The sequence below is a fragment of the Mustela putorius genome, unplaced genomic scaffold, assembly GCF_011764305.1.
Source record: "Mustela putorius furo isolate JIRA1106 unplaced genomic scaffold, ASM1176430v1.1 tig00000592_pilon_pilon_pilon, whole genome shotgun sequence".
In the NCBI taxonomy this organism is placed as follows: Eukaryota; Metazoa; Chordata; class Mammalia; order Carnivora; family Mustelidae; genus Mustela; species Mustela putorius.
In genome coordinates this window covers 9,881,295-10,131,330 of record NW_025421426.1, presented here as the reverse complement: position 1 = coordinate 10,131,330, position 250,036 = coordinate 9,881,295, and the positions used below count along the sequence as shown (strand labels likewise).

Sequence of the window (250,036 nt, the reverse complement as noted above, 5' to 3'; positions counted from 1 at the left end):
ACAGGTGACCAACACAGAGTCCCCGACTCCACGAAGCTGGCTTTCTGGGAGGAGCAGGCAGACAGGGGTTTTCGGTGAATAAATAAATGAAGGTGATTTCAGATAGTTGAACATCAGACTCTCAGAGAAACCACCAAATTCTTTAAAACAAGGTAACATGGAAGTGTGGCTGAGGTCTGAAGGAGGAGAAGGGGCCAGCCACGCAGAGCTTGGGCCGGCTGGGGAAGGCCAGCCTGGTGGAGGGACTCCAGGTATAAAAGCTCAGGTGAGAACGAAATGGGAGAAGATATTTGCAAATGACAGTACAGACAAAAGGTTGATATCCAGGATCTATAAAGAACTTCTCAAACTCAGCACACACAAAACTGGTAACCATATCAAAAAATGGGCAGAAGATATGAACAGGCACTTCTCCAATGAACATACAAATGGCTCTCAGACACATGAAAAAATGTTCATCATCACTCTCCATCAGGGAGATTCAAATTAAAACTACATTGAGATACCACCTTATACCAGTTAGAATGGCCAAAATTAGCAAGACAGGAAACAACATGTGCTGGAGGGGATGTGGAGAAAGGGGAACCCTCTTACACTGTTGGTGGGAATCAAGTTGGTGCAGCCGCTTTGGAGAACAGTGTGGAGATTCCTCAAGAAATTAAAAATAGAGCTTCCCTATGACCCTGCGATTGCACTACTGGGTATTTACCCCAAAGATACAGATGTGGCAAAAAGAAGGGCCATCTGTACCCCAATGTTTATAGCAGCAATGGCCATGGTTGCCAAACTGTGGAAAGAACCAAGATGCCCTTCAATGGACAAATGGATAAAGAAGGTGTGGTCCACATATACAATGGAGTATTATGCCTCTATCAGAAAGGATGAATACCCAACTTTTGTAGCAACATGGATGGGACTGGAAGAGATTATGCTGAGTGAAATAAGTCAAGCAGAGAGAGTCAATTATCATATGGTTTCACTTATTTGTGGAGCATAACAAATAACATGGAGGACGTGGGGAGATGGAGAGGAGAAGGGAGTTGAGGGAAATTGGAAGGGGAGGTGGTGAACCATGAGAGACTATGGACACTGAAAAACAGCCTGAGGGTTTTGAAGGGGCGGGGGTGGTGGGAGGTTGGGAGAACCAGGTGGTGGGTATTAGGGAGGGCACGTATTGCATGAAGCACTGGGTGTGGTGCAAAAACAATGGATACTCTTATGCTGAAAAGAAAAAAAAAGCTCAGGTGAGAGCTGAGAGCACTGGAGGCTGAGCAGAAAGGTCAGTGTGGCTGGAGAGGATATGAAGTCTGTGCAGGGAGGGGCAGGGTTGGGGGGACCCCCTGGGTCATGAGAAAGATCTTGGATTTTATTTTAGATACAATGGGAACCTCTTAAAATTTTTAAATAGGGAGGTGATGCGATCTGTGTTCATTAAAGGTCACTCTCCGAGGGGTGGAAACGGCAAAGCCCAGAGGTGGTGTGTGCAGTGGTCCAGGGGAGAGAGGATGGCCGCTGGGCCAAGAGCAGGTAGGCAGCATTCGCAGGGGACCTCAAGACTCCTGCCCCCTGGGTTATACACACTGTCTCTCAATTATTCAATCAGACACTAATCTGGGTGCTGCTATGAATGGATTCCGCAGATGTAATGAACGTCCCAAACCAGCAGACTTTGTAATAGGGAGATCACCCTTGGTGGGCCTGCCCTAAACAGCTTCAAAGGAGCTACTTCAAAGGAGCTACTCTCTTTCTGGTAAATGAAATGAGAAGCATGAGAGGCATTTGAGGTAAGGGAGTGTCTTCAAGCCAGCTTTGAAGACAGAGGGGGCCCTATGGCGAGGAACGCAGGCAGTTTCTAGAAAAGGAGAGTGACCCTCCCGGGGACAGCCTGCTGAGACACAGTGACCTCAATCCGACAACCGCGAGGAACCAAATCCAGGCAACAACCTGAATAAGCCTGGAAGTGGATCCTTCCCTGGAACCTTCAGGTAGGAACTCAATCTTGTAAGACCCCAGGTAGAGAACCCCGTCACACCATGCCTGGGCTTCTGACTGGATGCTGAGATAGTAAGTGAGTGTTGTTTCAAGCCACTAAGTCTGGAATAATGTTTTCAGGAGGAATGTATGGGGTGGAAGGGACAAGATGGCCAGATTGGGATTCGGGGAAGTAGCACCACCAAGAGCTGGCTAATGGGTGGGATGTGTGAATGAAAGATGGGAAGTAGCTGTGGGACCCATGGTCCTCATTATTGAAATGAGGAAGACTGTGGGTTGCAGATTGGTGGGGGGGGGGGCTGCAGAGTTGGAGGCTACAGATTTGGGGGTCTGAGATTTGGGGAGTTGTCAATTTGAGGAGCCACTGATTTGAGGGGGGCTGTAGATCTGGGGAGCTATAGGTCTGGGAGGCCGTAGAGCTGAGAAACCATAGATTTGGGGACTGAAGATCTGGGTTTGAAAGCAGAATTCTGCTGGGGATGTTTGGTGTGAGGTGCCAATGAAACATCCAAGAAATCATTGGATGGATATACAAGCCTAGAGCTCAGGGCCAAGCTGGGCTGGGGAGGAGGCCAAGTCATCAGCACAGATATAATTTAAAAGCCAAGTGGGAATATTGCTCAGCAAGAACAGGGAGCAAACGGCGGATCCCAGCCAACTGGATTGCAAATGCATCATTCTGAGTGTGAGATGCCAGACCGCAAAGGTTACACGCAATAGCCATCTGTCTGATATTCTGAAAAAGACAAAATTCTAGGGTCAGGTGATGTGGTTGCCAGGCACAGGGGCGGGGGTGGAAGGTCCAGTACAAAGTGTCCTAGAGGAGGGGGCTTGGGTCACGGAAATGCTCTGTATCTTGACTGTGGTTGTAGTTACGCGGCCATGTACACTTGCCCAAACTTGCAGAACCATCCATTAAAGAGGTTAAGGCTTAGAATCTGGAAATGTATACCTTAATATTAAAAAGGAAAGAAAAAAAAAGCCAGGTAGTTGGTGGAACTTGTTTTTTTTTTAAATTTTTTTTTTTAAGATTTTATTTATTTATTTGACAGAGATCACAAGTAGGCAGAGAGGCAGGCAGAGAGAGAGGGGAAGCAGGCTCCCCGCTGAGCAGAGAGCCCATTGGGGGGCTCGATCCCAGGACCCTGGGATCATGACCTGAGCCGAAGGCAGAGGCTTTAACCCACTGAGCCACCCAGGCGCCCCGGAACTCACTTAAAGAGGGTCGTATGGGGTGCCTGGGTGGCTCAGTGGGTTAAGCCTCTGCCTTTGGCTCAGGGCATGATCTCAGGGTCCTGGGATCGAGCCCCACAATGGGCTCTCTGCTCAGTGGGGAGCCTGCTTCCCCTCTCTCTCTGCCTGCCTCTCTGCCTACTTGTGATGTCTGTCTGTCAAATAAATAATCTTCTTAAAAAATAAATAATAAATAAAAATGAAGTAGCCAGCAGTGATGAGGGGAAGACTTTACCCTGGTCCACACTACCACCCAGGCTGGAAGAAGAAGAGGCACAAACAACAAATGGAATGGAAGTTGATGGTGAGGGAAAGGGATTCTAGCCACGTTCCTAGCAGGCCTGCTACATGCTAAGTGCTCGCCGACACATCGTCTGGTATCAGCGCCTCAGTGAGGCTGTGAGGCAGGTGACATCAGCTGTCTTTGTTGTACAGACGAGAGGAAGTGACTTGCCCTGGGGCCCCATGGCGTGTCGTGGTGGCAAAATCAGGAGCTCCGTACGGGTCTGCCCTGCAACCAGTTCCCTGTTTGTTGAATGAATGAGTGACCAAATCAGTATCACTGTGCTCCAGGTGCTGGTCTCACCGCCCCCCAGGTTCACGCTGAGGATATGAGAACACGGTATTTTTAGAGAAGTTGGGGCCATAAAACTTGTTCCATTTCCCGACTTGTGTAATGTCCTGCCCCACCTCCCCTCTCCCCCGGCACCGTGGCTCTGAAATTGCTCCCCGGCCTTGGGAAAGGCTCCCAGGCTTATCTCGGGGGAGAGTGAAACTATAAAAGACTTTATAGCTTGAGATCACGTCTAGCAGAGGCAGTGATTGTCGCCATAAACCTGAGCAGGCCTGTGAGGGCGATGCCCCGGGCCAGGAGAGTCAGGGGACAGTTGAGCAATGCCAAGCAAGAGACAGCCACTGCTAAGCCAGGCACGCGGGGCCTGCGGTCAGGGCCCGTCACACACTTATCATGTTCTGGCCTCACGTAAACCCCAGGAGGATCATTAAACCCGGTTTAATTAATTTAAAGCCGTTATTGGGGCACCTGAGGAGACTTAGGCATCTGCCTTCGGCTCAGGTCGTGATCCTGGGGTCCTGGGATCAAGCCCCGTGTTGGGCTTCCTGCTGGGTGGGAAGCCTGCTTCTTCCTCTCGTGATCTCCCTGCTTGCATTCCCTCTCCTCCTGTCTCTCTCTCTCTCTCTGTCAAATAAAGAAGTAAAATCTTTTTTAAAAAATTTAAAGTGGTTATTGTGATATTTCTATGAAGCACCTTTTTTCACCTTATGTCTCTGAAGGTAGGATAGGTCTGTAAGTCGGGGGCATCCTGCGATCACTGGCGGTGAGATCGGGGGGCAGTCTTCTCTCTTAGCGCTACTCTCAAGGGAGAGCCTCTTACAGCTGAAGCATCTTGGGTTAGATTCTACTCATCTCATAGACAAGAAAACTGAGAACACAGGGCATAGGGGAAATAAGTAAGTGATGGAGCCAGGATTCTAACAACAGATGGTGTGTTCTTTCTGATATCCAATGCTGCCTTGGACATAGACGTTGACTTTCCCTTCTCCCTCCAAAGCTTTGCCCCCCAGCCAAATAATGCCCGCCTGCCATCCCAGGGGGCTCTGGGAGGCAGCAAGCTGCCCTGTTGTTCAAAATTCAAGCATGAGACAGTTTGCAGGGAGCCTTCTGCCCAATGGACCAACCACTCCTGGGACCCATCACCCAAGTCAGCAACCCCAGCCTGGCCAAGCTCGTGAACCAGACCTTTGGGCTTTCCCTCAGACTGTGGTGTATGCGCCCAATACAACCCCCCTTCTGACCACCTGGTCTTGCTCCAAGCAGTCTGGACTCTCACCTCATTTTACAGATGAGGTAACTAAGGCCCAGAAAGGTTACCTGATTCTTTCAAGGTCACACACAAGTCCATGTCAGAAAAAGAGTGTGGAATCCAGGGCTCAAAATCCAGTGTTCTTTCCAACTTTGCAGCTCTCCTAGGTCCAGAAGAGAGAGGCAGAGATGGGAGAGCAAGGGACTCAACGTGGATCAAAAGAAAGGACGGGGGCCCCTGGGTGGCTCAGTGGGTTAAAGCCTCTGCCTTCGGCTCAGGTCATGATCTCGGGGTCCTGGGATCAAGCCTAGCATCGGGCTCTCTGCTCAGCGGGCAGCCTGCATCCCTTCCTCTCTCTCTGCCTGCCTCTCTGCCTACCGTGATCTCTGTCTGTCAAATAAATAAATAAAAACCTTAAAAAATAAAATAAAATACTAATTTAAAAAAATAAAAGAAAGGACAGTATGACAAGAAGGATTGCTGAGTCCTGAACACGTAGCAAAATAATGCAAAATGTCTTGACCTGGGTCTCGTTAACACTAGCAACTTCTGGGACAGCTGCACTTAGAGGGGCAGCAGAAGCACTGTCTTGCCCAGAAGATGGGGACAAACTGCACCAGGCATCTCTTCCATCCCTACCAGACCCTACCTCTCCCTCTTAAAACCCTCCAGTGGCTTTCCACCATCCCTAGAACAAAATTCAAACCCTTTACTGGGGCCCCAGAGCCTATATGACATGGCTCTGACCCCTTCTCCAAAATCCTCTCCTACCCCCCTACCCCTCAGTCATTCCATAGCAGCCCCCTTGGCCTCCTCCCTGTTCCTCAACACACCAAACCTGTTCTCATTTCACAGGTTTCACCCCAGTGTCTCCCTTTTCTGGAACACTCACTCTTTCCCCCAGCTCTTCCCATGGCTGCTTCCTTCTAACCATTCAGGTCTCTCTGCTCAAATGTCACCTCTTAAAAAGAGTCGGTCCCTGACCAACTTAGCTAAATATACGAGGCTTTGCAGGCTATGTGGTTTCTGATACAACTGCTTAAATCTTCTGTTACAGCATGAAAGCAACCAAAAATGATACCTAAGTGAATGAGTGTGACTGAGTCCCAATAAAACTTTATTTACAAAAGCAGGCAGGGGGCCAGATTGGGTCAATGACTATCGTTTGCCAGCCCCTACTTTAATTTATTATCTCGTGTGATTTCCTTCATTGTGCTTACCACTATCTGAAAGTATTTACTTATTTGTATATTGATTTATTGTCTTCCTCTACTCTTCCCCCTAGACTGTTAACTTCAAGAGCAAGGTCTTGTCATTGTTATTGAACACTGCCGTGGTAACCAGCCTCTAAGATGGCCCTCAACGAGCCCCACTTCCTGATACTCACACATTCTGAAGTCCTCTCCCAAACTGTCTAGGACTGGCCTGTGTCATCAGCAGGATACTCTGGACATGAAGGAGTGTCACTTTCAAGGTCAGGTTTGAAAATGTACCGGGACTCCCATTTTGCCATCTTGGATCACTTGCTCTGAGAAAGCTGGCAGCCATGTTGTAAGGACATCAAGCAGCCTTGTGGCGAAGTCCACACAGAGAGGGGCTGAGGCCTCCTGTCATGGGCCAGCCTCATGGATGAGCCATCTTGACTGTGGACCTTCCAGCCACAATCAAGCCTTTGGGTGACCAGGGTTCTGGCGGACACTCTGACTGCAACCTCATGAGAGACGCTAAGTCAAACTATCCAGCTTGCCCCTCCTGAAGTCCTACCAGGCAAAAACTGTGAGATAATACATTTTCTTCAAATCATGGTAATTTATTATGTAGCCACAGATAAAATACAGTTGCCAGCACAGTATCTGAACATAGTATGTGCTTAACAAATATTGTCTAATAAATAAGTTTGGTACTTAATACATATTATAGTAGGATACATTATAAAAGTAAACATTTGAAAGATGTGAATGTAATATTATATAAATATATGTTAAAATATAAATTAAATATATAGAAGAGCACAGCTGAGAGTTTCCTAATCCACTAACACCCCTTAGATGAGTTACCTGTACAAAAATTCTTCCAACTTTGAGATCCTGTTTTGGGGGTTCTCAGTTTGCATTTCTAATACTCTCTAATTGATGAGTCTACGATTCTGGGATTTCAGGTTTTTGTTTCACCGAATCCATGATGCTCAAATTTTGTGATTCTGTGATTTTAACATATTATTATTTATTTAACAATATGTATTTTGTTCAATGACTCCTTTCTGAAGGCATAGTGCCAGGAGCTAGGGGTTCAGTAGAGAAAAGGTGACCCCCTGTTTCTGCCTTCCTGTAGCTCATTTGGCTGATGGGGACACAGGTAAGCCCATGGGCATATGTGATACATTGCATAGTGAACAGTCATGTGGGGAGGCACAGGAATTGGGGATAGGGAGTGGAAGTGGAGAAAGAGGCACTAACCCAGCCTCCTTGAGAGCAGTGTGAGCAGAAATTCCTTCCCAGAGGAGACAGGAAGAGAGAGGGGAGGATTCTAACCAAAGAAGGTGGCGCTGGTGCACACCACACTTGGTGATCCAAGTGGAGGGAACAGCAAGTGCAAAGGTCCAGGGGTTAGGAAGAGGGAAAGAGTGGATAATATCAGGTAAGATGAGGTCTGTATGAGTTGGTATAGAGCCGGTGGAGGGGTGCTGGAGAGAGCAGCAGAGTAGCAAGAGACTATGGCCAGGTGACAGAGGACCTAGTAAACCATGTTAAGGAGTTTGAACTTTATCCTGAGGGCAAAAGGGGAGCCAGTGAAGGGTTTTAAGGCGAAGAGTGGCATAGTGTGCCTAGAGTCTGGAAAGTTGCCTCAGCTGCTGCGTGCAAGTTTGGGAAGAGGAGAGCCCAGAGAGAAGCCTGGAACAAGACCCCAGGTGAGAGAAGAAGAAACCCAAACAGATGGGAGATGGGCCAAAGAGAGCTGTTTTATCCATGGTGTGGTGAAAGGATGGGGGCGGGGTGGATTATACTGCTAACCTGTGAGTCTGGGTCTCCTGGACCTCATGACTTCTCTGATTCTTGGATTCTGTGCTCAACACTCCATAATTCTTCATCCCAAGATGCCTGTTGATATCACTTTGCATTGACAATCCCTGATCTCACACTGCCCTATACTCCACCCCCTCTTTTTTGAGCCTGTTTTCCTTGTTTGCAAAGTGGGTCACCAACACCTTCTTGCAGAGCAGCCAGAAAGGGTGAGCTGGCGCGTGGTCCATCCTTGCACGAAGCAGGCATCTGGTCCATGGGAGGCATGTTTGCCCTAAGTGCATGATATACAGGCATTGCCTGGAAGGAAGTGGGTCTTGAGAGAAAAAGAGAGATCCGCATGGAAGAGCAGAGGTAAGGAAAAGCCCTGTTGTTGTCTGCTCCCGATGACCTGGGTTGCTCTGGCTTCCAGGCTTCTGGCTAGGCATCTGGTTCCCAGATTTGGTTGTTTGCTGGTATACCAGTTGGCTATAGAACTCCCCAAATCTGTCATCTGCTGGCCCTCCCAGATCTTCCTTCTGGTTCTAAACTCTCCCTGGGGCTGCAGATACCTGCAGGAGGTAGCCAAGCAGGATCTGGTCTTTCCTGGGCAGGTCTGAGCCAGGTCAAGCACCATGCAACTTGCTTCCAACCCACCTACCCTCGAGGCCATCCCGCAGTATTCCCTTCTCAGGCAACTGCTCCATTGACTCAAGCAAGAGCAGGTCTTTGGAGACAGAAACCTCACTTGTCTCCCCAAAACAAGCACGTGGTCTCTGGAACCACACCCAAGGCTAATGTGTGTTCCTGTGTTACAATGTGCTTCTTGCCAGTGGTTCATCTTTCATTCAGTTTAATCCACAAAACATCAGTTGAACAACACAACTGTGGGCAAACCCCACAGGGCTGGCAGGATCCTTGGAGACTCACTGCTTGCTTGGAGGAGGAAATGGGAAGCCACAGAGCGTTTGGTGACGGGTTGAGCTGAGAGCCCAAAGCCAGAACTCTAGGTCCATCTCTTTGCACACAGTAGGGGTTCCACAAACACCCATGAAATTAAGTCGAATTAGTTTATACATTTCCCAGCTACCATTTGCCTTGATTCTTTCTAGAAGGTGGTATAAGAGACTGGAGAGAAAGGTGGCCTCTGGGGAGGTGAGTTGGGTAGTTGGGGTCAGGGGTGGGAGGAGGACCTACTTTTCATTTTATGCCCTTTTGTACCATTGGAGGGTTTATATTTTTACCCAGTGCTCATAGATCAGAGTCAATCAATCGAACAAACAATCATAATTAAATAAACAATGAAGTGAGCCAGGCTCTTTTGTAACTCCGTGCCTTTGTACGTGCTGTTCCCGCTGGTGGAAATGCCCTTTCCCGGTCTACCCCATCTGGAAAACTGCACAAGTTACAAGACTGAGCTCAGATGCCCAGTGTCTGGGGCCTGCTGCCACTCCCCGTGACGGTTATCTTCCATTTGCCCACCACCTCGGCATGCCCTCATCTGCCCTGCTCTGTGCCCTGGGAGGCACCCACGCCTCCTGACTCCTTACTGGATCTGGCAGAGGGAGGAGTCAGTGGTAGATTAAAGGGCAGGATGACAAAGAATGAGGTGTTGAAGTGACCCGTCACCACCCGATTTTGCCTTCATCTTCACGGGGGCTACATTTCTCCAAGACCTACGCTCTTGCCTTGGCCTTGCTTCTACAGTTCCAGCTCTCCCCGGGAGCACCAACACTGTTCCCTGTCTTGCCCCTTCAAGCTTTGGGGTGATGACAGCTCCCTGGGTGCCTCGATATTCCTTAAAGTTTCCCCGAGCCTGCCCATATACTTCCTTCGTTAAATTTGCTTCAGTTAAGTCATTGGTTCCCTACTTGGAATACTTATGCCCCTCAGGGGACACCTGGCAATGTCTGGAGATATTTTTGGCTGTCATTGCTGGTGTGGGGGTGCTACTTTTTTTACCCCTAGTTGGGGGTGGGGGACCAGGAATGCTGCTGTTTATCCTAGAGTGCACAGGACAGCCTCCCACAACCGAAAATTGGCCCCAAATATTAATGTTGCTGAGTTGAAAAACCCTGATTTATACCCCTGAGATGCTAACTGCTCCCTCCTGGGAGCCTGGGAGTTCCCAGCTGGGGATTCTGGACACCAGTGTCCCTCACGGCACTGTGACCCACTCAACCCACTCTTAATGATAGAGAGATGAAAAGACCCAGTCTTTGTCTTCAAGCCACCCCCTCTACAGGGGGGAGAGAACCAGGGGAGCTGGGTCCCTTACCAGACTCAAGTACTTGAGGACAAGGTCTCTGTGTCATTCACCACATAGCCCCAGGGGTAGGAGACATTTGCTGATTCAATCAAATAATCCTTCCACAATGTTTTAAAACAGGCTACAGCCGACAAGGGTCTAGACTCAGTGACTAAACAAGACCCAGGGAACCTGGGTGTTTTGTGTTTTTTTTCCCCCCCCGTAACAGAAGTTTCAGGGAAACCACAGTTAGGCAAATACATACAGAATGAATGAAGAATGAATGAATGATAGTCCTGGAGATATGGGTGGATGGGTAAGATGGAAAGCAAGAAGGCAAGAAGGTGTCTCCTCTCTTAAATGGGTGTCATAGTAGAACCCACCTCCTAGGATTACTGTCAGAATCAAATGAAGGGAAAGCACTTAGTATGTTACTCAGTGCCTGGTGAGCACAAAAGAAACTGTATCTGTCAGCTGTCTGGAGGAAGTGACAGAGGAGACTCGTCTAGGTGGGGGCTGCCACAGAGAGGGAGCTCCTTTGCATCTCTGGGCATCTGTAAAATGGGCAAAATGTAAGCAAGATTAGTGCTTTGCAGAAACTGTATCATAAGGGATGCTTAAATGGGGCATGTGACTCAAATACTATTTTCAAAACCAAATCTATAATTTAATAAATTTAATAAATAAATAATATTAATTAATTCATTACTAATTTAATAAAAGTAAAAGGCCCAGTCTGTTAAATTACAGGGAGATATAACTGTCAGACAGGGTTAAAGTGACCAATCCATCTTTTTTTTTGCCTGCGACCTTGCCTGTTTTAGCAGTGAAAGTCCTGTGTTCTGAAAATCCCCTCCGTCTCAGGCAGGCTGAGAGGGTGCGTCTCCCTAGGAGGTCAGATGATCAGTCTGCCTCTGTGATTTTTAAAATAATAAGTAGCTAACATATATTAAATGTTTACTCTGTGTTAGTTGCTTTTCTAATGACCTTATAAGTATTATCTTATTTAATCTTTATAAGAACCCAGTGAGATAAATATTATTAGCATTCTCTTTGTACAGTGGCACAGAGAGGTTTTGTAATTGCCTGAGGATACACAGCTCCCAAGTAACGGAGTCATGATTTGATTCCAGGTTGTCTGGGTCCAGTGTACCCACGTTTAACAATGACCTCTATGAGACCTATAAATTTATTTTATATTTTTAAAGATTTTATTTATTTGTTTGACACAGAGAGAGCGAGTGTGGAAGATAGACAGAGAGCCAGCATAAACAGGGGGTGTGGCCGAGGGAGAGGGAGAAGCAGACTGCCCACTGAGCAGAGAAGTGGGGCTTGATCCCAGGACCCTAGGTTCATGACCTGAGCCAAAGGCAGACGCTTAACCAACAGCCACTCAGGCGCCCCCATATGAATATATTTTAAAAGAAACTTTGAGATGATAATGGTATTAGTAATAGTGATAATGATGATGATGGTGGTAGTAGAAATATCCTTTTAAAACATGTTTTCAAATAATCATAATGATAATACATTTTTTGGAGCCCTTGGATATTCATCCCAACATTTAATCCAGTGGAGAGAGTTTAGGATTCTAATTTAGGCTGCTGGAACAGCCTAAAGATCCGAAAATCTCAGGAAAAAAGGGCCACCTCTGCAGGATTGAAGCTGGAGTGGAACTCTCAGATATTTATAAGTAATTCACAAGCACGGTTTCTGCAGGGGAGGGGATGCTGGCTGGCTGCTGTTCTTCATCGGGGGCCCCTGACACGGTGGTGATGGTGTTCTCTTCGTAAGGATTACCGAGCTGTCCACCTAGGCTTTGTGCATTTTTAAAATGCATATTTTAAACATCACATAAAATTTTCAAGGCACACATACACACAGATTGTTACCGTTTGGAAATTTGTCTCGGGGTGAAGCAGAAATGCCTTTGGATGTGAAGGAAACCAAATACTGAAACAATTGGATTTTGGGGATTGGCTTCCCTGCAGGAAGTGACCGATGGCTCTTTGATGAAAAGAGCGATTGTCAGGTGTGCCCTTTTTGGAAGTGGAGGTATATAAAAAAAAAAAAAAATCTATACATTTTATCGATCAGGCTTTCCTGGGAAAAGGGTTTCGTGGCTAACATTTAAAATGTGAGAACCTTAAGGTTCTAAAATTCTGCCTCTGAGAAGCAGGCTTCACACGGCAGGACGGGTTTGGGGGTGATTCACCCACAGGGTTGGGTGGAAGGGGAGTGCCCGCCCTTGGGGGTGGAGGGAGGACCCAGGAGCCACCGGAGCCACCTCTCCATGGGCGTGTCTCCACTTACAAAGGGCCTTTTCAGCTGTAGTCATCTCTTCAGCAAACATCCAAGCACCTACTCTGTACCAGCTTCCAGGGTGTAACGTTCATCCGGTCATCACAAAGACGGGACTACCAGCAGTGGCGGCGCCGCCGGGACCCTCACTGGTCTCCACCCTGCCTCCCAAACCACCCAAACCCACCCCTTCTCACTGCGCTCCTGGGCCACCCTAGCTGGTCTTCACCATCCCCAGCTCTGCTGTCACCACCTCGTTGGTCTCCTTGTCCGACTCGGATCCCTAAATCCATTCTCCATGCTGTTTTTATAAAATACAAATCAGAAGGCCTCACCCCTGCTCTACCCCTAGCTCGAGAGTTATACCCATGACGCAAAGTGGTAGCCCCCTTACCACAGGCCTCCAATCACCATGGCTTGCTCTCTTTTCTCCCTCTCTCCAGCATGCGGGTCCTGCCTCAGGGCCTTTGCTCTGGCCCTTCCCTCTGCCTGGACTCCTGCTGCTGTTTCTCTGATTCAGATGTTGCCACAGATGTCACTGTCCCCCCTCTCCCCACCAAGAAACTGGTAACACGGGCCTTTTTGGCTGGATGACGAGTACTGCCTGAATTTCGTACCATGTGTCTATTCAAATAAATTGTTAGTTCAAATAAAAATGTCTCCTTGGAGACATTCCTTTCTGGAAAGCAAACTTGCCTGCTTACTTCCTCTTATGGGGCGATAATTTTCCCTTATGAAGTATATAATACAGTCTGTAATTGCCATGGGTTGTTTTGTTTTGTTTTTAATCTCTTTTTTAGTTTATTGTCTCTCCCCCTTGTGAGGACATGGACTTTGCCTTGTCTTACCTACCACCTACTAGAGTCCTGGCACATAGTAGGTGCTCAGTATTTATTGACAGTGATGAAAAGAAGGTGGTGGGGGGCAGGAAGGATGCCTGGGCTGATAATGGAGAGTTACCCTACAAAGCAGGAGGTGAAAGGGTTGGGCATAGCTCCAAGCAGGAGGGAAGAGTTGGCAGTTTGAGGGCTCTGAGAAGATCAGGCTGATGGGACCAGGGGCAAGAAATCCAGGGTGTGAGGCAGGCAAGACTACACCCGTGTTACATATGAGAAATCTGAGACTCAGAAAGGGCAAGAGACGGACCCAAGTTGCCCAGTAGGCAAGGATTTGAGTTTAGAATCCAGGTCCCAACTCAAGGTTATGTAGAACCTCATGGTTACCGAGCACCTATATGCACTAACATATGAGATAAGTACTATTATTACATCCTTATTTGATGGAGAAACTGAAGCACAGAGAGGTTGAGTGACTTGCCCTAGGTCACACAGCTTGGAAGTAGCCAAGCCTCAGGTCTTTCTCTGGCTCCTAAGGCTCCCCTGTTTCCACCTCCCAATTCCCCCACAGCCCTGGCGGACCCAGAGTTCCAGCTGGGACACGGAGGGGCTGTGAGTTTGAACACTGACCCTCTCTGGAGTTTGGGGCAAAGCCAGAAGCTTCTCTGAAAACTTCCAGGACTTGGATTCCCCTAACTCCAGACAAAAAGAGAGCAAAACTAGCCCTACTTGCAAGGCTGCTGTGAGAAAAAAAAGTGATAAAAAATAATTATGGGACTCGTAAGTGATAAAAAATAATTGTAGGGCTCCTGGCAAACAGCCTGGGCTGTAGAGATACTGACTAACGACAGCAGGAATTTATGGCCCTGTGGGCCCAGTCTTTTAGAGGCTGGGGTGATAGGAGCTGGGGTCATGAGTGGGGTCATAGGCAGAAAACTCCCAGCAGCCCCTTCCTATCCTACCAGCCTGGACAGGGATTTGGGGGTTCCCAGATGGCCATGCCCTCCCAGCCCAGTGGGCCACCATTCATCATCCCTTTCGTTGGGTCTTGTGTCTCTTGCCACTTCTTAGGACCTGTAAACTATTTGTGATTTGGTTCATTCATTAATTCTCAGGGCCCCAGGGGAAAGCAGGACACAGATCTGGATGGTGGAAGTGTAGAGGAAGATCCAGGCACAATGATCCCCCCCTCCCCCTAGAGCCAGAGGACCCTTGCTGAGGACCTACCCTGTGCCAGGGGCCTTGCTTTCCTGGCGGACCCCCGACCCTGGGGTAGGAGGACATGATAGCTGGAACCTGAGTCCCCAACTCCAAGAACTGTGGTCTCCTTACCACAAAAAAAGAGTGGAAGTGCTTTGTCCCTAGAGGTGTTCACAGCTAATTCTGAAAGACAGCAAACACCCTCCTTAAAAACCCTCGTATTGTTGTTTTTCTAAAAACAAAACCGACATATCCCCAAAGCTCAAATAACACAGAGAGATTCAAAGTTCAAAACACTGAAATTTTACCACCCAGAGACAGACCACCCTCCCCAGAGGTAGCGTTGAAATACTGAAGCCAAAATGTCAAGAGCTAGTGGTCAGCTTTGCTCTGCCTCAGTTTCTCCAACCAGCAAAATTGTCCCATGGCAGCACCTGGCACCCAGCGGTGCAAGGAGAACTGAGCTAACTACTTAGAAAGCACTCAGCACAGCACCGCCACTGTTCCGCTCATGCGCACTACACCTGCTTGCGGAAGAACCAACAAGATATTCTAGGCAGCTTTCCACACCCGTAAGCTCCTTTAGGGAAGTAAGGTTTTGATTTAAGGGCGGAGCAACTCGCACAGGCAGGACCCCTCCCCACCGTGGGTCCACACTTGCGCCCTCTAGAGGCTGTTTATCTTCTGCCTATATCTGCACCAAGAGCTCTCCGCAGATCCCTAAGGCAATCTCATGCAGAAGTGTTGAAACTAGGGCTTGCAGACAGCAAGTCACTTACCCAGGGTGACAAAGCTGCGACTTGAGCCTCCTAACATCTCGAGTCCAGAGGCAGAGCTCAAGACTGAGAAACAAGCCCAGAGAAATTCAAGAGGGTTTGGAGTAAGGTGGACGTGACCCTGAATTCCTGTTCTGCTGCTACTAGCTGTGTCACCTTGTGCCAGTGCCTCAACCTCCCTAAGCATCCGTTTTCTCATCTGTAAAGTGGGACTGCTGATACCCATCACACAGCGTTGCCACAGAAATGGCTCCGGTCTGGCTAATAGCTGCTGTTTTTGGAACAGCAATGCCTGTGGGGCTCCATGTTAAGTGCTTTCCAGACAGTATTTCATTAAACTAATAAGCATATATTTCATAAGGGCAGGGACTTTGGTTGTTTTGTTCAGTGTATAACTTCAAGGTCTAAAACAGTGCCAGATGTATAGTAGATGCTCAACAAAAATTGTTGAATGAATAAATGAGTCCAATTTTCTCGATATCAGTGACAAAAGGGTTCTATTACTAGGTATGTGACTTTGAGCAAGTTTCTGTCTCTGAACTTCCATTTTCTCCTGGGTCCAATGGGTACAATGACACTGGCAACATTTATTGAGCACCAGCTGTGTGCTGGGCCCTATTCTAAATGGTTTATAGCTCCCAACAGTAAGTCCCCTTTAAACCTTATAAACCCTTTGAAGTACTATTATTAGCCCATATTAAGGTTGTCACAGGGAGGCACAGTGAGATTGTCACCAGGTCTCACGAGCAGTAAGACATGGAACTGGAATTCAAATCCACCAGACCTCTGATTCACCTGCAGGGTACACCTGCTTAACACGAATCTCTAGGGCCTAAGACTAACCTTCCTTTCCATCAACAGTAGAAGTAGTAAATATATCGAGGTATACACGTAGAGTGGAAGACTAATTAGTCATGAAGAAAGAGTGAATTGCCAATAACTCTAACAACAGGAGTGAATCTCACTATTATGTTGAAAGAGGTCAGTTGTGAAAGACACTGGAGTTGCCAGAAAAAATACGAGATGTTCAGGTGTATTTGAACTTCAGATAAACAGTGAATTTTTTTAGCACAAATATTTCCCAGGTGAAATTCAAATTTGGATGGCATCCTGGCTTTTTATGTGCTAAATCTGGAAACCTAAATATCATATATGTTTGGCCCCATTTATACGAAGTTCAAAAAGAAGGAAAAGGAATAAATGATGGTAGAAGTTAGGAAAGAAGTGGTGGGCAGTGTGGGTGGGGGAATGGTGGCAAGAAAAGTCATATGTCTTGATCTGGATACGGGTAACCTGTGTATACACACTTGTAACAATTCACCAAGCTGCACCCTTAATATTTGCTCATTTTAAAAGATTTGTGAATTGTGACTCTTTAAATGTTTAAAAATTCTAAGGAACAAAACACTCTATAAAATCCTAAGTAAACAGTATTTGACGGGGTGCTCAAATGAGAGAAAGGTTGTGGGTCCCTTAGCACATTTGAGGAGCTCATAGTAAGAACTCAATAAATGTAACCACAGCATTCATATTATTACCGTCGTCACTCCCTTTTGTGATTTTCTCTATCTCGAGTTCATAGGAGCGCCCTCCAGTGTTTACATTTTGTCATAACACCTCAGTTACCACTCTTTAGCCAAGCTTGGAGTCTCGCTGCTTGAAAGTGCAGTGCTTTTCCTTTTCTTTCGCTCCAGGACACAGAAGAAAGTGCCCAAATCCACATGGAACTAATGGGTCCCAAGTCCAACTCTAGCCCTGCCGACAATAGCCCCCTGAAGTTCGTGAGAAGGCAAGCAGAAGGTGAGGAACAGGTCTCTGTGTTTCGCTGTCCCAGCACAATCGCGAACATCTTGTTCCCAGGAACTCACATGATCTATTTGAATGTAGCACCGGACAGACTACAAAATGCTTTCACATCAACAAGAATCCCAGCTAGCTTTCAGTGAGTGCTTCGTGCTGTGTCACACACCAGGCGAAGAGCTATGTGTCCGCTTCCCCCCACTTTTAATCCTTACCTGGGAGGTCTATCTTGTTTGTCGCCTGCTTTCTGCCACCCTCCCCTCCCCAAGAGTATGCTTTGGGCCTCCTTCCATGTCAATAAATATAGCTGGGGCGGTAAGGACTTGATTCAAAGGCTGAGAAATTTAAACAGTCAGCCCCACTGCCCAGGTGAAGATCAGTAATAGTTAACATTTATTGAGTGCTTTATTACACACCAGGCCCTATGCTAATTGGTTAACTCGAACTCTCTCTCATTTGATCCTGGAGGCAATCTCAAGGTAGCTTCTATTATTATTCAGATGAGGAATCTGAAGCTCCTAGAAGTAAAGGAGCCATCCGAGGTCAGACAGACGGACAGCGGGTGTAAATAACAGAGCTGGGCTTCAAACCCAGGTGGGTCTGATACTGGTCCTGGGCTCTCCACTGGCACATTTGAAGGACAATATGGGGGAGACTGCAAGGGAAGTTCCCCAAGTGGAGCAAGGAGCCAGTGACAAAAATCCCAAAGGTAGAGGACATTGTGGACCCAAGGCCATGGGAGCGGCAATTTCTGAAAAGCCATAGTTTACCATGGAGGGGATGGAAGTCTTCCTGGAAGTGGTGCCGTTTGGGCTGACTATATATCTCCAGCCCAGAAAGGGGGGCTTTTAATAATTCACCAGCTTCCGAGTGGTTTCACATCAGACTTACGTGGCTTCAAAGACTAATTGCGCCACTCTCCAGTTTAAAAACAAACAAACAAAAACCAGCATTATTGAGACATACTTGATGTACAATGAACAATTCCTATTTAAACTGCGTAATTTTATTTGCTTTGACATATGTGCATACCCATGAACCCATCACCACAATCAAGAGGATGAACGTCTCCATCACCCTAGAAGTTTTTTGGTAGCCTGGTGTAAGCCATCTCCTCCTTAACACACCCATCCCCATCCCCAAGCCACCACGGTCGCCGTGGAATACTTTTCTCTTCACTATAGATTATGTTAACATTTCTGGAACTTTATAGAAATGGAATCGTACAAGATGGACCCTTTTTGTTTGGCTTCACCCCTGGGCATAATTACTCTGAGATTTATTCATATTGTTGCACGTATCAATAGTTTGTTCCTTTTTATTGCTCTTTTTACTTATTATATGTATATCGGTTCATTTATCACACTCCCCTGGGGATGGACATTGTTTTCCCCAGTTGGGGATCATCATAAATACAGCTGCTAAGAACATTCTTGCGCACGTCTCCAAGTGGACAGACACTCTGTTACCCAGGGCAAGTGCCAAGGAGTGGCTCTGCTGAGTCATGTAAGTGTATGTTTAACTCTTTCAAAAGCCACTGCAAACCATTCTCCAAACTCGTTGTGCTATCTTGCATCCTCACCAGCAGTGTACAAAGAGTCCCCAGTTGCCAGGGCAAGGCTTTCTCATGTTGGCCATTCCAGGTGGACGCACCAGCGTCTCTTCTCCTGCGGCCCCCACTGGTGGTCCTTTAGCCCTCTGGATCCGTTTTCTCCTGTATAGAGCAGAAGTGACCATAACAGCTTTGAAGGGTAGTGAAGACATAGGGAGTGAGCACACAGGGAACATACAGTATCGGGACAAGCAGATCGCAGGTGTTTCTAAGAGATGAGGGTTAATTCTAACCCATGGTCCGGGGCCTTACCCCAAGACACACCTTCAAAGCAGAGGGTAACAGCTGCCTCCTTCAGTGTGGAGTCAGGGCTCCTAACCCAGAGGAATAGGAAAGATAGTGACTGTCACAGGCGCAGGGTAGTGGGGGTGGTAGTGAGGGGACTAGGGGGTGGGGTGGATGAATAGCCCATTCTTATAAAGCCTCGAGGGGAGTGGTTGGGTTTTTTTTTTTTTTTTCCTCTATTTTCCACATTGGAAAAATGAGGTGTGGAAAACAACCGTTGGCCACTGTCATTCAGCAGTTAAGGGACTGAGCTGGGATTCGAACCTAGGTCTGTCTGTCTGATTTGGGATCTAGGAGAATTGCTAATGGAGTATCTGGCTCAGGGCTAGCAACATGGCCCCATCGCAGAATGCCTCCCAAGGCTCAGGGTGGTCTTCAGTCGGGTTCCCTGGAAACAGAGCCTGAGGCAGGGATGAGGTACACGCAATTTATTGAGGTGGGCACCCATAAGGGAGGGGGGAAAGCAGGTGGGATGGAACCAAGCAGAGATTTGTTCTCAGGTAAAGTCTGGCAAGGGGGCTGGCCTTTTGTACCTCTTATGGGTCATTGACTGTGAACTACCTGTGAGTGAGGAGGGAAACCTCTTGGGTGAGGTGACGTCTGAGGTCACGGTGCTCAGGAGAAGGAGATGGAATGAGACATCAGACATCAACCACTGGAGCATCTGGGGGGTGCTGGGGGCGGTGCTGGCCCCATAGAGGAAGGACTCAAGAGGTCCCCAGAGGCACCCACACTTCTTGCCTGCCTCATGAAGCCAACTATAGGGCAAACAAGCCTCCAGGCTTGTTTCAGAGAATCGTCCGTCCTGCTGCAACCATCATGTGGAACAGACCGGACTTGTGATGTAATCTAAACACACCTTTATTTTTGTCTCCCAGTGTCTCTTTCAAAATTTATTCAGTGGAGAGACATTTTCTCTGCCAACTAGGTGAAAACTCATCCCAGTTACTTTTCTGCTCATTCTTCGGAAACAGACAATTCTGTAATCACTTTAGGTCAAACACACACTGTTGATTTAGAAATTAGAATGTCCAGTAAAGCTACTGATCACAACTCCCAGCTTGATTTGGGTTTAAAGCTTCTCCCCTGGGCCAGCTTGGTCCTGCTTCAAACTGGCAGCCTGCTGCAGTGGTGGGAGGTGGTGTGGGAGGCTCCTCTCTTTCTCCTCCCCCTCCCCACAGGTGATGCTTAGAGGGCTGGGTAGAGATGGAGAGGGGAGAAGAAGGGTTTCCCTTGACCTGCCACCATCTTGGATGGCTTTGAGCTCTCTAGGACACATTTTATCTTGCCCCTTTCTGTCATGGGACACTATTGTGGGCTCGTGGAGATGGCCAATACCACAGGCCCTTCTACATTGACCTTGACAGATCCACCTGTCTTCCTAGGGGTCTCTAGCAACTCCTTGTTCAGCACTCGGAATCTGGCATCCAACTCTAGCTTTCTGCTGCTACCACCCCTTTGCCCTTCCACAGGGTCCTGTGGGATATGACTGCACTCTCCCCAGTGACCAAGAAGTAAGCTTGGACCCCTTGTAGGTACTCTCTGCTCATGCTGGTCCATGGGAAACACTGCAGTAGCCTTTGCCTTGGAGCATGTGGGCGTGTGGGCTGACCTCAGCACACCTCCATGCTCTAGCTCCTTCACCAGCCCAGCAGGACAACCTATTTCTCCCAACCTCCAGACATCCCTGCCCACATTAAGCTCTTCAAATTCTGCCCTCCTGCCAAGAGCCACCATCAGTCCATTCCACTCTTCCAAGAAGATGGCCACCGAAGGATCGTTGTCCTCAGAGAACTGTGGGTGAAAGCAGGGGTAATAATATATATCAGGGTTTTAAGTGGTCATGGCCAAGTTTTAGCACTTGTGGGCTTTGGAGTATGTTCTTGAAAAGCTATCGCTGGCTGACACAGCCGAGCTTTAGAGCAACACTTTACAAGTCCCGTCTGCCTCCCCAAGCCTCCATTGTCTCATATCTTCATGAGGGTGACATATCTACATGGTGGGTCATTGTGAGGGCTGAATGACATATATAGGTTGTTGCCAGATCTGACTCTCTAGGATCCCACAATCAAAGACCTGAAATCCCATCTCTGTGTGACCGCTGATGACAAGTGATTTTCTTCTCCTGGTCTGGGTTTTCCCACCCGTCCAATGGTACTGGTAAGAGCCCCCACCTGACAGCACCTCCATAAGGTTGGCGGCATGAATATATATGAGGTGTGTAGCACAGCGCCTCACAGTGGTAAGGATGCAGTACTGCTGGATGTTACTCATACAGTGGAGGGTGCTCTGGGTGGGCTTTTATGCTGGCATTGCTGGGGCTGGGGATGTGGAATCTCCACCCCTCTTGGTCCCCTACTAGTCCAGGCCCTGTTTTGGAAATGCTTCAGCCCAGCTGGGCTCTAGGGCCCCTGGGAACAGAGAGGACAGCCTGTACCTCCAAACAGTCATGCTGACTCAGATTTAAAAATCAATGTGTGACCAGAACAACACAGCTGTGCTCTCACCTCTTGTGGGAAGTTCGCACAGCCAGCTCCACTCACATCTTTATCTCTAGCTCAGAGAAGTGGCAGCCCAATTCTGGGCCCTGACTCCAAGGCTTGTGAGCAAAATGTCTGGCACAGAGAGTAAGAGAAGCCTCTGGCTCCTTGAGGCACACCAGGTCCATGGGTCACAAGCTTCGCATGATCCCCTGGTTGGGGTCAGGCATGTCTGGTGCTTGCCAAGCTCTTGACTTCTCCCAGCCCTCGTCTGGACACTTCTCAAGCCAAGTCAGGCTCTGGATGGCTGGTTGGGCAATCCGTGACCTCAGACTGGGTCAGATTCATCAGATGAGCCTCTGTTTAAGAGTATGGAACATTTTGTTCTTTAGAATCCCAAGCGCCAAAGAGTACGAACTTTCCCCATCCACAACTACCATCCCCCACCCCCAACTGCCATTTACTTTGGGCAAGTTCCTTTGCCTCCCTCAGTCTGGTTTTCCCATCCATCAAATGCAAACTAGCCAGCACCTTCACCCACCACGGCTGTTCTGAGATTCAGATAGTGAGTCTCAAGAGATGGCACCCACATCCACAGGTGCTCGGTAGGGGGACATTACACCTGCAAACATTCACTGGACACCAGATGAAAACCAGTGGGTTATATATGCTGTGCGTGTGAGTAGGGACTGTGGAGGCAGACTGCCTGGGTTCAAAACCAGGCTGCTTTACCACCTTCTGTGTGGCCACAGGTGACCTCTCTGACTCTCAGTTTTCTTCTCTGTAAAATGGGATTAATAATAATAGAATTGTGAGGATGCTTAGATTAGATGTACTGGGAACGGTGCCCAGCACATAACAGTCACTTAATGAGTACTACCTGTTTTTGATTAATCCCACAAGTTAGTAATGTTAGCAATGGTGCTAAAATCACACAGGCAAGGCTATTCGATAGGATTAACAGGAAAAAGGAAACCTATTTATTGAGTACCTACTATGTACCAGAAGCCAGATATTCAAACATGTGGACATACACACACACATGCACTGTGAAGTAGGTAGTTCTGTTTTCATCTTTTAAAAACTTTATATTATGAGGGTGCCTGGGTGGCACAGTCATTAAGTGTCTCCCTTCGGCTCAGGTCATGATCTGAGGGTCTTGGGATTGAGCCCCACAACAGGCTCCCTGCTCCGCTGGGAGTCTGCTTCTCCCTCTCCCACTCCCCCTGCTTCTATTCCCTCTCTCGCTGTCTCTCTCTCTCTCTTTCTGTCAAATTTTAAAAAATATATTTTAAAAAACTTTATATTATAAAATAAATGACAGATGTGGAAAATCATACAAATTAAATTTGTAGCATAGTGATTATTTGGGGGGCAAACATCCCATTAACCACCACCCAGGTCAAGAAACAAAACTTTGCCAGTGACCCCTGGAGCCCCTCCCTGATCTCAATCATAGCCTCTCCCCACAAAAGTAATTCCTAGCCTGACTTCTATAGTAATTATTTCCTGCTAATCATTTGAGTGTGTATCCCTAGATATTATAGTTCCATTTTGCCCATTAAAAAAAAAAACAACAAACAACTTAATCTGTGTTTTAACCCATAGATTCCCCCCATATCTCTTTCTTTTCCTTGTAGTCTATCTGTTATGCTGTTTGACCCATAGCCCTTCTCAAAGTCTGGATTTCTGTCTACTACATCTTCACAGGCCAATTTAACATGGCCCTTGCCCTCTGCATTTCCTGTGTATTAGCAGCTGAGTCAGCCAGTTTCCATTCCTCTGGCATGATCATTGGTGGTTCTGTATTCTTTTATCAAGAAGCACATACATGGCTAGAGTTTGCTGTTCTTTGATATTAGCTACTATTGTGTACAAGGACTACATACACTAATTCATGGCAGGGCGCAAAACTGCAATATTGTATCATTGTGTTTTCCTGTATCATTTGTAATAAATTTTGTAAGATGTTTTTCTTCATCTATTACTTGGTCGCCTAAGTAGTACAGTTCATATAAGAAAAGTGGAACAAATACTTGATTTTTCTGTTTTATTTACATAACTTTTAAGAATGTAATTTGTTTCTATACCATCTTCAGAAAGTGATCAGTTAGTGTTTTTTGCCGAAGATCACCATGAGCTTATTAAATTTTTGATGCATTTAACTCGATTGCAATTACAATCTTTGCTGCAGGTGAAGTTGTACCAACATCAGGCTGGTTTCCAAGTCCACTTCATAGCTCGGTGGCTTCCTTGTTAACTGGTATGACAAGATATCTCAGGCTCATCTTTTATATTTCCTGCCACACATCTAGAATCAGCAATTTCTCCAAAAGGTCCCTCTATTTTCTTAAGTAAAAAAGGCATCGCGAGACTATAAGATGAGTGTTATGTATGCTCACTGCTACTAGATTAGCCATTATTTCTAGGCCTTTTTAGTAATAGAATTAGATATTTTATATAATTATAGACCTAGATTTTATATATCAATAGAGATTATAGAGTATATATGTGTAAACCTCCCACATATATGCCAAGGGATGCAAAATTTGAAAGGTTCGGGGCGCCTGGGTGGCTCAGTGGGCTAAAGCCTCTGCCTTTGGCTCAGGTCGTGGTCCCAGGGTCCTGGGATCGAGCGCCACATCGGGTTCTCTGCTCAGCGAGGAGACTGCTTCCCCTCTCTCTCTGCCTGCCTCTCTGCCTATTTGTGATCTCTGTCAAATAAATAAATAAATAACATATTTAAAACTTTTTCGAAAGGTTCTACAATAACTGATTTGCCACTCTCTACATGCAACAATCTCAGAATAACAAAGGGAAAATTGCTGCTACCAGCTAGAATACCAGAAATGGATACAAAACGGTTCACATCCACTGTGCCCCTTCCCCACCACTTTGGAGGACGGTGCTATAACCACACTGTTAGAGCATATAGGCACTTTAAACTTCGTTTTTCTTTTAACTATCATCTAGTGTTACTTTTCCAAGTAAATAAATACCGAGTTCTTAACCAGTCCTGGTGGCAATGTCTCTCCAACGTGTCGCTGGGCTTCCACTCTTTCTTGGTAGACAACTCAGGAAGAGTTCATGGGAAAAATACTGAGTGTTTGCAAGGTAATAGTGGGTCTTCATAGAAGGTCAGTTTTGCTAGATATAAATTCTTGGTTTGTACTTTCTTTGAGTATCCTACCTATATTATACCATTTCCTTCTGCCTTAAAGTGTTGCTGTTGAAGGGCACCTGGGTGGCTCAATGGGTTAAAGCCTCTGCCTTCAGCTCAGGTTAAGATCCCAGGGTCCTGGGATAGAGCCCTGCATCGGGCTCTCTGCTCAGCAGGAAGACTGCTTCCTCCTCTCTCTTTGCCTGCCTCTCTGCCTACTTGTGATCTCTGTCAAATAAATAAATAAATAAATAAATAAATAAATAATTTCTTTTTAAAGTATCGCTGTTGAAGATTCTGATGAGAATATCATTTTATTTCTTTTTTGCCTGCACTTCAGGGTGCCTAAAGAATTTTTTCTTTCTCTTTAAAAACCAGTAATTTTATAAATGTGTGCCTTGGTATTGGTTGTTCTGGGTTTATGATGTATTCCTTGCTTTGTTTTTGTTTTTTTTTTTTGCTGTTTCTTTGTCATACTTTTCCCTTCAGTGACTCCTCTTATTCCTAAGTTAGATTTTCATTTCCAAACTTCAGTATTTGTCCTTTTCCCTCAAATTCTTTTATGTCCTCATTTTACTTTAATTTTTTAAAATTGCCCCCCTTTCAATTTCTATTTAGCTCAATTATCTGTTGATTTTATTTTTCATTTGCTCTTATATTTCATTTATTTCACTTTTCACTTTAAAAATAATTCTTCCTTTATCCCTGGTTCTTTCATGAGTTGGCACCTGGTTTCTGAATTTCTGTGGTTCTGATTTATGTTGTTCTCTTTTTCCTTACATCATTTTGTTCATGTTTTTATCTTGCTTTACACACACACTCTCTCTCTCTCTTTTTAAATAAATGTCTTTCTGGTTGGCTTTCATTGTCTGTAGGGATGTTATTCTGCTCCTCCTTCTTTTCTCTGCTGCTCTCTCTCTCTCTCTCCTCTTCTTCCTCTTCCTCCTCCTCCTACTTCTTAAAGCCATCTTGCTTTCCCAGGATTTGACTTCAGTACTTTTCCATTGCTCATTTTTTAAAAAAAGATTTTATTATTTATTTGACAGAGAGAGACACAGTGAGAAAGGGAACACAAGCAGAGGGAGTGGGAGAGGGAAGAAGTAGGCTTCCAGCCAAGTAGGGCTGGAAGAGGGTTGGAAGAGCCCATGTGGGGCTCGATCCCAGGACCCTGGGATCAAGACCTGACCTAAAGGCAGATGCCCAATGACTGAGCCACCCAGGCGCCCCTCCGTTGCTCTTTTTTTTTTTTTTTTAAATATTATTTATTTATTTATTTGACAGACATCAAAAGTAGGCAGAGAGGCAGGCAGAGAGAGAGGAGGAAACAGTCTCCATGCAAAGCAGAGAGCCCGATGCAGGCCCCGATCCCAGGACCCTGGGATCACGACCCAAGCCAAAGGCAGAGGCTTTAACCCACTGAGCCACCCAGGCGCCCCTCCATTGCTCATTTTTACATGAAATTAGTTTTTCTGGACATTGAAGAGGAGGCTTGGTTAAGAAAACTTTTGTATTTTCACAGAGCTCCCCCTTCTGTTGTTTCTGCATATTGTTAACAAAAATCTGGCTTTACCTCTGAGGTTTCTGGCTCTGCGCTCTTCTCCCCCACTTTCATCTAGCTCAGTTATTTCCTTGCTTTCTGCTTCCCTATCCTGCTCCATTGCAATCTCCTTCCCAGGAGTTTCTCAGCATGGGGCCTGTCCTAGAAGGAAGGTTTGGTGGTCTTTTCTGGAATTCGCGGGCCTTGAACTCTGTCAGCCCTTAGGGCTCATGGCAGACCCCTTGCCCTTCCCCAGTTGGAGTTAGCAAAACCTTTCCCAGTTTGGGCTGCTGTTTTCAAGTGGCCGGGGCGTGCTCTCCCACGAAGAGATGTTGCAATCTGGGGACTCCAGTTCTTTGGTCTGTCAGACACCTTGCTGCTTTCCCTGTTGAACCTCCTCCCAGAGGCGCTAGTGGCACTCAGGCCTCCTAGCTGTTGCTGATTTGTCCTCAGTCCTTTGTTCCTGGAGTTCCTGAATATACCTTGTCACCTAGTTCTGTTGCAAATGTGGGTATGGAATGTTGTTTCTGTTTTTATGTGGGAACTTGGGAGGATTTAAATCTGGGTTGGGTATCATTGCCATCATCTTACCAGAACTTGCCAGCTGAGGAAGTAGATGAGGAAACTGAGCCCCACGGTCAGTTTCTCAAAATCACACAGCGAATGACCGGGGGTAGATGTATGTGAGCGCACCTGCCATCCAGCATGGTACACAGATGTTTAATACCGCCTACTTTCTCCCTGTTTCCCTGACTCGTACTTCTTCCTTCCTGCTTCCACCAGCCAGTGTCCCGCCAGGATTCTGTTATTGACAATTAAATGAGATTATTCGGGCGAAGAGTTCATGGCACTGTCCCCCCCACAAAAATGAAAGAAAGAAAGAAAAGAAAAGGTGTTGAATCAGTGGTAGCTGTTAGTAGAGCATTTGTAGTTGAAGAAACCAAGTAAGTAATTGTTCCGAGGTTCCCCAGATGACTCTTGTCTGTCTGACCAGAAGCCAGCTTTCTTTTTCTATACCAGTGGTTCTCAGCTGAAGCAGTTTTGTTCCCTAGCTCGTATTTGGCAATGTCTGGAGGCATTTTTGCTTCTCACCATTGTAAGTGTGGGGTGCTACCCTCAAAAAAGACTTGCACAGCCCCAAAGGTCAATAATGTTGTGGAGGAGAAACTATGTCCTATATCATGGTGCTATCCTAAATAGCCCTTACCTTAGAATCAATACTAAAACCGGTTCTAGCAGATCATCTGAAGTGAGAATTGCATGCTTTGAAAAAGAGATAGAGAAGCACCTGGGGGGCTCAGTCAGTTGGGCGCCTGCCTTCAGCTCAGGTCATGATCTCAGGTCCTGGGACTGAGCCCCACATTGAGCTCCAGGCTCAGCAGGGAGGCTCCATCTCCTTCACCCTCTGCCCCTCACATCACTCATGCTCCGTCTCTTTCCCTCTCTGTCTCAAACTAATAAATACAAATCTTAAAAAAAAAAAAAAAGATAGAGAACAGTGGTAGGTCAGGCATTTCTAGCCTCCTGTAGCACATATCCAATGGCCAGACTTCTTTCTTAGGAGACTGGGTGAACCTAGGAGGTCAGGGTGTGTGGAGCCCTCCGAACCAAGATGTAGGACAAGCTGCCCGCCCTCCAGTCACTTTTCTGCTCTTCATCAGGGCAGTTATCAGGAGTTAGCAGACATGTCATGATCCAATGTACAAGACTCTGCATGTGCCATTCTACTGACTCCTTCTAAGGACTCCCTAGACAGTGAGACACATACCCCCATTTTACCCACAAGGGAATAGAGCTTTCGAGTGAGTTACTTCTGAGTGCAGAAAAGTAAAAGACAAGTTCAAATCCCAGCTCAGTTTTGGAGTCATCATCATGTGACCAAGGGCAATTTCTTCTCCTTCTCTGAGCCTGCTTCCCAACCTGTGAGAACAAAGAGGAAAAGTAGCCTCTAAGGCCAAGTAAAATTTGGGGCTGTGCTGTCATACAGACGTGGGCTCAAACCCAGTTCTTTCACTGACTCTACTGAGCCCCTAGGCAAGTGTCTTTCCCTTTCTGGGTTTCAGTTTCCCCATCCAGTTCACAGGGTTGTAGTAATTGAAATCATACAAACAATTTAACACAGTACCTAGTACCTGGTGTATATAATCTCTCAAAAAGCAATTATCTGCGACTCTTTTAATCCTAAAATAACCTGGTGTCGTGATATGTAACCAAAAATAATGGCCCTCAATTGAGGATGGGGCAGGGACTTCTGGGGCATCTCAGAATTGCCTCCCAACCAACCCTCCCCAGCCCTTGAGACAGGTTCTAGTCCTAGGTTCTTCTCCTCCTGCTGGCAGTATCTGGGATTGCAACCTGGACGTTCCACCAATGGGTCCTGGTCTGGGGTGGGGGGCAGTTTTTTCCAATGACTAGGATGCCATGTTTTGGAGAGGATCATCCCTCACCCCTTACCATGAAAGCTGCCATTTGTAAAAACACTTTCTGTTTTCTGTTTGCCTGGCAAAGAGCAAGGTTTCCCCCCCATGACTTATTTAATCAGCTTTTCTGCCTGTAAGGAACTAGAGGCTTTAGAAATTTGAATGACTTGGCTATGGTCACATAGTTGGACATAGGATTGCTAGATTGTGGTAGGCTGAATAATGGCATGCAAAGATATCCTTGTCCTAATCTCTGGAGCCTGTTATTATCTTATCCTGTATGATAAAAGGGACTTTGAAGATGTGATTCAGTTAAGGATCTTGAGATGGGAGATAATCCGAGATTATCTGGGCGGGTCCTGTGTAATCACAAGAGTCCTTATAAGAGGGAGGCAGGACACATTGTATCTGTATCAATGATAATGTATTGCACACTTAAAAAATTGTTAAGAGGGCAGATCTCATGTTAAGTGCTCTCACCACAAGAAAAAAATTTAAAAGATTTAAAAGAGGAACTTGAGGTTCAGAGTTGGTAGTAAATGTTCCAACAGAAGTAAGAGGCTGGAGCTCATTGAGAAATGAGCTATGAGCTGTGGAATGCAAGAGGCCTCTAGAAGCTAAAAAGGTAAAGAAATGGATTCCCTCCTTAAAGTCCCCAAAGAGACTGTATCCCTGTTAACACCTTAATTTTAGACTTCTGACTTGCAGAACTATAAAAGAATAAATTTGTGTTGTTTCAAGTCACCACGTTTGTAGCAATTTGTTACAGCACTGATAGGGAACTAATACATAAATCTTGGGGGGTAAAACCCCAAATAAACAAAACATAGCGTGTCCAGTTAAACTTGAATTTCTGATAGATAATATATTTTTTAGTATAAGTATATCCCAAAGGTTGCATGAGACATACTTACACTTAAAAAGAAATTGTTGTTTATCTGAAATTCAAATTTAACTGAGTACTCTGTATTTTATCCTAGAAGTGGTGAAGCAGAAGTCAAAACTTATGACTCCTGGGCTCTGCTACCTTCCTCAACAGTCTGGGATCTGGCAAAAATTGCCATCTTCTTGTGGCCCTCATGGGTCAGTTCCCACCTCCTAGAGCTCCTCTTGCTTCTGGAGTCAGGAAAGGAAAGGATTGTTTAAGGTCATCTCTTGGATACACCTTTGGGCTCTCAATCCTCCCAAGCCACAGAATTTCTCTCTAGAAATAGTTTCGAGTCTTTACTCTGCTTGAAAGAGCAACCCAGGAGCTTGGTCTCAAAGCCATAGTTGCATGAAATGTATGTTGGGGCGGATGTCCGGCTGATGGCGCTGGGGTTTAATGAACTGGGGGTGCGGCAGGAACACTTTTTCAAGCTACCACTTTCTGAAGGGGACTTTTTTGAGTCCCAAAGCAGGACACAAGTAATTATTCAATGGGGATTTCAAAGCAGGAATCATGTAACGTATGAGGAAACTGAGGCCTGCAGCCACTCAGTTACAGACGGATGTCCGCTGGATTGGCATCTCCCCTTTTGCAGCAGCCAGTCCTGATGGCAGCTGCTGTGGGAAGAATCCTGGAACGCCAATCCCCCAAGGTCTAGGTCGGAAGCCCCTGACACTTCACTGACTGCCAATTTCCCTTCCATGAAATAGGGGGATTCCATAAATACGAGGATTTAATAAGACAGCGGATGTAAAAAACTAGGTACATAGTAGTATGTTCTCGGAAACGGCAGCTTCTTTTCTTCTTTCTCTGGGCATCATTTTCCCCATCTGTACCACCCAAAGCGGCTCGCGCTCCCCCTGACCCTCCCAAGTAGCCTCTCCGCAGGCCTGACTCCTCCAGCGCGCGGACTTGGCCGCTAGGTGGAGGCAGAGAGCCGGCACTGCGGCGGCACTGCGGCACATGCGCACTCACGGGCGGCGCCTCGCCTTCCCACGCCCCACGGACGTCACTTCCGGCGCGAGGGGCCGGGCCGGCCGGGCAGGGAGTGCGGGTCGGTTCTGTGCGCGTTGCCGGACGAGGCTCCCGCAGCCGATATACCCGCGCTCCGCCCGGTAGCCCGGCCGGTGAGTGCCTGAGGGTCCTTCCGTGTGTCATGGGGGTCGGGGAGAGGGACCCCTGAGGGGGGAGGCATAACCGGAAGTTAAGGGACTCAAGGAGAGAGACCCCAGGAAATGGGGACACCTGGGGAAGGGGTGACAGCCGGAAGTGGGGGGCCTCAGAAGGTTGTCAACGGGATGTGGGGTCTCTGGGGCTCCAGGAGCGATGGCCTTCAGGCCTCTTGGTGGGGTGGGGAGGAAGGCGATGCTCAGAACATGATGGGCTGCAGGTGAGGAAGATTCCAGGCTTCACCGTAACAAATGGTGTTTGCACCCATCCATACGCCCACCCATCATTTCATTCTCGAGACTGAGCCCTGCTCTGAGCCTGATAACGACCGAGGCCCTGGAGATTAAACAGGAATCTCCAGGTGGAGGGTAGAGCCCAGAGTGGGGCTAGACACATCCTCGCTGTGCTTCGCTAGGTGTGTACCCTCGGGGCACATCACTTAACCTCCCGTCGTCCGCTAATATTTGCAGAGCACCGTCATGTGCCAGGCTAGGCCTCTAGACACTAGGCCTAGTGGGCACGACAGTGGGCACTGTACAGTGTGTCAGCACACTGTACTGGACACTACAGTCTGTCTCCCAGGTAAGCACTGCATTGGGATTACAGGCATCTGTTGGTGACTCCCGTGGAAACAGCCCAGGGTGGGTCTTGTGAACTGTGATGGTTGTTTCATTCCTCACTTAGCATTCCTCTGCCAAGCAAATACTTAATTCAGAATGAAATATATTTCACTCAGCAAATATTTATGGAGTGCAGACTATGTGTCTGACACTTCGTTAGATGATAGGTTTAGGGTGATGAACAAGACTGATACAGATGTAGCCCACAAATTGCCTGTAGACAATTACAACAGAAGGAGAGTGCTATGCCAAAGACCTCCTGGTGGGGAAGCTCCTACCCTGGCCTGGAGGTTGGAGAAGGCTTCCTGCTTCAGGTACCATCATTTCTTACCTAGGTTACTGCAGTAGCTTCTGAATGGTCTCTTTACTTCTGTCCTTGTCCCTTTACAATCCATTTGCAAGACAGCTGAGCAATCCTTTAAAATGGAAATCAGATCATGTCACTCTACTCAGACAGGTCCCACCAAACTCCGTAAAAGTCAGAGTTCTTACTTGCCCTCAAAACTCTATTACCAGTGGGGCCCTCGGACCTCTGTAAATTCATCTGCTAATATTCTCCACCTTGTTCATTAGGCTGTAGCCATAGTGGCCTCCTCCCTGTTTGAAAAAAAAAAAACAAACAAAAAAACCCAGGTGTGTTCCTGCCTCTGGCTTTGCCCTGTTCTCCTTGGAGATGCCCTACTGGCTTGCTTCATCTCCTTCATCTTTCCTCATATGTCATTTGCATGAACAAATCATCCGTAACCATCCTATTTAAAATTGTAATCCCTATTCCCAGGTACCTCTAACCCTCCTCATGCTTTATTTCTCCCCATAGCACTTTCACCTGTTAGATTATACAGTTTAGCTTGCTTATGGTCTGTTTCTCCCACTAGAATCTAAGTTCAACAAAAGCACAGTTTGTTGTTGTTGTTGTTCACTGATGCGTCCTTGGTGCCAGGAAGAGGGCCTGGTAAGTACTCAGTATTTGTTGAATGCTTGAAGTGGCATCTAATTGGGACTTTAGGATGAATCAGTATTGGTCAGGTGAGGAACCGGAGGAAGAAGAAGCTAGCCAGAGGAAACAGGATGTGAGCAAGACAAGAAAACACAGCTTTGGGAGGAAATGAAAGCAGCTGGGTGGGGCTGGAGGTTAGAATGTGAGGAATGGAGTGGGCATTTCTAAGATTTAGGGGGAGGGACCTGGGCACTAGCTATGTGCAGAGGCTCCTGAGATGCGCTCTGTTCTCCTTGAGCTCGGAGTCAGAGACCAGTGGTGTCTGTGGACAGGAGCTTGGGCTTTAGAACTGGACACCTGCTGCTACCTTATTCCTGGGATATCTAAAGCAGCTGTTTTGTTTTTGTTTTTTATTCAACAAATGTGTTCAGATATTCCAAGAAGCAGACACCAGGATCAGGGTGAGATCAGGCATGCAAGAAATCAATTGGAGGAAGCACCTGTGAAGCAGAAAAGGGAGGGGAGCTGCAGAAGTTGCAGGGAGAGCTTCAGACAATGACAGAAGTCCAGCCCCCCGGGAAGGAGGTTTGGACAGGGAGTCATGGACCGCCCGGCAGTTCCACAGAAGGTTCAGGCTGAACCTCAAGGCAAAGTTAGAGGAGGCCCACACTTCACTCTGTCACTGGGAACAGTCTGTGGAAAGTGGCGTCCGCTGGATGAAGGATGCAGGGGGACAGCAGCTGGGGCCGTCCCTCAGTAATGCTCCAGGGAGAGCCAGTCAGCCCAGTTTCACAGCCATCATGATAAGCCATATGTGTGTGTGGTCAAAAAAGGTCAAACCCACTCAGTGGGTTAAGCTGCTGCCTTCAGCTCAGGTCATGATCTCGGGATCCTGGGATCGAGTCCCGGGTCGGGCTCTCTGCTCAGCAGGGGGCCTGCTTCCCTACCCCTCTCTCTGCCTGCCTCTCTGCCTATTTGTGATCTCTCTCTGTCAAATAAATAAATAAAATCTTAAAAAAAAAAAAAAAAAAAAGTCAAACAGTACAGGAAAAAGTCTCTCTCCCTCCTTAAGTGTCCTGTGGTCCAGTACTCTTCCCTAGAGGAACCCACTGGGAACAGTTTTTTTGGTATTTCCTTACAGAAATTTTAGGTGCACTCAGCATATAGATATATATTATAAAAATATGAAATGATCTTATGCACCCTGTTCTGCAACTTGCTTTCTTTTCTTTAATGTGTCAGTTCATAAAAACCTGCCTAATTCCTTTCCATGAGTGATAGTATCCCATTCTTGGGATGATATTATATAACCAGTCTCCAGCTGGTTTGCAGTTAAAGTATTCCCTGTCTTTTCCCCTTATAATCAGTACTTGCAGTGATCCTCCTTGTGTGTATTTTGCACACACACACTCGCAAGTATATGTCCCCGAAGTAGGATGCTGAGCCAAAGGGTGTGTGGTTTTACATTTTGATAGAGATCGACAGACTGCCCTCTGACCAGGCTAGGCCAGTCTGTTCTCTGACCCACAGCAAGCATCTCCGCGCCCATTTTGCATTCTCGTCGGTTTGACTTTGAGAGTTGTTTTAGTTCACATTTCTCGAATTACGCATAGGTCGAGCAACCATCCGTACATCTGGAAGCAAGGCCGCGGCGTTGGGTGGCGAGTGTGTGTCTCCTGCTGCAGCTGCCCAGGGGGCCTCGGTGGGGATCCTCCCTCTGTTCAGTCTGGGGTGGGACCTGGGCACAGGGTTCTGAGCCATTCCATTCCAGCTGAGCGCCCCCAGTCTGACCAAAGTGCCCCCCCAACCCTGCCCCACATGGGGCTGCCCTGAAGTGAGTAGCTCCAGGCTTGGTTCACATGGCTCAGGGCTTGTGTTTTGGCAGGGATCCTGGTAGCTAATGTCAGAAGAAAGTGACTCTCTGCGAACCAGCCCCTCTGCGGCCTCGCTCTCAGAAAATGAGCTGCCACCACCGGCCGAGCCCCCCGGCTACGTGTGCTCACTGACGGAGGACCTGGTGACCAAAGCCAGGGAGGAGCTGCAGGAGAAGCCAGAATGGAGACTTCGAGACGTGCAGGCCCTCCGTGACATGGTGCGGAAGGAGTGCCCGAACCTGAGCACCTCCCTGGACGACGCCTTCCTGCTGCGCTTCCTCCGGGCCCGCAAGTTCGATTACGACCGAGCCCTGCAGCTCCTGGTCAGTTACCACAGCTGCAGGAGAAGCTGGCCTGAGGTCTTCAACAACCTGAAGCCCTCGGCCTTAAAGGATGTCCTCGCTTCGGGATTCCTCACCGTGCTGCCCCACACCGACCCCCGGGGCTGCCACATCCTGTGCATGCGCCCAGGTACTCCCCGAGACGGTGGGCAGGGGCCCGCGTGCCCTGCTCTGTGTGGGATGCGTGTGTCCCACACCCTCTCTCCCATGCCTCGTCTTCCTTGCCTTCTCCCTGATTTGCTCAAAGCTCTTTTGGTGACAGATGACAAAAAGCTACTCAACCTGGCTTAGGAAGAAAGGAAGGAGTTAGTCTGATGAAACAGGAGCCTCCCGCAGAACCAGCGAGCCAAAAGCATAGCTGCTTTCCCAGGGCCCTGGGCCCCAGAACCAGAATCCAGTTCGTTCCCCGATCAGGAACTAAGCTAGCCATTCTCCCTGTCTCTGCCTCTGTCCATCTGTGTACCCCTCTGGGCCACATATTTCTGCTGTGCCGTGCGTATCTTCTTGGCTCTTCTGTAGACTGGCTTTTGCTGTCTCCATGCCCCTGGCGAGGTCTCCTACCCCTTAGTGCCTAGGCTTCCTGGGCCACCCAGTTAAGTTCCTCCGTGGAAATTCCGAATTTCTAGCATGGAGAATGTAGTGGGCTGAGAAAGCAGCCCTGATCATAGGGTACAAACAGGCCTGCCCCGCGTCCCTCCTTTGTGAGTAGGTGAGGCAGGCATGAGTGGGGGCTGGGCGGGTGACTGGCAGGGTGTCCGGCATCTGCCACATGCCTCTTCCACTTTTCCGTCATTTCCTCTCCCGCCATTCCTCTACTTTGCTAAGCCATTGATTCACTCTGGATTCACTTTTTGATCTCAGTACTTAATGACGGTAATCAGGACATCTTCCATTTCTCTGGCAGTAGTTTTAATAAGGGGGACCAAACGTGCTATCAACTCGGGAGTGAAGGGGCATTGTCCACTGATCCCCACCCCCACAGCCTTATCATTCTCTGTCAGACCGGAGCAGAGACAAAATCTGAAAGTAAGATTGCAGTGTTCTCCCAACCAAAGCCAGGAGCAGGAGAACATGCCTGCCGGGAGCCCTCTTCTGCTCACGCGTACCTAGTCTTGAAGGGACGCCTAACGGGGAGCGGAGACGTCCCTGCACTGTCCTCTCTCTTAAAGCCACATCACTTCGGTCGTTTACCAAGCCCTTTTTGGAAACCAGACCATCCTCTTGAGCCTTTGCTGTATACCAGGTACAGTGTTAGCTGCTTAACCTGCTGTTTTTACCTTTCCAAAATTAGGGTGGTTTATTTTAAAATAAGCAGCGCAGTGGAGATTTTAGGGCACCAGCAGACCTAGGAACCAGTCAGCAGGTTTTTCCCACTACTCCTCTGTACTCAACTCATAAGGACATTACAAAACAGATGAGCACACTGGTTTCACCTCTTGGCTTATGTGGTTTCAACACTTGCGTTTGCGCGATTTCAACCCCTTGCTCGTGAGATGAATTTTCCCCCTGTGTGTCTGGAACAGAGCTAGACCCTTCCCACCAATGCAACTCTTCAGGAGGAGGTACGCTAAGGAGGTTTTGTTCTCAACTGGGTATTAGCTTTGCCTCTTCGGGGACATATGTTCTTGAGAAGGATGACCTTCAAGGTTATGCAGCCACAGGTGTTAGGCAGCCACATCCCACAGCAAGCTGGCACAGCTTTCCGACAAAGACTTTGTTCATAGGAATTTTGCACATACTACATATCCCCGTGGTGGCAGCAGCCGTGGAGTTTCATCTTCCTAAGGGAAGGACACACAGGGATGGTGGGATTTTTTTGAGAACAGCAGTTTAACCGTCAAAAGGTCGTCATTTCTTCCCAGAGAAAGGAAGGATTCCTTAGATATACAGGGAATACTAAGGGAGCCTCTTCCACGGTTGCAGAATGGAGTCCCCTTTGGCTGTTTGATCAGGCTGGGGTCACACACTGTGGCCAGGAGGATGTAAGACCCGCACTGACCATGTCCACCTCTGCCGCCAGGAGGCAGGTCACTGGTACCCACACCGAAGGGCTAGCGTGGGAAGAAGTGGCATAGGGCAGTGGTATGAAAATCTGGGCGCACCTCTGTTGGCAGACAGCACAGATGACCGTTAAGTTTAGGATTACCATCCCATTCTACTGAGGAGATGCGGGCTCGGCGTGAGGAAGCAACTCCCGCAACTGGTGAGATTCAAACCCTGGGATGTGTCTGACTTCAGAGCCCCGGCTTCTAACTTCCGCGCTCAGTTGCATTTCCATTTCAGAACGTGCTGCTGCCTTTGGAATTAACATCAGCTGCTGCTAAGGTGTCCCATTTACTAACCTGAATAGAGTCATGCCAGTAGAGTATCTTTCTTTCCATTTTTTAATCAAGAGTTCTAGCAAGGAGATAAATCTTGGCTTGTGATGACTTGTTCATTATTCATCTCTGTAACATTCCGTCCATTTCTTACGACCTCAGACAGATGGATACCGAGCAACTACCCAATTACTGAAAACATCCGAGCTATATACTTGACGTTAGAAAAACTCATTCAGTCTGAAGAAACCCAAGTGAATGGAATCGTGATTCTTGCGGACTACAAAGGAGTGAGCTTATCAAAAGCATCTCACTTTGGCCCTTTTATAGCCAAAAAGGTGATTGGCATCCTTCAGGTACGGCCCTTGTTTGTCGTGTACCTATTCCGTGTCAGTTTGGGCTTTTTCCCAGGGGACCCTGTCTGTTCACCGCTGGGCCCACACAGTACACAAACCCCACTTCCCCTACAGTCTGAAAGATCCAAAAACATTATGGGAAGAAATGTAAATGTCCTGTTTACTGCTCACTCTCATCAGATTCTCCAGTAGTTTCTGAGGTCCCTTTAGTCTGGGCAAGATCAGCTTTAGGGCAAGAGCCCTAAGCCAGAGCAAGGCTTTAGGTATGTCTTTTTCTTTCTCCCTCCTTTCCCACCTCCTTCCCCCTCCCCCCTTCTCTTTCTTTTCCCTTCTTCAGAAGACAGAGGAGCAATTCTAACAAATGAAACTGAGAATTTGTGTTTCACTTGTGTAGCAATCAGAATTTGTCTGATGTGCTAGACCCTGCCCTGCCCTCTGGGACCTGGGGACAGGGAGCCTGTTGGACTGTTTTGGACAGATGCTTTAACATCTTGTGTGTTATGTGTGGTTTTTTGTTTTTATTTTGAGAGAGAGAGTATGCACCTGCGCACGTGTGTATGGGGGTGGGGGCAGAGGGTGAGAGAGAATCTTTGCAGACTCCACCCTCCACCAACATCCACCCCCAACATCCCCCCCACAGACACATCCCCCACCACCGGTGCAGAGCCTGAGGCGGGGCTCGATGTCATGACTGAGATCACGACCTGAGCCGACATCAAGAGTTGGATGCTGGGGCGCCTGGGTGGCTCAGTGGGTTAAAGCCTCTGCTTTTGGCTCAGGTCATGGTCTCAGGGTCCTGGGATCAAGCCCCGCATCCGGCTCTCTGCTCAGCAGGAAGCCTGCTTCCTCCTCTCCCTCTTCCTGCCTCTCTGCCTACTTGTGATCTCTCTCTCTGTTAAATGAATAAATAAAATTTGGGGGTAAAAAAAAAAAAGAGTTGGATGCTCAACCAACTCAGTCCCCCCAGGCACCCTGTTTTAGAACTTAAGTGCAGGGCAACCCTCTCAGGTCCCCTTCCTCTTCGGGAGCTTTGTGCATCACTTTGCTATTGCTCAATAAACCTTGCTTTACTGCCCACGAAAAAAAAGTGTGGGGAACCAGAAAGTTCCTCCCCTATCTGCACAATGTTCAATGGTTTGCAAAGTGCTCCTACAATCATAACTCATTCGGTCCTACAGGGACTCCTCTAGATAGACAAGGCAAAAATCACTTTTTCTTTTCAGTACATGTGCTGCTGAAGCGAGCATGAATTACTTTTTTTTTTTTTTTTTTTTTTTGATGGTTAGGGACCCAGCCCTCACAGGGGTAGCCTGGCCTGAGTCTTACAGCTCTAACAGTTTGGCTCTTCATTCCCTCTGACCGGCCCGTGGGTGCTATCTCCCATGAGCTGTGGTGCACCAGCGATAAAAGAGTTTCCTCTGTGAATCCCACAATGCATGTGAGCCCCTACTAGGTGCCAGGCTGACTATTTAAACATCAGTGTCCCATTTGCTCATTATCAAAAATGTGGAGCCAATACTTTAGCTTCCCTTAGCTTCTGTTCTTTTGATGCCCTGTAGATTCAAGTATCAGGATAAGGAGTTTGGATCAGTGTTTTCTAGTCTCCTAAGGTGATCTGGGGGGAGAAAGTTCCAGGGTTAAAGAAGTTTGGGAAATGTGGTTTAGCTTGTCCCTTTCGTGAGAACACATTTGCAGATGACAGTCCTGCAGCTCAGGAAACCCGTACGGCTCCATAGCGTGCTACTCTCAAACCTACCTACCTACCGTGGAACGTTTTTTTGCATCACACCTAGTACTGTCCTAAGAAATACCCTTTGGTAACACCAATCCTGAAGGTCTGATGTTTGCCAGATCCAGCTACACAGACTCTGTTTTTTGTCCCATTTTGTTCTGTTTGCCACAAGAGGAGCAGCCCTCCATTTGTTGGCCCACGACTAGGCCCTAAGACAGACCGTCTCTCTGAGGCTTATCTTCCTGGTTAGCCTCCACTTAAGCTGGCTTTGAGGAGGCCATGAGAAGCAGACCAACCAGACTGATTTGGGGGCCTACAGAAGATTTAAAGGAGGGAGGCAGGCTGTGGACTGTCTGTGGATGCCCCACATGTTCTAACATCTCCTTCCCTTCCCCCACAGGATGGCTTCCCCATTCGGATAAAAGCAGTCCATGTAGTGAATGAACCTCGAATATTCAAAGGCATTTTTGCCATCATAAAACCATTTCTGAAGGAGAAAATAGCGAACAGAGTAAGTGATGATTCTACTGACGTGATCCTTTGTTTTTTTTTTTTTTGGCTCCCTTATTTGTGACATCAATAAACTTCTCTTAGTTTATTATTTTTGCCATGGGATGATTAATTTGGAAAATACGGAGTTACAGATAAAATGAATGAGCAATCCTTTCTGTGAAAAGATGATAAAATTAATAGGATATAATGTCTGACAGAGGAGAAAGCAGAGAGGGCAGCTCTCCTGAGAGTTAAATGCTGTGTAGTCATTTAGACTCGTATTGAGTATCCTGACCTGGGCACTGTGAACCAACATTGTATTTCTTGCATGAGAAGGGTAGTGTTGGGCAGGTAGTTAAAAAGTTATGGTGATGTCTTCCTACAGCTCCTTGGGGTTTAAAAATGCTATTTTAAGCCCTTCTGTTTACCAAATTTGTTGTCTTGCTGTATCAAGTTTGTGGAATAATTCCTGGTTTAAGAGATAGGTGAGTTTTAGCTTACCTGTTATTTAAGAAAGGAGAGATGGCACACTGAAAGATGGTCTTCCTCTCTGACCTAAAAGAGCCACTTGTCACCCTTTGCTAGTACTGTGATTGTGTGTGATGTCTGGTTTTTTTCCTCTTCTTTCCGAGGCCTAGGAACATTGTGGTCCCTCTAAAGACTGGGTTTTAAATTTTGTACCTTTTTTTTTTTTTTTTTTTTTCAAAGGATAAACAGAGAATCTCAAGGTTACAAGGGAAGGACTTTAAAATAGAGACAGGGGGCACCAGGCTGGCTCAGTCGGTGGAATGTGCCACTCTTGATCTCAAGGTTGAAGTTTGAGCCCCATGTTCGGTATAGAGATTACTTAAAAAGAAAATCTTTACAAAAATAAAGTAAAATCCAGATTCTAGGCCCTTTCCCTGAAGATTTTAACTCCAGTTCAGGGGTGGAGCCCAGGAGTCTGTGCTTTTAAAATCCTCTTAGGTGATTCTGATACCTAGCCAGGTTTGAGAATAATTTAGTGGCGTCCTTGTCTGGGTTTGAACCTATCTCAGTACCTGGAGATCCCATTTGGAACCTGCTTTTAAAGCCAAAGCAGCCTTTGGAAGAGGCCTTTTATATCTATGAAATGACCTGATTTGTGGTCCATAATCTTGTTCATTTCACCCTTCATATGTTCATTCATTCATTCAAAAATATCTATTGATCAACTACTATAGTATACAAGTATGTTCTAAATGAATAATACAGACTACAGTCTCTGCTTCCGGGGGAACTTACGTGCTAGAGAGAGAGAGAAACATGGCCAGCGGATGTGTATTATCTAGAATTAAGATGTGATAAGTGCTGTGGAGAAAAATGAAGCAGAGAAAGGGGCCAGTATAGAACAGGGGCAAGGGGTTGTAGCATTGAGTAGGGGGGTTAGGGATGGTGTCAGTGAGGAGCTGGCCTTTGAGCAAAGACTTGGCAGAGGTGAGGGAGGGTGCTGACAGACCTCAGAGGACCAGCAGCGACGCTGTCCTGAGGCGGGAGCACATCGGGCTTGGGAGCAGCAGCAGAGGGAAGGGAGAGGGGACAGAGGGGCAGCAGAGGAGCCACAGGGGTCAGACTGCAACAGGCCCTCCCTGTAGGCCAGCGTGAGGGCTTCAGCCTCTCATGTGAGGTGGGAGCATTGGCAGGTCCTACGGAAAGGACTGGCATGATCTGACCAGCGCCAGGAAGAGCAGAGACTGCAGAGCAGGATTCGAGTAGGGAGACCAGGCAGAGGTCGTCCTGGGAATCCAGGGGAGAGGTAGGGGTGGCAGGGTTCCACGAGGCGGGGCACAGAGTGGCCTGGATCCTGGAAACATTTTGAAGGAGCAGCCAACAGAGCATGGCATATATGGAAGGGAATTATGGATCCTCAAGCTTTTTGAGGAACTGGAAGGGTCCAGTGCCATCAGCTGTTCCTTTATTCATTCAACAGATGCTTGAGCACCTACCTGGCCTGCAGGTGCCTGACTAACCTGAGGACACATGTGTTTCCGTTTCCCCTTTAGTTTTTCCTCCATGGGTCTGACCTGAACTCTCTCCACACAAGTCTTCCCAGAAGCATTCTCCCCAAGGAGTACGGGGGCACGGCCGGAGAGCTGGACATCAGCGCCTGGAATGCAGTGCTGCTGGCCTCGGAGGAGGACTTCGTGAGGGAGTTCTGCCAGCCGGTCTCTGTGTGCGACAGCATCCTGGGCCAGGCCCTCCCGCCTGAGGGGCTGACCTCGGACGCGCAGTGTGATGATTCCCTGCGGGCCGTGAAGTCCCAGCTCTACTCCTGCTATTAGCCAGTCCCCTGTGAGTGCCACCCTCTTGAAATCCTTTCCTTTTTCTTTGGAGAGGCGCAAGGAGAATTTGAGGTGCCGTGGAGTCTGTCTTGCTCCTTGTAATTAAATTAAAGCCTATAGAGTCTGAGGGTGAGCCATGGGGTAAGCCCTTGGTGACTTGAATTAATCCATGGAAGACACGGAAGATGTCCCCAGTGATTCCCAAACGTTTGGAATCCCAGTTTGCAGCCACTAACCTGGAAGCTATCTGGTTCTTGGAGATCTTGGAACAAGAGAAATCAGGATCAAATCAATTTGGTCCCCCATTCCGGGAGAAAACCACCTGACTTGCCGGTCAGCCCACTCCTGTGAAAGAACCTGGCTGTGCCTACAAGATGGCCACACAGGAGACTTCAGGAGTTTGTGTCTTTCATCTGAACCCTAACGACAGACTTGGGTTGCTCACCAGGAAGTTTCTAGTTAGAGGCCCAGACCCCAGCTGCCACACTGGGTTTGGAAAGCACCTTAATCGACTCATGGGAGCATCAGGACATAAGCAGCACCTCCTGATCAAATTTGGGAGCCAGAGGTGTCAGAGAACCTCTGGGATTCATTGACTGACTCTTGCAATAGAAACGGAAGTTTTCCCAAACCCACAAAGCCTTAGCCCTGGTTCTCAATACAATCATACAGGATCCTAGAGGGAGGTGATTCTACTTAACCTAAAATGCTAGACGCCAGGCCCGAGGAGCTGAAAGAATTCTGGCCCAAGAATAGAGAGACCAGGACTCCAGCCTCAGAAGTATGGACTGTAGACAAGACCTCATGGACCTCCGTGGCCCTCACCCTACTCATCTGTAAAGTGAAGCTGGATGAAATGACGCCTAGGGCCTTGGCTGACGTTGGGGATTTGGTTTAGTAATTGAGTGCCAGCCATTTGTCTTCTGCCTAGATGGCTCTCAAATGGCTCTCTCATGGCTCTCAGAGAGGCAAGTGGTTGGATCCCGCTTTTTTGTGGTATACCTGGGCCTTTCCAAGAGGCTTGTGTTGCCATCTGGCCCTGCCTTTTAAGGAAAGTGTATGTATATTCTTGGGACCTGGTGATAACCAACTTCTTTTTGTAGGGAGTTTAACCCTCCCTACGAAACTGGAAAGGGCAGGTGAGATGACCTAGGTTTGTGTGAATTCCTTTTATCCCTGAGGCTCTGGCCATACACTGGAAACCTGGCAGCAGGGAATGGCTAATTACTTGGGATTCTTAGATTTTGGTCTCTGGAAACGAATGTTAAGTGCGTGCTATCGCCAGGTCACTTCCGGGGCCCCCGTCCTCCCAGGCACACTTGCATTTCTCTCTCTGGTACGGGTGGACAGACTCGTCTAGCCAGCGAAACCGAGTGTTAGCTCTGCATTTCAGCACCTCAGACCCTTCCTGTCAGAACTTCAGCCTTAGCCCAACCATCGAACTAGGTGGTTCTTCTGGTGGCTTTTGACCTATTTCCTTTCATATTAATTCCTTAAAAATTCATGCATTTCTGAAACCAGCAGGCAAGGGGACCATCTGTGAGGAGGAAGGCAGCGCTCTGAAAGGCAAAGGCCCGTCTACTGTGAATAAGCTCGTCCTCTTCATACGCCGTGTAAAATGCCTGGAGAAGGTGGAAATGACTCACCTCATCAGTGCCAAGTCCAGGGAACGCTCTGCCCTGTGGGTACCAACCCTGGATCCTCTAGGGGCCGCGCCGAGCTGGAAGTGCCAGCATGCAGGCCCCTGGCAGCCCCCACTTCCGTCTGCCAGGAACAGCGTGACCGGCTCTGCTGACAAGACCTTGACAGCACCAGCAGGATGGCTCAAGCAGAAGGTTCAGAACCCGACTGCTTGGATGTGGGAAGTGGTTAGAGGTGTTCTCAGACCTCAGAGAGGAAGGAGAGATTCCCCACCACCCCCAAGCTAGACGGAGGGAGAGAGGGACTGGTCAGCCCCACCAAGTTTCCCGTTTACACGCTGCACTGCGTTCCTGGCCCGTGTGGCCCATGTCCCTTGACTCGAAAAGCTTGTGTGTGTGTAAGCTCACCTAGACAAGGATCTCCAAGACCAGGACGTTGCCCATTTCCTAGGCCCTTCCAGGTGGCCCAGGGAGCGCTTTCATTCAGCTTCTGAAAGGAGTCAGAGCCAAGATCTGTTTGCCTTCTGCAGCTGCTGGGCTTGGTTTTGGTTCCAGAGGGAGATCAAATAGTTTGTGGACACCTCAGGAGGATTGGACCAGGCTGTGAAAGCAGGAGCTCCCTGGGTGAAAATCAAGGCAGTTTCTATGCGGCTTTACCAGGTGTCTGTGTAGAGCTGCCCCAGCAGGGTGGTAGGATATCAAGCGAGCACGTGGAGAGCCTGGCTCAGGAGTGGGGGTGCACCAGTGGGGCCAACAAGCGAGCATCGGGAGAACCGGGAGTGTTTTCCTTCAGGGAGAAGGCCTGGCCCATTTCATGAACACCTGGAAAGTAACTTTTCCCTAAATTCATGGGACTGTGGAACAGGAAAGGGAAAGGAGTCAACCAGGAGACCCGAGTTCTGACTTTACACTGCTGTGTGGCCTAGAATAAGCCACTGACCACCCCTGAATCCCATGCTAAAGGGATCCCCACTCTGAGCTCCGAACCCTGTTTTAGGCATCATTTGGCTTTACTGCCACAAGGACATTGTACTCTACCTTTTAGAGGCCTGTTCCTACCCCCCCACCCAAAATCTGGGTTATTTTATAGGCGATGTAGGTCTGAATGAATTGCTCCCAAGTGAATCTGTAAGCTAAGATAATATGGGGTTTTTCTCCCTCTTCGCTTGTACAGAATCTGGGAAACTGTGCCTCTTCCTGGAATCCTGGTCTACCCTCACGGGGACAGGCCGCAAGAAACGTACAGAAACATCTGTGCAACCCTGGCTTCCTCTCTCGAGCTTACTTGCTTTGGGCAGAAGTGGCTTTAGCTTCATCTCGCTTTCACAAGGACCCACTTGTCTTTAGAGGTTTTACAGACACTTCAGCTTGTAAGATACATTTTTGCCGAACTTGAGAAGACAATGAGAGGTATTTTCCCCAAATTCCTATGAGACACTGAGCCGTGTGTCTGTGAATTCTCCCAGTGGGCAGTTTCTTTAAATGCCACCGGATTCTCAGACCAGTCATGCGATTACTTTTCCACTTGGGCAGGCAAAAGCTGTGGCATTATTATAATACTTCATTGTAAAGTTTTTAGCTTTTAAGATTTACCTTTGAAGCCTTTTCTTTCATCGAGGCAGTGAAGTATTCACATAGGTCATGGTGCAAGTGTAGCTGTTCTGGGGCTCTGTGGAGACACCAAACAGAAGCGTCTCAACTGTTCGGGAGGGAAGTCCATCCGGTGATGTCTGTCAGTATTGGGGCCTATTAACTTCGTAAATCTAAAGTAAATTCCTTTCTGCTTTCCCGACTTAGAATTGGTTTGCTCAAAATGCCAAGTGACAGGAATCATCAGTCAGAGATTCCTTAACAGAGCTTGTGCCACAGAAAGACTCTGTGTGACTCATGGACGGAGATGCTAGCGATGAACTGTTTGCCATTTCTCGACTTCTCCTGAGGCCTCACTGGGCGGCACACTTAGCTGGGCAGGTCAGCCGCTGTTGGGGATTGTGGCTGTGCCTCCACCTCGTGGCACATCACGTGGTAACCTGGTACAGGGAGGAAGTGCCTGAAGCTGCTCGGGGCCAGGAGCCTCTGATCCCACTCTGACAGGGGGAGTCGGGCTCACTTTCTCACCAGACTGGGGCACCATTTCAGCCACCGGTCACATTCCTCGCTTCAGACTGAAACTCAGTTTAGCTCTGAGTATACAGACATGTGGTGGTGGATTCATCTAACTTCAGTGTTTGACCAAAAGTTTATTTTTCTAGTGCATTTTCTAAGTCAAAGTGGTGAAAACATGTAATTTTAGTATGCATGACTGGGTCTTAATAAAAATCCCTGTAAGGTTATGTGTGGAGTCCTTTTGTGACAATGACAGTTTGGATCAAGGTTCTGAAGTTTTATTATTCACGGTACACGAAGGCCCGAGTACAGCGTCACTCCGGGTCAGGCAAGGAGAGGAGGCCCTGCGGCAACACCGTGCACCTGTGGTCTGGACTGGCCGCCTCCGGGGACCACACACCATTAGAAGATGCCAGCGTATGCGAAGAACAGCAATGGGTCTACACAGTGGTTTAGTTCTTAAGGCCCAGCTGTCCCTTCTAGACTGGCCTTGAATCCTTCACACAGCTAACAACTCCCAGGGACGTTTAAGGGTTAGGCATCCATGATGTTAGGTGCTTCAGGTAGATAACCTTGTTTCATCTTAAATAGCATTACTGCCCCCTGCGGGGGAAAACAGATCGGGAGAAGCTCAGCAGCTCGCCCAAGGTCACATGTGGAGCTGGGCTCCAAAGCCAAGTAGTCAGACTCTAGCCCGACTTCTCCTCATGGTTAGAACCAGGCTGTTTGCCTTTAACTGTCATTCACCCTCCAACAGAACACAGAAAGAAAGAAGGGAAGAATTTTTTTTTTTTTTATAGGGGAACAGTCTAAAAATTAGATCGTTTCCTAGCTTCTTATAAAATATAAAGCAGAGGTTCTTAGCCTCTGAGAACATTTTATTCTGGAAACACTTACAAGGAAACCAGACTCCTGGGGGGATGACTAGGTCTGGCTTCATCCACTCTGGTCCCACACATGCTTAGCTGTTCCTCTACCTGCTCCCTGCTGGTTTCTGTACAGAAGCGTGTGTCTCCCCACAGGAGGCACAAGCTAGGCACCATGGTGGGTCTGGCGTGTTGGTGGTGGGTCAGCTGAGAAGGTCTCATGCAGGATGTCCATACATTTACTGCTGACCTCTGATGATGTGGCAGGTAAGTCCTTACACTGTGACACGCCAGCTCTTCAGCTCAGCCTTCCTGAGGAAGCTGCAGCCCTAAACTCAGTCCATTTCCACATCTGGGAAAACGGACTACTGGCTCCGACCAGTGCAACAGAGTCACAAGGATCAGCAAATGCTTCTGTTTACAAGCAGTGGGAGGTATTTCCCATGTTATGAGTCCACGCTCTCTGGTTTGTTTTCTGAAACACCTGTTTTCCCCAGTGCCCTCCCCTCACAAGGCACTGGGCCAGTACACCTGTACCTGATGCAGCACATGCGTCCTGCCACTGCATTTGGAGATGGTGAGGAAGAAAATCCTTTACGATTGCCACTTTTCTGGAAACACACCGTTTTAACCAAATATTCCACCTCTTACCTAATAAGGTGCCAGCCATTAGATAAAGTGACCTGGTCATTACTGCCTTCAGGGGGGATTGCTTATCCTCCCTCGTTGCTGATGGGTAGTCTGACAGCTCGTGCCTAAGCAGTCTCCAGTTATTTGGTGCCTATGACCTTATGCCAAGAGACAATGGAGTCTAACTGCAAAAGGAACTCTCAAGGCCTGGTTTATTTCTCTGTTTTGCCTCTTACTGAGTAACTACAGGCAAGTTCCTGACTCCTCTAAACTTCAGTCTGATCTGTCCAACGGGGCGAAGCTGCCCCACCTTCTGGGGCGTGGACAGCGTCTATGCACAGCTGGGCACACGCACTGTCTCATGTTGCTATTCTTCACCTGAGGAGGTCACGTGCAGCTCAGGTCACTCAGCAGTGATTAGGACGCCACTGGGAAGGCTGCCTGATTTGGGCTCCTAGGTAACCGGATGGACAGAACAAGAAAGGATAAAAGAAAGGAGCAGCAGCTCTCATTGATAAGCCTGGCGCCCATCATCAATTTGTAGAGCTTGAACCATGACTCATGTAACAACACTCTCACTTGGGTGCATAAAAAGGAAAAGGACCTGTAATGGACAAAAACATGTGCTGGGGGGCGCCTGGGTGGCTCAGTGGGTTAAAGCCTCTGCCTTCGGCTCAGGTCATGATCCCAGGATCCTGGGATCGAGCCTCACATCGGACTCTCTGCTCTGCAGGGAGCCTGCTTCCTCCTCTCTCTCTCTCTCCCTGCCTGCCTCTCTGCCTACTTGTGATCTCTGTCTCTCAAATAAATAAATAAATAAAAATCTTAAAACAAACAAACAAACAAACAAACAAACCATGTGCTGGTGTACAGCTTGGTCCAGAACATCAATAGCAGCGATAAACAGGTCCATGGCCATTCTTGGCAGGATCCTTGATGGATAAGAGAAGCTTTTATTTCTCAACCAAGTACTTTACAAGACCAGTCCAGAGAGTAAACATCTGGCAGGGGCCACATGGGCCTACAAGCCTTCTCCCAGCTAGCTCCAACCAGGTAAACATAGCAGCCACTGCTGTTGCCTCTGATGAATTCCTAGACCGTATCACTAACCTCAAAGCCAGGCTGTCAATCTGCAATCCTGAGGGACAGACAGGCCCATTCCTGGTGATGAAACACCAGATGACTTATCTGGAATGAGAGGACACCACAAGGTCTGATGAGTCAAGATACTCTCTTGGTCGACCTGCTGATGTTACCTGTGTATACTCGTGAGTAATTCAGCACTCCTGAGTATGGTTCCCTTGAGTCTTGAGTAATCCTGGGTTTCCTAGCAACAGACCAACTTAACTTAGAATACAGTCCAGCAAACAGGGATACTGTCCCCTAATTTTTAAAGAAATTTTGTTATTTCAAATTAATATCAAAAGTTATCATGAGAAAAAAATACTTTATTGGACTTTGTTACACTTATTTTACAGTTTAGTATTGCTTTATTTTGCATTACATAAGGTAGGGGATGGAAAACCCTCATTGTTTCTGAAGTTTACGGCCTTTAAAGGTCTTAATCTGGCTACCCTGCCATTTAGGAAAGTGGGGGGTATCTGCTTTACGCTGGCAAAGTAAGGGGCTAAGCCTCTCCTACTTGCACCTCCCTTGCAACTTTATCTCTGTACCTTGACATAATGCTGGTTTAAAACAGGTGGTTCCAATGATTCCTATCAAGCCCTGCTTCCCTACCCCACCCACCTCCATCCCAACTGAGACTGTCCCCTCTATGTCCCATCTGTTTAATTCTGTATGAACACCTCAAATCTAGCCTCCATCGGACTGTGGCTGAACATCTCTGACCTCTGAATACTGTCTAGTGTCATTTTAACCCATAGTGAGATTAGCAGCTGCCACCAGAGTGTTTAAAATGAGTTAAGCACTTTGCAAAGTAACTTAACTCTTTAAACAATAACATGTACTAGGTACTAGCTTTTATTCAAACAAGGCAAACACTGAGGCTCAGACAGATGGTCACACAATCATTTGCCCAAGATCATAAGGCATAGTATGTACTCAATAAATATTAGCCGACCAGTTAACAGACAGAAAAAGCAATGCTGGCTACAAACCGGGTCTGACTTCCAAGACCATGTTCTCCGCCATTCTTAAGGGACCAACTCCATCCTGCTGGCACAATGTGTTTCTCTTTCTGTCTCTCACCATATAAACGGAAGCCCCATCAACTCAGGTGATTAAACCAGCATCACTCAGGAATCGGCCTCTCCTCTACAGCTAATCAATTGCCAGTTTTAAAATTTTAATTACTAAGTAGCTCTCAGCTGTCAGTTTCTCCCCATCCTCACTTCCACTTTGCTGTTTGAAGCGGGGTATGGCCTGCCCTGGTCTCCTCTCTCAACGTCCTCTCTCCGTGTCTGCTGCAGTGACTGAAGCAGGTGTTCACGTCACCATCAATATGCTCCCTGCTGCTCTCAACTAGGGTTCAAACTCTTCGCTGTGGTTTGCGAAGCCCTTCATGACCCGGTCCTGCCCTCTTCTCCCTATCCCAGCTTTCCTGAACAAGTCTGCATCCCCTTCCTTTAACGTGAAGCTCTGTCTACCCTATAGCAATGCCAGCCCTCTGCCCCATCTCTCTCTCGGAAAACTCCTAATAATTCCCGGCCTCCAATTCCACTTTTTCCAGGAAGCCTACCAGGACAACTTCCCCAGCCCAACCCCAGGCAACTCTCCTTTAAGTTCTCTGCAATTCCCCAATCCCAGCACTCACCACACCGGGCTGTACACCTGTCCGCTCATTTTCACCCTCCTCTAAACTCTAAGTCCAAGATGGCAGAGCTGGTATCTTGTGTTTAACGTTGAAGCCCCGAATCTGACAGCGCCGGGTGCAGAGCAGACACTCTATAAATGGTGCTCAGAGAACGAACTATTCTAGTCGACATCCTTGTGGACTACCCTCTCTTGACAAACTTTCCTGACAGTGCCTGCCTTGTGTTTCATATACGCAAGTGTCTTCCCCAGGCAAGGTATTAGGAGTACAATTTTGGGATGAGTTCCAGACTTTACTTACTAGCCAGACCTCAAGTTTTAGAAGAGACAGGCACATTCTGCTCGATCCCTGATAAACCTGACTGCCCATGAATGTCTAAAAATCATAGAATGGCTACTAACTCATAAAAGCTGTAAAAGAAAGGGTCTTAAAAGCTTAAGTCTCTGTTTTAATCAAATACCTTTATAGTGCAAATATAATAAATTCACATGCATTTTGCTTTTACATACTCATTAACAAGAGAACGACATAGACCAAAGTGGCACTATTTTCCCAAGTGACTTTTCATTTTCGCCAAACCTACAAAAGCGCTTATGGAGACGGACACTTCTGGCAAAGCTGGGACTGCGCGGCATCGCTGCTGTAGTGTCAAACACCGGAAGGACCAACTCAAGCTGTAGAAGCTGTAGCCCGATCAGCCACTCTGCTCTTCTGGGGAAGAAGCCAGCGGCACGCAACCCGCCTCTGCCCCCCACCCCATACTCCGATGCTACACTTCATGGGGGATGAAGGACTGAACACACTGCTTGCTTGCATCACACAAGTTAAGACTTTCACAGAGGAAACCTGTCATGGAAATGGTGGGGGGTGTTTTTTGTTTTGTTTTGTTTGCTTTTAAAGGAGACTGCAATAGAAATATATTAACGATTGGCCTCAAATACCCAACATTTCTCTTACATTTTAAATCAAAGTTGTAGGATCCTACAGATCTTAATAAAGTCTCTTCACAGCACAGCTGTAGTTCATTTTAAAACGCAAAATGTTCCCTTTGCGCTATATCCTTACAAATAAACATAATATACATATAAATGAAAAGTTCAGATCCTGCGTCAAGCATTACTTAATCTTGCTCTCTGATATAAACTTGGATACAGTCAAATTTGCAAAGTATTCACTTAATATTTTAGTTGAAGCAAAAGTAAAATAGGTAAGGACTTTCAGCAAAGCAGACCTTTATGAATTCTCAGAGGTTCAGCTAAAGTCACGATTGGTGAGGACGAGTGGAGCCACAAGGGTCCAGACATAGAGGAGAAGGCAGACCCAGCTGGAGCTGATCTTGACCCACACAGCTGGCCACTTGCTGGTCATGCTCTGGAACTCTGCATCAGGGCTAAGAAAACAGACAATGGTCAGGTAAGAGCCTGTTGGCAGCATCCAGTAGCACCCCCCAGCGAAAGCAAAGAAAGTTGGCTAACACTGTAATGCAGTAAGGTTCTAGAAGAAACTTATGAAAGCTGCTATTATTAGTTTACATGTGCAGGGGATTCTGCCTCTCAAAAAGCTTTTATCTTATCAGCACAAAGAACTCTTTGCTGAGCAAAGCTCTTCAGGAATACCTAGCTGTTCTAAGTATTGGCAAAAGTCTTGATTGAAATGATGTCCCTGAAACTTTCCTTATCACATCATTATTGTGACCAGAATACTCCATATGGCCATCTCTAGACACAAGGGAAAATTCGTGAACAAAAATGGGTCAGACTGCTTTATGTTATGATTTTCTCTTGTAAGTAACTCAAGTCTAGAAGAATTCTCCATGATTCGTACTCTAAGAATTTCAACTAGGGACCCCTGGGTGGCTCAGTCAGTTAAGCATCTGTCTTCAGCTCAGGTCATGATCCCAGGGTCTTGGGGTCAAGTCCCGCACTGGGCTCCTTGCTCAGCGGGGTGCCTGCTTCCCCTGCTTGTTCTCCCTCTCCTCTTGCAAATAAATAAGTAACATGAATTCCAACTGGATTTTAAATCCAAAAGGAGAGAAAGTCAAAAGTACTTCAGAAAAGAGTCCGCACTGAACACAACTTCACTATACGGGTAAATGAAGGGGATTCTGAGGTCAAGCAATGGAGGTAGATTTTACAGGCAGCCCAAGGTGGGTGGGGTGTCAAGTGGTCTTCCACCTGGTTTGTCTGTGCCTCCTACCTGTACCAGCTGGTCAGGGTCATCATGATGTATAAGGAAGCCAGGCAGAGCATGAAGTGGAACAAGCAGTAGCTGTACTGCACTCCTTCCTTCTCGTTGTCCACAACCCGCCGAGGCTGTCCCTCTTCTTCATCGCTGCCGCCACTGGCAGCTGTATCACGGAGGATCACGCTGTCACTTCCTGACAAAGTCAGCTTACTTACTTGGCTGTTGTTGGAAGTACGGATGCTGGAAAGTGATCCAAGAGAAGACAGATCAACAAGGGGCCATGAGATGAATCGCTGCCATTGGCCTATATACATGCAGGTTGTTTCTGAACTGCCCCTATGTGGGGACTGAAGGCCTCCTGAAGGGCTCTGCTTAAAGTTCTCAACTGCTGCCCGTTATCACAAGACAGAGAGCACTCTCGTCGGTTACCATTTAATGACTAACTGCTTAGGAGTTTCATCGTGCTCTCCATGTCTGCTTCCGTGACTTCACAAGTCTCCTCCATGCTTGGAATGGACCAGCCACCAGCCTTCTCCCAGCGAGCCTCTTTCTTCAATTCTCTATGTGCTATGTCTTCTAGAAAGCCTTCCTGGCATCGAGTCATCACTACACTGGGTTAAAGTCCCACAGCTCCTTCTGCTCCCCTCTGCCATACTTAGCATTCCTGTCTTTCTTGCTAGTCCTAGAACTCAACAATGACCGTAGTCATCTATGCATTTCTAGCACAGAGCAGATGCTCACTGCAGGTTAAAATGACTGAATAAAGAAAGTACGTACAACTAAAGAACCATATAATCATCTCAACAGACACAGAAAAATCACCTGACCAAAATTTAATACCTTTTCCTGATAAAAACACTCAACCTAGGAAAAGACAAGAACCTCTTCAAACTGATAAAGGGCATCTATGAAAAACCCACAGGTGACATCACATTTAATAGTGAAAGACTAGGGTGCCTGGGTGGCTCAGCGGGTTAAAGCCTTTGCCTTCAGCTCAGGTCATGATCCCAGGGTCCTGGGATCGAGCCCCCACACTGGGCTCTCTGCTCAGCGGGGAGCCTGCTTTCTCTTCTCTCTCTCTGCCTGCCTCTCTGCCTACTTGTGATCTCTCTCTCTGTCAAATAAATAAATAAAATATTTTTTAAAAATAGTGAAAGACTAAAAGCTTTCCCCCTGAGATCAAGAATAAGACAAATAGCCCACTGTCACCATTTCTACTCAATATTGTACTAGAGGTTCAAAGCAGAGCAATTAGGCAAGGAAAAGAAAAAAGACATCCAGATTGGGAAAGAAGTAAAATGATCTCTATTGGCAAATAACCAGACCTTATACATGGAAAATCTTACGGAATATATATACTATTAGAATAAATGATCTTCCAGAATACAAGATCAATATACAAAAATTCCACGTCTATACGGTAACAATGCAAAACCTTAAAGATAAATTAAGAAAACAATCTCACTTATAACTATCAAAAACAACACTTAGAAATTTAACAAGACATGTTTGAGACTTGTATACTAGTAACTACATTACTACTGAAAGAAACTGAAGACCAAATGAAACATCCCATGTTATGAACCAGCCTTAATAGTGTTGAGATAGTAATGCCCAAAAGATGAATAGATTCAATGCAATCCTTACCAAATCTCAATTAAACTGACAAGCAAAACCCAAAATTTACACAGAAATGCAAGGGACTTGAAATAACCATAACAACCTTGAAAAAGAACAAATCTCGATGCCTCATACTTTCTGATTTTAATCCTTACTACAGGGGTGCCTGGGTGGCTCAGTGGGTTAAGTCTCTGCCTTCGGCTCAGGTCATGGTCTCACGGTCCTGGGATCGAGCCCCGCATCGGGCTCTCTGCTCAGCGGGGAGCCTGCTTCCCTTCTTCTCTCTCTCTGTCTGCCTCTCTGCCTACTTGTGATCTCTGTCAAATAAATAAATAAAATCTTAAAAAAAAAAAAACTTAAAAAAAAAAAACAAAAACAAAAAAACCTTACTCCAAGGCCACCGTAATCAAAACAGTGTGGTACTGGCATGGGATACCTATACAGATCAATGACATGGAGTTAGGAGTCCAGTAATAAACCATTACATTTAGGTTCAACTGATTTTTGACAGGGATACCAGACAAAGCAATGGGGGCAAGAATATTCTTTTCAGCAACGGTACTATGACAACTAGATATCCATACTACAACGGAATGGAGTTGTACCCATACTCCAAGCCATATACAAAACAATAAAAAGCCCAATTTAAAAATAGGCAAAAGATTTAAATAGACATCACTTCAAGACATACAAATGGCTAAAAAGCACAAGAAAAGAATGCTCAACATCACCAGTCATGAGGAAAACCCAAATTAAAACCATAATGAAATGCCACTTCATGTTCTCTAGAATGGCTACAATAAAAAAAACAATTATAATCTAACAGTTAAGAGGTAATGAAACCAGCAGCCTCATACGTTGCTGGTGGATCGGGAAGATGATGCAGACACTTTGGAAAACACTTTCGCAGTTTTCAAAAGAGGTACCACATAGCCTAGCAATTCTACAACTAGGTATAGATCCAAGAAACTGAAAATGTACATCCACACAAAAAACCTGTACACAGGGGTGCCTGGGTAGTTCAGTTGGTTGAACAACTGCCTTCAGCTCAGGTCATGATCCTGGACTTCCGGGATCGAGTCCCACATCGGGCTCCCAGCTCCTTAGGGAGTCTGCTTCTCCCTCTGACCTTCTCCCCTCTCATGCTCTCTCTCACTCATTCTCTCTCAAATAAATAAATAAAATCTAAAAAAAAACCAAACAAACAAACAAACAAAAAAAAACCTGTACACAAATACTCACAGCAGCATTATTCATGACAGTTCTGGAGTGAAATCAACCCAAATGTCTATCCACTGACAAAGGATAAACAAAATGTGGTATATATCCACACCATGGAGCATCCTTTCCAACAATGAAAAGGAATTAAGTACTGATATAACATGTATGATCCCTGAAAACATACTAAATGAAAGAAGCCAGCCACAAGAGACCATATGTTTTACAATTCCACATATATGAAACACTCGAATAAGCAAGAGACAAGTTTAGAGAGACAAGTTTCTGCCAGTGGCTGGAGTGGGAAGGCATAGGGAAGTGACTGCTAAGGAGACATGAGGTTTCTTTTTGGCAAAATAAAATCTAAAATGGACTGTGGTGGTGGTTGCTCGATCCTGTGAACAGACTAAACTACTACTGAACTGTACACCTTAAAAGGGTGATTTTATAGTATGGAAACTGTATCTCAAAAACAAAACAAAGCACATTAGGCCAAAGGCAAAACAAACAAAGTCACAGACAATATAAAAACACATAAGCATAGCTGTATTGCAATACAACTCTATTTACAAGGCCTACAGTTTGCCAACCTTTCTTTTAAACACTCATTAAAAAAAAGATAAATCTACACATACTGTGGAAAACTGTCCAAATTACGACAAATCCATATTTGAGAATACTGTATATATGTATAGTACGTTCCTATTTTTAAAAATTATTTATATAAAGTGATATAAATAAAATTACATATACAATTGTAAATAAAATTATGTATAATTATACAAATACAAATTGATAAATAAGGTAGTTAAGTGTAAGCGAAGGAAAAAAAGTAGCAAATAATATGTACCAAAATGCTTAGCCATGGAAGAGGTAAATTTGGAGGGAGGCTACTTTCAATTCCCATTTCAGACTTATCTCACTTATATTATTAATTTATATACACTCACCCTTGTTCTTTTTTATCTCATATTTTTAAATTATTCAAGGAATATGTGCCATTATATAGAAAATATCAATTAAAAATGGGTAAGAGGGTGAATGAAAAGTGCTAACACAGGTTCTATCTGAGGCCCTGGATTAACTAGAGATTTTAAAGTTAGATGTATAGAATTCTGTAGTTTTCTAAGTATTTTTTACAATGATCAGGAAATTAAGACCTTCTTAAAAAAAAGAGAAACCAACCAATTTTCAGAGTCACTACTCTAGCCAATGTGGGGTCAGGTGAAGACTTTATCCTATCCAGGGGAGATGGTATCTCTATGTCAGTTTGGAAGAAGTATTTGATGAGAACATTTATTAGGCTTTAAGAAATATGTATGACTTGGGACATGAAATAAGTCGGGGGCTTTCATTAAAAAGGAGTTAAGGGGCGCCTGGGTGGTTCAGTGGGTTAAAGCCTCTGCCTTTGGCTCAGGTTATGATCTCGGGGTCCTGGGATCGAGTCCCGCATCGGGCTCTCTGCTCAGCGGGAAGCCTGCTCCCCACTATCCCCCGCCTGCGTCTCTGCCTACTTGTGATCTGTCAAATAAATAATTAAAAATAAATAAATAAAAAATAAAAAGGAGTTAAGTTCTTTTTCTCAATCCCTCACACTGCTTTCTGAAAGCAAAATAGCTTCTTTGCTCTACGATTAACCTTCATGAGAATCTTGTCCCAAGTACTTTTTAACTTACCTAGAATACAAAAGACAGAGAACAAAGCCTGTCAGCCCAATGAACGTCTCTGCATCTAAAAAATGCCCATTCTTTGCGGGTGGAGCAGGGGTAGGGACCACAGCAGTTGAATTCCCAGGAGCCAAGGTTGGCGCTGTCATGTGCGTGACGATGCTCCACAGGCCAGGGTTGCAGGAGCGATCTGAAAGTGGGATATTTTTTTACTGTCCTTAGTTAGAACTCCTCTTGTTCCGAGAAAGGATGTGAGGGAAGGGTTCACACATCCTTCAGTCATGATGTAAAACATGCGGATGCCATACTTAGAAGAACCTGGAAACTTAGCAACTAGTTACGTATTTGTGTGGCAATCAGTAACATAGTTTAAGGAAAAAAGAAAAGACCCGACAACAAAGTACTTGCCAAATTCATAAATGTTAATCCTGATTTTACTGATCTTGAAGTTGAACTGGCAAATCTTTTGGGGTCTGTATTTGTACAAAGGCTTTATCCACAGGGAAATTTTCCCTAGTTTTGTTTTTACAGTTAAATAGAGAGTATAATAACAGTAAGTGAGTCATCGTTGGAGGGTCTGGAATAACCGTTTTCCTTTAAAACAAGTCTGTAGAATACCCTACTGAGTGAGACACAATGCAGTAATTATAAAAGGAAACTTCTTTCAGCCATTTCCTCTAGAGCCTGTAACACCAAAGTGAAATTCAATTATAACAATGCCACAAAGGGCCAAAACAATGTTGCCTTGTCCAATTCTTAACTAGTTTGACTTAGTCCCAGGAAAAGCCTGGTCTGTATAAAGACTGCGGCCCTTTAGGCTGTCAGCTATGAAGAGCTACGGAAAGACATGGAGAATAAAACTTGAAACGCGAGTATCTGCACCACATGGTGAGCACGGTACATTTAAGCAAAGCCTTTTGTGTGTTCTCCTATTTGCCCTTTGTTCTACCTCCAGTGTTTGCACCTGCCGGAAGAGTGACTTCCTGCTTTCTCTCTATCAAGTGCATGTACTACTGACATTCCCTTACCGGGTTCATTGGTCATGGCTGACCAGGTGAGGTACATGGTGTAGAGGGTGATGACAGAGGACTGCAGGAGACCAGACTGAGGCCTGTGTTCCTGTGGAATCAAAAAGAAAGCAATGCCATGGGAACTGCAAGGCTGACTTTTTCTTTTTCTTTCTTTCTTTCTTTTTTTTTTTTTTAAAGATTTTATTTATTTGACAGACAGAGATCACAAGTAGGCAGAGGCAGGCAGAGAGAGAGGAAGGGAAGCAGGCTCCCCGCTGAGTCGAAAGCCCGATGTGGGGCTCGATCCCAACACCCTGGGACCACGACCTGAGCCAAAGGCACAGGCTTTAACCCACTGAGCCACTCAGGCGCCCCAAGGCTGACTTTCTAAAACCCAGCGGACATCCCTGGCCTCTCCCCAACACCCCCCACCCTGCTCTGAGATATTAACAACTGAGAACCTTCTGATTCTACTTGACATTTGAAAAAGGGTAAGTAATCTTTCAATGTGAGTTAACCTGAAAAAGAACCAAGAAAGACAACTGTGTACTAGTGGTTCTTGAGGCATTTGACAGCCCTGGAATTCCCGTGTATCCTGCAGAGGCTGATTCTCTCGTCCCTACTAGTTATAGAAGCAAAGCTCCACAGCAGTGCTTACCAGCTGAGTGACGATCATCTCTCTGGAACTTCAGTTTTCTCATTTTTGAAAGGAGAGGTGTTCTATATTCTTTTCATATTTCTCATCTAAAACTTCATGAATTGGGGCACCTGGGTGGCTCAGTCGTTAAGCATCTGCCTTTGGCTCAGGTCATGATCCCAGGGTCCTGGGATCAAGCCCCACATCAGGATCCCCACTCAGCGGGGAGTCTGCTTCTCCCTTTCTCTCTGTCACTCCCCCAGCTCATGACCACTTGCACTCTCTCTCAAATAAATCTTTTTTTTTTTTTTTTAAGATTTTATTTATTTATTTGACAGACAGAGATCACAAGTAGGCAGAGAGGCAGACAGAGAGAGAGGGGGAAGCAGGGTCCCCGCTGAGCAGAGAGCCCAATGCGGGGCTCGATCCCAGGACACTGGGATCATGATCTGAGCCAAAGGCAGAGGCTTTAACCCACTGAGCAACCCAGGTGCCTCTCAAATAAGTAAAATCTTTAAAAAAAAAACCCTCCATAAATTTTTTAAAGTATGGTGTTTAAATGATGAAACTCACATGCATGAGTTTTGTTTTTAAATATTAAAAGCAATGTTTTTTTTTTTAAAGCAGTGATTTTCTAATTTAACCCCCCTAAAACAGCTTAGCTCATGATTCGTAAGAATCATTCTCCCAACATAAACTATTTTATAAGACCTATAAAATTCTCAGGTTACCTAGGGTTTTTTTTCCTAGGGAAATTATTCACTTTTTCATAGGGAAACAATTCACTTAATCATGATACAGGTGCTCAATGGCACATTTTACAGTTACTAAATTAGAATTATGAAGAACTTATAATATGGGAAAACGTTTAAGTAGATAAACATAAACTCACATAAAAGATTACATCAGCTTAAGTCTGGCAATAATTAAAAATTTTTCACAGGAGGATGCCCGGGTGGCTCAGCTGGTTAAGCGTCTGCCTTCAGCTCAGGTCATGATCCCAGGGTCCTGGGATCGAGTCCCACATTGGGCTCCCTGAGTCTTTTTCTCCATCTGCTTCTGCACCTCTCCCTTGCTGTACTCTCTCTCTTATGTTCTCTCTCAAATGAACATATACTAAAAAAAAAATTTTTTTCACAGGAGGATAAAGCAGAAAACCATACCTGAATTTTTGGATGGATGGATATAATAGAAACCACAAAGCAAAGGATCAAATTAATACTGATGAAGAACTTGTTCTCTGCGCAGCCGTCTGGTCTGGTGTAGTAAGTGTAGAGTAAGCCGGCAAAGACGACAGACAGAATGTAGCAGATGCTGGTGACAGACAGCAAAGCTGGAAGGAGGGAAACCCACAGCAATGCTCACAACTGGAACAAGCTTTTCAAATGAAGACCAATTTTCTTCTACCCCATATAAAAATAGAGACATTATTTTACTGTTATGGTGGTCAACATTTTACAGGGAAATTACAGAAGACCCAAGGATGACATCTCAGACCGCACTAGAGGTGGCCTGGTGTTCAATTCAAGCAAGTGGATTCACTTTCTGGATTATCTACCTTGATTCCATGGGTTGAAAAACAAGCTAGAGTAAATTCAGCTAAATAATGTGTATTATAAACTTTTCTTAGGAACTTGCAAAACTTGTAAGCCCTCAAACTGGCCCAGTTCCAGCAAGCTAAACGCCAGGGATGGTGTCGGCAGAAAACAACAGACAGGCATCTTTTATGTCATTTGTCTTCTGCAGCCATGGGCTACGTAAGCCCACTTCCTGTCCCGATGAGACCACCTCACTGTGGGAGAGTGGCGTATTTGCTATTTTCAAAAATAATATTCCTTTCTGTTCACATGGATAGGCAACAATCAGCTATGTAACTCTGAAGTTTAGAAAACATGGAAGAGTAAGAGTATACTCAGACCAACTGTAGCAATGATGAGCTTGATTAACCTGTACTTAATTCAAGGCACAATTGTAAGAAAACCAGTTTCTACTTATAACCTCCACACTTGCATATTTAAAATTAAATGATGAATATGATGTTGGTATAAAATGGTATTGTATGTCAAAGTACTAGTACAGTTCTTAATGTTTTTCCATATGAATACGCAAGACTTCTCTACTTTTTAGTTACTTCCAAAGGAGGACAAATCTGCAACTCATTATTAAATTCTTCTAAAGTTGAGGGATTCAAGTGAATTATAAAAAAGGAAATAAACAGATTAAAACAATAAATTTTTATGAGTCATTAATGGGGAGGTGTTTCAGGATTTCCAACGTGTCACAAAATAAAACAATTTCTTAAATCTCATGCTAAAATAAGTAGTCATTATACATAACTGAAGGGACCAACAAAATAGGGCAATGGTTAAATAACTTACGGTATACCACACCATGGAACCCCATGGAACTGTATACCATTAAGTGAGTTAAGATGTATCTGTACTCACAGATATGTTAGAAAATACTCATCATATAGTTGATATACTTCATCATATAGTTGAAATACTCATCATATAGTTCATGAGAAGAGCGAGTGATGGAACAATGTATTATATGAACCTATTTACATCTAAATAACAAAAACATGTATGTGTGCACAAATTATAAAGATCCAATAATCATGGTTACATCTGGAGAGGAAGGTGGGTTGCAAGTGGGTGGAAATCTGCATGTTTTATTTTTTATTAAGTTCCGTCCTCTGTGTTTATGGTGAACACAGTATTCATTTTTGGGGTTTTTTGGCTTTGCTTTTGTTATTTTTAAATTAAAAATTTTTTTTTTTTTGCTTTAGTTATTTTTTAAAAAGCAAGCCAGATAAATAACAAAAAAAGAAAACTGGACAGTTTGATAATGTGTACTAAAAGCCTTTAAAATATCCATACCCTTCCCCTCTTCTACTTTTAGGAATTTATTCTAAGGGAAAAGGCAGAAATGTGCTCAGAGACATATTATTAGGTATTTACTGCCACACATTCACAGGCTCCTTCGAGGTTTTAAAATAAGTCAAACTATAACCTATCCAAATGTTTAACACATATAAAAAATTAATAAGATAAAGTATTCAGGGGCACTTGGGTGGCTCAGTGGGTTAAGCCTCTGCCTTCAGCTCAGGTCATGATCTCGGAGTCCTGGGATTAAGCCCAGCCCGGGGCTTTCTGCTTGGCAGGGAGCCTGCTTCCCCCACTCCCCGCCTACTTGTGATCTCTGTCAAATAAATAAATAAATAAATAAATAAAAGGAAAAAAAGATACAAGTATACATCTTTTTCAGTGACTTTTTTTCTATACATAGAAGATACATATGCAAGAAAAAAGACTGGAAAGATACAGACTAATATGTTAACAGTTAAGTATTAATTACCAGAGAGTTGGATAACGGGGAATTTGTTTTCTTCTGTGATTTTTGGCCTTTCAAGTTCTTGACACAAGAGGAGCTATCACGTTTAAAATGCGTGGGGTGCAGGGGCTAGGAATTTCAACTATTGCATTTTTTAAATGAGGTATGGCTGGGTCATCGCCCCTAGTAGTAGAGGATTCCAAATTCCCTCCCCATTATTACCAGCTATAAATTCTGTATTTCCACCCTAGAAATGTTAAGTGCCCCTTTTCCACCAAAAAGCTTTTACAAGGAGTGTAGGTGATACTCTGAAGAAAGCAGTAAGGACTGTTCACTTCTATCTGCTTGAGGGAGGTGGGCAGATGTCCCGTTATGTATAATCCACCTGAGTTCCCTGTCAGTGGAAACAAGGGAATCAAAACCAGAACTACACATCACTAACACAACATTTTTCTCTTATCCGAACACATTTGGTTACGTTACGAATCGTAAAATAAATGAATGGAGAGAAGCCAATGATTTCTACAATCTGTGCCTCCCCCTTCCCGTAATGCATATAATTCAGAATTGACTCAACTGGGAGACTAGTTTTTAAGAAAGTCAGCTCTAATTTGGAAGTTTACACACTTAAATCAATGGAGGTGTTTACTGTACATCCTGCTTAAGATAGCATAATGCAGTATGGCTTTTACAGGTGAGTTCAGATACCTACCAGCATACCAGCACCTTGGATTTCCTTCTTCCATTCGATTTACCCATGACTCATTGCAAGAGTGAGCGAAGTCGACCAGCAGCACTAGCTGGATGAGGATGAACAAAAAGGCCCCGGCCATGCCCACAATGAACCAAGCTAGAACCCAAAAGAAAGACGTTATTCTTACCATAGGAGTAACATTTCAGATGTTATTACTCAATTTTAAAACAATTTCCATTCAATTAAGAGAGAGGTGGTCAAGACATATTTTGTCTCCAGCAGTACAGCAACATTATTCCAAATTCAAAGGCATTCTCTGAGAAGTCTGATTGGGCTTCAGACCTTTTAAAGCTTGTTTACCTTGTGCCCAAGGCAGCCTGGGAGCTGACATTCCAAATGGTACAATAAGCCCTTCCCTCCACAAGGGAATAAAAAATCACAGTGGAAATCCACAGATGTCACTTGATATTATGGTAAAAAAAAGTGTATTAAGACAGGGATAGTAGAACACATATGAGTTACAGGTCCCCATGTTGACAAGCTCTTGGATTAACTTAGTACTGCCATGTGAGGAGGTAAACTATTAAAATATTGGCAACTTATGGTTCCAAAACAGCTAAGAAACAATGGGCTGAATGCCTCCTGGGTTTAATCAAGTAATTACTCCCTTAATATTAGTATGAAGTCGTATAATTGAACACCACCTCATTTAATTGCCAGTTCTGCAAAACCAGTAAAGAAAATGTAGCTTCAACTCCATCATTTGTAGACTGTGTATATATAATTAGCTCTCTTAGTAGTGAGCCATACCTGTGGTGAAATGGCCCCCAGGGATGTAGAAAGAGCCAACCATGATACCAACAATGGCAGCAATTTTGAAGAACCAAAACCTATTAAAATATAAAAGTACATTTATTAAGTGTTAAATTTTGCCCTTATACTGAGAAAAGTTAATTTCCGAAATGCAAAAATAGGGACTCAGTAGCATTCCAACATGACTGTCTGGGCTTATTTCTTCATTTGACATGAAATTGCCCCACTCAATCTTTCATACAATTCAAGGACAAATATTAGCCCAAAGAACACAAAATTCATAGACATAAGAGAAAAACATATAACTTAGGAATTTCCCTACATTTAGCGATTAAAGACAAGAATTTTTCTACAATTCTGGAGTATTTTTTTTAAATAAAGATTTTATTTATTTATTTGACAGAGAGAGATCACAAGTAGGCAGAGAGGCAGGCAGAGAGAGAGGAGGAAGCAGGCTCCCCGCTCAGCAGAGAGCCCGATGCGGGGCTCGATCCCAGGACCCTGAGATCATGACCTGAGCCAAAGGCAGAGGCTTTAACCCACTGAGCCACCCAGGCGCCCCAATTCTGGAGTATTCTAAACAAACAATGTTAGCTACATATACAGCAATTAACCCTTGGATTTAGGGAAAAGTTATCACCTAATCCTTCTTTCTCAACATAGGACAAAGTACCTTGTGCCCACAATCACACAGTTCATCACTGGCGAAGCTAGGACCAAACCCGGCTTTCAGTCCATGATTTTTTTTTTTTTAAATCAACATAGTATTATTAGCCCCAGGGGTATAGGTCTGTGAATCACCAGGTTTATATACTTCACAGCACTCACCATAGCACATACCTTCCCAAATGTCTTTTTTTTTTTTAAGATTTTAATTTATTTATTTGACAGAGAGATCACAAGCAGTCAGAGAGGCAGGCAGAGAGAGTGGAGGAAGCAGGCTCCCCACTGAGCAAAGCCCCCCCACCCCAGCCCCATGCAGAGCTTGATCCCAGGAACCTGGGATCATGACCTGAGCTGAAGGCAGAGGCTTAACCCACTGAGCCACCTAGGCGCCCCTTTCAGTCCATGACCTTTAAAGACTGCCTTGTATGGCAGAATGGAAAGAATCAGGTTTTAGAGCTGGACAAACCTGATTTTCAATCCCAACTCCAAGTTTCACTGGCTCAGAGATCTCAGGCATTTTATTTGACCTTTCTGAAATTTAGCTACTTCATCTATAAAAAGAGGATTATAATACATATAAAGTGTACAAAACTTCCTTCAGTGTTCAAGTAAGAATTATGTGTCAAAGGGGAACTGGGGGCAGTCAGGAATGGGAAACAAAAGATTTGTAAATCCATGGCCCAAACATATCTAGTTTATCTTTCTGTACACTGTTTAATAAATCAGATACATTTTTATCTTTTAACAATAAAAAGTATACATGTTTGTGTGTATGCAGTGCCTAGCACAATCCTTGAACTGTTTCACAGGTGTCTGATAAAGATCTAGGAACTTGAAACAAAGGTATTAAAAAAAAGGACAAGGGCACCTGGGTGGTCAGTGGGTTAAGCCTCTGCCTTCTGCTCAGGTCATGATCCCAAGGTCCTGGGATCGAACCCTGCTCAGCAGGGAACCTGCTTCCACCCCCTCTCTGCCTGCCTCTCTGCCTACTTGTGATTTCTCTCTCTGTCAAATAAATAAATAAAATCTTTAAAAATAAATAAATAAATAAATAAAAATTAAATTAAAAAAAGGACAAGACTCTCCTTTTCCCCTTCAGCCCCTCTGTGCTACAGAACTCCCAACTGAAAATGACTCTCAAACAACTTCCCATGTACAATGGGTCAGAAATGTATGTGAGGCACTGATTCAAATACTCTACTGCTTCCATCAGGATGGCAACATTAACTGCTCAAGGGGAGGATCTACACCATAATCTAACAAGTAAATAATAAAATCAATGTACATACCCATTGTGTACAGCTGCTCTGGGATCTTTACTTGTTTTTACTTTTAACATGAGCAGAGAGAAGACAAAGAAAAAGATGGCCAAGGCAAAGTTGATCCGATACACAGCTTTATAACCGACCAGAACATCACAATCTTTATCCACTTTTCTATCAGCTACATTGATTTTAAATCCCCCTTCACAGAATCCAGGTATCTGGAAAAAGCAATTTCAGTGTTATGGGAATATTCACATTTAAATAAAGATTATATCCCATCGTAAGAAAGCCTGAATTTATACAACTGACTACTTCAACAAGTGCAAGACTGTCCTGAGGGACTTTTCTCATTGCCTTCCAATTCGCTTATAATCTTGTCACCAAAAAGTATAAACAATTTGCATTTTGCAAATAAAAATGAAGTGTTCTCGTCTTTGCTTTTCTTACTGATGTGGTTTATCTCCCATTCTGCCATGAATTTTCATGCTACAACTGATTCCTTCCACAGGTGTAGGTTTAATCTAGGTCAAATGTTTAAATCTGAAACATACATGGGAAGATAATATTTTCCTGCCATTCTTTGAAAATCTTTCTCTTAGTTGTTAAAGTAGAACCTGAACATGTTCTTTCTGAGTACCCTCATTTTTGGAAAACAACTAAAACTTTCATATTCTATGTCTTGACCATACCCCCAAAGTAATGTCAAAACCCAACAATTTCAACGAACTTGATTGAGATTTACAACCGTAAAGAAGTAAGAATGTCAATCACAACTAAAATTGTGCAAATTAGAAAAATAATACAAATAACCAGTACATTAAGTCTACTGTTACTTCTACTTACCTTCTTCAGCTGTGATTCCATCCCTTCTGTCAGCATGATACAGGATACAGCAGCGCCCAGGAAGAGAATGAAAGCATAGATGAGGCGAGTCACTGTGGAATTCTTACTATTGGGGCAGCAGCTACACAGCAGACATGATGCACCGCTGCAAAGGCAGGGAACCTGTAATAAGCACACCACAGCCATTTGAGACCTCTTTCAGGGGACTCCTTCATGTCATAAGGGTCACAGAGTAGAAGATGAGGCAAACCAGGCTTTGATGGCTTTAAATGAGAGAGTTATGGCTGGGAGGAAGTGGCTAAAAGCTTGGGTGCTGGGGGCGCTTGGGTAGCTCAGTCAATCGAGTGTCTTACTCTTGATCCTGGCTCAGGTCTTGATCTCACAGTCATGAGTTCAAGTCCCACAGTGGGTATGGAACCTACTTTAAAAAAAAAAAAAGAAGGATGGGTTTGGGAGTCAATATTATTTCTGTCATTCTAACTCAGCAAGTTACATAAGCTAAGCTAATTTCTCCATCTGCAAAATAGACTGAATAACAGAATCTTCCTCCCTCAGACACTGTAGTACGGAACAGTGCCTAAAACATATGAGGAGCCCGATAAATGTTACTTATACAGAGAGCATATTTTATTTAAAAACAACATAAAAATCTACCTCCACTTACTATTTAAGTAATCCTAGTTACCAAATCTGGTATTATAGCACCAAGTAACACTACATGGAAACCCTTATATATAATGATAACAAGAGCCATTTAGCTCAATTTAAAAGTAATCTGGAGATTCCTCAAAAAATTTAAACACAGAATCCACCATTGGACCCAGCAACTCCTCTCCTAAACACACACCCAAAAGAACTGAAATAGGTACTCAAACAAAAGCTCATACATGAATGTTCAACGCAGCACTATTTATAGTTGCCAGAAGGCAGAAATAACCCAAATGCCCACCAAGTGACAAACGGATACACAAAATGTGATATAGCCATATACTGGAATATTACTCGGCCATGAAAATGAATGAAGTACTAATACCTGGTACAACATTGGTCAACCTAGAAAACAACATGCTAAGTGAAAGAAACCAGACCCAAAGATCACATGTTGTATTTCACTTATATGAAATACCCAGAATAAGTAAATTCAGAGGCAGAAAGCATTAGTAGCTTCAGAATAAATAAATTCAGAGGCAGAAAGCATTAGTAGCTTCCAAAGGTTGGAGGAGAAGGGACATGAGATGGAGAGTGACTGCTTAATGGGAATCAGGCTTCTCTCTGGGGTGATGAAAATGTTCTGGAACTACACAGATGTGATGACATCAACAACAATGTAACACTGTGAATGTCCTAAATGTCATTGAATTATACACTTAAAAATGGTTAATTTTACCTCAACTGAAAAAAGAAAAATAACCTGGATATCTGGCGAGCATTTCAGATAACGGCATAATCTTGAGTTGTTTTATGTAGGCTTAATTAGGAAAGCGCTCAAATTGCTTTTAAAGGTGACATTAAGTCACATTACAAAGGCAGGTGAAGTCAGAATCATCAGCAGAAGCAGATGTAAATAATGGGGGATGCTGGTCTCACAGTACGGTCCCAGTCCCTACCTTTTATAGATGGTACCTTGGGGAACTTCATCATGGTTCTGTGTGATTTGGAACAAGATGCTAAGGTCATTTTAGCTTCAAAGCCCAGTCTGCTCATCTGTAAAAATGGGCATAACACCACCTACCTGAACAGTTACTATACAAAGAATGAGCTAATGTCAGGAACAGACAACAGCTGGCATGATGCCTGGCACAGAAGGGGCTCAATATATCATGGTAGCCATTAACATCTGTAACCTCAAGAGCCATCAGAAATTGATCATCCATTTTCAGTTTTCAATTCTAAACTACAATCTGGACCAAAAGTCCATAATAGAGGTCTATAGCTGGCTGCAGACAGAAACAAGTTTTAGAGTCAAAAACAGTGACACTGGGGCGCCTGGGTGGCTCAGTGGGTTAAGCCTCTGCCTTCAGCTCAGGTCATGATCTCAGGGTCCTGGGACTAAGCCCCGCATCAGGCTGTCTGCTTGGTGGGGAGCCCGCTTCCCCTCTCTTTCTGCCTGCCTCTCTGCCTACTTGTGATCTCTCTCTCTGTGTCAGATAAATAAATAAAATCTTAAAAAAAAAAAAAAAAGCAATAACACTAATTGCTTTACATTTATTTTGTCTGCATTCTCATACTCTTAACTCTATTTATTTTCTGACCTATCAAATAATCTCACAATAACTGCCTACTGTTTGTTATGGGTTGAACTGTGTGTGTAATCTCCCCACCTCCCCACACACAAATTCATATGTTTAAGTCCTGATCTCAAGTACCCTAGAGTGTGACCTTATTTGGAAATAGAGTCATTGCAGATGTAATTAGCTAAAATGATGTTATACCGGAAAAGAGTAGGCACCTAATTAAATATGACTGGTGTCATAAAAAGGAGAAATTGGGGTACAGACATGCAGCACAGGGAGAACACCAAGTGAGGACAAAGGCAGAGATCTGCAAGCCAAGGAGTATCAAACCACCAGGAACTGGGGAAGAAGCATGAATAGATTCTGCCTCATCACGCTGAGGATGAGGGTGTCACCCTGCTGGCATCTGAATCTTGGACTTCCAGCCTCCAGAAACAGAGAGACAACACACTTCTGTTGCTTGAGCCACCACCCAATTTGTGGCTTTTTTTTTTTTTTTTTTAAATCTAGCCCTAGCAAATGAATACACCCATTTATTTGTAAGTATCATGAAAATATAAGTGCCTTTTGGAGAGACCACCTACTGTTTTATTTCTTGAGCCTTTGCAGGAGCTACTTCATCTGTGGACCAGAGCTGTCCTACTGTATGTTATGTCACTTCCCTATCTCAGTAAGTAACAACTCTATTATTCTTTCTGTTACTCAGGCCAAAAACCTTGTCACCCTTGATGTTTTTTCTCTTTTTCCAAAACTCTCATCTAAACTGTCAGCACAACAGCTTTATCCTCAAAATATATCCAGAATCTGGGGAACATAGCTAGCTCAGTCGGTAGCACGCACATACAACTCTTAATCTCGGGGGCGTGAGTTCAAGCCCCAAGTCCGGTATGGAGCCTACATAATTTTTAAGATAATAAATAATAGTTAAGAATAATATAAATAAATAATAAAAAATGAGTATCTCCAGAATGTGACCACTTTCTTAGCACCCTTAGCTATCATCTTTCAAGCTGGATTAAATGCAATGGCTCCTGTCTCCCGTAGCCACACAAGCAGAGGTAGTATAAAGATTGTTTTAAGGTGAAGACATTTGAGATTCAACAGATACAGGGGAAAAAAATCTTGGAGGTTTCCTCATGTGACTAAAAGCTGAAACTTCTGAGATATGAGGATGCCATCAATTCTCTCTCCAAGGGAGTTTTATGGCCATAAAGAAGAAAAAGACCTCTGCAACTACATAAACAAGTATTATCCCCAACTTACTTATCTCCTCTTTGTTCTAACTAGAAGCCTTTTCTTCCTTTTTCCTTAGTAAGTAAGGTGTATAACAAGCCCTATTTTCTACCATCCCTTTGCGTTATTCATCACTGAGTGATAAATAACATCTTGCCAGTATGTGTGTAGCACACGTACATATAGCTCTTTTTTCTCTCGCTAAGATTATCACTTTAATTCACAGGCCACTATCCCAACAGAGGATTCGGGCAAAGTTTTTTCTCCTCTCCAGTGCTTTACCCTTTCTTTTCTATAGTCTGTTCTCCAACAACCACCTTGTTAAAACATTGGCCAGATCACATCACTCTTCTTTTCTATAATGGATCCCCATATCTGTTAAGAGTAAAGGCCAAGGGGCGCCTGGGTGGCTTAGTGGGTTAAAGCCTTTGCCTTAGGCTCGGGTCATGGTCCCGGGTTCTAGGATCGAGCCCCGTATCAGGCTCTCTGCTCAGCAGGGAGCCAGCTTCCCCCCCCACCCCACCCGCCTGCCTCTCTGCCTACTTGTGATCTCTCTGTCAAATAAATAAATAAAGTCTTTAAAAAAAAAGAAAAGAGTAAAGGCCAATACAAATATGATTTGTGAGCCTACATGATTTGGCTCCCTGCTACCTTTCTGACTTCATTTCCTATTTTTCCTCCCCTCACTCATTCCATTCTCTGGTACACTGCCCCCCTTGCTATTCCTGTTGAATAAAGGGGATTAAAAATATAGAAAAGCAATTTACAGATAGAAATGCTTTGATGGCATGAATATAAATATTAGCGTTATCAAAGACAAAATGTGTTTCAGGTTATCACAGTAAGACAGACCACTTTGTCTCAAATTACAAATTCACTCCTTAATTACCTTCTTAACTGTGTATTTTTTCCTAAATCTACTTTGCAAACAGTTTGACCTACTGCTGGACTGTAAAATTCAACTTACCTGGATTTGTTCTAATGTGACAGAAAAATTGTACAGCAGATGATAAAAATAAAAATCATTTCATGAAACCTGTGTATAAATGGGCATATTAAATCAGCTATGCAAAATATATTTCTTACTTTGGGTCAAGGCCAAAAAATTGGAAAGCCACTGCTCTCAAGGAACCTGTCAATGACCAAATACCCTTTTGACTTAGGATCAACAACCTTAAAGAATGGAAAATACACTTTGTACTTTGTCCCTAAGAAATGGTAGTGCAATGAGCGAAGACTGAGTCCTTGGTCAATTAAACCGTTGGAAAGTTATGAGACAAGAAGTGATTTTAAAGAATCGTGCTCCTCAGGAGAAACTACAGGAGGGAACTCACCATACTCTCTTCCACAGATCCTAAAACTTCCTTTTTTAAAGTAAGGCATTTGCAATCTACAAAGCGATTCCACCCATTTATTCACTTTATCCTCCTCACAGCAGCTCTCAAGAGGAGGAATGCTGGGGTTATTTGCTTCATGTTACTGGAAGCCAGAGATAAATGCCTTGGACAAGTCCCAAAACGTTCACGCCACGGTTTCCAATTTTAAATAATAATCCACAAGGCCGCCTTTCCTTTGCACCACAACTGCACACAAGCCTGGGTCAAAATCCCAAATCTCCCACATAGTCTCTAGCAAAGGCAAATCTATGCTCCGGGATAAAAATACCACTTAAGCCGCCCCAAATTAAACGACGCCACCTTAGGAGGGTACTTGGAAACTAAGCAGAGCGCCCGCGCCCCGGAACTCTCATTCCGCGGTCCGGGTTCCAGCTCCAGAGGAACCCAGAGGCCGGAAGCCTCGCGGGGGCGGGGCAATCGAAATTGTAAACAATGACGGCCCGGCCTCCGACGTTCCCCCCAAACCCGGAAGGCGAGTCGCCCGATCCCGATGGGAGGGGGGGGCCCGGGGACATCACGGATTTTGGTCTGCGCCTGGGATACTCTCTGCAGCCCAGGGCCCGTCCCCCCAAGCTCCCGGCCAAGGCCCGATCGCGTCTGGGCTTGGGGATCCCTATCGCCCTCCCCTAAACGACACGTCCGACGGAGACACCAGACCCCGAAGAACCCACCCAGCTGGCGAGGGAGAAGACGCCCAGCACAGCCCCCATGGTGACGCTGGTGATGCAGGCGGCCGGTCGGGAGGCTTCTAGCGCGGTGGTAACTGCCAGACGAGGCGTCTCCTCAGAAACGCGACGTTTTTCTCAGGCCGGAAACGCGCGGATGGCGTCATTGCGTGGCCCCGCCCACCGCCCCAGGCCACCGCTGCCAGGAAAGCCTCTGTCATTGGCAAAGGTAGAAGGCGGGGCTAAATCAGCAGCGGGCCGAGGGAGAAGGTGGGGCTAAATCCACCAGACGCTTAGGGGGAGGCGGGGCTAAGCCCGCCAGGAGGCGTAGGAGAAGGCGGGGCTAGCCCTGCCTGGCGCGGACGGAGGAGGCGGGGCTAACCGACCAGCGAGGAGGTGGGAGATGGCGCGAACGCGGCCCAGAGCTGCGGGAGCTGTGAAGGCTTTATTCCTTCACTTCACCTGTATTCCTTTGGCAGCTCGTTACGTGTCGACATCTGACGTACAGAAGTACTCAGGAATTTACGGCCTAATTGAAAAAAAGAGTCTGACACTGAACACACATGCACCACGACACATTGTGATGAGTACCAGGAAGTAGTATGAGGGACCACCTTTTCAATAAAAGTTTATTTAATGAAAAAAAAAATTTTACTTAATGCTTACTGTGTGAGGGGAAAGTAATGTCGCTGGGGGTCGGGGGGCAATCCCGGAGGGGTCTTTTTTTTTTTTTTTAAGATTTTATATCATTAATTTGATAAAGACGCGAGAGAGGGAACACAAGCAGAGCGAGTGGGAGAGGGAGAAGCAGGTCCCCCGAGAAGCAGGGAGCCGGATGGCGGGGCTCGATCCCAGGACTCTGGGATCATGACCTGTGGGGAAGGCAGACACTTAAGGACTGAGCCATCCAGGTGCCCCCCTGGAGGGGAGTTCTGGGAATTTACATTTAGTCTGAGAACCAAAAGATGAGTCCAAGCTAATCGGGGAACGGATGTGCGTTGTTTCTGAAAATGAGGGGTATTCATGCCACTCGGGGTACACGAAAGGGCCTCGGGGCACATGAACACATTAGCTAGCACCCAAGGGCAGAGTCAGGAAGTCTTGCTTAAGGGTTTGAGACTAGGACTTAACATCTTTCTAACATTTGCTTATCTCCATTTTTGACAGAGTGAAGGCTTCTTTTCCAGATCTCTCCAAAAGGTAAGCCCATCCACAGTTAAATAGCACTTTTTGTTTTAGGGTTTGTGTGTGTACTTGCAGAAATTCTTTGATTTCTCTCAAGAAGTGTTACTGAACCCCAGGTTGGCTGCCGGTTGCTCCAAAGGCCCATACTCAAGAGAGTTCTGCTTGGAAAGGAGTAAGAGCCTTATTCAGGAGTCTGGCCACCTGGAGAGAAGGCACAGTCTTGTCCAAAGGCCAATTCCGAGGTTTCTGTCTGGCCCAGGGACTTAAAAAAGGGTTTAGGGCAGTTAATCAGTAAAGGGAGTGCAGTGGCCCCAACATTTCTTGATTACGTGCAGACTCGATGGTGCCAGGTTGCAAACGTTATCGCAGTGCTGGGAGGTTGTGCAAGGAGGGGGTCTGGTTCCTTAGTTCCCCGGGGGGGGGGGGTTTGTGCAAGAGGGTCTGGTTTCTGTTTTGTGAGTGAGGTGCAGATATACTCTGTTTTTTCTAGGAAAGAATGCACGATCTATAGATACACAAGAAAGGGTTAGTTAATCAGTCATTCAGGCTTAGGGTGTGTGCTGAAGTTTATTTAGATTACTGGGGTGGCTGGAGGGCCAGAGGCAGCTTTAGCAATGCTGGTCTTTCATTTAAGAAGTGATGGAAATTTAACTTTGTAAATTTAAGTAAAAAATGAGCCTCTACTTAAAGCAAAAGTTTTGAGATATAAACATCAAAGTGCAGGTAGTATGCAGCTATGGCAACAATGATAAGAGTGTGATACAGATGACTAAAAAGGGAACATTTACCTAGGAATATAAAAACCTGTAGTTTGGAATCCTGGAATATTTAGGTTGGAAGAAGCCTTAGTAATATATTTGAATCTGGTTTTTTACAGAAATGGAAAAGGCTCAAAAGTGCAATGGTTCACCCCAGGCCACAGAAAAAAAGGCTGATGGCAGAGGAAGGAGAATTACTCAAGCTTTCCTAATTCCCCCCTGAGCCCTTCACCTCACCACCCCCTCCCCCAACCCCTACACAAAATACCTGCTCAAGTCAGGTTGCTTTGCAGTCACAGAAAGTAACCCTTCCAGGTAACTGTGGAGGTGGAGAAAATTAAGGCCATCCTACCTCAGCTTTAGCTGATGTAGGAAACAGAGGCAGAAGAAAATCATTAAAATTCCTTAGCTACTGACAAGCCCTTGAAACAGAGTGATTCTCTCCTGGGGACTTAACTGCCCTCACCTTGAGGCTTTGCTAAGGACAGTCCTAGCCTGACCAACCACCTACCCCGACAGGTCCCACCAGGATCCTGTAAGTCTACTTTAGGAAACTTGATCTCTAAACCTCCAAGATAGTGTCAGCAATCATTCCCAAGCATATGGCCTACTGATATACATCTAAAAGGTCTCACGGGAACAGTTTTACTACTGTAAACAGTTTTACTACCTTTCTCCCAACAATAGCTAGCCCCTTAAGGTCCTGGAGACCTTGCTTCCAAAAATCCTTGGGAGATTTACATCATCCATAATCCCCTTTGTCCTCACCCACTGGGGAGTCCACCCCTACTCTGCCTTTAAAAACTCTGACTGTAATCTGGTTCGGGATCCAAGTCCCTACTCTGCTGTGCCAGGTATACTTGGGCCCAAGCTTAAGCTTGTCAAATAAACCCTCGTGTGATTGCCTCGGTGCTTGGCTCCTTGGTGGTCTCTCAGACGCGAAATCTCGGGCATAACATTAACCCTTAAAATCGTTATGTCTTCCTGTTTGGATACTGCTGGACTGGGCTGAAGAAACCTAAGACTGTGATAGAGTCCACAATCAAATCCCATCAGGAACATAACCTGTACGCAAAAAAGAATCAGATTTATTTAGCTTGTTCGGCAAGGGCAAGGGAGAATTTCACATTAGAGGAAACATGAGGTATCTTCCTAAAAGGGAATTGGGAAGAGCTTATTGTAGGATTTGGGTTTGTACAGGGTATCTGTAAGGAGGGTTTAAGCAAGCGGAGAACAGTTTTGAATTGGGTACAGTCAAAAAGCAGGAGCAATTCAATGGATAGGGATCTTACTGTTTTACCCGGGAGCTGGGAGGATTGAAGTGAGACCAGGAGTTAAGATTGAGAAGGAAGCAGGACACTCTCATGTTAGATGAGGAGGATGTTGTCACACAGTGGCCTTGTCCTTCCCTTGTTCCAATGACTGGCCTTGCCTGATACTTTTTTATATTCTGTGAGCACTGTTTACATTCAGTGAGGAATGTTAGGTCTAGCTGGCAGCAGAAGTTTCATTTTTGGGGGGCGCCTGGGTGGCTCAGTCGTTTAAAGCCTCTGCTTTTGGCTCGGGTCATGATCCCAGGGTCCTGGGATCAAGCCCCACATCCAGTGCTCTGCTCGGCGGGGAGCCTGTTTCCCTTCCCCCTCTCTGCCTGCCTCTCTCTACTTGTGATCTGTGTGTGTCAAATAACTACATAAAATCTTTAAAAAAAAAAAAAGTTTCATTTTTCTGGTCTGCACCATTCTGTCAGTGGGACCCTGTCCATCTTTCGGTGTTTCTGACACTAAATTGTTGAGTGTTCCTCCTCTAGGTGACAAAAGTGGGGAGAGTGGATCACCTCCAACTTCCCACATCATGCAGGAACCACATTTCCTCTAGGGTATGAAGCTCACTGCAAACCAAGGCAGCCCCTCCTATCTTTGCACGTTGATTGTCAAAATTAGGTTGTTTTTTTCCCTCTAAGGGGGAAATTTTTCCTCTACAGTCTAGCTTCAGAGATGGGGCTGAGTAGGCCTGGAGGCTTTTATACCTTTCTGACAAAGGATGATAAATTTTAAATTTGTAGAGAAGAGATAAGACAATGAAAAGGAGTTTAGGGTGTTAGGGAAGCGGACTGCAGGAAGGTAAATACACCCGGGAAACTAATGGAAGATAAGGATTGTTTTAGTACTACCCTGGATTGTTATGTAGATTCCTCTCACTGATAAAAGTCTAAAGTTGATTATCTCCCGGAAGGAGAGTGAGAGGGAAAACGTCATTAGTAAAAGAAAAGGATTGTTCTAGGCAAGGCCGCTTTCGAAGGGGAAAGCCTGTTGTCCTACGCTCATTACCGTGTCCTTCATTGGGGGATGGGGAGGGCGCAGGTGGCAGACACTTCCGTGAGGATTGAAAAATTCCTGGCTGACTGGTTAAGACTATATCTCTAGGGGAGGTTGAAACTGCAATTAGATTATGTATTGAGCACCTTTTGGGAATTCTAAATGACACCATTTTGTGCCTCTGTGGTCTTGGGCTTTGGTGGTCTCTCAATGTGTGTGTGTGTGTGTGTGTGTGTGTGTGTTTAAACACATGCTTTGCCTAAAAACATGGCCAGTGTGTGGCTGGAGCATGAACAAGAGGAAGAATGAAGACAGATGAAGCTGAACGTGGTTACTACTCTGGATTTTATTCTGAATGTGACACAGGGATATGTGTTGAAAGATTTCGAGCAGGGGAAGGACATGATCATGCTCGTATTTTAAAAAGGACATTTTGGCTGCAAGGTGGAAAACAGACTGGGGACAGAGTTGGGTAAGGTTGGAAGTAAGAGTAGAAGCAAAGACAAGACTAGTCAGACCACTCATGTAAGCATAGCTTGAAGATGGGTCTTTATCGAAACTATACCCACATCTGTACCTACTTCGTTCGGTCTCTCTTAATTCCTGCTGTAGTCATTCATTTTATAGGAGCAATGGACATCCTTTGTGCTCACCTTCCAGTATATCTGCAGGATTATTTCAAGAGGTATAATTGCTGGTCGGGAGCTAAAGTAAACTTGCCACATTGAAATGAGATCTGATGATCTAATTCTCACCTCGAGCCCCAAGAAACAAGTTTATTCATTCTTTGCCACACGACCCCTTCTGAGATTAAAGGGAAATGCATCTGTCACTCCTCCCACATCAGTTTTCTCGACTTTAAATAGTCCCAGGCTAGCAAGCTTCTGCCTATGGCCCTGTTCTCTTCTCGAACGGTTCCGCATCTGGTTACAGAGAGAGAAACTGAGGCAAAGGCAGGCTCCGAGGTACAAGTCCCCACCCCTCCCCCGCCCTGCTGTCCCCGTTTCCCTCAGCATTCCTTTCCTTTCCCCTTCTCCCGGGGCCAAGATCCAGGCTGCCAAACCCCACCTTGGTCCCTCGCGGCACAGGACCCCAACTCCTCCCTCCTTTTCCCTTCTGCCGCCGCTCGGAGGCCGCGGAACGGGACGCGAACCCTCCCGGTCCCTTCCGAGCCGCCGTAGCGCCCGCCGCGGGAGTTCGGCAGCTCCGGTCGCCAAGGCAACGCGCTCCGCTGCGCGCTGCGGGCGCCAAGCAGCCCAGCGGAGGCGCTGCGGGCCGGCGGCCCGGGCTCGGCGAGGCGGCGGAACTGCAGGTGAGCAGGGCCGAGCGGGCAGTCGCGACCCAAACGCGCCGCTCGGTTGTTGACTCGTCGCCGCAGGCCGGGGCTGGGGTGCGGGGGACCCCCGGGAGGGAGGCTGCGGCCAGAGCTTTATCCGCCGCGCCCGGTCGGCGCCCCCTCCTGCTCTTTAACCCCGCTCGCCGCTGGCTTGCTGTGCGCTTTAGGCTGTTTGCTTATTTGGGGCCCATTGCATGGCTTTAACAGAAAGTTTCTTTAAGGAAAAAAAAAAAAAAAGCCCCCCCCCCCCCCTGTTTGGGGCTCTGGGAATAACTCAAAACCGCAGAAAATGTGTGTCCTTGAGACTCTCCTGGGACCAGAGAGGATTGACTTCATTGTGCATCAGTTTTCCCATCTGCTAAATGGGCATGATAATGGTTGTCTTATAAGGCAAATTATATTTAAAACCTTTGCAGGTAAGTCCTCCGTATCTTGGAGCTTTTATCATGACTACTACTACAAGAAAGTCCATCACTGAGCGTGTATTGTATGGCAGGGCCTGGGGTGATTGCCAGGGGTAAAGTGAGTGAGGTATCTTGTCCTCAGGGAGCTCCAGTTTTACAGTAGAAATAAGAATTCATTGCGATTTGAGCCATGGTTTTGGACTTACAGGGGACTGAACGCTTAGAGAAGGCATTTTACCTAGATTTCAGGGACTGAAGCTAGGGAGGGTGGTCAAAGGGAGACTCTAAAAGGACTTCCAAAATGAGACATGAAGGCTGGTGGTATATTGGCCAGGTGAGGCTGCTGAAATGCACAATGTTCTAGGCAGAGAGAGCTTTATGTGCAAAGCCCAAGGGATAGAGTGCAGGCTTTTTGGGCCTCAGCAAGGATTTCATAGGCTGGGTAGAGGCTGATTCCAAGAAGCTGAAATGGTCTGGCTAGACTATGTTTCAGAGAGAAGTAGGTGCCCCCTCTGAAAGACTTTCCTTGTATCTCCTTGTAAGTTTTGAAGAGTTTGGATTTTTAGCTTGGGGGCATTGGGGAGTCGTCAGAGGATTTTAGGCAGGCAGTGTGTGTATGTTGCATGTGTTTGATCAGAGGTATGGTTTTGAAAGATCAGGGTTCCAGGGGTTTTTGTTGTTGTTGTTCTCTCGTGGTCTTCATTCCTCCAATCTGTTTTTCACACTGCAGCCATTCATTTATGGCGATTCAAAAAAAATATTTCTTAAAATATTTATTTATTTACTGAGCGCCTGCTATGTACCAGACATTGTGGGAGCAGTAAGGACACAGATCCTTGCCCTCATGGCATGTATTCCAAACACGTTCCAAGGTACATTCGTGGGGTACAGATATGAATCTGGTACAGCTGGAACTTAATATTGGAAGAGATTTTTAAAAAGAGAAAAGAAGAAAAAAAGAAAGGCCTAGATCATTCAAGGCCAGTGTGTTGTATACTCTTGGAGTTGGAAGAAGAATTCACTTAGATTATACTCAGAAGGAATGGCTAGAGAACTAGAAGGAAAACTAGGAGAATGCAGTGAGGAAGGCCGAAGGAAGAGGTTAATTTTGCTGGATGCTGCTTAGGTTTCAAGTAAAAGAAGTTAAACATTAAAACATGTCTTTCGGGTAAATGAATATGGAGGTCACTGGGGACCTAATTGAGCAGATTTGGTAAAGTGGTGGGGGTGGAATCTAGAATATCGGCAGCTCCCGAAGGTTCAGTGTAATGTATCAGTGGGATGAGGAGAGAGTGGGATGTGAGAAAGTAAAGACAAAGTGTAGGCAGCTCGCAGGAGTTCGACTGTGAAGGGAGAGCGAGAAGGCTGGAGAGCGACAGGAATAAGGTGGAGTCTTAAGCACGAGAGAGACGTGAGCAGATTTAAAGGCTGATGGCAAAGAGCCAATAGTGAGAGGAAAGGCTGAGAAAATCCAGATGAAAGGGGCAAACCAATGGCAGTCCTTTCCCGAGGAGGAAAGAGTGGGTGATGTCCACAGCACAGATCCTTCCCGAGGAGCCTGACGGCTTCTCCAGAAACAAGGCAGTTGCCGACAAGGAGTGCATCCGTGTAAGGCAACAACAAAAAATAAATAAAAGGTGTAAGTAAGTGTGGAGGGAAAGTTATATTTTCATTATCGTCAGATAGTAGACACTTATTGAACTAATAGGTGTTAAGCGCTTTTCGTGTACTTGTCTCCTTTAATAATATGATCTTGACAACAATCCTGTGAGATAACCTCTAATAGGATTTCCAGTCTATGGGTGAGAAAATTGAGATGTAAAATGTTTTACTCCAGGGGCGTCTGGGTGGCTCAATCATTCAGGGTCTGCCTTTGGCTCAGGTCAGGAGCCCAGGAGGATTGAGCCCCTCATCTGGCTCCCTGCTCGGCAGGGAAGCCTGCTTCTCCCTCTCCCATTCCCCCTGCTTGTGTTCCCTCTCTTGCTGTCTCTCTGTCAATTAAATAAATAAATGAAATCTTAAAAAAAAAAAAATGCTTACTCCAGGTCATATAGGATTTGAATCCAGGTCTGCCTCCTGAGCCCAAAGCTTTTACTTTTAATCACTGTGTGGACAATATATTGTCTACCTATGATCTGCTGAGAAAATTCAAGAGAATTAAGTTAAAAATAATTAGGTATAATAAGGTTAAGTAAACAAGCAAGTAGAACGTAGACAAAAAGCAATAGCTTTATAGAATAGTAATAGTAATAGTCACAAAATGTAACTGTAGGAGACATGGGAATAACAACATGAAAAATAAATACCTGAGAACAGACTTTCAAATACATGTGCCCATACTAGCTACATAGAGAACAAGAGTGGCTCGAGGGGAGGTCACTGGATACAGATGGGTGTTTGGTTAAGGAGGAGGTATTTTTGTTTGGGAAACTCAGAGTATTGATATCGGAAACAGGACACATTTAAAAAAACAAAAAACAAACAAAAATGTCTATCATAAGACATGAGAAAATATGCAAGATGTTGACTATGTTTTTTTTAAGCAACAGAATTTTTTTAATTTTTTATTTTTTCAGGGTAACAGTATTCATTATTGATTATGTTTTTATTATATGAAAAGCTGCAAACAGACTGGTTAAATTTTGGTGCAGTCATATGATATATACTATCAGCCATTAAAAAAGAATGAGGTGGGAGCTATATACATGAGAAAGATGTCTACATCTTATGGCTTGATGTGAAAAGCTCATTATGGTACAGTGTGTTCTCATTTTTGTTTTTTTTTTAAATGTATACATACACATTTATAGGAAAAATATGTAGAAAGGTTAGTTCTTTAAAAAAAATTTTTTTAATTTTTTATTGTGGTAAAATACCCATAACATAAAATTTACCATCTTAAACATTTTTAAGTGTACAGTTCAGCACTGTTAAGGATATTCTCATTGTTGTGCAACTGATCTCCAGAATTCTTTCTTCTTGTAAAACTGAAACTCTATACCCATCGAATTTCTCATTTACACCCCCGTCCCCCCAAGCCCTGACACCCATCCTTCCACTTTCTGTTTCTATGAATTTGACTACTCGAGATACTTTATATAATGGGATCATGCAATACATTTTTTTGGAACTGACTTATTTCACTTAGCATAATGTTCTCAAAGTTCATCTGTGTTGTAGCCTGTGTCAGATTTTGTCCCTTTTTAAGGCTGAATAATATTTTATTGTAGGTATATATACATGTTGTATATATATTATATGTATAAACATTTTGTTTATCCATTCCACAGAAGGGCACTTGGGTTTTTTTCCACCTTTTGGCTGTTGTCAGTAATGGTGCTTTAAACAGGAGTGTACTAGAAAGAGAAGTTTTGTATGTCTGTGTCAGGAGATCATGGGAAGACTTTTATTCCTTTCCTTATTGCCTTATTTTTCTTTTTTTATGAGCATGAATTGCTTTTGTAATCAGAAAAAGCAATAAGGATATGTCCTGTTTGGGGAGATGGGGGAGTAAAAGCAAAAAAATAAGGGGGGGGGTCCTTGATCGTGGACAGTGGAAGCAGGAATGGAATGGAGAGGGCAGATTTGAGAGACATTTCAGGAGAATTAACTAGAAGGTATAGAAGAGGAGAGTGGATGACTGACTGTGCCAGTGGTAAGAAGGGACATCAGTCTTGGAGGGGAAAAGGGAGGATGTCAGGCTGGAGAGGCACCTGAGCCTTTGTTTAGGAATTTGGATATTTTCCTGAAAGCAGAGGGAAGCCATTGAAAGGAAGGGAAATGACTTAATCGGAACTGGGTTATAGAAAGATCACCCTGATTCCCTCCAACCCATTCTGCAGGCTGAAGCCAGATAGTGCCAAGTTTCCCTTTGTGTTACTTAGGCTTGGACCTCTGCTTATTTCCTTTTATTTAATATGAAGCATTGGTGCTGAAAGATATATATCTACTCTCCTAAAAGCACCTGGAATATTTTAAACAAAGTGCTGTGTAGATTACATTGATTTCTAATTGTGTTCTGTTTTATCTCAACGACACAGTCTCCTGTAAATTTATTTTCTACCTTTAGCAGAGGAAGTATGAATAATTGGGGAAGTAAACAAGAAATGAAAACAACTCGTTAGAGAACTTCAATATATTGCTAACAAGTTTTGACTCTTCTTTTGGGAGAAAAGGGCCAGTGTTCAGCAAACACTGTCATATTAAGGAGATAGAACAAAACAAAAATTCTGGAAAATTCTAACAGACTCAGCCAATAACCTATTTCTACTCTGACAAAATTGTCATCAGTAAGGGCTGGATTTTCCAAAGAGGTGAACCCCTGATCTCATTTCTTTCCTCCTAACAGTTGTGTGAGGCAAGGATTATCATCCTATTTACAACACTTGATCTTAGCCAAAAGGCCGAGAAGCGATCATCCCATTTTCAGATGACAAAATTAAAGATCAAAGGATTCAAGAGACCTCCAAAGTCCTACATCTACTAAAACCTGGAGTTTGAATCCAGGTTTTCTTTTCTTTATATATTATAGTTTAGTTTCTTTCTTTCTTTTTTTCTTTCTTTTTTAAGATTTTATTTATTTATTTGACACAGAGAGATCACAAGTAGGCAGAAACGCAGGCAGAGAGAGAGAGGGGGAAAGCAGGCTCCCTGCTGAGCAGAGAGCCCTATGCTGACTGGATCCCAGGACCCTGAGATCATGACCTGAGCTAAAGGCAGAGACCCAACCCACTGAGCTACCCAGGCACCCCTATAGTTTCTTAATATGGAAAATTTTAAACATTTACAAAAGTACAAAGAATAGTTAATAAATACCAATGTACTCATACCCAGTAGTTCTCAACATATGGTTAGTTTTATTTCATCTATAATGCCCACCCGCTCCCTCCCTTGGATTTTTTTTTTTGCACTGATTATTTTAAGGCAAATCTTAGCCGATATGTCATTTTATATGGAAATGCCTCAATATGCGTCTAAGAGAGAAAGGACTTTTCCTCCCCTCCTTTTTTCTCTGTCATTACAATACCACTGTCACACATGAAAAATGAACAGTAGCAGTTCCTAAAAAATAATATTTATTTGGTAGTCAGTTTCCCTCAACTATCTCATAAATGTCTTTTTACAACTGGCTTATTTAAATTTGGATCCTAACAAGGTCCACCTATTACATCTGGTTGGTTGTCTCTTAAGTCTTTTAATTTATAGCAATTTCTCCTCTTTTCGTTTTCCTCCTTGCCTATTATTTGTTGAAAAAAAACGGGTTATTTGTCCCGTACAACTTCTCACGTTCTGGCTTTGCCTGATCGCATCCCTTTAATGTGTTCTCCCTTCCCTTTATTTTTGTGGCTGTTAAACTTTATGGGTGGTGCTGTGTATCTCATCAGCAGGCAATAAAGTCTAGTTTTCTCACTGGATGTGATTTTAAGATTAATTGGGGGTTCAGGTATTGTTAGCATGGTCCACCCATTATAAGTCTCTCATCAGGCTTTTACAGAATGGTTTTAGCGTCTATTAAAGGTCATTGTCCTGATCTATTATTTCTTTAGGGGTTGGAAAATAAATCTAGGTTTTCTGATGCCAAGTCATATACTCTGGTAAATCCCACTGTCTCCTTATTAGAGGAGTGTTTTCACACTGTCCCGTATTCGCTGCTCTGATAGGTGGAGAAGAATCCCTCAATTAATAATTCAGCTTAATGCATTTTGTTAACAAATAGAGCCCATATGCTGTGTCCAGTACTGGTTGCTTACAACATTGCATTCCTAGGTTCGTGTCACATGTTGGCAAAACCACACAGTGCCGTGGAAAGGCTGCCTATACCAGTGGCTTTTAAACCACACATTGTTACACATTAGTATTGTAAAGAATTATTTGGGGGGAGATGTTCCAGCATTTTTTTTTTTTAATGAAAAACTTTTTTTAGGAAGAGCAACAAAAAATTCAGAGTGCATCTTGTATAGTAAGAGTAACCTTTGGTTTGTAAAATTTTTGTTTCAGCTCTTTTTAGGTATGTCTGAGCCATGGTATAGAATGTATTTCCGTATTAAGGTCTTGGTCAAAACCACATTGTTTGAGTGTTCAGATGACCGCCCTGAGACATGGCAAGTTTCTCAGTCAAGGATTCAATTATGTTCCAGCATACTGCTTAAGAAATAGTACAGTATATTGATTAATTTTAGAATTTCCTCTGAAGGTTTTTTTGGATGACTGCCAGTTCACCAAAATTACATTACCCCAGTGACCTATCCTCTAGTATTCAAGATGAAGAAATGTGAACTCTTCAGGGACTTTTTTTTTTTTTTTTTTAATATATTCTCCTCTACCCTTGAGCGTAATATAGTTGCTTCCAGTCAGCCCTGGCATCCTTAAAAGTCGTGCTGAAGGGGGAACCTGCAGTCTCAGTCAGTGGAGCTTGGCACTCTTAATCAACAGGTTGTAAGTTTGAGCCCCATGTTGGGGTAGATACCACTTAAAACTAAAATCTTAAAAAAAAAAAAAAAAAAAAAGTAATGCTGAAGCCTCAGCCACATGAGTTGGTTAGACAGGGTGAAGACATCAGGACTGGGAAGGTGGAGAAACTGACAAGCCCTTTGGCTGGCTTAGGAGGCATGGGGGTAAAGCAGCCAGATCTCCCATGCACATGATGGTAACATAGATAGCCCTAATACTATTCGGACTTTGACTGGAATTGGCTTAGGACATGGGCAGATGGGATATTTAGTGACGTGTAATACGGGATTCGGAAATGCAGATGTTGGACTAGAGTATACAGCTAACATCTTAAAGCTGTGGAGACTGAGGTTCAGAGAGTAAGATGCTCCGAATCAGCCCTAAGTGGGAGAAATAAATTTCAGGGGTTTACCAGATCCTGGAAATATTCTGAATAAATGTGAATGCTGAGTGAGTTCCTTAATAATAGTACCCGCTGAACGGAATTGTTATAAAGATTGAATATGTAGTTAAAGCACTGAGCACAGTAAGTAGTAAAAGCACTTAGCACAGCCTTCCTGTGAGAACCACTCGGTAAATATTAGCTGTCATTATTTTCCTTTTAAAATAATGAACCCATTTTACTTTGTCTGTTTTTAATCTCTCCTTATTGCCGAAATGATTAAAGCTGTATTACAAGGATTCTTTTGTTTTTGTTGAGATAGAATTGATGTATATCATTGTACTCCTTCTAGGAAAGCAACATAATGATTTGATTAATATGTGAAATGATTTCCACAGTAAATTTAGTGAGCATCCATCAACACACATAGTTACAGATTTTTGTTTTGTTTTTCTTGTGACGAGAATTTTTAAGATTTAGTCTCTTAGCAACTTTCAGGTATGAGATCATGTGGTATTTGTTTTTCTCTGGCTTGTTTCACTTACCATTATGCCCTCAAGGTCCATCTTTGTTGTTGCAAATAACAGCATTTTCTTCTTTTTTGAGGCTGAATAATACTACATTGTGTATATGCACCACATTTTCTTTATTCCTTTCTTTTTTTTTTTTTTAAGATTTTATTTATTTATTTGAGAGAGTGAGGGAATGAGTGAGCAGGAGAGCACAAACATGGGGACGAGCAGAGGGAGAGGGAAAAGCAGATTCCCAGGACTTCAAGATCACGACCTGAGCAGAAGGCAGACGCTTAACCGGCTAAGCCAACCAGGCGCCCCTTTATCTAGTCTTCTGTCAGTGGACACTTGGGTTGTTTCCATGTCTTGGATATTGTAAATAATGCTGCAGTGAAAATGGAAGGTGCAGATATCTTTTCAAAATAGAGATTTCATTTCCTTCAGATCAGCACTCAAAAGTGGAATTCCTGGATCATATGGTACTTCTATTTTTAATTTTTTGAGAAACTTCCATAGTGTTTCCATAGTGGCTGTACCAATTTACATTCCCACCAACAGTGTAAAGGGTTTCCTTTTCTCCTTATTTTTGCCAGGACTTAATATCTGTTGTCTTCTTGAGAAAAGCCGTCCTATTAGGTATGAGGTGATACCTCATTGTGGTTTTGATTTGCATTTCCATGGTGATTAGTGATGCTCAGTACATTTTCAGGTAGCTTTTGGCCATTTGTAAATGTCTTCTTTGGAAAAAAGTCCATTCAGATCCTCTGCCTACTTTTTAATTGGATTGTTTGCATTTTTTTCTTATTCAGTTGTGTGAGTTATTTGTGTATTTTGGATATTAACCCTTTATCAGATATATGATTTGCAAATACTTTCTCCTATTCTGTAGGTTGCCTTTTAGTTTTGTTGATGGTTTCCTTTGCTGTGTTAGAAGCTTTTTGTTGGATATAGTCCCCCATGTTTATTTTTGCTTTTGTCCCCTTTGTTTTTGGTGTCACATCTAAAAAAATCATTGCCAAAGACCAAGGCTAAGGAGCTCACCTATGTTCTAGGAGTCTCCTGGTTTTAGGTCTTATGTTCAAATCTTTATTCCATTTTGAGTTGATCCTTGTGTATTGTTTAAGTGGCCCAGTTTTATTCTTTTGTCTGTGGCTGCCCAGTTTTCCCAACACCATTTATTAAAGAAACCATCCTTTTCCTCATTGTATATTCTTAGCCCCTTGTCACAAATTAATTGATATAAGTATGGGTTTATTTCTGGGCTCTCTATTCTCTTCTGTCGATCTGTGTGTCTGTTATTTCCGAAATATGTCTCAAAATGTAAAATGGAGAAGCCTCTTGCTACCGCCTACTTGGTTTCATTTTTTCAGCTGCTGCCTTTGCTTCTATATGGACTGCTGACACGCCCTTCTAACTGCGAAAGCGATGAGCACTCCTTTGGCTGGGGACAACTAATGGCTACAAGATATTAGAGAGGAACTGGCACCTTGTTGGGATGACTCTGAAAGTGGTAGAATTTGGGGAGGTAGGCAGGTGGTCAGCAACTTCTGTACAAAAAATGGAGCAAAAATATATTGCACCTAAAGCCATTTTTTGTTTTTAATTTTTATTTTTATCAAAGTAATACTAAAGACTTCTTCTGTGCTCTAAAGTTCTCTGTTTGGGGATTTCAGCTGCTTGGAAGATGAAATATTTTGTTTTGTTTTGTTTTTTAATTTTATTTATTTGTGTATGAGAGAGAGAGAGAGAGTGAGCAAGAAAGAGCACAAGCCAGCGGGAGAGGGAGAAACAGACTCCCCACGGAGCAGGGAGCCCAATGCGGGCTGGAATCCAGGGCCCCTGGCATCATGACCTGAGCTGAAGGCAGATGCTTAACCGACTGAGCCACCCAGGCACTCCAGCTGCTTGGAAAATGAGAGTATCATACACGTGTCATTTAAAAATATAACTCCTGGGACGCCTGGGTGGCTTAGTTGGTTAAGGGGCTGCCTTCGGCTCAGGTCATGATCCCAGCATCCTGGGATTGAGTCCCGCGTTGGGCTACTTGCTCAGCAGGGAGCCTGCTTCTCCCTCTGCCTCTGCCTGCCTCTCTGTCTGCTTGTGCTCACTCTCTCTAACAAATAAATAATTTTAAAAAAATAAATAAAAATAAAAATATAACTCCTAAGTTTTCATAAACAATATGATAACATTAGTTGTACATGAGGCCAATTTGGGTAGGTTTTTAAAAAATTTATTTATTAGAGAGATAGACCCTGCTTACTCTCTTTCATGAAATCTTTAAGAGAGAGAGGGAGAGAAAGAGAGAGCACACATGGGGGAGCAAAGGGAGAGGGAGAGAGAATCTTAAGAGATTCTGTGCTGAGTGCTTAGCCCCATGTGGGGCTCAGTCTCACAGACCTGAGATCATGACCTGAGCTGAAACCAAGAGTTAGAGGCGTAACTGACTACACCACCCAGGTGCCCCTCAGGTGAGTGTGTTTTATTTTGTTTTGTTTGAGGGATTGTCTGTGGACAGTGTACTTTTTAAAAATTTTTTAAAGATTTTATTTATTTGACAGAGACAGAGAAATCACAAGTAGGCAGAGCAGCAGGCAGAGAGAGAGAGAGAGGGAAAGCAGGCTCCCTGCTGAGCAGAGAACCTGATTCGGGGCTCGATCCCAGGACCCTGAAATCATGACCTGAACCAAAGGCAGAGGCTTAACCCACTGAGCCACCCAAGCGCCCCGACAGTGTACTTTTTGAATATTTGTACCGAAGCTTAGCATTCTACTGCTTTCTGTTTGTATTTTACTGCCTAAGAAAAGATATACTACATGTATTATCTTAAGTCTGTTTATCTGTATAAACCTGTACACCTATTTCCTTGCTTAAAACTTGAAGCATTAGATCTTTTCAATTTGGGTTATTTCCTATGGATAATCTATTAAAGTTAAAGACACCATGATTGAAAGTCACTGAAACTTAATTAAAATAATATTTCCAGGGAGAAGCCAATAAAATGGTGTAGGTTTCTTGTGGCTTCAGAGTCACTGTTCTCTCCTAGTCAACATTTGGGAAATGCTAGTGCTTATAGGGATGCAGAGTTATATAGTGGGAAGAACAACAAGTTGGGTTTCAGGCAGATCAGGCAAAATCTTTGAGTCTTGGTTCCCTTATCAGTGAAATGTCTTATGAGATCCTTTGAGAATTAACCATTACATAAAACCTGGCCACTAGAAGGGGCTTAATAAGTATGAGTTATCTTCAATTCTGCCATTCCCATGTCTACAAACCTACTTAATAATATGCTTCTGCGAATCACCAAAAGGAAACTTGAAACAGAGAAAAGTTGGTGGTCTCATCCTACTTTCAACATCAGTTAAACATATGGAATTATATTGCTTTTTTGTGTGTGCAGAGTTTCACATTCAGTGGTTCTTAATGATCTCTGCATGTTACATGTGGTCCATACAGCCATATTTTCCAAACCAAAAAATTGGTTTGATGAGTATAGTATACTGACAGGATCAAGAGAACAGCATCCTTTTTTTTTTTTTTAAGATTTCGTAAAGTAATCTTTACACCCAACATGGGCCTTGAACTCACAACCCCAAGATCAAGAGTCGTGTACTCTACCAACTGACCCAGCCAGGCGCCCCTAGAGAACAGCATATTTTAAAATAGTACAGTCTTGGGGAAATCCTAGATGTGCTTTTATGTATCCTGAGGGCAGCAGTACAAAGTCATGGTGAGGAGGCCTTGGAATCCTTTGGACGTGACTTCAAATCCTGGCCTAGGCACTATCTACTTTCCTACAAGTTACTTAGCCTTTCTGAGCTTCAGCATTTCCTCATTTGTAAATGGATAGAACAAGAGTTCCTTGTTTCATGAGGACTGAATGAGATAAACTGCCCAGCACAAAGCCTGCCAAGTAGTAAGTAGTTGACAAATAAATGTTAACTGTTGTCCTTATTATGAGGCCTTTGAAACAGGTGCATTTATTTAGTACCTTTTTTGCAAAAGCCTGTAGAAGAACAAAAACTTATCATATAATAACTTCTTTAGTAGGCCTGCTATGGAAAAGGTGCAGAAATATTTTGAAGACCCAGTGGCTAACTTGGCAGGCCCTTGGGGAAGGCCTGACCTTCTCACAGTATTTGAATAACTCTAAGTACCTTTTCTATTGCCTCTAAGATGATCTCTTCAGAGTATGGATATTTTTTGGCTCACATAAATTGTATTTGTTCCAGAGAAGGACAGACTTCAGCACGAATTTAACCCACTGCCAGGGTTCTTTCCCTGAGATTGTCTTGGCTGTGCCCTCCTCAGGTCATTGGCTCCATCCTCAGACCAGCAGCAAAATAGCTGTGGCAGTTCTGGGCCCCATGGGTTCATTGGTGGGTTCATACATGAACCCACCAAAGGAATTGAAAGATTCTTTCTTCCTCTGTTCTCCTAAGTGAGACTTTTTCTCAGAAGTTCCCAGAATACTAATCCTAGAATCTCACCGGCCTGCATTGGCTCATGGGCCCATTCTTGAACCAAGTCCTGTCACCGAGGCAATCCAATGCCTTTGGGCTTAGGCTTGGTTCTTAAACAAGTTATTTACAAGGGGCATGGAATTATCTTTAGGCCAGTCAGGAACAGAACTGTGTTGCTATTAGGATGTTTCTCTGTGCACATGAGGAATGGCCTCTGAGAATGGTTAGTTAGAATTATTGTTGGCTGCTGCTAACAGCACTTTAAATAAGACAAATTATTTTTCTTTCAAAAAAACATTAGTCCAGAGTAGGCAGTCTGTTGCTGGCATGGTGGTTCCACAGTGTCATCAGGCCGTCTATACCTCTCTTTCTTTCTGCTTCACCATCTGTATCACGTGGTGGTCACTCTCATGGTCACCTTGTGGTCACCAGTGGGTTTCTGGCTCTAACCAAACAGTCCTTCCTCAAAGCAGGAAGAAGTAGGAAAGGAGAAGCCAAAAGGGCGTGCGTTAAAGTACTCTGAAGTCCCAACCAGCACATTCAGTTTGCATCTTAATCGTCCTTTCTTACAGGCGAGGGGTGCCGGTGAATGTAGTTTCTCAGCTGGACACAGCCACCTAGGGATTTTGTTGCTGTGGAAGAAAGGGAAATGGCTGTTGGCCTTGCAACATGCAGTGCCTATCAAAGAAGGCAGCCAGCAATCTCCACTATACCTTTCATTTGGAGGAAATCACAGTTGTTGTTGTTTTTAAGATTTTATTTATTTATTTGAGAGTGAGAGCGAGAGCAAGAGAGAGAGTGCGCATGCGTGCTCAGGAGCAGGGGGAGGGGCAAAAGGAGAGGGAGAAGCAGACTCCTCACTGAACAGGGAGCCTGATGCATGCGGGACTGGATCCTGAGATCATGACCTGAGCCCAAGGCAGATGCTTCACCCACCAATACACCAGGCATCCTGGAAACCACAATTTTGTATAAGTTTACTGTCTATTTATGACTTTTTAATCAAATAATGAGATCATATTCTACACGTGTTATAATTCATGTTTTCCATTTAACAGCATCTTGAGTATCTTTTCATGTCAGTTAATAAACAATAGAAGCTTCTTCATCTCCACTTAACAGATGCTAGATTAACAGATCCTCTTCACTTTTTCACTATAAAATATAGTGTTTAATTCCCATGGTCCTTTGAATGTTCTTGGCCAGTAAACTATGCTGTCCGATACAATAGCCACTAGGTAAATGTGGCTGTTTAAATTTTAGTTAATTTAAATTACATTAAAAATTCAGTTTCTCTCTCTCAAGAGTAACGTGTGACTAGAGATTACTGTGTTGAACAGCCCAGGTCCAGAACATTTCCATCATTGCAGAAACTTCCATTGGACAGCCCCGCTCCACAGCACCAACACACTGCAGCTCTTGCCTGTGTGGGTTTAGGGAGTTTGAGTGTAGGGATTCAAGTCACCAAGTTGGAACCAGACTGCCTGTGTTTGAATTCCCACTCTGCCGTTTACTAGTTGTGTGACTTCAAGTAACTTCCTTAATTCAGTGTGCCTCAGTCTCCTTATTTGTGAAGCGATGGTCACAGTGGTACCTAGACTATGAGGGATAAATAAAGATTCAGTGTATGCACAGTGCTTAGAACAGTGCCTGGCATGTAATAAACAACTGTTAAGTATTTGTTGCAATAATGTGATGATGGTGGTAATGGTGGTAGTGGTGATGGTGGTGATGGTGATGGTTGTGGTGGTGGTGGTGGTGGTGATGGTGGTGGTGGCGGTGGCGGTGGTGGTGATGGCAGTGGCGGTGGTGGTGGTGGCGATGGTGGTGGTGGTGGTGGCGTTGGTGGTGGTGGTGGCGGTGGTGGTGGTAGTGGTGATGGCAGTGGTGGTGGTGGTGGTGATGGTGGTGGTTGTGGTTGTGGTGGTGATGGTGGTGATGACCAGCTGGCTTTGATCCCAGATCTGTTTGTGCTGGTTTTATTTTATCTTGTAATTGCGGAATAACTAAGTGTTATGTTGGCTAATGAGATTTGAGAACATAAAAGGAAAAAAAGACACTGTTCTTGTGAAAAATAAGTTTAATATGTCTGAAAGACCTGATAAAGGTAAAGAACGAAAAGAAAGTTCTGGTGTAATTAGAGAGAGGTACAAGAGACCTCTGAAGAGGTTGAGGAAAACAGTTCATCAAAAGGTAGGATTTGGCCTTCACACTACTTCCCCGTGGGTGTGGTTCATGCAGGAACTTTAATTCCTAGAACTAGAACTTATTTTCAAAGAAAAAGCCTTCAAAAAGAAAAGAAAAAGCCTTGGCCCCTTATCAAGTATTAGGCGAAGGAATATACATTTTTTAATGATTCCTCTCTTTAAGTGGCTCGGTTTCTGTTTTTGTTTTTTTAATGAATTTTACCATGATTAATCCTGATCCCATCAGGGAAGAGTGTCTGTTTTCTTTTTTAAATTGTTTTGTAGGGATTAGTGTGCACTAGTTGAAACGAGACCAAACCCTGTTATTGGGCATTTATATTGTTGGTCACTTTTTAGTGTTATAGTTGGTGCTCTGGTGAGCTTCTTTACAGATAAGTCTTCTCTAGTATGTTTTGATCCCAGCAGTTCATGGGAATCCTGCCCCTTTCATTGAGAGGCCTGGATTTTAGTCTGGAAATGATGAGAATACCATAGAAGAGGGCATGGTGGACATTCCAGCCCTAATGTTGCTTTTGGATTTAGCTCCATTTCTTCTTGTGGGCCACTCACTGATTGTAGGTAATGTTTAATGTTCAGTACACCAAAAAGTTTGGACTGTCCCAGAAAGTTCAGCATAATGGAATATGTCCTGATGTGGCTTTGTTTGAACTTTGTTTGAACTTTGCTTTTTATAGCATTTCTCATAAATAACCCTCCTCTTTAATTATTTTTGCATTTGTGTTGTATTTTCTACTAACCTCTTAACTTGTTAAGGACAGGAGTCCTTCATTGGGCCTTTCTATATCCTAACATAGTGGGCCCCCACTTTGTGTTCATGAAAAGAATGGATGCATCAATGTCCCTTTCTTCTATTATGACAGAGCCATCTTCCATAACGCTGCCTTCAAATTCCTTGTTAGTGGATGCTAGTCTTCTAGGCTCTTTAATAGGTCAGATTCCATGTTAGAGCAAATCGTGTTAAATGTTTGTAAGGATGTTTTAAAACATAAACAAGGGTAGAATAGTATAAAAAGAAAACCCCATTACCCGTCATCTAGTTTCAGTACTTATCAACATTTTAGAATCCGTTGTTTTTTTTTTTTTTTAAGATTTTATTTATTTGACAGAGAGAGAGCACAAGTAGGCAGAGAGGCAAGCAGAGAGAGAGGAAGGGAAGCAGGCGCTGAGCAGAGAGCCCGATGCAGGGCTCGATCCCAGGACCCTGGGATCATGACCTGAGCTGAAGGCGGAGGCTTTAACCCACTGAGCCACCCAGGCGCCCCTTAGAATCAGTTTTGATTTGATAGAGAGAACATGAGGATTCTGAGTGCTCGTTTGATTTATGGGGAAAGAAGAGGGGCAAGTATGGTGGCAGGGTGGGAAAAAAAAGGTGGTGATGGGCCCAGGACAAACCTTCCTACCTCCCTCCTAGAATTGGTGCGAGGGTTATGTGAGTGAGCTCACATGTGAACAGGGCAAAGAATGGGGCCCAGCGCAAGGTGAGTACAACTTGGAACTGCCACTGCCACACCATTACTATTGCCACTGTGTAGCTTGAGGGAGCGGAGGTTGGTGGCCAAAATACACACTAACTTGGTGACCTTGGACATCAGCCTTTCTGAGCTGCAGTTTCTTCGTCTGAAAAATGAGAATGATAGTAACATGTTATATACCACATAAGGCAGTGCAGTAAGGCATGTTAAAGGTCTTCTAGATTAATTAATGTTAATCACAATTTTCCAGAGTGATGCCTGGAGGGACCAGACTTCTGGAATTATGGATTCTTGTTCTGAGACTTCATGATATTAACAGGCCCCAGAGTCATTTGTCAGCCTAGCAAATAAATATTATAGCACAATAAGCTCTGTTTCCATTTGCAAAATATTTGTTTCTAAAGCATGAAAACAATTTTGCTTTATATAGCTTGTCCAAATATGCCTTGGAAATAAAATACTTATCAACTAAGTTGATAAAAGGATAAAAATAGTTTTCCTAAGGAACAGTTTGCTGGGAATTAGTGTTGCAAAAATGTTGTGGCAGAATCTGTTTCATCATCTTTGAAATATAAACAGTATTTTCATTTGTCTTTATTTTTCTTATAACACTTTGCTCAACTCCTAATTAAAAATAGCTTTCCCAAATTCCTCCAGGATTCCTCTTAAAAAAAAAAATCAGTTTTCTTTTTCTTTTAAATGAAGTCTAAGTTTGAAACACTTGGCTTTCTCCTTAGCACTGCAAAGAATTCTAATTATGCAGAACATTCATCCAAATCACATACATATCTGTCTGAGATAAGAATTAGTAGATGCTGTGGGAAGAGAAATAGAATATCCCTGGTGGCTATAATACATTTCTGCAGTGTTTGGATGGGACAATCAGCTGACAAGTCTCCTGAGCATGAGAGTTCTATAAATTCCATTCTGAGGGTCAGTGTCCTATACTTAACATTCTCAGGAAGATTTTCTCTTTTCAAACTACTACTTGCCATAGGTTTGACTTTTTAAAAGTTTGATTTTTGTTGTTATAGTTCATAAAATTTGGCCTTGTTACCATTTGTGATTTATAGCATCTTGGACTTTTATAAACCAATTCCTTCAAACAAACTAAGCCCCCCATTGTGTACCCACAAATAACATAAATACAAAATGCAGTTTTGTCTCAAAAAGAGCAATATCCTAATGCCACTATTTGGCCCCAGTGACATATGACCTCTCTTAGCTTTATTTCCCATAGACCGTTCTGTTTACATGTTTTATTACACAGTTTCTTTTCTGAAAAGATGCTTTTTCCTGGGCTTCCAGTATATTTTGTTGATATTTCTTTTGAAAGGATCTAACTTAAATCATCTCTAGTAGTCATCCAGCTAATGTTGTATAAGAAGGTGGGCTTTTTTCTGATTTTTTTTATTTAATTATTTTTAAAATATTTTATTTATTTGAGAGTAAGAGAATGCACAGCCAGTAAGGGGCAGAGAGGGGCAGAGGGAAAGGGAGAAGCAGGCTCCCCACTGAGCAGGGAGCCCAACATCCAGGACCCTGGGATGATGACCGGATCCAAAGGCAGATGTTTAACCACCAGGCACTCCAGTGCTTCTTCTAATTTAACCTCCCAGATTGGTTCTAGAAATGTTGACAGGAAAGATGTTGGATTTTTAGAATCATGGGAATGCTTCTTCTCTGTGATACATGTTTACATCTCCTTGAGTGAAAAGGAAGTTAGAAAGGGGCTGAATGTACTCCGTGATCTAACTTGTTGATCATTGAAAAGTGAAATTTGGAACTAGTTTTAACTTCTGAAGGAATCAGAAGATTTTTATCCCGTTTATGAGGTGTACTTTTATTTTTTTATGTACTAGAACTTTAGGATGAATTTTTTTCTTTCAACATATATTGAACACCTGCTATGTGCTTGGTGTTAGCTTGGGTATAAATGAAGTAGAGTTCATTCACTTCTCAGAGAAGCACTGGGTAGGTAGACAGGATTTAAACACCCAGTTGCTTAAGCTGAAAACCCTCTTCCTTGATCCCTCTTACTGTCCTGTCCACACCCATTCCATTTGTCTACCTTCCCCTAATCCCCTAATAGCAGAATACACCCTGTTCCTTCTGTAACCTGTGAGCTGTCAAGCAGCATTGGCTGTCTCCTTGCAGGTCTCCCTGATACGCTTTTTAAAAAAAATTTAAATTCAAATAGTTAACATATAGTGTATTATTAGTTTCGGTGGAGTTCACTGATTCATCAGTCTTATATAATACCCAGTGCTCATTGCATTTAATGTCCATTACCCAGTTACCCCATTCTCCTACCTCCATGCCCTCCAGCAACCCTCAGTTTGTTTCCTGTGATTAAGAGTCTTTTATGGTCTCCTTCTCTGATTTCATCTTGTTTTATTTTGACCTCTCTTTCCCTATGCTCCTTTGTTTTGTTTCTTAAATTCCACATATGAGTGAGATCATATGATACTGGTCTTTCTCTGATTGACTTATTTTGCTTGGCATAATGCCTTCCAGTTCCATCCTTGTCATTGCCAATGGCAAGATTTAATTTTTTGATGGTGGAGTAGTATTCTGTTGTATATATATACCACATCTTCTTTATTCATCTGTCAATGGACATCTGAGCTCTTTCCATAGTTTGGCTATTGTGGGCATTGCTGCTCTAAACATTGGGATGCAGGTGTCCCTTTGGATCACTACATTTGTATCTTTGGGGCAAATATCCAGTAGTGCAATTCCTGGGTCATAGGGTAGCTCTAATTTCAATTTCTTGAGGAACCTCCATACTTCTTTCCAGAGTGGCTGCACCAGCTTGTATTCCCACCAACAGTGTAAGAGGGTTCCCCTTTCTCTGCATCATCGCCAAGATCTTTTTCCGATGTGTTTATTTTAACCATTCTGACTGGTGGAGGCGGGATCTCATTGTGGTTTTGATTTGTATTTCCTGATGCCTGTGGGGTCGAGTATTTTTTCATGTGTCTGTTGGCCATTTGCATGTCTTCCATGGAAAAATGTCTGTTCAGGTCTTTTGCCCATTTGTTGATAGGATTATTGTTCTTTGGGTGTTGATTTTGGTAAGTTCTTTATAGGTTTTGAATACTAGCCCTTTTTCTGATAAGACATTCATGGATGTCTTCTCCCATTTTATCCATAGTCTTTTGGTCTTTTGGTTTTGTCAACTGTTTCTTTGCTGTGTGAAAGCTTTTTATCTTGATGAAGTCCCAGTAGTTCCTTTTTGTCTTTGTTTCCCTTGCCTTTGGAGACGTTTCTAGCAAGAAGTTGTGGTGGGAGGTTGAAGAGGTTGTTGCCTGTGTTGTCCGATGGGTTCCTGTCTCACATTAGGTCTTTCATCCATTTTGAGTCTATTTTTGTATGTGGTGTAAGGAAATGGCCCAGTTTCTGCATGTGGCTGTCCAATTTTCCCAACACCATTTGTTGAAGAGACTTTTTTCCATTGGACATTCTTTACTGCTTGTCAAAGCAGTAAACCCGTTTCTGGGTTTTCTGTTCTGTTCCATTGATCTATGTGTCTGCTTTTGTACCAGTATCATACTGTCTTGATGATTACAGGTTTGTAAGAGAGCTTGAAGTCTGGAATTGTGATGCTGCCAATTTTGGTTTTCTTTTTCAACCTTCCTTTTGCTAGTTTCCTACAAATTTTAGGATTATTGGTTTATGCTCTGTGAAAAATGCTGATGGTATTTTGATAGGGATTGCACTGAATGTGTAAATTGCTTTGGGTAGTATAAACATTTTAACATTGGGGTAGTATAATTATTATAAATATTTGTTCTTCTAATCCATGAGCATGGAACGTTTTCCCATTTCTTTGTGTCATCCTCAATTTCTTTCATGAGTGTTCAATAGTTTTCTGAGTACGGATTCTTTGCCTCTTTGGTTAGGTTTATTCATAGGTATCCTAGGGTTTGGGTATACTTGTATATGGGATTGACTCCTTAAATTCTTGTCTCCTTGTTAGTGTACGAACATTTCTATGCATTGATTTTATATTCTACCACTTTGCTGAATTCCTGTATGAGTTCTAGCAATTTGGGGGTGGAGTCTTTTGGGTTTTCCACATAGAGTATCTTGTCATCTGCAAAAAGTGAGAGTTTGACTTCTTTGCTGATTCAGATGCCTTTCGTTTCTTTTTGTTGTCTGATTGCTGAGGCTGGGACTTCCCTGATTCCTCCCCCCCCTTTTTTTAAACCTACTATAAGATTGATGGTTTACCCCTAAAACTAATACAATATTGTGTATCAATTATATCTCAATAAAACTACACAGGGGAGTGAGTATAGAGAGAAGTAAGGGTTGACGTTAAATGCCCATGATTCGAGGCCTTAGGTAGAACTCTAGAGCTATGCTGTCTCGTATGGTAGCCATTAGCCACATGTGGCTCTTGAGCACCTGAGATGTGGCTAGTTGAACTGAGATGTGTTGCATGCGGTGGAGTTCAAAGACTTAGTGCAAAGATAAAGAATATATTACTAATAATTTTATAACAATTACATGTCAATACAACAATGTTTTGGAAATACTGGGTTAACTCTAAAACATTAAAATTTTAAATGATTTTATACATAGATTAAATATTATGTATGTATATAAATCTCCACATGGCATCTGGGGTGATATTTTTTTAAACTTTTTGAGCTAATTTCAGATTCATATGCAGTTGTAAGAAACATTACTGAGATCCCATGTACCCTTTGCCTAGTTTCCCTTAGTACTAGATCTGAGCTCCCATTTCCCCTCCTCAAGGCATCCTTGCGCAGATACAGGCTGCTCTCCCCACTGTCATTCACCTGTCCTATTACTCTGCTTAATTTTTTCCACAAAATTTGCTAATGTCTTAAATTATCTTATTTATTTGCTTAGTTGCCTTCTGTTCAGTGGAAGGTAAGCTAAAGAGAATGGGAACCTTACCCATTCTGTTCATTGCTTTATTTCTAGTGTCTAGTAAAGGACATGCATACGGTAGGCGCTTGATAAATATTTCCGAAGTGACTGAACTTTATGGAGGCAGAAACTGAGTTTCAAAGTGATGGAGTAACTTAACTGTGGTCACACAGCTGGTACAGAGCGGAACCATGACTTGAAGCTACAGGCCCGAAGTCCCTAAAGTAGAGTTGAGTTTGTCCTGTTCAAAGAACACGTAGGACCATGATGTTGGAGGATAGGCAAGGAGAGGAAGAGTGATACAGTTTCAGACTAGAGAAATAGCCCAGGCCCAGGTCAGCTCAGGCTTTGCAGACCACCATGAGGAGAGTGGATCTCGTTCTGAGTACAGTGCTGGAAGCTTCTAACAAGGCAGTGCTATGAACACTGTGGTCCAGCTTAGCTCATGGGAGATCTGGGACCAAAACCCTGGTCTAGAGTGAAGCTTTCCTGTTCCTTGCTTTGCCCCCATGTGTACACATTTCTCTTGGAGACCACTTCAGGAAAAGGACTCTGGTCCTGTCACCTTCAGAATATCACCCATTAATCACATTGGTCTTCCCAATAAAGGGGTTCAGGCAGAATGATGGCTTTGCTGGGAGGGAAGGGAGGCTGCCTCTCCCTTTTGGTTATGTTCAGGAGGAGGCTCCACGTGACAGCCAGGGTACCCTGGCCTCTGGAGGTGTAGCTCACGCAGCTTGGAATTCTTTTAGACCACCCTCGGCTTTATGTTAACACAGAAGATACTGTCAGCTCAAGGCTTTGGATCCATTTTTTACCTGACACAGCATTAAAAACAAGGGCAGGGGCATCTGGGTGGGATAGTGGGTTAAGCCTCTGCCTTCAGTTCAGGTCATGATCTCGGGGTCCTGGGATCGAATTCCGTATAGGGCTCTCTGCTCAGCGGGGAGCCTGCTTCCTCCTCCTCTCTCTCTCTGCCTGCCTCTCTGCCTGCTTGTGATCTCTCTCTGTCAAATAAATAAATAAATTCTTTTAAAAAACCAATAAAAACAAGGGCAGTTCTTCAGAGAGCAAATGCAGCAGCCGAGATGGAAGAAAGATTTCCTCCTGTCTCTGCTGTGAGGAACCGTGAGAAGCCCAGGAAAACAGTTAGCAAAGAAAGGTGTAGCCCTTGTTCAGAGAGCTCAAAATTGTTTAGAGAGACACCTGCAAATTGAAAAGTAGTTGACACTTCAAAGTGGTCTTCTACCTGGGAGAAGGACTCCAGAGGAGGTCAGCCAAGTGTGGCTGAGTCTGGTAAGGCTCACAGAGGAGCTGGTGCTTGGCCAACGTCCTGAAGGATGCGTAAGAATTAGGAGGGAGAAAGGAGGGATGGTGTTTAGGTGGGATAAGAGAGAGCAAGGTCAGGAGGCATCGGAGAAAAGGAGGAGCGGAGGCTAAGGAGGCTCCGTCTGGCGGGAGCAGGTTCGAGAAGGGAAAAAGAGGGAAAGGATCTCATTGGAAGGAGATGGTGTGACCGTCTCTTGGTGAAGAATGTCCAGCCCCTTTCTTCTGCTTGTGCAAATAACTCAGGATGGAGAGATGGGCAGGTGCATGGGTGGGTGACTGTTTACTGAGGTATGATGAGAATAGCTGTCACTTCAACAGCATCTGCTCTGTGCCAGGCTCTGTTCTAAGCAGCTTCCATAGAGTAGCCTGTTTTATCCTTAAAACAGCTCTGGGATGCAGTTACAATTACGATCCACATGCTACAGATGGGGAAACGGAGGCATGAGGAGAGAGAGTGGCCTGCCTAAGGTTACAGAGCTCCAAAGTCTGTGCTCTTAGCCTCTGTTATGACCTCCCACTTAATGGGTGCCTGGTGGATTTTTTTCCCTCAACTTTATATTATGACACATTTCAGACATACAGGAAAAAAAAATTTTTTTTAAGTATAGTGAGCATTTGCATCAAATACCTAGATGAAACAGTGCTAACATTTTGGTGCATACGCTCTATTATAAGTATCTATGTTTCAATTTTTTACCGGACTGTTCGAAAGTATGGTACAGGCATGACAATTCCCTCTTGAATATAAAATGGCATCATCTTCCTTTTGTATGGTATTTACTTCCTTCTATGTGTTCTCCAATACATTGCCTCTAAAACCACATGAAAGTACACTGTTACAAATGAAAAGGAGTAAGTTCTAGGTTCATCATTATAAATAAGTTTTCTGCTTACATGAATGTCTTGGTATTTGCAAGTCAGGCACGGTAGTGGCAATTTTGTTTCTGTAAGACTGCCTCACAGTGTGCTGGACATTTAGTGTCCGGGTCCCCACCTACTAAATACCCATTTGAGTGAGTAGGTAATCAAATACTGTGAAACCAAGAATGCCCTTTCCCCCTCCCCTCTTCCAGAAAGCCCTCTAGTGACTATGCCTGAGAATGTTGACCTAATTGGTCCTAATGATGGGGCTGTAGGTTAAATTAAAAGAAAATGTATGCTCCCAGAACCTGTACTGTAATGACTCAGTGTTGAAGTAATGAAAGTGGTAAAACTTACCTGTAATGTTCCTATTGTGATATTACCATATATGTTCTGCATTTGTATGCATACATTCATTTAGTCTGTTATGTCCCCCACTGCCACCACGACCACTCTGTTCCAGAAAGGCTGTATGACAGTTCTTGATTTATTTAACCAGTAAGTGTGTCTCCTCATGTATTGACCTGAATTGACTAGGAAAAATCAGTAATTCTCTTTTTTTTTTTTTTTAAGATTTTATTTATTTATTTGACAGACAGAGATCACAAGGAGGCAGAGAGGCAGGCAGAGAGAGAGGAGGAAGCAGGCTCCCCGCTGAGCAGAGATCCCGATGCAATGCGGGGCTTGATCCCAGGACCCTGAAATCGTGACCTGAGCTGAAGGCAGAGGCTTTAACCCACTGAGCCACCCAGGAGCCCTAAAATATCTATAATTCTTGTGCTTTTCTGTATAAAAGGACTTGAAGCAGACTGAGGGCCCACTCGGTTTTCTTCTCCAGCTTTATTTTCCTGGTTTTGCTAGAGATGCCGAAGGATTTATTTCAACTGTGTTGCTCCCTGGACTCCACCATCTCTTTTCTTTTCACTATTGCCTGTCAAAGTCCCATTTGTCAAGTTTATCTCGAATGCCATCTTGTTCATGGACCTTCCTCAGAATCCCGTGTCAGGATATAATCTAAACCTCATACTACCTTCTTGCTCATACTCACCACAGACTGCCTGTGTTACATTTGTGTGTTTCCCTTACCTTCCACATATATTTCAGTAATAATTCCCCAGGCAGCTTGTATGTGGCAGGCCTTGTTCAAGGTTCTAGAAATAGAGATAAATCTCCCATAGATAATCCCATTTCCTTCTTTGCTTTCTTGATAATCGGAGAACCTCTGATTCCTTTGTATCCTTCATGATACCTGGTATACTGCTTTGCACATGGTGATGCATATGTATTTCTGAATTGAGTTTGGGATACAGGGAAACAAGCACTTCCAAGTCAGATCTGAGTTAAAATCATGGCACTGCCATTATGCAACCTGAGTAAATCACTTAACTCCTGTGAACTCCAGGTTTTGGTATCTATAAAATGCTGATAAGAAGGGCTATCTTACAGGGGCGCCTGGGTGGCTCAGTGGGTTAAGCCACTGCCCTCGGCTCGGGGTCATGATCTCAGGGTCCTGGGATCGAGTCCCACATCGGGCTTTCTGCTCAGCGGGGAGCCTGCTTCCTTCTCTCTCTCTCTCTCTGCCTGCCTCTCTGCCTGCTTGTGATCTCTCTCTGTCAGGTAAATAAATAAAATCTTTAAAAAAAAAAAAAAAGAAGGGCTATCTTACAGGATTGTTGCAAGTTTAAAGATGAATTTTGTAAGTGTCAGGCACAGGTTAGCACAAAATAGGTGCTCATTCAGTGGTAGCTCTTGTAAGGGAGGCTCAGTTATTCCTTTAGGTCAGTTGAGTGAGCAGTAGAAGTATTTAAGATCTTAATCATCTTAAAGGAAATGCTTAGTTAGTCTTGGGGCTTCTCCAAGAAGAAGCAGGCCCTGGAGAAGGTCTGACCAATCGCTGATTAACTGTTCCCTTTTTAGAGTCAGTGATCTGAGTCTCTGTTTTGGAACTACTTATATAATGTATACCACCTGTTATTTGTGTATTTTTAGCAGTGGGAGTCGGGTAATCCTAATCCTGTCTGTAAAAGAGCAAATTGTTTACCAGAAGCAGAGCTTTTTTCTTAACACTGACTCACACTGACTCATCCTTCTCATTTTCCTTCCCACCGCTCATAACAACCTTGCAAGGGAGAGAATTTTTAGGGAAATCAGTCGGCTTACTTTTTTTTTTTTTTAACTTTCCAAAGTTGAAAGCTTGATGGTGTCACGTCATTAATTCCATCTCAGGAAGGACTGTTGTCCTGGAGTAGCCACAATGACCAGTGCCATGTAGCTGAAGGTTTCACATAAAACCTTGTCTAGACAAACCAGTTCTCTTGGCTGGGAGATTAGACAAGTGCCTGAAATGTACATGTTAATTGACTAAACACATGTTGGCCCCTTAACTTGCATTCTGTTGAATAGAAAATGTCTTCTTCTGAGGTAGGAAACCTGAACAGAATTAAAGCCAGAGCTATGATACCTTCACAGTTGGCTTTGAGATGACAGACAATAGAATTCAGGCAGTACATTATAGCCAGCATAATGGGGAAAGGTTATAGATCAGGATGACTAATACCCTTGTGCCTTCCTTTTGATGAAGTCTTAGAATATGAGTGAGGTTTGGTGGGGTGAGGTCCAGAGCTGATGACCAAGAAAGAATTCTTGAGACAGGGTTAGGGATGGCGTTAAGTCTCTGAGGAATTTTGGCAGCAAGGTTTCCAGGACCTTGAGGAGCTAGCTATTGTTGGGAAAAAGGTTATTCATTAATGGTAATAAAACCTTTGGTGTTAGACTCTTTAGATATATATCAGTGGGCCATATGCTTGGGAATGATTGTCAACACGAATCTTGGAGAGTTTAGAGATAAAGGAAATTTACAAAGGAATTGTTGAAATAGACTTACAGGATCCTGGTTGGGGGTGGGGGTCGGTCAGACTATGATTGCCCTTTGCCCTTAGCAAAGTGTTAAGGTGGAGGCAGTTGAGTCCCTAGGGGAATGTCACCCTGCCTGTTTTAAGGGCTTGTCAGTGGGTAAGGAAATTTAGTAATTCTTCTTTTGCCTGTTTTCCACATCACTTTGATATTCAATAAGTGAATTTACTGATCATCTCTGATATGGTAGGCGCTAGTGCTGTAACAGTGAATAACAAAGACATGGAGCAGGGCGCCTAGGTGGCTCATTTGGTTAAGCGGCTGCCTTTCGGCTCAGATCATGATTCCAAGGTCCTGGGATCCAGTCCCACATCAGGCTGCCTGCTCAGCAGAGAGCCTGCTTCTCTCTCACCATCTACCTGCCACTCTGCTTGTGTTCTCTCTTTTATCTCTTCGTCAAATAAATAAAATCTTAAAAAAAAAAAGAAAAAAAAAAGGAAGAAAGACCCAGAGCCTGCTGCCATGGACCTTATCTAACGTATTTGCCACAAATGCTATGGTGGTCGAAGTGGAAGATGCTAAGGGAGCAGAGAGGTGCCTTGGCCTGTACCCCTGAACGTGTGCTTACGCATGAAGGTAGGGGAGGAGAAGGTACCCAGTAGGCGTTAACTAGAAGGAAGGGGGCAGGGTGGGGCAGGGAGAGCGACGAGATTCCAGGCAGAAGGAGCTCCATGTGTAAGGCCTTGAAGTGGGAGAAAGAGCTTGCTCATGGGGAACTGAAATAAGCTCCAGGGTGACCCAAGGACAGTTGAATGAGGGAGAAGTTTGGCACAAGAAACATTTGGAGAAGCTGCAGGGTTTGATCATGCAGAGCACCATGGATCAGCTTACTTTTTGTACTTTTGTTAACAGTGTCCCTTTATGGGTAAGGACCTTTAGCTTAATACTGAGGCAGTGAGAGGAATGGGTTTCACGCGGGGCCCAGGCTTGATGCTAACTGCTGGCTTGGAACCGTCTGGGTGGCAAGGGCACTAGTAAGGGTCGGGCTGGAATAAGTGGTTGTCTGCGGGTCAGTGGGGAGACCCAGCTTGGGGAAGGACCAGGATCGCAGATTTCCTAAGATTCTTTTTTTTTTTTTTTTAAATATAGATTTTATTTAATTACTTGTCAGAGAGAGGGGGAGAGAGCACAAGCAAGGGGAGCAGCGGGCAGAGGGAAAGGCAGGCTCCCCGCTGAGCAGGGAGCCTGATGTAGAGCTCAGTCCCAGGACCCTGGGATCATGACTCGAGCCAAAGGCAGACACTTAACCAGTGGCATTACCAAGTCACCCCTCCTAAGATGTTTTTAGCAGAGGTCAAATTCCTAAGTGCTTTGTAGGATTCATAATATCTACACAGAGCACAGAATACTGTTGTTTTTCAGGGTCTTCCTGGAAAGACTTGCAGGCCACCCGCAGTTTGGAGAAAACCTCCTGAAAGCGTGCCTAGCTAGCTACAGGGGCAGTGTTTCTCCCAACAACACTGATGAAACATAAGAAAATAATTACCTTACAGAAGTGTTTTTGTTACCTACATTACTTGTGACATTTTCCTTTTCTTTCTTTCTTTTTTTTTAAGATTTTATTTGAGACAGGGAGAGAGAACCACAAGCAGGGGAGAGGGGCAGAGGGAGAGGGAGAAGCAGACTCCCCGCTGAGCCAGGGAGCCCCTATGTGGGATCCCAGGACTCTGAGATCAAGACCTGAGCTGAAGGCAACATTTAAAATAATTGAGCCACCCAGGCATCCCAACAATTTCCTTTTCAAGAGTAGAGTATTAAAAATATTGTTACAGGGGCGCCTGGGTGGCTCAGTGGGTTAAGCTGCTGCCTTCGGCTCAGGTCATGATCTCAGGGTCCTGGGATCGAGTCCCGCATCGGGCTCTCTGCTCAGCAAGGAGTCTGCTTCCTCCTCTCTCTCTCTGCCTGCCTTTCTGCCTACTTGTGATCTCTCTCTATCAAATAAATAAATAAAATCTTTAAAAAAAAAAAATTATGCTTGTCCTGGGATCAAGCCCAGTATCAGGCTCCCTGCTCAGCCAGGAGCCTCCTCCTCTCTCTCCAGCTCCCTTGAGCTTGTGTTCCCTCTCTTGCTGTCTCTCTCTGTCAAATAAATAATTAAAAAAAAAATATTGTTACAGTTTTGGGTTTTAGGGGTTTACTGAAGCTTATTCATTTCAGTGTTCTGATTATTTCAATATCTGGATTTTTGGGGCACCTGGGTGGCTCAGTGTGTTAAGCCTCTGCCTTCGGCTCAGGTCATGATCTCAGGGTCATGGGATTGAGCCCCACATCGGGCTCTCTGCTCAGCGGGGAGCCTGCTTCCCCCTCTCTCTGCCTGCCTCTGCCTACTTGTGATCTTTCTGTCAAATAAATAAATAAAATCTTAAAAAAAAAAATCTGGATTTTTGACATAGTGCCAGAAATCATTTAATGTGTTACTGTGCGGTTTTTGTTGTTGTTACTCTTAAAGAAAGAAAGAAAAGATACTATGTATAAAACTAATTATCCTCAGTATTTCTGATCAGGAAATTTTTTTTTCTATTAAAAACAAGCAAACATAAAAATGGTACTGGGAGATCCAGGTGTATTCTCTACCTCCTCTTTTTCCCTTTTAAAAAACTGTAAAGAACAGTGTGTAAAACCAGTTTACTGCCAAAACACCCTAAAATATATTTTCGAGAAGTTTGTTTCTCATCAGGTTTTATTTGTTTGTTTCTCCAAGCTTGACAAGCTCAATAGGTTTAATAGAAGTTTATAAATATTTTTGTTCATATCGGGCTTAACCTGAACTCCATACTGCGGTGTATCTTTCTGTGTCTAAATTCAGAGATACCATCTTGCTGGTTTGGGGAAGATTACAGAGCAGTTCAGGCCCATGGGGTTTAAGCTCACCCACAGTTCTTTAGTAATATTTGAGGACTTCCTCTGAGAAGCATCCTGGTCTAACTCAGAAAATACTTTTGGGGGAGCCTGGGTGGCTCAGTGGGTTGAGCCTCTGCCTTCGACTCAAGTCATGGTCTTAGGGTCCTGGGATCGAGCCCCGCATCGGGCTCTCTGCTCAGCGGGGAGCCTGCTTCCCTCCACCCCCTGCCTGCCTCTCTGCCTACTTGTGATCTCTTTCTGTCATATAAATAAATTAAATATTTTTTAAAAAAAAAGAAAGAAAATACTTTTGTTTAGTATTTTTGTTGTGTGTGTGTGTGTATGTATTTTGTTTATTGTTACTCGTATTTGTTATTGTTCCTCATGTTTAAACATTTATTGTATTTATTTTATTTTTTTCAGCTTTATTGAAGCATGATTGACAAATCAAATTGTATGTATTTAAAGAACACAACGTGTTGATTTAACATATGTGTACTTAGTGATTACCACAGTCAGGTAAATTAACACGTTCATCACCTCAAATAGTTACCTTGTGTGCGTGTGTGTGTTTGTGTGTGTGTGTGCTAAGAATGCTTAAGGTCTTAGCAAATTTCACACAGAATATTACTAACTCTAGTCATCGTGCTGTTCATCGGATCGCTAGAGCTTAATCACGTAACTGTCTCCCCACCTCCAGTCCCTGGTAACTACTACTGTTTGTTTCTATGAATTCAACTTTAATGTCCTCTGGATTCATCATGGTGTTCAAATGGCACATTTTCCTTCTTTCCCATGGCTGAATAATATTTCATTGTATGTATATACACCATATCTTCTTTACTGTTTATCGATTGACAAGACATTAGTTTGTTTCTGTATCTTGGCTGTTGTGAATAATGCTGCAGGGAATGTGGAAGTGCAGACATCTCTTTGAGATAGCGATTTCTTCTTCTTTGGATATATACCCAGAAGTGAGATTGTTGGATCACATGGTAGTTCTATTTTTAATTTTTTGAAGAATCTCTATACTGTTACTCAGTGTGGTTTTGATTTGTGTTTCTCTGATCATCAGTGGTGTCAAGTACCTTCTCCTGTACCTATTGGCCATTTTTTGTCTTCCTACGGGAAATGTCTGTTCAGGTCCATTGTCTATTTTTAAATTGGATTATTATTACTGTTTTGCTATTGAGTTGAGTTCCTTATATATTTTGGATATTAGCCCTTTACCAGATATATGGTTTACAGATATTTTTTCCAATTACATAGGTTGCCTTTTCACTCTGTGAACAGTGTACTTGGCTATGCAGACGTTTTTTAGTTTGATATAGTGTCACTTGTTTTGCTTTTGCTTTTGGTATCATATCCAAAAGGACATTGCCAAGGCCACTTCAAGGAGCTTTTTCCCTATGTTTTCTTCTAGGAGTTTTATAGTTTCAGGTTTTATATTTAAGTCTTTAATCTGTTTTTTTTTTTAAAGATTTTATTTATTTATATGATAGAAATCACAGGTAGGCAAAGAGGCAGGCAGAGAGAGAGAGAGGGAGAAGCAGGCTCCTCGCTGATCAGAGAGCCCGATGCGGGGCTCGATCCTAGGACCCCAGGATCATGACCTGAGCTGAAGGCAAAGGCTTTAACCCAGTGAGCCACCCAGGCGCCCCCTTTAATCTGTTTTGAGTTCATTTTCATGAGTGATATATGGTAGGTTCATTATTTTGCATATGTATATCCAGTTTTCCCAATACCATTTATTAAAATTATCTTTCCCTGTTGTATGTTCTTGGAGCTTTGTCAAAGATTAGTTGACTGTATATGCCTGAGTTTATATCTGGGCTCTCTGTTCCACTCCATTGGATTATGTGTCTGTTTTTATGCTAATTTATCATACCATTTTGACTACTGTAGCTCTCTATTCTAGCTTGAAATCAGGAAGTGTGTTGCTTCCAGGTTTGTTTTTCTTTCTCAAGATTACTTTGGCTATTTGGGATCTTTTCTGCTTTCATTTGAATTTTAGTATTTTTTTTTTCTATTTCTGTGAAAATACTAATGAAATTTTGATAAGGATTGTGTTAGATCTGTAGATCATTTTAGGTAGTATGGCCCAAATTAAATAACATTCAATTAATAACATTAATTAAGTAAGTTAATAACATTAATTCTTCCAATCCATTAACACAAGCTATCTTTCCTTTTACTTGTATCTTTCTCAATTTCATCAATTTCGTACAGTTTTTGGTGTATAGATCATATATTTCTTTAGTTAAATTTATTCCTAAATATTTTATTATTTTTGATGCTATTATAAATGGGGTGGTTTTCTTAATTTCTCTTTCAGATAGTTCATTGTTAATATAAAAATAAAAAGCACTGATTTTTGTATATTGATTTTATATACTACAACTTTAATGAATTTGTTAGTTCTAAGTTTTTGGTGGCACCTTTAAAGTTTTTTTCTTTTTTAGATATAAAATCATGTCATCTGCAAAAAGAGTTTTATTTCCTTCTTTCCAAGTTAGATACATGTTCTTTCTGCTGCTTATCTAGTTGCTCTGGTTGGGCCTTCTAGTACTATGGTTGAAAAAGAGTGACTAGAGTGGAGTATCCTTGTCTTGTTCCTGATCTTAGAGGAAGTTTTCAGATTTTCACTGTTGAGTGTGATGTTAGTTCTGGGCATGCCTTTTATGGCCTCTCTTATGTTGAGGCACCATTTCTTCTATACTGAATTTGTTGAGTATTCCTTTTATCATAAAAGGAACTTCATCATATTTTTTCTGCATCTATTGAAATGATCATATAATTTTTATCCTTCATTTTTATTAATGTGGTGTATCACATTTTTGATTCAAATATGCTGAACCATTTTGGCATCCCACAGATGAATTCACCTTGATCACAGTATGATCTTTTACTGTGCTGCTGAATTCAGTTTGCTGATAGTTTGTTAAAGATCTCTGCATCTATATTCATCAGGCATGTTGGCCTGTAATTTTCTTTTTTTATAGTGTCTTTGAATGGCTTTGATATGCTAGCCTTGTGAATGAATTGGAAATCTTCCCTCCTCTTCAGTTTTTTTAAGAGTTTGAGAAGGATTTGTTATTAATTCTTCTTTAAAGTTGGTGATAGAATTCTCCAGTAAAGCCATCAGGTCCCAGACTTTTCTTTGTGAGGAGGTTTTTAGATTACTGATTTAATAATCTCCTTACTCATTATTGGTCTCTTCAGATTTTCTGTGTCTTCATGATTCAGTGGTGGTAAGTTGTGTGTGTTTCTAGGAATTTTCCAATTTCAGTTTGTTATCCAAACTGTTGGTGTTCATAGTAGTCTCTTAGGATCCTTGTATTTCTCTGATATCAGTTGTACTGTCTCCTCTTTCATTTCTAATTTTATTTGAGTCCTCTCTCTTTTCTTGGTTTCTGAATGAAGGTTTGTCAGCTTTGTTTATCTTTTCAAAAAAGCGGCTCTCAGTTTTGTTGATCTTTTCTGTTGTTTTCCTGGTCTATCTTTTCATTTATTTTTTCTCTGATCTTTGTTATTCCCTTCCTTCTGTTAACCTTGGGGTCACTTCGTTCCTTTTTTCTAGTTCCTTGAGATATAGAAATAGATTGTTTAATGGAGATTTTTCTTTTTTTCTTCATGCACACATTTATTACTTTGACTGTGCTCCCACCCTTTCCTAGCCTGTAAGTTTTCTGTGGAGAAATCTGCTGATAGCCTTCTGGAGATTTCCCTTGTATGTGAGGAATTTTTTCCTCTTGATGCTTTTAAAATTCTCCCTTTGCCTTTGATTTTCAACAGTTTTAGAATGTATCTTGGGGAACATCTTTTGTGTTAAACGTTTTTGGGGGCCTATGAGCTTCATGAATTTGGAAATCCAAATCTCTCCCTAGATTATTTCCTCAAATAAGCTTTCTCCCCTTTTCTCCTTTTTCTCCTTCTGTGACTCTAGTAATACGTAGATTTTTTTTTCTCTTGATGACATCTTATAATTCACAGAGGCTTTCTTCACTCTTTTCAATTCTTTTTTCTTTGCTCTCCTCTGACTACATAGTTTCAAATTATCTTCGACTTAACAGATTCTTTCTTTTGCTTAATTAAGTCTGCTGCTAATGCTCTTCGTTGCATTTTGTATTTCATTCACTATACTCTTCAGGTGCAGAATTTCTCTCTGGTTCTTTTTTATGATTTCTGTCTTTGTTAAGATTCTCATTTTGTTCATGTATTGTTTTCCAATTTTCATTGAATTGTCTCTCTGTGGGGTTTTTTGTGGCATTGAGCCACCTTAAAACAACTATTTGAAGTCTTTATTGGGAAGATCACAAATTTCCATTTGTTTGTGGTTGGTTACTTGAAAATTATTATGTTCTTCTGGTGATACTATGTTACCCTGATTTTTCATGTTCCTTGAAGTCTTAAGTCGCTCTCTTCACATTCAAAGAAGCAGTCACCTCCTCTAGCCTTTACTGAGTGGCCTCAGGAGAGAAACATCTCATGTCCACCTGTCCAGGAATTCTGAGGCTTTATCGGACTTTTTCTATGGATACACATGCTCCACACTTCTTGTTCCCTTTTGGGGAGGAGTTTGTAAAATGTATGCCTTCTCTCAATCCTGTGAAGCCAGGTTGGATACTCATAGCCTCTCGTTTGCTTTTCTTTAGGTAGTTCTCAATGCTCTAGTTTGTGTGCTTTTTCCCAGTGCCATATTGTCAAGGTAGTTTTCTGCATGTGCTCACTTGCCGTCTCTAAAGGTTTTTACCCCTTGCTCTCCCAGTGTGCCCTTGGAGCCAGCAGTGGAACAGTGTGTGTGTGTGGGTGAGGCTCATGGGACATTGTGGGTACCCATGGGCCAGTTGAGGGGGGGTGATCTTCAGATAAGGTGTTGCCAGAGGCTTGTGGGCAGGCTTCCTGATGGAGTCCAAGAAGGGACAGTGTGATCTGTATCCCTTTGATGCCTTCCCAGAGCCTTCAGGGCTTTCTCTCAGCCCTTCCCCTACCCCACAGTCACATGAAACACTGTAGTCTTCTGGATGGAGCAAGAAAGAAGTAGGTCTTTAGGCACTATTTCGCACAGCTAGGGAAGTTGGACACACACACACTCATTTTTCCTCTTGGGAAAAATCATGGGCCAAAAAGGTCTCTCTGGGCTTTGAGCTATGTTGTGTTAGAGGAGGAATGATTCAGGTAAAGCGAAACTGTTTCTTTTAACCTCTTCAATGAGTCTAGTCTCACATTTTTTTTGCTGTAACAAATGTGCTGAAAATTTTCTGCTGAATTCCTGGACCGCCACAAAGCTACTCCTATCCACGGGTGGTTGTCAAAATTATTGTTGTTTTGGGAAAAGATGGTACAACACCCTTTCTGCTATTTTGCTAATGTCACTCCCATATGTTTTTTTAACAAAAAAATATTTTTTACATGATGAAATTTATCTCACAGAACCCAGGATTTGAGAGAAATATTAGAGGCTTGCACTAATTTTAAGGTTTATTGCTGATTAATTATTATTAACAGCTAAATCTTTTACTGCCTAAAATAATCTGTTTTTTGTCCTCACTTAGCTAAATCTCCAAGTTTTAGAAAAATATTTCTCACATATATTTCATTTGATAAATACCTTGTTCTTCATATGTGACACTTAGAAGTTAAATATTAGTAATAATTATACATTTTGGCTAATAATAGTATTGTTTGTAAAGATCTGTACTGAATTGGGATTCCCGAGTATAACATTTCATTTACAGCAAAGTGTAGATTTGAGAGATAGTTATTTTTTACTAATTATCTCAAGCTGGGATGTGAAATCCTAATGGAAGGGTAGGTTTAAGTCTCCTGTATGTTTCCTTTCACCATGTCTGAATATACCCTGTTATTCAAAAGGTCCCAGTCATTTTTTTAAAAGATTTTATTTATTTATTTGACAGACAGAGATCACAAGTAGGCAGAGAGGCAGGCAGAGAGAGAGGGGGAAGCAGGCTTCCCATGGGGCAGAGAGCCTGATGTGGGGCTTGATCCCAGGACCCCGGGATCATGACCTGAGCCAAAAGCAGAGGCCCTAATCCACTGAGCAACCCACGCGCCCCCCCCCCAGTCATTATTTTTATGGTAGTGTAATAAAAGTTTTTACCTTGGCCAAGGTCCTTTCTTTTCAAGCCTTCAAGGATTATTTGCAGTTTCAAAGTAAATTTCAGGGGTTGTATAAGTCTTACAATATCTTACTTCATTACAATTAAATGGGTCATGAATCTTATCTATCTTGTAAGAATCAGATATAAACAAATGATTTTATTGGGATTTTCAGTGTATTTAGAGTAATCTGTACTTAACGAAACTGACCTTTTCTGTATACTGTTTTGCCAGTCATCTCCCCAATCTTGCCTGAAGAGTAAATGTTTAAAAAGAGGCTACACTCTTAAACTTTAGTCTCAAAGAGCTGTAGCAGAGTACAGAATGCAAACATGAGATGTGGTGCTGCTTTGGATTCCCAAGACTTTCCATGTCGGAGGCTGGAGAACTCAGGAGGAGGCTTTTGTAGCAGAGGGGCTAGAAACATCTCTATTTTTCTTGAAGCTGACCAGCTTTCTGCAAGAGACCCCTGTAAAGCCATGAGTCATTAGTAACAAAACTTTGGGTCTTTAAATGACCCACAATATTTTAATACAGCAGAATGAATATATGAGACCTCATTCCATAATGTAGCTATGTTCCTGAAAGAGACACTTTGTTATTTTTGCTATTTAAATTATCATTCTCTCCATTGTATTAGTTCTAATAATTAACTAATTATGGAATACATAATTAACATTTATGGAAGTAATTACCGTTTGTGGAAGACTTAGTATATTATATATGCGTAGTTTCCTTTAGTCCATATAACAATCCAATACATTAGGTATTCTCTCCTTTTTACAAGAGAACTGAGACCGAAACAGGCTGTGTATAATTTGGTTGGTTGGTTAGTTTCGGTAAAGTTCAGATTCTTTTTGCCCTCTGTTTGGCACTCAGTAGTAGGCATTCAGTAAGTTCTTGAGTAATAAATAACTGTGTGAGATACAAAGCCATCTTGTCTTTTGCACAATTCCCTTCTATTTCATTCTTTTTTTTTTTAAGATTTTATTTATTTACTTGACAGAGAGAGATCACAAGTAGGCAGAGAGGCAGGCAGAGAGAGAGGAGGAAACAGGCTCCCTGCTGAGCAGAGAGCCCGATGCGGGACTCGATCCCAGGACCCTGAGATCATGACCTGAGCCGAAGGCAGCCGCTTAACCCACTGAGCCACGCAGGCGCCCCTCCCTTCTATTTCATTCTTACTGCCATATTTCATATTACTGCCAGTTCGAGCTCATGTTTCTTCCAGTTTCATCAGTTTGCCTTTTTCTAGCCTCTCTTTACTTCAGTGCATCCTTCTAGTGGGGCTCCTTCTTCCAAAATTTTGCCTAAATCCTACTTTATACATGTCACTCTGCCATTTAAAATAATTCAGTCATTTTTTTAAAAAAAGATTTTATTTATTTATTTGTCAGAGAGAATGAGCACAGGCAGAGGCAGATGGAGAAGCAGGCTCCCTGCTGAGCAAGGAGCCCAGTGTGGGACTCGATCCCAGGACGCTGGGATCCTGACCTGAGCTGAAGCCAGCTGCTCAACCAACTGAGCCACCCAGGCATCCCAATTCAGTCATTTTTTAAATCACCTATCACCTATGGAATGATAATGGACTTTGGCTTCAAATGGCCCTCAGTAAGAATAAGCACCTAGAGATTTCAGTGTATCTCAACTTCAGAACAGTCATCTCCTCTGGTTTTTGTTTTCTTTTTTGAAATAAACTGTTGGGGCACCTGGTTGGCTCAGTGGGTTAAAGCCTCTGCCTTTGGCTCGGGTCATGATCCCGGGGTCATGGGATTGAGCCCCGCATTGGGCTCTCTGCTCAGTAGGGAGCCTGCTTCCCCCTCTCTCTTTCTGCCTGCCTCTCTGCCTACTTGTGATCTCTGTCTGTCAAATAAGTAAATAAAATCTTAAAAATAAAATAAAATAAACTGTTTCTTGGGCACCTGGATGGCTCAATCAGTTAAGCGGCTGCCTTCAGCTCAGGTCATGATCCCAGGGTCCTGGGATCGAGTCCCTCATCCGGCTCCTCACTCTGTGGAGAGCCTGCTTCTCCCTCTCCCTCTGCCTGCCGCTCTGCCTACTTGTGCTCTCTATCTGTCTGTAAAATAAATAAATTAAATCTTTAAAGAAATAAATAAAAAATAAAATAAGCTGTTTCTTAAAAAAAAAAAAAAATTGTAAGTGGTTCATATCCAGAAATGACCATTATAAATTGCCTGGATAGCCCTTCCAGAAACTGTATCTCCAGGCAGAATTATTAGATCTGTTGTTTGTTTTAAAATTATTTAGATAAGCTCATATTGTACATACTGTTCTGCCACTAGTGTTCACATAGATCCATTTTATTTTATTTAACTTTTTTCCATTTTATTTTTTTAAACAACTTCATGATTCTATCCATTACAAACCTTTCAGCTTCAAGTAACAGAAAATGAAGAGTATACTGGAGGGATGTAGGACAAAGTTTGGAAAATGGTCAGGACCAAGGCAGGCCTGAGAACCATGAAATAAATAGGCTCAGTGAGCCTCTTTTAGCTGAAGCAGCCAGACCCGTATGTTGACATTAGGACCTAGTCAGGAATGAATTCCAACTGTCCCTTTGTCTTTGTGTCACCGGCTTATTCAGAGTCTAAGTGGATGTTCAAATAGGAGGAGGCAGTTGGATGCTAGACAGCTTAAAAAATGATAAATTTCCATTGCAGTGGTATTCTGTTGTATAAATATGCTGTAGTTTATTTAACTAGCTACCTCTTGGTAGATATTCAAGTTGTCATGTTCAGTTTTTTACCAGCGAAAAAACTGTTGCAAAGAAAGTTAGTTTAGTCTTTGTGAATTTTTGTTTAAGTGTATCTGTGGAATTAATTCCTAGTGGAAGACTGTGCTGTATCAAAGAATATGTACATTTTAAATTTTGATGAATATTGCCAATTCTTCGTTAGAAGTTTGCACTAGTTTACATTCTACAGAGGAAACTGGCTTTCTTTTAATTTAGAAGGTACAACATTATTTATAACTACATACTCCATAAAAACTGCAAGCATCGAAACAAGTGGGAAACCAAATTCAAGTGGCTGGAGTATAGAATTTCAACATTAACCAAGCAATAAGTGTGTTAAGAGAGGCTTTAATTGGCTGATTATATTTTTCCATGAAGTGACTACCATGTTTATCAATACCCAAGACATTCCTGCAGACATTCTGTGAAATACTAAAAGGTAAATAAACTTCCCTTATTTTCTCTCCTTTACATGTTTGTTTTCTTCAATGTTGGATTCTTTGATCATTTTCCTTATCTTTTCAAGGTTTGTTATATTTATTTATTTGAATAGGCAATACCATTATATTGTACATGGTCCAACAAACCATTATATATGGTACAGGATTCCCAAGTTACTTGAAAGGTATGTGGTGGGATTTCTACTTCCAGTAATGGCAGACTAGATCCCTAGAATCAGCTCTGCTGATGACAGTATGGAAAGATATACAAGATATAGGAACATTTTCTCGAAAGCTTCAAAAAGTTTAGAAGATATTGAAGGGTTGTAAGAGAGGTTAAAAAGCTAAGAGAGGTAAGGCTAGATACCAAAGCCATTTTTGTTCCAGAGGCATTTGTTTATCCTTAGAAAGCATCTGTGAAGTTAAGTGATAATTTTGGTGGCCTCATCTGTGAGGACAGAATTCATAGCTTGTTGCCTGTCAAGGTAAGGGACTCAAATAAACCACCTTTCAAATTTAAATGGGACTGCTGAGGTCATGAAGGGGGATCTTGAACTAAACTAGTCCTGATACAGTTTTGCAACCAAAGCTTCTGCGGAACCCTTAATCTTGATGGTCTTAAGCTAATGATGCCATCAGGGAACCAGCAGAAGCAAGCAAAAATCCTCTCTAAAGGAATATGTTATCCTGCATATCAAACTAGTCCTCTAAAGTAATTTGTTTTATAATGATCAGCTCATAGAAGAAAACCAGGTTCACAAGGAAACAAGATACCCATGAAAAGAACTAGAAGAAACAACATACAGCAAAAACATCCTCAAAGCTATGAGATATTGGAATTTAAGACATGGACTGTAAAACAACTAAGTTATTATGTAATAAGAAATAGAAACTAAGAATGAAAATATCAGTAAGTAACTGGACACTGTCAATAACAAACAACAGATTTGAAAAATAAAGGCATTGTAGAACTAAAAATATAATAACCAGAAACAAGAACACAGTAGATTTAAAATAACTGAAGAGAGAATTAGTGAACTAGAAGATAGGTTAGGAGAAAATGATCCACAACAAACATCAAGAGACAAAAAAATATGCAAAGTATGAAGAGATGGTAAGAGAATTAAGAGGATCCAGTGAGAAGGTCTAATAAACATTTAATTGGAATCCCAGAAAGAAAAGAGCAAGAATGGTACAGAGGCAGTTATTTGAAGAGGTAATAGCTGAACATGAAATGTTTCATGTTTCATGTTCAGAACATGAAAGATGTGAATTCAGAGATTCAAAAGTATATAGCCCAGAATGCATATATTAAGAAATAAAAAAGGCTAAATAGCGAGCAAGCATCTATCTTAAGAAGTCTGAAGAAGCACAGCAAAGTAATTCTGAAGAAAATAAAGACAAGTTATAAGAAAAGTAGAAATCAATGAAATATAGAGCAAATATGTAATATAGTCTATCAACGAGAGCTTAACAATCTTGGAAAAGATTAAGAAAAGTGATATACCCTTGTGAGGTTGATTAAGAAAAGGAAGGAAGGGAGGGAGAGAGGGAGAAAGGAAAGAAGGAAAGGCACAGATAATATCAAGAGTGAAAAGAGTGATGGGGGGCCCCTGGGAGGCTCAGTCAGTTAAGCATCTGCCTTCAGCTCAGGTCATGATCCCAGGGTCCTGGGATTGAGTCCTGCATCGGGCTCTCTGTTCAGCAGGGAGCCCGCTTCTCTCTCTCTCTCTGTCTCTGTCTCTGTCTCATACACACACACACACACACACACACACACACACACACACCGCCTGCCTCTCTGACTGCGATTTCTTTCAAATAAATAAATAAATAAAATCTTAAAAAAAAAAAAAAGTGAAAAGAGGGGGGATCATGTAGTCATTAACAAGATAATAAGACATAGTGAACAGTTTTATGCCAAAGATTTGGGAAATTTAGGTGAATGGATAAACTTATTAGTATTGTAACTATTAATAAAAATTTAATCAGCAGTTTAAAAACCTTCCCACAAAGAAAACTGCAGGTCTGGATGGCTTCACTAGAAAGTTATATAAAGCATTTAAGAGAGAAAGAGGTAATAGTATACAAACTCTTCCTGAAAATAATAAAAGAGATGATCAAAACAAACAAAAAACTTGATGGTAACATTGTGAGGAAGGAAAATTCACAGGCTGTTTTACTCATGGATATGGAAAGTCCTAAGCTAAATATTAGCAAAGCAAAATCCAATTTCTCACTTACTATTGTGGCGTAGGAAGCTGACCAGATGTGACTTAAAGTGGCTATTTTGTATACCTGAGATTCTGTGGGTCAGGAACTTGATCAGAGCACAATGAGGGTGGCTTGTCTCTGCTGCTCCATTTTGTTTGGGCCTCCAGCTGAGAAGACTCAAAGTAGCTTGAAATCATCTGGAGCTGGTTTTTACTTGCATGTCCTACAGTCAGTACCGACTGTTGTGTAGACCATCAGCTGGCTGCTGTATAGAACCTCAGTTCATCTCCATTTTAACACCTACATAGGGTTCTTCTTGTGTTCTGTCTGTCTGCAAGGACTAGTTTGAGCTTCCTGACAGCGTGACAGCTGGGTTCTAAGTGCAGGGTTCTAAGTCATTAATTGGAAGTGCTTAACATTTTTATGGTCTAATCTTGAAATCACATACCACCACCCCTCCAGTACTCTCTTGGTTGAGACCATTACAGAGGTCAGTCTAGATTCCTGCAAATGTGTCAAAGACCCCACCACCCAACTGAAGGAGTATCAAAATCACGTTGTAAAAAAAGCAGTCAGGATCGAGTAGTATTGTTAAGGCCATCTTTGGAAAACATAGTCTGCCCTATCTAGCAAGATGTGAAAAGGATAATACATCATGACCAAGTTGGTTTTATAACCGAAATGCAAGGTTGGTTCAACACCATAGACTCAATTAGTGTAATTTGCTAACATTAAAAGAGAAGAATCATGATCGTGTGATAAAATTCAGCATCCATTACTGATTAAAACAGTAGCAACAATTTCAGCCCCCTAGGGATAGGTGGAAAATAGGAAGGGAACTTCCTTAACCTGGTGAAGAAAACTATAAAGCATGTACAGCAAACATCATACTTAATGGAGAATTTTCAGTTTGAGGAAGTTTTCACTTGGAGATCAGGAAATCAGAGTTGCCCTCATAACATTACTTCTATTTGACATTTGTCAGAAGTTCTATGAGACAAGAAAAATAAAAGCATGGGAAAGGATGAATTAATAACTTACTGTTTCTATGATGACATGATTATTTATGTAGAAATTATAAAAGATTTCTACAAAGAAATTATTAAAGTTAACAGTTTTTGCAAGTTTGGTGGATACTAAATCAATATAGAAAATCAATTGTATTTCTACATACCAGCTACAAGTAGAAAATTAAATTTTAAAAGATACTTTGTACAGCAACATCAAAAACCACAGGCCTCTAGGCATAAAATTATACAATTTTATTGAGAGACATTAAAGAACACCCACATAAAAGGAAATAGATCTTGTTGTAAATATTAGAAAACTCATTACTGCAGAGAGATTTGTTCTTCATAAGACATGGTATGCTAGTCTAGATTAGAAGGGATTTAAGAACTAAAACCATCAGATTCAAGAAGTAGGGTTCTAGTAGGATCCTAAAAAGAAAAAAGAAAAATCTTCTGTCATCCTTATCCTTCAGCTACCCTGGAGAGACCTACCATTTCCAGTTTTTCATGCATCCTAGAAATATTCCATGTGTATAAAAGTAAATACACATATTTGTTTCTTTCCTTATTATGAAGTAGATAGTATACTGTTCATATTTTTCTGCATCAGGCTTTGTAAAATATACAGGGTTTTTTTGTCTTTTTCTTTTTTTTTTTTTAAGATTTTAGGTATTTATTTGGCAGAGAGAGATCACAAGTAGGCAGAGAGTCAGGCAGAGAAGGAGAGAGGAGGAAGCGGACTTGCTGCTGAGCAGAGAGCCTGATGTGGGCCTCGATCCCAGGACCCTGAGATCATGACCTGAGCCGAAGGCAGAGGCTTTAACCCCCTGAGCCACGCAGGCGCCCTCAAACATGTTTTTTGGAATTATTTTTGTATCATTAAATATCACTGTGTATCTAAATTATTATGGCTGTATAGGCTTCTTTTGGAAGTACCTTGATTTTATTTAACCTCCCTTTTATGAATGTTTAGATGATTTCTAATCTTTTGCTATAATGAATACATATTTCACATTTTTGGAAGTATGCCTTTCTGATAAATCCCTAAAAGTGGATCTGCCATGGCAGATGATATGTGAATTTTTTGTATTCATTGCCAAATGATACTATACCAATGTATGACTCTATCAGCAATGGATGAGAATTACTGTTTTTGAACATCAGTGTGTTAGACTTTTTGATCTTCTCCAATGGTAGATGAAAAATAAAATATCAACTAAGGTGAAGTACTTTTCATATAGTTAGAGCCATATGTATTTACATCGCTCTAAATTCCCTGTTCATATTCTGAGCTTATTTCCTCCTTAGGTTGTTGGTCTTTGTCTTACCAATTCCTAGAAACTCTTTGTAGATTAAGGAAATAGGCTATTCATGCTATGAAATGTAATTTTTCCCAGTTTGACTTGTGATTTTTACTTCACTGATCATGATTTTTGCCACGCAAAATATTTTTATTTGTATACAGTAAAATTTATCACTCTTTTCTTTAATGACTTCTGGGTTTTATTTCATACTTGGAATGGCCTTCCACATTGTGAGGCTACAAAGCATTGTGTCGTGTATTTTTCTAATATTTATGTGGTTTGATATTTTTGCATTTAAATCTGTAGATCCATTGGAAGTTGTTTTGTGTGTGTGTGATGTCTTAAGACTTTGCTTATTAACCTTACCTTTCTCGGGCAGATGGAGAGATGAATTTTGACTTCGGGTGAGAGAGGTCTGATAGAGTCTTGATAATCTTTTAGGGTATGGAATTCCTTTCACTCAGAGGAACTGGACCGAGCACCTGAAGCCAGAGCTCCCTTTTTCCCACAGCAGGTGGGAAAAATAGTTTTAAACTGAATGCTTTTCCGGTGTTACATTTCATTTCTCAAAACTTTCCATTACTGCAGTACTAGGAGGCCTCATGGCGTTACAATTTTGATTCGCTTTTATTCCATGTTAAAGTGGCTGTTTCTAAAAACAAACAAACAGTAAAGTGGCTGTTTTTTGATGTCACAAAAGGGCACAGCTTCATTTCATTTTTAAGCTCTCTCTAAACTGTGATGTAGTATGAGTCACAGTGCATCTAGTCATTATTTTTATGATTATTGCTTCCAAGGGCTTTCCTTTGTGATTGTGTTTATCTGGTCCCAAATCCACCTCCTCCAGTGATCTTTCTTTAACTTTTTGTAACTCTCCATCCCCCTATCACTTTATATAAAAGACAGGTTGTGAGCACAGGAGGAATCACACCTTCTTGATCATGATATCACATTCCTGTCATTGTTCCAGCGTAAGTCTTACAGAATCTTCCAAACCTTTGAAATTCATTTCAAACTTAGCAGTGGAAATAAAGAGAATTAGACATCATTTTTCTTCACTGGGACTTGTGGTCCTGAGCATGAATACTGCTGTGCTACTTGGTTTTGAGTGGACAATAGTAACTTCGACCAAGTGAAGCTCTTAAGAAAATATATTACAACATCATTTAAAAATAATTCATCTCTCCACTCTAAAGACACGGTTTCCATCTTTTTGTGGGTTTTTTTTTTTTCTGTTCATCTACACTACTCATTTATTAGGTGCCTTCTGTTTTGCCTGGCATTTGTGCTAGGGTAGTGTGTCTATGGAAATGAGTAAAATACTTTCTCCATCAGCTAAGGGAGACAGAAATATCACATGTAACGATAATGTACTATGCTGGGTTCTATAATAGAGATGCTTATTGGTGGCATATCATATTGATCAGGGTTCTTCAGAGCAAAGGACAAAGTCCAATCCAGCTGGTCTAAGTAGGAAGATAGTTCGCAGAATCGGGGGTTGGGGGGGTAGCTAATAGATCTGGGCTTGAATGTTTACCCAGATGGTAACAAAGCAATCAGGGATGATATTTCCAGAAGAAATGCCCAGCCACACTGAGAGGGATTGTTGTAGGGAAAACACCAACTGCTGCCTTGACTCACTTCTTCAGCACATGTGGCATTAGATACTGGACATTAGAAGCTATGCTCCAGGGCGCCTGGGTGGCTCAGTGGGTTAAACCTCTGCCTTTGACTCAGGTCATGATCTCAGGGTCCCAGGCTCGGGTTCTCTGCTCATCAGGGAGCCTGCTTCCCCTCTCTGCCTCTGCCTGCCTCTCTGCCTACTTGTGGCCTTTCTCTGTGTCAAATAAATAAATAAAATCTTAAAAAAAAAAAAAAAAAAAAAAGAAAAGAAAAAAGAAACTATGCTCCAGAACAGCCCTGGAACATGAGCTTAAAATGGACTTGAAGGTCTCCAGTGCAGTAAGAAGCAGTAAACCCAATTCCTGATCTGTATATTCGTCATGCCCCTCGTGGGTCTGGAGGAGCAACTTACTGAGCTTGGAATAGCTTTGCCTTCAATTCGAACTTCACTTCAGATGACCGTAGGTGATTATTTTGAAAACTCTTTCAACATTTCATGCTATCGGCGACCAGCATCCCATCCTCTAGTGCAGGAATTGGCAAATGGTAGCCTGCCACTTGTTTTGGTAAATGCAGTGTGACTGCAATACACTCTATGCCTTTGTTTACACATTGTTTATGGCTCCTTAAAGAGTCGGACAGTTGTAACAGGGATTACTTGCTGGGCAAGTTCCTTATCAGTTCCTTGTTCAGAAAGATACTCACCAAGTAAGAGCATCCCGAGGGCCTGGGCCAGCAGTCAGTGCCCCGCCTTTCATAATCGGCCTCTTGGAGCTCCTGGAGTTAGATGATGTTCTCAACAAGGTTCCTTTCAGACCTTCCAGCCCTTTCCGTCACAAGCCTGGGTGGGCAAGCAGGGGTTCATCCGTGCAGCATTCGTGCTGAAGGCTTGCCTTCAGCGCTCCAGTCCAAAGGGCCTATTTGGCTCAACGTCTGTAATTAAATTTTATTTTATTTTGCCTTTTGCTCTGTTAAGTGCCTCTTCTAGTCCTTAGCTTCAGATGATGTTATCTCCAGCTCACAGAGGATTCTATTGTTAGACATCCAGTAAACTCTCTGCCAAAACATATGGATAATTTGGGGATATGGCCAGAAACTAATGGATGCTGGCGAGTGCTTGCAAGATCAGTCTTCCCTATATGTTAAGCCAGATGAAATCAGAATTCTCCTCGGTGATATTTGCACAATATGGAGTTAGTACAGAGAAGTAGTTAGGCTGCAAAAGAATTGTAGGGACTGTAATTCAGGTATGACTTTGCTCTCTTCTTTGAGCCCATGTAATATACTTAGTTCACATTGAAGACTTTTGTTTTTAATGCCCGATCTTACAAGGCAGTAGTCTGGTTCTCTTGTCATAGGGTCCATGGAATGGAGAACTTCCAGTATTATTGTCCCATCTGATTTTCTTCTTTCAGATTCACACTATTAATGAGCCTTTCAGTCCGCTTCTTCTGGTTTCTGTCTAATTTGTTGCTGCTTAAATTAATCTTCAAGCACATCATCTTTCTCTTTGTTTGCCTTACTGGGACTTTTTAGAAACTTCAGCATCAGTTTGTACAGAGTCATTTTATCTCTGGGCCAACAGCCTCAGTCCTCCCCAAGGGGGGAGGGAAGAATCCCTTTTATCTTCGGCAAGCCTGTTCTCTTTTAAAGACTGCTCTGCTTCAGGCCTGGAATCTTTTCCTGGCTAAGAATTTTCATCTGTGGACACAATAGCTTCTTGGCAGCTCTGCATAAATAATCATCTCTGTTGGTTAGAAATCATGGCATTGGTGCACATTGGTTTGAGGTAACCTTTAGTTCTGTGGGCTAATAGCCTTGTTCTCGATCTCATCTTTCATTGTACTGAAATCCACTGGATGTCTGCCTACCATCGACCTGTCAGAAGCAATATGATCAGTCATGGGGAACGAGAGGAAAGCTCTGGGGTCCTTTCTGTTTGGTTTTCCCATCAAAGATTTGGAAGAAGGGCTGTGGCTGAGGAGCCCAGAGGCTGCCCAGGGCGTTTCCATCCCGCAGGACCTCGCCCCCTTCCCTCTCCTCTCCATCTTGCTTTATTAAAGATCCTCCTTTTTCTTCCCGATTTTATTTCCCTTTACTTTTCTTGGTATGTGTTGCCCAAAGGAACTTAAAAATAGCTTTTTATATTTTTTCTTTTTATAGAATACTATATTTTTATTACAAAAAGAGTGCTTTGCGGAAAACATTTAAAATGCCAACAAACTAGGGCTCCTGCGGTGGCTCAGTTGGTTAAGTGTCTGCCTTCAGCTCAGGTCATGATCTCAGGGTCCTGGGATCCAGCCTCACAACCAGCTTGCTGCTCAGTGGGGACTCTGCTTCTCCCTCTGCCTCTGTGCTCTCTCTCACTCTCGCTTGCTCTCAAGTAAATAAAATCTCTAAAAATTTTTTTTTAAAGATTTTCTTTATTTATTTGACAGAGATCACAACTAGACAGAGAGGCTGGCAGAGCGAGAGAGAGGAGGAAGCAGGCTCCCCACTGAGCAGGGAGCCCGATGCTGGGCTCGATCCCGGGACTCTGGGATCATGACCCCAGCCGAAGGCAGAGGCTTTATAAACCACTGAGTCACCCAGGTGCCCCTAAAATTTTTTTTTTTAAAAATGAATAAAATGCCAACAAACCAAAAGAAGAAAATAAAAATTACCTGCAATGTTACTACTAGGTTCCTCAGTTATTTTTTTATGCAGAATTTTTCTTTACAACCATGAGCCCCTATTATATACACTACATTATATATATAATATAATATATTAGAGAGACTATTTTTCTCATGCTGTGAGATACTCTTCTATAGCATCACATGGTAACTGTATAGTATGCCATTCTGCAGGTATACCAAAATGTATTTGCCACTCGCTAATTGTGCACTGTGAGTCAGCACCCTGAGTCCAGTCTTTGCAAACATCCCCATAATGATCTCTCGCAGGATTAAAGCCCTGGAGGTCACATGACCTGGTTAAAGGGCATGCATACATATTTTTTAATCAGTAAACTTTATTTTTTAGACTAGTTTTAGGTTCAAGTAAAACAGAGCACAAAGTACAGAAAGTTCTCATATTCCACCCCCCCTCCTTGGGGGTGGGAGTGTTATAAGGATTTCAGTACATGTTGTCAGATTGCGTTTTAGGACTGTTGCACTATTTTTCATTCCTAACCACCATTTTCCCGGATCTCCACAACAGGGTGTTATCATTCAAAAGAAATCCTTGATGAGGTTATGTTTAGAGGAGAATACCTTCTCCAGTCACCTTAAGACTGATTTTTTTTTTCTTCTGAAATTCATTTTTATGTTATTCATCCCATTACTATTTTTTATGGTGGGTGATGGCAGAGTTCGGCCAACCTTCCTTCCTTTGCCAATTTAACAAAAGTTAGAAAAGTAAATACTTGTACTTTATGTAAATAAACACCAATATAGAACAGAAAGGTAGAAGCAGAAAAGGATGGGGCAGAGTCTCCCTGCTCACTTACCCAGCTTTCTCCGGAAAGCCAGCCTCCCTCCCTCCCTCCCTTTCTTGCTTTCCAGACTTTATTTATTTGACAGAGAGAGATAGCGAGAGAGGGAACACAAGCAGGGGGAGTGGGAGAGGGAGAAGCAGGCTTCCCACTGAGCAGGGAGCCCTATGCGATGCCGGGCTCCATCCCAGGGTCCTGGGATCCTGACCTGAGCAAACACAGACACTTAATGACTGAGCCACCCCGGCGCCACCACTTCTTTATTACTTTAGAGGTTTTTAGTAATTGTGGTGATTACCTCCGAAATTGTAAATAAGATTCACACACACACACACACACACACACATATTTTTTCTTTATTTGTGATTTTAGACAGTTAACTTTAAAGTAGCTTTGTATCATTAAATGGCCAATGTCTTTAAACCTTCTGGTGCTTATCTTATCTTGCCGGACTTGTGCTTGTTTGATCTCAGAAAACTTCCCATGCAGGCTCTTAAGCTCAGGCATGCATTCGACATATTTGCTAGGGTGATGGCAGGAAGGTTTGGGGATATTTAATCCATCATGTTGGCTGAAATGGCAGTCAGTCCTGAAGCCTTCGCTGTCTCTGATTCCCCTCTGTAAAAGATAAATTAGCGTCTGTTCATTATACTCTTCCTCCTTTCCTCCCTCTACCTTCCTACATTCAGAGGAGATAGATGCTATTATTGTCTTCATTTTACAAATGAGATCTCAGAATTCAGAGAGATCAAGTGATTTGCCTGAGATCACATAGCTCGTAAGTGCGGGAGGGAGGTAGGATTTTTTCCCAAGTGCATCTGATTTCAACACCCAAGCTTATCCTGGTGCTACATTAACATATTCTCTCCACTCTATCCTCCTGTGTCTGGCACGGGCTGTCATTTTCCCTGGGAGTTTAGGAAAAGGTAGGTAGGTCTGTATTTTGATGTTGGCTACAGGACTTAACAAGCTATAAATTACCAAGTCATCGTGCCCTTGAATGTAAGCATTTACAACAAGATGGTTTTCAGAAGAAATGAGACAGTCTCGTGTGAAAGTTCTTATGTAACGCAAACACAGACATGATTATTTCAGAACTCAATAAATATTTGCTGATCTAACAATGCAAACCAGCAATGTGGATTGTAGGTTTCTTTTAGCATAGATGAGTTTTCAGAACAATCTCAGTTTGTCAATTCCTTTTTCTTAATGTGGCATTTAAAAAAATATCCATGGTTACTGTTTATTAAGGAAAAGAACTCTTGTTTTTTTTGTTTTGTTTTGGCTTGGTTTGGATTTTGGAGATATTTGTATGCAGACACACGGAACTCAAAGGCCACAGAATAGCAGGCTGGCTATTTAAAATGGCCCCAGGATCTTTAAAAAAAAAAAAAAATGGGGCACCTGGGTGGCTCAGTCAGTTAAGTGGCTGCTTGCAGCTCAGGTCATGATCCCAGAATCCTGGGATCGAGCCCCACATCGGGCTCCCTGCTCAGCAGAGATTGTGCTTCTCCCTCTCCCTCTGCCTGCCACTCTGCCTACGTGTGTCCTCTCTCTGTCTGTCAAGTGAATAAATAAAATATTTTTTAAAATAGCAAACAAACAAATAAATAAGTAAATAAAATAAAATAAAATAGCCCCAGGGGCACCTGAGATGCTCAGTCATTAAGTGTCTGTCTTTGGCTCAGGTCATGATCTCAGGGTCCTGGGATAGAGCCCCACTCCATCCCTGGGGCTCCCTGCTTGGCGGCAAGCCTGCTTTTCCCTCTCTCACTCCCCCTGCTTGTGTTCCCTCTCTCACTGTGTCTCTCTCTGTCCAATAAATAAATAAAATCTTAAAATAAAATAAAATAAAATAAAATAAACGGCCCCAGTGCCCTGGCCTCTTGTTGATTTCCTCTGTTGTACTCTGTATTCATGTCACTCATTTCCACCTGTTGTTCCATTTGTAGGTAGTGAGTCCTAGGGCCAAAAAGGAAGTTGAGGGGTGAGGTTAGTCTGAAATGTACGGTCTGACTTATCCCACCCTATTGTAGCCGCCTGTTGTCTTTCCTTCCCTCAGTTAACTATAAATCAGTACAGAGATCTCATTGCATTGTTTATACCTTCAGGATTATGTGTATTATGTTTATAAATCAATGAATGTCAGCAGTGTTCTTATATTTTCTGCATAAACTGCCAGGTGACTTGGGGTACCCGTTGTCAACAACAAGCAATGACCGTCAATGCTGTTACAGTCTCCCTATAGTGAATGTCCCAGAGATGGCCTCCAGAGAGGTCTGCAGACCCTTTGAAATATACACATTTTCCAAAGAGCAGGATCTTAGCTTTCATCACATCCTCAAAGGAATACGTGACCTAAAATGAGTTCGCAACGCTACACAAATTGTGAAAAGCTTTTCAGTGGTATGGAAGAGTAGTCGAGTTAATTTATTTTTGTGCTCACATACATATCAATTTGTTCCTTGATAAATAAATATCCCTCTTGATAAATAAACCATATAAACTCTGATGTGTTAGCACTTTAAGATCTAGATAAGATCAGCTTGACCCCTTGTTTCTAGCCATGTCGAAATCTGAGGTTTCCCCCAAGATTCTGCAGGTTCCTAGGGGGTGAAGGTGTTCTCTGGGTCATCTCTGCCTCCTCTTCCTTTGTTTCTCAGCCTGTCAGTTCAAAATTGAAACTTGGTCCCTTCCTGGTTTCCACCAAGAACAAAGAATACACTCACAAAAAGAATTTTAATAGTTACCAGCTTTGCTGGTGATTTGGGAACCCCAGACCCTGGACCTCTGGCATCTCCCTGGGTCCTTGTTCCTTCCCCTTCTTTTATTCCTCACGGATTCCCCCTGGAATTCAGTTCTTCTTTATTTATCATGCAGAGCAACTTGGCAACCTTTGGCTTTAATTTCTGTCGGTTTTTTTTTTTTTTTGCATAGCTGAACTCAAAAAGGCAGCTGGTAGCTAAAAGGGCCTCATATATAACAGTCTTTCTCTTTAGAAGGCAGATGTGGCTATAAAGATTTTCTCTCATTTTATATTTATAAATATAAAATATAAAAAATTATAAATAAAAAAATATATATAAGCATCCTTTTAAATTTCTTGAATCCATCTGAGCAAATTCTGTAGGTCTGAGTTCTTATTAAAAATCTCTCTGACTTCACTGTGAATGCAGGCCTTTGTAGTGGGGTAGGACCCATAAGCCCACTGAAAATCTTGCTCCTTGATAGCACAAAAGAGGAGGAACATTTTTAGTTTGAGATCTGCTAAACTAATTTCCCTCACTGTCCCATAAACCGAGTTTTCTTCTCCAAGTTTCTTTCACTTTTTCTTCATGTTCTTTTTTTTTTTTTTCCTAAGATTTTATTTATTTGACACAGAGAGCGAGAGAGCACAAGCAGAGGAAGTGGTAGAGAGAGAGGGAGAAGCAGGCTCTCCTCTGAACAGAGAGCCCAGACGTGGGGCTCGAGAGAGACCCTGAGACCCTGAGAGATCATGACCTGAGCTGAAGGCAGGTACTTAACCAACTTAGTCACCCAGGCGCCCCTTCATATTCTTTTTTTTTAGTAGTAATATATTTATTTTTGATGACTATGACATCAGTATGAATTTTATAAAAATTAGACCAATGGGGAAGTACACAATTTAGTTAATGAAAGCCCTCCCCCAGAATCCTGCTGTCTAGATATGGCCTCTGATAACAGTTTGGTTTCTTGTGTATCCTTTTAGAGATGTAAATGCGTATAGCAAACCGTAAAACCCTATGAGCCACGTACTGTGCTCTGTCTCATTAAATCTTCACAGTATCTCTGAGAGGGGGCCTCCTGTTTACCAAAAAGTAAACTTATGGCTTTATAGCTAACTGATGACTTGCCTAAACATATTTCCATACTTGCTTTTGTAAGTGGCCTGCAGTAAATAAAAATGTATCTCACTGTTGTTCTTGTCTAATTATCTCCATATAACAAATTTCCAGAACTGTAATGCTTGGTCAAAAAGTGTGTAGTCTGAAACTTCTGGTTCGTTTTGAGGGAGGTAGTTAAGCACAAAGGCTTTGTGGTCATACAGTGTTGTGGTCATAGCAGTGTTCACATTCCCACTGCCATTTGCTGGCCACTCACTAGACTTAAAACTGTGCCTCAGTCTGCTCATCTGTAGAATGGGATAATAACAAAACTCATACAGCTGTGAGGACTGAATGAGATGACGCATGTAACATCTGTGGCTAGTACCCAGCACATAGGAAGAAAGCAGTACATTTGACAAACCTGGTCCCTGCTCCTATAAAGCTGACATTTTATTTTCTCTTTTTTTTTTTTTTAAGATTTTATTTATTAATTTGACAGAGAGAAATCACAAGTAGACGGAGAGGCAGCCAGAGAGAGAGAGAGAGGGAAGCAGGCTCCCTGCTGAGCAGAGAGCCTGATGCGGAACTCGATTCCAGGACCCTGAGATCATGACCTGAGCCGAAGGCAGCGGCTTAACCCACTGAGCCACCCAGGCGCCCCTAAAGCTGACATTTTAGTGCGGGTGGTAGGGAATGGCAGTGAGGATGAACAGTACACAAATTAGTGAATAAGAAAAATAGCAGCGCTGTGCAGACAATTAAAAGAAAGTGATCTGGGGCACCAGGTCATGATCTCTCAGGGTCCTGAAATCAAGTTCTGCATCAGGTTCCATGCTCAGCAAGGAGTCTGCTTCTCCCTCTCCCTCTGACTCTCCCCCGACTTGGGTGCTCGCTCTCTCAAATAAATAAATAAAATCTTTTAAAAAGGAAAGTGATGTGATAGGTAGATGGGTAGTTACCTTAGGTGGAGTGGGGTGGAGAAGTCCCCAAGAGGTGACATTTTAGCTAAGGTCTGGATGATGAGGAAATTTTTTAAATTCCTCGTAGACTCATGGGATCAAAATTACGCACATTAAAGCCTTTAGTCACATATTGCCCAAATATTACCAACTGACCAGCAAAATATTTCTAAAATAATTTACATTCCCTCTCTATATAAACATGCTTCTGTCCTTCACCCTTTTACCACTTTTACTTTTCTCCTGATTTTTTAAAAAGTGGGTTTAATCTAGGGGCACCTGGATGGCTCAGTCATTAAGCGTCTGCCTTCAGCTCAGGTCATGATCCCAAAGTCCTGGGATCAGGCCCCAGGTCGGGCTCCACGCGGGTGGGAAGCCTGCTTCTCCCTCGCCCACTCCCCCTGCTTCTGTTTCCTCTCTCATGCTCTCTCTCTCTGACAAATAAATAAGTAAATTAAATCTTTGGGGAAAAAAAGTGGGGTTAGCTAAAGATTATCTTGGAGACATTCCGTGTTTGTCTTCTAAAGAGCTTCGTTAGCAGGGGCTAAAAATACGGAAACAAGTTGGTCCCTTGGAGGAATCTCTTAATTGTCCAGCATCACCCCCTGTACTCTTAACCTTTCTTCTCACTCAGGCCCTTTCTCTCTGCACCAGTTCCTGCCCAGTAGGGCGATGGGACTGGAGGCCGCCAGCACGTTAGTGGGGACATGCATGTCGAATACCATCCACATCTCCCTTTCGGAATGAGCAGTGCCTGGCTCAGGGGAGGCAGCTGATCAGCATTGCCTTTGCTATAAAAATAAGGCAGCATTTGGAGGTACGCTGGTTTTTCCAAACAAATACGTTGGCAAGGGTACCATAACCTTTTGTGTGTTGAAACAGTGCGGAAGGCTCTGTACGTCTTTTTGTTCCAATCAAACCCTTTCCTGGGTGGCACACGCTGGGGGCAGCATTGCGGGCGCCCTCGGGGTATAGTGCCTCCTCTGTTTGCCTGTAACGTGGATCTGGTTGCATAGCGTTTGTGGATCTATTCTGTGGGGCCTTTTATCGTCTTAGAACTGTTGTCAGAAATATTCCTTTTGCAGGGCTTGACTGGGGCTCAGCATCATTACGGTGATCGAGTACCCGTGAAACTACAGAGCTCATGTGGATACTGTTTTAATTTGTTTTATTTTTAAAATGTATGCATGTATTAGAATTTAATCTCTGATTCTAGCCTGAAAGAAAATGATACTATGTAGTTTAAGCTCCTAGGCAAAATGGATTAAAAGTCGCTTGTTCCTAAAATGTGATTTCTTTTTATGATCTTGATTTTTTTTTTTTTTTTTTAAACTCAGCAATTTAAATAAAACATCCTAAGGGCAACACGAAGGGGCCCGGGGGCGGCGTGGGGAGGGAGTGTGTTTGATGAAATTGTCCAGGAGCAAAGCATGGCTCACTTGCAACCCAGAGATTTGTCATCCAAATATGTGCAGATTGCTGGTCCTATAAATAGTTTGAACTCGAGTAAACAGCTCCTTCCCCCTAGCTGCTGCTTGGCCATTGTTCAGATGCCAGAACAGCCAGGGAACAGGCTTTCAAGCCAAGCTCATGGCCCTTGGGCCCAGCTCTTAGTCTGCTTCTTTGCCAAGCAGGGCCATCAGCTACCCAGGGTTGGAGATGACCAGAGGACAGACATTCAAGCCCTTCAGTTCCCCACTTTGGGCTCCCTCACCCCCCGCCCCCCGCCCCAGCCTGTCATAGAGCTTTAGGAACTGCTCTGCTCTAGAGTAGCACCAATCTAAGCTTCCTGGCAACTATCAAAAGCCCTGGGGCCACATGGCCACTGATGTAAGTAGATTTAGGAGATGGAGACATACTTCTTTTTTTTTCCAGGGCCAAAGCATGCCTGGCTCATTCCCTTCTTTTGGAGCCGAGAAACGTGGCTCCGATGGTCAGAACTGCCGCAGGCTGCCCCTGCCAGCCGCCCATCTCTCTCTGCCAGGAAGACAGGCTGCTGACATTTTAAGAACCCCTTTGAGGACTCGAGTAAAATGCTGACATTAGAGCAACTAAGGACATTCCATGGTTCATTACTATATTTCCTTTGGAAAAAATAAGTCTCTTTTTAAAATTCCTGCTTCAGCTGCATTCATTTACAGTGACTCTTATGTCACATGCCTCTGAGGAGGTTATGAAAACAGCATTTTGTTGTAGAGGGGACAGAGGATGGGGGTGACAGAGAAGTCCTGAGTTAAGGAACGGGAAACCTGGACGCTTCAGCAACTTACCTGACTTTCAGCTTTCATTCTTCCTCTGTCAGGTAGAGATCATTCTGTCTCTCCTGCTTCATGGATAGGATGACAAAATGGATGCAAAAGTACATTCTGGAGCCCAAACCAGTGGGCTGTGAAGGAGAGATAGGGTAGTGGAAAGAGTCTTAAGCTTGGCCTTCTGCTCTGTAACCTCAAGCATGTGACAGATGTGTCCCTCACCCTTAATCTTACCATCTGTAAAATGGGAATATGATATCAGTCTTCCAACAGTGTTATAAAGATTAGAAATAACATATATAAAGCACTGATAAATGGTAGATAAATTATTAAACTGCAGTAGTAATTATTATTACATTTAATGTAGAGATACTCACTCTGGGTTATTCAGGATTCTTTACCTGGAGAAACAGATTTAGTTTGTAAACGTCGAGATTAGCAAAAGGCCCAGCTACAAGCTGATGGCAATAACTAATAAAAATAGATAATATTTTCTAAAAATCATAGTATATGAACATCAGTTGAAAAAACTGCAAGTCCAAAAAGGCATCATTTTCCTGCTTACCCCCTCACCTGAGGTGACATCCGCTTTTAATTCTCCATTTCTTTTCTTTTTTTTTTTTTTTTTAAGTGATCTCTACACCCTTGGGGCTTGAACTCACAACCCTAAGATCAAGAGTCGCATGCTGCACTGACCGAGCCGGCCAGGTGCCCTCCCCACCCCTTCCATTTCCTTTTTAAAATTAATTGTGTTGGAGCACCTGGGTGCCTCAGTCAGTTAAGTGTCTGACTTCAGCTCAGGTTGTGATCTCGGGGTCCTGGGATTGAGCCCCATGTCAGGCTCTGCGCTCGGCAGGAAGTCGCTCTGCCCCTCCCCCTGCTCATGCTCTGTCTCACAAATTAAATCTTTTCAAAAAAATTAAATGCATTGTGTTTTGGGGCATCTGGGTGGCTCAGCACATTAAGTGTCCTACTCTTGATTTCAGCTCAGGTCATGATCTCAGGGGTGGGATCAAGCCCCACATGAGGCTCTACACTCAACAGGGAATCTGCTTGAGATTCTTTCTCTCCCTCTCTCTGCCCCTTCCCCCTATTCTTTCCCTCTCCCTAAGATAAATATGCTTTTTTTTTTTTTTAAAGATTTTATTTATTTGGCAGATCGCAAGTAGGCAGAGAGAGAGGGAGGCAGGCTCCCCGCTGAGCAGAGAGAGCCCTATGTGGGCTCCCAGGACCCTGGGACCATGACCTGAGCTGAAGGCAGAAGTTTTAACCCACTGAGCCACCCAGGCGCCCCAATAATTTTTAAAATTTTTGTTTTAGTCAAAATGGCACATGCACATAGGTTTGCTTTATTCTTTTTAAGATCAAATATCGTTATAAACTTGCACTGAAAACCGCTGTCTCCTGCTCCCACTAGTGCCCTGCCTCCTGCCCTGCCTCCTGCCCTGGTCCCAAGAGGATTCACTTTTGATCCTCCTGGCTGTTTGTTCTGTTACTTCCATCTATCCAAATAATATGCTTATACAGCTCTCTCTCTCTCTGTCTGTGAACATTTTCTTATGGAAATTTTCAAACATGGACAATATTCGAAAAATCTAATGAGCCAGCTTCAAGAATCACGACCTGCCTTGTTATATCTATGCCTGTGGCCACTTTTCCCCCTGCTACTGGATAATTTTGGAGTAAGTTTTGCCTATCATGTCATTTCATTAATAGCTACTTTAGCGTGTATCTCTAAGAGAACAAGGACTGCTTTTTTAAAAACGTAATTACACTACCATTATCACACATAAAATAATTCATAATCCCTTATTACTTGCAGAAATCGCTGATCACGTATTTTTTCATTCAGAGGCAAACAAGGAGCACACACTACCATATTCTGCTTTTTCTTCGTTTTTCAGTTTTAGGTGTTACCTTTGGACCTGCTAGGACGGAGCAGGGGGACTTTAGCTTTTTCACAAGCCCCCGAGCCCCCTTCGCACGTCTCCTTTACCTTTTTCTCCGAATATCACCGTTTTTTGGTTCAGTCAGTTTTCAGTGTTCTATAGCATTATGGCATCATAAATACTATCTCCCGCTGAGCCAGTAACTTTCTGGTTATTTTTCCTTTCTGTATGACTTTTCCTGGACTAATAACAGCTTCTTTAATACGCTCAGTTTTCCTTGCTTCTTCCTGTAGAGGCTGTCCTTGCTTCCCCCATGGACTCTTGTCCCGGGGGGGGGGGGGGTCCTTCAGTCCTTCAGCTCTGCTGTCCTAGAGGCTGCCACCGTCCCCGCGGTAGTGAGTCTGGTGCTCTCTAGGTCCGCAGGTCTGCTGAGGTCCAGAGCTGCCCTCACCTTCAGCCTTGGCATTCCTTCCATCTCTATTGTTAGATCCCTGCTTTCAAATCCTACTTTATAGCTTAAACCCTCATTTAGGTGAAGCATATTCTCCACGAGTTTACTGAGAAAACAGTGCACAAGAGAGAAACAGTCCTGAGTCCTTGTATGCCTCAAAAATGGTTTCATTTTGTCTGCGTGAGGATGAATTCTAGGTTCCAAGTCATTTTCCTCTAGAGCGTTTACCTTTTTCTTTTTTCCTTAAGATTTTATTTATTTATTTGATAGAGATCACAAGTAGGCAGAGAGGCAGGCGGAGACAGGGGGAAGCAGGCTCCCTGCTGAGCAGAGAACCCGATGCGGGGCTCGATCCCAGGACCCTGAGATCATGACCTGAGCCGAAGGCAGACGCTTTAACCCACTGAGCCACCCAGGCGTTCCTAGAACGTTTACCTTCAAAAGCGTTGCTCCGGTGTCTTCAGGCAGCCATTCTTGTTCAGAAGTGTGATACCAGTCTGATTCTTTCTTTTGAAACAGTTTGTCTCTCTAGAAACATGTAGGATTTTTTTCCTTTTGAATTCTGAGAGGTTAGGCGACTACATGCAGGCATGATCGACTCTTCCCTTCTCCTCAGCACTTGATAAACTTTTCAGTTTAAAAGATGCAATTTTGGGGGTGCCTGGGTGGCTCAGTTAATGAAGCATCTGCCTTCGGCTCAGGTCATGATCGCGGGGTCCTGGGATTGAGTCCCACCCTTGGGCTCCCTGGTCAGTGGGGAGTCTGCTTCTTCCTCTCCCTCTACTCCTCCCCCTGCTCATGTGCTCTTTCTCTCTCTCTCAAATAATAAAAGTCTTAAAAATGTAACATTTGACTCTAGGAATGTTCCCTCGTGATTTCTTAGATAATTTCCTGTTGTACTTTTCTTTGTATTCTTTCTCTGGAATTCCTGTTTCAGACTGATGTTGAATTTCCTGGATTATTGTTCTATATAAAAATTCTTTTTCATCCTTTAAATATTTTTTCCCTATACTGTATTTTGAAAGATTTTCTTTTCTTATTTTCCAGTTTTTCTACTGAACTATTAATTTAAATGTTATTAATTTCCAGGAGTCCAGTTTTATCAACTTATTTCATTATGTGGACATGATATCATCAGAATGTCTCTGAAAACATAAGAATTTTTTTTTTAAAGGTTTTCACTTGTCTGAATTTTCTTTCCCAGAAGAGTCCATTTTCTCTTTACTTTAGTTTCTGTCATGCTGTTGGTTTTCCTCAGATGCTCTGTAATTTTTCCCCCCAATCGTAAGCAATAATAAAAGCCTCCTTTTAGGAGATAGGCCTTCCGTTTCCTCTGGAATTGGTGTCTGTTTGCCGCATAGGCCTCAGCCTTGCCTGGAAGGCTGCTAGGAGCTCTGTGTACCACACCAATGGGTACAGTTGGCTTTAGGGCACCTGAGCAGCAGTGAGACTGAGGGTCCTTCAAAGGACAGGATAAGGATGCCCAGTCTCATACTAGAAGGGAGGTATTCTGTGAACTTACCCATTTTTTAGGAGCATACTCTCTGGGATCAGGCTTCCCTCCTGCCGGATCCCTTCATTGGGTACATTGGCTACATCAGCAACCGTCCGAGGGGGCCTAGGAGGTGGACCCTCCGGATATCAAACCCTGTAGAGATAGCAGGCAGGTGGGGTGCCTGGATGGCTCAGTCATTAAGCATCTGCCTTTGGCTCCGGTCATGATCCCAGAGTCCTGGGATCAAACCCCACATGGGGCTCTCTGCTCAATGGAGAGTCTGCTTCTCCCTCAACCACTCCCCCTGCTTGTGCTTTCTCTCTCTTGCTTGTGTCTCTCTCTGTGTGTCAAATAAATAAATAAAATCTTAAAAAAAAAAAAAAAAGAAAGAAAGAAAGAAAAGAAAGCAGCCAAGGGTACTCCAAAACCAGAAGAAAAAATAACATCAAACATTTCTTTGTCATCTTTTGTGGGATTGACTCCTCTCTGTCCCCAAATGACTTGTGTGTCTGATTTAAAGAAAAATGTTGTTGTTGTTTTTCTAAGTAGGTTCCACATATAGGGTGGAGCCCAGTGCAGGGCTTGAAATCATGATCGAGACCTGAGCTGAAATCAAGAGTTGGACACTTAACCAGCTGAGCCTTCCAGGTGCCCCCAAATATTGTTTTCAGTGTAGGTGTGGCTCTTTTGGAGTCTGTATGCCAGGAAGTTAAGTGGTTATTTCTGGGTGGTTGAATGATGGATGATTTTCCTCCCTGTTTTCTGTTCTTTTATATTTCTTTCTTTCTTTCTTTCCTTCCTTCCTTCCTTCCTTCCTTCTTTCTTCTTCTTCTTCTTCTTTTTTTACAATAAACAATTGTAATTGGAAAGAAAACAAAATCTGTATTTACAACTTGAAGTCTCAATCCACGTCCTTCTCAATGGATAAGTCTGTAATGGCATGACAGCTGAAACCTGTCTTGGTAGGGTGAGGAGGTCATTGCATTTTGCAGGCAGCTGTTTGGACTCGGAGGTCAGTCGCGGGGTCCAGAATTTATTCATCATATACTCCTTTCAGCAGGTGCCCGTCAGTTGCCAGCTGAACGGGCTCCGTGACTGACAGGTCTAGAATCTCCTCGTTGGTCGGGTGGTGGTAGTAAGACCTACCTCACAGGACCCTCATGGGGGTTCAATGAGATGATTTTTGTAGAGCAGTTAGAATACTATTTGGCATATGGTAAGCATCCGTTAGAAGTCTTCGTTATTTATAGCTTTCCTTATTTTAATAAGTGTCTCCTATGTACAAAATGCTCATAAATTAAACACAGAGCTTTTCCATAAGAAGCTCAGATTCTAGCGGCAGCATAAGTAAGAGCTGTCCAGAAATAAGCCTCAAAGAGGAGAAAAGGGTAAGTTTCTTGATAGAGGAACAGATAAAGTCCTACGGAACATCAGAGGGGGAGACCCCTTCCAGACAGGGGTGAGGGGTGGGAGCCGAGGGCAGCCTTGTGGCGGGGGGGGCTGTCTGAGCCCGTCAGACCAGCTCTGTGTGCAGGAGCAGGCGGAGTTTCCTTCCTCTTCAGATGGAGCTGAGACTGCGGGCTGTGACGAGCTGCCAGCTTTCCTGCAGGGAAACCCTCCCGAAGGCAGCGGAGGAAGGGACTCCGAATCCCGGCCGGGCCCCAGCAGCCCTGGCGAGGAGCCCAGGCTCTGTCACTTAGTCCCGTGAGCCTCGTGTGGGTCGGTCAGCCCAGCAGCAGCGGCCTCCGCAGCCGTGAGTGGAGGGGCTGTTAAACCTCCTCCCCTCCTAGGTGTAAGGCTAATGGAAGGTGGTGTCTCGAGAGAACTCAGCACAGAGCGTGGCGCCAGGCCACAGTGTCCCTGCCGTCATCTGTCGTCGGCAGTCCAAAGGCAGAAGGAGCGCCCGGCCTTGTCTGTTCTCCATGGTTCTGTGACAGGTGTACGGTTACTCAGTGTTACAGGTGAGGGTCAGAAAATGTATGTGGTCGAAGAAAACCGTATCTTTGTTTTTATGATTGGGCTCCTTACCTTTACTTTTGTTCAAATAACAAAGCACTGAGAGTGATTTTGGCAAACTGACCTGTCCAAGGTCCAGCTCATTTCCTGATGCGCACTTGGGCTTCTGGAATAAAGGCCCGGCAAATAATGGCCCCAGCTGCCACCTCCAAGCTGCGTGTTGCTGCTGAGAACACGCCTCACAGTTCCCGGTGGGCCTTTTGTTCCTTATTCATTGTGACGTTCTCAAGAAATAGTGGGTCCTTCTTCTGGCTTCCTGACATTCTTGACTTTGTTCATTCACTGTTACATCATCCTCAGGGTAGAGGATGGTGACACTGAGTCAGAATTAAAAAATAATGCCTTTACTTTAGGATGTCACAGCTTATTTTTGCAATTTTTTTTTTCAAATAGTTTTGAACTTGTAGTGTGTGCCAGGCACTTAATCCAGACAAGAACCTTTTATGTTAAGTGCCATTATTATTCTCACTTTACATAGAAGTTAACTTGCCCAAGGTCATCCAATGCTGGAAGGTCCAGGGACAGGAAGGAAACTCAGGTCTCTCTGAGCTGGGAGCAGGCTCTGAGTTAACTCCCGTTAACTGGAGTTCTTTTCATTCCACCACAGCCCCACACGGGCTTATGGGAGAGCCTTCAGACTGGCAATCTGCCCCCTAACGTATAGTCTATTTGCTTGGTCCTTCCTGATTACAGCATCAAAGAGTTCTGAGAATTAAAGTTTTGGTTAAGTCACAAACTCCCACAGCCTTACCTCCACTTCTAAGTAGTTTCTTCTTTTTCTAAAGAACTCCAATCCCAGCTTCTCATCCAAGTAGGTTTAAGACAAATCAGATCTGCCTTTTGGAGGAAGGGGTGACTGAAGCCCAGACTTCCTTCGGGTCACATGGTATTTGGGGAGCAAAGCAAGTGAGTACCCCCTCTTACCTAGTGGCCTGTAGTGTTTCCTTTAGGCAATAGATTGACTACTCCCCCCAACCCCTGGCCCCAACCTGGCTGAACCCACCTCTTCCCCATTTAAAAAAAAAATAAGCTTAGTTCATTTTTCTAAGTAGAAATGATTCCATTTAAAAATAGCACTGGCGGGGCACCTGGGTGGCTCAGTGGATTAAAGCCTCTGCCTTCCGCTCAGGTCATGGTCCCAGGGTCCTGGGATTGAGCCCCGTGTCTGGCTCTCTGCTCAGTGGGGAGGCCTGCTTCCTCCTCTCTCTCACTCTCTGCCTGCCTCTCTGCCTACTTGTGATCTCTCTCTCTGTGTCAAATAAATAAATAAAATCTTAAAAAAAAAAAAAAAAAAAGAAATAGCATTGGCATGTGTGCTGGACTAAGTAGGAGTGAAAGACTCAGTTTCCATATCTGCCCCTTTAATCTTGAGCTGTGTGACCTTGGGCATGTCACTTGGCGTCTCTGTTTCATTTTCCTATCCAGGAAAAGCAGATTAGTAATTCAGCCCCTGGGTACTAATTCTCCTAAAATGAGAATCAGATGAGATTACGTAGGACAGCGAAGCTACCGTCTATCAGCACTTAGTATGTGCAGGTGCTTTCTGGCCCTTGCATGTGTTCTTTAACCCTCACAGTCCTGAAAGGGAGGGCCTATTACCCCAATTTACAGTTAAAAAAAAAAGTTCAGAGAAGTGAAGTCACACAGGACTCAGATCTATAGCTCTGGTTCCCAGATCGCTGTTCCCATAGGCAGTGTACATGTCACACTGCTTCGCTCTGTACCCAGAAGCGCAGAGGTTTTTTTTCTCTTCGCCTGCAGGCACTCCACAAATGCAAGAGATTATTATGGTCGCTCCTAATCACTGCTGTTCCATGTTAATCCCTAAGGACAGCTCTCCTGCTCCTTTATCTTATCGAGTAGTTTATGCTGCCTCTTTCCATGTCCCGCAGGCCTTGTTCAGTGAATTCTTTGGGGTTTTCTCCCAGAGAAACAGTTCAGCTCCACCGCAAAGGGGGTTGAAGGAGCCAGGCTGAGCCTGACATCGTGGGCATTGGCCTCTGACCTGCCGAGGGTTCTTCCCTCCCTCAAGCGTGTAATCCGCCAGCTTGTAGTATAAGTCCTTATCTTGCGTCTGCGTATAAGCTCCTCAGTCGTTGAATTTCAGAAGTGGAAGACCCCCAGACCATCATTTTATTGATGGGGAAACTGAGGTCACGGTAGTTAGGAGTGTGATTCCTTCAGTTAGGAGTGTGATTGAGGCCAGAAAGAACAGAGTTCTCTGGGCAACAGACCAGTGCTGCTTCTGAGCCTTGCACTCGGGCACATGTCACCTCCCCTAAGTGAAGGACAAACATAAGACCAACACACACCTCGGAAACTTGGGGAAACGGAACAACTTGGAACATCGAACTGGAGGAAATGAGGGTGGGGCGGAGTGGGGGTGCCAATCTCCACCCTAACGACGGTATTACACACCAGAAAAGTGAGTTAAAACACAGCAAAGCAAACCAGATCGCTCTCACTCAGTGGTGACTAGAGGCAAAGGGACTTACACCAGGAGCCCTGGCCCAGTGAGTGGATAGGAAGCCTTTTGTCACTACGTCTGCGCTGTTGAAAATTGAAGGAAGGATGTTAGGCAAATGTGACTGCGTGGGATGAAGTTACGGTCTCCCAGCTCACTGTCCAGAGGAAACGGATCTCCCCCGTGGACAGAGAGGTGGAAACCGAGCAAGAGAGCTGAGTGGTTGACATCATCAGGCTGAGCATTGGGTTACAACAAATGGGGACTTACTTGGCCCGGGACGTGGGAAACACCCACTAAAACCTCGAAGTGCATTTCATTTAGAGACGCCGAGAGGGAGAGAGGGCAAGAAAGAATCCAGACTGCACCGCTGGCCTGGTCTGCTAATCTCGCTAACCCTCAAAAGGGAGGCGTTTTGAATGCTGGTTTCTTAAATTCTCCCTTGGCTTGGACTGAGGAGCCCTGGACCTTGGAGAAACTCTGCTCTTGTAAGTAGAACTTTATTCTCCACCATCACCCCCACAGCCCTGGGGAGAGCAGGGAGGGAGGCAGAGCTCTCCGGAGGGCTTGGCTTGCTTCACAGCCTGTCGGTCAGAAAGTGTCTATTTTTATATTATGATATATTATTGCTCTGCAAATTATGGCTTTGTCTGCAACTGCCTGGAGCTAGAGTCTGAACTCAAGTTCCACGGATGGGCTCCATTCAAACGCTGTTTGAATTTTTACCCCAAGAACACGGACAGATCGGCTAGAGCTTTAAAAGCAGCTCGTTGCCCTGAAGATAGGTGAAGAAGTTAAGTCCTTCATTAGACAACGGGGTTTGTAAAACCTTTAGTTTTTTCTCCGATAACCAAGGCAGTACAAACAATTTTAGACATCCTAGAAAAAAGTGTCTCTGAAAGTGACAATTCCCTGTAATCTTCCCCTCACAAATACAAGATTGGTATTCTAAATGCAAGATCTAGAAAGGGTTGGGTTTCTCAAGTTCGCTTATCACAGGCATCCCCCTGCCGCGGCAGCTGGGCGGACTCAGCGGCAGCTGGGCGGACTCCCGAGACCGCAAGAAGCGTCGGGAGACTTTAACTTTGGCTTCGTGGTCTTTTTATTGCTTCCTTTTTAAAATTTGCTGTTGATGCCTAGAAAGTAAACAGAACAATCGTCTAAGTTAGCACTTCAGCATTTTCTCTGTTGGGGTCTGTCCTCAGGTCTTTAAGCCAGGTGCGCGCGCCCTTCCAAGCGGTGCGGAGGAGAGGGGAGGGCCTTGTTGCCCTGGGCCCCTCACCCACAGGCGCCCGAGCTGACCATTCTCCCTCCCGGGGTGTGCGTGCGTGCGGCACAGGGTTTGCAGCTGCTGCCTGCGACCCACCTCCCCTGCCTGAAGGTCAAAACAGTTGGGGAATCACGGTTAAAGGGGAAAGACTTCGACTTTAAGAAACAAAGGGCCAGCCATGGAAGGTTTGCAGCCTGAGCGAGTGTTTCACACTCTAGGCCTGTTTCCTCTTTTGTACCTAAATAAAGGGACAAAACTAGATGATCGCTATATTTTGGAATTCAGCTTGCAATGAACCATCCGTATCTCTTCTGCTTGCAGAGAATCCTGGGCTTGAGGATCAAAGTACTCTTGGTTTCCAGTATCCCAGAGTGGCTAAAAACCGGCCCCTAGAAGGACAATTAAAAGAGGATATAAAACAGGCAACAAAGTTACTTTTGAGTTTTTCATAGTTTTGTAAGGTTTGGTATTCTTCAAGAAAGATTGAGCATGGTGTGCAGGCGCATGCACAGTGTTGGGGGGGGGTGTTGGGGAGAAAAAGAATGATCCCTATTGGGTGTCTCTTAAGTGCTCAACCCCACGTGATGCTCAGCCTTTTCCATAACCTGAGGTGGTCAGTGTCCTTGCTCCTAACTCCACTGACTGAGGGTTAATCTCCATGGTATGTTCCCATATCACCGACCACCTTCCCAGTTCAGGTGAACGGGATTACTTCACATAAATGATTATGGTTCACATAATTACTGGCAGAACTTCATTCACTGTCTCCCCCAGACCATGTGTCCCCTCTTGTGAGTCTGTCTCATCCATTACCAGAACCCCGTCCCCTGGTAGAAAGGTCCAGAGGAGACCGGGCATACTCAATTTTAACACAGAGCCCACCCTCCTAGTCCCTAGCTTGGCAATAAAGAGAAGAGGAAGGGAAAATCTCTCTGGACCCTTCCACCTCATGTCACCTAGACACGACGACCGCTGCTTCAGGACAGCGTGGCTGGGGCCAGAGTGCAAAGAAAAGCAGAAGGTGGTCAGATCTTGGATTTTTGAGTGGCCAGGGGGCCAGGTGTTGGCAGTTTAAGAGATTTCTGTCTTTAAGGCTACCAGAGTCTCCAGCCCTCAGGAAAATGCAGTATTTAAAAACTGCTTGAGTTAAGATGGTGGTTACCAGGAGAGTTCTCCAAGCCCCTTGGCGTATCTGAGTGTTTTGGTCTTCTCCATGGCTCAACCCTTTGAAAGTGGACCGTTGCTACCACGGAGCCACGCATGGTCTTGGGCAGGGGGCCCAAGGCTCTCTGCCTCAGCCCAGCTGCTCAAGATCTCCAGACTTTGGCTAATTAAGAAAATGGTCCCAGCGGTGCGTGGGTGACTCGGTCAGTTATGCGTCCGACTCTTGATCTCAGCTCGGGTCTTGATCTCAGGGTGGTGAGTTCCAGCCCTGCGTTGGGCTACATGTTATGCACGGCACCTATTTGAGGGGAAAAAAAAAGAGAGAAAAAGATGGTCCTTCTTCCAGAGACGGTGGGGAGGAGGTGATATTTTGAAAGGAAGGTATGTGGTTTGGGTTTTTATTTTTGTTTGAATTTGAATGTCTTTAGCAGGATTGTTCTCCAGTTTAGTACTGTCTGTGTCATTTGCTTGCCCATCTGGCACCATCTCTGCTCTCATGCCTGCTCTCTTGGCCCCTGTGGAGGTTTACCTTCACGACCTCTGGGCTGGTGGGTGTCCACAGTCCCTGTTAACTTGAGACTGTGTAGAGGTCAGTCAGAAGCAGTGAGAGCTCTGCCCTCACCATCTCCTAGTAGAGACATCTCGTACAGATTACCTCCTAGAGCCTGCTTCTCTTCTGAAAAGTGTTGGGGGGGGGGGTCACAATTATAACCTTTCTCCAGGGGTGCCACGAGGATGAGACAGGATAAAGCTCATAGTGCACCTGGTTGGCACAAAAAACATGCTTGGGGTTGCCTACTTTATGGTTTCCAGAAAGAGAACGCTGGCCAATGTATATAGGGCCTGGCCCCGTCAGTCACAGGATGCTATTTGTATGAGGGACATGGTGTCATCTCTGAATTGATCAGAGCTCCCATGCTGGCTCTTTCAGCCAAGCCTAAGCACCATTTCCTATCACTCAGTCGGGTGCTCAGACCAAAGCCAGAAGTAGGTGCTGTTCTCCTGGGACCCGAGGATGCTAGCCCAGCCACTTAAGGAAGAAACTGGTGGCAGGTGTTATTCTCTGAGTGTGACGAGAAGCTGAGTTCACCCCATTAACTCTGCTGAGTGTTTTCACAACGGGCCAGAAGTGATTCCTAAGTGGAGACAGACGTGGAAAATCTCAAGTTCTTGGAAACAAGTCATTAATCATGACCCGAGGCTGAGCTCACTACCTCCTGGAAGTCTTTCAGAAAGGCCTTATGAAAACTTTGAGCGCCTTCACAGAGTGGTTTCTTCAGAAGCCGCGATGCTGAGTGATTGTGAACAGCAGATTGAAATGCATTGGCTCTTGCTTGAGGAGGCCGGCGTTTCCTAACTTGATTTAAAAAAAGTCTTTTTAATCTTCCAAGAAATGACTACTCCTCAACTGCGCTTTTCCGAAATGAATAATGGACCTTCGGGGACATTATAAAAATGCCTTCTTATTATGTTCCAGGGACCTAGGTCAGTCATTATGTTTAGGACTTCATAGGCGTGATCTCTGCCATTCAGTAAATTACACGGGAGGCGGACTAGTACAAAGCACTAGGGTGTGTGGAGGAACAGGACTGTGAGGAGACAGCCATGGCCTTGTGAGGTTCTCCTCGCATCAGGAAAGACAGGCAGGTCAATGAACAGTTGAGCTGCACCAGCATTTAGCAGCTGGGGATCCTGGTCTTGAGCTGGTTGGTTAACCCCACACTTACCCTCCATCTCCTGGTTCTCAAGAGTTTTGCCAGCATCTGCATTAGGGAGAGATGAGAACTGTGCCCTGCAGAAGCTTTTACTCCCGGCCCCTTCCTGCCCAAGGCATCTGAGGAAGGACGGGAACTCTTCCTGATTAATTGCAGGGGGGACCCCACCCCGGAGGACCCAGAATCTGCAATCCCAAGTCGAGTAAGGAGACATAAGGACGGATGATTCTGCGGTCTAAGATTGTCACTGGATTTTTCAGCTGGTTTGTTTTTATAACATTTATTGTGGTAGGTTTTTTTCCCCCCCAGATTATGAAATTAGAACATGTTCATGGAAGGAAAGCTAGATAGTACAGAAAAACACTTAAATCATCACCCAGTGGTTTCATGTCTCTGGTTTTTTAATAGGGCATGGCTAGGTCAAAGGGGAACTGCTTAGATCTCCTACACATATCCTGGTTTGGCTCCAGAAAGTTTCTGCCCGGGTAAGAAACTCCCCTTCAGCAGTACATGCTTGTCCTGGCTCACCCTCACACTACCATTGCTTTCCAGGTTTCACTTCTCATTTTCTGGGCAGAGCCTCTGCCTATCCAAGGTGCTCAAGGCTTGCTGGGCAGTCCCCTAATAGGAGAAGCCGTTGTCTGTGGTTGACTAGAGACTGTAGCCTTTCTTCGTATTTCCCTGTGTCGGTGCAAGAATTCATCCACTGTTCAGAAGAACCCTTGTGTTCAGGCATTACACAAGGCACGATAGGGAATACCAAGGTATATTAGACTTCTAAGTAGCTTGTAATCTGATAGGAAAAAAAAGACTCCGGTAACTCTCACACATGTCATCATGTGCCGTGGAAAGCCTGAGAACGCGGCACACTAGCATCTGAGTCCAGCCTTCAGCTCAGTCTAGTTTTAGCTAATGCTCACTGAGCACCTCCTTATCTGCCAGGCACTGAGCAAGGTGATAGTGAACAGTAGGTCATAAAACAAGCAGGATCCTTCTTCTCACTGTCATTCACAGCCAAGGACGTATGGTTTTATAAAGTAAATAAGTAGGAATGTGGTCAGGGCAGGCTTGCTTGACAAGGCAGTGTTTAAACTGAGATGAGGTGCTTATTAGGCCAAGAGCGGAGGCAGGAGGTGGGGAAGAGGGCATTGTGGGAAAGGATAATCCAGGTAGGGACAGGTACATGAGGGTAAGGGCCCAAGGCAGGAAAGCATGTGGACTGTTGGAGAGCCTGAAGGGAAGCCAGCGTGGCTGAAGCGTGGAGGGGAAGCGATCTGAGCAAGAGGCAGAGGTGAGGCTTCAGAGAATTAGTCAGGGGCCTGATGACAATGATTAATCAGTAGGCCTTTGTGGGTGCTATTTGCTGTGTGGGGGATGGACGGAGGGACAGTCGCAGCAGTCAGGGGAGAGAGGCTGGAAGAGGTAGGTGGATTCGAAACTACTAGAGATAGAAATGTAGTGGCTTCTAGTCTGTGCCAGACCCAGGGCTGGGCCCTGAGGCCGTAGAGACAAAAGATATGCATCCTCTTTCCCTCTGGGCTTTAGCGGTCTAGTGGCCTTGAAGGTTAGGTAGGCTGGGGTGGGCAGACCCACGAGCGTGGGATTTCCTTCCCATAGTCAGCAGCTCTATTCCAGTAAATGAGGAGAGTTTCTCTCTGAGGTGGCGTAGACTATTACGCCTAGACTACAATGTTTTTTTTCCTAAGGGGCAGGAAGAGCTGTTTTTTTCCCAAGAGCCTGCTTTTATTCATTGGCTTGCCTGTAGTTCCCCTTTGTCCCTGTGATTTCATACCTGAGCTCCCTGCTGGGCTTGGGGTTTGGAGACCAGAGTTAGAAACTTGCCACGTGACTGAAAACGATTGAACTTCTCTGAGTCATTTTCACCTATAAATGGGAGTGATACTGATCTGATACCTGGCTCCTTTAAGGTATCTTAAAATGCTTTGTAAGATCTCAAGTGCTGTAGAAACATGAGGTATCATTATTATTTCAGTGCAATATTTATTACCCATGAAATCACAGTTAAAAGCGAAGCATTCCACCAGGGAAGGCCAGAGTGTACCTTGCACGTGACTCTGAAATGGCAGATTCCATGGAGTCGCTGTCCTTTAAGAGCTTGTCGGGAACGCTGGTCCTCTTCTCTTCTGTTTCTTCCGCTGGGATAAACCATTTCCTCTTCTCCTCCTCCCAGCAGAATGGTTTGCAAAAGCAAGCCATTTCACTTCTCTGCATTCCGGAACCCATTTGATGTAGAAGCCAAAGCATCTGCTTGGAGACCAAGAGAGCCTGTGAGCAGAGATGAGGGGGTTGCACGGCTCTGATTCCCAGCAGCCAGTTCACTCCCGGGAGTGTATTCAGTTGGTTTGCGGGGAGGAAAGCAGGCAAGGGCCCCGAGCCATGGAAAACAGTCGACAGCCCAGAACCAACCCACACACCACCACCTAAACAGGGCGGTTTCAAGCCAGAGTTTTAGGCTTTCTTTGGGATTTTAACATGGGAAATTCTTTTTTTTTTTTTTCCCCTTAAGTAATATTTTCCCCCTTCTTAAATAAAAAGCATAAATCCTTAGGAATGAAGTACTCCCCCGCCCCCATGAAGCTTTTTTAAAAAATTTGTCTTCCAGCTATTAACGTGTTCTATTTGACCAAAAAAGAAGTTACAGTTAATAGAGTTAATTATCCGATGTAAAGACAAGTGGGTAGCGTATAACACAGCTTATCAGAGTTTTTTCTCTGCCCTCATGTGCTTGTTATTGTTTTTATCTTCATTAATTTTCCCTAAACTAATACATAGGCTCGTTGTAACTAAACACTTTGAAGATGTTATAAAAGAAAAAGTTATAATCTCTCCTTTCCCTCACTCCCCTTTTCCCTCCTTCTGAACTCAGTTTGGTGTGTGTCTTTTCTTCACGCTCCTGTTGAAGCAGGTGTAGGGTTTGTGTAGATGTGCGGTGGTTTGGTCAGAAGTGGGATCATACGTTTATTTTGCACTTCATTTTTCCCACTAAATAATAGGTCCTGGGTAGGGATAAATCTAATGCACCTTTTAAAATAGCTTCAGGGCTGTCGACCTAGAGGTCCACAATATATTCAACTGTCTCTCCTTTGACCGATGTTCGAGTTATGTTTTGTTTTCACTAAAAATGTTGTTGCATTACATATCCTTATTATACATAGCCTTCTCTACTGGTGCATTTATTTATTTATTTAAATTGATGATAGTGGACACACAATGTTACATTAGTTTCAGATGTATAATACAGTGATTAGACAAGTCTATAAGTTATGCTGTGCTCAGGAAAAAAGGAGCCACCGTCTGTCACCATACACCACTATGGTAATACCATTGACTATACTGGTGCTTTTATTTCTGTAAGTTACATTTTCATAAATAATATTGTATATTAATGATAATATACATATATTGTATGTATTTGACATCTTAATAGAGAATATCCTACTTTATAAAGAGTTCTAGTAATTACATCTTCTCAGAAATATAGGAGTCCTTCCATTTCCCTAGATCTTTACCAATATTAGATATTCTTTCTGTTCCTCCTCCTGCCCTCTGTCTCCCCCTCCACTCTCATTTCCCCTCCTCCCTCCGTCCCGTCGTCTGTCTGTCTGTACTGTCTGTGACCAAGGTCATGGCAGAAGGTGGTATCTCACAGACGCTTACCTTGTATTTTCTTTACTGCTAGTGAGATTAAACCTTGTTTCATGTGAATTGGTCACTTTATTTTCCTCTTCTCTGAATTTCCTTCACTTTTTTCCTTAGGAATTGTTTGCTTTTTTTCTTAACAAGTTATAGAAGCTATTTATATATTAAGGATTCTATATGTATTGCAGCTGTTTTTCCTGATCTGTTGTTTGTTAAATTTCTTCTATTTTTTCATCATAGTATCTGGATTTCTTGCCTTGTTTAATAATAATTTCCCCACCTCACAGTTATATAAATATTTTCCTAAACATTCTTCCAGTACTTTTATGGCTTTAATTATTTAATCCTGAACCTTTAATCCCTTTGGAATTGTGTTTATATGTAGCGAAGAGGCCAAGCTTTGCTCTAGATATGCCAGCACCATTTATTAAATAAGCCATCTTTTCTGTTCTGCATTGGAATTCCATCTTTGTGGTAATTAAGTTCCTTTCTTGTACCCATTTCTGAACTTGCGGCTTCAGTCCACAGACCTGTTTGTTCTTATGTTACAACCGTATCTTTTTCTTAAGTCTTTATGAAGTAAATTTTTATTATCTCTTTAGACAACTCCCCTATTTACGTCTTTAAAATAATTTTCTTTCCCATTTCTTGGCTAAATTTTGGGGGAATTTATTATTCCATATGAACTTCAAAGTAATTTTACCCATTTCACTCTCCCCCAAAATACTATTTGTATTCTTATTGAAATTTAATTAAAACTATGTAGTAATTTGGAGAGAACATGCTAACTGGTTTGAAACTTAAGTGTTCTATTTCTGTATTTTGTCATTTTACCTTGAAAGCTTTTAATAGGCATCATGAATATATTGTCTCAATTAAACAGTGTTACCGCTTGTCCTGGCTCACAGGGGCCGTGCAAGGTTTTAGTTCTCATCTCTCTTCCATCCTTGACACTCTTATAGTCAAATGCGTAATATTGTCAAATTTGTGTTGATCTCCCCACTTAGCTTGGTTTCACTCACTCCGTGTTTTAAATTTACCAATACACTAACCTTAATAATTTGTCTCACTGTTGATTCCAAAATCTCACTTGCTTTCTGTGTTTGGTTTCCTTTCTGTTGGAGAATGTTCTTGGAGACTAAATGGCAAACTTTTGCTCAGTCTTTGTCTGAAAATGTCTTTTGCACTCTTGATATTTTAGAATTCTAGATACATAGCATGTATAATGATTATGACAGTTACGTGTGCCTCTTTAAAAGTTTTCAGCCAAAACAGAATTTATTCATGTAAAAAGGGAAATTTCGTCTTTCACTCCTTTCCCCCCCAGTTTCCAAGGCCCAGAGAGAGCCGCTTTTCATAGTTTGCTGATGGCCTTGTTCTGTGTAGATACAAATGTGTATGTATACAAATGGTATATTTTTCTAAGCATAAACAATCATGTTTATAACATGATTAGAACAGTCATGTTCATCTTTATATTAAAAATGGTGACATATGAAAATGATGACATTTCCTTGTCGGTGCAATGAAATCTTTCTCATTCTTTGTGATGGCAGCCTAGTTCCTCACTGTATTGGGACACTGTAACTTAACTCGTCCTATTAACAGACATTAAACAGACATCTTTTTTTTTTGCTATTACACGGAATGTTTTACCGAACATCCTTTTACTTATGGGAACATACCTATAGTGTAGATGCCTACATATGTGGCTGACCCAAAGGATGTGCACATTTAACATGATACTAGATACACTTAACTTGTCTTCCCAAAGATTGTTTTAGTTTACAACCCTAGAGTGTGTCTGGCTCTAATTTTTGTTTTTCCTCTGTTCCCTTAGAATTTCCACACTGATTACTCAACAGCGGAAAATCGGAAGAGATGCAAGTAGGAAAAAGAAACTAAACCAGGTGGGTAGTCACACTGTTCTTACCACTCTACTGTCACCTCCCAAGCGTTTCTGTGTAAATAGCTTTCTTTCTGTTTGAACGAATAAATCGGTCCCAAGTGAAATTAGAAAGGAATTCTGGTCCCATGGAGGTAAAGCGGGCTGGCACTTTGCAGAAGTTATACAATATCACACCCCAGTTTTACAGACCGTTTCTTTATAGCATCAGAAAAACAAGTTACTTCTGGCGGCTCCAAAGAGCGTGGGTTTCTCCAGTCATCCACTTACACTGATGGAATCATGCACAGAAATTATTAGCAAATTTGGGCACGATGCCAGCTTTCCTGTCCACCAATTGTTGCAAAGCTATTCTCATAAAGCCTAGGGCACATTATGGGCATTTTAATACTGTGATAGAGGAGCAAAAGCAAGCAAACCCAGCCTGGAGAAATCAGCACAGCCTACGGGTCTGATGAAGAGAGATGGTGCCTATAGGTCCCCCCACCCCCAGTTGGAAGAGTATTGCATTTCATGAAATATGAATGGCGTACTCTTGGAGTATGGCCACTCTGGGTCAGTGTTCATAATTAGACACTTGTGGGGTCGGTTAATCGTTTTTAACAGCCTCTGATCCATGGTTCAGCCCCCTCCCCTCCCCACAACTGGCCTACCCTCTTTTGGCTCTGTCTCCCTGCAGTTAGAGCTGAATCTGTCCAAGGCCTAGTAGTCCCAGCAGCTTGGGGACTTTCCCCGATTTCCACCTCTGAATTCCTGTGCTTGGCCTAGCCTGCCCCCAGCCCCTAAGGTTCATCTTCTCTGTTGCTGGCAGAGAGAGAGTCTGGCTGCTGCCCTAGGGCTGGAACTCCCCAGCTGCTTATTAGCAGGGCTTCTGGGCCTTGCCCTGCGGTAGCTTCCCGAGCTACCATGCTTGTGTCCTGCTCTGACTCAGTGCCCCCTGGGAAGCCCCTGGATGCAGCTGTTCGCAGTGACTAAGATGAAGCAATCAGTTCCCGGGACCGCTTGTCTGGCTCGTTTAGGAGGGCAGGTCTCCAGAAGGCCTCTGTTCCAGCTGCAGTGGGAGTTCTGGGGCTCACGGCCACCAAACTTGAGGATGCTGGGGCTGTAGGAAGTCTAGAGCTGGGATTTTTAAACTTTGTTTTTTTTTTTTTTTTAAGATTTTTATTTATTTAATTGACAGAGATCACAAGCAGGCAGAGAGGCAGGCAGAGAGAGAGGAGGAAGCAGGCTCCCTGCTGAGCAGAGAACCCAATGCGGGGCTCGATCCCAGGACCCTGAGATCGTGACCTGAGCCGAAGGCAGAGGCCTAACCCACTGAGCCACTGAGCCACCCAGGCGCCCCATAGAGCTGGGGTTTTTAGCCAGGAGTTTATGGTTAGCTTCTGGGATTCAGGATTTCCCCTGTACCTATGGGTACAGTATATGTAAATAGATTTTCCTGCGCCAAGAAGTGTCCTTGGCTTTGCTCAGATTTTCAGAGGTATCTATGACCTCTGAATTTTAAGAAACACTGGTCTAGAGAAATTCTGAAGTGTTGGAGACCACTGTGTCCCCCTGGGCACAAGCCTCCCAGATCCAGGATCTTGAGAGACCTCCCCAGGCCCCTGGGTTTTTCTGTTTGAACCTGAACTGGGACAGATTACTCCGTATCACTGACGCTGAGAGCCTTCCCGGGGGATGTCCCAAAGTCCAGTCCTGAAACCTCATTCCCAGCCCGTTTCATCTCATTGACCGCAGCGGGTGTACTGAACGCTCCAGGCAGGTTTTCCGGTTCCTGAGTCTGTAGCTCAGAAGGATCCCTCTAGGTGGCTGTACTGACAGTGGGGAGAACAGTTGATGGCCGGAACTCAGTCTGGCTCCCCACTGCCCGGAACAGCAATAAATGTTTTATTCACATCATCATCTTTAACTCCCACAACCCTCCATTGAGGTTACTACCGCTGTTTATAAAGGGGGGGACCAGAGGCACAGAGAGATCTAGTCACTCACCAGAGATCACGTAGCCAGTAAGTCAGTAAGGGATATGTGACCCAAGCTCATGAGCTTAACCACCCAAGCTTTCTGGTGAAAGTAAAGGGCATCGACAGTAAAACTAGATTAAATAGCAAAAACAGGGTCGTTTAGGACAGACTGCCCTGTATGTTGTAATAGTGAGAGCGTTGCTGGATTATAGCAGGTACACAGCTGTGATCTTAAATCCTTAAGGAAAAGTTGGCAGTACATTAAAGCATCATATGAGAAGAATTTCTATCCATTACAATTCAGATAAGGGCTTTTTTATAGCTTTACTGAGATATGATTCGTATACCATACAGTTCACCTGGCTATAGTGTACAATCCGGTGACCTCCAGTGTGTTTATAGAATTATGTGTCTATCACCATAATCAGTTTTAGAACATTTTCAGTACCCAGCACCTTCCCAACCCTCCATCTCTCCCCAATCCTAGGCAACCACTGATCTATTTTCTATCTCCAGATGAGGTTTTCATCTTACAAGAGTAACAGTGTGGGAATCTTGGTGATCTGGAGTGAGTCATTCCCTAAGGGATAATTAGACAAATGAAATTGGACTCTAACGTATTTTATAAATGGCTTTATTGGCTAAGAAGCTGCAAGCATGTCTTTGTTATGCCCGAGTTGGGGGTTGACATAGCAAGAAGCAAGTATTTTCTGAGTCCTTTCTACTTGGGGACATTGCCCGGCAAGCAGGCTCTTCTCGGTGCCCCGCTGTAAAGCAGTGGTTTCGTGAGGCTGTGTTTCTCTGCTGGTGTCAGAACCAGTGGTAACTCGGCATGGGAGCTTTCTTTCTGTCATCTGAATCCCTGGTGTGGTTTCTCTGTCCGCCTTGCTGTAGTTGTCATTGGCGTGAAGGCTGCTTGTGTACATGCCTGTCACTCTTTGAAATTCAGGAGACAGCTCGCGCAGGGTCCTGGCCCTCAGACAACGTCCCGCTGCGAGCTCTCTGGAGCTGTTCGCACTCCATCGTCTTGTCTCTCCTGACTCGTTCGTTTATTCCTTCTTTTAGAAAGCATTTCTTGGACACTCTGCAACAGGTGCAGTGGTGGGTGCCCTGAAAGCTCCTTGTGCCATTTTTACAGCCTGTGGCCTTGTTTCAGCCAGGCTGGTGTTGGGGAGGGGGCATTTGGGTTGAGAGCAGCCAGGGGGGCCGGGAGTTCTCTGATGGGGACGAGACAGGTGCAGTGTCGTCACATCCAGACAAAGCCATCCCCAGAATGCGTCGTCCTGAAGGACGCATACTGAATGGGCAACGAAGAACTGTGGATTCAAGTCCTGATTCACTCAGTCACTGGTGGGGGCCTTCGGTGACTTATGCCACCTCTGTGAGTCACGGTCTCTCCATGGGGAGGGCTAGCTAATGCAGTGCCTCTCAAATACTTTCAGGACCATTGCTGGAAAGAGTATGCACTTATTAAGCGTGGAGTAAATGACCGGAATGCGGGAATGTTCTGTGATTCTCGGAGGTAGGGTAGAGCTTGAACAGGTCAGGTGAGTAGGTAGAGACCAGGGTAAACGACAGAGGAGAGCCTCCCTTTCCTCTCCTTGGCAGCCCGCTCCTGCCACATCAGCCACTTCCCCTTACCTACTCCTAGGGGGGCTCCCACGTTCTCTGCCTCCCTAAGCCCGAGAGGCACCGCCTTTGAGGCCTGAGATCCAGCCGGTCCTGGGAGGAATCCAGGCTCCAGTACCTCCCAGCTCTGTGTCAGAGGCATCTAATTATACGGGGCTACTGTGAGGTAGCGCAGAGGCTGTTACCATGTCCCGAGGCACAGTAGATACACCCCCGAGATGGCAGCCGTCTTAATTTTCCTGTTACTATTCTTACTTGGTCAGGAGCCGGGGCTCAGATGGTTATTTCAATCACTGGCTTGAGAGCGTGGATGTCCTTGAGTTTTTATCTTGTTTGTGGACTGACTCAGTCACGTGACTATATTTCTTGCGCCCCCTCCACATTCAAGAACTACACCGTGTGGTGGCGTTATGGTGACAAACGCGAAAGTCTGGGGACCCGTCCTCTCGGAACCAGTTGGGAAGGCAGTCAGTGAACACCTGTGTCAGCACGTGTGTCATGGCAAAGCAGGGTTCTTGTTTTTGCTGCTGGGTCCCCAGCGTATAAACACGTGGGCTCTTCCAGGTTCCACGGGAGGCCGTTCAGTTAGTACTTACCTAGGTTGTGTTTTGCGGATTCTTATCTCTACTCCTGGCTCGAGGCGGTAGGGAGGCCCCGAGAACTTTGTTTCTCCTCCAGCTCAGACAGGAGGATCCAAGTCTGGCCGGCACTGTCCTCCGGCAGGCAGTGTCTATGCCCGGGTGCACTGTATGAGGGGGTCCCCTCACTCACCCCACACCAGGGAGAAAGCTCAAAAACTGGCGTGGAAGGGAAGCATTATGGCATCCAATTGGAAATGCCTATGAGAGGGTAAAATCCAAATCAGAGCCAAATCCAGAGGCACCCTTGTCCTCCAGGACCCCGGAAGGCGCCAGCCACTTTCGGTCTTCCTTCCCCACCAGCCCTGCACCCCGGCACTGAGGCCTCCTGGTAGTCTTTCTGGACACTGGGCAAGGCCCGCCTCTTGCATTTCCTCCCTGGGCCTGGCATGGTTTTCCCAGGTATTGGCTGCCTGCCCGCCTCCCTCATTCCCTCCCTCTCTCCCTCCGGGTCTCCATGCCAGGGTCCCATCTCTGAGGCTCCCTGTGCCCTCTATAGAGAGACCCATGCCTCTCGCCCTGCCTTAGTTTCCCCTTAGTACTTTTGCCACCCAATAATTTATTCTGTGTGCTTGTTAGTAGCGTCACTCCACTAGACCTTCAGCTTCATGAGGGCCGAGAGTCGGTTTCGTTCACTGCTGAATCCCCAGTGCCCAGCGAGTGCTAAATACAAAGGGAGGGAGGGAGGAACTTCCTTAAAATTAGTGACGGTATAAATGACTGGCATCCCGAGCCCCGACTCTGCCGTATACATTTTCTTGTTACAGCTCTTAACTACGAAGCTCTTTAAAGAGTCTTAAAACTTTTAAAGATTTCTATACAGAAGTGGTCCCTAAATTCTCTTCTCTCTTCTTACTTGTGTGGACTCCAACACCCTCCCGGCAGCAGCAGAGGCCACTGCCCTGTGTCCCCGCTGCCCTGTGTCCCCGCTGCCCTGTGTCCCCGCCACCCCATGTCCCTGCCGCCCCTTGTCCCTGCCTGGTGTTAGTAGAATCCTTGTGGGAGGCGAGGGGCACAGCTTGAAACGGTCTCCTAGCAGTCCTGGTAATTCTGGTAGGCACCACCCACACTCGTCATGAATATTGGGGCATGAGTCGATCTTCCCAACTAGACCATGAACTTCCTTCAAGGACACAGTGACATCCTACTGTTCTTGAGTCCGTGGCATCTAGTCCCAACCTTGGTATATAGATTGAGTGACGAGTAAAATTTTGTGGAACGAAATGGATGGATAAATTAATACTATAGAGATCATATCTTGCCTTTTCATTCTCCTCAGTGGATTTAGGGAATGCATTTTATAGACTTCTGGAGGCCTGGAGAGGCGGCATGCAGGAGACCACGCTGGCTACCCATTGCTGATCAACACTGCAGCCCCAGTACTTAGTGGTTTGAAATAACAGCAATAATTTATTATCGGTTGTGATTTCCGTGCATCAGAAGTTGGGGAAGAGCTTAGCTGGGCGCTTAGGGCTTGGATCTCTCATGCACCTGCCTTCGGGTGGTGGCTGGTGCTGGAACAGCCCGAGGCCAGTGTAGCCAGGGGCCGCCGGCTGCTCCTCTCTCCCTGCCCTGGCAGGACCTCTCCATGTGGGCACTTCCCTGGGCTGGTTTGGGCCTCCTCAGAGCGTGGCAGCTTCAGATTCCTTACATGCAGCTCAAAGCTCTAAGAGAGAGCCAGGTGGAGGCTGTGTCTCTTCTCCTAACCCCACCTTGGTAGTCACACAGCAGCACTCCTGTTGCATCCCATTAGTTAGGAGCCAGGCACTGAGGCCACATCTTTCAAAGGATGCAAATTAGATCCCGCCTCTTGATAGAGGCAACGTCAAAGCATTTGCAGATTGTTTCAAAACCATCACAAAGACCCCAGCTTACCCACTGCATTTCCTACTTCATTCCACCCAGGGTCTGAGGGGGAAAGAACCTTGCCCAGAGGTACCCAGCAGAGCTGGAGCTCAGGCCACCCTCTGGCCCTTTGGCTGTTCTGCATGGAAATGATCGCGCTTCCCTTTCCTGCCCTCCCTCCACAGTGCGCTGGGGACTGCCAGTCTCTGGGAACCACTTTAGCCAAGGCCTCAGCAAGCTGAGATGGTGTGTAAAGACCAGAAGGCCCAGGGGGGACCCAACGTGCCCGGTCCCCAAGCCGTCATCCAGCTGGCCTCTTCTGCCTCTTTGCAGAGACCGCTGCAGAAGCACAGGTGTCCGAGGACTGAGGAGTGTGTATCCCCCTCTCAGTGCCCAGCCCTCCATGCAGGACTAACCCTGCCCCATCCCAGGGAGAGATGTGGCTGCAGAGGGAGTGAGAGTTTTAAATTCTGTACCCCCAAGTAATTATTTTTCCATTGCCGTAAAGTGGGATAACAAAAAATGGAATTTGGGGACAGAATTCAGAGAACGGACCTAACATCACCAAAAAGATTCTGAAGGTTTTTACCTCCAGCTGAAAATTCTAAATAGAACTTTGCTTAAGTGCAGGAGAAGTACACGTGGGTGTGTGTTTCAGCAGCACTGTGGACTGTCTCCTTGGGACTCCGTTGCTTTCTTGCCCTTCCTTCAGAAATGCCCTCCAGAAAAGGCTGGAGACAGAGGGGAGAACAGGGAATGGACCATGTTTAGCAAATGCTTTCTAGTGCCAGGCAGACGCCGATTCATTTCTGTGCTTCGTAAGCGAATGGCACAGGCTCGACCCCACCCCATGCTCCGTGGTTACATGACTTTGGGGAAGCTACTCGGCCTGTCTGCACCTCAGCTGTCTCTTCTGTAGAACAGGATGAAGAACGCTTTCCACATGCTAGAGAGCTGTTCTAGAATTAAATGAGGTAGTGCCTATAAGATGCTTAGCACACAGTGTGGCACGCAGGAGGGACTCTGTATGGGCTGGCTCTGATTAGTCCCCATAGCTACCTTGCGAGACAGCTGTCATACCCGCATCTTCCAGAAGAGGCATCTTTGGTCAGGCAAGTTGCCCAGCTGTAGGGGCAGAAGCTGGTGGGTGCCTGGGTGGCTCAGTCGGTTAAGCGTCTGCCTTCGGCTCAGGTCATGAACTCAGGGTCCTGAGATGGAGCCCCAGGTCAGGCTCCCTGCTCAGCAGGGAGTCGGCTTCTCCCTTCTCTCTGCCCTTCCCTTCTGCTCATGTCTGTCTCACTCACTCACTCCTTTGCTCTCTCAAATAAAATCTTGAAGAAGAAGAAGCTGGTGACTCCTCAGCCCGCGGTGTCCACCATACCACAGACTCCAGGTGGCTCAGCCAGGCCTCCCTGACCAGCAGGAATGGTGGGCTTGGGGGCTCTGAAGGCTGCCTGCCCTGAAGGCCTCTCCGGCCAGAGTCCTAGAGCCGGAGCATTTGAGAAGGCAGGGCCAGGAATCCAGGTTCAAGGCTCTGTAAGGAGCAGAGTAGCAGAGAGCGTTCCGGGCATAAAACAGTCTCGTGAAGGCCTTGAGGTCGGAAGAACATAGTTTGAGGATTAATGAGCAAATGGGCCAAAAGACCGCGGGGATGAGGATAAAGGTGACAGAGGGAGGCAGGGTTCTATCAGAGCAGGACTTCAGGTTGGGGGGGATGGGTTTGGATTTTGCTAGCTGTGGAATGGAAAAGCATCAAAGGCTGAATGAGACAGGGAGGTGACCCAGGGTCTGATAGGCAGACATCCCCGCCGGCTGCTTGTACAGAAGATAGACCTTGGGCCAAGGGCAAGCGCAGAGCAGGGATGCGGTAAGGAGGCTCCACCGAGGTGCCGGTGAGGCAGGACGGAGACCCGGTGGTGACCGTGCAGGACAGATCCACGCTGAGCTTCGCAGGTGGAGGTGACGGGAGCCGGCGAGGGGTCGTGTATGATGGAGGGCGAGGCGGAACCCAGCATGTAAGCGGTCCGGACAGATGGCGCCTTCACTGAGCTGGGGAAGGCCAGAGGGGGCAGGCTTGCGACTTGACGTGTGAAGTTTGAAATGTGAAGGAGGCGGTCAGGTCGGCAGTCGTAGAGCTCCGGAGGGAGGCTGCGGGCCGTACGGGGAGCCATCAACACACACTATTACGGGAAAGGGTTAAGAACGTCCAGGGACCGACAGAGAGGAGGACCCACGCCTGGTCCCGCACCCGGTCCTAGGGGCCGTGTACCACAAAAGTCCCTAACAGAGGAGGCACCTGTGTGGACGGGCTTGCGACATGGTCCAAGATGTTAGGAGAGGGCCCTGGCGTGTGGGGGACATGTGAGAAAAAGGATGTCCGCAAGGACGGACAACCAGAAGGTCGCTGAGGACTTTGGGTGACTCTGCACCCTACCCTTTCCTCCTCAGCGGCCTCCCAAAGCCTGTGTCTCCACCACCTGCCCCGGAGGCCGTTGGAGGGGGCGGCGGGCATTGCCCAGGCAGGAAACTGCTCTCTGGCGACTCGGCTCTGGGTGCGCCCAAGGCACTAGATGGTGCTTGGTGCCAGTCCGCCTCTTGGTGCGGCCTCCCATGGTTGGAATCCCTTACCTGCCCTCCTCAGCTTCTGGGAGGTGCCGTTGGGGGCCCTGCCTTTCCTCCTCGCCTCCGTGCCCCTCTGGTTCTGGCTGCGCACCAGAGGGAAAAGCCGCTTCCCTTTAAATCTGAGGAATGCCCGCTCAGTAGGCTCTGGTAGTTCCATCAGGTTTCCACAGCCCTTTTTTCCCCTCAGAGAAACCTTCAAGAGCGTTTTCCCCACCCCCGAAGAGACCTCTCCCACGGGACCAAGTCTCACTCTGTGCCCTGTGTCCTTTGCAAAAGGATCTGCTTTCTTTTGTACGGTCTCTGCAAATATTTAATTTTTGAAAAGGAAAAAAAAAAAAAAAAACAGGAAATGACCTTTCTGGTAAATTTGGAAACAATTTAGAGTTGTACTGGAATCTGCCTGAGCAATGAGGCCTAATAGTTGCAGTCTTGGAACAGACCATGTAGCTCTTGGCAGAGTCTGGGAACCTCTTCCATTACAGAGCTGGGGCGGGGGGGGGGGGGGGTGTTAGAAACTGAAGGCATAAGGTGGCTTCCTGTGGGGAGCTTGACAGTTCCCAGAGCCAGCACCTGCAAGAGCCTCTGACCTTGGGCTACCAAGGTTCTGGATCTGGGTCTGGGAAGCTGCGTATAAGGGTCTTCCCTTCCATCCTGGTCATGCAAATGCCTTACAGGTGACCAGACCCCAAGAAAGCCCCAGAATCTCCTGAGGTTGAGGAAGAGCAGAGGAATGTCACTCTTGAGCACTTCCTAGGGTTGGAGATGAGATGGGAGATGCCAGATCACTGTAGCCCCAGACTGGCTGTTGACTCTGCCGGGACTACCCCCGTCCAGCTTTTCTGTAGATGTCAACACGAAGTCGCCTGCTTAAGGAGGCTTTCCCCGACCACACAACCCTTAACTAAACATCCAGACACAGAGAACCTGGTCTCGTCTTCCTTTGCACTTAGCATTTATCTGTGATGATCAGGCATTTACCTGTTCAGCTCCTTTTTCTCTTACCAGACTGTAAATGTCTTTTTAGTCTCCAGTGCGTACCGCATGCCAGTGCCTGGCATGTAGAAGGTGCTCAGTAAACAATGAAAGAATGAATGGATGAGTGGATGAAAGGAAGGAAGAAATGAATGAATGAATGAGAGGGAGGGAGGGAGGAAGGAAGGAAGAAATGTTAGGACCAGAAGAGCTGTAGAGAGCATATTTCGACCTTTGTTATATTCAGATGGGGGAAAGGGAAGCTGGGATAGAGTGTAGGGATCACCCTTCAGCATGGAGACTGAGCCAGAGCTTTGGCTGCTTTTGTTTTTGTTTTTGTTTTTTGTTTAAGATTTTATTTATTTGACACACAGAGAGAGATCACAAGTAGGCAGAGCAGCAGGCGGGAAGCAGGAGACTTTGTCCCCCTGCCAAGTAGAGAGCCCAATGTGGGACTTGATCCCAGGACCCTGAGATCATGACCTGAGCCGAAGGCAGAGACTTAACCCACTGAGCCACCCAGGCACCCCTTGGCCACTGTTTTGATGCAGGGCTGCAACCCTTTGCTCTTTCTGCCCTGGAATCTAGAACATCTTCTATTATTTACTCATTCATCAAATATTCATTGAGTTTCAACTGTGTGCAAGGCCTTTCAGCTGTAGTGGGATACCCAGGCTCCCCACTTGTGCAGAACTTACATTCCCTTCAGCACCGTAAAGAAAAAAAGAAGGAAGTATAAGTTTTTGGCCTTCTATGTACCATAAAACGTAAAGATAAAGGAGTTAAATGAAAACGTCAAGAAGATAGTTTTACTGATAAGACAGCCAATGAAAACAGGCTGCACTAGCGACTTATTAATTGTGTGTCTCTTACGTTTCCAGGTATCTTATCAGATTCTATACACATCATCTCTTTCAGTCTTGGCAGCAGCCCCCGATCCCCAGGGTGTTCTTGTTCTCCCCACACTGCGGCAGAGGGAGCGAGTCCAGAGAGGTGAGGGGAGTTGGCCGAGGTCCCCAAGCCAGTGAATAGCAGCACCACCGGAGGGCTGTTTACACTGGGTGCCTCCTGCCACACCACACGTTCCCCTTGGAGATTTGTGATGTCACTGGGGCTCTCAACAGGGCAGAGCAGTATAGGAGAAAGAGCGCTGGACCAAGAGTTAGCACCCCTAGATGCAAAAACTTTGGGCAGCTCACTTTTTCTTGCTGGGCCTCAGTTTCCCCAGCTTTCAATGGGAGACTTCTCAGCATGAGCTCTGGGATCCCCTTCAGTTTGATTATTCCACAAATGGTCTTGAGGTAAGCGGAAAAAGTGATTAAGGTAGATCTCTAGCCCATACCTTACAGTAAATAAATTCCAGATAAATCAAAGACTTAAATGTGAAAAATGAAGCCATGAAAGTGTAAGAAATAAACAAGGGAGAATTCTTTAGTAATCTCAGAGTGGGGAAGATATTTCTGAGTGTGATCCAGAGCCACTCCCCCTGCTTGTGCATTCTCTCTCTCTCTCTCACGATTAAATAAATAAAATCTGAAAAAAAAATTTTTTAAAAAGGGAATAATCAGTCTATAGTAGTGAGACAACACTATACCGTACAGTCAATGAAAAAAGAAAAAAGTTTCAGCTGTAAAGGATTTGGGGTTTGTTTCTTGGGTTTTCATATAATCAGTGCTGTGGTGTCAGGGTGATCTGGAATGGTTTCCAGGATATATTTTTAAATGAAAAAAGCAAAATTTAAAAAAAAAGTTTCTGTTGGAAATGAAAGAAAAAGGAAGGAGTGAATGAAGGAATATATATATAAATATATATATTTATATATTGTATACAGTATACTTGGAAGGACAGAGGAAGTGCTTGCCCTGGGAGGCCTCTGATGGCTTGTGCTTTTCCTTTTGTACCTTCTGAGGTTTGGGGTTTCTTTCCATTTTTCAGCTTTATGTTATATTTCTCAAAGTATTTTCATATGTGTATTACTTGCATTTTTAAATCTCCATAGTACTGATTTTCAATCTGAGATCTGAACTTAATTTTTTTTAAGATTTTATTTATTTATTTGACAGAGATCACAAGCAGGCAGAGAGAGAGGAGAAAGCAGGCTCCCTGCTGAGCAGAGAGCCCGATGCAGGGCTCGATCCCAGAACCCTGGGATCATGACGTGAGCCAAAGGCAGAGGCTTTAACCCACTGAGCCACTCGGGTGCCCCTGAAATCTGAACTTAATTTTAATTTGAAGTTATAACTATATTCAAGACATTTAAGTGAAAGTTGAAACCAGTAAGCCTTTGTCTTCACACAAGACATGATTTTGGAGGACAGTGTATTGGGTCTTACTATTTTCTTGATGTGGAATTTAAAGTGTATATCATTAATTATTATAAATGTTTGAGGCAGAAATAATTGTTTAACAGTATAATACGAGGTTTTGCTTGTCTCATTTTGATCTCTGCCTCTGGACCTTTAAAGTCACCTATACCAGTTTTTCTAGCAAATTCCTTGTCTGCATTGTTACCAGTCTCTCTCCCTCTCTGAAGTGACTGCCTCTGTGGATGTCGTTAGAAGTGGCCGCAAGTGCGACAGGAATGACCCTGTAGTCGCAGTGCATGCGAAAGCCCTGGACTAGGAGCAGTGGCTCTTTCTAGCTCTGTTTCTGTCTGGAGGTTCATTCCTTCTCTCGCGCACTCTAAGTGTAGTTGACATACAATGTTCCATTAGTTTCACTGGTACGAGGTAGTGACTTGACAAGTTTATGCCTTATGCCGTGTTTGCTACGGTGCTCTTATGATATCACTGACTATATTCCCTTTAATACCCTTGACTTACTCATTCCGGAACTGGAAACCTGTACCTCCCACTCCCCTTCACCCATTGTGTGCAACCAGTTTGTCCTCTGTTTCTGCTTTTGGTTTGTTTGCTTGTTTCATTTTTCCGATTCTACATACGAGTGAAATCATACAGTGTTTGTCTTTTCATCCCTGACTTATTTCACTTAGTGTGATACACCGTGGGTCCATGCATGTTGTCTTAAATACCAAGATCTCCTTTTTTATGAAGTAATTCCACGGTGTACATATACCACATTTTTATCCATTCATCTGTGCACGGGCACTTGGGTTACTTCCACTTGGCTGTTGTAAATAATGCTGCAATAAATGGGGCACCTGGGGAGCTCAGTGGGTTAAGCGTCTGCCTTCGGCTCAGGTCATGATCTCGGGGTCCTGGGATGGAGCCCCACATCGGGTTCCCTGCTCAGTGGGGAATCTGCTTCTCTCTCTCCCTCTGCCCCTCCCCCTGCTCATGATCTGTCTCTCTCTCTCAAATGAATAAATCTTTAAAAAGGAATAATGCTGCAATGAACATAAAGGTGCATATATTTTTTCAAATTAGTGTTTTCATTTTCTTCAGGTACATCTGCAATAGTAGAATTTCTGGGTCATGGAGCAATTCTATTTCTGATTTTTTGAGGACCCCTCACAACCGTTTTCCACAGTGGCTGTACCAATTTATATTCCCTCCAGCAGTGTATAAAGGCTCCTTTTCCTACATCCTCACCACTACTTGTTATTTGTCTTTTTTCTTCTAGCCATTCTGACAGGTGTAAAGTGGTATTTCATTGTGGTTTTGATTTGTATTTTCCTGACACCGAGTGACGTGAGCATCCTTTCATCTATATGGCCATCTGTATGTCTTTTGGAAAAATGTCTTATCAGGTCCCCTGTTTTAATCAGATTATTTGTGTGTGTGTTTATGTTGGGCTGTATAAGGCTGTATTTTGGGGGTTAATCCCTTATCAGATATACCATTTGTAAATATCTTCTCCCATTCAGTAGACTTACCTTTTCATTTTGTTGATGATTTCTTTCTCTGTGCAAAAGCTTTCTATCTTGATACAGTCCCAATAGTTTTTATTTTTGTTTCACTTGCCTTAAGAGACATGCCTAGAAAAATGTCAGTTACGGCCAATGTCAAAGAGCTTACTGCCTGGTTTCTTCTAGGAGTTCCATGGTTTTAGGCCACACATTTAGGTCTATAATCCATTTTGAGTTTGTTTTGGTATATTGTGTAGCCCAGTTTTCTCCCAGCACAATTAATTAAGAGGTTGTCTTTTCCCTATTTTATATTCTTGCCTCCTTTGTCATAGATTAGTTGACCATATAAGTGGGGGTTTATTTCTGGGCTCTCTGTTCTGTTCCATTGATCTGTGTGTGTGTTTTTGTACCAGTACCATACTGGTTTGATACAACAGCTTTGTCATCTGTCTTGAAATGTGATAACTCCCACTTAGTTCTTCTTTCTCAAGATTGCTTTGGCTACTCAGGGTCTTTTGTTGGCTCCATATAACTTTTAGTATTTCTGACAGTTCTGTGAATAATGCTGTTGGTATTTTGATAGGGATTACACAGAATCTATAGATTGCTTTGGTAGCCTGGACATTTTAACAATATTTATTCTTCCAATCCGTGATCATGGAATATCTTTCCATTTGTTTGTGTCATCTTCAGTTTTTTTAATCAGTATTTTATCACTTTCAGAGTACAGGTCTTTTACCTCCTTGGTTATCTCTAAGGATTTTATTCTTTTGGGGGGCATGTCCTTTTTTGAGTTTTATACTACATGCACACATGTTCAAAAATGAAATAATTTAAAAATAAGGCGAATGTTTTCACTATGAAGAATACAAAAAAATTTAAGTCATAACTTAAATACGTGATGATATTATTGAGATTTTTCTTCATTTAACAATTGTGCACATTTCCCTGTGTCTTTTAAAAATATTCACAAACATGGGGCACTCGGGTGGCCTAGTTGGTTAAGTTTCTTGACTTGTTTTTTTTTTTTAAGATTTTATTTATTTATTTGAGATCACAAGTAGGCAGAGCAGCAGGCAGAGAGGGCAAGGGAAGCAGGCTCCCCGCTGAGCAGAGAGCCCGATGTGGGGCTCCATCCCAGGACCCTGGGATCATGACCTGAGCGGAAGGCAGAGGCTTAACCCACTGAGCCACCCAGACACCCAAAGAATCTGACTCTTGATTTTGGCTTAGGTCATGATCTCTCAGGATTGAACCCCAAGTCCGGCTCCACACTCAGCAACGGGGAGCCTGCTTACGATTCTCTCCCTCTCCCTAAGCCCCTCCCCCTGCCTGTGTTTTCTCTCTCTCTCTCTCTCTCAAAATAAATTCACAAACATTTTAATGCTACTTATATTTCATTTGGCTATAAATTGGTGAAATATGTTTATATTTCTGTTTTCCATAGAAGCTCATTTCGGTGTCTTAGTTTTGGACTATTATAAATAATGCCATAATGAATATCTTTATACATTAACTTCATGCACAACTTGGACTCTTGTCTTAGAATCAGGTATTATGAGGGACTCGTGGGCGGCTCAGTCAGTTAAGTGTCTGCATTTGGCTCAGGTCACAATCCCAGGGTCCTGGGATCAAGCCCTGCATTGGGCTCCTTGCTCAGAAGGAAACCTGCTTTTCCCTCTGCCTCTGCTGCTCCCCCTGCTTGTGCTCTTACGCGTTCTCGCTCTCTCCCTCTTTCTCAAATAAATAAAATCTTAAAAAGAAGTCCGTTATTATGAGCTTAGTTGCTCAAGGATATGATAAAAGTTGAGGTTTCTTGGTGCATCTGAGGAAATCACTCCCCAGAGAGGCTCTGGCGAGCTTATACTATCATTAGCAGTCTGATAATGACCATTTTCTGATGCAGTTTCCAACTCTAAGGATTTATTTCCTGGTTGCTATTGACTTTCAAGAGCAGAGAGCAAGAATTCAAATGTTGAAGAAAAGTGAAATTGTGTGCTTGTGCTGTGGCTCGGGGGGCTCCCCTGACTATAGCCTAAAATCGCTTTGGAATCCCTCTTCCCCAAGAGGGTGAGGATGGAGAATGTTGGCTGCATTGGTGTTTTCCTTGAGCTTTGCGCTTGGCACACTTCCCTCTCTGAGCCAGGAGGCTCAGCTCCCTGCACAGGGCAGCCTGTAGGGAAAGGGCAGGAGCCAAAGCCCCAGGGTGTCTATTCCAGCTGGAAGCTGGCCTTTTAGATGAAGCCTGTGACTCCATCCCACAGTGGCAGATCCTAGAGAGAGCAGACGAGAATATCACAGCAGTCTGTGGGGGACAGAGTCCTTTTCCAGCAGTCCTAACAAGTCCCTTTATTGGCCACACAGAGAGGGAGAGAGAGATGGAGGGTAGATAGATAGGTAGACAGACAGAAATTTGAGAAATATTTATTTGTATGTATGTATGTATTTGACAGAGAGATCACAAGTAGGCAGAAAGGCAGGCAGAGAGAGGGGGGAAGCAGGCTCCCCGCCAAGCAGAGAGCCCAATGTGGGGCTCCATTCCAGGACCCTGGGATCATGACCTGAGCTGAAGGCAGAGGCTTTAACCTACTGAGCCACCCAGGCACCCGAGACATATTTATTGATCACATAGTCTTTGCCAGGCACTGTCTTGAGCTCTGAGCATGTTGGCTCTGCTGCCCGGAAGAGGCCTTTTGGTCTGGCTGGTGAAATCCCTGTTCTCATGGAACCAACACTCTGGAAAAGAACTAAAGAGACAGGGCTTGGGGAAATGGTGTGGCCTGCCCGGGGGTCTGTCCCCTGCCCTCGGCCACCTGGGCCTAAGAGCCCAAGGGGTCCACCCAGGACCTTCCTGAGTCATGGTTATAAACTCGCCTCACTGACTGCAAGCAGTCTTGTGGCAGTTTAAATGAGGACCAGAAAGTGTAGAATGATTTCGTAACTTTTCTCTTTATTATTGCCGTTCGAATCATCAGAAATGTTATTGTTAACTCCTGTTACTGCAGCAGGCCAGTTCCCTGTTCGGAGGCTCTGAGCCATTTCCCAAGAGGGAGAGTGCAGAAGTAAAACTTATGTGACCTGCAGAAGGAACCCCTTCTGGGACTTCAGAGAGTTTGGTTTTTGCTGTGTTGTTTTTTGCTGAGAAGACAAAGCACTAGGGCAACGTCTCTCCAGGCAGCCCGGAAAGGTAGTCTGAGCACGCCCTCTGCTGGAGCCTGGGGGGATTGCCTTGGGCTCTAGCCTGCCTTTATTTTGCAGATGGGGTAACAGGCCCAGGGAGGCGCAGGGCATTCTTGGAATGCCCCAGATGTATTCTTGGTTATCTCTTCTGAGCTAGGTGTTGTGGGGAGGTGTGAGGCCAGCCCTCCACGCTGGCAACCTGACCTTTCTCCTCTCTCTCTCTCTCACACAGACACACACACCCCTTACTGAGCCCCACCCCACCCCAGGCACCTCTGCCAACGTCAGTCACCTAACACCGTACAAAAGCGCCACACAGTAACTTGGGCTGAAAAGAACAAAGATAGTCTTAGAAATAAAAGTTCCCCTTAGTTACAAAAAAAAAAAAAACCACGCTTGATAAGGTTTCTTTCCTTGTATCTGCTCTTTTCCACAGAAACTAGCTTCTGTCCTAGGTGTTGTTTTGCAATTAACAGTTTATCTCAGAAACCTTGGTGTGTCAGTATACCTGGTGTCATCTGACTGCCTTCAGAAAATCCGTTTCTTAAATGTTCATGTCCCCCCTAGCAGATGGACATTTGTTTACGTAATAGCAATATTGACCGTTAGCAAGGGTGCAGATCGACAGACAACCTTACATGCTGCAAGTGGGAATATAAATGGGCATAGTACAGAATTTAAGAAGGTTTTTTCCCCCCTCGTTTTTTGTCATCATAATCCCTACGCTAATTCGCGAAGGCAACTTGGAAATGTGTCTCGAGGGTGTGGCTCAAAAATCACCCCATCCTTCTCTTTAGCGCAGCGATTCTACTTCTAGAGAGTTACTCTGAGAACTAGAGCGAGGCACAGACTTACATGAAGACCTGGTGCTGTCTGTGATGGTAGAAAATTGGAAATACCTCCATATTCATTTCTAGGAGGCTGCTCAAATCGTGGTACATCCAAGTATATGTGTACAAAACTCATCTAGAGGGAAACTTCATGACATGTTCTAGAGTTCTACAAAGTAGGCTATAAAATACAATGTGTAGTACGATTCCTCCAGTGTTTTCATATATATATATGGCTCTTTATATGTGTGGCTCTTTTTGGTCTCTAGGCTATATTATCTACCAGCAGAGCTCTTCATTCTCTCTGTAGAAGTAACTTCTAATTTCCTGTTTTTCTTCCCCAGACCCTCCCCCATCTGAGTTCCAGCCCCCTCCCTCCATGTACCTTCTCAGCAGCTCCCCTCACAGGGCTCACAGGCATCTCCAAGTCCGTGTGGTCAAATAGAACTCTTAATCTTCCCCGCCCGTCAGGCCCCAAGGATGCCTCCTCTGCTGTCCGTCTCAGGCAGCCACATGTCCACTCAGTCGGCTCAGAAAGCTCACTTCCCCACCAGTCAGGTACCAGGTCCTGCTGATCTAACCTCCAAGTCACATCTAGAATCTGCACCACCGCCTCCTTCCTCTGCTGACCATCTTCTCACACCTCACCTGCAGGAGCCCACAACTTGCCCCCTTCTGGGCCCTGCTCAACCCAGATGCCAGAGTCTTCCTTGAAAACGCAGCTCTGATCTTTTGGGACCTGCAGCCAGTTGCAGATGTGACCCGGGCTCTGCCAGGTCGGCAGCACCCTGGGCGTCCCTGCCCCTCGCCCAGCACACTCCAGCCTGGAGCTCTTCTGGGTCTCGCATCTCCTCCTACCCTTCCCGCGCTCTTCCCCTCCACTCGTCTAGATAACACCTGTTCTTCCTTGGAGCTCACCTAAAATGTTGCTTCCCGATCCCCAGCCTTGGTCAGACCCTGGTAAGTCACTCCAGCACCCTGCCTTCTCCCTGGAAGCCCTGAGCCCCCTCGTAGTTCCGCGGGTGACTTAGGTAATTCGCTACGGCCGCCAGCTGGCTGGTTGGCTCCATGGGGGCAGACGCTGTGACGGGCTTGTTCACGGCCACATCTCACCAGTGCTAGACGCGCATCAGTAACTTTAGAGGAAAGACAACGGCTGTTCTTTAAACTGTTGTCAGTGGTTTCCTGGGTGTGAAAAGATGGGTGATTTATTTTGTTCTTCGTATTTTTCTTGGCTGTTCTGTCTTCAGTGATTGAGGCAAAAACTGTCATTTTGTCAAAAGATGTCTGTGCTGGGCCCAGAGCGGAGTCTTCCCTGCGGGCTGCGCCTGGCCTCACGGGTCCTCCTGCCCCTGTCCCCACAGGTCTGAGGAGCGATGCGACAGGCATGATGGAGGTTGAGTCCTCCTACTCGGACTTCATTTCCTGTGACCGGACAGGTCGTCGGAACGCAGTCCCTGACATCCAGGGGGACTCTGAGGCCGTGAGCGTGAGGAAGCTGGCTGGAGACATGGGCGAGCTGACACTCGAGGGGGCAGGTCAGAACGCATGGGTCTTCATTCTTCTGGGCTCCGGGGCCGCCCGCCAAGTCCTCGACTGCCCACGTTAAGTCAGGCCCCAGTCTCATGGTCCGTGGCCAAGGGGCCAACCAGTTTCTAGGCTGGAGGGCCCTAGTGTGTCAGGCCCTAGGACTCTCGGCGTCCAGCCTCCTCCCTTTTCCTCACCGCCCTCTCCATCCACAGGTCCTATCCATTCTCTTCCCAGACACGTCGCAGGGCCATCTACTTCCCTGCGTCCCCACCAGCCAGCCTGTGGCCAGCAGGACTCAAACTGTCCCGTTCCATCATGTCTCTGCGGCAAGGCCCCTGTCACACCGACCGTGAAGCACCCTACTGTGTGACCAGGCCCTGCCCTCCCTCTTGGATCTCAGCGGGGGCCCCTTTGTCCTCACCTTCTGTCCTCCAGCCATACCCACCATGGATCTCTTTCTGTCAAGGCACAAGCCTGTCCTGTTCAGAGCCTCCTGGGTCATGGTCTCCTCTGCTAGAACCTTCCCACCCAGTCCTATGGCTGAATTCCTACCAGGTGCTCAGAGGGGCCCGCCCTGACAGTGAAGTTTTCATGTGTTGGAATGTGAGCTCCAGGGGAGCAGGTGCTTGGAAACTACGGGCTGCAGGAGTGAGTTGGAGGGGGAAATAGCAGCCACCAACCCCCCATCGTGCCTGGGGCAGCCCCCCTTCCCTTCCTGTCCTAATGGGCTCGCCTCTGCTCCGTCCACCGGTCAGCCCTGGGGCCTTGCTCTGGGCAGCCTTCCCTCACCCTCGTGCACTGCGCAGAACCCTCTCCTCCCTGTCCCCATAATTCCTCAAAGGCAAGGTCTGTGTCACATCACCTCCCACAGCTGACTGCAACTCTAGGGCTCCATGGGTCTCCCACAGAGCTGTCCTGGAGAGCCACCATCTGCCCCCCACCGCCCTCCCTTGTAGTCTCTAGCTTAGAGCCCTTGGTGTGCATTGGCCAGAAGTGACCCCGAGTACAGAACAGACTGTGGGGACATGGACTCAACGCGCTCCTGTTCTAGACAGACCAACAGGCCCAAGAAGCTGGGTGGGTTGCTCAGGGTCAGCAGCAAGTGAACACAGAACGGCACCCTGTGCAAGGAAGACACCACACACCCTGCCCTGCTCCGGGGGTCTGTCCGCCCTCCCTGTCCCACGGCCCAACCTCCTGCCAGCTCGCTCAGCCCGCCGCCACGGACCCGGCCAGAGGAAAGCACATCTGCTTCTAGCGGCCCCCGACGGACCTTAACACGCTGCTCCCTGAGGCTGGTTCTTCCTGCTTTCCCCTCCCTCCTCAGAGACCCGGACCCTGACCACCTGCCCCTCAAGCAGGAGGTGGCCCCTCTCCTCCTGGCCACCTCCACAGCCCCACTTCGCACAGCACCCCTCTGGGCTGGGGGCTTCTCCGCCCTGGATCTTTGTCTTGTGCCCTGGGACATGGCACTTGGCAGTAGGGACAGGTTGCCTAGTCAATGGCTGCTCACGGCCCAGCGTGCCTGCCCCCGCCACGGGCTGTGCTGCCACAGGGCTTGCTCTGAGCTTCTGCAGCCTTCTCCTCGACTCTGGGAACCTGTTCCACCCCCTCTGCCTCAGCAGTGGTGGCCACTCCGTGGACCCTGGCCCTTCAAATACCTGTTTCCTCTAATTTGGAATCCCTGAGTGTCTGGGTCCTCTGGGTCTAGGACACTAGCCTGCCGGGGTGGCCTTTAAAAAGGGGACCCGAGGAAGGAACAGTGGTCCTTGCAAGGAGGTGAAGCACTCATGCTGCAGTCGTAGGCTGGCCCAGCCACGGAACCTTCCAGGGGGCCCTGCCATGAGCGGCTTCCACAGGCAGGCCTGGCGGCTGTGCTCAGTCCCCCAGGTTCGCTGAGGGAGGGGGCCTACAGAGATTCGGACCCCGCAGGCCTGGCTGAGAATCTGATTGCTTAAAACAGCCCAGGAGATGGAGACCTGGCCGTATGGATGGGGAGGCCGGGCCTTGGCCTATCCTGAAGGACAGGGGCCAAGTCTGGGGCCTGCTGGTGTTTGTTAACCCTCCCTTAGCTCATCCTACCTTTCCTGATCCCTCCGCATGTGGAGAGCGCAAACATTTCCTTACTTTGCCTAATAATGAGAAACAACAGACAGGATGGGAAGAATGGAGTACACTCCCCACCAGCACAGTGACCACAAAGCATTTCAAGTGTGTCCTGAAACTGGCCCCAAGGGGGTCCCAAGGGTAGTGGTTGGTAAAGTAAGTGTTCAAGAACCTTCTCCCTGGGGCACCTGGGTGGCTCAGTCAGTTAACTGTCAGCTTAGGTCATGACCTCAAGGTCATGAGATCAGCCTCACCTCAGGCTCCACACTGGGCCTGGAGCCGGCTTCAGATTCTGTCCCCCTTCCTCTCCTGCCCTGCTCACTCTTGTGCTCATTCTTTTAAAAAAAACAAACACAAAACCAACCTTCTCCCCTGGCCAAGAGAGAGCTGGGACTGGCCGAGAGGAATTGTGACCATGGGCAAAGACCTTCCCACGTGCCAGATGACCACCTGTGGGCCTTGCACTCCCGTCACATACAGGTGCAAGTGTGCAAAGGCTCAGAGAGAGGAAATAAATTGCCTGAGGTCCCACAGCAAGGAAAGGGTAGAGCAGAAATTACTAGGGAATCTGATGAGAAAGTTCTGCTTGCCAGGGCAAGAAGCTCAGGGTCAAATAGAACATCACGAGCTAGAAAATTTGCCCAAAGTGCAGAATAGTTTGTCAGGCTTCTGGAAGTCTAGAAGGACCCTCTGGGCCCAAGCTTCTGCTACAGGTACCACCCCAGGATAGGGGGTCATGGGTGGGCCAAGGTGAGGCCCGTCTGGTAAGGACGGGGCAGAGTGAAACCGCCGTGGGCTCTGCCCCAGCCACACCCTCCTTCTCCCCAGGGCACCTGCTCCCGGCTGGGGCTTCATCTTTGCCCTTTCCTCTTGGAGAACCTGCACAGACTTCTCAAACGTCGCTCAGCAGCAGCCCTTCACTGGATGCTAAAGCTTACAGCCGTCATCTGTGCTCCTGGCCTCTCACGGACCGTAATCATACTAGTAGCACCGCACGCAAGTTCTTTGTAAACATTAACATGTTAGAGGCCAGGTTAAAGGTCCCTTTGGTCACTGCCACCCCAATCTAGCTCGTGTCCTGTGCCCCAGGGCTCTACTATTACCACTTTGGGCCCTTCCAAGTAGCCTTCTGTGCTTTATGTTTGTGTGTATGTTCCTTTTCTCTCCTCTCCAGAAGGACAGACAGAGGCGGGCGCCCCAGACAAGGCAGCCAGCAGCCAGCCCGAGAGCAGTGATGGGACCACCTCGTCTTGAGTCTGACCTTGCCCATGGAGGATGGAAAAGAGACCTGCTGTCCTTGCCTGGACTGGGAGCCCTGGCACTGGCCTGGCAGCCTCTTCTCTGAGCCCCGGTCCCAGGCAGGCCAGGCCAGAGTGAAAAGGCATCCCCAGAGGCCACCGCGGCCCCTTCCCCGGGAAGGCCCTCCACCTGCACCCTGAGGCTCCCCTCGCCCACCACCTCCTCACTGTGCCCAGGTACACTTCCGGGACCCCGCAGCTGTGGGGCATTATTTATTCAGTGGGTGCCTGAGCAGCCCCCCCAAGAACGCACCTCCAGAGGTGGCCTGGGCAGCAACCCCAGCCCAGCTCTGCCCCACTGCCCCCCCCAAGCCCAACCTTCTGGGTCAAGATCTTCATATCCCTTTTTTAAAAAACACTTTTAAACTTTTTAAAAACTTTAAACTTTTTTTCAGCAGAGGGGGCGGGAGCTGTGTTTGGGTTTTTTGGAAGGCATTATAAGTTAAACTGACCGTCTGTGCGGCTCTGCGTCCCCTCATGGAGCTCTGCAGATCCATTTCTAGGCAAGGGTTTTGTGCTCAAAACTGTCTGATCAACTCTTTGCCCTTTCTACCGAGAAATAAGTGACACCTAGGACCCAGGAAATAAATGCTGATGATTTGTGTGACTGGTTTATGATTATTTCTTCTTTAAACAGCAAAAGCAGGGGTGGGCCTGGTTTCCCCAAGTCCACGGTTAGCTGGGATCTGTCAGTGCCCCGGGCTTCCGTGCAAGGAAGTACCTGAGAAGAGGCTGGTCTTCACAGAGGCTGGGACCCTCCTTGGCTGATCAGTCTTCCACTCTCCCGCCTGCCACCCCAGTCCACAGCTCACCCAGACGGGCAGGCCCAGCCCTTAAAACCTACAGTGGCAGGGCGCAAAGAGGGAGCAGTTAAGCAGATTCACTCTTCAAGAGAAGCCTGGTTTCTTCTGGAGGGAGGGCAGACTGGGGTCCCTTCTTTGCCCCCAGCATTAGAAGCCCCGGTGTCCCCCTCGACACCCCACCCCACGCCCGCCCCAGGATCTCAGGACCCCGCAGCTGGGCCGGTTGCCTGAGTCTGGGAACCCAGAGGCTCCTTCCATTCTCACTCTGCCCTAGACCATGGCGCTGCATAGTACCAGCCATTGGCTGCTTTATTGAGCACCAGATTTTCAGCACGAGTCACCATAGGAGGAAGGTTTCAGTCAACCGGAGTCTGGCCTGTAGGCAGAGACGCGGCATGCCGAGGTATTGGTGTGTGTAGAAACAGGCACACGGGCTTCAGGAGCAGCCGTAGCTGACTAGGCCAGTCTTCCTTGAAGGAGTCAAGGTAAGTGTCGTTGCAGCCTCACAGTGCTGGGGAGGCTCCGTCCACAGGTGAGGGCTTGGAGAGGCAGCCACGATGTCTTCAGGGATGCGGCTCTGCTTGCCACATCAGAGACACAGAAAGGTTAGCGGCCGCTAGTACCCAGGACTTCAGAGCCAGAGAGGAACCCCCTTCTGCAGAGCGGGAGACTGAGGCTTAGAGCAAGGGAATGCTTTGCCAAAGCCACATCAGAAGGAAGGAGCAGAACAGAGCTAGAACCTGGGCCCAGCTCCTCTGCCCTTGGCTTTAGGCGACCATGGAGATGACCCAGGTCGCCAAGATCTTTGGGACTGGGCTTCAGAAAGTCTCCCCCAAGACCAGCCTGAAGATGGCACTATACAGAAGGTAAGCCAGTCTAGTAGGAGGCCATCAGCCTCAGCCCTGGAACCAGGGAGGCCTCACGTATCCTGAGCACCTCCCCAGAGGGTAAGGAAGGGCTTCTTGTAGGAAATCCCACAGAGGCAGGTCAAGAGCCCAGAAGCCCAGCCAGGAACACACCTGCAGCGGCCGAAGGTGGCATCCCATAGGCTTTATAGAGCAGGTCAAGAAGCTGCTGCTTCTCATCTTCCGGGAGGAAACTGGACTTCGCCGCGTTGATGTTCTAGAAGGGCCAGCATGGCAAATAATGTGAAACCAGAGAGCATGGAAGAAAGCCTTGACAGTCTAGTGATGCGCCATCCTCTTCAATGAGCATGGCCAGTGATTAAGCTCACAGTGGGGAAGGACAGGTCCCATGTCACCTGGCAGCAAGTGCCAGAGCACAGACCATGGGTTTCAGTGCTCTTAAAGTGCCATGACATGACACAGGGATGAGAGAAGGAAGCTGGAGAAACTGGAGACCAGGCAGGATATGTGGGGCCAGGGAGATTCCCGCAGGGACAGATCTGGGCTATCAGCCCCTAAAATTAAGGGCTCAGCCTGGGATCTATGAATGGCTGGAAAAGTGCGTGCAGAATTTTATAGCCGAGCACACCGTTCTGGGAAGAGAGGTGACAGCTTTTAATGGATTCTTTGCAGGCACTCGACCCAAGCAAAGGCTGAAAAACCTGGTCCTTGATCAGTGTGCCAGCCCGAGAACTTATCCCTAGAAGGCACCTAACTCTAGGACCAGCGTGGGTTGGCCTGGTGAGGCAAACACTTCATCTCCAGAGGTCCTGGGGCCTAAGACCTGAAGGCCTCACACACTCCCAGGGCCAAGAGTCAAGGCCACCAGAGTGCACGCCCACTCACCAGTCTCTTGAACTCCTCTTCGGTGAAACCCATGCTCTGTTTGGTCATCTGGTAATCCGTTTCCAGGGTGGACTTGAAGATGAGTGGGTCGTCTGTGTTGAGTGAGTAGTTAGCCTCGTCCTGTTTGAACCTGGATGCAGGGGTGAGGGGGAGAGGGAAGAGCCGCCTGTACTCTTACGTGAACAGTGCCTGCCGCCAAGAGCCCGCAGCCCCCTACGACCTGGAAGAGCCGCTCGCCGTACAGGGGAAGGAAGTTGGGAGAACTCAGGGGACCTGTCCGACAGCACAGAACTAGCATCTCCAGACTTGAGCCCACCCAGGCGGGCCAGAGCCGGGCAAAGGCAGAAGAGGAACAGGTAGAGCGGAGGCCTAGGGAGGCCGAACAAGCAGCATGCCCCCCAGCTACGACCCTCTCCAGCCTTCGCCTTCACTGCCAATGTTCTGGGAGGGTCGTCCGCGCCCCCTTCACCCTTAATCCCACTAAGATCGACTTTTCAACCACCCGCCAGGGAAAGGGGTCCTGGCACCCCAGATCCCCGTCGCCTTACACCCGCAAGGCTTCCCCTGGCTCTTTACTCCGCTTCTGTAGAGTGTTACACTGTTGACTATTCTTAAAACCCTTTTTCTTGATTTCTCGGACCAGTCTCTTCTATCTGTCCCTTCAGTGTCACTGTCCCGGGTTCTCTCCTCAGCCCTCTGGTACCACCATCTCCTGAGGCTGTTGCTTCAACCATCGAATCTGGGCGGCTGATTCGCACACCCGCCTCCAGCCCACAGGCTGTGTGCCCATGTGCCTCCAAGAACCTCCCCGTGGACACTCTGCTGGTACCACGCACTCCCCTGTCCTGAAGCAGACCTCAGGACCTCCTTGTAAGAAGAACATCAGAGCCCATGATCCTGCCGTTAAGCTTGGCCTGACCGTGGTCGCCCCCTGTTCTTGCCGCCTTCTCCTGTGTCAGGAAAGGGTGGTTTTGCCCTCCTGAGGCCTGATGCGGCTCCCAGGGCCCAGTCACAGAACAGCGGGAGGAAGGACCAAGGCCTCTAGTTAGATGCTAGGTTAGGAGCAGGCACCACGTGACCTGGAGAGCCGCCTCTCCCAGATGCCCAGGAGGCAGGGTCTAGAGTGTGGAAGCCCCCCTCCCCCTCAGGGCAGCAGGGTGTTCTGCCATGACTGCTCCATGAGAGGAGCAGAACTTCTGCTATTTAGGACCTGGGCTCCCTCAGTCATGTCACAGCACACTGAGCTTTGCCCTCATCTTACAGATGAGGACAGTAGCACGTGCTTCCCAAGGACTCGATGCGATTTCCTAGCAAGAGGCCCCGCCTGGGCCAGGACCCAGTCCCTCCACTTCCTTCCCACCCTCGGCTTTCCTGGTACAAAACTGAATGGGCCCCGGGGACCGGGCCTCACCGAACCACTGGGTGCTCCGTGTCCGACTTCCAGGCGCCTGTGAGGTAGCTGGACCAGGGGCACACCTGGAAGAGCAGGTGGATGGCTGGTCCACGTGTCCCCCCGCCAAGCCACGCCACCCCCCACCCCACCTCGTAAGCCCCTCGGGCTGGAGCCACACCGGCCTCCCGGCCGCCGAGTCCCATGACTTCCATCCGGCCACCTCTGCCGGCGGGCGGCTCTGAGGCCCACGGCCCACTCCTGCCGTGCTGGCCTGGCTCCTGGCCCTCCCGGTGCCCTCCCGGTGCCCTCCCGGTGCCCTCCGGGCTTCCCGGCTGTCCTCCCACCGCCTGGCCGCCCACCTCGAAGTGCATGTTCTCCTGCAGCAGCCTGGCGTAAAGGGCCCCGTCCTCCAGCGTGTGGTAGCCGTGGCCCAGCCTCTCCGTCTTGAGCGTGTCCACAGCCTGCAGAGAAGCGGAGTGGAGCCCAGGATGGTGGGGGGGGCGGGGGGGAAGCGGGCGGAAGGCCCCCAGGCCGGCCCCACCTCCTCACCTCTCTCACCACGTCCGCGGAGCCCACCTCCCCTGCGTGCACGGTGCGGTGAATGCCGCTCCTCACAGCCTCCTGCAGGGGTGACAGGCGGTCAGGGCCGGCCTGGGGGAGGCCCCCGCGGGCCCAGCCCCTGCCACACGCCAGCTCCCCGTTTCGGCAGGCTCAAACCAGGCCCTTCTTCAGTTAGCTGACCTGCTTCAGGACGGGGAAGCCGGGGTTTCTGTTTGTGTGATCCTAACTTAAGCCACGGCTGCCATTTACTAGACGGTGACCGTGGGTCAGTCACCGTATGAAAGGGCTCAGCCACGTTACCTCATCTCCACAAATACCCTAATACCTGTTTTACAAGAGGAGAAACAGGCCCAGAAAGTAACAGGACGGTGATCGGAAAGGAAGAAGGGAGCCAGGCTCTGAGACGGGGCAGTGAGACTCCAGAGCTCTGGCCCCAGAACCCACGCTCCAGGCCCGGGATGGAGTGCGTCGTCGTGAGGCTTTGAATGTTCGCTCCAACTCGGTCATCCCAACAGATGGAACAGCAGCCCCAAGAAGGGACAGTCTCACCCAAGGTCACACGGCAAATGACAGGCAGAAACAGGCTCTCACACAGGAGTGCTCACACTGGGTGGGAGCTTCTGCTTATACAAATTCCCAGTTTCTAGCACCCCCGAGACCCCGCCACGGCGCACTGGAGGGAGCATGGAGGTGGCCTCAGCCTCCCCTGTCCACGTGACCCCCTCCCTCCTCCTGTGGCTTCCCCGGTGCCAGCCCCTCCCTGCCTCCTTCCCCGGGGCCCTACCTCGAAGGCCTTCATGTGTCCCGGGAAGAGGCTGCTTCCCTGGATGGTCTCATCTCCAGCCAGGTCCACGGCCACCACAGACTGGTGCCGGTATTTCTTACACAGCTCCACCACCTCCGGGGACCAGCCTGTGGGCAACACGCCTCTGTTGGTGGCACCGAGAAGTCCCTCTGCTCCCCGTCCCCCAGCCCAAGCCTAGCTCTTCACCGCCTCACGGTGCCACGGCCTAACCCCATTTGGCAGAGGAGGAGACAGAGGCTCCCCGCGATTTCACAGAGAAGCCCAGAACCACACTTGTACTGCTGACCTGTTCTGGCCTCTTAACTAACCAAGTCCTCACGAGGAGTTTAAAAATGACCAGTCGCGGGGCGCCTGGGTGGCTCAGTGGGTCAAAGCCTCTGCCTTCAGCTCGGGTCATGGTCCCAGGGTCCTGGGATCGAGCCCCACATCGGGCTCTCTGCTCAGCGGGGAGCCTGCTTCCTCCTCTCTCTCTGTCTGCCTCTCTGCCTACTTGTGATCTCTGTCTGTCATATAAATAAATAAAATATTAAAAAAAAAAAATGACCAGTCGCAGGCTCTGGAGCCAGAGAGCTGTGTGTGCACGTGTGCGCCCGACGCTGTCCCGACCGAGGGGCAGCAGGCCGCCCCTCTCTCAGCCTCAGCCCCACGCCCAGCAGAGGAGGCTCAGCGACGGCAGCCCAGCCCCACAGGCTGCCACGGGGACCGCGGAAGCCCACGCAAGTCCCTCTCCACTTGCGGGCCCGTCGGCGGGCGGGAAGCCCTTGGCTCGCACTGCCCGCTGGAGCAGAGACTGAGCAGAGACCGTCACCGGCCGTGACGCAGCTGCGGTCCGAGGAGGTGGAGGGATGTGTCCAAAGTCACACCGTGGGGCTCTGCACACCATGGAAGCCGGAGCTCTAGACACCTGACCAGCGTCCCTCACGAGGGAGACCCTTGGAGGCCCTAGACAGCAGACCTGTCTGTCCACAAGTCTTGTGGCCCACACAGGACGAGGCCTGGCCCCCAGGGTCTCAAGGGAGGACTGTGGGCTCATCAGAACCTGGCTTAGATGGTTTTTTCCTATTATTCAGGTTCCTCTGGTTTTTTGCTTCCTAAATGCAGGTCACGTGGCTGGCAGGCCCAGTCTGGCCAGGGAGGAGGGTCTCTCTGCTGCCAGGAGGTCTGAGCCTGCCCACGGTAGTAGGCTCTAGTGACTGCAAGAAGCCCCGAGGTCCTGCCAATGGGCTCCACAAATACCATGGGGTGGGGGCATGTGGGGACCAGATGTGGCTCCAGTGCCAGGCTTTGGGTGGGAGGCGGGAGGGTGTGTCAGGGCAGTGGCCAGGGGCGGGGCTGAGGGGTACTCACAGGGCTGGTGCCGCATACAGCACAAGATGGACCGCACCTTCACCCCGAAGTCTCGCTCTCCCTTCTGCAGGCTCTTGCTCACCAAGGCCACCACCTCATCCGGGGTGAGGTCGCCCCTGTGTGCGGAGAGGAGCAGCGATGGGCCAGAGATAAAGGAAGGTCTGAAGGATAGCCCTGGGACAGGGACATGGCGGGGGTTTGGGGGAAGAGAAAGACGGTTCTTAGAGAAGCAGCTCCAGCCGCTGCGAACCCACGGGCTCTGGGGAAAGACCTGGCCCCCAGCCCTGGCACAACCCCCCACTTCATGCTTGCGTGGGCACTTCCAGACTGGAAGGTGTGTGGGGTGATGAGTTCAGGCACAGTCCTCCCCCACGGACGGGGGTGATGCTAAGCCTGCCAGGTCTGATTCCCACACATCCACAGCTGTCAGAGTCCTGGCTGGAAGGGGGCGAGGAATTCGGCTGATGGCACTCAGAGCTCTCTGGGGTCCAGACAGTGGGCAGGAATAGGCCACACTCGCGTCAGTGACAAGGTTAGAACAGGACACATAGAAGCCTCTAGACAAGGGAGTTACTATTCCTAGATTGTGGGCCTGTGTCCGGGGCAGGGAAACATAGGCAGACACTTTTACCAAAGGTCAAAAAATTTTTAAAATTAGCCCAGGTGAGGGCTAGGAACCATGTCTCTTGCAAAAGAGTTAAACCCATCTTTCTGAGGCCACAGACAGGACCAGGGAGAAAGAGTAGGTCCAGGGCTCCCACGAGTCGGGCCACCCCAGCAGGTGTCACTTACTCGGGCTGGTTCCAGGGGATTGGCTGCACTTTGGAATTAGCCAGCAGGTGCGGGCTGTAGCGTACCTCCACGTACACCACGCCCTCCTCGGCCTTCATCTCCACGAACTCATAGGCAATCCTTTGAATGGCTTCCCGGCAGCCCCTGGGAAGGGAAGAGAGGGGTTGGGGACAACCTTCCCCAAGTCTCTTGGGAGCTCCAGGAGCAACAGGGCTGTTCCCAACCCGTGGCAGCTCAAACCCACTTCTGGCCCCCAGCCCCAAGTTCTGGTAGCTGTCGGAGAAGATCCTAGAAACAAGGCAGGGCCTGTCAGTTCTACCTCCAAACTACATGCCATTTCTTGTCCCCTCCACCCAGGTTCTAACCACCTCCTAAATAGATCTCCAAGTCTACAGGCTTGCCCCTCCAACTCCGTTTTCCACACAGCAGCTAGAGCAGTCTTTTTAACATGTGAATCAAACATGCGCCCCTCCACTCTGAACCCTCATGGCTTCCACAAGGCCTGCAGACTCGGGCCCCTGTCACTCTCTCCAGACCTTCCTTCTCACTCATTCTATGACGCCACCAGAGCCGCCTTTCTGTCCCAGCTACAGTCAGGCCTGTTCCCAGGTCGGGGCCTCCATGCTCACAGATCCCCCAGCCGGCAGGGCTCTTCCCCGAGACCGTCCTACTCAGAGCGCCCATCCCTGACCACCTGGCCTCCGAAGGGCTCCTCTGCCGTTCTCTACCTGTTCCCCTGGGATTGGCCAGTGATTTACCCCCACTTGGCGTGATTCTCTCATTACTTATCGGTCAATTTCCATCTCTCCTACTAGAATGTAGACTCCATGAGACAGGGGTCTTTCCCTCAATCGTGTCATGGCTGGGACCCCTCAGGACGGAGCCCAGGATGTCATGGCCACTCAGATGTTTGCTGGCTCATGGGCGCAGGTCAGCAGGGGAGAGAAACGAGAGAACACGGGCACCACACACAAAGACAAGTAGGACTGCACCAGACACAAAAGCATACAGCAAGGGGAGCCTTCAACAGAGTGAAAAGACAACTACAGAGTGAAAGAAAATCCCTGCAGATCCAATCTGACAAGGGGCTAACGCCCAAGGAACTTCCAGCCCCCAATAGCAAAAATACCAGATCATCAGATTAAAAATGGGCAAAGGACCTGAATAAACATTTCTCAACAGGCGTACGAATGGCCAACAGCTTCATGGAAAGGTGCATTTCCCTGGCGATTAGCATCACTGATCACCAGGGAAATGCAAATCGGAACCACGAGGACAGATCACCCCACACCTGTTAGTGTGCTACAGTCACCAAGTGTCGCTGAGGACAGACGGGAACAGGGACCCCTTGTACGTGCTGGCAGGAATGCAAATTGGTGCAGCCACCGTGGAGAACAGCGAGCAGTCTCCTCAAGAAACGTTGTAAAAAGTTACCATACGATCCCGAAGTCCTACTTCCAGATCTTTATCCAAAGGAAATGAAGTCAGTATCTCAGATATCTGTACCACATCGTTCACTGCCGTATTATCCACAACAGCCAAGACGGGGCTACAACCTAAAGGTCCGTCAACAGATGAATGGATAAAGAAAATGTCACACACACACACACACACACACACACACACACAGAACGATCATTCAGCCTCAAGGGAATTCTGCCATTTGCAGCACGGATGAACCTGGAGGACGTCACTCTAAGTGAGATCAACCAGACGCAGAAAAACAAATCCTGCGCCATCTCACTTGCACGTGGAATCTAAAATAGCCCAACTCATAAAAGCAGAAAGTAGAACATAGTCGGGGCAGCTTGAACAGGGGAACGGGGAAGTGGGAGATGTCGGTCAAAAGGTACAAAGTTTCAGTTCTACAAGTGGAGTTTGGTTCTGGAGATGGGATGTGCAGCATGGGGATTACAGTTAACAATACTGTAGCATTCTGGGCGCCTGGGTGGCAGTCGTTAAGTTTGGATTTAAGGTCTTTAAAGAAGTAATTAAGTTAAAATGAGGCCTTTAGGGGGGCGCCTGGGTGGCTCAGTGGGTTAAAGCCACTGCCTTCGGCTCAGGTCATGATCTCAGGGTCCTGGGATCAAGCTCCACATTGGGCTCTCTGCTCAGCAGGGAGCCTGCTTCCTCCTCTCTCTCTCTGCCTGCCTTTCTGCCTACTAGTGATCTCTCTCTGTGTCAAGTAAATAAATAAAAATTAAAAAAAAATACGGTAGTATATACTTGAGATTTGCTAGGAGGGTAAATCATTAAGTGTTCTCACACACACACACATACACACACACACACATGTGCAGCCAAAGCTGACGGTAATTATCTGCAGTGATGGATATGTTAACTTGGCTGGACTGTGGTGATCGTTTCACAGCATACATGTATATCAAAACACCTTAAACACATAATTTCTACTTATCAATTCTACCCCAATAAAACTAAAATGAGAGGGGAAAGGACACAGACGGACAAATCCAGAGGGTACCCTGGGGTGGGGGAGAAACCTGGGACTCCTGAATCCTGGTTCCCACACTTACCTGTTACAGGCCTCCGGTTAGTCCCCCGACACTTACAGCAAATGTTACTGTGCGGACAAAGATGCTGAACTTCCTGAAACTCACTTAGGCCAGTGCTCCAAGTCAGAGAGACAGACCCTTTAAGTATTTTAGTTGTTGAGTGTTGGCTCTAGAAGTAAGGCACACATCAACCTGCCAGGGCCACTCTAAGTGGTACCAAGTGACCATGAGCTGGGCCTGGCTGGAAGTTTCCACCTTGAAGGGTGAATACAGAATGGTCACCCGAATGTGGGGTGTGTGTACAAAGGGCCTTAGGGAAACTGGCCATGCCCAGGAGAAGGGTCACTGGAAGCACCATGCTTTTGAGGATAAGAATGAGCAGCTGTTGTCTTCCCTGGCCTGGATCTGGGACCTCAGGCCTGCTGCAGGGGAGCCGGCCTCCCAGGAAGAGGGTGCCCAACCTCCCCCAGAGCGGTGGCACACATTCACTGCACAGTGACCAGCACTAGGGAAACAAGGTAGACAAAATCCCTGCCCTCTCGGAGCCTACAGTTAAGCATGAGAGACAGGTAAGTAAGTATAACACACAATCTACAGTAGGTGAGGTGTGAAATGGTCTATGGAGACACATAAAGCAGGGGAGGGGACTACGAGTTTCATTGGAACCATCAGGGAAGGCCTCACTGAAAAAGGAACACTTGAGCAGGCCTGAGAAGGAGGTGAGGAAGCTAGCCACAGGGCATCTACAGGGAAGAGCATTCCAGGCAGAGGGAACAGCATGCACAGAGGACCCGAGGTTGGGAATGTGTTTGTTGCCCCAGGTGCCACAGGAGGCCCACGCTGTGGGAGAGAAGTGAGCAGAAGGATAAGGGCAGAAGATAAGGGCTCTCATCAGACACCTGTCTGATGGTGGATGGTGGCAAGGGCACGGTATGGACATCAGTCTTACGGGCAGAGCCCCAAAGGCCAAGCATCTCAGAAGGAGATGATGCCAAACAGCCTGGTCATCTTGGGCCTTCAAGGAGCTGGGCATCTTCTGTCTTGTGGCCAGAGAGACAGAAGCTGCCTTGGAGGTGACATGGGAGAGGTGCCTCAGCCCGTACAGAAGCCCCAGCCATGTGTATGTTCTGGGGAGGGGGTGTCCGGGGAGATAGGACCGGTGTCTCCAGGGAGGTGTGTGCGTGTGCGTGTGTGTCTCTGCTTACCAGGGCCAGGGATGGGGACAGGCGGTGTTTTCCAGGCTGACTCCAAAAGCTTCTAGCAAGCAGCCTTGACACACATCTTCCTTCCACAGAACTCCTCCTACCTGTCCTGCCACTTATCCAGCCAAGGGCCTCCATCTGCCTCGCAGACCTTCACCAGTCATCCAACAACCCCTACTTGGCATATGCTCCAAACCTTCCCTCCGGTCTAGCCCTCCGGACTACATTACACCTTCTCTATCCCAAAGCCTGGGCCATGCTTCCTCCTCCAGGCAGCCTTCCCTAACTGCTCCCTGTCCATTTGCCTCGTCCCCTTCCTGAGTTCTGGCAGCAGACGGCAGAGGCCTGCCTCGTGTCAGGAAGCTCAAGGTGGCCTCCAGGTGGGATCTGGGCCTCACCCCTTCCAGCTGTGTGGTCCTGGGCAAGCGGCTACCCTCCCCTGAGCATTAGTTTCCTCCTCTGCAAACGAGGAGTGTGTCCACCTGGTGGGACCATCGACAACTATGAAACTACAGTTCTGAGTGCTGTACGCATAGTCTTCCAGACCTAAGATGGAAGGAACAAAAGGGACTAGAAAAACAGCTGTGTCTGGCTGTCCATAAAGGTAGCAATCGTCTTCATGGCAAGGGGGAGCTTGGTGAGGAAAGTTCTATGTCCATTCTAAACTCCAGCCCCAGGAGGTAGACAGGATCACAAGCCCCATGGTCTGGATGAGGGAACAGAGGCCCAGAGAGGGTAAATTTGCCCATGGTCACTGTTATTTCGTGAAAGATTCAGGTACTAGGATGCCAGTTTTTGACCTCATACTCTCACTTTCCTGTAGAAGTTGAAGAACTTTCTAGATATTATGCCCACTTTCCAGAAGGGAAAATCAAGGCCTGGAGAGAGTCACACAAGTACACACAAGGATAAGCTGCAGAACTGGGGCTTCCGAGCACCTTCTCCCACCCCGCAGTGGGAGGCGCGGGCAGCAGGTGGCAGGCATAGCCAGGGCAGGGCGGGGCTGGGGGGCTGACTCACGCGATGGCGGGCATGTAGTAGTTAAACTTGGCCAGGAAGCCCGGGAGGCTGAGCGGCTTGTCCATGCCGATGATGTCCCGCAGCTCCTCTGCTGTCTCCGCGGGGAGGGCAATCCCCCTCTTCCTGGGAACAAAACAGTGAGGACAGTGGGCTGCAAACTCCTCCCGGGGACCAGAGCAGGAAAGCTGGGGACCTCTTCCTCCAACTCCTCCCATTGAACAGATAGGAAAACAGAGGCCTGGGGCATATAGAACTCAGGCTGGAATCCTTCCAGCACCCCTCCCCCCACCAAGTCCCCAAGGTCATGACCAGCCAGGGAATCTCAAGGGGGACACGGGGGGTTGAAGTCTGTACGCATACATGTACATGCGCATGCTCACATGCACACATGCACGCCCCTGGTGCCTGGGAACCGGGCAGCTGCTAGGGCAAGACCACAGTTTCCTCCTCAGCCCCGGAGTGGGTAGAGCCAGCTGGTCCCCAGCCAGGTCAGAGGTTATCAGGGCCATAACTGCAGCACCACAATGCCCGGGGCAGGGGCCGGACTTCCCACCTCCACCCTCCATCCGGCTGGCCTGCGCATGGGAGAGGCCTGCCCAGCCCGTGAGCTGGGAGAGGGTCCAGCGGAGACTCCCAGGAATGGGTGCACTGGCCCCCTCCCTCCGAGCATCTCCCCTCTCCGCCTACAGACCCCAGCATGGGGCCTGCCCACAGCCGCCCCTCTGCCCAGGGCCTCCTCCTCCCTGCCAGGGTCAGCCAGGGTGAGCCAGGCCTGCCTCCCCTACCACAGCTCTCAGGTCACCCCGGCCTCAGTTTTCCCACTTTGAAGACGAACAGGCAAAGAACACCAGACATCCAAGAAATGCTTCCGCCACGAAGGGACAAGGCAGGAGACAGGAGGAAATGCCGAGGAAACAACACAGGGAACAGAAGAAAACTTAAAACCCTTACAGCGGAGCATCTCCGGGACCGGAGAAGAGCTTCCTCCCCGGAAACAAGACACCCCTCTCAGTAAGGGGACCCTGAGAGGAAGAGAGAGCTTCTGCAAATCTAAATGAATATGGGCCGGTCATCAGGATGTAATAAAATGAATGGAAAATACAGTGGAGAAACTCCTCCAGCAAGTAGAACAAAAGAAGATTTAAAAAAAAAAAAAAAAGAGGAGCAAACAATTATGGAAATGAGGTGATTAAATCTGGTTCAAGCATCGCATTATCCGCAAAGCAAGAACAGAGGATGGGGCGGGGGGGGTTGCCAGGGACACTGGGGGACCTCGGTCCCTAAAATACTATGATGCTTCCTGACATAAATGCATGTCCCCCGAGCCCCTGACACAGGCGCTCCTCCCCTGCTGGGGGTCCCAATCCTTAGGAGTGCCCCCGCAGCGTGCAGTCAGCCCCCTTCCCCACAACACGTGCTTGGTCCTCTGGACACGCTATGTGTGAGGCCCCTAGAGTCTTCCTCCAGCTCCCTCGACCCCCGCTTCCTGGTGGGGCCCTTCCTCCTGACGGTTCTTACAGACCCTCCCTTTTACACACCTGCCCACACAAGCTCCTCCCCTTTCATGGTTTTCAGCCAGAAGTCTCTACTTCCATATACCACCACTTGAGGGCTTACGATGTCCTGGGCACTGAACAGATAGCAGTGACCAAGACAGCCCCAGGTGTCTGACACCCTCCTCCATCTCATCCCACCTCCCCCTCCCTGCCCTATGCTCCATGTTTCCAAATATAGCTCCACCATCCCCCCACCCCCGGGGCTCCTCTGCCTTGCCCACCAGCCAGTCACATCTCACTTATTTTACTCCCTGAAGGCCCATTGTGCCTACCCTCTCCAGCCTCTCTCCTCATCAGCCACCAAGAGATCTTTGACCACACAGAGTGGTCTGGGAAGGCTGGTTAGAGGAGGGGACATTTAAGCGGAATTAGAAGGAACAGAAGGGGCTCCAGGCCTAAGCTGGGAGGGGAGGCAAAGGCAGGGCAGCTGGAGTTCAGAGTGGGGTCAGTGGTAGGTGAAGAGCCAGAGGGCAGGCAGAGCCTAGTGGAAGCTTCGTAGAAGTTCGGGCCTGATCCCCAAAGCACGGGGAAACCACTGAAGGATTTCAAGCAGGGGAGCGGCATGAAGAGATTTAAGAGCTCCTTCCGATTGCCGTGTGGGTATCAGATCTGAGAGCTACTGCAGAAGTCCTAGCAGGAAAAAAATAGCATGAGACACTCTTTGGGATCTTATACGGGACTGGGCCTCCAGAAGCTGCTCAGGCCAAGCTGTAATGGTCTGGTCTGGGGCCCAAAGTTGAGGCAAAAAGGAGTTAATCCTAGGGCCCTGGGTCCTCCTGCCACCCACAGCCACTTGGCAGCAGAGGCTCCCCTGGGGATGACCAAGTTTGGTCATCAGATGCTCCTTATACTCCCAGTTAGCCATGCCTCAGCCAGTGCTCTTCCTGCCATGGTGGGGATGTGCCTACTGGGAGCCCGGCCACAGAGAGCCCAACGAGAAGGAAGAGCCAGGCTATGGAGTTCCAAGTCCATCCCCCTGCTGTATGTGCCAAATCACCCAGGGGCAGAGCCATCCCATCCAGGGACCTCCGCATCCTTTTCAGTAACACAGATAGCTACGGTACAGAGAAGAAGACAGGAAGTAGTTTATGTGCCCAGGGTCACACAGCAAACCCCAAAGCCTGATGGACTGGTTCTGAATCCCAGCTGGGTTCCTTAAAGGCTGCGTGACCTTGGGAGAGTTACTCAACCTCTCTGTGTTTACCAAGTCTGGCAGGGTTGAGGAACCTCCAGTGCGGATTAAGGAGAGGTCAGAGAGGCAGCTCGGGCTTTGCTGGTCTTCAAAGGCTGTGAATGGACCTTGGCTTTGACTCAGAGTCAGCTGGGAGTGTGGGAGTTAGAGCTGGCGAGAGACTGGTCAGACGAGGTTTTAAGACAGGTGTTCTGACTCTAGTACTGCAGAGACAGGAATAGGGGAGGCCAGAGTGGCCGCCTGGACACCAGCCAGGAAGCCATTGCCCAGGTGAGGGATGCTGGTGGCTCAGGCCAGGCTGGTCAAGGGAGGAAAGCGGGGCCAGATTCAGAATGTGCTGTGGCAAAAGAGCAGACAGGCTCACGAAGGAGACGGAGAGAGAGGTAGAAGCCCCGGAGAGGACAGAATCACAGGAGCTAAGGGAAGAAGGAGGTAAGAACATAGTCAGCGGAGGCCCACATCACAGAGGCAGAAGACCGGCCACTGGATTTGGCCAGAGGGAGAGAAGGGCTTCCTTCTTTCTCTCAGCCCACCACCACCGGGAAGTCCTCCAGAGTGTTTACGGGCTTCCATAGCCAAGACTGACCAACTCCCAGACCCCCTGCCTGCTTGGATTCCAGCTGCTTGGATTCCAGCTGGTACCCATAACACCCTGCCCCATGGGCCCACCGAGGCACCTGGACTGCTCCCGAGATGCCAAGCTGTGGGGGAAAACAGAAGATCCGACCAGCCTGCCCATGGGGGCGGTTCCTCTCCCTCCTCCCTGCCCTGGACTCCGGCCTTCTTGCTCCACTAGTAAGTGCTCTCTGACCCCTTAATGAGAACTCAGTAGGCAGCCCTAACCTGGTGCTTGATAACCCACCCAACAGCCTCCTCTGGGGCAATGGCTGCCACCTGGCATGGGCAAAGGACGGGCAGAGATAAGCCAAGCAGCTTCACCCCACTTAGCCAGAGCCCTAGCTTATCGTTAAGACTATCAATAAGTGCCCGGAGCGAAGTGGTTTCGGGGCACTGCTTCATCGAAGCCTCTCGCTGGCAGGAGTAATGGTCAGGGGCGTGGACTCGGGCTCACACCCGTGCTCCCTAGGTACATCCCCTTACCCATCACAGTTCCGTGTCCTCCTCTATAAAATGGGGCCACAACAGTACCACCCCGCAAGTTGTGGTGAGGATTCAGCACATCAGCACCGATGCAGCGCCTCGGGGAGCACAGTAAATGCTGACAAATGACGTAGGGGAGTCAAGAATTAAATCAGTAGGGGAAAAAAATAAATCAGTAGCGACTTCCTAGGGCGGAGGGAGGGGTCTGTGAAAGTAGCAGAAGGTGGAGAAAAGTGTTCTTGGCAGAACTCTGCCTCAGGGAGCTGGAAGAGATGCTCCGGGGAACTGGGGACAGGCGCCCAGCCTCACCAGGTCTCTGGAGCAGCGGTGTCTGGAAACTCGGGGGACCGGGGCGTATGGAGCTGCGTGTCCCCATCTGGGTCTGGAGCAGAAGTGCTCCGGGCAATGAGAGAGGCGGACTCCTTCCAGCTCCAAATGAAGGGATTGTCCAGCAAACAGATGGGGGCACAGTCTGTGGAGGGAGGAGTGGGGAGCAGCAGGTCCCCCCTCTTCTAGGTCAGTTCTGTTCCTGTTCCTCCCCCTCAAGCTAGAGGCCAAGGTCACAGTGAGGAAACAGTGTGCCCATATTTAAATTCAGACCCTCTGACCTCTAAAATCCCTGCTGTTAAACAGTGGACCCAAGAGAGGGTCCACCATGAGCCCTTGAAGTGGGGAGGAAGCGGCAGGCACCCCTCCCTGGGGGCCCCAGTGACCCTCCTGCTCATGCGACCCGAGGCAGGAGGCACAGCCTTACTTAAAAGGTGAAAATGGGCCCCAGAGGAGGGGCTGCCTGTCCACATTCCCCAGTAGGCGACTGCCCTGGTGACACAGGGAAAGCCTTGGACAGGAGAGGGCCCTGGGTCAATTCTAGACTCTACTGTTTATTGTCGCCTTGACCTCCAGCAACTGTCTTTGCTTTTCTGAGCCCCTGGCTCTCCTCAGTGAGATGCAGATAACAGCACTGTCCTTCTCTGCGGAGGGATTAAACTTGCTGACTCAAGGAGGGCACTCAGCCTGGCAGCCGGGCACTAGCAGATGCTCAACAAATGGTCCCGGCGTCCCGTGGGGGCCATCACCTCTGCCACAGCCTCTCTGCAGAGTCCCAACACAGTGACTGCTTCAGCCCTGGGAACTGCCTCCTCTCGTGTGTGTGTGTGTTTGTGGGGGTATGTGTGTGTACATGCACGCACTCAAGCACCTGCAGATAAGGTAGGGTAAGCTCCTCCTGGCCCCTTGGCATCAGCAGGACAAGAGTCAGAATCAGGGAAAGCAGAAGCCTTGGGCTGTGGGTCTCTGGCTCAGAGCTGAGGGGCCGCCATTTCTCCACAGACCACCTTCTTCCGGCCAGGGGGCCAGCTTCATTCCATGGGGATACAGGAAGGAATGCCAACCCTGGAATTTTCCAGAGGCCTCTAGGTTGAGCCATGGAGCACCCCACCACCACCACCCAACGTCCCCAGATGCTGGGGAGGAAGGTCTCTTCCCTGTGGACTTACCTGCCGTAGTATAAGATGGTTTCAGGCTTGATGGCTCCGTCCAGATGGACGTGCAGTTCCACCTGTAAGGGGGCAGGGGGAGGACAAAGGGGGGGCGAGAACAAACACCCATGAATGCCAGCAGGACTGCAATAACCACGAGTCCCCCTGACTGGGGGGGGACTTGCCACAGACGCTCCACTAAGCTCTGAATACACAGCATTTTGTTTCCTCCTCATCTGTTGGGCGGGGGGGTGGGGGTGGTTAACAGTCATCTCTAGCTCTTTCACGCTTAAGACCACAGAGGCTCAACCACAGTTGAGTCTCAGGAAGGTTAAGTAACTTGACCGAGTTCACACCACAAGCCACTGAGGCAGGAACCCCACACAGTTCCTCTGTTCTTCACCACGGCTGGTAAATGGCAGAACCAGAACCCCTAGCCCAAGCCCAAGGCCAGTGCCCTTACACCCAAGGCCAGCCCAAGGCCAGCCATGGAGCCCCAGCCACGTGCCGGCAGAGTCTGTTCTCCTCCCACTAAGCAAAAACCAACTCTAACAAAAAGTGTTGAGTGCAGACTTCCTGGGCCTGTGGCTACCCCACAGCGGGTTTCAAACACCCAGACTCTGTTTTCCAAAGTTGGTGTTACATAAGCCCGGTTATCAGGAATCAACAGGCGCAACACAGGATCTTTCCGTACTCCAGAAAGGGTCCTGGATACTCGGCCATCTTGGTGATCGTTCCCTACGTGCGTAGGGCCCTGCAAACACTGCTCGGTGCATAACGCCAGGAGGTTAAGGACACGGGCTTTGGAGACAGCCCATCTCCGGACTCCCAGCTCCGCCCCTTGGCCTGCTGTGTGATCTCAGCCAGGACACTTGATCTCTCAGACCCTCTGCTTCCTCAACTGCAAAACAACAGGGTATTTCTGCCTCCCTGTCCGCGAACGAACAACCTTAAGGATTAAAGATAACAATAACAACACACCACATAGGTAGACAAGGGTGGTTTATAAGTCCGCCTCTCAGCCAGGCCATCTCCCAGGAGCTGGGAACCACAACAGGGTCTGGGAGACACGGGGAAGGGGACTTTCCCTGGACCAGGGGGAGACCTAGAAAATCCACTGACATCTGCCAGGTTGGGGTCTTCCCTAGAATTTGGGGACCTGGAGGAGAAAGTCACTGCCCTGGCAAGGGAGGAAACTACAGGCCCGCTGAGGCTGGCAGGCGCAGAGCTGCTTAACCTGCCTCCGAGTAGGAGGTCCCAGTAACCAGACCTCTCCGGACATCACCCAGCCTGCAAAGGACCCAGCAACACTCCCCGCCAGGCGCAGAAGCAAGGGAGCTGTTGGATTCCCTGACAAAACAAGTTCAATGCCCACTTAGCTAAATGTTCATTATGTTCTCAAAAAACATTCAGCATTGGGAACAGTGAAGCTTCCAGCCCAGGGAACTGCCAAGGAGTTGTGGGACCTTGGACAGGGGCCCTCTTCTCTCTGAGCCTGCAGGGTTTGTTGTCCTAAACCCACACACACAGCACACCACCCTACTGAGGATCTGGCCAGAGAGGGAGGATACTCTAGGCTTACATCTGGAATCCTGGCTCCTCCACTCACTCCCTGGTGGCCTGGAGAAAGTGACTTCACTTTTGGTGCCTCGGCATCCTTATGGATCCAATGGGGAGGAGACAATGCCTTCCTCCTAGGGCTTTGTGAGGCTTGGCCACGTTCACGCGTGTAGTGTGTGAGCCCAGCACTTAGCACACAGCAAATGCTAAAACGGCATCCGTGAAGAGGCCAGAATTCACCAAACTGCCAAGTGCTAGGGATGGAGAGCAAAGCTCAAGGCATGGAGTCCCACTTCTGTGATGCTTATGGTCCTGCCAGGGAAGAGGCAGTACATAAACGTGACAGATGTACAGTCACAAGCCTACAAAAGGGCTAACAAACAAAAGACCTCACCCAGCTCAAGGGCCAACAATGGCTTCCCAGAGAAAACAGAGCTTGAGCCAAGATCCAAAATATGAAGAGGAGCCAACCAGGCAAAGGCAGGCCAAGGAGGAAGGCAGGAAGAGCATTCCAGGCAGAAGCAACAGCACGTGCAAAGGCCATGTGGTAGCGAGCCTGTGGATGGGGAGGAACTGAAACCCGGCTCTGAGAAGGGAGGGATCATGAGTCTGGACAGGCTGCGGGGTCACCGAGGCCACAAGGAGTCATTTTAGCTGAAAGCACAGAGAAGCCACAACAGGGTTTAAAGCCAGCTAGAGGGCGAGGCGGGCTCAGAGCAAAACAGCAGGAGGCTACTGCAGTCCAGTTTATGAGAGAGGATAGTGCTCTGGACCAGGGTGACAAGACAGATATGGAAAAGCAGGGGGGTGGGGTACAGAAAGAGGGGTCAAGGAGGAAGCCCCAGGTCAGGCCTGAGTGGGGTGGGTAGAGATTCCCATGCTCTGGACACTACCCAGGAAGAAGCCCAAGTGCTAAGGGGGAAGGAAGGACAGGGGTGCGGGGAGAGGGACACGATCAGTTTGATCTTAGGGATGTTTGGCTGGGACGCCTTTGAGCCCTCCAATGTAAAAGGACAGAGCCAACGCATGGGAAGTTCTAGCACGGTCAGACACCAGGCTGGCAATACAAGTATGAATATGGACAGCTGCAGCCAAGCCCTTGAACAGGCTCACTGGGGAGAGTGGGCCAAGGAAGGGGTGGGGGAGGAAGCCTCCAGAAGCACCAGCACCCAGTGGCTCTGCAGGAGAGGGGGAGCCCAGAGAGGAGCCGCCAGATGGGCAGGAGGGAAACCAGGAGGAAGGTGTGTACAAGGCAAGGGGCTGTCTGATTGCAAGGGGTGGTGGCAATGCACTGGGTCAGTGAGACGGTAGCCCCCCAAACAGGTCTACTTCCGAATCCCCAGAACCTGTATTACTCCCGTGGTGGAAAAAAAAGAGAAAGAGAGAGAGAGAGAGAGAGAAGTAGTTTAAGGACTTGAGGAGTTTATCCTGGGTTATCTGGATAGTGCAATTACCCACCTCCTTATGAGAGAGGCAGAGTTTTGGGTGAGAAACTCCTAGAAGAGGCAGCAGCAACCTGAGCTTGGAGGCAGACAGGAGCTGTGTGGTCACCAGCCAAGGATGGCCCAGAGCCACCTGAAGCCGGAGGAGGCAACAAACAGATCTCTCAGAGGGCGTGAGACCCTACCAACGACACCTTGATTTGGACTTCTGACCTCTAGAATGGGGAGATTACATTGTTCTAAGCTACCGGGTGTGCATGTGGTAATTCGTTACAGCAGCTACATAAAAGGAATATGGTCAGGTCCTGCCAGAGGTCAAGCAAGAGAACAGACACACGTCCCTGGGGCCAAGGCCACAGGGCACTGGGCCCAGAGGAGAGGTGCTTAGCCCTGGCTGACCATGAGGAACACCTGGGAAGCTTTGGAAAGTCGCCTACACCTGGGCCCACCCTGGTCCGCAATGTCACAGTCCTTCGGCCTGGGCCTGAGCATGGAGTTGTTGCTAGTTTTCAACACGCAAAGCCAAGGCTGAGAACTACTCTCCTATAGGGAGTGCTCCAGAGGCCAGAGGGGGCAAATCCATGCTGGAATGGAGTAAGAAATAAGTAGAGGTAATAAAATGGAGAAAGTGCAGATTCTCCTTCTCAGAATTTCACCCCTGGAGGGGAAGAAAGGGCCAGAGACAGGACTAGAGGCAGATGGGGGTGAAGAGAATGGCTTCTCTGGGCGGTGGGAGTGACTGGGGCAGGTTGCAAGGCCATGGGCGAAGAGGGGTTACAGGAGATGATGACAGAGAAGGGACAAATCAGGAGGTGCTGGGAGGAGGAGCGGACAGGGTTAAAGGAGGGAGGACAGAGAAGGGCCCGGGCAGAGGAACTTGGGTCAGGAAGCAGGGAGGGAACTGGCTTGATATGGAGAATGAGGTTCATGGGGCGATAGGTCGCCACAGAAAGTCAGCGGGTGTTGGGCAGGGAGTGGTCACAGGTCACAGTTAAGGGGACCCACTGAAGGGTTTTGGATCAGGAGGCACCGTGTACAAGCTCTTTCTGGCTGCCTTACCCTAAGTAGGGGAGAGGGAAGCCAGAACAGAAAACAGGGCTGCTCAGTAGTGAGGACAAGAGATAAGCGCCCTCGGGGAGTACCTGCCCCCAGCTCCAGATGCAGAAGGTGCTCCCCAGTGCAGCAGAGCAGGGGAAGTGGGGCTCGGAGAGCCAGCCGGGAAGCAGGAAGTGAGAGCACCCCCGGAGACAGCGAGAGGAAAGCCTGCTGCCCCATCATGCCCCACCATGCCCTACAGGTCCCCCCAACTCCTGGGGCTTCCTGGGAAGCTGTCCAGACATGTTTCAGGGGAGAAGCAGAGGCAACAACCACCCTTAGGTAGCTCAACCTCAGGCAAGCCTCCCATGGAACTTTCTGGAAAATAGCCACTACCCATGAAGACGTCTGTCTGTACCCCCCAGGTGACAATGGGGTGTAAGCTCAGAGATGGGTGGGGACCCTGCTCGGCTGTCCCCATTCAGGGAAAAAGAACAGCCGTGTCCTCTGATTATTGATGGTTGGACCATGTGCTGGACCACATACAGACATGAACTGATTCCATCCTCACGACAGTGAAGGCAGAACTTGACGACCATTCTGCAGAGGGGGAAGCTGAACTCAAAGAAGGGATCCAGGAGCACAAAGGCCGGCAGGGACCGAGTCAGCATTTGAACCCAAGTCTGAGTCCCAGCGCTCTTACTACACTTTGCCTGCAGGCCTAGCCTCAGAGAGGCTGTCAGGAACCATTCAGCAGTACCAGAAGCTACTTCTAGTTACCAGGTCCTTTACCTCAATTAATCTTGACCCCCGAGGCAAGGTGCATGTTAGCCCTGGGCTGCCGACTGGGGGTTGGGGGAGTGGGCATGGGGATGGTAAACTCGTAGGAACTTGGCCGCCTGCCCTGTGCTGCCCAGGCTGATTGCCACAGAGCTGGCTTAGAACCCCAATCGCTCTACCTCTAAGCCCAAGTCCTGCCCAGGGGCCACACCCCTGCCCTGTGCCCAGCCTCATGACGTCTCTGGGGGTGGGGTGGGGGGAGTCTCACCCCTACTCCCCTGCACTTGCTCTCCAGCAGGCTGACTTGGCAAGCACCTCACAGAGCTGCAGGAAATCCCAGAGAGGAGTAGGAAACATTCCCAGTGACCAAATATTTCCTACGCCCCACTAGGTGCTGGGCACACTGGGGAGGGGGTGGGCGAACACATTAAGTCTTACTCTCAGGAGAGGTCAGCCAGCCAGTCAGCCAAGGCCCGGGGAGGTACAATTCACACACCCGAGGTGTCAGGGCAGATCCAGGGCAAGGCCACAGGTCATGAACTCTCTGGGCCAGACACTTGGAGATGGAATTCCCACTCCTAACTGGGAGGCTGTGTGTCTTCAAGGCACGCGCGAGCAAACTACTTCTTCCCAGGCTCCCCCAACCAACCATCTGGTTCTGTGTTTTCCAAAACGCTGACTTTTTGTATTCACTTACCATAGCTGTCTCCCTAGGAGTTTCCTCAAAGTGGGATCATTATGCTGCGTCTTTGGGGTTTCGAACCATGCCCAGCACAGCCAAAAGCGCTTAGTACACATCAAATGACCAAGAGCTGTCTTAGGTCAGCAGTGCGGTGTCCTCTCCCCAGGGTAAGGAAAGGACTGACCAGCGCCCCTGGGCCTGGAAGAGAAGCCTCCAGAACCCAGAACCCAGATGAGCCGCAGGAGCCCTCCCTCCCCTACCAGCCAGCCAGCCTCTCTTTCCTTAGCCGGGCTCTTGGCAGTGAGCTGCGGGGTGCCAGGGGTCAGTGCCCACCATGGCCTCTCAGCAGAGAGGTAAAGCCAGGAGACAGAGCTGCCCTGGGTTGAGATATGACACGTTGTTTTGGTCACACTTCCTATAGGAGGTCCTCTCCTCAGCCCCATCTGAGCTCCCACAGCTCGCCCAGCGTTGGTGCCTCCTGCCGTCATGGGGCCTGACTGAGCTCTTGGTTGCTGTGGGAGCCTCCCCCAGAGGTGTCAGAGCAGGGAGGGCGGGTCCTCAGCCAGGGCCACATCTTACGGAGTAACAGCCTAGGAACCCCCAACACAGCTATTCCCCAGCTATCCGGACGGACGGAGGCACAGAGAAATTAAGGAATGAGCCTCAGGCCAGACTAATAAGTACCAACAGCCGGAAGCTGTTTGAGTCAAAACCAGAGTTTGTAAACCCACAATCCACTCCCTTCATCCTGCTATCAGTGCTGAGTCAATGCTGGGAAAAGTCTAAAGGGGGCGGAGAACAGTGACAGGCGTAATGAAGGGCAGCGGCCAGCACCGGTGTGCCCCACCCCTTCCCGGCCTGGAGACCAACTGGATTCCCATTGTAAAGATGGGAAAACTCGTGATCTGCCCCCGTGGTCACAAGGACCCCAAGGCTTGTGTTTCCCCTCACCTTGCTCCTCTGGGACCCCAGAACCCTAAGGGGTGAGAATGAGCCTGCCCCCAAACCTCTGAGTACATATAAGCTTGAACCTCACTGTGGCCTCCTGGCTTACTCTTTTCCCCAGTCCAAAGCCAGTCACAGTGCTCCCTTCCCTGCCCCAGGGGGGCAACCCCAAGGATCACTGGATAGGGAGACACATTCCTCCAAGCTCACAGGGCCCCTCGCCATCCAAGCCAGGCCAACCCCAAGGTCGGATGCAGAATCAGGAGTGTGGTCCGCCTCCCCTACCTCACTGTGTGACCATGGGTCCCCTCTCTGGTCCTCACTTCCTCTGTCAAACAAAAGGCTTCCTTGAAACCCGGTCTCATTCATTCCCTTCCCTCCAAAGTGCCCTGTGAGTTATAATGGGTAAGGCAAGCTCCTTGAGGGGCTTTTTAAAAATAGGTGGCTCTGGGTATCTGGGTGGCTCAGTTGGTTAAGCGTCTGCCTTCGGCTCAGGTCATGATCCCAGGGTCCTAGGATCAAGCCCCACATCAGGTTTCCTCCTGGGCGGGGAGTCTGTTTCTCCCTCGACACCTCCCCCTAACTCATGCTCCCTAGCTCTGAAATAAATAAAATCTTTAAACAGTAAGTAAAAAATAAATAAAAACAGCTGGTTCTTTGCTAACCAAAAAGCAACAGAAGGCCAAAGCCATGCTAACGGTGGGCTTTTCGGTGGCTTTTGCGGCAGGAAGTCAAGAGTAGGAAACACTGTGGGGGTAGGAGGCTTCCCAGAGGGCCCCAGTTGGTGGGGGAGGGGGGCGAACTACAACCCTAGGGGAAGGAACAGCACCCTTAAGGGCCTGCTGCCTGCCAGCCAGGGGCTTCACATGTGCCACTCAGCACAATGTCCCCAGGAACCCATGACCTTGATTTAAAAAAAATTTTTTAAGACTTTATTTATTTGAGAGAGGTAGAGAGAGAGCACAAGTAGGCAGAGCAGCAGGCCAAGGGAGTGGGAGAAGCAGGCTCCCCACTGAGCAGGGAGCCCGATTCGAGGCCTGATCCCAGGACCCTGAGATCATGACCTGAGCTGAAGGCAGATGCTTAACCTACTGAGCTACCCAGGCGCCCCACGGCCTTGTATTTAATCAACCCATTTTTACAGCGAAGAAAGCGGAGTTTCAGAGAAATGTCCACCTGAGCTCTGTGGCTGCCAAACAGAGAGGCGGGGACCTACCCCCCAGTCTATCTGAGGCCCAAGGTGACTCTGAGTCCACCCCTCGCCCCAAAGGGAGTGGACAGTATTGATTTCGGTTTTAGGTAGAAATGGGTTCAAGTGTAGCTCTGCTTTTCCGGCTGTGTGACTTTGGAAAGTGCCTTCCCCTGTCTGAGCCATTTCCTCCTATAGAAGGGAAGAGGAGTCATCTTAGAATGACACCGCAAGCATTAAATGAGTATATGCAAATCAGTTAGAACAGTGCCTGGTACGGAGCAAACATTCAAAAAAGGGGAAAGAAAAAATGATGTGGGCAGGGTGCCTGGCTGGCTCAGTCAGTAGAGCATGCGACTCTTAATCTCAGTTGTGAGTTTAAGCCCCAAGCTGGGCATAGAGCCTACTTAAATTTACGTGAGAGACTTAGCCCCAGTTCTCTGCGTCAGGGAGGGACAGCGTAGAGACTGTGCTTTTCCGGCCTGGGCCAGCTCACTTGCTGCTCTACAGCTTTGAGATGCTCATTTTGTGTGACCTTGGACAAGTCACTTTGCTTCTCAGTGTCCTGGTCTATTAAAGGGGCAGGAAGAGATCTACCTTGTCCAGCTGTCCGGAGGACGGGGATGTAAATGACAGAAGGTGCCTGGTAGCCACGGTGATTACAGAAACAGGCAAGTGATCAGCACTGTCCTCCATGACAAAGAACTCCTGAACACCACGGGCTTTCCAGCCTTGCCTCATGTAGAAATAGAATGATAAGGGCCAACCCTCCACCTCCTGGGTACCTCCTCCAATGCCCAACAGGTGCTCAGAAAGCATCTCTTAGAATAACACAGTCAAACCAGGGAGGCAGCCACGTAGGGTCTTGCTACTCCAAGTGTGGTCTGTGGTCCAGCACTGTCAGCATTGCCCATGAGCCTGTTAGAAGGGAACATCTCCAGACCAACCCCAAACCTCCCAATTCAGTATCTGAATGTTAAAAAGGTAGTCAGGTGACTTGAGTACCCATTGAAGTTTACAAAGCACAGCCTTGCTTTGCCTTAAAGCTGGCCGGGTCCTGGGCCTCACCTAGTAGTAGGCATGAGAAGCCAAACAGCCCAGCAGAGGCTCCTGTCCCAGAGGCCCCCACGAGGGGCACCAGCACCTCCATTCCAAGGGCTTCTGCAAAGGCAGAAAGCTGGAAAGCTGGCTCTGGGATGTTTGAAGCCAGCTCGCCTGGGCTCAGCCCCAGTTTGGCTGTTTCCCCACTGTGTGATCTGAGCCGTCATTAATCTCGCTGTGCCTCTATTCATCTGTATAATGGGATCATAACAACCTCACAGGGTCCTTGCTAGAATCAAATAAATTAATGAAAGTAACGAGTTCAGAACAGTACCCAGCACAGCAGAATAACAATTTAATGAGCTCCAGCTACTAATACTAGTTCTCATTAGGATCTGCCCCACCCACGGGAAGGCAGGGAGCTGGCTCTGGTCGCAGTGGCTGAGACACGCTCGTTTTTGCTTCTCCTGCCAGCTCAGGCACGTTTCCTCCTTGCATTGTAAAACTGAATCACATCTCCTCTACACAGTGGAGAACACTCACCTTCCCTCTCAAGCATCCCTTGGTGTCCCTCTGGACACCTCCCGACCAAGCGGGGGGGGGGGGCATTTCCCAGGTGTGGAAACTGAGGCCCAGAGAGGGGAAATAACCTGCCAGCCTGAAGCAGGTAGGATTGGGTGAGACCCAAAAATGGTAAAATAGCCCCTCCCTCGATGGGCTGTGACAAGTGTTGCAAGGGCAGACTGGGTGCATATAGTAAGTTCTATAGAAGCACTGCCTCTCACTAATCCCCGAATTCCAATTTCACTTCCGGTCAAGGGACTTTGTCTACGGTCTCAGGATTCACATCAGGGGAACCACCTTCCCAAGGGCAGGGGGAATCCAAAAGCATTTTTTAAAAAGGAGAAAAATAACCAACAAAACTTCACAAGGAAAGAAGCTCCAGTGATGGGACATCCAGACAAAGCATAGAGGCACGGGGTGGGGTCTGGCAGGAGGGCTCCCCAGCACCGGTAGCTGAGCCTATGGTGGGGGCAGCAGCCGTGGGGGCTGGGCCATACCTCCTCCAGGGCTGCCCACCCAACCCCACACCCCCGCACTCCGATACACACATGCGATTCTCACCAACGCTTGTGATACCTGCCATCATCACACACCTCTTTTTCGGAGCGGTAAGTTGAGTCTGATTACAGCTCACTCCTTCTCGTGACCCCCCACAGCAGTCTCAAATACTGCTAGCTGACTCACTCTGCTGGACAGACCCCTGGACCCCTCCCCTCCTCCGTAGACTGAATCTCAGTGCTCTAAAGCCGGCCAAGTGGGCCCAAGACCCTCCCTGACGCAGCCGCTCTCAAGAGGCCACAGCTGGTGGGAGGAGGGACCACGGAGTTATCCCTTGAGGCCAGTGGCTGTGGCCTGGCCCCGAATGAACCTAAGGTCCACTCAGCCCCTAGCGGGGAGAGAGGGGCGTCCTGATCCTCTCCCTCTGCTCTTCGGCGCGTTCCTCCTGACCGGCACACCCACAGACCTGAGCTCCTTGGCTCACAGAACCATCACAGTGCTGAGCTGTAAAGCTGTTTCCACAACACTTGAGGTGCCTATGGATGTAGACACTGGGCCCCATTTTACAGCCGAGATCCAAAAAGTCAAGCCCCCTGCCTAGTCTCCCACAGCTACCCAGCGCTGGCGGGGGTCCCAGGCCCATTTGACAGGTAGTGAAACTGAGACTCCGAGAGGCCAAATCAGGGGCAGAAGCAGAACACGGAAGCCAGTCGGTGGCGCCTTGGGGTTCGGGACCCTCTCTGCTTCATTGTTTCTCATTAAACTGCCCGGCAGCAGCGAGGGCCTGAGCTGAAGCGAGGAAGCGCCTGCAGGGGCCCCGGTTCGCTCCCGGGCTGTGGACGCCCCTAAGCCCTCCAGCCAGACCAGAAGCCAGACCCCCCCGGACCCCGAGTCCCGTCCGAGCTCACTTTGGGCTTGTCGAAGGTGGGCGTCTGGGTCATGGTGCCAAGAGTGCGCCCCTGCGCGCCTCCCTCCGCCGGTCGGTGCTCACTCCAGGGACCTGCCGCGACGGCTGCGCGCCGCGCTCCTCTTAAGTGGGCCCGGCCCCGCCCCCGCCCCGCCCCGCAGGGTTCCGCCCCCTCCCCCGAAGCCCTCGCCCCGCCCGGGCCCCGCCCCTCCCCGAACCCCGCCTCGCGGACCAGGGATGTGCATTTCCTGGAAATCCTGGCCTGGCTTGGGGTAAGTCCGAGTTGCCGGGACCCAGGCCCACCCGAAATCGCCTGCTCCGGGACGCCGGGCTGGATCCACCTGTGGGCTCAGGCTCCAGCCGCCTGGTCCGCTCTGCCTTCCGCCTGACCCCTCGAGCAACAGTCAAGCTACCGCCCAGGCGCCTGCATCGTGCCAGGCTTGAGCAGGGCTGGAAGCAGGGGAACGGTGAGCGTGACAGACCTCGTGGGGCTTGCACTTTACTGGGCGAGACACACGCTCATCATATAAACGCACAACATAAATGTATGGTTAGGGGGGTTAATGCGGACCAGCCGTAGCTTGCAGGTCGGGGGGAGGGTTTTCTGAGCTTCCTAGGTGAGGGGTTGGGGTGGGTGGGAGTGGGGTGGAAGAGGGCAGCCCAGGGGGAGATGACGTTCTCTGAGACTCCGCAGAGCTGGGGAAAGGCGAGGAGAGGGGGACGTAGCAAAAATCCTCCTAGGCATTTACCCTCAGAGAAACCTACTTGTGTGCAGTCCGAGAACTTTTCGAGGATGTTCAGGCCAGCACTGTTCCTAACAACAAAAACATCGGAAACACTCCCAAGTGCCCATTCACAGGGAGTGAGCAAATAAACCGGATTATTCACGCCATCGACTGTTACACAACGGTGGAATTGATGGACTTCGCGGGCAGAGAGGGGCCGGATCTCGGCAACAATTTTGCATGAAAAAAGTTGCAGAAAACTGTATATGCTATGGTGCAACTTTTAGAACACCATAAGAGCAAAACCAAAAACATGCATGTTTAGATACATGCATGGGTAGAAGAAACTTTTAAAGGGAAAGGGAAACACATGTTTGATAGGAAGTTGATCTCAGGGGAGTAGGGAAGAAGGAGTGGAGGAGATGCTTACAGATCTATTCTGGTTATTGGTAATGTTCAAGCACTTGGGTAGCATGGTGGGTTTATTTCATTTCATATTATAAATAAGTTAATAAAAAAGGGGGAAAGAGGATGAGTCAAGAGAGAGCTAGATCATACGGTGAAAGGGGGGTCAGCTGGGGTACAGTGAGAACACTGGAAAATCACTGAAAGGTATAAATGGAGGCAAATCGGGATCAAGCTTTTATTTAGGGGAAAAAAAAATAGTCTCCAGCTACTCAGAGTGCAGTCTGGAAATCGTTGGCCTTGATATCTGGGGCTGATTAGAACCGCAGACTCAGACCACATCCTGTTTGAATTTGAACCCAACTCTAGAGCCTTCACTCTCCTCCGTAATTACCGTCTCGCCAGCCCCCGTCATGACCTCCAAGACCCTCTCCAACACCTGGCCCTTGACTTCCCAGCAAATTCCCCAAACACTGGTCAACCCGGTGACTTGCTGGTTCAGTAAAGGTGACCACAAGTTCTTTGCACTTCCTCCCATTGCAAGATTTTCCTCCTTTTGTATCTGGGTTGGATGGAGGGACTTGTTCAGTAGGATGCAGTGGAAATGACATTCCTGGACTTTGAGACTAGGTTGTAAAAAGCCTTTCAGCCTCCAGTGGGGCCTCTTGAACATTCTCCCAAGGAACCCTGAGTTGCTGTGTAGGAAGTCCCACTACCTTGAGCCTATCAAGCTGGAGAGCTCATAGTTCTTTTTTTTTTTTTTTTTTTTGGTAAGATTTTATTTATTTGACAGAGAGAGAGAGAGCACAAGCAGGGAGAGTGGCAGGCAGAAGGAAAGAGAGAAGCAGGCACCCTGCCCAGCAGAGAACCCGGTACAGGGCTCAATCCCAGGATCCTGGCATCACAACAAGAGCCAAAGGCCGATGTCCAACCGACTCAGCCACCCAGGTGTCCTGAGAGCCTGTAGTTCTTAAAGTCACTCCAGTCTTGCTGGTCCCAGCCTTTCCACGTCTCCCACCAAGAAACAATACATTCAGGGCACCTGGGTGGCTCGGTGGGTTAAAGTCTCTGCCTTCGGCTTAGGTCATGATCTCAGGGTCCTGGGATCGAGCCCCGCATCGGGCTCTCTGCCCAGCAGGCCCCTCTCTGCCTGCCTCTCTGCCCACTTGTGATCTCTGTCAAACAGATAAATAAAATCTTTTTAAAAAATTAAATTAAAAAAAAAAAGAAAAGAAACACATTCATGAAGCTACGTTGGGACCCCCCCGCCCCCATCCAGATCAAAACAGTTGCCAGCCGAATATGGGACTTCAGCCATGCTGTGTGGAACAGAAGAATTACCCAGCTGACCCCACCTCAGATTCCAGACCTACAGATTTGGGGTATGTAATAAAATTGTTACTTGAAGCCAACAAGTCTTGGGGGCAGATTGTTATGCAGAGGGTAACAGGAATGCTGGTGCGTATGCATGCCAACCCCTCCAGTTTCTGCACCTAAGTTTACTCCATCCTGACACCTGGAAAAGCCTTTTCCCAGATTCTGGACTACCAAAAGTCTGCTTTCCAAGCAGCTTAAAGACAAAGGGAAACAATCAGGCTATGTGCTGCACATCTTCTGTTTGCCCCTCCAAATGCACCCCCTGCCTTTCTCCAGGCTGCTGTGTGCCAGGCAGCCTGACCTCTATGGAAACACCAGCAGACTCTCTTACCCTCTGGATTCTGGCTGGGTTTGCTCTGGATTCTGGTTGGGTTTGGTCGATTGGGGGCACGAGCAGGAGATCAGAAAGTGGGAGGAGGGAGAAGTCAGGATGTTTACTCCTTCTGTCCCCTTTCCCCCTTGTACAGTCAGTCACCAGGTCAGCTGTGTCTCTCCACCAAGCCCCCAGCTCCTGGCAGGTGGTCTTGTCCATTTCACACCGGTCCCTCCTGCCCATCTTCAAAGGCAGGGGGGATTCCTTTTGTTATTAGCCTCAGGCTACTGCACCATCCCTTAGTGCTCTCCATAAACTCTGCTCTGGGTTAGGGTTCCCTAGGAAGTAGAGCCTGAAACAAAGATTCAAGTGCAGGTCGTTTATTTGAGAAGAGATCCTGGGAAACACTGGAAGGGCAGTGCCAGTAAGACAGGAAATGAGCCAGTGCAGGCAGGCTAGGGACCCAAGGCGCCTAGAGCTCAGTCCTTCAGGGGAGCTCTGGGAGACAGTGTGGAATGTGTCTCTCCGAGTTACCCCAGCTGAAGAGTGAGGAAGCTGGGAAGTTTATCTACCAACTGCGCTTTGACTTTGTTGGAGGGCTGCTTCCAGGACATCAAGTGCTTCCGGGCACTCTGGGCTGCCTCAACGCGCTGGCGAAGCTTGCTCCCTACAGCAGAGCGAGCGAGCAGGAGCATGACTCCCGTATTAGCAGGAAAACACCATGCAGAGGAGGTGATGCTGAGGGCATGTGGGCTGGGCACTGAGGGCTTCACTGACCCACAGCTTTGTAAATCATTTTTTCCCCCAGCTTTATTAAGGTATAATTGACAAATAAAATGGTAAGATATTGAAAGTGTACAGTGCAATGATTTGATGGACGTATACATGTGAAATGATCCCCCCCCCATCAAGTTAATTAACACATTCCTCACCACATATTCCCCGCTTTTGGGGTAGGGAGCGGTGAGGACATTTATGTTCTACTCTTAGCACATTTCAACATCTCAGTTACGCAATAGTGTTATCAACCATAACCATCCTGTTATACATTAGAGCCTCAGACCTTATTCATCTTATAACTGAGTGAATATAATTTCTTTATTAAACTCCCCTCAGTGGCTCAGTCTGAGTTTTTGCCTGGTTCCTGCCAGGACCCTGGGTACTACAGACAGGTCTTGAACCTCTCCACAACAATCCAGGGTAGGCCAATGTCTATAGACTTGGAAGAGGGCTGGGTAGAGAAAAATCTAGCTCAAGATCTACTTCCAGGCAACAATGTCAACAACAAATGCATGAAGACAGAGAATGAATAAGAATGTCCCAAATGGAAATAACACCAGGCAGGAGTGTCATCTCCAGTTGCACAAAGAACTAAGCCAGACAATAGCATTGGTAAAGGTAATTGTTAGAGTCGTGCGTAAGAAAACCAGGGTTTCAGGGTAGATTATCAGCTAGGGTAACCCTAGCCACTGTTCCACATAGGATGTGCTAGAAAAAGAGTTCTTGCTTCTGTAACAAGAGTGGTGTAGGGGCGCCTGGGTGGCTTAGGGGGTTAAGCCTCTGCCTTCCGCTCAGGTCAAGATCTCAGGGTCCTGGGATCAAGCCCTGCATTGGCTCTCTGCTCAGCGGGGAGCCTGCTTCCCCCTCTCTCTCTGCCTGCCTCTCTGCCTGCTTGTGATCTCTCTCTGTCAAGTAAATAAATAAAATCTTAAAAAAAAAAAAAAAAGAGGGTGAGGACTCTACCTGTTCCTTTTGGGACTCAGACTGAATCTTCAATATGCAGGTCTCAAGGTGGTCCTGGGGGTCATCCCTGCTCTAGCCATTCATAAGGAAAAGAGATGAAGCAGCGGTTGTGGGTTTGGGGGCAGGGCTCCAAAGCGGCACCCCTCACTGCAGCCCACATTTCAATCCCCACAGCCGGGTGACATGCCAAACTGTACTGCGGGAGAGCCTGGGAAATGTAGTCCAGCAGCACATCTGGGAAGGCAAGGAGCTGCAGATGTGGGTGAGCATTCGCAGCCGCTGCTGTAGTGGGAATGCATCTTCCGTAGGCCTTGTGCTCCTCTCACATAAGACTTGTCATCAGCTGGGTGTGGGAGAGCCCTGTGACCTTGTCTTACCTTACCCGCCAGGTGGAGATTCTACAAAGGCAGGACAGGATCAACTTCTCCTGGATCCCCAGCTCTCACCCAGGGTCTGGTGGAAAGTAGGAACTGCTACCTGTTGGTGGAATGATAGAAAGTAAGTGGGCAATTGAGGTCACTGTTGTCAAGCTTCTGGGATCTATGGGAAGCCCTTGCTTGAGCATGACCTTGTGTCCAGGCCGGCACAGGGCTCAGGCTGCCTTAGATGAAGGAAGGGCAAGATCATGCCTAAGAAAAGAATTTCAAGACAAACCCCTCCTTACCCCACACACTCATACAAAACTCGTGTCACGATAATATCTAGGTCTATTGAGCACCTGTTCCGTGCTGGTCACTTACTCACATGCAGATGATTTCACCCAGAGATTCCCCATCCCCCGCAACGGCCTTATGATGTAGGTTCTGTACTTAGCCCTATTCACCGCTGGAGAAATCAAGACTCCAAGGGGTAAGAGGTGAAGGAGGAATTTGGGTGTGAATATGCTAAACTCAGAGCTGTACTCTTGACCTCTGTCGGTGTCCAAGAGAAAGCAGGGTAGGCTGGAGAGCAGCCAGGTCTGGGACAAGAGCTCGGGACAGGCAGGCGGGAGCCCTGGGTCCGCATCCGGTTCTGTGTGACTGAGGGCGGGTCACCTCACTTGTTTAGCACGTCCTTCCCTCAGCTGGCTCTGTGCCAGGCACTGAGGACATGCAGAAAACATCCGTTCTCTAGGTGGTTTACTCCCGGGGCAGCAGAGGAACCAGCATTTGATATGATATGACAAGGATCATTAAGTATTTCTTCCTCCTTGGCTCTATTGTCTCCTATGAAATGTCAACCAAGAAGTTGGAAAGTCAAGTGTTGCCAACGCAAAAACCAACACAGCAAGCGTAGAATGCAGACAGATTGGAGTCTTGGCTCTGCCACTTCCAGGTCCACGACTGGGGCCAGTGCTCTCTGGGCCTCAAAATTCCTCATCTGGTGAGTGGAGGGACACATAATATATACCGAGCTCAGAACATAACACATAGACATCCCTAATTCATAGGATAACCCATATATACCTACCACCTAGAACAATCCATATAATACCTAGCTTGTAGGATAACGCATATACAAATATAGCTCATAGGACAATCTATATATACACCTAGCTCATGAGCTATCGTGAGCTCACACACACACACACACACACACACACACACACACATGCACACACACATGCCTAGCTCATGGAAGAGCAATGGAAGGACCACGCAACAAGACCACAGATGCCCCATCTAAATGCCGCCGGGCCAGAATGTGGATCCAGGGAATACCAGGCCCCCAGTCATTCAAGAAAATCTGGAAACCACAATTTTAATGTTTAAAACTGTGTTCAGATAGCTGGTGATTATACGTATAGTGAGCACTGAGTAATTTATACAACTGTCAAATCAATACATTGTATCCCTAGAACTAATATAACATTGTGTGACAATGATGCTTCCATAATGAATTTAAAAATTAATTCATTAAAACCAAGAGCTATAGCTCTAAAAATATTACTAATGAAAGAAAAAAAGCAAGACTGATTTTTTTTTAAAAAAAGTATTCAAATACCTCCTAATTTTAAAAACTTTGCCTGAGCTAAGAAAAATATCAGTGGGCCAGATTTTGCCCCTGACCCTATGGGCTTCATAACAGCCAAGATCTCTGCTGATTCTGATCTCTGAATAGGAAAGAGGACAAGGGAGGTGCTGTCTCCAACTCCAATTTAACCAGACAGAATTAGGATCAGTTGCACAAAACAGAAAATTCTAAAATAACAGTAGCCACAACAAGAGAGAAGTTTATTTCCCTGTCATGTAAAAGAAGTCCAAAGGTGGGCAGTGCAGGCTGGTATGGCAACTCTGTGAAGACAGCACCTTCCACCTCTCTGCTCCGCCATCCCTAGCATGTGGCCTTTATCCTCATTGTCCACCATGGCTGCTGGAGCACTGGCCATCACATCTGCAACCCAGAGAGCAGAATGGAGGAAGAGCTCTCCTCTTCTAAAAATAATTCCTCATTTCCTCACAACCCTTTCACTCCTATAGTCAAATGGTCACACCTAACTGAAAACAAGACTGAGAAACGTCCGTAGCCGGGAGGCAAAGTAGCCAGCTAAAAAGCAAGGTTCGGTTACTCAAGAAGAGGATAGTAGATATTGGGAGGCAATGAGCCGTTTGAGCCACATCAAAGAGCCTGAAGTGTGAGGAGGGCGTGCGGATAGGCAGAGGGGTGTCCTCAGGTGGCCAGACTCTGCGGTCCACTTCACCTCTCCCTCCTCCTACATCTTTGAGGCTCTGTCTGACCGAAAGGAAATAAAAGGACCAGCCCGAAAGAGGCCAGCTGAATATAACAGTGAGAGCTACAGCTTCCAAGGACAGCTCGAGTCCAGGCCGGGAGCGGAGCCCAGCACAAACATGACCTCAGATTCGCAGCGTCGGGGCTCTCTGCTGGGCGAGCCTCCTGCGGTGGCAGGGACGGTCGTGTCCTGCCTGTGCCAGCCGGGCAGGGAGCCCCGGGAACCCGCTGTCTGCCCGACGGATAATCACCCACCTTTCTGTTTCCCATCCTGCCCCTCACCTCGGTCTGTGGAGGTTTTTTGTCTCCCTCATGCCTGAGCCTACCGGATGGTCTTCGGTCGTCCTGTGTCCTGATGGCTCCCCGGAGCAGTCAGTCAGGTTGCAGCTTTCTGGTTTCTTCAGTTAGCCCCCATTCACCATCTGCTCCAGCTTCTAGAATTTGGTTGACTGCTCTCATCTGCTGTTATCTCCTCACATGGTCTCTTTCTCCCAGTGGATAGGTGTGCATTTTTTAAAAATGCTTTTTGGGGGGCGCCTGGGTGGCTCAGTGGGTTAAAGCCTCTGCCTTGGGCTCCGGTCATGATCCTAGGGTCCTGGGATCGAGCCCCACATCAGGCTCTCTGCTCGGTGGGGAGCCTGCTTCCTCCTCTCTCTCTGCCTGCCTCTCTGCCTACTTGTGATCTCTGTCTGTCAAACAAATAGATTTTTTTAAAAAATGCTTTTATGCCATTTTATTATAATTTCAGAGAACAGGGGAGGTAAATGCACGTGTTCAGTCTGCCATGGGAAGCCAGCAGCAGCCTCCGGCCTGCATTCTTGACCAGGGACACCCCAACATGCGGGGTGATCTCTCCCTCTGTTCTGTCTCCCTCTCTCCCTCCTTCTGCTCTCCCCCCCTCTCTTCGTCCCTCTTCCTCTCTCTGTCTCTGTCTCTGTCTCTGTCTCCCTCTGCCAGGCACATGTTTCTCTCCCGCCTCCATAGCCCAGACCTGCTTGTCAAGGGCAGGCGCCTTGCCTCCCTCCACTTTGCACTTGGACAGGACTGGGCAGGCCTACGGCAGGTGGATAAAAGTCCTGCGTGTGGCTCCTTCCTAAGAAGTCAGGTGTGGGCTTTAACAAGCTAAAATTAGAAGGTAGGGGTGAGAGCAAGTCATTTCTGAATGTAAGTACCAGAGTAAATCTCCCTGCAAAGGAATATTCCCACTGTGTTTACAGTGGCGTCCAAAGTCAGTGCTTAAGGGGAAGGCCGGATAGAGTCACACTTGTCCTTATAAACCCCGAGGCGGGTGGCAGCCTTGAAGAGAGACCCTGCCTCTCGGTGAGTCTGACGTAGCCCGCGTTTCCTCCAGAGTTTTCTCCCAGTGTCTTGGTTAAGTGCCTGCAGGAGATCCTGGTTTGGGTTGAGACGCCATGTTATGTGAACATACACATCTTCAGACCCTGGGATCCCCCTCATTGGATCGGACCCTCGGGACACTTATAAGAGGGGAGACACGTGGTCCCCAAGAACTAGGGTGACCAACCATCCCAGTTTGGTGGGACTGAGGGTTTTCCAGGGACACAGGATGGTTCCAGGGCAAACTGGATGGTTGGCGGCCTGGAGAACACCTGGCGTATGGATCTACTCCCCACGCAGCCTGCGGGGCGTGTACTGGCTGCTGTTTACCGCCCTACCCCAGGCAGAGCAGGGCATGGTCCAGGGAGTAGGCTCTGGAGCCAGGATGCTGGCGTCCAAGCCCCAGCGTCAACGCTCACCAGCTTTGAGGCAAGTCACTTCACCTCTCCCTGCCTCAGGTTCCTCGTCTCTCGAATGGGAATAATAGTAATAAGGAGTTCTCCTCCATAGGGTTATTGCGAGGAATAAGCGAGTTCATAGATACATAGCACCTAGAATGTACACAGGCCACAGTCTCTTATCTCAACCCCGATACCTCAGGGCCTCCACATGCTTTGGGATTTGGGAAGTTTGAGGTTTTTAGAAATCACACACTAGGGGTGCCTGCCTGGCTCCGTCACTGGAACGTTTGACCTCAACTTGATCTCAGGATTGTTACATTCAAATCCCATGTTGGGGGTAGAGATTACTTAACAATAAAATCTGGAAGGAAGGAAGGAAGGAAGGAAAGAAAGAGCAAGAGAGAGAGAGAGGGAAAGGAAAGAAAGAAAGAAAAAGAAAGAAAGAAAGAAAGAAAAGGTGAGTAGGGAGGGGGAAAGGAAGGACAGAGCACACTCTATGTCATGTAACACATCAGTGGGGTCTGGATTAACATCCCATAATTAAACACATTAATATTCCTGCAGAACATAATGAGTGAATATTTACATACCTGTTCAGGCTAGATTTTTTTTCCACCATATGAGTTTTGGTGCTAATCTTCAATTATTTCCTTCAGAATTTCCTGGATTCACAAGCGCAAGCAAGACATTGTAGACACGGGTACGGGTTTGCTGGGTCATTGTTTAACGCACCTCTGGTGTAAGTGCCGCATAATTGCTTCTTAAAGACAACTCGGGCTTTTGTGCCCAAGGTCTCCGTGGGTCTGTGAACCTTCGTAGTAGGACCTTTGCACGGCAGCTCTGGGAGGATACGCTCTTTCCTTCTTTCTCTACCCAGATCCTCGGTGTAGTAGATTCTTTCTGTTCCTGTCAATATGCTGACAGTGGGTGGTGGTTGGCTGCGGGGTGTTTGGTTATTAGCAGTGATTGATGGTAGTTGGTGGTAGGGTTTTTGGTTGTTGGTGGTGATGATTGTTACTGGTGGTGATGGTGATGGTTGGTAGTGGTCGCGGTTGGTGGTGCGGTGTTTGGCGATTAGCAGTGGTTGGTGGTGGTTGGCGGTGGGGTGTTTGGCGATCCGTGGTGGTTGACGGTAGGGTTTTGGTGGTGGGTGGCGGTGGTTGGGTGGTGGGATGCAAATTCAAGTCTCCAAGTGCCTTTCTTGGTCTGAGCTGGGGGAGCCCGCTGGGCCCAGTGGCCATGTTGAGGGGTGGGGGTGGTCATAAGCTGTGGGGAAGTGAGGAACAAGCTGAGCTTCTGGCAAAGCTTCCGTGGATTCCAGGCCGTGGTCTGGTCTGGGCAGGTAGCGGCAAAGCCGAAGGATTCATGGCCCTTCCACAGCTGCTGGGCGTCTACAAACACCTCATGGCAGGCAAGTGTCAGAGGGGACTCTGGGAGGTCCCCAGATGGGGTAGGACTTGGGTCCTCCAGGAAATGCATGCCTTGGCAGGTGCTGGGGTACTAGGGAGTTATAGTAGCTGCAAGGGGGCAGGGAAGTGTCTCCCCTCCTCCCCCACCCCTGCAGAGCCGCTGGGAGGGGCTCACCCAGACCATCTCTCCACGCCTCACAGAGCACCCTATCCCGCTCCTGGCATTCGCCAACTCCCTCGACACAGGATTGTAAATCCTGATTGTAAATCATTTCTTTCTGGATTGGATTGTCTGGAAAGGCAAACTGTCTTCTGCTTCTTTGTAGTGGAGGTTTGGCAACGAAGGGCATCGGCCCTTTCCCAAGAGGGACAGAGAAAGGGAGGGTTGGGGTCAGGCGTCCACGCCAGACGCAGGTCTAGCCCCTTGGGGAGGGGCGTAGTTTTGCCTGCTGAGCATTTCCAAGCCTTCTGCAAACTGGCATCATAGAGCAGTTACAGCTCCCCCATCTTTCCACCTCCTTCACCATCTGGGGTGCCCCTTCCCCTCCTGGTCACCTTGCTCTCCCTTCACCCCCAAAGGGTGCTAGACTCTGAACCTCTGCCTCTTTTCCTCACTTTCTACTCAAACCTCCTCTCCGCTCACAAGTGAGAAAGATCTTGAGAAAAACCTGGAGTACTAGCTAGGAGAACTTCAGTCCAGGTTCACCTCTGCCCCAATACACCGTGACCTTGAGCTGGTCCCTTATCTTCCATGTGCCTCAGTGTCCCTGGATACTGAGTCGGGCAGATTGAGATCAGGGATTAGGGGAGCTAAAAACCCCAGCCAGGCTGAAGGGTGCGACAGCTAGAAAATTCCAGCTCATCGCTGCCCCCCCGAAAAGTAAGCCCAGCGCTGCACCCTGCCCCCCCCCACCTCTGACTTTTCAGAGGAAGCCACATTAGTCAGCAAAAGCTGCTATAATAAGCAGCCCCAAAGCTCAGGGCTTTACCACTGCAATGGTTTGTATCCTGCTCCCACCGCAGTCCAGCATGGGCCAGCCCTGGATGGGCCCTGCCCCACCCCCTCCTCAGGCCTGGGAGTCCTCCCCATGCCCGCCCCCCCCACGCAGCGTCCTCCCCCTGGATCTTCTGTCTCTGGTAGCAGGCAGGAAAGAGAGGGTGCAGGGCTGGGAGGGAAGTTTGGGGGCCCAGGCAGGAAGTGGTGCCTATTACTTCCACCCACCTTCCATTGGCCGGACTCTTGTCACACGGTCCCGACTAACTGCAAGGGAGGCTGTGTGCCTGGAAGAAAAGGACCTGGGTTTGGTGAAAGCTAGCCCGTCTCTGGCCACAGGCTGGAAACCGGGATCCTGTATGAAAACTTCTAACCTTTACAGATGGGCAAATCATTCGAACTTCAGAAAGGTATCGTGTAGAATAAACAAACCCTGCGTGTGAGCCGGGGGTCCCCCAGGCCTGTGACCTGGGGCTGAGGCGGCCTCCTCCTACGGGCTGGAGCCGTGATTTTCCCCGGGGCCAGGCAGCGGCTCTCACCCTCCCGCCTCAAACGGCCGCTGCAGTCCTGCTCCACGCCGGCCCCACGACAGGCAGTGAGGACCTGAGAATGGCAGAGGAAACCATGCCTTCCCTGGAGGAGCTCACAGCTGTTTTTTTTCTCTGGGTAGAAAATAGCATTAAATTTTTAAAGCGAAATGTTAGAGTGGTTTGCCATAGCAGTACATTTTGGCAGAGGAGCTTTCCTTAATGGAAAAGAAATGATTCCCTGAAGGGGAAGTGCCAGGCATCTCCATTTCTGGAAGAGCAGTGGGGACAGTCCCCTCCGGGCTCTAGTGCTCCTTGTGGGGACAGGTTCGGGCAAGTGCTTTGTCCTGGCTGAGCCTCAGTCTTCACCTCTGGGAAATGGGGATAATGGCACCTGTCTTGCAAGGCTGTGGGGAAACAAGAGAAGCCCGTCGAACAGCGGAGCGGGGCCCGTGGAACACTGTAGGCACGCGCCCCACGGTCCCCAGTGGCCACTGTGGTGAGTCAGGGGTGACTGCCTTGGGGGGCAGGCCGTGTGTCAGCCTCCTCCCTAATTCCCAACCAGCGTTGACAGGGTGTGGCCCTGGACCAGTCCCTGGGCTGGGTGCTGGGGACAGGTGGTGAGGGAGGTCTGGCCCCACTGAGAGGGCTCAGTCTAGGGGCAGCTGCCTTCTGACTTCTGTGGCGGGCGGGGAGGGGGGTAGGATCCTAGCCCTCCCCTGACCACTGGTGGAGGTGAGCCAGCCCTTGCCCTCCAGGAGAGGCAGATGGAGGAACGCATGCGGATTCCAGAGTCCCTTGGCTGTAACAAGCAGGTTGGTATCTTGGTTGACCTCAGCAAGGCAGCATCTACAGAAGCTTAAGGAAGATCACTGGGCTGGGTGTGGGGGCGGGGGAGGGAGGAGGGAAGAGGGAAAGGCTCCTGCTTTGGCCTCACCTCGCAGAGCTAACGCTGCACAGGCTGCCGCTGCTCCAGGACCAGAGCACTTCTGCTGAGTTCACATTATCTACAGTCCCCTTACTCCAGGGGAGGAGGTGCAGCCATAAAACCCATTTTACAGATGAGGACATCAAGGTGCCAAATGGTGAGGCCAAACTGCTCAAGGCTACACAGCTGCTAAGGAGTGGCCGGGAGGTTCAGACCCAGGTCCGCACTCCCAGGCACGGCTGGAGGGAGATTTCTGTGGAGGGGCTCAGAGGACCCGCGCTCCGGGTTCCTGATCAGCTGTGCAGGAAGGAAGAAGGGAAGCCGGCCAGCGAGGGCTCCGAAAGCATCTGGCAAGGAGCGTATCTCTCTGAGGTCTGCAGTTCATCTGGGAAGCGGGGTTCCTCCCTTCCCTCCTTCCTTCCAGGCTGACTCCCGGCTCTGGCGGTTACCCTCTGGGTGACCCTGGCAGGTCACTTCCACTTTCTGGGCCTGGGATTCTGCTGTGTACCAGGCACTGCTCAGAGGAGACTAAGGGCGCCAAGTGAGCCAGACAGATTGGTCTCCCGCCTCCTGGGACAGCTAACGGGCTCTGCAGGCCTCCTAGAAGAAGTGATGCATGAGTGGAGGTGGACCAGCTGTGCTGCCCTCGCACCCATGGGTCGGGGGGAGGCATTTCCTGCCAGGGAGAGGGGGCAGTGGATTCCCAGGCTTACTGGGAAAGTCACAGAGCTTAAGCCCTGGAACCCCTCACTTGCTGGGCATCCTCCTATGACTTGGGCGAGGCCACGCCCACTCAGGATCACGTGCCCTCCGAGTTGGCCAAAGTAAGCTATTCTCACTGCCTCTCTCCCCTGCCACTTCCTCCCTGTCCTACATGCCCTCCCTTTGGACGCTGCTGGAGCTGCTGTGGCATTTGGGGGACTCTAGCGAAGGGGAAGTTGTCACAGAATGCGACATTGATGAAAATCTAAAACAAAACTCAAAATGTAAACAGGATGTTGGCAACAAGCTGGTTGGTAGAGGCTTCCATTCAAATGCTGTTTAAGTTTCGTAAATCAAGGAAACATAAAAAGTCTTGTGACTGTCTATATAAGATCCTCGATCCTGATCGAAGTTTTTCTAAATAGGACAGTAATCCTAAAGCTTTTCACGCTACCAATAATGAGTTATGAAGTTGAAAGAAACCTTTTGAAACTATTAACAATGGTGGGGGGAGTGTTGGGTCCACTGTGCTGGAGAAAATTGAGATATCTTCTTATTCTCTCTAAAGAAAATGACAGTACTAAATCAATGTCAAGTGAAGAGGTTATCCCAAAAGTACATGACCCAAATGTAGGAATAAAAGTATTATGGGAGCATATAAGGGGGTTAATATAAGTATAATATTGTTTTTCTGGACACTGTATTGTGTTTGTCTGCTTTTTATATGTTGTGGTTTTGTTTCTCATTCAAAATACTCACATTTTTATCTGATTTTGTGTTTTCCTTTTTTTTTTTTAATTTTTATTGATTTATTTGAGAGTGAGAGAGAAAGCATGAGAGCACACAGGTGGAGAGTGGGGAGGAGCAGAAGGAGAGGGAGAAGCAAGCTCCCCACTGAGCCTGAAGCCTGAAGCGGGGCTCCATCTCAGGACCCTAGGATTATGACCTGAGCCAAAGGCAGATGCTTGACCAACTGAACCACCTAGGCCTCCTTTGTGTTCTTTTTTCTTAAAGAAAGTCTCCCAGCTTGATAAGTTTTAAGCCCACAAAATCTGGATGCAATTCTATGGAGAGAAGGTGGCATGTGCAAAGGCCCAGTGGTAGTGGGGTAGAACTTGGCTGTGTTTGAGGAATAGAAGCACAGAGAGGACAGGGAGAGAAGGAGAGGAGGTTATTTCCCATAATCCTACTGGACCTCTCACTGGCTATATGGCCAAACAGGGGAAGGAATTTGGGGATCATTATCCAGAAAGAACAAGGACAAAGAAACGACCTCATAAGTCTTTCTTCAACCTCCAGCTAGTGCAGGAATCCTCTCTCTGACAGCTGCCCACTTGACTATCTCTACAGACGTCCTGCAAGGAAGAGCTCATCCCCTCCCCTAAACCCTAACTATGGGAAGTTCTTCTGTCAATCTTCTGTCACCCTAACCGCTAACTGTCTTCAGTTCCCCCTTGGGTCCTCATCTTCTTTCAAGCCCAGAAATAACTGGTGGCTCTCTACTTCCTTTTTTTTTTTTTTAAGATTTTATTTATTTATTTGACAGAGAGAGAGACAGCAAGAGACGGAATACAAGCAGGGGGAGTGGGAGAGGGAGAAGCAGTCTTTCCGTGGAGCAGTGAGCCCGATGTGGGGCTCAATCCACGGACCCTGGGATCATGACCTGAACCCAAGGCAGACAGTTAACAACTGAGCCACCCGGGCCCCCTGGTTGCTACCTACTTCTGCCCATTCATTTTAGCTCTGGCGACACTTGAGGGCGGTGCTCAAGTTCTATTCTTGCCCAAGATAACCTGGCTTCCTTCAAAGATTTCTCTTGTAAGTTGACTTCCAAAGTCTTCCTTATCCATTAACTCAATGGTTTCTTAGCCGCTCATACGCATATGATGATGAGATAAGAGCGAACACGAGTGCCCAGCTGTGTACGAGGCTCTGTGCTGGGTGTTGTTTATGCCTCGTCATGAAGGCAATCCTACAAAACAGGTACAGTTATGAAACTCATTTCACAGACGAGGAAACCGAGGTTCGAAGAGACTAAATGAACAGCCTAGGTTACAGAGCATGAAGGTGGTGCAATCGGGCTCTTTGACTTCAGAGCTCATGTTGTGAGTCGCATTAGATGGGTAGAATTAGGGGCTCCAGTGTGCAGAGGAGAATAACTCTGCTTCGAGACTGGAAAACAGGGGCGCCTGGGTGACTCAGTGGGTTGAGCATCTGCCTTCAGCTGAGGTCATGATCTCAGGGTCCGGGGATCGAGGGGAGGCCAGCATCAGGCTTCCTGCCCAGTGGAGAGTCTGCTTCCTTACCTCTCCCTTTGCCTCCCCCTCTACACGTCTCCCCCCGAGATAAGTAAATAAAATCTTAAAAAACAAACAAACAACTGTAACACAGACATCCTGAGTTTCCAGTCTGTTGACCTGTCCAATGGATTGTGGATGGACTTGCCTTATAACTGTAGGAGCCAACCCTTAAAACCCGTCTCTGTCCTCCACCTTCCTCTCCACTCTCTCTATATACACACCCATATCCCTACACACACATACATACCCACATGCCCACACACATCCACACCTTCTGTTGGTTCTGTTTCTCTGGAGAACCTGACTGGCAATGGTCCTGTCTCCCCACCTCCAGCCTGCAGGTGTCTTAAAGAGGCATCGCAGGTGTCTTAAAGAGGCATCTGAGCTCACCCAGTCCTATCAGCACAATATCACCAATAGATTAGACCAATGTGGTCCTTGTGGGATGGTGAGAGGGTCCCATGGAGCTGGAGCACCGACCCGTGGAAGAACGGTGGTCACGGTGAGCTGCTGTCCCCACCAGTGACATGGCCAAGAAAGAATTCTTGAGATGTCTCTGGTGTGAAACGTGCTTTTATGAAAGCCCAGAACAGGACCTGTGGGCAGAAAGAGCTGTGCTGGGTCATGAGGAGTAGCTGATTATACTTGCATGTTGGGAGGGGGTAGGGATGGTGTAAGTCTCTAAGGAATTTTGGAAACAAGGTTTCCAGGACCTTGAGAGGGCTAGCTAGGGCTAGGAAAATGTCACTTATTACTGTCTAATAAAACCTGAGCCATGAGACCCTTCAGATGTATATCAGTGGGCCATATGCTTGGAGAATGATTGCCAACATGCATCTTGGGGGGTAGAGATAAAGGAAGTTTCCATAGGACTTTTTATATGTTAACGTAGACTTGCAGGATCCTGGGGTATATGTGTGTGTGTGGGGGGGGGGGTCGGGTTAAGATTGCCTCTTGCCCTTAACAAAATATTAACGTCGAGGCAGCTGAGTTCCAAGAAGAATGTCACTCTGCCTGTTTCAAGGACTTGTCAGTAGGCTGTAAGAAGTACGGAAATAAGTTAATTTTTCTTTGGCTTTTGTTTCCCAACAAAAGTATGGGAGTATTAGTTCACCAACTGTGTGATCTTGGGTAAGTTCCTTCCCTTCTTCCAGTCTGATTTCTCCTCTGTAAAATGGGGTTCGATGACCTTCAAAGACCTTGTTATTCCTTCTAATCCTCAACGGGTGGGCAGGCCCAGGGGCTGTGGGCTATTGACAACCTGTCAGTTTCTCTCAGGTTTTTTTCTTCCTTGAGAGACGGAGCTGGTAACCCAGCCCGTGGTCAGCTGTGCCGCTAAAATGCAGCCTGAGGCGGTGAACACCACAACGGAGGGCACCGACTCCAGCAGGTGACTGGACTTGGACTCTGAGGTCCAGCAGCTCTCGGCTGTGAGCGCACCTCGAGCCACTCCCTTCACCTCTCGTAGCCTGTGTCCTCGTCCGCTCAATGAAAACCAGCATCCCGGCGTCGAAGGACTGAGAATGAGCTTAGATTCTAGTTCTTTTTTTTTTTTTTTTTAAAGATTTTATTTATTTATTTGACAGAGAGAGATCACAAGTAGGCAGAGAGGCAGGCAGACAGAGAGGAGGAAGCAGGCTCCCTGCCGAGCAGAGAGCCCGATGTGGGACTCGATCCCAGGACCTGAGATCATGACCCGAGCCGAAGGCAGCGGCTTAACCCACTGAGCCACCCAGGCGCCCTTAGATTCTAGTTCTAAAGTGCCTGTCGCATCTTACCTACCTTTCTAGGTCTCCTTTCTCCCAGAGTCAGAGCGGTCACAATCTCGGAGCACCACGGTCTTCACACACAGTCCTAGAACCTCCTAGTGACCTCACATACTGCTTTGATTTACTGCAAGTGTATCTGCAAGACAAAGGCTCACAATCTTCTTTTCCACTAGGGAAACAGGAATGAAATGAAGGATAAACACTCCAGTCCCTTAAGCACTGGGTTGGGGTTGGGGGGGAGGGGAAGTTTGGGCAGGAATGGTCAAAAAGAGCAGAGGGGAGCCCCTGAGAACTGATTATTTGGAGCCTCTGGCATCTGTTGTTCCCTGGGGTCCCTTCTGGGAGGAGAGAAGTGAAGTTTGTAGCAAAGAGAGACTCACAATAGGAAAGGCGCCTGGGTTGGTGGTGCCCCGCCGCCTGACCCAGGCCCTCCTGGCTCCGACACTGACCCCACGGGCACCCCCTCCCAGCCTCAGCCGGGCTCTGCTAAAGGCCAGGCTGCACCGGGAGGCAGTGAGCTCAGAGCAGGGTCTGCAGAATCTAGCCAGGTGCAGCCTGGGGCGAAGTGGGAACCAGCCAGCCTTTGTGTGCCTTCCTCTCCTGTGCCTACCCCTCCTGCTCCCCACCCCGGAACTGAGTCTCACCTGCCACTGCAGCCCATTACAGCAACTATTTACACCTGCTCTGCCCCTGCATGCTTCCTCCTACCTCCTGCTCCGACCCCACGGGACCTTCTAATGGCCAGCAAGGGAGGAGGCAGAGCAGGGAGAGACTGGCAGATGACCACCTTCATCTTATAGTTGAGGTAAACAGGGCCCAGAGTGGGGCCAGTGTATGTGTCTGCCTCCTTCACCAGACCAAGAGCAACCTGAGGTGAAGAACCAGGTCTCCATCCATGGGTCCTCGATCCCACGCAGAGGAAACAGCAGGTGCAAAGGTCCTAAGTAAGGCAGGCACGTTCCTGGCAGGTTGGAGCACAGTCTCTGTCAGTAAGCAGAGAGCTGTGAGAAGAATTACAGGCGAGTTGAAGAAGTGGGTCCTAGCCAGGTCACATGAGGCCTTGCAGACCATGAAAACAAGTCTGGCTTTTATTCCAGTTGCTGAGGAATTCACTGGAAGGTGCCTGCTCTGAGAGTAGATAGATACTAAGAAGACAATAGCCAGGAAGACAATAGCCTCATGTTCCGGCCTCCAATGTCGGAAGCAGACAGTCCCAGAGAGTGTGACCTCGTGCTGATGTGGGCCTCCCTGGGGCTGTGGGAGCACAGAGGGGGCCTTTCCCAGCCGGGGAGCCAAAGAGCACTTCTGGCAGTGGGGGCGGGGATGGGGGGAGTGGAGAGAGAGCTTCTGCTGAGACCCGGGGCTGAACCAGAGTCAGCCAGTTGGAAAGAGAATGAAAGGGAGGGACAGGAAGGGACGTTGCAGGCAGAAGGAGAGGCAGGTGCCAAGGACGCCCGAGAAGAGAGAGAGCGGCGGGGGCTTGGGGTACATTTGGGGACCTTAAGGAGTTAAGTGTGGCTGGGCGGTAAGATGCAGTCTGGGGCTGTCTGGGTGGCGGGAGGACAGTGGGGGCGGCTAGCAGGGGTCTGCGGCCCTCACCGAATGTACTGTGAGCCGTTCTCTAAGTGCATAAGCCTTCTACTGCAAGAGCTCCACGGGCCGCCTCTGATCCCTCCACTGCCTGTCCCCTTGCATAGTGACCAGTCCCTGAGTGCTGGGCCTTTAGGTTCTCTCTGGTTTTTCCTTACTACAAACAATGCTGTGATGGGGCGCCTGGCTGGCTCAGTTGGTTCGGTGGCCAGCTCTTGGTTTTGGCTCATGATCTCAGGGTCCTGGGATGGAGCCCTGCCCCAGGCTCCACGGTCAGTGGGGAGTCTGTAGGAGGATTCTCCCACCACCCCTGCACTCTGTCCCCACCCCTGCTCATAGGTGTGCATGTGCATTCTCTCTCTCAAATAAATAGATCTTTAAAAAATATGTTGTGACAAACACTTGTCCTTACGTAACTCTCTGAGCACGTGTATGAGTGTCTCTGTACAGGAAAGATGGGAAGTCTTGGGGGCTGCGCCGTGGACAGATCTGTTTGCCAAACTTGTCCTGGGGCCGCTCGGGCTCCTTGATGGATGTGATGGGTGTCCACTTGAGGGGTCCTGGACAGGGCGATGCTACGGAGAAGGCTTGAGGCAGTGATAAAGGACCCAGACCATGAATGACCGCTGGTGCCCAGGTCAGATAAAGGGCAGGGAGGAGTCCCCGATCCTGGGCTCCCCATGTCTGTCGCTCTATGTTTATCTGTCCAGCTGGCCCGGTGCACCAGCTCCCGGCCTCTCCCGAGCAGGCGACAGAAGGACTCCAGGTACTGGTCTTAAAAGTTGGGGTACCAGATGTGGGGTTCACCTCCCTCATTCTTCAGGGAAAAGCTCGGGGGTCTTGAGTTCCCTCTCCTTTGTGGGTCTACTCACCAGGGGTGAGGTGTGTGGCGAGAATCTGTCTTAGCCTCTCCAACCTGCCTTGATGCGGGTTCTCCTTCGCCCGACGTGTGGGAATCCTTCAGCTAATCGTTCCCATATCTAGCTGTAGACCCTGTGTCCCTGGGAGGAGGAGAGCTCAGAATTCTTCTACGTTGGTTGCCATCTTGAACCAGAACGATGGTAAAAGTGCTTCGTACTGAGCATGGATCCCGGTTTCACATCACAGCTGAACCACCAAAGCGCTGAGTGACCTCAGGCCGATTACTCCAACTCTCTGAACCGCACATCCTCATCTATATAATAGGGAAGATAACCCAACAGGCTTATCGTGGAAGTTAAGCGATATTAACAAGTACCCGGCCCATGGTCCAGGCTCACAATAAATGACAGTACATATTTCCATTGTGGCCTCGGGTCTCCAGCCTTTTTGAAAAAGCTGTAACAGCTTTATAGAGAGAAAACTCACATGTCTTACAACGTACTCATTAAAGTGTGTGCAATTCAATGGTTTTTGGCGTATTTTTCACAATCACTTTTGGAACCTTTTCATCACTCCCCCCCCAGAGAAACTCGGTACCCACTGTTAGTCATCCTCTAGCTCTCTTGCTGAACTCCCTCCCCCTCCAGCCCTAGGCAACACCAGTTTACTTCCCATCTTTATGTACTTGCCTATTCCGGACATTTCAAATAAATGGAATCCTGCACAATGGAAATCTTACTAAGTCTTTTGTGATTGGCTTCTTTCACTTAACACAGTGTTTTCACAGTTTGTCCGTGTTGTATCACGAATCCGTACTTCATTCCTTGGTTTTACTGGCCAATATTCCATTGTGTGGCGAGACCATGGTTCATACATCCATTCATCAGTTGAAGGACACTTAGATTTTTTTTTTCCCCCTTTTGGGTCTTATGAATAATGCTGCTGTGAGTATTTATGTATGAACATGTTTTCATTTCTCTTGGGCACAGACCTAGGAGAGGAATTGCTGGGTCATATGGTAACTCTATGTTTAACCTTTTTTTTTTTTTAAAGATTTTATTTATTTATTTGACAGAGAGAGATCACAGTAGGAGAGAGGAAGGAAAGAGATCACAGAGAGAGAGGAAGGGAAGCAGGCCCCCTGCTGAGCAGAGAGCCCGATGTGGGACTTGATCCCAGGACCCTGAGATCATGACCCAAGCCGAAGGCAGCAGCCCAACCCACTGAACCACCCAGGCGCCCCTATGTTTAACCTTTTAAAGAATGGCCAGACTGATGTCCAAAGCAACTGCGTCACCTTCCGTCCCTAGCAGCAGTGTATGAAGGTTCTAATTGGTTCTAATTTCTCCACAGCCTTAGCAACACTTGCCATGGTCTGTCTTTTTGATTTTAGCCATCCTCGTGGGTGTGTTGTGGGATCTCACTGGACTTTGGGCATACATTTCCCTGATGGCCAATGTCTCCATCTTTTTCAACGGAATCTGCTTCGTTGCCAGGGACAGATAATCTTGGAATATCCCTTTCCTGATTTGGAAACACGAAACTGTCCCCCAAAAAGGAAAAAAAATCTTCCATGGAAAGAGCTGTCCATTAAGACTTCATAACATTCCTTAGGCTGGCTCTCCATAAAAGGGTTATTTCCCTGTTTGGGGACATTAGGTAGTTTCTAATCTTCTTCTATTATCTCCAGTAATGATAAAGACGGGTTGTCACCTGGGAAATGCTCGCAAGAAGTAAACAAAGGCAGGATTACAAAAATACTCAGTTTAGTCACCATCGCTGAAAACAATGTATGTTGGTTAATTCATCCCAATGTGTTTTGACCACCATGGTGGGCTCCAAGCCCCAAGCAAGATGACAGATGGGCAAGGTCTGGAAAGGAACAGCAATGATGCAGAGACTGCTTGTTGCGGCGGGGATGGGGGAGGGGTGAGGGCGGGACGCTGGGTGACGGATTCCCCACCCTTCCCCACCTCTATTTCTAAACTCTCTTGACTCTGTTGCAGTGCCCGTGCAATGCTAAGACTGAGGGAAAGAAGATTGAGCTGAGGATCATGGGTGTAATATTTCTTGAGCCAGATCCTTCAAAGCGATTATTTTCTGGAATCTCCAGCAACTTGGGAGGTTGATAATACAGTAGTAACTATTATGGCACTTATGGTATGCCTGGCGCTGTCCCACCAGCGAGGTGCCACTGTTGTCCCCACGTTACACGGGAGGAAGCCGAGGCAGGGCAAGGTGATGCAAAGCCTTCTGCTTTGGAGGTCTGTCTTTGTGCATTACCCCTACATGTGCAGAGCTGCACAGAAACTCAAGTTCACACCCAGGTCGGCATCATCCGCACCCTGGGCCACACCCAGGGGTGTTCGTGCCACACCCAGATTCCCACGTGCACTCACATGCAGGATGGATCCAACCGTAGGCGTGACCACGGGAGCCCTATGCACACATTTGTAAATATGCACCCTGGCCTTACACTTTTGGACTCACGTCTTAAAGTGGGGAAAGGAGTGCAGATAAAGGGGTCAAAGTCTAACTCTTGTCTTTTTTTTTTTTTTTCCCTCCACCCTCAAAGCACCAGCTGCTGCTAGCGGTGTAGACAGGACGGGGTGAAGCATAGGCTATAGGCTTTGAGCCTGTCTACAGGCTCAAAGGGCAGCGATGACCTTGCACTAGAAACCAAGGGCCACCTACTAACTTCTAGATGGGCTTACAGCAACCAGAGGACCTTATCTGCCTGGGGGGTGGGGAAAGGAATGCGGCCAGAGGGCCTGAACTGAGGGCCTACAGACAACACGCCTCACCTTGTGCCAGGAGCTCCAAGGACTGCACAAAAGAAGGCACAATCCAGGCCCTCCAGGGGCCCCCAAGGAATCAGGAAGGCAGGAGTTCCACCTAGAGGTGGCTTCACATAGTTGTCAATGGCAAGCATTTTAGTGACAGACTGCGGGGCTTAGAATCTTGGCTCTGCCATTCACTGGCTGTGTGATCTGAGCAAGTTAGTTGACTGATGGGGTCCTCAATTTTCCTGTCTATAAAATGGGGGAAATTCTAAAACTACCCCTTAGGATTGTGGCTTAACAAGTACTACACATACTGTATAAGTAGGAATTTGCAAAATAAGCTGTTTGGGGCAAAGGGGGTTTGGGGATCAAGAACAGGCACTGAGTAGAAAGAAATTTCTTGGGATATGGGCCCTGCGTCCCACAAGCCAGGTAATCAAGGACAAGTCACAAAACCTCTCTGAACCTTAGCTCCTCATTTGTAAAGTCTGCAGAAATCACTTTTGATCACTATAAAAATATTTTTTGGAGGACCTACTATGCGCCACACACAGTGCTAGACACAGAGAATACGGCAGTGAGCAAGGCAGACAGTCCCTGGCCGCAGGGAGCCTATGGATTTGGAGGGGAGATAAAGGAAAAATATCCAGTGCATAGCAGGTGCCCGTTCCTTCTTTTCACCCTTGTCTACCGTTGAGAAGACAATGCATCAACACTGTAGAGAGTTTGGAGAATACAGAGGGGCCGAGGTGGGGGAGACCTAACACCCAGAATCTCACAACCCCTAGCAAAACTATTAATTTCATTTTGCTAATCAGGCCAGTACAAGGCTTGCCTCACGGGGAAATGCTTTAAAAGCATTTGGAGTAATCAATCCATCGCATTTGTGATCAGCAGAAAACAGCTGATTACCCTGTAGCGTTCTTGATGGAAAGACACAAAAGCAATTATGACCCGCCCTCTGCACACAGAGGCCTTTCCCTTCTAGGCTGCTGTCACATTTCCATTTTACAGAAAATGAAGCTGAGGCTCAGAGAGGGCAAGTCACCTGCCCAAGAGCACACAGTCAGATGTGAAGAGTCAGCTTCAGAAGCTGGCGCTCTTTTGCCCACACGGTCTTGGGCTGTGGGATGCAGCCAGGGAAGGATGGTAGGGCTTTGGGCATGGTGACTGGGCTGCCTTTCATTACTTTACTGAAGCTCAGTTTGGGGTTTGGGGAATCTTTGTGCACCAGGCCTAGGAACACAGGATAATTGCCAAGCTTTCAGATGGTCTTAGGGGTCTCTTCTGAGCCCAGAAACCCCTCACTCTTACCTCCTGCTCAGCCAGGGTCAGAGCTCTGGACAAGTGCCTGATTTCTGGTGCCCTCTAGTGGGCAAAGAGCGCAAACCTTTAGATTCCCCAGGGATTTGGGGAGCCTGTGTGGGGAGGTCAGCAGCTCCTGCTGCTGCTAATGATGGTTGCCACCAGTGCTTACCCGGTGCAGGCACTTTGACACCTAATCTCCTGTAATTCCTGCAATCACTCTCTCAAGGTGGGAATCACTGTCACCACTTGATAAAAATAAACTGAGACTTGGGAAAATGACTTACCGAGGACACATCGCAGGACAGGGGCAGAGCCGGGAGGTAAGCCCTCGGTGCCCATAGGAGAAAGCATCATCAAAAAGGCTTCCTGCACAGAGCGACCTTTGGAGAGGTGGCAGGGGTCCGACTGGCTCAGAGGGAACCGCCCTCTCCCAACACCACCCAACAGCTGGTGCTCAAGCGATGTGGTTGTGGGAGTGCCCCCCTCCCCCACCCCGGCACCCGCCCCCAACCCCGTTCAGGTGATCCTGTCTACGGGGACCCTGGGAGGGAGGGCCCAGGCTAGGAGCGTCCAAATGCCTCGGTGGGTGTCCAGATTGGGTTTGTTCAACATTCTTGTGTGCCCAGCCCCGTGTGGGAACAGATGGGGGTCCAGGTTAGGTATAGAATGGTACAGATGTGAGGGTCCCAGGCATGGCGGCTCGTCCCAGCCTTTTGCTCTGAAATGAGGTGGCCATTCCCCAGAACAGGAAACAGGCCGTTCTCCATGAATGTCCAGCTGCACCTGTGCCTCCTTTACTGGGCTCCACATCACCCTTTCTGGCTCCTCCAGGAGCAAAAACCTACCAACCCCCACCCCTCAGTACCTTTCATTTAGTCCTTGGACATGACACACCCTGGGAATCTCCTTCATGTCTCATCACTTGATTATCCCCCCAGCAAACCTGGGATCAGAGAAATGGAAGATGATTTCCATGTTACACGCAGGAGGTGCAGCTCCCAGAGGGGTGCGGTTGCTCACCCAGGTCACAGGGCAGTAAATGGTCATAAAGGGTGAGATGGAGCCAGGCTCCAGCAGCCCCGCCTCTTCTGCTGGTCCAAGCCGAGGCGGCAAAACTCACCACTGCCAGCAGAGGGAGCCACGTCCTCAAAGATAAACCCGGCGTCCCAGGACCTGGCAGGCCGAATTCTTGCAGGAACAGGATTCTGAAACACCTGGCCGCGGGCGCCCCCTGCATTTCAGGTTCAGGTGGGGCCTGAGGAATACAAAACAGCCCTCAAATGAGGAGAGTCTGTGGTTCACAGAAAAGGAAACACATGGCTTTTTAATATAATAAAATAAGAGTTGTTTAGCTCCTTCCTAATCAGAGAAACCTGGGTTAAATCCACAGCAAGCAGGCTCTGGTGATCTGTCAAACTGGCAGGTGGGCAGACGAGAGAAATGCAACCGCATATATTGCCAGGGGGATTAAAACTCAGTTTAAGGGGCGCCTGGGTGGCTCAGTGGGTTAAGCCTCTGCCTTCGGCTCAGGTCATGATCTCAGGGTCCGGGGATTGAGCCCCACGTCGGGTTCTCTGCTCAGTGGGGAGCCTGCTTCCTCTTCTCTCTCTCTCGGCCTGCCTCTCTGCTTACTTGTGATCTCTCTCTGTCAAATAAATAAATAAAATATCTTAAAAAATAAAATAAAACTCGGCTTAATACCTAGGGAAGGCAACCTGGCAGGATCTCTCAGAAGTGCAAGTTCAGGACGCCTGTGTGGCTCCTTGATGAAGGGTCTGCCTTCAGCTCAGGTCATGATCCCAGGCTCCTTGCTCTGTGGGGAGCCTGTTTCTCCCTCTGCCTGCCTCTGCCTCTGATTGTGCTCGCTCTCTCTGACAAATACATTTTTTAAAATCTTAAAAAAAAAAAAGAAAAGGACAGCAAGATCACACGCATCCAACGGGAATGCCTTAGACATGAATAAAGATGTGTACTAGCCCTGCAGTATCCAACATGATACCCACCAGCCACCTGTGGTTATGGGGCGCTCAGAGCTGGCTAGTCCGGCTTGAGACGCGCTATAAGTATAAAACACACACCAGATTTTGTTAGTGTGCAAAAAAAAGTGAAATAACTCTTCAATCGCTTTTTAAAAAAATACTGATGCTGCGTTGAAATGATACTTTTGATAGATTGGGTTAAATAATTTTTCAAGGTAACTATACTTGTTTCTTTTTACTCTTAAAACACGTCTGCTAGAAAAACTTTAAGATACATTGGTGGTTTGCATTTGTGGCTTCAAATTTTCTTTTCTTTTCTTTTCTTTTTGTAATAAAACACACACAATATTAGATTTATTATTTTCACCATATCTAACGGTACAGCTTAACAGCATCAAGTTCATTCACACCGTTGTGTAACCATCGCCACCAACCCCTCCAGAACTTCTTCACCCTCCTCTACAGCAGCTCTGCCCCTTTAAACAGCAGTTCCCCATTCCATCCTCCGCCGGAGTCCTGGAAGCCACCATGCTAGTCCCAGCCTCTCTAAATCCGACTGCTCTAGGTAAGTGAGTCGTACAATATCTGTCCTTTTGAGTTTGGCGCATTTCATGCAGCATAATATTTTTAAGGCTTATGACGTGCAGCACATGTCAGAATTTCCTTCCTTCTAAAGGCTGCATGACATTCCATCGTATTTATGTACCCTTTTATCTACTCATCAGCTGGTGGATCTTGGGGTTGCTTTTCCACCTTTGGGCTGTTGTCAAAAATGCTGCAAAGAGCGTTTATGTACAAATATCTATTCAAGTCCCTTCTTTCGATTCTTGAGTATATATTGGAGGAGAATGTGGATGGACAGCACTTCACGAGTACTGTCCATAGCAGCCCTGTTGGAAATGTCCCCAAACTGGGAACGGCCCAAATACCCAACAACGGTAGAAGGGATAAGCAATTTCGGTGTATTTGCATGCAACAGTGCCGTGAGAATGACCGTGTGTCCGCTGCGGTGTGGACGAATCTCACACAGAACACCGTAGGTGTTACACAAAGTTCAAACGAGGCAAAGTGAACCTGTGCTGTCAGAAGTCAGGATGGTGACCGCTCCTCTCTGTGGGCCACGAGGGGAGCTGCTGCGGTCTGGAGGGCTCTGGTGATCAGGTCCTGGCTGCTGGAGCCCCAGTGCTCTGTGAGAAGTCGCCAAGCTAAACACTCAGGATTGGTGCTGGGTTTCGTGTGTAGGTTAGGCTGTTATAAGCTTCGCAAACAATGCACAAACTCTTTGGTCCAACAATTCTAGTTTTAGGAATTAAACCATAGATACGGGTTTACATGCGTGAAATAAAGTGCGTATGAGATGATCCACAGCCGTTTCTTAGTAGCAAAACACTGGAAGCATGCCAGCTCACACCTTTAGGCTGGCTACTGTCAAAACAGTGAAGATGGGGGTGCCTGGGTGGCTCAGTGGGTTAAGCTTCTGTCTTCCGCTCAGGTCACGATCTCAGGGTCCTGGGATAGAGCCCTGCATGGGGCTCTCAGCTCTGCAGGGAGCCTGCTTCCCCCTCTCTCTCTGCCTGCCTGTCTACTTGTGATCTCTCTTTCTGTCAAATAAATAAATAAAATCTTAAACAACAACAACAACAATGAAGATGGGGCTCCTGGGTGTCTCAGGCAGTTAAGCATCTGCCTTTGGCTCAGGTCATGATCCCGGAGTCCCGCGATCAAGACCTACATCAGGCTCCCTGCTTAGCGGGGAGCCTGCTTCTCCCTCTGCTCTTCACCCTGCTTGCATGCTCTCTCTCTCATATAAATAAATAAAATATTAAAAAAATATACCTAGTGTTGGCAAGGATGGGGAGAAATGGAACGTTTGTGCCCTGCTAGCAGACAGAAAATGGAGTCGCCGCTGTGGAAAACAGCATGGCAGTTCCTCAAAAAACAGAAGTCGAGTCACCATATCATTGAACAATTCCACAACTCCCGAACGACTCGAATGTCAGCTCTTACGCAGATATTTGTACAGCTGTGTTCTTAACAGCATGATTCTTAGGAATCATAAACGTAGACGCAGCCCAGGTGTTCGTTCACGGGTAAACGAGCAGCATGTCTGTAAAACCACAGAAGACCACCCAGCCATACAAGGAGAGACAGTGTGACTATAGCACCGGCGAAGCTTGAGTTCACTGTGCTCAGTGAGACGAGCCCGTCGTGGGACAAATGGTCCCACTTGGAAGCAGCACCCAGGGCGAGGCACGTCACGGACACAGGAAGCAGAAAGGGGGGTATCAGGGGCAGGGGGACACGCCGGGGGAGTTGTTCAAAGCCTACAGTTTCAGTATTACAAGAGGAGAAGGCTTCTGGGGATGGCTGGGGTCAGGGGTAGGGCCACAGTGCGAATGTACGGAGTACCACTGAACCATACACTGAAAAATGGTTACAAGGGCAAATTTTATATTACGCATGCACATTTTGCCACAATTAAAACTTCTAAAATGGGAGGGGTCTCTAAGGAAAGGTGAGAGAAATATTTGAGATACAGCGGTTAATAAAAGTCAAGGGGAGAACAGAATGTACGGGGTGTTCCCATTTGTTTAAATATATCAAAATGTTAAACAGAAGACAGAGGGATAGGACAGAAGTGACCTTTCAGACCAGATCACCACGTACAAAGGAGTCCCAAAGGAAGCGCCTGGGACACGTCTCCCCAGTCTTCACCCCTCGTCACTTAGAGAAAGTGGGGGGGACTTGGTGAGGTGCTGCATGGGAAGAGAGGCCTGAGGGACCCCCACCCCTGACTGAGAAGGCCAGAGACTGCGCATCCAAATGCCAGGCCGGGGACCTGGAGGGGTTTCTGGATCAGATGAGGCTGGGGTTGGGGGACCTGGCAGGGGGTCATCTTGGGTCGCAAGAAGTTGGAGATGGACTTGGGATTCCTAGGGTTGAGCAAGGAGTGGCAAGTGACCCCCCAGGAGGAGAAGAGCATCCACCAAGGTCAAGAGTGAGAGGAACCTGAAGCAATGACCAAGTTCAGGGAGCCCCCAATACCATCCCACGATGGAAAAGGGGCAGTTTGAAATGTCTTCTGCTAGAGCACTGGAGGCCCGCCAGGATGGCGGCAGCTCTGGAAAGATCTTTCCTCTACCCTGGCCGCCTCTGCCCAGTCCCCTCAGCCCCACCTGAAGGGAAGGGAAGAAGGAATGGAGAAGGAGTCCCCACCCCACCTCCCACTGTCCCCAGTACAGGGAAGAAGCAGGGAAGAAGGTCTAAACCCAAATCAAATGGGCAGTTCCCCTGAGTATCCTGACTGGACATTGTAGATTTGAGTGGAGACCATGTTTGTACCTGAGAAAGTCAGAGAACTGTCTGTTACCCAAAAGCTGTTGAAATAACATGGTTCCAGTCCATGTGCTCTCCCATTGTTCGGGGGCAGGCAGAGGAACGAGAGGAAGCAGAGAGAGGGAGAGAGAGGGAGAGAGAGAGAGAGAGAGACGGAGAGGGAAGCGGAAATGGCCTCTTAAGGCCACGCCCAGAACCAGCACAAGGTTGCTTCGGTCACATTCTGTTGACCAAAGAGAGATCCAAGGCCAACCCATATTTGAAGGAAAAGGGGGAATAGGGGAGCTAGGTCAAAGTCACATTGCAAAGGGGCATGGGAAGAGTAAGAAATGGGGAGTTGAGTCCACTCTCATAACTACTCTACCAAGAAGGCCTTGCTTCCCTTGCAAGGGAGTCTGGGAAATGTAAGCCGGATATGTGTGCACAAAGAGCCCTGCGCAGGCCAGGCTTACTTCTCTCTGCCACACCCGCCCCTTCCCTTGCTGATGCCCATGTAGGCACATGACTGTGTAGGCACACACCTCCTGTGCTCTCTGCCCAGCTGAGGGCTTAGTGAGAGCCTCTCTCCTCCGGGCTAGATGTCCTGACTCCCCGCTGTGCGACCACTCACTTCTGCTTCCAGGAGCTCCATTTCCTCATCTGTAAAATGGGGATATAACAATCACAGTTGCCTCCCCTTGACATGGTGGTGATGAAGGCACACTTCAGTTGACGAAAGCCTCATATTTTGCAAAGAACCAGACAACACTGTGCCCTCCAAAGCATTAGGTAACTAGAGGACACAAGAAATCAAGACCTGTGTGCAGATCTGGGGAGATGGGTTACCAGGGCCTGGGGGAGCGATCAGAGGAGCTGCTGCAGAACTGGTTTCTGCAGCCAAATCTTGACAGGTGATGAGTAGAATCAGAATAGACCCAGGAGACAGAGAAAGGCATGGCAAGGAGGAGGAAAGGCATATGCAAAGGCATAGAGGCTGGGACACACATGGTAAGTTAACAGGTCCCATGCCCTACTATTTAAAGCAGAAATTCCCAAAGGGTGGGATGTTGGCTGGGCCAGGAGCTGACGCACACTTACATGCTTGTTCCTTGGCAGGGTGGGTTTGAAAAAGGGGGGAAAGAAGATTGAGAGATTGAAAACAGATTATTGGAGAGAAAAGCATTTCAGGCTTGAGACAACTGTCTCTGCAGCCTCTGGCTCCTGTCCCACCCATTCCCCAGCCCTGACATAAGGCCGGCTGGAAGAAGGTGTTTCTCCCGGGATTGTTCAAGCCGAGGGCCTGGCTGGCAAGGGCTAACGCCTACCCCATTCCTGCCTGGGTGCCAAACTCTGCACAAGGCTTATATAAACCCACAGCCTGACAGCGTGCCTTAGGCCACGTGGAACGCTCCTCAAGATATCTTCTGTTACTGTTCCCAGTTCCCAGATGAGTACATTGAGGCTTAGAGAGGTTAGCTGGCTTACCCACCGCCACACAGCCAGCCAAGGTTGAATCTGACCAATTCCATTGCCTTATCCTGGGCTTGGGGTGTAGACAGAGCAGGGTGATGTCAAAGCAGTGAGAAAGACTGTTGCAGGGGGTACAGGGTATAGTGTGTAAGGCGGTAATGTTCAGTGAGTGTTCAACTCAAAAGTCAGATTTGGGGGCTGTTTGTTACAGCAGCTTGACTTAGTTTATCCTGACTGATACACATCATGATAAACAAAGTTACATGTAAGTCATAAAAAGGTTAGGACTTCCCCATCTTCCTCGCAGAAGCAGCATTATTTTTAAAACTGTAGTTTAAATTTTATTTATTCTTTTAAAGATTTTATTTATTTATTTGACAGAGAGAGATCACAAGTAGGCAGAGGCAGGCAGAGAGAGAGGGGGAAACAGGCTCCCTGCTGAGCAGAGAGCCCAATGCTGGGCTCGATCCCAGGACCCTGAGATCATGACCTGAGCTGAAAGCAGAGGTTTTAATGCACTGAGCCACCCAGGAGCCCCCAAACTGTAATTTAAATTAAAAAAAAAAAAGATTTGTTTATTCATTTGAGAGAGAGAGAGTTGGGGGAAGGGCAGAGGGAGACAAGCAGACTCCCCACAGACCACAGAGCCTGATGTGGGGCTGGATCCTAGGACCCGGGATCATGACCTGAGCCCAATCAAGAGTCAGACACTGAACTAACTGAGTTACCCAGGCGCCCCTAAAAACTTAACTTTTGAATGTTGCCCAAATACGTGCAACATAAAATTTTCTGTCTTAACATTTGAAAATGTCCAGGCCCATGGCATTAAGAACATTCCCATGGTTATGCTACCATTGCCACCATCCATCCCCAGAGTTCTCTTCATCCTGAGAAGCTCAGACTCTGTTCCCATACATGGACTTCTCATTCCCTTCCCCCAGCCCCGGGTCACCACCCTTCTACCTTCTACTGCCCTAGGTACCTCATGTAAGTGGAATCGCACAGCATCGGTCCTCTTGTGGCTGGCTCCCTTCACTCAGCAGAGGTCCTCATGGTTCATCCATGGCATAGCCTGGGTCAGAGTGTCCTCCTTTTTTAGGGCTGAGTACTATTCCGTTGCATGTATAGACCAAATTCTGTTTATCCATTCATCCGTCTATGGACACTTGTACTGCTTCCACGTTTTGGCCTTTGGGAGCACAGATATCCAGGGCAGCATTTTTAAGCAAAGTTGTTGGGGGGATACATGCATTGACCAAGAAGCCAGGAGACTTGAGGACTCCAGGCTCCACCACTAACTTGCTGTGTCGCTTTGGACACATGGCTTTCTGCATCTGATTCAAACTTTCCTCACTTTGCTGCCTACCTTATGGTAGCGAGCGAGCTGAGACCCAGTGAGACGGTGCCGTGTGGACGCTCTCTGTGAAGGGAAGCCACAAGGGACCGTTCCTGCTGTTACTCAGTGTGGGGGAGGGCAATGATTTCCCAAAGGCATGAGTCACTCATGGTGGAATTCCAGGCATCAGGAGATGCTGTTCTGGGCAGCAGAGACGAGATTCCACACAGAGCCGTGATCCTGACCCTGACCCTGAGCCTGCCAGGGAGCCACACCCTTTCTCCTTGGCTGCTGGCTGTCGTGAGGAAGGAGTCCATGCATGTCGTATCATACGGTCCATAGGGTAGAGCCCGCAGTCCCATTGCCTCATATGATTGTTAAGGAGGCTCAGAAAGGCTGATATACTTGCCCAGGGCCACACAGCCAGAGAGCAGTGGAAGCTAGGCTAGAACTTGAAGCTCCCAACTCTTGGGCCTGCACCATACTGGCTCCCACATGGTTCTGATTCTAGGAAGAGGGCATAGGAGCTGGAGTCTGGAAGAACAACTGGGGCAGGGGAAGAAGGGGACCGAAACCCGGCCTCCAAGGGAAGGTGGAACTTTCTTCTTTGGTGTCTCATGGAGATTGTCCTAAGAAACTTTCAACTTACAGCACTCTCCGGACTTTGCAAAATCCTGAGACCACTAGTGATATAATAGCTGCTACTATTGTCTGAACCCTTCCCAAGTCCCAGGCTCAGAGCTGAGCATGTCACATGCCTGATCCGATTTCATCTCCCCTAGGAGCTAGGAACCAGCATTATACCATTCGAAAGCCTCCCTAACCTTAATTCAATGGTATTCTTAAGGTCATAAAATGCGAGGAGGCCACCGCTGGCTTTGAACCCAGGGCAGGGTGCCCGTGGACTCTCTGTACTGAGGCGCAGTGATTGGGTACAGCTGTGAGGTGGAGGCAGTGGAGACCTGACTGCGCCCATTGTTCAGGTGGGAACATGGAGGTTTGGAGGAGATGAGTGGCACGTGGGCAAGAGGTGGACTCGGGGCTGGGCCAGGGCAGGCTTCTGTCCAGGGTGTCCACTCCGGGGAAGAGAAAGCTCTACCAGGAGTGCCTCGCCCCTGACAAGCCTTGGTAAGATGGGGAGGGGACAAGGACAGAATGTGGTCCCCCGCCACCCAGCAGTAACCGCAGCGACCAGATGCAAGGAGCGCCAGCTGGGCTCGTGGTCTTCGGCTGGACACTTTACCTGGATTATTTTACTCCGTCTTCACCCATGTTGAAGGAATCCACTTTCCTTCCCCTGATTTGAGTTCAGGAGGGGAACTCATTCGTCCAGCGGACCAGGCTAGAGGTTGTGGAACTGAGGTGCTAACGTCGGGCCTCTTCATCCGTCCTGCAAGTTCCCCTCCCCAGGCTGAGGCCCCCAAAGCAGCCCAAGCCACCCCTGCTCAGCCCGCTAGGCCCGAGGCTCTGGAAAGTCCATTTGCCAAGGGTCCCCAAATATACGGTTCTCAGAAACCCACATTGCTTGGGTGGATCTGATGGCCTCCCCGGTTCTCTGCTGGCCACAGGATGATCCACAGGGTGTGGCTAGAGGGCTGAGCCAACAGGGGGGCCAGTGACCGCACTGACAGCAGGTCAGCCCAGACAAACGTGGATTTCTACAGAAGCCTTCCCTGCCCTGCACATGCTCCTCTTAGCAGCAGCCTAGGAGGAAGGCTGTGTCTCCCAGGCGCCGTCCTTCTGGGGCTCTGGAGCCAACTCCAGTCCATAACCCATTGCCCACTCGCTTTCCTGCCTCCAATCTTCTCTCCACAGCCTTGCCTCTGTTCTAGTATGGGGTGGGCAGTGTGCCCAAGAAATCTCTTCTCCAGCCCCAAGGGCTAAGCCGTTCAAGCTTCTGCAGTCCCGTTGGCTGGTTTTCAGGGACCGGCATGTGTATTGGCTGGGTTAAGTCATGTTAGCCGCTGTAACAAATACCTCTAAGATTTCAGTGGCTTTCTGCCACAGATGTTTGATTTTTTTCTCCCATAGTCTTGGCAGGAGGACCGTGCTCTCTGCCACCATTTAGGGACTGAGACTCTTTCTGTATGTGACTCTGCCTTCCTCATTCATCCAGAGTCCTCTCCATTCAGCGGGCAGATGAGGAAAGAGCAAGGATCATAGGCCAGACCTGAAAACAATGCACTTATTTTTGCTTCTATCCCATGGGCCAAACTCAGTCACATGACCAAACCTAACTTCAGCGGAGGCTAGGAATTGCAGTCTCATTGTGTTCCCAGAAAGAAAAAGGCTATTGGTGAGCACTAGCGGGCTTCCATGGGAATGTAACCCAGTTCTTGCCAAGGAGACACAAAGTTTGCTGGGGTTTCTGAGCAGGGCTTGCCTCAAGTTTAAGAAGCCATGTAGGGAGAAGTTCCTCCATTCTTCCCTTTTAGGTGGTTGTGTGAGGAAATGACATCTGAAACTTTGGCAGCCATGTTGAGACCATGAGGTACCAAGCCTGAGCACTAAAGCCAGTACACCAAGGATGCTGGAGCTGTGGTATGCTTCCTGGGTGCCATCACTTGGCCTCTGGACTAACCAATCCTGGAATGACCCAACCTGCAGATTTCTTGACCCCAAAGGTCCTCACAGTTGAAGTCAGGAATATTGGGTGGTTAATTCTATCACTTAGATCCTCAAATCTCCTACCTGACCTATGCTTGGGAATGAATGCTGAGAACACCTAAGCCATTCTACACGGTATTGTGCTTCTTTAGGGGAAGGGATGGGGAAGGTACAGCAGTTCAAACACAACATGAACAACTACGTGCCGGGCCCTTGATATACAAAGAGCCTGTCTATGTCTGGATTCCAATCTTGGCTCCATCACTTCACCAGCCCATGACCTTGGGCAAGTCACTCAACCCAACCTCTCTGTGCCACAGTTTCTCCATGACTAACACTGGGGTGCTTAAAGACAGTCCACCTACCTAGTAGAGGAGTAAATGTCCAATTCTGGTCAAGAGTTTACCACGTCATCAGTGAACATGAACCAAACAATCCTGACCAGACCCTGGGAGGTGTGAGGAATATCAACCCCATTGGAGAGATGGAGGATCTGAAATTCGTGAAAGTGAAGCCCAAGGGCATACACATAAGGAGATGCAGAAGCTGGATCTGCACCCAGGTCTAGCTGAGCACCTACTATGTGCCCAGCATGGTGGCAGATGTTAATTTCATTAGCCCACTGGATGAGCACAGGAGATGGCGTTCTTGTTGCTATGACTACTTATTCCTACCAAACACAGGGGAAAACCATGGCTCAGGGAGGTGAGGAAACTTGCCTGCAAGCAGGGTCTAGAAGTCAGTATTTGAACTTGGGTCTGGGTCCAAAGTTTTCTGCTTTCTGCTATTTATAAGCCTCCCTCACGGGGACCCGCAGACTGTGACGGTAGAGTCTCAGGCATCAGACGAATATTACTATTGGCCCCCAGGGCTGTTCAGGGTCTCCTGAACTCCTTCCCCAGAGCTGGCTTCCAGTCCAGGCTGTCTCCAAGGTTGCCCTGGTGATGGCTGTAGGAAAATAACCGAGATCTGGAGTTGAAGAGCCTGCAAAAGGGAAAGTTTGACTCACTTTATAAAAGCAGAACTTTTTTGAGCTGATCCGTAACAGAATAGGCTGTCCTGGGAGGTGATGAGTTCTTCGATCCTGGGAGAGTACAGGCAAAGACTGGCGGCCAGTCTTCTTCTTCTGTGAAGAAGGTTGTAGAGGTAACTCCTGCTTGGAAAATGATACTAGATTCAAAGGGCTCTCGGTTTTGAAAACCTGTGATGGTCAGATTCTCAGACTCCGGTCTGGGATGGCACAATACTCAAATCTAGGAGTCTTGGATTGCATTGTTTTCCCCTTTTGTGTTTTCTGTTCCCCCTTCAGATAGTTGGACTATGGAGCAGCTACTGACTCAGGAAGGGGATGTTCCAGCGAAAGCAGAGCATCGCTTTTTAGGTTTCAAAAGCCTTTGGGACTGTGGCTGTTCCATCGGTCTGGATCCTGGGGTGAGGGGCCACAAAGCGGCAGAGGCCTGAGGGGGCACACAGCAAGGATAACTGAGAAACAAGCTTTGGGGGTGGTTGTTACTGCACTGTGACCTAGCTGACCCTGACAGATACACATCTCCCCCGACGCTCCCTCCTGTCCTCCTCCCAAACAAGCAAGCCGGGAAGGGAGCCAGAGAAGAAGCTATGAGTGAATATTTTTTTTGAATTTGGTGGGTCAGCCTGACCCCAGACAGCTTTGAGGACTCCAAAAGCAGCGTGAGACATTGAAAGATGAAATGGTCATGTGGTGTGTCTAAGCCACGGCCCGAGACACCCTTGCACGGAGACACAGCGGCGGGGAAAATGCACGCACTCCCTTCCTCCCTCCTCCCTCCCCCGCCCCTCTTCTTCCCTCCTGTTCTTTCTCTATCTCACTTCTTTTTCTTTTGCACTTTGTAATTCTAAAATATTTCAAACACACAGTTAAGCACAGAAAACACCCATTTGCTATTTGCCCATCCCCTAGTTTAACTGCTGGTAATGTTTTACTATATCTGCTTCTTATTTTCTTTATAACCAGCATTTGCTAAAGTCAATAATATTTGTCATGATATTTCCTCTTCAAAATCTTGAAGGCAGAGAGTTTTGTCTCCTCTATTCGTCGCTTTATTATTTGGAGGCCAATGGTAACGGTTGAGTGAATGGGTCTCATTTAATTAATCCTCATGCAAGTTGTTATTATCATCTGCAAACAGGCCCAGAGAGGCAAAGTGATGTGTCTGAGGACACACAGCGAGGAGGCAGTGAATGGGGGACGTGAGCTCAGGCAGGCTGAGTCCAGAGCCCAGGCATTTCCTGCACTAGAACTCTCTACGGGGCTTCCTCTACGGGGATGTTCCTTTGCGTTCTCTGTCCACCTGTCCCATCTAACCACCATCCACAGAGGAGACCCGGGGGAGGCAGACCAGGGTGCAGAGACCAGGCAGGAGCAGGTCATCCCCATCCAGGCACCTGGGTGGTCTCCGTAAAAGCTGGAGTCCTCGCTCTTGCCCAGGGGTGGAGACGGAACGCTCCTTCCCAGATGAGTGACCTTTGGGGTTTGTTATGAGTAGAGATTCTTTCTGGGGAACGTGATGGCTGATGCTGGGAGCCTGGGTCCCGGTCCCCAGACTTAACCCACAGGAATGTGGGGCGGAACCTTCAGGCCTCTGCCCTGCAGGCCAGCTCTCTGGGCCGCCTTGGGCCAGCCAGAGGAGGGCGGTTCCAGGCAGCGGTTCCCGTCGCTGGGCCTTCTGGGGAAGTGAATTGGGACCTTGGCTTCCTAGGCTAGAAGGCAGCTCCTTAAGGTAATAGAGGTCCAAGCTTCAAAATCTAAGAATCCTGGGGTCTGCCTCTTCCTAGTTGTATGACACAGGACAGGGGCCCAGCCTGGCTTGGTTGGTTTTGACATCCATCAGACAGAGCTAATCATTATCCCAACTCACAGCAGACCTGGGACTAGGAAGAGGCGGGCCGAGTGCCCAGGACGTGACATTTAGGGAGGCAGGAGAGATTCCGTGCCTTGTAAATTAGGTCCCTCTGTCATCTGACTGCCAACCCTAATCCCGGCCCTTCCTCCCAGGGCTGTCGTGGGAAAGAAATGAGCTTTTCTGTGCAGAGCCCACGAGCACCGCGCCTAGCACACGCCTCGGGCACATTCTGTGAGAAATGCCGCTGCTTGTTTGTTATTCTTCCTGACTGGTCTTCAGAAGGAGGCTGGGCCGCTTCCCAGCCGCGGCCCCGTTTCCCGGCTGTCTCCATGGCCAGCATCTTCGTGCACCTGTGCATACGGCACAGTTTTCAAGATTTATCACCCCTTCTCCTGGAATTTAATTGCTGTGAATTTCCTGACCTTTCTTGTCTTATGGCTCCTGCTTCACAATGATGGTTAATATTTACCACGTGCTTAGCACGTGCCAGGCCCTGTGCTAAGAGTGTATATACCCCCACTCCTAATCTTGGTTTTTTTTTTTTTCTTTTCATTTGAGAGAGAGAGAGACAGAATGAGAGAGAAAGTACAAGCAGGGAGAGGGAGAAGCAGGCTCCCCGGGATCAGGACCTGAGCTGAAGGCAGTCGCCCCACCCAATGACCGCATGAGGTGGGAACTGTGATATGTCCATTTTGCAATGGACATTTTGCAATGCAAAGGAGCCAAGGCACTGGAACGTGAAGTAACTGGTCCTGGGATGGACTGTGGAGGGCGGGGGCTCAGGGGAGGCCAGGGTGGTCTAACCGCACAGCCCACGTGATAGAGCCCAGACATGAGCCCTTCTGCCTTTCACCAGCCTGTGAAGGTGCAGGCTACGAGGTGCAGGCACATGACTCAAGCCAGGGACCCCCATGCCCGCTGGGGGAACTGACTTCCCTGAGCTAAGTCACAGGGGGATGGCCCAGATGCCTTCTGGGCCTCACCAGGCCACAGCGGGCAGCTTCTGAGCTCTTCCCATACCAGACAGCGGCTTCTGCCTTCAGGCTGCTGTGGTCATGACCCTGAGTTCACAGGCATAGAGCATTTGCCCTGAGCCAACGGCGTGCTCCATGCCCCACATCCAAGACCCCAATCAGTCCTCACAACATCCCTCTCATTCATGACTGTCTATGTCACAAACGAAGGAGACCTCCAGGCACCTAGCCGAGGACACAGCCCACATACATGACAGGTCCAAGAGTGAACCCCCATGTGTCTGAATTCCAGGTGGGCTGGGAGAGGGGTGAAGACTTGGCTGCTGAGAACCTTGTAGACAGCTGCCCCCAGTCACACATTCCGGGCCCCCTCTAGCTGCTGGCAGCCACGGTGAGCAAAGTGGGATTAAGCCCATCGTTGGGGCTAGGGTTGAGCTGGGTTGGAGAAGAAGACATGTTTCTGGGCTGTAAGGACTCCCGGGCTGGCCACTCCATGCCCCGGCCCTGCGCCCCAAAGGCACACACACGTTGCTTTGGACCCCCAGCGGGCATGGGGGTCCCTGGCTTGAGTCATGTGCCTGCACCTCGTAGGGCACAGGAAAGGTTTGATCTGGGCAAGATAGCTCGTCGCCAGCAACAATGCTGAGGTTTGTCATTTGCACCAATTGGTCCCCCCCGCCCCCCGTATCCTAACTCCTTCCTTGGTAATTATCTTTGATCCTGGCCACCCAAGTGGGCATCCCATCTGGTCACATGCAAACTCTGCTCAGGACTGGCCCGGGGTTCACACCCTGCTGGAGAGTCTGAACCTTTCCCTGGCATTCTAGGCTGTTGCAGAGATCCCTCAGTCCTCCCCGCTGTTGCTCGCACCACTCCCACACCCCAGCCCTGCATACCGCAGTCTTTGCTAGTGCACAAGCAGCTCATGCTAGTAGTACAGTGGCCTGGGCCTGTCTCTTTGCCTCTCCACAGGCGAGTCCCTCTGCCTAAAGGGTCCTCCCTCCCCCACAAGGCTTCTGGATGTTCTCAGGCCAGGCTGGGCACAGCTCTGAGCTCCAGGCCAGAGGGCTGCTGTGCAATTTAATACCACACTGATGATGGGGAGCTTAGTGGTTAAAAATGCAGGCTCTGAACTTTGGCATGGGTTCAGACCTGGCTTTGCCACTTACCCACTGTGGGACCTTGGGCTGGCATCTCTGAGCCTCTGTTTGCTCCTCTGAACATAGAAAGAATGACACAACCCACTCCATCTGGGAGCTGAGGAGCTGGAAGGGTTTCACGCTGGGCTCAGGGCCTGCCACCCTCCAGCCCTCAGAAAGCATGGGTGTTTGTTTACCAGCCTCCGTGCCCGGTGTAGAGGTAGAGGCTCGTGTGGCCCCTGCTCCCACAAACAGAGACAGAGAGGGAGATGTTCACCCTTTCATATCCATTGTGACTATGGTCATTAGTCCCATCCCTCTCGCCCCTGACCTCCCAACCCCCCAGATGTTCACCTTGACCTTGAATCTCGCTGGGGCAGGAACTAACTCAGATTTCTCTCCATAACCTCAGCATCTCAATCCCCGTAGGGACGCTCAGCAGATATTTAAGCTGAAAAGACTTCCGTAACAAACACGGCCCTTGGGGGCGTGACTGGGGCAGTACCCGGCACATACAAGATCATTCCATTCTAGCAACATCTCCATGAAGTGCGTGCTGTTATCGTCACCCCCATTTTACAGATGGAGAAACTGAGGCACAGAAAAGTTGAGCGAACTCTCCAGAATGATACCGCCAGTGAGGGCCAAGATCCGGATTTGAACTCAGGCAGCCTGGCTCCAGAGTCCACGGGCCACGTGCCTCTCTTACATTGATGCCATTTTCCGGGGGTGTCCAGAAAGGGCCTGACCCCCGCTGACCCAGCTCAGGAAGCTGGACCAGGAGGATCCAGGACGGGCCTGAAGACCTCACCCCCTATTCCCTGGGGAGCTCCTCAGCCTTCCACTCCCCAGGTGTGCCAGGAGGAAAACAAGGCCTCAGCGGCAGCCTTTGCTGTCTCCCCATAGGCTGGCACTTTGAGGCCTGGGGGTGCCTCCGGGGATCCCAGCCCAGCAGCTGGGCCGGCCTCAGGGCCAGTGTTTCCGTAAACACGCCAGCGGGCCAGCCCCACATGGCCAGTCCGTGGGCTGTTGGCCTCGGGGACCAAGGTTTGGCTAACCCTGTGAGGTTTCCTCTCGCACGGCCACTTCCACCCCCTCTGCCTGGCCGGGCTTCCAGTAATGAAGTGTTTTCTCTGGGGCTGGTGGGGCGGGGGCGCTGGGGGCCTCCCTGTCCCACTTCCTGCCCTGGGCTCCTGGAAGCTGGTCCAGAGAACCCTCACTGTGGCCTTGGGCAGCCCGTATGCCCCTCCAACATCTGAGGGTACTTTATCTCTGAGGGGGGGAGGTCTTGGGATCCTGAGAGTGGGGGCTGTGCCCAGAGGGAGGCTGTGGCTCGTCCTTTCTGAGGGGTTGTGGGGTTAAAGAAATAGCTTCTCTTAGAGACAGAGCCAGGCAGCTTGAAAATGGAAAAGCAAGTCTCAGCTGTGGCTCCGGCCTCCTCCCCGCCCGGCATGAGCTGCCATCCCCTGAGTGCAGCTATCCCCCAGCCTGTAAGTCTCAGGACAACTCTGCTTGGAAACTGAGGCCCAGATAGGTGGAGTGACTTGCCCAAGGTCACACAGCAAAGACAGAGCCAGGATGTAACTGGGTCTCTCTCTTCCTTCTGAATCACTTCTATCTTGTTATCTGAATCCCAAACAGTGGAAACCAGGAGATGCTTCCAGACCACCTTTAAAGAGGCACAGTGGTAGGGCCCTGGGGGCTGCTGGGGGTGGAGAGGACCCAGAGCCCCAGCTGGGGGCCCCCACCCTGCTTCCTACCAAACCAATTAAACCATTTTCCTTGGGCCTGTATTAAATATTAGAATTTTGTATGGGAGTTTGTTCTGAATGGAGGTCTGCTGTCTTGGAGAGGGGGCTCTGGGGTGACAAGGAGCTAGGAGTAGGGGTTTCCCTTCCCCTACCTGGGGACCCTGGGCTCGAGCTGATCACTGGCTGGTGACTCACGTCCTGCTTAGCACATCCTTCTGTCCTGTGACCTCGAACCCTATGGGGGCGGTCCCTAACCGGGGTCCTCCTAACCAATGCCCTCCCCACCCCCAACACACACAGGGACTGGGAACAATTAACTTGTGCCTCAGGCCAGGCCAGATGTTCACGTGGGTATTGGTTTTGCTAACCACATGTGACTCAGGGCTCCCTCAGAGCTGGAAGGCTCCCAAGAGGCCACAGAGGGCCACCCTGTCATGTCACAGGCCCAGAGAGGGCAGGTGACTTCCCGAAGGCCACTCAGGAGTAGACAGGAGGAAGGAGGGCGGCATTCTGATGGCTGACCCGGAGCTTTTCTACGTCTCTGCTTGTCTCTGGATGTCTCTGTCCCTATCCCCACCCCCAGCCATAAATGTCCTCCCCAGCTGACACAGGGCCCTCCGCGTAACCAGGCCTCTCCAGCTTTATCTCCGTCTGCCTCCCACTTGGCTCTCCAGGCTTTATCCGGACTCAGCTATGCACAGCTCCCCCAGGGGCTCCTGCTCTCACGCCACCTCCAGGCCTTAGTTCTCCCGTCTTCTGTTTAATTAATTGCCTTTTTGCCTGCACAACTCCTCCTCTTGCTTCACGGCTCAGCTCAGCGGTCACCTCCTCCAGGAAGACTTACAAAGCCACCTCTCCCACCTCCCAGACTGGGTTAGGCCTTCCTCTCTCATTGCTTTCCCACTGACTGTGCTGTAATTACCCCCCCTTATCTCTCTCTTCCCCTCTAATCTGTGAGCTCGTTGGGCAGAGACCTTATTGTAATTCTTTATGTACGAGTAGGGGATGGCCCACCACATTCAGTGTTTGTCGAATGAACGCGTGGGCGGATGGATATACAGATAGATGGATGGATGGGTGGACGGTTGACTGGATGGATCTATAGCTGAATGGATGAATGGACAGACAGAAGGACCAATGCTCGAACAGATAGATGGATTGATGGACAGATGGATGGACGGGTAATGGCACCTGTTGGGACGCAGACTGTGAGAGGTAAGTCCCTGGAGACTGGATATCCCCACGGATGGAGGGGCTCTCTTGGATGGAGAGGGAGTAATCTAACTTATTATCTGCCTCCTCCGAGAGATAGCTGGCCAAGAGCAAAGCTAGCTCTTCCCTGACACCCAGTCCCTCATGAGCAACAACTCATTCCAACTCAGTGGGGTCTCCTGAACGCTGGTAATCAGTCGACATCAACGAGTCTATAGGAACCCCCTCTGCCTCCTGATGTTCTAGAACTCTGAATTCCTGAGGGCCCTCCCTCCATGCCCCGCTCTGGGTCAGAGCTGCCACTCCGTGCTTCTGGGCACAAAAACAGATTCCTAGAGCCAAGAGGTTGTACAAAATAGGAAGTTTGCACCTCTCCTACTTAACAGATGAAGAAAGTGACAATAAGCAAGGCCAAGGAACCAGCCCGAGAACGTACAGCTACAGAGCTGGGGTTAGAGCTTTGGTCCCCCGGTTGGTTCACTCATTCAAGCACGCACCAAAGCCGTATCTAGCACCTAACGCTTGCCATGTTCAGCGCCTTCTCCTTGGCGTACTAAGTCTGTAAATAAACCCTCGTGCCAATTTCCAAAGCCCTTTCCATGTCCCTTCATGACTTCCTCCCTGCTCCCCAGCAGGCTTATCAATGTTTCACCAGCTCTACCCTTGGCACAGCCCCGGGGCCAACCCCCTCACCCAGCAAGTGAGAACCAGCTCATTGCCAGGCCTCCCGGGTCCCAGTGCTATGGGAAGCCGTGTGCAGAGGCAATCCCATGTGTGTGCCGAGAGCTCCACATCCCAGCCCCTCTTTCGGGGAGCACCATGCTGGTCCCTGCACACAGAACATGGGCAGAGCAGACTGAAGCCGGGTGTTAGACTGTCCAAGCCCCACAGCTGTCCCAGGGGTGGGAGAAGGAGCTCAGCACGGTTGAGATCTGGGATGTCAGGGTCAGGGGGCAGACCTCTGAACTCCCATGCAGACTGGGGAATGTGTGGAAGAAGGGGCCGGGGAGAGGTGCCAGGGGTGGCAAGACTGGTGCTACCGGCAACAGGCAGAGCTCCACCAGCTCCTCCCAGCGTGGCCATCAGCAAGGGCAGCGTGGAGACAGCCAGTCTTGGAGAGATGGGGCCTCATGTTCTGGGGCAGGAGCCCAGACCACGGCAAGCCATGGCCATTCACTGGGCCCACCCTGCGGACTTCCTGATGGAGGAGACCCTGCTGAAGACACGGAACAGGTTGGCATCTGAGGGCCCAACTGAGGTCCAGCTGCACAGAACAGAAAAACTTCTGGGGACAAATCAATGAACTGGAGAACCAAAGAAGAATGTGGAAAAAAGAACCCAAAGCTGCTCCTAGGATAAAATTCATACGGCACAGACTTGGCCAAGGAAGCACAAGCAAAGCGCTGGGCATTGGCCTCTGGGTGGAGGCAATGAAGAACCAGCGTGCCTTCTCCGCCCTCTCCTCCAAGGTGACCTTGGGTGACTCCCAAACAGAAACGGCATACAGAACACCAGTGGGCCCCCTTAAAATGCAGATTCTGGGGCGCCTGGGTGGCTCAGTGGGTTAAGCCGCTGCCTTTGGCTCAGGTCATGATCTCAGGGTCCTGGGATCGAGTTCCGCATCGGGCTCTCTGCTCGGTGGGGAGTCTGCTTCCTTCTCTCTCTCTGCCTGCCTCTCTGCCTACTTGTGATCTCTCTATGTCAAATAAATAAATAAAATCTTAAAAAAAAATGCAGATTCTGCCTGGGATTCCACATTTCACAGGAGCACTTGGAGGGCGCTGACACCCCAGCACACACGTGGGGAGGGAAGAGCCACAGGGTCAGCTCCAAGATGGAGAAGACCTGCTTGACCCCACTGGACTCTTCGGGAGCAGACATCAGCCTTCCGTTGGGTCAAGCCGCCGACATCTGGGGATTTGTGGCCTCAGCATAGCCTAATGTACCCCAATTAACCATTAGGAGGAGGGAGTACCATTGCGTCAGGCAACCAGTGTTCACTGAGTTGCTGCCATGAACTCATTTGGGGCCGCAGGCGCCACCTTCCTCAGGCGGCACTCACTGCCCCGGGGGCTCAGCGCATGAGGTCTGGGCACCCGAGACGGACGGGCCCTCCTGGGCCGCTCGCTCGGGGTATCTAGGAGCACCTCTTACCACAACCCAATCCCAGCACCGCAAGTCAGGGCGGAGTCAGGATTCGAAGCCAGGATCTTTGGATTTAGGAGCCCGTATTTTATTCCAGTAAGGCAAAGAGCAGCCTGGCTCATTCTGGGGTCTTGTTGGGGGAGCTGCAGCCGCTGCCAAGAGCCTCATGGGTTGTCTGGACTGTCTCATCCCTCTGGCACCGAGCTTGGCCCTTTGGGGGGCCTGCCCCTGTGTAAGCCATCAGCAAAGTGGCAGTTCTTGCCGCAGGACTTTCGACATCCCGAACCGCATGTGGGAGGCTCATCTCTGACACTTGTACCACCAAACACCCCGATGCCAGCCCGCATGCTTCCGGGACTGGCCAGGCCCCAGGGCCTCCTGCTGACCGCATGCTGCCATCCCCAGTGACGAGAGCGGACACGTTCCAAGCACACGGTCACACTCTGACTCAGAGAGGCCCCCGGGGGCAGGGGTAGGGGGAGGATGGTGCAGGGAGCACTTCGAGTCATCTCTTGTCACCTCCCTGGCCCTCACTGACCCATAACTCCTTCACGGTCCTGGGAGCCCACGGCAGCCTCACCGCCTGGCTGTCAGCGGAGGTCGTTCCTTCCACGTGGCCGTGAGCAGTGTGCCTCCTGCCAGCTCCTCCCCACGTCCAACTTCTCCTGTCTTCCTTCTTGCTTCAGACAGAGAAGAGGTTCCAGGAAAAACTGATCAATGATGATAGAGGTCAGAAGAGTGAGTACCTGGAAGGGGCATGAGGAACCCTCTGGAAAAGTATCTTGCTCTGAGTGGCGGTGACAGGGGTGTGCACATATGGGAAGAGTTATCAAGACGTTTATATCACACTGGCACATTCCCCTTGAACTAAGAAATATATGCCACCGAGAGTTTTATAAGCAGTAGCCAAAATAAATCACAACCAAAACCATGACAGAAGGTTTGGGAGCCCGGGAGACCTGCACTGAAACCTGGTTCTACTTTCTCGCTGTGCAACCTTAGGCAAGTTACTTAACCTCTCTGAACCTCCCCTCATTGAGGCATAGATTGTGAAGATTAAAACACCACTTTTTATAAGTACTTAGCCCAGGGCTGGCTTCCTCTGTGTGCCTTTTATGTTATCACTTTCATTGTTCTCAAAACCAGGGGTCCTAGCAAGGACAGGTGGGGCCCGGGACTGGTCTTCCCTGAGCACAGACAATAAGATGGGCACAGGGTCTGCAGAGAATTTAAAGACAAAATGAAACCGATGAGAAGTCAGTATATAAATAGAAACCGTGTCAGTACATAAATGTAAATCCTGTCCATCGTAAAGTACTTTGTCCTGAAAACATCTTGTCTTGGTCCAAGTTCTCAACAATTGATGTGGTAACTGTTGAATTTTAATTAAGCTTCGAATTTAGCACATTTTAATTTCTTATCCTATTTTTTTCTTTTAGAGAGAGAGTGGGGGCAAGAGAAGGGAAGGGGCAGAGAGAGAGAGAATCTCAAGCAGACTCGGTGTGGGGCCCAGTCTCACAATCCTGACATCATGACCTCAGCTGAAACCGGAGTTGAACACTTAGCCGACGGAGCCATTCAGGCGCCCCCTAATTTCTTACCATTTTTTAAAAAAGTTTTATTAATTTATTTTAGAGAGAGCAAGAGAGCACAAGTGGGGGAGCAGCAGGCAGAGGGAGAGGAAGAAGCAGGATTCCTGCTGAGCAAGGAGCCTGATGCAGGACTCGATCCCAGGACCCCGGGATCATGACCTGAGCTGAAGGCAGATGCTTAACCAATTGAACCACCGAGACTCCCCCCATTTCTTTCCATTTAATAAACCTATCCTACATGGAAGGGAAGTTGGAGATCTCTAAGAAGACAGCGGCCCAGCGCCCATGAACTCAGGAGCACGCAGTCTCCTGACTGTTCAGAATCTTGCTCAGCCCTGTCTCCAACCCTGGGGATGCGGTTCTGCACCCCAACAGTAGACTTGAAGCGAAAAGTGGTCACAGAGGACGGTGAAGATACAGGTATTTCAATTCTCTCGTTCTATGTGAGTCCTTGGAGTTTGGGTTTGTGCTTAAAATTTAAAATAGTGAGGGATGGCTGGGTGGCTCAGTTGGTTAAGCCGCTGCCTTCAGCTCAGGTCATGATCCCAGGGTCCTGGGATCGAGTCCCACATGGGGCTCCTTGCTCGGCAGGAAGCCTGTTTCTCTCGCTGCCTCTGCCTGCCTCTCTGCCTGCTTGTGTGTACTCTCTTTCTCTCTCTGGCAAATAAACAAAATCTTATAAAAATAAAAATAAAATTTGAAACAGTGTGACTGCAAAGGTTGGGGGGCGGTTTTATTTGGTAAGTGCAAGCTTTAGTTCATACATGAAGACAATTTGTCTCATCTCAAGGCCATTACTGAAAACAGTCCTGCCGTGCAAAGGAGTGGGGCGCTCAGCCACGAGGAACGGGGCAAAGAGCACCCAGGCTTGCCTTGGACTAAAACACAAGCATGGAGAGACAAACAGGTGTATCTCCTTCCCTGCCCACCTGGGGACACCGCCGTCCCCACCCCGCCCTCCTCCTCCAGCCAGAACCCACGGAGACCGAGCGTGCATGTCCATCTACGTCCCCCATCCCACTGCCCCTTCCCCAGGACTAGGAGGGAGTCTCCCCCTCAGCAAGTCCCTCCGTCTGACCCTATATCCGGTCACTCTTCTTTTTCCTCACCCACCACCCGTTCTGGAAGCCAGGGCCCTCACTTCAAGGTTTGGGGTCCTGGTGGAGATTATGGGGGCCAAAGCCTTCCCCAGCCCCTGCTCGGCACTCCCTGTTGTGACCTTTACCAAATTCTACAGTCCAAGCCCTTGTCCTCACACCCCTTCCCCCCGCTGGCTGGAATGTTGGAGATGCCCCCAGGAGTGGCTGGTTTGAATTTGGGTGTTCTGCTCCCCCCCATACAGCACCACTCCCCACTTCCCCCAGCTCCAGCCACACCTTGGCTCCCAGAATAGGCACGTTACCGTTATCGTGCTGACTCCTGCCTAGGCGTACGTGCTGTTCCCTCTGCCTGCGAACCCTGCCTGCTCTTACCCCCTCTGTCTCTGTAAAGACACCTCCTCCAGAAAGCCATCCCTCACTTTCCCTCTCAACAAGGATCTCAGGATGCCCAGGAATTTCACCTGTTTTCCCGCTGTCATCTCCCTCTCTGGGCTTTGTTCCAAGGTCACCACTGTGTCTCCAGCTCCCACAGAGGGGGCCTGGGAGATGGCTAAATTCAACACAATGGATTTGGTTCTTCCAGACCATCCAGCAGGGCCGGCACACAGTAGGTCCAGCCTGCACGGGCTCATGCACCGTGGGCCACCTTCCAGAGCCCAGGAAAGCCGGCGGGAGGGAGGCCCCTTGTTGCCAAAAGCAAACAGGCCGCCCAGGGAAGTTTTGCTGCTCTGGGTCACACCCGCCTCTGGGTGGCTGCCAATCTTCCTGCCAGAAACCACAGGCCCAGCCGAAACTGCCCAGAGTCTGGGCCACAGGGCTTCGGAGGACTTGGGTCAGCGCTGCAAAGGGGGGTGTCCTGCGGAGCTCCTGCTGGGTCCACAGCGTCCCGGGGCTCGGGCTGGGGTCTGGGGCAGGGCTGCGGCGGCCACCCCCTTGGGCTGGGAGGAGCAAGAGGGGCCCCTGCCAGCCTGTCACAGGCTCTTGGCAGCCTGTCACTGGCTCTGGCTTTCACACGCTCACACACACACACACACACACACACACACACACACACACTGGCAGGCACCCTCTCAGTGGCCTCTGCGGTCTCCTCTTCAGGTAAATGGGCTCATCCGTGGGAGCATGAGGATGGGGACAGGAGGGGGAATGCAGAGGCCAGTGTGTGCGCACACGTGTGTGTGTGTGTGTGTGTGTGTGTGTGTGTGTGCGCGCGCGCCTGGGAGTGACCTCACAGCCGCCGGAACATAAAATCTTAGAGTAGGTCCTGCCTCCCAGGCTCAGAGCTGGCTCCGTGGGGGACACAGTGACATGAGAGGCACACCACAGACCCACCTTCTGGCCTTCTCCCTCCTCTGCCTCCTCTCAAAGGTAAGGGGGCCCCGGGCCCCAAAACGTCCTGCTGACTTCCTTGGTGTGGTGGGAGAGGTGTGGGATCATTGCCAAGGATCCCCTGGAAGATTTCCTGCAGGTCCCTGGTGTCAGGCACAGCCCAGCTTCCCTCCCCGGTGCCCAGACATTTGTCTCTGGCCAGCTCTGCGGTGCTGCCTTAGGCGAGTCCCTTCTCTCTGAGCCTCAGCTGCTCCCTCAGTGAAATGGGCATAATGATCACAAGGTCTTTGCAAAGATCACAATGGTAATTCATCAGAAGTGCTCAGCACAGGACCTGGACTGTGGCAGGTGTTTCAAAAGAGAGGGCCATGACTACTGGCGGTCCCCAGAGCCCTTCTACAGCGCTGAGGGGGGTGTCCTCATTATATATGGGAAGATGCAACATACAACCTGCTTTGCCTACCTGGAGCCAGGATTTGGATGGATGTTGGTGTCTACCTGATGGGAAAGTTCATACTGCAAGGGCATTACTGCTATTGGGTGTGAGTGACCTGCAGACCCGGGCTGAAGAGGGGACAGGGAGACGTTCATGGAATAGCAATCTCCTCTCAGGGAACATTTTTCACAAGGTTTGTGAAATATCTACCTTGCCTAGCATATCCAACAGCCTCATAAGGAATTATTATCCCCTGTTTTTGGGCAAGCAAGGCTCAGAGAGGGCAAGCAGCTTGCCTAAAATCACACAGCAAAGAAATATCAGAGTAATTGAGGCGGTGGAGCCCAGGTGGGCTTGGCTGTGTGGGGAGTAGGGAAGGGG

The 250,036-nt window shown here is 47.4% G+C and overlaps 6 protein-coding genes and 1 long non-coding RNA gene across 14 annotated transcripts in view; 5 read left to right on the top strand and 2 right to left on the bottom strand.

The window, feature by feature from the left end:
• The first annotated feature begins 7,893 nt into the window (after positions 1–7,893).
• On the top strand, positions 7,894–45,743 carry TTPAL (alpha tocopherol transfer protein like). Of its 5 annotated transcripts, none has more exons than XM_045082170.1 (6): positions 7,894–7,956; positions 17,103–17,208; positions 34,243–34,702; positions 37,053–37,246; positions 39,379–39,489; positions 41,492–45,743. In XM_045082170.1, the coding sequence occupies exons 3-6, from the start codon at positions 34,258–34,260 to the stop codon at positions 41,768–41,770; spliced, it is 1,029 nt and encodes a 342-aa protein (XP_044938105.1). In that variant the 5' UTR covers positions 7,894–7,956; positions 17,103–17,208; positions 34,243–34,257; the 3' UTR covers positions 41,771–45,743. The 5 variants fall into 5 exon arrangements, with proteins under 5 accessions (XP_044938105.1, XP_004746444.1, XP_004746443.1 ...); XM_004746387.3 differs by lacking the exons at positions 7,894–7,956; positions 17,103–17,208 and adding exons at positions 30,633–30,757; positions 31,271–31,382; XM_004746386.3 differs by lacking the exons at positions 7,894–7,956; positions 17,103–17,208 and adding an exon at positions 30,633–30,757.
• A 2,190-nt stretch (positions 45,744–47,933) lies between these two features.
• On the bottom strand, positions 47,934–71,434 carry SERINC3 (serine incorporator 3). 2 transcript variants are annotated; one of them, XM_004746379.3, is made up of 11 exons: positions 71,274–71,434; positions 65,739–65,900; positions 64,920–65,113; positions 62,962–63,041; positions 62,170–62,307; positions 59,285–59,454; positions 57,503–57,593; positions 56,484–56,664; positions 51,982–52,209; positions 51,017–51,175; positions 47,934–48,200 (listed from the first exon to the last, which is right to left on the bottom strand). In XM_004746379.3, exons 1-10 carry the CDS (start codon positions 71,310–71,312, stop codon positions 51,037–51,039), a joined length of 1,422 nt encoding a protein of 473 aa, XP_004746436.1. In that variant the 5' UTR covers positions 71,313–71,434; the 3' UTR covers positions 47,934–48,200; positions 51,017–51,036. The 2 variants fall into 2 exon arrangements, with proteins under 2 accessions (XP_004746436.1, XP_004746435.1); XM_004746378.3 differs by lacking the exon at positions 47,934–48,200 and having other exon boundaries at positions 50,228–51,175.
• Positions 71,368–74,055, top strand: LOC101671699. Its single transcript, XR_199029.3, has 3 exons — positions 71,368–71,496; positions 72,435–72,467; positions 73,330–74,055. It is a non-coding gene; the product is annotated as an uncharacterized LOC101671699 (long non-coding RNA).
• Positions 74,056–76,712: 2,657 nt separating this feature from the next.
• PKIG (cAMP-dependent protein kinase inhibitor gamma) lies at positions 76,713–172,656 on the top strand. Of its 2 annotated transcripts, none has more exons than XM_045082171.1 (4): positions 76,713–76,837; positions 149,565–149,634; positions 168,480–168,653; positions 171,926–172,656. In XM_045082171.1, exons 3-4 carry the CDS (start codon positions 168,503–168,505, stop codon positions 172,003–172,005), a joined length of 231 nt encoding a protein of 76 aa, XP_044938106.1. In that variant the 5' UTR covers positions 76,713–76,837; positions 149,565–149,634; positions 168,480–168,502; the 3' UTR covers positions 172,006–172,656. The 2 variants fall into 2 exon arrangements, with proteins under 2 accessions (XP_044938106.1, XP_012908727.1); XM_013053273.2 differs by lacking the exon at positions 76,713–76,837 and adding an exon at positions 139,916–140,403.
• Positions 172,657–173,136: 480 nt separating this feature from the next.
• Positions 173,137–200,339, bottom strand: ADA (adenosine deaminase). Its single transcript, XM_004746384.3, has 12 exons — positions 200,208–200,339; positions 189,582–189,643; positions 184,237–184,359; positions 179,502–179,645; positions 178,710–178,825; positions 177,342–177,469; positions 176,546–176,617; positions 176,356–176,457; positions 176,015–176,079; positions 174,604–174,733; positions 173,872–173,974; positions 173,137–173,429 (listed from the first exon to the last, which is right to left on the bottom strand). The coding sequence occupies exons 1-12, from the start codon at positions 200,238–200,240 to the stop codon at positions 173,416–173,418; spliced, it is 1,092 nt and encodes a 363-aa protein (XP_004746441.1). The 5' UTR covers positions 200,241–200,339; the 3' UTR covers positions 173,137–173,415.
• LOC101676963 lies at positions 200,239–208,057 on the top strand. The gene is made up of 5 exons (XM_004746785.2): positions 200,239–200,278; positions 200,368–200,673; positions 202,616–202,718; positions 204,944–205,031; positions 205,159–208,057. The coding sequence occupies exons 1-5, from the start codon at positions 200,239–200,241 to the stop codon at positions 205,234–205,236; spliced, it is 615 nt and encodes a 204-aa protein (XP_004746842.1). The 3' UTR covers positions 205,237–208,057.
• Positions 208,058–248,681: 40,624 nt separating this feature from the next.
• Positions 248,682–250,036, top strand: part of CCN5 (cellular communication network factor 5) — an 11,861-nt gene continuing 10,506 nt past the window's right edge. Inside the window, exons 1-2 of one of the 2 annotated variants that reach the window (XM_004746376.3) lie at positions 248,682–248,988; positions 249,166–249,258. In XM_004746376.3, coding sequence (XP_004746433.1) covers positions 249,199–249,258 — 60 coding nt within the window. In that variant the 5' untranslated portion in view covers positions 248,682–248,988; positions 249,166–249,198. The remainder of the gene's footprint in view (positions 248,989–249,165; positions 249,259–250,036) is intronic. The other variant, XM_004746377.3, reaches the window with a different exon arrangement.

What these genes read in the sequence shown, in the direction of transcription:
- TTPAL (XM_045082170.1), top strand. Translation starts at nt 34,258, where the DNA reads ATGTCAGAAGAAAGTGACTCTCTGCGAACCAGCCCCTCTGCGGCCTCG. An exon ending in AGGTGATTGGCATCCTTCAG is followed by an intron (nt 37,247 to 39,378) that starts GTACGGCCCTTG and finishes CTTCCCCCACAG; the next exon opens with GATGGCTTCCCCATTCGGAT. An exon ending in AGGAGAAAATAGCGAACAGA is followed by an intron (nt 39,490 to 41,491) that starts GTAAGTGATGAT and finishes TTTCCCCTTTAG; the next exon opens with TTTTTCCTCCATGGGTCTGA.
- SERINC3 (XM_004746379.3), bottom strand. Translation starts at nt 71,312, where the DNA reads ATGGGGGCTGTGCTGGGCGTCTTCTCCCTCGCCAGCTGG. An exon ending in TCTTCTCCCTCGCCAGCTGG is followed by an intron (nt 65,901 to 71,273) that starts GTGGGTTCTTCG and finishes TGCTTATTACAG; the next exon opens with GTTCCCTGCCTTTGCAGCGG. An exon ending in CCATCCATCCAAAAATTCAG is followed by an intron (nt 57,594 to 59,284) that starts GTATGGTTTTCT and finishes TTGATTCCACAG; the next exon opens with GAACACAGGCCTCAGTCTGG.
- PKIG (XM_045082171.1), top strand. Translation starts at nt 168,503, where the DNA reads ATGATGGAGGTTGAGTCCTCCTACTCGGACTTCATTTCCTGTGACCGG. An exon ending in GCTGACACTCGAGGGGGCAG is followed by an intron (nt 168,654 to 171,925) that starts GTCAGAACGCAT and finishes TCTCCTCTCCAG; the next exon opens with AAGGACAGACAGAGGCGGGC.
- LOC101676963 (XM_004746785.2), top strand. Translation starts at nt 200,239, where the DNA reads ATGGTGCCAAGAGTGCGCCCCTGCGCGCCTCCCTCCGCCG. An exon ending in CTGCGCGCCTCCCTCCGCCG is followed by an intron (nt 200,279 to 200,367) that starts GTCGGTGCTCAC and finishes CCCGCCCCGCAG; the next exon opens with GGTTCCGCCCCCTCCCCCGA. An exon ending in GGGCTGGAAGCAGGGGAACG is followed by an intron (nt 200,674 to 202,615) that starts GTGAGCGTGACA and finishes GCCCCCATCCAG; the next exon opens with ATCAAAACAGTTGCCAGCCG.
- ADA (XM_004746384.3), bottom strand. Translation starts at nt 200,240, where the DNA reads ATGACCCAGACGCCCACCTTCGACAAGCCCAAA. An exon ending in CCGCGGACGTGGTGAGAGAG is followed by an intron (nt 176,458 to 176,545) that starts GTGAGGAGGTGG and finishes GCTTCTCTGCAG; the next exon opens with GCTGTGGACACGCTCAAGAC. An exon ending in AAGAGGAGTTCAAGAGACTG is followed by an intron (nt 173,975 to 174,603) that starts GTGAGTGGGCGT and finishes TGGCCCTTCTAG; the next exon opens with AACATCAACGCGGCGAAGTC.